General features: G+C 43.2%; 2 protein-coding genes across 2 annotated transcripts in view; both read right to left on the bottom strand.

The window, feature by feature from the left end:
- Nucleotides 1-103,756: 103,756 nt before the first annotated feature.
- Nucleotides 103,757-248,067, bottom strand: LOC132882560 (ATP-binding cassette sub-family C member 2-like). Its single transcript, XM_060915654.1, has 32 exons — nucleotides 248,026-248,067; nucleotides 245,433-245,606; nucleotides 244,226-244,366; nucleotides 236,723-236,863; nucleotides 236,490-236,628; nucleotides 232,244-232,289; nucleotides 225,084-225,343; nucleotides 224,013-224,172; nucleotides 223,594-223,771; nucleotides 220,231-220,485; nucleotides 217,296-217,361; nucleotides 216,803-216,940; nucleotides 211,359-211,505; nucleotides 202,129-202,213; nucleotides 199,706-199,772; nucleotides 197,663-197,789; nucleotides 196,104-196,280; nucleotides 191,497-191,664; nucleotides 189,311-189,491; nucleotides 180,922-181,069; nucleotides 180,326-180,428; nucleotides 170,363-170,585; nucleotides 165,172-165,326; nucleotides 162,823-162,978; nucleotides 162,330-162,529; nucleotides 160,388-160,514; nucleotides 157,611-157,712; nucleotides 152,052-152,195; nucleotides 137,232-137,390; nucleotides 133,193-133,359; nucleotides 106,513-106,707; nucleotides 103,757-103,811 (listed from the first exon to the last, which is right to left on the bottom strand). The coding sequence occupies exons 1-32, from the start codon at nucleotides 248,065-248,067 to the stop codon at nucleotides 103,757-103,759; spliced, it is 4,626 nt and encodes a 1,541-aa protein (XP_060771637.1).
- A 34,795-nt stretch (nucleotides 248,068-282,862) lies between these two features.
- The window catches only part of cutc (cutC copper transporter homolog (E. coli)), a 47,859-nt gene continuing 42,363 nt past the window's right edge, over nucleotides 282,863-288,358 (bottom strand). The window contains exons 8-9 of the mRNA XM_060916911.1: nucleotides 283,539-283,644; nucleotides 282,863-283,453 (exon numbers count right to left, since the gene is read on the bottom strand). Of these exons, the coding sequence (XP_060772894.1) occupies nucleotides 283,342-283,453; nucleotides 283,539-283,644 (218 nt within the window). The 3' untranslated portion in view covers nucleotides 282,863-283,341. The remainder of the gene's footprint in view (nucleotides 283,454-283,538; nucleotides 283,645-288,358) is intronic.

Genomic DNA, 288,358 nt, shown 5'->3' with positions numbered 1-288,358 from the left:
GTTGTACATTTCATGAGCTCCACATTCAAACTGTTCCATAGCTTTGCTCCACAAATAGAGATACTGAACATTTTTAATGTTGTCCTAGCACTGCGAATTTTAAATTTCAGTTTCCCCCTAAAATTATAGCCCCCCCTCTATCCGAGAACATTATTTGGATATTCCTTGGTACTTTATAATTCCTTACTTTGTACATTACTAAGGCAGTTTTATATTCTATAATATCCCTGAATTTTAAACATTTCGAATTTAAGAATAGTGAATTAGTATGATCTCGGTAACCAGCACTATGAATTATTCTTATAGCTCTTTTTTGAAGTATAGTTATTGCATGAAGTGAACATTTATACGTATTTCCCCACACTACTGAGCAGTAATTTAAGTACGGTAAAACCAGGGAACAGTAAAGAATGTGGAGTGAATTATAGTCCAGGACATGCTTAGCTTTACTCAACACAGATATGCTTCTTGATAGTTTCATTAGTATGTATTTTATATGTGATTTCCAATTAATTCTATCATCTATTATTACCCCAATAAATTTATTATTAGAAACTCTTTCAATATCAACACCATCTACCTGTACATTTATTGCCCTATTTATTTTATAATTATTAAATAACATGATTTTTGTTTTAGACAGATTTAATGATAATTTATTTCGATCAAACCAACTTTTTAACCTGCACAATTCTGAAGAGATTATGTTTTCTAACTCATGTAAATTTGTTCCAGAACAAAACATATTTGTGTCATCTGCAAATAATACCATCTTAAATATCTTTGATACATTGCACATACCCTGTGATGACCTGGCGACTTGTCCAGGGTGTACCCCGCCTTTCGCCCGTAGTCAGCTGGGATAGGCTCCAGCTTGCCTGTGACCCTGTAGAAGGATAAAGCGGCTAGAGATAATGAGATGAGGACATTGCACATATCATTTATATAAAGAATAAACAGTTTAGGACCCAATACTGACCCCTGAGGGACACCACAATCAATATTCAAACGAGTTGAGACAGAGTCACCCAACTTCACAAATTGAATCCTGTTGCTCACATAACTTTTTATCCAATTTAATACAACTCCCCTTATCCCATATTGTTCCATCTTATTAATTATCATGATTAATAGTATCAAAAGCTTTTTGAAGAGCAATAAATATACCAGCGACATGTTTCTTATCATCTATAGAGTTACTAATTTCTTCAATTGATTCCATTGGTGCCATCTCTGTTAATCTATTTGCTCTAAATCCATTGACTATCACTGAGTAGTTTGTATTTTTCAATGAATTTATCTAATCTGTTACTGAATAGTTTTTCAAGAATTTTGGAGAATTGAGGAAGTAAAGAAACAGGTCTGTAATTTGTGAAGTTATGTTTGTCCCCAGATTTATACAATGGAATTACTTTTGCTATTTTCATATTGCTTGGAAATGTACCGGTTTGAAATGACAAGTTACAGATGTATGTTAATGGTTTAGAAATCCCCCCAATAATAGTTTTTACTAGTTTCATATCAATATCATTACAATCTGTGGATATTTTATTACTACATTTATTCACTATATCAATAATTTCCTTCTCATATACTGGTGTAAGAAACATAGAACAAGAATTCCTCTTTATAATATTATCTATACAATCATCATTTGTTACTGGATCAGAGATATTTTGAGTTAATCTTGGTCCAACATTAACAAAAAAATTATTAAAACTATTAGCAACTACATCCATGTTATAATTTTTGATACCTTTGTCATTAAAGTATTTAGGATAATGTATTTGTCCAGAACCATCTTTAATAATACTATTTAATATATTCCATATTCCTTTAATATTATTTTTATTATATATTAATTTACCAGGGCGGCACGGTGGTGTAGTGGTTAGCGCTGTCGCCTCACAGCAAGAAGGTCCTGGGTTCAAGCCCCGGGGCCGGCGAGGGCCTTTCTGTGTGGAGTTTGCATGTTCTCCCCGTGTCCGCGTGGGTTTCCTCCGGGTGCTCCGGTTTCCCCCACAGTCCAAAGACATGCAGGTTAGGTTGACTGGTGACTCTAAATTGACCGTAGGTGTGAATGTGAGTGTGAATGGTTGTCTGTGTCTATGTGTCAGCCCTGTGATGACCTGGCGACTTGTCCAGGGTGTACCCCGCCTTTCGCCCGTAGTCAGCTGGGATAGGCTCCAGCTTGCCTGCGACCCTGTAGAAGGATAAAGTGGCTAGAGATAATGAGATGAGATGAGATGAGATTAATTTACCATAATAATCTTTCCTACATCTCCTTATGGCGGCACGGTGGTGTAGTGGTTAGCGCTGTCGCCTCACAGCAAGAAGGTCCTGGGTTCGAGCCCCGGGGCCGGCGAGGGCCTTTCTGTGTGGAGTTTGCATGTTCTCCCCGTGTCCGCGTGGGTTTCCTCCGGGTGCTCCGGTTTCCCCCACAGTCCAAAGACATGCAGGTTAGGTTAACTGGTGACTCTAAATTGACCGTAGGTGTGAATGTGAGTGTGAATGGTTGTCTGTGTCTATGTGTCAGCCCTGTGATGACCTGGCGACTTGTCCAGGGTGTGCCCCGCCTTTCGCCCGTAGTCAGCTGGGATAGGCTCCAGCTTGCCTGCGACCCTGTAGAAGGATAAAGCGGCTAGAGATAATGAGATGAGATGAGATGAGACATCTCCTTATGATACTTGTTAACTTGTTTTTATATTTTTTATATTTATTTTCTGCCTCTTTGGTTCTTAATTTAATAAAAATTCTCTATATAGAGTGTTTTTCTTCTTACAGGCATTTTGTAATCCCTTAGTAATCCAAGGTTGGTCATTATAGTTTTGTTTTGTACTATATTGCTTCAATGGGAAATTTTTATCATATAATAATTTGAATATACTTAAAAAGTTATCATATGCTCTATCAATGCTATAAACTGATTCCCAGTCTTGTATTAATAAATCATTATTTAATGCAAACATGGCTTCCTCAGTCCTAACTCTTCTATACTTAAGTTTATGGTCTGTCACATTTCTCTTATGATTACAGTCATAAATTGTAAAAACTGGTAGATGATCACTAATATCATTGATTAATATTCCACTTATAATGTTATTATCTATATCATTGGTAAATATATTATCTATTAAGGTAGCACTATGGTCAGTAATTCTGGTGGGTCTGGTAATTTTTGGGTGGAGACTCATACTGTACATGGCATTAATAAATTCCTCAGTCATACTGTGCTTATTAGGGTTCAACAGATCAATATTTGTATCCCCACAAATGAAGATACCTTTTTTATTATCTACTATAAATGTCTTTTCTACCTAGTCCTTAAACGCCTCTATACTAGTTTCTGGCGCTCTATATATACAGCTAATTAATACATTTCTACTTTTTTCAATATTAATTTCGATTGTTAAACATTCTAATAAGTTATCAATCACTGTTGTCATGCCATCTATTAACTTATAATTAAAATTACAATCCACATACACCGCCACTCCTCCTCCACCTTTATTTTTCCTGTATATATAATTAAATTCATATCCAGCCAGTTCGAAATCCACTCCTTTCTCCAGGTCAATCCAGGTCTCCGATATGGCAATTATGTTGAATGGATGAGTAAACTGACTTAAGTATTTCTTGATGTGTTTGAAGTTAGTGTACATGCTTCTGCTGTTGAAGTGTATTCTTGATAATTTTCCCACAGCCTTAGTGGACTGATTGTACTGTTCCTCTGTGTAATAGTAGCAATTGTCATTAATGGTTGAAAAAAAGTTATTGTCTGGGTCTATGTCATTTTCTATATCCACTAGTTTATGGTCAGTGAATTCATGTGGTTTCAGTTCCAGGTTTTCATAATCAACAAGCATTTGCGTGAGCTGAGTAGTGTTCCGGGTAATGGGTGAAAGAGTTATTTCAGTGTGTGTCATGGTTGAGTTTGGTGCAGTGTCCCATCGGTAGTGATTACCGTACAGTCCCGATAGCATCACTGGTACCTATTTGTCCAACTCCTCGATGTTCCGTATGACCAGAACTCTCGCCTCCTCCAGTGTCCCATTCAGCTTTATGAAAACTTTGCAGTTGGTGATCCATGTGGACTGAATTTTGTTTCCCTTCTTCAGATGTCGTGCTTTTCTGGCGATGTCAGCATTGCGTTTTGTCAGGTGCTCGTTGATGTAGATGTTTGTCCCTTTCAGTTCCCTTCCTTGTTTCAGTAGTGTAGCTTTATGCTTCCGGCTGATGAATCTCATGATGATGGTCAGTTTGTCTCTGGTGTTCCTCCTTGGTAGCGGGTGGCAAGCCTCGATGTTATCGCAGTCAAGGTGAATTCCCCTGGACTGCAGGAAAGCAGCTACCTGCTGCTCCGTGGAGCTCACATCCAGCTCCCCGGGCTCCTCCCTGCTGATAGCAGTCACCACCCGAGCGTATGACCGAGGTTTTACCTGGAGCCCGGTGATGACAACATCATTCATTCTGGAGTATTGCTCCAGGTCAGCCACTCGGCTTTCCAGGTCGGCGATCCGCTTATCCTTCTCTGCATTCTGTATCCGCAGCATTTTCACCTCTTCCACCAAGTCCAATATGCTCTTCTGCTGCAGCCTGACAGCAGAAACTTCTTCAGTTATGAAGTCGGGTGACTTTTTTATGTCATTGACTTCCTCAGCAGTGGGGATCTTCTTTGGGCCCATATAGCCCGGTAGCAAGTTGCTGGGACAACCAGCTTTCGCCGTCAGCTGTTAGCACAGCCAGCTGTTCGCCTCACTGCCTTTCTGAATTTTCCCACCAAAGGAAGAGGAAGACAGAAGTGACGCTCTCTGTTCAAAGTTCAAAGTAGGGAGAGCAGCATGGAGGTTCCCTGGGTCCGAGACTGTGGATATATGCTCTTCAGCCAGCAGAATTGCTTTCAGCCAGAGTGTTGGGCTTGTAGCACAGGATCACCCCCAGTCAGGCAACAAACAACTCCAATGCCACCCAGGTGATGAACTTCTCTGGCTGCCTTGGGTCAGGCCTCAGCCTGTTGAGGAGCCTCTGGACAGTAAATTGCTCGTCATTTTCCTCCAGCACTATCAAGTTGATTCACTGTAGAATAGGGTTGGTTCCATACCAAAATTTTGGGTTCAGTATGGTACCCGGCATGATAGAATGGTAATGGTAGTGGTTCGGTACCAATGCAATAAATAAATAAATAATACAAACTGATGAAATGAATAAACATCCAAAATTGTATTGTTGAAACATGGCATTAAATGAGTTGACTTCCTGCTTCTATCTGTCTGTGGGTCACAGGTGTGTAAAGAATGATTTAAAAGTTGACTAATTTTACAAACATCTGACTTAAGTTTATTTCTATTGCCTAATTATTCTTTCATTCATTAATTAAATTTTAAAATGAAAATAATCTCGGTCCAGATGGAAGGTTTTAGCTCCGTATCAGAAATAATCTCTGTCCACACTAACTTGCCTGAAAACACATATCACATGACCTGCACTGGGCATGCACATGCTGATGTACACAGATGATCTCATCTCATCTCATTATCTGTAGCCGCTTTATCCTGTCCTACAGGGTCACAGGCAAGCTGGAGCCTATCCCAGCTGACTACGGGCGAGAGGCGGGGTACACCCTGGACAAGTCGCCAGGTCATCACAGGGCTGTACATAGATGATGATGATGTTTGTTTTCTTCCAGGAAAGAGTCATGTGGTAGAAGCAGGATGAACCAGGAAAAGACACGCCATGACTGATCAGACCCAATGAGGACGCGAACATGGATGTTTCCATCATCATTTCCAAACATCTCCATTTTCACCCATCTACACCAAAATACTACCCCAGAGTTCTCACACAAAAACAAGACCAGCAATGTTTCCAAAGGTCTCCATTTTCCAGGGTTGAAAGCTACAAAGTAGTGTGGATCCCAGCCTGTCTTACCAAGACAGGTGGTAAGTCCCCGTAGATCTCCTCCAGGGTGGCATGAGCAGACCAGTGGATATTTTGAAAAAAAAAAATCCACTGGTTGTGTGTACTTTGTTTTCTCACCTTTATCATCTTTTTTCTTTCTTTTAAATTTTTTTTTAATGATAAGAGGACATAATCTTGGATATTAGGTTAGGTTTATGTCATGCTCTGCCCTGGACATCCACTCCGGAGATTACGGATCTCTCACACCAGCGCTGATCCTGATCCAGGACAGGAATTCCCTCTAACCCGTATTCATGTCCTGGTTTTCACTGCTGTGTATAAATACTTTGCCAGAACGTCTCGTTTGCTTCTTTAGTTGTTTCTGTGTCTCTCTTGTTGTTCATGGTTATTCTCTCGAGTGACTTCTTCTTCATGGTTTTTGCACTAGTACTTTTCTGGTTTATGGTGTGTAGGACTCCCTATGTGTGGGTGGAGCATAGAGGACGGCAGGACAGAGATCAGGTTTGTCACTTGGCTTTATTGCCACACTTTTCAGTTTTGACAATACCCCAAAACTAGCACAGACACACATACAACCGGCGTCTGGTTCAGGGATGAGCCCTCTCCGCTCTCGCTCTCCCTCCTCATATAGGGCGCAGTCACTGGGAAGACACACAAACAGGTTAATTGCTCTCAGGTGTAATGATTCTGCCACTTACCTTCCTGACTCCGCCCTCCTGTCACAGACCGGCGCTTGACCACGCCCCCACTGCCACATACCCCCACCGCCCGACTCAGGCCGGGCGGCCGTCCGGCCTGCAGCCGACTCCCCCCCCCTTGACGGGAGAGGAAGTCCGCCACGACCATCTGCGCCCCCGGCCTGTGGACCACCTTGAAATTAAAGGGTTGGAGCGCTAGATACCAACGGGTGATCCGCGCATTGGCATCTTTCATGTGGTGGAGCCACTGGAGGGGCACGTGGTCTGAACAGAGGGTGAAAGGGCGCCCCAGCAGGTAGTACCGGAGGGCGAGAACCACCCACTTGATGGCCAAACAATCTTTTTCTATTGTGCTGTAGCACCCCTCATGCACTGACAGCTTCCTGCTGATATACAGGACAGGGCGGTCCTCCCCCTCCACCTCCTGGGACAAAACCGCCCCCAGCCCTCTGTCCGACGCATCGGTCTGCAACATAAAAGGGAGAGAAAAGTCAGGGGAGTGTAGAAGTGGCCCCCCACACAGTGCAGCCTTTACCTCTGAGAAAGCCCGCTGGCATTGCTCCATCCACTGGACCGGATCTGGTGCCCCCTTTTTAGTGAGATCAGTCAGCGGGCTGGTGACGTCCGAATAATTAGGTATAAACCTACGATAATAGCCAGCCAGCCCCAGGAACTGTCTCACCCCCTTTTTGGTCTTGGGCCTCGGGCAGGCCGCAATTGCTGCCGTCTTATTAATTTGGGGACGCACCTGCCCGTTGCCCAAGTGGAAGCCCAGATACCGTACTTTCACCTGCCCAATCGCACACTTCTTTGGGTTGGCTGTGAGCCCCGCTCGCCTCAGCGACCTAAGGACGGCCCTCAGATGTTCGAGGTGCCGCTGCCAGTCATTACTATAGATGATAATGTCATCTAAATACGCGGCCGCATAAGTGGCGTGAGGGCGGAGGACTCTGTCCATCAGCCGCTGAAACGTAGCGGGCGCCCCAAACAGCCCAAACGGAAGGGTGACAAATTGGTGTAAACCAAACGGTGTGGAAAAGGCCGTTTTTTCTCGGGATAGTGGAGTCAAGGGGATCTGCAAATATCCCTTCGTCAAATCCAGTGTCGAATAAAAGCGAGCAGTGCCGAGTCGGTCGAGCAACTCATCAATACGAGGCATTTGGTACGCGTCGAATTTAGACACCGCATTGACTTTTCTATAGTCCACACAGAACCGGACCGACCCGTCGGCCTTGGGTACCAAGACCACCGGGCTGCTCCAGTCACTGTGGGACTCCTCGACGATGCCCATTTTGAGCATGGTCTGAAGTTCTTCCCGAACCACCTTTTTTTGTGTTCGGGTAGCCTGTAAGGGCAGCTACGCACTACCACCCCCGGGGGCGTCTCTATGTGGTGCTCTATGAGGTTAGTGAGACCGGGCAGGGGCAAGAACACATCCGAAAACTCGGTCTGCAACTGGGTGACCTCCGCTAGTTGGGTCGGGGAGAGGTGGTCTCCACAGGGGACCGGAGAGGTACGTGATGCAAGTGTCCCTTTTTGAACCTCCGGCCCCAGCTCCGCCTTCTCCGGAACCACCGACACCAACACCACGGGGACCTCCTCGTTCCAGAGTTTAAGCAGATTGAGGTGGTAAATCTGTAGCGCCCCACCCCTGGCCGTTCGCCTCACCTCATAGTCGACGTCCCCAACTCGCCGTGTGACCTCAAAGGGTCCTTGCCACTTGGCGATCAATTTGGAGCTCGACGTAGGCAACAGTACGAGTACTTTATCTCCTGGTGTGAACTCTCTAAGGCACGTACCCTTGTTGTACAGGCGGGCTTGCCGTTCCTGGGCCTGCCACAAATTCTCCTGAGTTAGGTGGGTGAGCGTGTGGAGTTTTGCGCGCAGGTCCATAACGTACTGAATTTCGTTCTTACTTTGTGAAGGTCCCTCCTCCCAATTTTCCCACAGCACGTCCAGGATGCCACGCGGCTTACGCCCATATAATAATTAAAACGGGGAGAACCCCGTGGAGGCTTGGGGGACCTCTCGCACTGAGAACAGCAAGGGTTCAAGCCACTTATCCCAATTACGTGCGTCCTCACTTACGAATTTCTTAATAATATTTTTGAGGGTGCGGTTGAACTGTTCCACTAAACCATCCGTTTGTGGGTGATATACACTGGTGCGGATCGGCTTAATCCCCAATAACCCATACAGTTCGCGCAGTGTTCGTGACATAAACGTAGTGCCTTGATCAGTCAGAATCTCTTTCGGGATTCCAACTCGGGAGATGACGCGGAAGAGTGCCTCTGCAATACTGCGTGCTGAGATATTGCGCAGAGGCACTGCTTCCGGGTATCGCGTTGCATAGTCCACCAGAACTAATATAAAGCGGTACCCTCGTGCTGACCGATCTAATGGCCCGACGAGATCCATCCCAATTCTCTCAAATGGGGTCTTGATTAACGGTAGAGGGCGCAAAGGCGCTTTTGGAATGGCCGCTGGATTTACTAACTGGCATTCGCGGCATGCCGTACACCACCTATGGACATCGCTCCGAATCCCCGGCCAATAGAATCGGGCCATTATTCGGGCTAGTGTTTTATCCTGCCCTAAGTGTCCAGCCATGGGATTAAAGTGAGCCGCCTGGAATACCAATTCCCGGCGGCTCTTTGGAATCAAAAGCTGCGTGACTCACTCTTTAGTTTGAGTGTCCTGCGTCACTCGGTATAACCTATCCTTCATAATCGCGAAGTAGGGGAAGGACGGGGTGGCGTTCGGCGGGAGCGTTTGACCATCGATTACTCTCACTTGGTCAAACGCATGCCGCAGAGTCTCATCTCGCGACTGCTCTAATGGGAAATCCGCGAGAGATTCCCCAATAGAGAGAGGAGGAGCCGGCGGCTCCTCACTCTGACGCGGAGATGACGTAGACGGCTCTGTGACAGCTGCTCCCACCAAAGCGACACCGGGACCTCCCCCTGTCAACTGGCAGGACCCACTCTCTACTAGGCGCGTCATTAAACCCCGAAATCCCGGCCAATCAGTCCCCAAAATTAAAGAATGGGTAAGGCAGGGATTAACCGCCGCCTTCACTATAAATTTTTCCCCTCTGAAAATAATGTGGACCGACACCAAAGGGTAGCGGTGAACATCCCCGTGCACACATAACACCTTCACCCCTTGTGCTCCCCCCAATGCCTTGTTTTGAACCAGGCTTTGGCGAATTGAGGTCTGATTACAACCAGAATCCACCAACGCCTGATATGTAGCCCCTTGGATACTCACCGGTATGCGATACGCTCCGGCCCGATTGAGGGCGGCCTCTGGCGCATCGGGGATCCGAACCACCGCGCCCACTTCCATTGCTGTGCACTGCTGTTGAAGGTGGCCCGGTTCCCCGCAGCGCCAGCAAACCGGCCCGGGCTTTCCCTCTGCACCGGTGATCTGGGGCTCACTCACCTGAGGTGGGGGAGAGACAGACACAGAAGGGAGAAACGGGAGGGCACCGCGGGTGCGGCGGGCCGGCTGGGGTGGTGCCAGCCCCCGCCTCCGCGGTGGGGGAATGGGGTGAGGACGGGACACAGGAGGAGGGGGAAAGAGAGAGAGAGAAGAGGAGAGAAGAGATGATGTCATCTGCTGTCCTGCTGCTGGGACAGCCGCCAGATGATCCTCCGCCAGCTCAACTGCCTGATCCAGCGACGCCGGGCGGTGGCACTGGACCCACTCCGCGATTCCTGCTGGTAAGCGGGCGACGAACTGTTCCAGCACCTCCTGGTCAACGATTCCCTCGGCGTCGCGATCGTCGGCCCTCAGCCACCGCCAGCAGGCGTCCCGGAGCTGCTGGCCGAACGCGAACGGCCGGCCAACTTCCTCCAATTGCATCGTGCGGAAGCGCTGGCACTGTTGTTCCGGGGTGCGCCCCACGTGCTGGAGGACGGCCCGGCGGAGGTCCGCGTAGGCCAGCCGGCAGTCGGCGGGGAGCTGTAGCGCGGCCAGCTGTGCCTCTCCCGTGAGCAGGGGGAGAAGGCGCGCCGTGCGCTGCTCCATCGGCCACCCCGAGGCTTCGGCGACCTGTTCAAATAACGTGAGGAACGCCTCAGGGTCGTCCTGCGGGCCCATCTTGGTGACAGTGAGGGGGGACGGGCCCGCGGCCGGAGCGCTGGTGGGCCCCGCCGACGTGAGGAGATGCCGGAACACCTTGTGATCTTCCTGCTGGGCCAGCACCAGGGCTTCGAAGCGCTGCTCTTGTTCCTTTCGGAGTGTGACGAGCACCTGGTGCTGGCTTTGCTGAGCCGTGGCGAGGGCGTGGACCAGGTCAGCGAACGGGGAGGATTCCATGGGGCTGTGGGGTTGGTGCTCCACTTTCCCAGGTTTCAGCACCACTGTAGGACTCCCTATGTGTGGGTGGAGCATAGAGGACGGCAGGACAGAGATCAGGTTTGTCACTTGGCTTTATTGCCACACTTTTCAGTTTTGACAATACCCCAAAACGAGCACAGACACACATACAACCGGCGTCTGGTTCAGGGATGAGCCCTCTCCGCTCTCGCTCTCCCTCCTCATATAGGGCGCAGTCACTGGGAAGACACACAAACAGGTTAATTGCTCTCAGGTGTAATGATTCTGCCACTTACCTTCCCTGACTCCGCCCTCCTGTCACAGACCGGCGCTTGACCACGCCCCCGCTGCCACATGGTGTTTTTTGCACTAAGGGTTATTTCTGATTCATGGTTTCTTGCACTAAGGGTCTTTTCTTGTTCATGGTTTTATGCACCAGTGTTTTTGTCTTTGCCTGTCTGTTGTTTTGTCTCATTTTGTCCAGACTATTTTTGCCATTTGTTTTTTGTCCTTTTTTTTTTTACCTTTTTGCCACGCCCTTTTTTTCCCCTGAATTAAATCATATATTATTTATTGGATTACTGTCTGTATTTTGTTTGTGGATCCTAACTTCACCATACCTCCACCCACCCTAACAATTTATTTCTTGGAATGTTAAAGGCTTTCATTCCAATTATTATACCAGAGCAAGAGATGTTGCCATTTTTATTACAAGTAATAAAAAGGATTCAGCTCCTGGCTTCTAAAATTAGATCAAAAGAGATACAGCGGCATGCAAAAGTTTGGGCACCCTTACTGAAAATGTTTGTTACTGTGAGCAGAACATGAACTGATCACCAAAAGGCATAAAGGTAAAGACAACACATTTCTTTTCAGCGTTTTCTGCATGATTTGTGGGGTTGGTTTTTTTTATACAACTGGAGAGTGAAAAAAGAAAAGGAACACCATGTGAAAGTTTGGGTGCCCCAATACGTTTGAGTTCTCCGGTAACATTTACCAAGGTTCCAGACCTTTATTATCTTATTGAGCTGTGGCTTGTTCAAATTCTTCACTAGGAAAGGTCAGATAAGGCAGATTTCAAAGCTATATAAATTCTCTGACTCCTCAACCTTGTCCCTAAAATCAACAGCCATGGGCTCTTCTAAGCAACTCCCTCGCATTCTGAATAATAAAATAATTGATGCTCACAAAGCAGAAGAAGGCTACAAGAATGTAGCAAAGTGTTTTCAGGTAGGTGTTTCCTCAGATTGTTATGTTATTAAGAAATGGTAGTGTGGCAGCGGGGGCGTGGTCAAGCGCCGGTCTGTGACAGGAGGGCGGAGTCAGGGAAGGTAAGTGGCAGAATCATGACACCTGAGAGCAATTAACCTGTGTTTGTGTGTCTTCCCAGTGACCGCGCCCTATATCAGGAGGGAGAGTGAGAGCGAAAGGAGCTCATCCCTGAACCAGACGCCGGTTGTGTGTGTGTCTGTGTGAGTGACTAATGCTAAACTGAAAAGTGTGGCAATAAAGCCAGATTATGAAACCTGATCTCTGTCCTGCCGTCCTCTGTGCTCCACCCACACGTAGGGAGTCTTACAGTGGTGCCGAAACCCGGGACAGTGGATCACCAAACCAGCAGCTCCATGGAATCCTCCCCGTTCACCGATCTGGTCCACGCCCTCGCCACGGCTCAGCAAAGCCAGCACCAGGCACTCGTCACGCTCTGAAAGGAGCAGGAGCAGCACTTCGAAGCCCTGGTGCTGGCCCAGCAGGAAGATCGCGAGGCGTTCCGGCATCTCCTCGCGTCGGCGGGATCCACCAGCGCTCCGGCCGCGGGCCCGTCTCCCCTCGTTGTCACCAAGATGGGCCCGCAGGACGACCCCGAGGCGTTCATCACGTTGTTTGAACAGGTCGCCGAAGTCTCGGGGTGGCCGATGGAGCAGCGCGCGGCGCACCTCCTCCCCCTGCTCACGGGAGAGGCACAGCTGGCCGCGCTACAGCTCCCCGTCGACCGCCGGCTGGCCTACGCAGACCTCCGCCGGGCCGTCCTCCAGCATGTGGGGTGCACAACGGAGCAACAGCACCAGCGCTTCCGCGCGCTGCGAATGGAGGAAGTCGGCCGGCCGTTCGCGTTCGGCCAGCAGCTCCGGGACGCCTGCTGGCGGTGGCTGAGGGCCAACAATCGCGACGCCGAGGGAATCGTTGACCAGGTGGTACTAGAACAGTTCGTCGCCCGCTTACCAGCAGGAACCACGGAGTGGGTCCAGTGCCACCGCCCGGCATCGCTGGATCAGGCAGTCGAGCTGGCGGAGGATCATCTGGCGGCTGTCCCGGCGGCAGGACAGCAGATGGCATCGTCTCTTCTCTCCTCTTCTCTCTCCCTCTCCTCCTGTGTCCCGTCCTTGCCCCATTCCCCCACCGCAGAAGCAGGGGCCGGCACCACCCCAGCCGGCCCGCCGCACCCGCGGTGCCCTCCCGTTTCTCCCTTCTGTGTCTGTCTCTCCCCCACCTCAGGTGAGTGAGCCCCAGATCACCGGTGCAGAGGGAAAGCCCGGGCCGGTTTGCTGGTGCTGCGGGGAGCCGGGCCACCTTCATCAGCAGTGCACAGCAATGGAAGTGGGCGCGGTGGTTCGGATCCCTGACGCACCAGAGGCTGCCCTCGATCAGGCCGGAGCGTATCGCATACCGGTGAGTATCCAAGGGGCTACATATCAGGCGTTGGTGGATTCTGGTTGTAATCAGACCTCAATTCGCCAAAGCCTGGTTCAAAACGAGGCATTGGGGGGAGCACAAGGGGTGAAGGTGTTGTGTGTGCACGGGGATGTTCACAGCTACCCTTTGGTGTCGGTCCACATTATTTTCAGAGGGGAAAAATTTATAGTGAAGGCGGCAGTTAATCCTCGCCTTACCCACTCGTTAATTTTGGGGACTGATTGGCCGGGATTTCGGGGTTTAATGATGCGCCTAGTAGAGAGTGGGTCCTGCCATTTGACAGGGGGAGGTCCTGGTGTCGCTTTGGCGGGAGCAGCTGTCACAGAGCCATCTACGTCATCTCCGCGTCAGAGTGAGGAGCCGCCGGCTCCTCCTCTCTCTATTGGGGAATCCCTCACGGATTTCCCATTAGAGCAGTCGCGAGACGAAACTCTGCGGCATGCGTTTGACCAAGTGAGAGTAATCGATGGTCAAATGCTCCAGCCGAACGCCACCCCGTCCTTCCCCTACTTTGCGATTATGAAGGATAGATTATACAGAGTGACGCAGGACACTCAAACTAAAGAGCAAGTCACGCAGCTTTTAATTCCGAAAAGCCGCCGGGAATTGGTATTCCAGGCGGCTCACTTTAATCCCATGGCTGGACACTTGGGGCAGGATAAAACACTAGCCCGAATAATGGCCCGATTCTATTGGCCGGGGATTCGCGGCGATGTCCATAGGTGGTGCACAGCATGCCGCGAATGCCAGTTAGTAAACCCAGCGGCCATTCCAAAAGCGCCTTTGCACCCTCTACCGTTAATCGAGACCCCGTTTGAGAGAATTGGGATGGATCTCGTCGGGCCATTAGATCGGTCAGCACGAGGGTACCGCTTTATATTAGTTCTGGTGGACTATGCAACGCGATACCCGGAAGCCGTGCCTCTGCGCAATATCTCAGCACGCAGTATTGCAGAGGCACTCTTCCGCGTCATCTCCCGAGTCGGAATCCCGAAAGAGATTCTGACTGATCAAGGCACTACGTTTATGTCACGAACACTGCACGAACTGTATGGGTTATTGGGGATTAAGCCGATCCGCACCAGCGTGTATCACCCACAAACGGACGGTTTGGTAGAACGATTCAACCGCACCCTCAAAAATATTATTAAGAAATTCGTAAGTGAGGACGCACGTAATTGGGATAAGTGGCTTGAACCCTTGCTGTTCTCAGTGCGAGAGTTCCCCCAAGCCTCCACGGGGTTCTCCCCGTTCAAATTATTATATGGGCATAAGCCGCGCGGCATCCTAGATGTGCTGCGGGAAAATTGGGAGGAGGGACCTTCACAAAGTAAGAACGAAATTCAGTACGTTATGGACCTGCGCGCAAAACTCCACACGCTCACCCACCTAACTCAGGAGAATTTGCGGCAGGCCCAGGAACGGCAAGCCCGCCTGTACAACAAGGGTACGCGCCTTAGAGAGCTCACTCCGGGAGATAAGGTACTCGTACTGCTGCCCACATCGAGCTCCAAATTGATCGCCAAGTGGCAAGGACCCTTTGAGGTCACACGGCGAGTCGGGGATGTCGACTATGAGGTGAGGCGAATGGACAGGGGTGGGGCGCTACAGATTTACCACCTCAATCTGCTTAAACTCTGGAACGAGGAGGTCCCCATGGCGTTGGTGTCGGTAGTTCCGGAGAAGGCGGAGCTGGGGCCGGAGGTTCAAAAAGGAACATTGGCATCATGTACCTCTCCGGTCCCCTGTGGAGACCACCTCTCCCCGACCCAACTCACGGAGGTCACCCAGTTGCAGACCGAGTTTTCGGATCTGTTCTCGCCCCTGCCCGGTCGCACTAACCTCATAGAGCACCACATAGAGACACCCCCGGGGGTGGTAGTGCGTAGCCGCCCTTACAGGCTACCCGAACACAAAAAAAGGTGGTTTGGGAAGAACTTCAGACCATGCTCGAAATGGGCATCGTCGAGGAGTCCCACAGTGACTGGAGCAGCCCGGTGGTCTTGGTACCCAAGGCCGACGGGTCGGTCCCGTTCTGTGTGGACTATAGAAAAGTCAACGCAGTGTCTAAATTCGACGCGTACCCAATGCCTCGTATTGATGAGTTGCTCGATCGACTCGACACTGCTCGCTTTTATTCGACACTGGATTTGACAAAGGGATATTCTGAGAATGGATAACCTGAGAAAAAACCGCCTTTTCCACACCATTTGGTTTACACCAATTCGTCACCCTTCCGTTTGGGCTGTTTGGGGCACCCGCGACGTTTCAGCGGCTGATGGACAGAGTCCTCCGCCCTCACGCCACGTATGCGGCAGCATATTTAGATGACATCATCTATAGCAATGACTGGCAGCGGCACCTCGAACATCTGAGGGCCGTCCTTAGGTCGATTGGGTGGGTGGAAGTATGGTACCTGGGCTTCCACTTGGGCAACGGGCAGGTGCGTCCCCAAATTAATAAGACGTCAGCAATTGCGGCCTGCCCGAGGCCCAAGACCAAAAAGGGGGTGAGACAGTTCCTGGGGCTGGCTGGCTATTATCGTAGGTTTATACCTAATTATTCGGACGTCACCAGCCCGCTGACTGATCTCACTAAAAAGGGGGCACCAGATCCGGTCCAGTGGATGGAGCAGTGCCAGCGGGCTTTCTTAGAGGTAAAGGCTGCACTGTGTGGGGGGCCACTTCTACACTCCCCTGACTTTTCTCTCCCCTTTATGTTGCAGACCGATGCGTCGGACAGAGGGCTGGGGGCGGTTTTGTCCCAGGAGGTGGAGGGGGAGGACCGCCCTGTCCTGTATATCAGCAGGAAGCTGTCGGTGCGTGAGGGGCGCTACAGCACCATAGAGAAAGAGTGTCTGGCCATCAAGTGGGCGGTTCTCGCCCTCCGGTACTACCTGCTGGGGCGCCCTTTCACCCTCTGTTCGGACCACGCGCCCCTCCAGTGGCTCCACCGCATGAAAGATGCCAACGCGCGGATCACCCGTTGGTATCTGGCGCTCCAACCCTTTAATTTCAAGGTGGTCCACAGGCCGGTGGCGCAGATGGTCGTGGCGGACTTCCTCTCCCATCAAGGGGGGGGGGGAGTCGGCTGCAGGCCGGACGGCCACCCGGCCTGAGTCGGGCGGTGGGGGTATGTGGCAGCGGGGGCATGGTCAAGCGCTAGTCTGTGACAGGAGGGCGGAGTCAGGGAAGGTAAGTGGCAGAATCACGACACCTGAGAGCAATTAACCTGTGTTTGTGTGTCTTCCCAGTGACCGCGCCCTATATCAGGAGGGAGAGTGAAAGGAGCTCATCCCTGAACCAGACGCCGGTTGTGTGTGTGTCTGTGCGAGTGACTAATGCTAAACTGAAAAGTGTGGCAATAAAGCCAGATTATAAAACCTGATCTCTGTCCTGCCGTCCTCTGTGCTCCACCCACACGTAGGGAGTCTTACAGGTTGTTAATAGAAACAGTGGAGATCAAGGTGAGGTCTGGAAGATGAAGAAAACTTTCTGAAAGAACTGCTCGTTGGACTGCTAGAAAGGCAAATAAAAACCCCTGTTTGACTGCAAAAGACCTTCAGAAAGATTAATCAGACCCTGGAGTGGTGGTGCACTGTTCTACTATGCAGTGACACCTGAACAAATATGACTGTGGCAGCGGGGGCGTGGTCAAGCGCCGGTCTGTGACAGGAGGGTGGAGCCGGGGAAGGTGAGTGGCAGAATCGCGACACCTGAGGATAATTAACCTGTGTTTGTGTGTGTGTTTTCCCAGTAACCGCTCCCTATTTAAGGAGGCAGAGAGAGAGGAGAGGGAGCGCAACCCGGGACCAGACGAGTGTGTGTGTGAATGAATAAACGTATAACTAAGATTTTGAGACTGAAAAGTTATAAGAATAAATCACCTTGTCTGCCTCCAAACGCTGTCCTGCCGTCCTCTGTGCTCCACCCACACTCAATACGCGCTACAGTGGTGCCGAAACCCGGGACAGGTGGAGCACCAACACAGCAGCCCCATGGAATCCTCCCCGTTCACGGACTTGGTCCACGCCCTCGCCACGGCTCAGCAGAGCCAGCACCAGGCACTTGTCACGCTCCGAAAGGAGCAGGAGCGCCGCTTCGAAGCCCTGGTGCTGGCCCAGCAGGAAGATCGAGAGGCGTTCCGGCGTCTCCTCGCGTCGGCGGGGTCCACCAGCGCCCCGGCCGCGGGCCCGTCTCCCCTCACCGTGACCAAGATGGGCCCGCAGGACGACCCCGAGGCTTTCATCACATTGTTCGAACAGGTCGCCGAAGCCTCGGGGTGGCCGATGGAGCAGCGCGCGGCGCGCCTCCTCCCCCTCCTGACGGGAGAGGCGCAGCTGGCCGCGCTACAGCTCCCCGCCGATCGCAGGCTGGCCTACGCCGACCTTCGCCGGGCTGTCCTCCAGCGCGTGGGGCGAACGCCGGAGCAGCAGCGCCAGCGCTTCCGCGCGCTGCGGATGGAGGAAGTCGGCAGCCCGTTCGCGTTCGGCCAGCAGCTCCGGGACGCCTGCTGGCGGTGGCTGAGGGCCGAAGATCGCGACGCCGAGGGAATCATCGACCAGGTGGCGCTGGAACAGTTCATCGCCCGCTTACCAGCTGGAACCGCGGAGTGGGTCCAGTGCCACCGCCCGGCGTCGCTGGATCAGGCCGTGGGACTGGCGGAGGATCATCTGGCGGCTGTTCCTGCAGCAGGGCAGTGGACGACAGCATCTTCTTTCTCCTCTTCTCTCTCTCTTTCTCCCCCCCTCCTCCCGTGTCCCGTCCTCGCCCCATTCCCCCACCGCGGAGGCGGGGGCCGGCTCCACCTCAGCCGGCCCGCCGCACCCGTGGTGCCCTCCCGTTTCTCCCTTCTGTGTCTGTCTCTCCCCCCCCTCAGGTGAGTGAGCCCCAGAACACAGCTGCAGAGGGAAGGCCCGGGCCGGTTTGCTGGCGCTGCGGGGATCCGGGCCACCTGCAGCAACAGTGTGCAGCGATGGAAGTGGGGGCGGTGGTGCGGATCCCTGACGCGCCAGAGGCTGCCCTCGATCGGGCCGGAGCGTATCGCATACCGGTAAGTGTACAAGGGGCTACATATCAGGCGTTGGTGGATTCAGGTTGCAATCAGACCTCAATCCGCCAAAGCCTGGTGCAAGGCGAGGCATTGGGGGGAGCACAAGGGGTGAAGGTGTTGTGTGTGCACGGGGATATTCACAGCTACCCGTTGGTGTTGGTCCACATACATTTCAGAGGGGAGAAATCGATAGTGAAGGCGGCGGTTAATCCTCGCCTTACCCACTCTTTGATCTTGGGGACTGATTGGCCGGGATTTTGGGGTTTAATGGCACGCCTAATAAAGAGTGGGTCCTGCCGGTTAACAGGGGAGGGTCCCGGTGTCGCTTTGGCTGGAGCTGCGGTCGCAGAGCCGTCTACGTCATCTCCGCGACAGAGTGAGGAGCCACCGGCCCCTCCTCTTTCTATTGGGGAATCCCTCGCGGATTTCCCACTGGAACAATCGCGAGACGAGACTCTGCGACACGCGTTTGACCAAGTGAGAGTAATCGATGGTCAGACGCTCCCGCCGGGCGCCACCCCGTCCTTCCCCTATTTTGCCATTTTGAAGGATAGGTTATACCGAGTGACGCAGGACACTCAGACGAAAGAGCGAGTCACCCAATTGCTAATTCCAAAGAGCCGCCGGGAATTGGTATTTCAGGCGGCTCACTTTAATCCCATGGCTGGACACCTCGGGCAAGATAAGACACTCGCCCGGATAATGGCCCGGTTCTATTGGCCGGGGATTCGCGGCGACGTCCGTAAGTGGTGTACGGCGTGCCGCGAATGCCAGTTAGTAAATCCAGCGGCCATTCCAAAAGCGCCCTTGCGCCCCCTACCATTAATCGAGACCCCGTTCGAAAGGATTGGGATGGATCTCGTCGGGCCATTAGATCGGTCAACACGAGGGTACCGCTTTATATTGGTTCTGGTGGACTATGCAACGCGATACCCGGAAGCGGTGCCTCTTCGCAATATCTCAGCACGCAGTATTGCGGAGGCCCTCTTCCACGTTATCTCCCGGGTTGGAATCCCGAAAGAGATTCTGACTGACCAGGGCACCTCGTTTATGTCACGAACACTGAGCAAACTGTATGGGCTACTGGGTATTAAGCCGATCCGCACCAGCGTTTATCACCCACAGACGGACGGTTTAGTTGAACGGTTCAACCGCACCCTCAAGAATATTATCAAAAAATTCGTAAGTGAGGACGCACGTAACTGGGATAAGTGGCTCGAACCCTTGTTGTTTGCAGTGCGAGAGGTCCCCCAAGCCTCCACGGGGTTCTCCCCGTTTGAATTATTATATGGGCGTAAGCCGCGCGGCATCTTAGATGTACTGCGGGAAAATTGGGAGGAGGGACCTTCACCGAGCAAAAACGAAATTCAGTACGTTATGGATCTGCGCGCAAAACTCCACACTCTCACCCACCTAACTCAGGAGAATTTGCGGCAGGCCCAGGAACGGCAAGCCCGCCTGTACAAAAAGGGCACGCGCCTTAGAGAGTTCACTCCGGGAGATAAGGTACTCGTCCTGTTGCCCACGTCGAGCTCCAAATTAATCGCCAAGTGGCAAGGACCCTTTGAGGTCACACGGCGAGTCGGGGACGTCGACTATGAGGTTAGGCGAACGGACAGGGAGGGGGCGCTACAGATCTACCACCTCAATCTGCTGAAACTTTGGAACGAGGAGGTCCCCGTGGCGTTGGTGTCGGTAGTTCCGGAGAAGGCGGAGCTGGGGCCGGAGGTCCAAAAAGGGTCATTGGCATCGCGTACCTCTCCGGTCCCCTGTGGAGACCACCTCTCCCCGACCCAACTCACGGAGGTCGCCCAGTTGCAGGCCGAGTTTTCGGATGTGTTCTCGCCCCTGCCCGGTCGCACTAACCTCATAGAACACCACATAGAGACGCCCCCGGGGGTGGTAGTGCGGAGCCGTCCTTATAGATTACCCGAACACAAAAAAAAGGTGGTTCGGGAAGAACTTCAGGCCATGCTCGAAATGGGCATCGTCGAGGAGTCCCACAGTGACTGGAGCAGCCCGGTGGTCTTGGTTCCCAAGGCCGACGGCTCGGTCCGGTTCTGTGTGGACTGTGGAAAAGTCAACGCGGTGTCTAAATTTGATGCGTACCCAATGCCTCGTATTGATGAGCTGCTCGATCGACTAGGCACGGCTCGCTTTTACTCGACACTGGATTTGACGAAGGGATATTGGCAGATCCCCTTGACTCCATTATCCCGGGAAAAAACGGCCTTTTCCACACCATTCGGCTTACACCAGTTCGTCACACTTCCTTTTGGGCTGTTTGGGGCGCCCGCTACGTTTCAGCGGCTGATGGACAGGGTCCTCCGGCCCCACGCCACCTATGCCGCCGCTTACCTAGATGATATCATCATTTATAGTAATGATTGGCAGCGGCACCTACAACACCTGAGGGCCGTCCTTAGGTCGCTGAGGCGGGCGGGACTCACTGCCAACCCGAAGAAGTGTGCGATTGGGCGGGTGGAAGTACGGTATCTGGGCTTCCACTTGGGCAACGGGCAGGTGCGTCCCCAAATTAATAAGACGGCAGCGATTGCGGCCTGCCCGAGGCCCAAGACCATAAAGGGGGTGAGGCAGTTCCTGGGGCTGGCTGGCTACTATCGTAGGTTTATACCTAATTATTCGGACGTCACCAGCCCGCTGACTGACCTCACTAAAAAGGGGGCGCCAGATCCGGTCCAGTGGACGGAGCAGTGCCAGCGGGCTTTCTCTGAGGTAAAGGCTGCACTGTGTGGGGGGCCACTTTTACACTCCCCTGACTTCTCTCTCCCTTTTGTGTTGCAGACCGATGCGTCGGACAGAGGGCTGGGGGCCGTTTTGTCCCAGCAGGTGGAGGGGGAGGACCGCCCAGTCCTGTATATCAGCCGGAAGCTGTCGGTGCGTGAGGGGCGCTACAGCACCATTGAAAAAGAGTGCCTGGCGATTAAGTGGGCGGTCCTCGCCCTCCGTTACTACCTGCTGGGGCGCTCTTTCACTCTCTGTTCGGACCACGCGCCCCTCCAGTGGCTCCACCGCATGAAGGATGCCAACGCGCGGATCACCCGTTGGTATCTGGCACTCCAACCCTTCAACTTCAAGGTGGTCCACAGGCCGGGGGCGCAGATGGTCGTGGCGGACTTCCTCTCCCGTCGAGGGGGGGGGGAGTCGGCTGCCGGCCGGACGAGCGCCCGGCCTGAGTCGGGCGGTGGGGGTATGTGGCAGCGGGGGCGTGGTCAAGCGCCGGTCTGTGACAGGAGGGTGGAGCCGGGGAAGGTGAGTGGCAGAATCGCGACACCTGAGGATAATTAACCTGTGTTTGTGTGTGTGTTTTCCCAGTAACCGCTCCCTATTTAAGGAGGCAGAGAGAGAGGAGAGGGAGCGCAACCCGGGACCAGACGAGTGTGTGTGTGAATGAATAAACGTATAACTAAGATTTTGAGACTGAAAAGTTATAAGAATAAATCACCTTGTCTGCCTCCAAACGCTGTCCTGCCGTCCTCTGTGCTCCACCCACACTCAATACGCGCTACAATGACCTTCATGGGAGAGTCATCAGAAGAAAACCTTTCCTGCATCCTAGCCACAAAATTCAGCGTCTGAAGTTTGCAAATGAACATCTAAGCAAGCCTGATGCATTTTGGAAACAAGTCCTGTGGACTGATGAAATCAAAATAGGACTTTTTGGCCACAATGTGCAAAGGTATGTTTGGAGAAAAAAGGGTGCCAAATTCCAGGAAAAGAACACCTCTCCAACTCTGAAGCATGGGGGTGGATTGATCATGCTTTGGGGTTGTGTTGCAGCCAGTGGCACAGGGCACATTTCATTGGTCGAGGGAAGCATGGATTTAAATAAATGCCAGCAAATTCTGGAAGCAAACATCACACCATCTGTAAAAAAAAAAGTTGAAGTTCAAAAGAGGATGGGTCCTATAATAAGGCAATGATCCAAAACACACCTCAAAATCTACAATGGAATACCTCAAGAGGCACAAGCTGGAGGTTTTGCCATGGCCCTCACAGTCCCCTGACCTAAACATCATTGAAAATCTGTGGATAGATCTCAAAAGAGCAGTGCATGCAAGACAGCCCAATCAACTTGTAGAACTGGAAGCCTTTTGCAAGGATGAATGTGTGAAAATCCTCCAGGTAAGAACTGAAAGATTATTAGCTGGCTACAAAAAGTGTTTACAAGCTATGATACTTGCCAAAGGGGGTGTTACTAGGTACTAACCATGCAGGGTGCCCAAACTTTTGCTTCAGGCTCTTTTCCTTTGTCATTTTGAAAATGAAAAAAGATGACAATAAAATTGTTTTTGCTTAAAATATAAAGGGAATGAGTTATCTTTAACTTTGTCTTTTGGAGATCATTTCATTTTCAACTTGATTAACTGACCAGGGGTGCCCAAAGTTTTGCATACCACTGTATATGATTTTATCACCGTTACAGTGTCTTCTATTCAGGATGTCAATTTAAGTCATAATTTTGAGAAAATGTTCTCCTTATCATGAAATACTAAGTCATTTTATGACATAATGAGATACAAAGGCATAATTATGAGATACATTCTCATTATTATGACATACTATGTGACTTGTGGTGGAAACTGGCTTCCATAGCCCTCTGATTTGCCATGGGAGCATTTTTTTTGTAGCTATCTAGGCCAGGGGTTCTCGACCTTTTCTACTTTAAGGCCCACTTATTCATACTTGTAACGAGTCGGGCCCATTAAAAAAGATCCCCAATTCTATTAGAATCTAATAATCTACTGTAAAGTGTATTAATGGGACAAAACATCATTCCCTGTTACAGATGGGAGTCCAGGAATTAAATAAATGCAATTAAAACAAACCATTTTTAATTGTAGTTATTGTATTTAAAATTGCATGGACGTTCCAGAAGCCAACATAAAACTATGCATGCAGGTCATTCTCAGTCAAAAGGGATTAATGATCCAAAAGTGGAGTCTGGTCCATTAACACAAGAACTTATTGTGTACAGCAAACAAGTTATTAAAACCAAGAAGTACACTCAAAAGAAGTGGATACAGAACCCACTCAATGGGATTAGATCTTTACACGCTAACAAAAAGATTTTTCCTATGAGTTGGAAAATTATCCATCCATTGAGTTCCTTGACACCTCAAACTACCTGGTGCTGCAGTCATCGTTCTACATGGACAAACAGATGAAAACCTGGAAGAGCATGGAGGAGTACAACTTTTTATATGTGGCTGGGTTAAAGATCTGGGGATCAGGACACTACGAGATAAATCATGGATCGTTTACGTCCAGGTAAGTTGGCATTTATGGACTTTTTGTGAGCATCTTCGCAGTGTTTGCTCGGATGCTACAAGTTTAGTATTGGGTGCAAACAAACCACAGCCACTCAATTCTCAATCCTTCCTGCTCTTCTCTTCCAGGTAAATCATTCAAAAAAATCTACAAAACCCCCTTTAAAGAAGTGGGTATTACAGGTATGATATACATGTTTGTTTACAACATGGTAGCCATGATCAAACAGTAAACAAAAACACATCTGAGGACTGAAGCATCTCCTGAACTTCAAAGCACTAAGAAATAACAGAAAATGGTAAGAAAAGTGATTTGTGAACCCAAATGAAATAAATCAGAGGAATTTACAAACGTTTCCCGGAGTCATCCCTGAAAAGTCAAGCATTGTTCAACTTGGTTCCCTTCCATCACAGTGAACGGTTCAAGATCCACTTTTGTCGTTGTCTTTTAGTAAAATCCTTTGTCCTTTCACCCTTTATCATTTCACAGGGAACCCAGAAGAAACTTATGAGGTTCATGGTTTGTTTGATTTGAGCAGCCCAAAACAAAGCAAGCATAGGGCATTTTAACGACTAGCAAGGCACCCCAGTGATAGTAATGCTCTGTGCACAGTGAGCTTAACTGACCACCACTTCATGTCTGGCATATCTAATGAGGCAAATGTGACGTCGGATGCAACCCAGCAATTGTACCCTACTAAAGATTAGTTTCAACTTGGAAAAAAAATTCATGGTTCACTAGATGGCATTTCACGGCCCAGTAATGTGCCATGGCCCAGTGGTTGAGAAACACTGATCTAAACTAAACACGGTCGTATCAGGATTTTATCATACTATTGTGTCTTTTATGATGATGATAATGATGACGACGACAATATCTCCAGGACAAATAATTTTCAGAGAGGGGCTGGATGAAGATTGATGAGTGGATGTTTTGGAAAGAATAAATTCTTCTTTCCTTTGGGCTCACTATAACTTGATGCAAGGTAAACTAGTTCATAGAGTTTACTAGTCCAAACTCTGTCCAATACTAAATGAGTGAATAATTATCCAAGTATTAGCCCTACTTGTCCTCATTGCAGTCCAGAACTGGCAAATCTCATTCACATGCTCTGATCATGTCAAAAGTTAGAAAAGATCTGGTTAGATATTTTTAATACTTTATCAGCAATGTTTTTTTTTTAAAGATCTTGCACAGTATATCTCTTTAATTATAAGTCACTTGCTATTTTTGAGTGCCTCATGTTCCATTATCATGCAAATCTCAGGTACAGGGTGCAATCCTTGACTTGCAAGTGATGTCAAAGCAAAATAGAAACCCGGATGTCGGCCATGTTGGTGGAGATACAAATGCGGGGTCAAGAGACATTCCATACAAAACAGTCACACGTGCGCAACTCTCTTTGCTTTTCCACTGCTTTAAGCGTTCTTTTAGCTATGCCATATCTGTTCAGAATTGCGGTGCCAGGTCTTAATTATTTTGACCTTTAAAAGTAGTAAACAGGCACCCTTGTCAGACATAGTGGCTCCCAACTCGTTAGTTGTCAGGGCATGTTACAACACGCCAACTTCAGACACCCTGGCGCCACTGTCCATCACACGCCAACTTCAGACACCCTGGCGCCACTGTCCATCACACTGTGCTGCGTGGACTATATAAGATGCGCACAAACATCGAGGAAAACACGGCACACATCAGACGGGGACTCCATGCAACACCTGCTTCTCATCAGTGAATATTTGGATCCGTTTCTCTCTTTCTCTCTCTGTTTCATTTCTTTCTTGCTTTCTATCTTTCTATCGCGGATGTGTCAGGATCCAACGTCCATCATTCGTGCCGTGTGTGCATTCCGTGCGTCCTTGAATGTAAGTTGTTTATTGTTGCGTAGCTACTGTGTTATGTGTGTACTCGCTATCTGTAACTGTTACATGTAGCGGTAATGCTAGCGAGTATTTCTTCTCTTTTTCTCTCATCCTGTGTCTGTCTATTTTCTTACGTGTTTGTTCTGTTCTGTTCAGTAGCCATGTAATGATAGCGCTTGTTTTCTCGACCACGGTTTGTTACGGGAGCACATTTCATTATTAGCCATTGCCGTGTTGGGAGTGTAGTGGTGGTATGTACAGTTCATAACCGCGCCACATATTCTAACCTTCTATGCGCAATACAGCGCGGGGCAGCGCTTAAAGGAGCCACGCTCCCCTTCATTCAGCCGACACACTCTGTCTTCATGCGGGTGTGACTCGCTGTAAGCAGTTGCACCACGCACCTTGGTAATGATAGCTGCTGTAGGCAGCTATCCTCATCCCCCGTGTACGTTGTACACATTGTACATATTGTGTACATATCGTGTATATAGTCAGTATCTAGTGTGTTGTGTTATTTATTATTGGGTGTAAGTAGCATTCATTGGGCTTTACATTGTTTTACTTATATAGTATTCATTTGTGTGTTTTACATTTGTATTACATTGTATATAATTATTATTCATTTGTGTTAATATATATTTAATGCGATGTGTATTTGTATTTATATCATTGTTATTATTTACATTATTGCTTGTGTGTATATTATTGCTCATGTCTTGTTGTAATTGTATTTTATTCTGTTTTCTAGTAAAACCACGGTTTACACTGTTGCTCATGAGTGGACATCCATTAATTCCTGTTCTAACCGGACAGCCTGTGTAGCTTGCTGTATACCTGATCCAGTGTCCCTCTTATACAGTCCTTTACCCTGTCCATCACCGGACACCCATTTTTATAATATCTTTGTGCTGTATATGGTTATGGTCACAACAGTACTTGTGACCATGGCATGTTCTGATCTTTTTAGAATTCCATCTGTGACTCGGAAAGAGGAAACTCTGAGGCTTAGTACAGAGAGGAGACGAGGGGATCAGGGCACTTTGTCCAATAGTTAACACATTCTGTCCAAAGCCTTTTTCAGATGCACGATCAATTATTTTATATTTCAGGTATTCCTGTGTTCACGAATGAAAGCCCCACGAGAGCGCTGCTCAGCACCTAAATATTTAACATGAGCCAGCCGGATTTAAAAAATTAATAAAACGGCCAACGGAGCTCACAGCAAGGCCAAATTTGACCGGCACCTCCCTCTAAGCCTCCCCCTTGGAAAGAGTATGATCTCGGGTTGGTAGGACTGTGCCTCAGCCCGGGATTCGCAAACAAAGCCCCCGCGAGAGCACTGCTCAGCGCCTAAAGATTTAATATGATCCAGACAGCTTTAAAAATTAATAACTCTGCCAACAGAACTCACAGCGAGGCCAAATTTGACCGGCAGCTCCCTCTAAGCCTCCCCCTTTGAAAGCGCATGGTCTCAGGTCGGTAGGACTGTGCCTCGGCCCGGGATTCGCGAACGAAGCCCCTATGAGAGTGCTGCTCGGCACCTAAAGATTTAATATGATCCATACTATGGCACTCATTTCCTTTACAAAAATGTGTTTTCCTTCAGTCAAATTCTAATGAGAATTCCTCCTTTTTTTCGAACAAACAAATACCTGAAATATAAAATAACTGATAGTGCGTATGAAAAAGGCTTTGGATGAAATGGTCATGGGATGAAATTACCTGTATTCATACTTGATGGTCAGTAGAAGTGTCTTATCAGAAAAGCCTCACTTTTTTAAAATAATATAGATCAAAACCTCACATATCTATCTTCACTCAATCGTTCAAATCATGGTAATACTGAGAAAATTTATCATTGTTTACAGACACACTTTCAGCGGCTGCCATCCTAGTTGCTTTGTATATCCACCATCATGGCAGACGCTCATGACGTTGCACATTTTGATCACGTGGTTGCGTCATCTATTATGTCTCTTCTGGCAAAGAGAAGGATTCTTATTCAGTGGAAGTCCACTATGTCTCCATCTCGTGCACTTTAGCTGAAAGCTCTGGTGTTTTTCTTAGTCTGGAGAAAATCAAGTTTATTACCTCACCCGGGATGGAGTCCACCAGGGGGTGAGGTATTGTTTTCAGTCAGGTTTCTTTGGTTTTTTTGTTAATGATATTACTGGAAAATGGCTGGATCAATCTTCATGAAACTTTCAGGATAGATATGGGCATTGGTCTCAAATAGAACCTCCAACTTTTTGGGGGTCATCCAGTCAAGGTCACCAAAAAGGTCAAAATTGTTTGTGTTGTGGCTACTGCCTCATATAGAGGCACTAGCCACTATGTCATCATGCTGTAAGAATGTAAGTGCAACTGTGGCAATGGGGGTGTGGCCAAGCGGCAGTTTGTAAATAGAGGGCGGGGTCGGGGAAGCTAAGTGGCTAAGTCATTACACCTGGTGTCCATTAAAGTGTGTGGGTGTGTTTGTTTGTCACAGGGATTGAGCATAAAAGGAGGGGGAGAGCAGAGAAGAGGAGCTCCCCAACCCCAAAGCATGTGTGTGACTGAATGAATGAATGAATGAATGAATGAATTGATCAAGCTGAAAAACCAAAATAAGGACAATAAAAAGTGTGTATGTGAACATCAACTCTCACCTGCCGTGCTTCTGTGCTGTGTCCTCCTCAGGTGAGTGACTCCCATAATGCCGGTGCAGAGGGAAAGCCTGGGCTGGTGTGTTGGCGCGGTGGGGAGTTGGAGCATCTCCAGAGTCGGAGCTCTGCCAGGGAGGTGGGAGCTATGATCCAGATCCCCGACATGCCAGAGACCGCCCCCGATTGGGCCGGAATGTATCGCATACCAGTAAGTGTTCAAGGGGATACATATCATGCATTGGTGGATTCCAGTTGTAATCAGACCTCAATTCACCAATGCCTGGTGCAAGGTGAGGCACTGAGGAGAGCACAAGTGGTGAAAGTGTTGTGTATGCATGGGGATGTTCACAATTACCCTCGAGTGTCCGTCCATGTTCTATTCCGGGGCCAAACACATAGAATTAATGCAGAGGTTAACCCTCCTCTCACCCACTCCTTAATTTTGGGAACTGATTGGCCAGGGTTTAAAGAATTAATGGAACAAATAATGAGAGATGGGTCCTGCATAAATACATCATGGGAAGCTCCCGGTGTGGCATTGACTGGGGAAGCTGTCACAGAGCCGTCTACATCAGCACCGTGTCAGAGTGATGTGAGAAGTGAGGCGCACCCTGCCCCTCCTCCCTCTCTTGGGGATTCCCTTGGGGATTTCTCATTAGAGCAGTCACAAGACGAGACTCTGCGGCATGCATTTGGCCAATTGAGAGTAATTGATGGTCAAACTCTCCAGCCAAATGAGATGCCGGCCTTCCCTTATTTCACTACTATTAAGGATAGGTTGTATTGAGTGATGCAAGACACTCAAACTGGAGAACAGATAACTCAATTATTAATCCCAAAGAGCCATAGGGAACTCATATTCCATGCGGCTGACTTTAATCTCATGGCTGGACACTTGGGGCAAGATAAAACACTAGCCCAAATAATGGCCCGGTTCTATTGGCCAGGGATTCGCGGGGACGTCTGTCGGTGGTGTGCGGCATGCCATGAATGCCAATTAGTGAATCCCATGGTCACTCCAAAAGCGCCTTTGCACCCTCTCCCTCTAATCGAGACCCCTTTTGAAAGAATTGGGATGGATCTCGTTGGGCCATTAGATTGGTCAGCACGGGGATATCACTTTATTTTAGTTCTGGTGGACTATGCATCGCAATATCCGGAAGCAGTGCCTCTCCGCAATATCTCAGCACACAGTATTGCGGAAGCACTCTTCCACTTTATCTCCTGGGTCAGGATTCCGAAAGAAATCCTGACAGACCAAGACACTTCGTTTATGTCACGCACACTGCGCGAACTGTATGGGTTACTGGGTATTAAGTCTATCCATACCAGTGTCTCTCACCCACAAACGGATGGCTTAGTGGAGCAATTTAACCAAACACTCAAGAACATAATTCAGAAATTTGTAAGTGAGGATGCACGTAATTGGGATAAGTGGCTTGAGCCCCTGTTATTTGCAGTACGAGAGGTCCCACAAGCCTCCACAGGGTTTTCTCCATTCGAATTTTTATATGGGCATAAGCCATGTGGCATTTTGGATGTGCTACAAGAAAACTGGGGGGAGGAACCTTCACCTAGCAAGAATGAAATTCAGTATGTTCTTGACCTGCGCGCAAAACTGGTGGTGAAGGTCATCAGTCAAAATAACATTTTCCATTATAATTCAAAAATGGTTGTCGATCAACAGATGTTTACTATTATGAGCATATAGGAATTCCCATATGGCCTTTCATTTGGCACCATGATCTTTGACCTTGAGTGACCTCAATGTCAAACTCAATGTCATGGATGTTCAAAGGGCTATAACTTGAAAACGGTTGGTGGTAGACAGATATTTACTATTATCAACTTATAGGAAGTGCCACATGGGCTTTCATTTGGCACCATGATCTGTGACCTGGTGGCACGGTGGTGTAGTGGTTAGCGCTGTCGCCTCACAGCAAGAAGGTCCTGGGTTCGAGCCCCGGGGCCGGCGAGGGCCTTTCTGTGTGGAGTTTGCATGTTCTCCCTGTGTCCGTGTGGGTTTCCTCCGGGTGCTCCGGTTTCCCCCACAGTCCAAAGACATGCAGGTTAGGTTAACTGGTGACTCTAAATTGACCGTAGGTGTGAATGTGAGTGTGAATGGTTGTCTGTGTCTATGTGTCAGCCCTGTGATGACCTGGCGACTTGTCCAGGGTGTACCCCGCCTTTCGCCCGTAGTCAGCTGGGATAGGCTCCAGCTTGCCTGCGACCCTGTAGAAGGATAAAGCGGCTAGAGATAATGAGATGAGATGAGATCTGTGACCTTGAAAGGTCACACTCAATGTCATGGGTTTTCAAAGGGTTATAACTTCAGAATGGTTAATGATAACCAGATGTTTATCATTATCAACATATACGAGGTAGTCCCATATGGGCTTATAGGAAGTCCTGTATCACATTCTTTGATCTAAACCATTCCATTGTAGCTCTGGCTTTATGTTTAGGGTCATTGTCTTGCTGGAAGGTGAATCTCCTTCCCAGTCTCAAGTCTTCTGCAGCCTCCAACAGGTTTTCTTCCAGGATTGCCCTGTATTTAGTTCCATCTCTGTTCCCATCAACTCTGACCAGCTTCCCTGTCCCTGCTGAAGAAAAGCATCCCCATAGCATGATGCTGCCACCACCATGTTTCACAGTGGGGATGGTGTGTGCAGGGTGATGAGCAGTGTTAGTTTTCTGCCACACACAGCGCTTTGCATTTAGGCCAAAAAGTTCAACTTTGGTCTCATCTGACCAAAGCACCTTCTTCCACATGTTTGCTGTGTCCCCTACATGGCTTCTTATGCCTGTCTTTCAACAATGGCTTTCTTCTTGCCACTCTTCCAAAAAGGCCAGATTTGTGGAGTGTATGACTTAGGTGTCCTGTGCACAGATTCTCCCACCTGAGCTGTGGATTTCTGCAGCTCCTCCAGAGTGATCATGGGCCTCTTGGCTGCTTCTCTGACCAGTGCTCTCCTTGCTTGCTCTGTCAGTTTAGGTGGATGGCCATGTCTTGGTAGGTTTGCAGTTGTGCCATACTTTTTCCATTTTTGAATGATGGATTGAACAGTGCTTCGTGAGATGTTCAGAGCTTGGGATATTTTTTAGAACCTAACCCTGCTTTAAACTTCTCCAGAACTTTATCCCTGACCTGTCTGGTGAGTTCTTTGGTCTTCATGATGCTTTTTGTTCTTCAGTGTTCTCTAACAAACCACTGAGGCCTTCACAGAACAAGTGTATTTATGCTGAGAGTAAATTACACACAGTAGGACTCTATTAACTAATTAGATGACTTTTGAAGGCAATTGATTGCACTGGATTGTATTTAGAGGTATCAGAGTACAGGGGGCTGAATACTAATGCACACCACATTTTTCAGATTTTTATTTTTTTTTAATTATGAAGACCATTTATCATTTTCCTTTCACTTCACAATTATGTGCTACTCTGTGTTGGTCTATCACATAAACGTTTTTTACTGAGGTTTTAAGTTCGTGGTTGTAAGGTGGGGGCGGCACGGTGGTGTAGTGGTTAGCGCTGTTGCCTCAGAGCAAGAAGGTCCTGGGTTCGAGCCCCGTGGCCGGCGAGGGCCTTTCTGTGTGGAGTTTGCATGTTCTCCCCGTGTCCGCGTGGGTTTCCCCCACAGTCCAAAGACATGCAGGTTAGGTTAACTGGTGACTCTAAATTGACCGTAGGTGTGAATGTGAGTGTGAATGGTTGTCTGTGTCTATGTGTCAGCCCTGCGATGACCTGGCGACTCGTCCAGGGTGTACCCCGCCTTTCGCCCATAGTCAGCTGGGATAGGCTCCAGCTTGCCTGCGACCCTGTAGAAGGATAAAGCAGCTAGAGATAATGAGATGAGATGAGATGAGATGAGGTTGTAAGGTGGAAAAATGTGAAAAAGTTCAAGGGGTATGAATACTTTTTCAAGGCACTGTAATTCCAGCATTCAGTCTTTTGGGGTTCATACCTGCCATCAATTAAAACAACTCTGATTCACCCCAAATAAAGTTCAGATATTTACTCAGTTGCATCCTCCAGCAAAAGCCAGGGTTCACAGAGCTTACAAAGCATCAAAGGGATCTCATTGTTGAAAGGTATCAGTCAGGAGAAGGGTACAAAAAAATTTCCACAGCATTAGATATACCATGGAGCACATTGAAGACAGTCATCAAGAAATGGAGAAAATATGGGACAACAGTGACATTACCAAGAACTGGATGTCCCTCCAAAATTTATGAAAAGATAAGATGAAAACTGGTCAGGGAGGCTGCCAAGAGGCCTACAGCAACACTGAAGGAGCTGCAGGAATTTCTGGCAAGTACTGGTAGTGTACTACATGTGACAACAATATCCCGTATTCTCCATATGTCTGGACTATGGGGTAGGGTCACAAGACGGAAGCTTTTTCTTACAAAGAAAAACATCCAGGCCCGGCTAAATTTTGCAAAAAAAAAATCAACTCCCCCAAAAGCATGTGGGAAAATGTGTTATGGTCTGATGAAACCAAGGTTGAACCTTTTGGCCACAATTCCAAAGGTATGTTTGGTGCAAAAACAACACTGCACATCACCAAAAGAACACCATACCCACGGTGAAGCATGGTGGTGGCAGCATCATGTTTTGGGGTTGTTTTTCTTCAGCTGGAACAGGGGCTTTAGTCAAGGTGGAGGGTATCATGAACAGTTCTAAATACCAGTCAATCTTGGCCCAAAACCTACAGGTGTCTGCTAGAAAGCTGAAGATGAAGAGGAATTTGATCTTTCAGCACAACAATGACCCCAAGCAAACATCGAAATTAACAAAAGAATGGCTTCACCAGAAGAAAAGAAAATTAAAGATTTGGAATGGCCCAGCCAGAGCCCAGACCTAAATCCAACTGAAAATCTGTGGGGTGACCTGAAGAGGTCTGTGCACAAGAGATGTCCTTGTAATCTGACAGATTTAGAGCACTTTTGCAAGGAAGAGTAGGCAAATATTGCCAAGTCTAGATGTGGCAGGCTGATCGACTCCTACCCAAAAAGACTGATTGCTGGAATTAAATCAAAAGGTGCTTCAACAAAGTATTAGTTTAAGGGTATGCACAAAGCTTTCTTTTTTTCTCCTCCTGTGTAAAGTCCACAAGCGGAGGCCATCTGATCTGCTTTAATATCAACAGATCTTCATTTAAGGTACGTGAATCTTTTCATCATGGCACCCCTTCAGCCTGTTCAGTGTGCTGAGTGCAGGATGTTTAGTCATTCTTCCTCCATCACTAGCGATAGCTCTATTAGCTTTACTTGTGATAAGTGCAGATTAGTTAGCTCTCTGACGGAGAAGATTTCAGTGCTAGAAGCGCGTGTCCAGGCTTTAGAGCAGGTTAGTGAGCGTGAGAACAGTGTAGTTTCTGTTAGGGAAAGTCTGGACGCCCTAGGTGGAGTTAGCAATCCCCCAACTCCGGCATTAGAGCCCTTACAGCGGGGCGAATGGGTGACGGCTCGGCGGCATAAGCGTAGAGCCAAAGCTACCGCTGAGGCTCGCCCACGGGAGCACCACTCCTCTCTGCGTCACGTGTCGAACAGGTTTGCTCTCCTTAGTGATGCACCCACTGAGAAACCTGAAAGAGCTCTGGTTATAGGGGACTCTATCATACGGCACGTGAAATTAGCTCAGCCTTTAGGGGCACCAGCAGCTTTAGTCAGGTGTATACCGGGAGCCAGGGCGCCGGACATAGCAGGTAATCTTAGGGTCCTAGGCAAGCACAGGTTCTCAAAGATAGTTATCCATGCAGGAGCTAATGATATACGCCTTCGTCAGTCTGAGGTTACTAAGAGTAACTTTGTAGAGGTGTTTAAATTAGCGAAGGCGATGTCCGATGCTGTAGTATGCTCTGGCCCCATCCCAATGCGGCGTGGCGATGTAGCTTACAGCAGGTTATGGTCGCTGAACTGCTGGCTGTCCAGGTGGTGCTCTGAAAACAGTGTGGGCTTTATAGATAATTGGGCTAATTTTGAGGGCACTGCTGGCCTGTTAGGGCGGGACGGTATCCATCCCACTCGGGAAGGTGCTGCTCTCATTTCCTGCAGCATAGGTCATAGTCTCAGAACAGGCCTAGTTAATTTCTGACAATCCAGAGCCAAGGCCAGGGAGCAGACGAACAGGCTAAACCGACTGTCTGCTAGCTGCACAGAGTCGTCACTCAGGGCCCACTACATCGAGACTGTGTCTGTTCCCCGAGCTCAACAAAAAGGTAGAAATTTTCAGAGAGTTTGTTCCAGTAACCTAATCAATATAAAATTAGATCAGACTGACTGTACAGCTGCTGCCAGCACCTTTGATCTAAAGGTGGGGCTATTAAATATTAGATCTCTTACATCTAAAGCGCTAATGGTTAATGAACTCATTACTGATCAGGAGTTTAATGTACTGTGTTTAACAGAAACATGGATTAAGCCAAATGAATATATAGCATTAAATGAAGCGAGTCCTCCTGGATACAGTTATATACACCAGCCTCGTCTAACTGGCAGAGGAGGAGGCGTCGCGGTTATTTATAACGATTATCTAGGTGTAACACACAAACCTGGTTATAAATTTAATACATTTGAAGTTCTTCATACTCATATAATGTATGTAGCCTCGAAAAATAAGTCTACCCAGTTAATTCCATTGCTTATTATTTACAGGCCCCCGGGGCCATATTCTGAGTTTCTTTCTGAATTTGCAGATTTTATCTCAGATCTGGTTATTTCCTTAGACAAAGCTTTAGTTGTCGGAGATTTTAATATTCACTTTGATAACCCAGAAGACCCTTTAAAAACAGCGTTTGTGTCCATCTTAGATTCAGTCGGGATTAAGCAGAATGTCATAGGACCGACCCATAATGGTGGTCACACCCTTGATCTAATACTAACATTCAGATTAAACGTAGACAATATAGTCATACTTCCACAGTCTGAAGTTATCTCAGATCATTGTCTCATCTCATTCAAAATATGTCTGAGTAATAATATATGCACCTCACCACGCTACTGTATTAAACGTACTTTCACGTCAACTACTGCACAGAGCTTTATAAATGATCTCCCAGAGCTGTCAACTTTGATTGGGTCACTGTCAGCCCCTGCAGAACTCGATCAGGCAACTGAATGCTTAGAGTCAACATTCCGCCATACTTTAGATAATGTAGCTCCTCTAAAAAGGAAAATGGTCAGAGACAAAAAATTAGCACCCTGGTATAATGATGACACTCGCACATTAAAACAGACCACTCGAAAATTGGAACGTAAATGGCGTCAAACAAAATTGGTAGTGTTCAAATTGGCGTGGAAGGAGAGCTTCCTGAAGTATAGAAAAGCTCTTAGTGCTGCGAGATCAACATATCTCTCCTCCCTAATAGAAGATAACAAAAATAATCCTAGATTCCTATTTAATACTGTAGCAAAATTAACCAGGAATAAGTCCACTATCAACACATGCACACCTGCAGTATGTAGTAGCAACGACTTCATGAATTTTTTTAATGACAAAATTGAGAATATCCGACAAAAAATTCAAACTACTAATTTAAGGTTAGACAATGAAAGTGACCTTGTAGTTAACAATATAACTGTATCAGATCATCAGTTAGAATGTTTTACTCCCCTAAAAGAAACTGAATTACTTTCATTAATCTCTACATCAAAAGCCTCAACTTGCATACTAGATCCCTTACCGACACATCTATTCAAACAGATAATGCCTGGAGTAATTGAACCGCTTCTAAAAATAATAAATTCTTCTCTTATGATTGGCTATGTACCCAAATCCTTTAAACTAGCAGTTATCAAACCCCTGATTAAAAAACCTGACCTTGATCCCTGTCAGCTGTCCAATTATCGGCCAATATCAAACCTCCCCTTTATCTCCAAGATCCTTGAAAAAGCTGTGGCACAGCAGTTATGCTCATATTTACATAGGAATAACATCCATGAAATGTATCAGTCAGGATTTAGACCTCATCATAGCACAGAGACAGCACTGGTTAAAGTAGTAAACGACCTACTGTTGGCGTCTGATCAGGGCTGTGTCTCGCTACTTGTGTTGCTTGACCTTAGTGCAGCATTTGATACCATTGATCATTCCATTCTTCTGGATAGACTAGAAAATGTTGTGGGAGTTAAGGGAATGGCCCTCTCCTGGCTCAGGTCTTATCTAACTGATCGTTATCAGTATGTCGATATAAATGGTGATATTTCTAGACGTACCGAGGTAAAGTTTGGTGTTCCACAAGGTTCTGTCTTGGGTCCACTGCTTTTTTCTCTATATATGTTACCTCTGGGCGATATTATTCATAAACATTGTATTAGTTTCCACTGTTATGCTGATGACACACAGTTGTATGTCTCTGCAAAACCTGATGAGAGACACCAGCTTAATAAAATTGAGGAATGTGTTAAGGACATTAGACACTGGATGCTTATAAATTTCCTTCTGCTTAACTCTGACAAGACTGAAGTACTTGTGCTAGGACCACATACAGCTAGAAGTAAGTTTTCTGATTACACAGTAACTCTGGATGGCCTTTCTGTTTCTTCACGTGCAGCAGTAAAAGACCTCGGAGTGATTATTGACCCCAGTCTTTCATTCGAAACTCACATTGATAACATCACCCGGATAGCTTTCTTTCATCTCAGAAATATTGCAAAGATAAGAAATTTAATGTCATTGCATGATGCAGAAAAACTAGTTCATGCTTTCGTTACCTCCAGGTTGGATTATTGTAATGCCTTACTGTCTGGATGTTCCAATAAGTGCATAAACAAGCTCCAGTTAGTTCAAAATGCCGCAGCAAGAGTCCTTACTAGAACTAGAAAATATGACCACATCACGCCTGTCTTATCCACACTGCATTGGCTCCCAATCAAATTTTGTATTGATTATAAAATACTACTATTGACCTTTAAAGCACTAAATGGTCTCGCACCACAGTACCTGAGTGAACTTCTGCTCCTCTATGACCCGCCACGCCTACTTAGATCAAAAGGTGCAGGCTATCTGCTGGTACCTCGTATAGTGAAGGCTACATCAGGGGGCAGAGCCTTTTCTTACAAAGCCCCACTGTTATGGAACAGCCTTCCAAGTAATGTTCGGGAATCAGACACAGTCTCAGCATTTAAGTCTAGGCTGAAAACATATCTGTTTAGTCAAGCCTTTTGTTAATGGTGTTTATGAGGTAAAGGAGTAGATCTGGAGGGTCCTCAGACATAGAGTGTTTTGGTAAACTGGGATGTATGGATGCTGTCAGTCCCCACTCGCTTGCTCACTCGAGTTTGTTGACGGTGCAGTGGCTGGCTGCTTTATGTCCCGGGGCTCCCTCATGCCTGTGTTACCTTCTGGCTCTCTCCTTTTAGTTATGCTGTCATAGTTAGTTGCCGGAGTCCCTGCTTGTACTCGGTGCAATATGTATACTGTTCCTACTTATTCAGGTGACATTGGGCATACCTAACCACCTGTGTTTTCTTTCTCCCCCCCCCCCAAATCTGTCCCTCTGAGTTACATGGAGTCAACAGGAAATCTTTTGGTGGAGACGGTGGGGACCTCGACTGGCTATCGTAGCCTGCAGGGAATCGGCCGTCAGACATTCTGTCGCATGTCCCAGACCCGGTGAAATGTAACTGAATTGTCTTGGCCAGGCCTAAGGGTCCCATCTGCATCTCATCATTGCTGAGGAGTGTGCTCCCATCACCCAATCAAGCATCCAGCCAGAGCAGGTCATGATATATTTTTTACCATATTAACATGCCATTGTGCGTCATGCCTGATGTAAAGACTCTCGTCTCTGCGAGCCTACCACACAGATTTAATACTTGTCATTTTTAGGGCATACCTAACAACGTGTTTTCTTTCTCTCTCTCTCTTCCCCCCCCCCCCCCCCCATCTGTCCCTCTGAGTTACATGTTGATCCTGGGATTGAGATGCTGGCCTCTTCTGCCCCTCGGACCTGCTTGATCCATCCTGGTGCCCTGTGTCTGGTCGGAGTTTTATCGCCCCACTCCTGTGAAGGACGGCCCCATGAGGACAGTTGAGGGTTATACCTGTTAAAACTGTTAATATTATAGTCAGGCTGTCTGTTGTTGCCCAAATGAGGATGGGTTCCCTTTTGAGTCTGGTTCCTCTCGAGGTTTCTTCCTCATGTCGTCTGAGGGAGTTTTTCCTTGCCACCGTTGCCACAGGCTTGCTCATTGGGGATAGATTAGGGATAAAATTAGCTCATGTTTTAAGTCGTTCAAATTCTGTAAAGCTGCTTTGCGACAATGTTTATTGTTAAAAGCGCTGTACAAATAAACTTGATTTGATTTTGATTTGACTTATGCAACCAGCTTATTGTGTGTTTTATATTTTTTACATTTTTCCCCCTAACAGATATTTGTTTTTCAATTGAATTGTACAGGTTATAGGTCACATTTAAAGGCGGGAAAAGTTTTGAAATTATTTATCATGGTCTCATTTTTTTACATCAGAAAACCCTATTATTTTAATGGGGTGTGTACACTTTTTATATCCACTGTATCAGCAATGACTCTGCAGGCTCACTTGCTCTTTCTCTTTAACAATCACAGGAAACTTTAGATAACATCAATAAACCCGAGTTCAAAGTCACAGGAAACTAGTCCAAAATCATGTGATGAAGACAAGGAGTTCCCAGCTGCAGAGGAATTGCACAGTTTAAATAGCGTGTAAACCAAACATAACAAAAAAATATATAAAATAAATCCCGTTGCTATCAAGAGACAATACCAATAGATTATTGTTTATAAGTTAGTGAAATATAAATCAGACAGTGATGGCTTCATATATAGATAATGTTTTAGGACATCCATTCATCCATTATCCATAATTGCTTATCTTGTGCAGGGTCACAGGCAAGCTGGAGCCTATCCCAGCTGACTATGGGTGAGAGGTGGGGTACACCCTGGACAAGTCGCCAGGTCATCGCAGGACTGACACATGGAGACAAACAACCATACACACTCACATTCACTCCTACCGTCAATTTAGAACCACCAATTAGCCTAACCTGCATGTCTTTGGACTGTGGGGAAAACCAGAGCACCCAGAGGAAACCCACACAGACACGCGGAGAACATGCAAACTCCATACAGAAAGACCCCCATTGGCCACTGGGCTTGAACCCAAAACCTTCTTGCTGCCTTCTTGAGGTGACGGTGCTAACCACTACACCACCATGCCGCCCCTTCTTTTAGGACAGTCTACTCATTTAAGAAGTTCTGGGTTCTCATATGCCGTAAGGTCTGATAGGTTTTTGTAGTAATAGTAATATTCAGGAAGGAGGATATTTGCTTCTGCAGGCTTCTGAATTTTGTTCTTCTCACATTGAATATAACTGTGTAATTACTTGGTTTGTCATGCAGGAAGTAATTTACATGCAGAATTAACCTAACTAGGACATAACATTCCATCATAGACATTAGTACAAATCCACAGGTGATTATAGAAAATCATGTGCGCTGATTGGTTGAGAAATTTGGACTATTTCTCAATAATCCCCTCGAGTGACTCGGCAAAATGGCGGCCAATCGCTTCATCACCGTAAGTGAGAAAGAATGACAAATTATGAAAGAAAATGCTGTTCTTAAAAGCATGAAATATGCTAAGAAGTTTGGTCTAAAACTATTCAAAGGTAAGGTGGAACTGAGATTTATTTTATCTATTTCAAAACAAAGTATTTTATGTGAGTCGGCATAGAAAAGTGACAAGTATGTGTGCGCCTTTATGAAATTTACATGCCGCTTTTGAAGTTTGAAATAAATTATTTTTTAATATGATTTCTTAAAAGAATCACCTGTGTATTTATACTAAAACAATAATCCGCCTCAGGCTCAGTGAATATCGGTGAATAATAACCTCAGCTTCGTCTCGGTTATTATTACCTCCACCAAGGAGGTTATGTTTTTGGTAGCGTTGGTTTGTTTGTTTGTTTGTCTGTTAGCAACATTACGGAAAAAGTTATGAACAGATTGCTCTGAAATTTTTTCCAGAGGTGTGACTGTGCACAAGTAACAATCCATTAAATTTTGGCGGTGATCCGGATCACCGTCTGGATCCCAGAATTTTTTAAAGGATTCTTGGCGGAGGTCTGCACTCTGAGTGCTTTTCTAGTTCATCAATATTCACTTCACCTTTGGTGAGTAATTGTTTAGTGCAACTCATCCACAGGGGCACAGCTCTACAACATACAGTGTATTCGCCATTCAACAAATGTTAATCTTCATAATGTGCACATTCACTCCTCCATACATTCAATTCTATTGAAATACTCTATCACTTTTGATTTAAGTGCTACCAATGATTTCACTGTTGCTATTTGACAGATATAAGCTGCTTCATTGATTTGCTCTTGATGATATGCTTTGTGCAGTTATTATTGCACCTACAGTGGTGCTTGAAAGTTTGTGAACCCTCTAGAATTTTCTATATTTCTGCATAAATATGACCTAAAACATCATCAGGTTTTCACACAAGTCCTAAAAGTAGATAAAGAGAACCCAGTTAAACAAATAAGACAAAATATTAGACTTGGTCATTTATTTATTGAGGAAAATGATCCAATATTATATCTGAGTGGCAAAAATCTGTAAACCTTTGCTTTCAGTACCTGGTGTGACGACCTTGTGCAGCAATAACTGCAACTAAACATTTCCGGTAACTGTTGATCAGTCCTGCGCACCAGCTTGGAGGAATTTTAGCCCATTCCTCCATATAGAACAGCTTCAACTCTGGGATGTTGGTGGGTTTCCTCACATGAACTGCTCACTTCAGGTCCTTCCACAACATTTCCATTGGCTTAAGGTCAGGACTTTGACTTGGCCATTCCAAAACATTAAATTTATTCTTCTTTAACCATTCTTTGGTAGAACGACTTGTGTGCTTAGGGTCGTTGTCTTGCTGCATGACCCACCTTCTCTGGAGATTCAGTTCATGGACAGATATCCTGACATTTTCCTTTGGAATTCGCTGGTACAACCCCGATTCCAAAAAAGTTGAGACAAAGTACAAATTGTAAATAAAAACCGAATGCAATAATTTACAAATCTCAAAAACTGATATTGTATTCACAATAGAACATATACAACATATCAAATGTCGAAAGTGAGACATTTTGAAATTGCATGCCAAATATTGGCTCATTTGAAATTTCATGACAGCAACACATCTCAAAAAAGTTGGGACAGGGGCAATAAGAGGCTGGAAAAGTTAAAGGTACAAAAAAAGGAACAGCTGGAGGACCAAATTGCAACTCATTAGGTCAATTGGCAATAGGTCATTAACATGACTGGGTATTAAAAGAACATCTTGGAGTGGCAGTGGTTCTCAGAAGTAAATATGGGAAGAGAATCACCAATCCCCCTAATTCTGCACCGACATTGTTTCCCCAGCAACGACCTTGCCAAGGCCAGTGCTGGCAAGGGAGCCGAAATATATAAGATTGGAATTTGTTTGGTCTTAGCGAGCAGACGCATTCTTTTCATGCCTACGCCGCATGTCCATGTCCATCTTCGTCTCCAAAACGATCTAATTTCCATGGCAAAGCCGAAAGCTTCTCCAAGATATTAGCCACATTGCGGGTCAAGTTCTAATAGTCACAGTCTGAGTGCCGACAGCTCTGCCCACGGCTTCAATCATGTCGGGCAGCTTTATGGGGCTTTGAACCAGTGGCGGCTGCTGGTTTTTAAAACAGGGGAAGCCCATTTTACGCATTCATCGTAAAACCTGTAGGCCGGATATCAAAGCATAGAAAGGTGTGCCTCATTAGCATAGTGAACTAGACAACCCCACCTAGTGGCAGAAAGTATTTTTGCTTGTACATTTCATGTTATAGTCTGGCTTGCCAGGCTAGTGCGTCATATCCTTAATCAAAAATATCAAACATCCAAAAATCACTGGCTATTCAATGAAGAGCCTTGAACATCATACCCTGATATGCAACACAGTCTTTAACACAACACCCAGCTGTGCAAAACATCCTTGAACATCTTCTGCAGCACAGTCTGGAAATTCATAACCAGGTAGGCTATGCAACACACAGAACCTTGAATATTATACCCAGGTATAACCTATAACACAGAGCCCACCATTCTCTTAACATTACTGACCGATATACACACTTCAGATTCATGAACATTATATGATGCACACTATTTATACGAGCACCTTCATCGATGGCATGTTCCACCCTGACCCTCCCCAGACAGCTAAGTCTTGCACATGAAGTGACATGCTCATTGCTCGTTTCATGCCTTTTGCAAGCCCTTTTGAAATTCACCAGGTCCCCAAACCCATCTTTTGACCAAACTAAATTTCCCTGAGAGGGCTTCATCAAAAGACATGGCCAACAGTACATTTTATTAGTCACAGGAGACCCAGTCAACCAGTTCACATTTTCATACCAAGACACCTGAAAAGACCTGTTATGACCTGCTGATTTTTGAATGAGATTAAGCTTGGGCTTTGGTCTGCCTTGCTCTTTCTCACTTTCTCCTCATATGGCAGAGTGTCAAAACATTTTGACAAAAGCATGTCCACGACGTTTGCCATTATAGCAGATAGATACCAGCTGTTAGCAGCTAGCACTGCAGATCCCAATAAGGCTCAAGCTAGCCTACAACCACGTTGATTGAACTACAAATGAAATAAACGAGTGAATTCATGAATGATCAAACTGATAGAATGGATGAAAGTTAACGGAGCACAATGAGTAAGATTTACATTTATTTACAGCGTAATGTACAGAGACATCAATGAGAAGAAACGTTTATATGAAAAGAAATTCGGACAGCACTTTGGCACACGACTACACTTTCTCGACATCCGCTAGGGACTGACTGATCATGCTTACCGTGTTCCTAGCCGAAGTACAGTGACTGCCCTCCTCATGTCTTTCATTGGGAAGCTTTCTTTTTCTCTCCTCCTGTGTAAAGTCCACAAGCGGAGGCCATCTGATCTGCTTTAATATCAACAGATCTTCATTTAAGGTACGTGAATCTTTTCATCATGGCACACCTTCAGCCTGTTCAGTGTGCTGAGTGCAGGATGTTTAGTCATTCTTCCTCCGTCACTAGCGATAGCTCTATTAGCTTTACTTGTGATAAGTGCAGATTAGTTAGCTCTCTGACGGAGAAGATTTCAGTGCTAGAAGCGCATGTCCAGGCTTTAGAGCAGGTTAGTGAGCGTGAGAACAGTGTAGTTTCTGTTAGGGAAAGTCTGGACGCCCTAGGTGGAGTTAGCAATCCCCCAACTCCGGCATTAGAGCCCTTACAGCGGGGCGAATGGGTGACGGCTCGGCGGCATAAGCGTAGAGACAAAGCTACTGCTGAGGCTCGCCCACGGGAGCACCACTCCTCTCCGCGTCACGTGTCGAACAGGTTTGCTCTCCTTAGTGATGCACCCACTGAGAAACCTGAAAGAGCTCTGGTTATAGGGGACTCTATCATACGGCACGTGAAATTAGCTCAGCCTTTAGGGGCACCAGCAGCTTTAGTCAGGTGTATACCGGGAGCCAGGGCGCCGGACATAGCAGGTAATCTTAGGGTCCTAGGCAAGCACAGGTTCTCAAAGATAGTTATCCATGCAGGAGCTAATGATATACGCCTTCGTCAGTCTGAGGTTACTAAGAGTAACTTTGTAGAGGTGTTTAAATTAGCGAAGGCGATGTCCGATGCTGTAGTATGCTCTGGCCCCATCCCAATGCGGCGTGGCGATGTAGCTTACAGCAGGTTATGGTCGCTGAACTGCTGGCTGTCCAGGTGGTGCTCTGAAAACAGTGTGGGCTTTATAGATAATTGGGCTAATTTTGAGGGCACTGCTGGCCTGTTAGGGCGGGACGGTATCCATCCCACTCGGGAAGGTGCTGCTCTCATTTCCTGCAGCATAGGTCATAGTCTCAGAACAGGCCTAGTTAATTTCTGACAATCCAGAGCCAAGGCCAGGGAGCAGACGAACAGGCTAAACCGACTGTCTGCTAGCTGCACAGAGTCGTCACTCAGGGCCCACTACATCGAGACTGTGTCTGTTCCCCGAGCTCAACAAAAAGGTAGAAATTTTCAGAGAGTTTGTTCCAGTAACCTAATCAATATAAAATTAGATCAGACTGACTGTACAGCTGCTGCCAGCACCTTTGATCTAAAGGTGGGGCTATTAAATATTAGATCTCTTACATCTAAAGTGCTAATGGTTAAGGAACTCATTACTGATCAGGAGTTTAATGTACTGTGTTTAACAGAAACATGGATTAAGCCAAATGAATATATAGCATTAAATGAAGCGAGTCCTCCTGGATACAGTTATATACACCAGCCTCGTCTAACTGGCAGAGGAGGAGGCGTCGCAGTTATTTATAACGATTATCTAGGTGTAACACACAAACCTGGTTATAAATTTAATACATTTGAAGTTCTTCATACTCATATAATGTATGTAGCCTCGAAAAATAAGTCTACCCAGTTAATTCCATTGCTTATTATTTACAGGCCCCCGGGGCCATATTCTGAGTTTCTTTCTGAATTTGCAGATTTTATCTCAGATTTGGTTATTTCCTTAGACAAAGCTTTAGTTGTCGGAGATTTTAATATTCACTTCGATAACCCAGAAGACCCTTTAAAAACAGCGTTTGTGTCCATCTTAGATTCAGTCGGGATTAAGCAGAATGTCATAGGACCGACCCATAATGGTGGTCACACCCTTGATCTAATACTAACATTCAGATTAAACGTAGACAATATAGTCATACTTCCACAGTCTGAAGTTATCTCAGATCATTGTCTCATCTCATTCAAAATATGTCTGAGTAATAATATATGCACCTCACCACGCTACTGTATTAAACGTACTTTCACATCAACTACTGCACAGAGCTTTATAAATGATCTCCCAGAGCTGTCAACTTTGATTGGGTCACTGTCAGCCCCTGCAGAACTTGATCAGGCAACTGAATGCTTAGAGTCAACATTCCGCCATACTTTAGATAATGTAGCTCCTCTAAAAAGGAAAATGGTCAGAGACAAAAAATTAGCACCCTGGTATAATGATGACACTCGCACATTAAAACAGACCACTCGAAAATTGGAACGTAAATGGCGTCAAACAAAATTGGTAGTGTTCAAATTAGCTTGGAAGGAGAGCTTCCTGAAGTATAGAAAAGCTCTTAGTGCTGCGAGATCAACATATTTCTCCTCCCTAATAGAAGATAACAAAAATAATCCTAGATTCCTATTTAATACTGTAGCAAAATTAACCAGGAATAAGTCCACTATCAACACATGCACACCTGCAGTATGTAGTAGCAACGACTTCATGAATTTTTTTAATGACAAAATTGAGAATATCCGACAAAAAATTCAAACTACTAATTTAAGGTTAGACAATGAAAGTGACCTTGTAGTTAACAATATAACTGTATCAGATCATCAGTTAGAATGTTTTACTCCCCTAAAAGAAACTGAATTACTTTCATTAATCTCTACATCAAAAGCCTCAACTTGCGTACTGGATCCCTTACCGACATATCTATTCAAACAGATAATGCCTGGAGTAATTGAACCGCTTCTAAAAATAATAAATTCTTCTCTTATGATTGGCTATGTACCCAAATCCTTTAAACTAGCAGTTATCAAACCCCTGATTAAAAAACCTGACCTTGATCCCTGTCAGCTGTCCAATTATCGGCCAATATCAAACCTCCCCTTTATCTCCAAGATCCTTGAAAAAGCTGTGGCACAGCAGTTATGCTCATATTTACATAGGAATAACATCCATGAAATGTATCAGTCAGGATTTAGACCTCATCATAGCACAGAGACAGCACTGGTTAAAGTAGTAAACGACCTACTGTTGGCGTCTGATCAGGGCTGTGTCTCGCTACTTGTGTTGCTTGACCTTAGTGCAGCATTTGATACCATTGATCATTCCATTCTTCTGGATAGACTAGAAAATGTTGTGGGAGTTAAGGGAATGGCCCTCTCCTGGCTCAGGTCTTATCTAACTGATCGTTATCAGTATGTCGATATAAATGGTGATATTTCTAGACGTACCGAGGTAAAGTTTGGTGTTCCACAAGGTTCTGTCTTGGGTCCACTGCTTTTTTCTCTATATATGTTACCTCTGGGCGATATTATTCGTAAACATTGTATTAGTTTCCACTGTTATGCTGATGACACACAGTTGTATGTCTCTGCAAAACCTGATGAGAGACACCAGCTTAATAAAATTGAGGAATGTGTTAAGGACATTAGACACTGGATGCTTATAAATTTCCTTCTGCTTAACTCTGACAAGACTGAAGTACTTGTGCTAGGACCACATGCAGCTAGAAGTAAGTTTTCTGATTACACAGTAACTCTGGATGGCCTTTCTGTTTCTTCACGTGCAGCAGTAAAAGACCTCGGAGTGATTATTGACCCCAGTCTTTCATTCGAAACTCACATTGATAACATCACCCGGATAGCTTTCTTTCATCTCAGAAATATTGCAAAGATAAGAAATTTAATGTCATTGCATGATGCAGAAAAACTAGTCCATGCTTTCGTTACCTCCAGGTTGGATTATTGTAATGCCTTACTGTCTGGATGTTCCAATAAGTGCATAAACAAGCTCCAGTTAGTTCAAAATGCCGCAGCAAGAGTCCTTACTAGAACTAGAAAATATGACCACATCACGCCTGTCTTATCCACACTGCATTGGCTCCCAATCAAATTTCGTATTGATTATAAAATACTACTATTGACCTTTAAAGCACTAAATGGTCTCGCACCACAGTACCTGAGTGAACTTCTGCTCCTCTATGACCCGCCACACCTACTTAGATCAAAAGGTGCAGACTATCTGCTGGTACCTCGTATAGTGAAGGCTACATCAGGGGGCAGAGCCTTTTCTTACAAAGCCCCACTGTTATGGAACAGCCTTCCAAGTAATGTTCGGGAATCAGACACAGTCTCAGCATTTAAGTCTAGGCTGAAAACATATCTGTTTAGTCAAGCCTTTTGTTAATGGTGTTTATGAGGTAAAGGAGTAGATCTGGAGGGTCCTCAGACATAGAGTGTTTTGGTAAACTGGGATGTATGGATGCTGTCGGTCCCCACTCGCTTGCTCACTCGAGTTTGTTGACAGTGTAGTGGCTGGCTGCTTTATGTCCCGGGGCTCCCTCATGCCTGTGTTACCTTCTGGCTCTCTCCTTTTAGTTATGCTGTCATAGTTAGTTGCCGGAGTCCCTGCTTGTACTCGGTGCAATATGTATACTGTTCCTACTTATTCAGGTGACATTGGGCATACCTAACCACCTGTGTTTTCTTTCTCTCCCCCCCACCCCAAATCTGTCCCTCTGAGTTACATGGAGTCAACAGGAAATCTTTTGGTGGAGACGGTGGGGACCTCGACTGGCTATCGTAGCCTGCAGGGAATCGGCCATCAGACATTCTGTCGCATGTCCCAGACCCGGTGAAATGTAACTGAATTGTCTTGGCCAGGCCTAAGGGTCCCATCTGCATCTCATCATTGCTGAGGAGTGTGCTCCCATCACCCAATCAAGCATCCAGCCAGAGCAGGGTCATGATATATTTTTTACCATATTAACATGCCATTGTGTGTTATGCCTGATGTAAAGACTCTCGTCTCTGCGAGCCTACCACACAGATTTACTACTTGTCATTTTTAGGGCATACCTAACAACGTGTTTTCTTTCTCTCTCTCTCTTCCCCCCCCCCAATCTGTCCCTCTGAGTTACATGTTGATCCTGGGATTGAGATGCTGGCCTCTTCTGCCCCTCGGACCTGCTTGATCCATCCTGGTGCCCTGTGTCTGGTCGGAGTTTTATCGCCCCACTCCTGTGAAGGACGGCCCCATGAGGACAGTTGAGGGTTATATCTGTTAAAACTGTTAATATTATAGTCAGGCTGTCTGTTGTTGCCCAAATGAGGATGGGTTCCCTTTTGAGTCTGGTTCCTCTCGAGGTTTCTTCCTCATGTCGTCTGAGGGAGTTTTTCCTTGCCACCGTCGCCACAGGCTTGCTCATTGGGGATAGATTAGGGAAAAAATTAGCTCATGTTTTAAGTCGTTCAAATTCTGTAAAGCTGCTTTGCGACAATGTTTATTGTTAAAAGCGCTGTACAAATAAACTTGATTTGATTTGATTTCAAACACCACCTCCAATAATCCTTTATCAGCCGGCTTCTTGGCCCTCCCATGTCCCGTTTACCCCCATAGATACCCAGCTTCCCTGGAAGTGACGATTTTGTCGATTTTAACCAATAACAACTAGCCGAAATTGGCTGTTCAGAGCCGTCTCGTAGACTGCAATGGATACCCGGCTGCCAGTCCATAGAGCCCATTGAAATAAGAAAGGTTACAGCCTGGCAGTAAAGGTGATTCTCGTAGCGAACTGCAAGGTCGTCAGACATCACTCAAATAAGTTACAGGATGACATAGGGATAGTTATGAACATAAATACAATCTTGGGCATATATTATGTTATGCAAGTTATTATTTTAATGAGAATTCAAATGTCGTAGACGCCGCAATTTGGGGAGAGAATTTTAGGGGAAGTTCGGCTTCCCTTGTTGTCTCTGAGAAATCGCCCTTGCTTTGAACAGCTGTCACCGTTTTCTGATTTCCTTGATAAACCAGGGCAATGCCTAATCCAATCAGCAAAAGTCCTGTAATCATGGTTCCGAATAGGTAGATGTCTTCAATGTCCTCCACAGAAAGAACCGCCAGGCACACGACCCGTCACTTCTCCTATGTCCATCGTATAGCCAGCTGCGAACGTTCCGGCAGGACAAGCTGGTTCCTCCGAACCCAGGCTTCTTGTTGAGAAGATTGTGTCAATTGCGTGAAGAGACCAGTTTATCAATTCCATGGTTTTTAGTTCGGAGAGTTTATGGAAATCAGGGACGCCGTGCCATTCGGACTAAAGAGGAGAAGGATGACCTAAGTTGTTATCAGTGCTCAGTTCAGAAGCCTACATCTCTGATGGTATGGGGTTGCATTAGCGCATTTGGCATGGGCAGCTTACACATCTGGAAAGGCACCATCAATGCTGAAAGGTATATCCAGGTTCTAGAGCAACATATGCTCCCATCCAGACGACGTCTCTTTCAGGGAAGACCTTGCATTTTCCAACATGACAATGCCAAACCACATACTGCATCAATTACAGCATCATGGCTGCATAGAAGAAGGGTCCCGGGTACTGAACTGGCCAGCCTGCAGTCCAGATCTTTCACCCATAGAAAACATTTGGCGCATCATAAAACAGAAGATATGACAAAAAAGACCTAAGACAGTTGAGCAACTAGAATACTACATTAGACAAGAATGGGTTAACATTCCTATCCCTAAACTTGAGCAACTTGTCTCCTCAGTCCCCAGACGTTTACAGACTGTTGTAAAGAGAAAAGGGGATGTCTCACAGTGGTAAACATGGCCTTGTCCCAACTTTTTTGAGATGTGTTGTTGTCATGAAACTTAAAATCACCTAATTTTTCTCTTTAAATGATACATTTTCTCAGTTTAAACATTTGATATGTCATCTATGTTCTATTCTGAATAAAATATGGAATTTTTAAACTTCCACATCATTGCATTCCGTTTTTATTTACAATTTGTACTTTGTCCCAACTTTTTTGGGATCGGGGTTGTAATAAACATCTGGTTATTTGTTCTCTGGTGTCAAATATGGTCTGAAAAATCTACCGTGAAGTCTGGAAATTTGAGTATGGAAAAGTATGGAATTTGGAAATGGAAAATGTGTAGGAACCCTGTCTGTAATGATTACACCTCAAAATAATCACTTTATTTATTCATACATTTCTTTATATGCATTACGAAATGTAAAACATACTGTAATAAACAGCATGAATTTTTAGATTCACATTACACTTGGTAGGATTAACCAGCCAATCACAGGTCAGTTTTCTGCTCGCTTATTAATATTCATGACCTTACCTGTGTCAATTTGAGATTTACATTACAGGCATTTAGCAGACACGCTTATCCAGGGCAACGTACAACAAGGAGGTATATGGCATAGTGCTCCTGGAGTAGAGAAGGCCTTGCTCAAGATTCCATTTCCTAGTTTGAAGCAGTTACTGCGGTAGTGTTAGCAGCGTCATCAGCCGACATGGCAAACGATCGTTTTCAATCAGAATTAGTCTTAGCAGGACAAGTTCACTGCACCGTTTTGCCATGTTCATTTAACAAGGGTTCACTACACAATTGTTGACTTCTTAGTCTAGTTTAATGTAGTTTTTGTGTCAAGTGTGTATTAAACAGTAGTTTCATATAGTCTACTACAGTGTTTCTCAACCACTGGGCTGCGGCCATTAGTGGGCCATGAAGCACCATCGAGTGGGCTGCAAATTTTTTTCCAAGTTTGAAGCCCAATACTAAATAGTTCAGGATGTCGTAGTGTCCCAAATCCAGTAGCTGAGCAACACCTGCCTTTGCTACTTCCTGTTATGCCCCTTCCACCGGTTGCTGCACCATTGGTTGTTTAGTTTGCTGTTCTCTGATGTTTTGGTGCAGGGTTCGTTCTATCAAACGGAGCATTCGGATGATTGTGCTGCATTAGTTCGCTTGCCTCGAGTGATGAACTGCTGCTTGATTGGGATCGTGGGCTTGAGTTCACGTCTACTGCCAGATGGGCATGCATTGTGCTCATTGCTGATTTGCTGACTCACTGTTGTTTTGCTGCACTGTTTGTTGCCTGCATCTTCACTCGCTGCCTGGCTTGTTCCTTGCTGCACCGCTCCCACCACCTCTTGTTGGTTGAATCCTCTAGGCCAGTGTTTCTCAACCACTGGGCTGTGGTCCATTAGTGGGCCATGAATTTTTATCAAGTTTGAAACCAAATACTAAATAGTTCAGGATGTCGTAGCATCCCAAATCCAGTAGCTGGTTCGCCGAACACTTTTCAAGTGGAATAAATATATTTGTGGGTAAATTAAGAAGAAGAAGAAGCATTTATTTTATCACATTCCTCTTCTACATTTAACTAACACACACACACACACAGCACAGCGGGCTGAATAAATAACTACATTTGTAGGTAAATTATATAGATCTGTGATGCCTGCTGGAAGAGAAGAGCAGGGAGGATTGAGAATCGAGCGGCTGTGGTTTTTTTATACCCGATACTAAAATTTATTGCATCCTAGCAACCATCACAAAGACGTGTACAAAAAGCCCAGAAATTCCTCCTTACCTGCGCAAAAAAGATCCATGATTTATCTTGTAGCGTCCTGATACCCAGATCTTTAACCCAGCCACATATAAAAAGTTGTACGCCTCCGTGCTCTTCCAGGTTTTCATCTGTGTCCGTGTAGAACGATGTCTGCAGCACCAGGTAGTTTGAGATGTCGGGGAACCCAATGGATGGATAATTTTCCAACTCATAATGAATGAATGACTCACTTTATTTAAACACTAAGTTGATCAGCAGAGCTGGTGGGGTTGTACATGTACAGATACAAATAATTACAAATACAAAAGACTAAAAATATACACAATCTTTAAAAAAAAATCTTAAATCTGTTGATTATCTGTTAATTATCTTCACATTAAGTTAATTAATAGTATGCATAACTATTGTCTTTGTATTTAGTTACGGCTACAATAGGATCAAAATGTATTCTACTAATGTCAAATTTATTGAGTAAATTTTTATTTCATAGGAAAAATCCTGATTTGTTAATGTGTAAGGATCTATCTCCATTGAGTGGTTTCTATATCCACTTCTTTTGAGTGTACTTATTGGTTTTAATAACTTGCTTGTTTTCTGTACACAAACATAGCAATAAGTTCTTGTGTTAATGGACCAGACTCCACTTTTGGATCATTAATCCCTTTTGACTGAGAATGCCCTGCACGCATGGTTTGGCTTCTGGCACATCCATACAGTTTTAAATACAATACCTACAATTCAAAACAGTTTGTTTTTATTGCATTTATTTAATTCTTGGGCTCCCATCTGTAACAGGGAGCGATGTTGCATTCCCTTAATACATGCATGGGTGCAAGTTTTCCGGCATGTGCTGGAAGCTCCGGTTTTTTCGGTTCTGAAAAAGTCATTTTTCCAAATCGTGTAAATCCGTTAAGATTTTTTTTGGGGGGGGGTATAGGGGTGGCCCTCTCACTGTCTCACTCTCCTAGGGCCAATTATTTTCCGCAATCGCGGAAAACGGACAGAAATTACGGAATTTTTGTAGTGAAACAGTGCTCGCGTGTCAAAGTGTAACTGCCGCAGAAGGCTTCTGTGTAACTGCCGCTAACGCCCAAGCAGACATGCCTTTCCAGTCAAGGCAGCTTTGTCGGTGATTGTGATTGGCTTGTGGCACACCTAGCCAGCCAATGAGCTGCTTGTTCACAGATTCGCTCCCCGCATCGCAACCAGAATGGCGACTGCGAAAAAGAAACAAATGCTCTGGTGGCCAAGGACGCCATATGGTTGCCAGTGGCGAGTGTGGACATTGAGCACTCCTTTTCCATGTATAAACATCTTCTAAATGACAGAAGATTCAGTCTCACGGAGACCAACACTAAACAACTTATGATGCTCTATCATAATGGCGATATCGTGGAGCATTTCTAGGAACTCAGAGAGCGCGGAATGATTGATCTGCAAGGAATATTCAGGACTGTCATTACAATCAAAGTTAAACTATTCTAGTCTGTTTGAGAGTGTGTTCTGTGTTTTGTTAGGAAACATTGTTTCATGAGTTTGTGGTGTACTAAAAAAGATGGATATAGAGTAATATTTTTAAACAGTCAATTATGAGTATTGTCATTACAGGCTCAGTAAGTATTACTGAATATTAATTTACCCCTATTAATTTATCAGTACTCTCAATATTATATTGAGATATTATATATGCTATTATATTGCATATATTATATATGAGATGGGTTTTAGTTAACGGTGATCCTAGTTTCTTGATTTATCTGTTATCAGTATGTCAAGTAAAATATTTTGAGTTGTCTCAATCTGTGATCCCACTTTAATTTTTTTTTATTAATGCAATTTATCAGCTTACTGTCAGTGTAATTGTTTTATTATATTTTTTTCATGAATGACTTCATGCAAAGGACCATTTGTGTCTAGAGATGCAATACTTTGAAACCTAAGTAAAATTATGCCAGCCAGAATTACTAAATTAGAGCCAAACAGAACAATTTTGAACTGAAATTGTGAAACGGAATTGAAATGGAATTTTTCATTGTCCGAAACGGAAAAAGCCAGATTTTGAAACGGAAAATCATTTGCTCTACTCTCAGTGTATTACCGGGTTACCGCGGTACAGTCTCTGCACGAGACAAATCTTTTCATCTCGTCTTCGCCACAAACCTCATTCAATTTATACGCCGCTCACCGACGAGCGGTCCTGACTAGCCCATTGTTTCACGGTGTTATACATGTGTGATATCATGTTTCACGCACGTAGCACGTTGTTCGACCAAATCAACACAGCTATTCCAGTGTATATATTGTAAAAAAGGTATCACAGCAAAAGCATATTAAAAATGGTTGTTTCAACATTTAAATTAGTAGTTGCTAGCAGACCCGGCGGCAGAAGCGGTCTAGTAGCCGGGCATTGCACTGGCTGGGGGTGGGCACACATCGGCGAACCCAATTTTACTAGGGGGGTCCGGGGGCATGCTCCCCCGTAAGAAATTTTTGAAAAAAACACTCTAAAATGGTGTTGTGGCAGCGGGGGCGTGGTCAAACATCGGTCTGTGACAGGAGGGCGGAGTCAGGGAAGGTTAGTGGCAGAATCACTACACCTGTCGTTAATTAATGTTTGTGTGTCTTCCCAGTGACCGCGCCCTATTTAAGGAGAGAGAGCGAGAGAAGAGGGAGCTCTCTCCCGAACCAGACAGCTGATGTGTGTGCGTGTGTCTGAGTGTGTGAGAGTGTTTACAAAAGCTGAAAAGCTGAATAAAAGAGAGTTTTGTGAACTCAGTTCTGGCCTGCCGTCCTTCTGTGCTCCACCCACCTACACAAACTGTCACAGTGGTGCCGAAACCCGGGACATGAGCACAGAAGAGAACAGCCCCATGGAGTCCTCCCCCTTCGCGGACCTGATCCACGCCCTCACCATGGCCCAACAGAGCCAGCACCAGGCGCTGCTCACCCTCCGAAAGGAGCAAGAACAACGGTTCGAGGCCCTGGTGCTGGCGCAACAGGAAGATCATCGGGCGTTCCGGCACCTTCTCGCATCGGCGGGGTCTACCAACACTTCCACCATGGGCCCGTCCCCCCCCACCCTAACAAAGATGGGCTCGCAGGATGACACCGAGGCATTCATCACGCTCTTTGAGCAAGTCGCGGAGACCTCGGGGTGGCCAATGGATCAGCGCGTGGCGCGCCTCGTCCCCCTGCTAACGGGAGAGCCGCAGCTGGCCATGCTACAGCTCCCCGCCGACCGCCGGCTGGCCTATGCGGACCTTCACCGGGCCGTCCTCCAGTGGATGGGGCGCACTCCCGAGCAGCAGCGTCAGCGCTTCCGTGCTTTGCGCTTGGAGGAAGTCGGCCGGCCATTCGCGTTTGGCCAGCAACTCCGGGATGCCTGCTGGCAGTGGTTGAGGGCCGACAACTGCGACGCCGAGGGACTCATCGACCAGGTGGTACTGGAACAGTTCATCGCCCGTTTACCAGCAGGAACCGCAGAGTGGGTCCAGTGCCACCGCCCGGCGTTGCTGGATCAGGCAATCGAGCTGGCGGAGGACCATTTGGTGGCTGTCCCGATGGCAGGACAACAGACGACCTCTTCTCTCCTCTCTGTCTCTCTCCCCTCCTCCTCCTGTGTCTCCTCCTCGCCCCATTCCCCCACCATGGAGGCGGGGCCCAGCACCACCTCAGCTGGCCCGCCGCACCCGCGGTGCCCTTCCGTTTCTCTCTTCTGTGTCTGTCTCTCCCCCCCCTCAGGTGAGTGATCCCCAGAGCACTAGTGCAGAGAGGAAGCCCGGGCCGGTTTGCTGGTGCTGCAGGGAGCCAGGCCACCTCCAACAGCAGTGCTCGGTAATGGAGGTGGGCGCGGTGGTTCGGATCCCCGACACGCCAGGAGCCGCCCCCAATCGAGCCGGAGTGTATCGCATACCAGTGAGTATCCAATGGAATACATATCAGGCGTTGGTGGATTCTGGCTGTAATCAGACCTCAATCCACCAAAGCCTGGTGCAAGACGAGGCATTGGGGGGAGCACAATTGGTGAAAGTGTTGTGTGTGCATGGGGATGTTCACAACTACCCTTTAGTGTCAGTCCACATTCTTTTCCGGGGGAAAAATTTATAGTGAAGGCGGCGGTTAATTCTCGCTTTACCCACTCTATAATTTTGGGGACTGATTGGCTGAGATTTTGGGATTTAATGACACACTTGGTGAAGAATGGGTCCTGCCATTTAACAGGGGGAGGTCCCGGTGTTGCTTTGGCGGGAGTAGCTGTCACAGAGCCGTCTACGTCATCTCCGCATCAGAGTGAGGAGCCACCAGCCCCTCCTCTCTCTGTTGGGGAATCCCTCGCAGATTTCCCATTAGAGCAAACGTGAGACGGGACTCCGCGGCATGCGTTTGACCAAGTGAGAGTAATCGATGGTCAAACGCTCCAGCCGAACGCCACCCCGTCCTTCCCCTACTTCGTGATTATGAAGGATAGATTATACCGAGTGACGCAGGACACTCAAACTAAAGAGCGAGTCATGCAGTTTTGATTCCGAAGAGCCGCCGGGAATTGGTATTCCAGGCGGCTCACTTTAATCCCATGGCTGGATACTTAGGGCAGGATAAAACACTAGCCCGAATAATGGCCCGGTTCTATTGGCCAGGGATTCGCGGCGATGTCCGTAGGTGGTGTACGGCGTGCCGTGAATGCCAGTTAGTAAATCCAGCGGCCATTCCAAAAGCGCCTTTGCGCCCTCTACCGTTAATCGAGACCCCATTCGAAAGAATTGGGATGGATCTCGTCAGGCCATTAGATCGGTCAACACGAGGTTACCGCTTTATATTAGTTCTAGTGTACTATGCAACGCGATACCCGGAAGCAGTGCCTCTTCGCAATATCTCAGCACGCAGTATTGCAGAGGCGCTCTTCTGCATCATCTCCCAAGTTGGAATCCCGAAAGAGATTCTGACTGATCAATGCACCTCATTTATGTCACGAACACTGAACGAACTGTATAGGTTATTGGGTATTAAGCCGATCTGCACCAGCGTGTATCACCCACAAACGGGCGGTTTAATAGAACGGTTTAATCGCACCCTCAAAAACATAATTAAAAAATTTGTAAGTGAGGAAGCGCATAACTGGGATAAATGGCTCGAACCCTTGTTATTTGCAGTGCGAGAGGTCCCCCAAGCCTCCACGGGGTTCTCCCCGTTTGAATTATTATATGGGCGTAAGCCGCATGGCATTCTAGATGTGCTGCGAGAAATTTGGGAGGAGGGACCTTCACAAAGCAAAAATGAAATTCAATACGTTATTGACCTGCACGCAAAACTCCACACACACTCACACCTAACCCAGGAGAATTTGCAGCAGGCCCAAGAACGGCAAACCCGCCTGTACGACAAGGGTACGCGCCTTAGAGAGATCGCACCGGGAAATAAAGTACTCGTACTGTTGCCCACATCGAGCTCTAAATTAGTCGCCAAGTGGCAAGGACCCTTTGAGGTCACATGGCGAGTCAGGGACGTCGACTATGAAGTGAGGCGAACGGACAGGGGTGGGGTGCTACAGATTTACCACCTCAACCTACTCAAACTCTGGAACAAGGAGGTCCCCGTGGCGTTGGCGTCGGTGGTTCCGGAGAAGGCGGAGCTGGGGCCGGAGGTTCAAAAGGGAACTTTGGCATCAAGTACCTCTCCGGTCCCCTGTGGAGACCACCTCTCCCCGACCCAACTTGCGGAGGTTGCCCAGTTGCAGACCGAGTTTTCGGATGTGTTCTCGCCCCTGCCCGGCCACACTAACCTCATAGAGCACCACATTGAGACGCCCCTGGGGGTGGTAGTGCGTAGCCGCCCTTACAGGTTACCCGAGCACAAGAAAAAAGGTGGTTCGGGAAGAACTCGAGGCCATGCTCTAAATGGGCATCGTCGAGGAGTCCCACAGTGACTGGAGCAGCCCAGTGGTCTTGGTACCCAAGGCCGACGGGTCGGTCCGGTTCTGTGTAGACTATAGAAAAGTCAACACGGTGTCTAAATTCGATGCGTACCCAATGCCTCGTATTGATGAGTTGCTTGATCGGCTAGGCACAGCTCGTTTTTACTCGACACTGGATTTAACAAAGGGTTATTGGCAGATCCCCTTGACTCCATTATCCCGGGAAAAAACGACCTTTTCCAAACCGTTCAGCTTACACCAATTCGTCACACTTCCGTTTGGGCTGTTTGGGGTGCCCGCTACATTTCAGCAGCTGATGGACAGGGTCCTCTGCCCCCATGCCACCTATGTGGCCGCCTACCTCGACAACATCATCGTCTATAGTAATGACTGGCTGAGGCACCTCGGACATCTGAGGGCTGTCCTTAGGTCGCTGAGGCGAGCGGGTCTCACAGCCAACCCAAAGAAGTGTGTGATTGGGCGGGTGGAAGTACGGTATCTGGGCTTCCACTTGGGCAATGGGCAGGTGGGTCCCCAAATTAACAAGACAGCAGCAATTGCGGCCTGCCCGAGGCCCAAGACCAAAAAGGGGGTGAGACAGTTCCTGGGGCTGGCTGGCTATTATCGTAGGTTTATACCTAATTATTCAGACATCACCAGCCCGCTGACTGATCTGACTAAAAAGGGGGCACCAGATCCGGTCCAGTGGACGGAGCAATGCCAGCCGGCTTTTTCTAAGGTAAAGGCTGCACTGTGTGGGGGGCCACTTTTACACTCCCCTGACTTTTCTCTCCCCTTTATGTTGCAGATGGATGCATTGGACAGAGGGCTGGGGGCCGTTTTGTCCCAGGATGTAGAGGGGGAGGATCGCCCAGTCCTATACATCAGTCGCAAGCTGTCGGTGCGTGAGGGGCACTACAGTACCATCGAGAAACAGTGCCTGGCGATCAAGTGGGCGGTCCTCACCCTCCGTTACTACCTGCTGGGACGCCCTTTCACCCTCTGTTCGGACCACGCGCCCCTCCAGTGGCTCCACCGCATGAAGGATGCCAACGCGCGGATCACCCGTTGGTATCTGGCACTCCAACCCTTTAATTTCAAGGTGATCCACAGGCCGGGGGCACAGCTGGTCATGGCAGACTTCCTCTCCCGTCAAGGGGGGGGGGGGGGGGAGTCGGCTGCAGGCAGGTGGTGGGGGTATGTGGCAGCGGGGGCGTGGCCAAGCATTGGTCTGTGACAGGAGGGCGGAGTCAGGGAAGGTAAGTGGCAGAATCACTACACCTGTCGTTAATGTTTGTGTGTCTTCCCAGTGACCGCGCCCTATTTAAGGAGAGAGAGCGAGAGAAGAGGGAGCTCTCTCCCGAACCAGACGGCTGATGTGTGTGCATGTGTCTGAGTGTGTGAGTGTGTTTACAAAAGCTGAAAAGCTGAATAAAAGAGAGTTTTGTGAACTCAGTTCTGGCCTGCCGTCCTTCTGTGCTCCACCCACCTACACGAACTGTCACAGGTGTATTTTGAGCTCTTCAGACACCCTGTTCCGCTGCTATATATTGTCCGTCACTGAGCGCATTTGCAGGGAATATTCCATTTCATATGGAATATTGGCAGTATTCCGTTTGCGCACGAGTCATGTTGTAAACTCGTTCCGAATACCCAACACTGAATGCGCAAACGGATGATTGTGATCAATGTTGACAGCAAATTAAGATTGATATTTACAATTAAGAGTGCGCAACAGAAGATTACATCACACTCATCCTCCCTGCACAAAGCCTAACTGCAGTAACCAAATCCCTTCTAAGTGAAACCATGCACATTAAAAGTTTTATGTCTCAAATCTAGTTTTGTGAAGCATGACAACATTAATCTTTAATACAGATGTGTTTTGTAGGTTAACTGAAATGTCAAAACCAGTTTCTTACCTCCAGTGCTTAGTTTGCAAATCAAAAGCCAAGTGCATGACAGCGCAGGGCTGACGAGATGGGCACAGGCCGAAACGTTAAGAAAACAGTATGTCATGTAAACACATTTTAAATTAAGGACTTTTTCTTTAATATTATGCCCTTTAAAAAAAAATAAAGAAAAGCATTTAATTGTAGTAGCCTGCAATTTATTTATTTATTTATTTTAAATATTGTGTTAAGCTGTTGGCCCTAGCCTATGACAGGGCGGGCCCACGTGACTAAATGGGCGGGCCCGGCCCCCAAAGGCCCGCCCATCGCGCCAGGCCCGGTTGCTAGATGTTTTGAAATATCAAGCCTTGTACTTGAAATATTATTTCAGATGAATTGATGAAATGAATTAAACATTTGATGTGAATATGCAAATCATATAACTATTAATATTATAAATGTTTGCATGAGATTGCATGAGAGACAACCATTTTAACTAGTAATTTAAAAAAAATTTTTTGAGCCCTAAGGGGGGCTCACCTCCCTTTGTAACTCCCCCTGCATGGCTGCACCATGCACGTCTGATCTTGTCAGACTTTTCAGGTTTTTGAAAATTTTTATTCTTGCACCCATGTGCATGTTACAGTAGGTTATTAGATTCTAATAGAATAGATGAGCCAACATAATTGAGGATCTTTTTTAATGGGCCCCAACTCATTACAAGTATGAATAGATGGGCCTCGAAGCAGAAAAGGTTGAGAACCCCTGCTCTACTATACAGTGTAACTGTAAAAGAGTTGGGTTGTAACCTGTTTTCTACCACTAGGGGTAGTCCATGTTCTATGTTCAGTGTTCTGTAGCACAAATTATTATCATACAAATGTTGAATTCAGTTAAAGCAGACCATATTATAAAAAATAAAAAAAGTTAATCCTCTGAAATTTCAAATTATTATGTGCTTCTTTTTCTTGCATTAACATTTAGAATATTTTATATCTCTACTTAAGAGGTAGTGTAGGTCCAAACTTAATTTTTTTTTCAGTGTAACATTCAAGTAAAGTAAGGTCCATAGATCCGCAATACAATCACAAACCAGTTTTAATCGTTATCAATATGTCATTATTCGTAACAATTCATATTTTCACACTGAACTGTAAGACAGGCTGAAGTAATCTTTCACTTATAACAGAAACAACAGCAATCACAAATTATACAAGAATTGCTTGTGCCTATTGAGAACAAGCCAAATTCACTCAGCTTTATTCCCTTGAGAGTCATTCTTAACAGGTGAATGTTCTACATACAGTGGTGCTTGAAAGTTTGTGAACCCTTTAGAATTTTCTATATTTTTGCATAAATATGACCTAAAACATCATCAGATTTTCACACAAGTCCTAAAAGTAGATAAAGAGAACCCAGTTAAAAAAATGAGACAAAAATATTATACTTGGTCATTTATTTATTGAGAAAAATGATCCAATATTACATATCTGTGAGTGGCAAAAGTATGTGAACCTCTAGGATGAGCAATTTGAAGGTGAAATTAGAGTCAGGTGTTTTCAATCAATGGGATGACAGTCAGGTATGAGTGGGCACCCTGTTCTATTTAAAGAACAGGGATCTATCAAAATCTGATCTTCACAACACAGTTTGTGGAACTGTATCATGACACAAACAAAGGAGATTTCTGAGGACCTCAGAAAAAGCGTTGTTGATGCTCAACAGGCTGGAAAAGGTTAGAAAACCATCTCTAAAGAGTTTGGACTCCACCAATCCACAGTCAGACAGATTGTGTACAAATGGAGGAAATTCAAGACCCTTGTTACCCTCCCCAGGAGTGGTCGACCAACAAAGATCACTCCAAGAGCAAGGTGTGTAATAGTCGGTGAGGTCACAAAGGACCCCAGGGTAACTTCTAAGTAACTGAAGGCCTCTCTCACATTGGCTAATGTTAATGTTCATGAGCCCACCATCAGGAGAACACTGAACAACAATGGTGTGCATGGCAGGGTTGCAAGGAGAAAGCCACTGCTCTCCAAAAAGAACATTGCTGCTCATCTGCACTTTACTAAAGATCATGTGGACAAGCCAGAAGGCTATTGGAAAAATGTTTTGTGGATGGATGAGACCAAAATAGAAATTTTTGGTTTAAATGAGAAGCGTTATGTTTGGAGAAAGGAAAACGCTGCATTCCAGCACAAGAACCTTATCCCATCTGTGAAACATGGTGGTGGTAGTATCATGGTTTGGGCCTGTTTTGCTGCATCTGGGCTAGGATGGCTTGCCATCATTGATGGAACAATGAATTCTGAATTATACCAGAGAATTCTAAAGGAAAATGTCAGGACATCTGTCCATGAACTGAATCTCAAGAGAAGGTGGGTAATGCAGCAAGACAACGACCCTAAGCACACAAGTCATTCTACCAAAGAATGGTTAAAGAAGAATAAAGTTAATGTTTTGGAATGGCCAAGTCAAAGTCCTGACCTTAATCCAATCGAAATGTTGTGGAAGGACCTGAAGCAAGCAGTTCATGTGAGGAAACCCACCAACATCCCAGAGTTGAAGCTATTCTGTGTGGAGGAATGAACTAAAATTCCTCCAAGCTGGTGTGCAGGACTGATAAACAGTTACCTGAAACATTTAGTTACAGTTATTGCTGCACAAGGGGGTCACACCAGATACTGAAAGCAAAGGTTCACATACTTTTGCCACTCACAGATATGTAATATTGGATCATTTTCCTCAATAAATAAATGACCAAGTATAATATTTTTGTCTCATTTATTTGACTGGGTTCTCTTTATCTACTTTTAGGACTTGTGTGAAAATCTGATGTTGTTTTAGGTCATATTTATGCAGAAATATAGAACATTCTAAAGGGTTCACAAACTTTAAAGTACCACTGAAGAAGAAAGCAAATAGTTTCCTTTTTTGTGTGTACTATGAACAATACAAGAACCCCTAAGGAATTCTTTGTTGATTCCTTTAATCACTGTAGTAATCAGAACAATTGTACCTGAGAGTACTGTTTATACAACATCCATCCATCCTCTATACTGCTTATCTGTCAGGGTCATGGGGAAAGCTGGAGCTAATCCCAGCTGACTTCAGGTGAGATGTGGGGTAAACCCTGGGCAGGTTGCGAATCTATCACATGGGTTTTTATACAGCAGATATTTAAAAAAACAACATATTACACAGAATATAAAACCAATATATGTATATCCAATAAACTCCACAAAACATGTTTCATTTGTCACAGCTGGAACAACATGTACCCTGTACAAATCTCTCATTTGCATTCATACTCAGATGGCAAATTAAGAGTCATCAGGCTGATGTGCTAACTGCTCCTGCATACATGTCAACCTATATGGAATGTCCATATTTTATATGGATTTGATTCAATAAACGTAGTATACGGGCGTACAAATAAAGTTATACGGATTCTTTAAAAAAACTTAAGTATTTATTTAGAGCTATAATCAATTCCCACGATGATAAAAGAGCGCATAACATTTACAAACGTACTGTACAGCACAGACAGCCAGTAAAGAGTCTTATGAAATCGCACGTTATCTTGTGGTAGCGAGACTTCGTTCCACTTTTGATCATGCGCACACCGCATTGCGAGAATCCTGCCAACCAGGAAGTAACATTTTGTTTGAAAAGCGTATTTCCACCTGAGCGACTTTCACTAGCGACTGAAAAGATTCTGAATGGGCACTCCGGCAAGATCAACACAGACACTTGCTGTGACATGCAGCCTAGTGAGTATTGGTGCAGAGTGCTAAAAAAGCTGTCATGGAGTACAATTCAGAACATTAGAGTGACACTTTGTGTTTTTGTCAAACATTGGAGCTTTGTATTCATTCTGAAGGTTTATTGTTATTAATATTGAATAAAAAGTAACTTGGATATATCATTGTTAATGATCATTCAAATTTTAGGTAAATTATTTTAATTTGCATCTTATAAGGATCTTATAAGGGAAATACGGATTTTGGAGGTTGGTTATACAGGTTTGATTGACCAAAGGTTGACATGTATGCTCCTGTGGAATTCTGGTTAACCATGTTTCTCTCTGACACTGGGTTTCTCTGTCTCCATGCACACAGACATGGGGATCTGAGAGGCTCCACAGTTTCCCAACATGCATTTTCGAGGAGATGCAGAAGAGGATGGGGTCCAGCACACTGCTTACTTACCAGAGCGGCAGCGACAGGTAGGACTTGAGCACTGTGTACACCATGAGCACTGTTCCTGATCATGAGTCCACATACACTTGCATAAGTGAGGATGCAATGTCAGGGAAGTTGCACACAAAGAAAGTGACCACTACAGCCCCTGCAAAAATTGAAACAAGAGAAAGAGAAGTTGACAAAATGTACCACATAAAGGAAGAAAGAACTCAAATATCATACTGTAGCATCTGCAGTCATCCTTTTGTAGCCCTGCCTGTCGTGTCAGATACTTGAGTTCCACAGCCCGTGGCTGCTCCAGCTCAGCTAGCCTCAAAGACCCAGATCCGTTCCACTAGTATCCAGTACTCCATTGTAAAGGGGGGAAGGTTCCTCTTCTGTCATGTCACACATGGTGGACACCACAGAACCTGTCAGGTGACGTTGCCTTGTAATACCTGCATTATACTGAAGTACCTCATGCCAGTAGCTATATCCAGCCATGAAGACAGGGTAGTTATGACCTCTCTAGGATGCCAAGGGATCACACGGTATGACAGAGTGTCACATAAAGCTCTGTAGTGAAAATGAGGATCACTCAACAGGTTGTGGCACAGTATATCTGGCTCACTATAAACTAATCTTTACACAAGGGTTCTTCAAGTCTCCATGGGTAGCTTTCCCAACAGTAGTGGTATACAGTAATGGGAGCTGGATTCAGGGAACTGGAGGATATCAGATAGAACTGTATGGCACTGGCCTTCATGCAGGTATCTCTGAGGCTCATCTACCAGAACCCTTAACCCTTAAAATGCTCAGTTGTATAAAATGCAATAAAAATGTAAGTTGCTCTGGATAAGCACATCTCTCTCCCAAATGCCATAAAAGTAAATGTAAAAATATACAAAGATAACCAAGTCCCCAGGTTTCTAGTATCTCTTTGGATATGGTCTCTGACCTCAAGATGCAATCCTACAATGTCTTATGTATCTGCTTCAGTCCCCAAAACCTCCACCAGTCCTACCAGCTACGGACCATCAGCTTGGCCAGACACACATTTCAGAGATTTGGGGATGTATGTTTTATTTTGCTTATAGGACCTTTCTTGCTTCTTGCAAACCAGTGGTCCCAACTTCACTAGTTCACAGTCTGGGCCCTCATCTAGGTGCCAAGGAAGTGCTAGCCTGTTCAGGCACTAATGCAACCATGGTCTTTCTTCTACTCTGCATTTTGCCATTATTGTCCTGTTTTATAGTTTCTTCTTCTTCTTCTGGCTGTTCCCATTGCCACAGAGGATTACGTCTCTCCATCTCCTCCTGTCCTCTTTATCTTTTTCTGTCACACCAACCATCCTCATGTCCTCCTTCACCACATCCATAAATCTTATCTTTGGTCTTCCTCTTTTCCTTCTACCTGGCAACTACATCTCCAGCATTCTTTTCCCAATATGCCCTGGATCTCTCTTCTGTATGTATCCAAACCATCTCAATCTCGCCTCTCTCACTTTGTCTCCGAGCTGTCCTACATGTGCTGTCCCTCTACTATACTCATTTATAATCCTGTCCAACTTTGTCACTCCCAATGAGAATCTCAACATTTTCAACTCTGCTACCTCCAGTTCAGCCTCCTGTCTTGTGTTTTAGAGTTCCTGCTTTGCAGAAAAGGCATCAGGAAACTCAACTTGCACCACAGAAGACAGCACTATAAAGGAATCAGGGCCAAAGACTCTGACCACAAAACATGATGTGACAAAGATATCAGGAGAATAAAATCATAACCATAAGTCGCAAAGCCCGTTTCTCCTGAATCAACAGCTTCCCATGCTGGAGGCACTGAGGATTTCCTCCTTCACTTATAGCTCTAGTGATGCCCATGGCCATGCGGTGATGGCTGTTGTAGCGGAAGTGGGTAATGATGAGTATGTAGAGGGTGAAGATGCACACAAGTGGGATCAAGAAGCAGAGGATACCCCTCAGAAGCAGTGCTCCCTTGTAAAGGTGGGAAGGTTCCTCCTTGGTCATCTCACACAAGGTTAACACCACAAAGGCTGTGTCAGGTGACGTTGCCCCATAATCCAGGATGCAGGCTTGGGCATGCCTGTACACGAGAGCAAATGGCACTGAGGTACCCAATGCCAGTAACCAGATCCAGCCTAGAACACAGGGGAGTCATGACTTCCTGAGGCCGGCAAGGGACCACATGGTGTGACAGATGGCCACATAGCACTCAATAGTAAATGCAAGGATCACCCAGCTGGTTGTGGCACAGTACATCTGATGCACCATGAAGTAAGCTTTGCACAAGGGTTCTCCGAGTCTCCATGGGTAACTTTCCCAGTAGTAACGATATACAGTGATGGGAATCGTCAATAGCTGGAGGAGGACCGATAGAACCAGACTAAGGAGGTAGAGCTGTATGGTGCTGACTTTCATGCAGACATCCCTGAGGAGCGTAAGCATGCTAATACTATTGGATAGGACCCCAAAGACAAACAAGATGACATAGAAGACTGTCATGGGGATGGCGACATGGTACGGCTCCTGTTTAGTGACACTGATGTAAAGGTCTGGTGCTGAGCTTGGACTTGTATTGCAGGAGAGCTGGAAATGCATCAAAGATTCATTCATATTGAGAGGATGTGGAGACTAATAACCAGAATGACAATGTCTTGTTGCCAAGCAAGTCTGTCGGAGTTGATCAGATACTTTCTTTTTCTTTAGAAAGTTAAGAAAGAATTAATAAAAAAAGGAAGAAATTCCAAATCATAGTGCACAAACTATGGCATATAACATATATCATTTATTAGTGTCTTGTCAGCTTTTCAGTAATCATGTATGTTTAAGGATAATGTCACAAAAGGAAAGGAATTATAATCTTATTCAGCCATTTAAGATTCTGTATGAGTCAGTGTTTCCATTCAATACCATCATCGTATCTGAGCACACACTGACAAAAGTAATCAGACAATGACAAAACAATGATTATGCAGAATTATCATTATATATAATACACACACAAACAGGTGTTTTTAAAAAATTGCCAATTTTATTGACACCATCCACTTTCTAGAATTTCCATAAAGATTTTGTAGATTACACAATTCCTACAATAAAATATTTGAAAATATTTACAGACTTACTGTGAAGTGTGCAACATGAAAGACAGAGATGTGCATCCAAGTCTGATTCAGCCATCAAATGCAACATTCACTGTAAGCAGCTCTCTCTCTCTCACCTGTGAGGGCTGACAGTACACCTTTGTAATGGTTCACTAGGCGTAGGTGGAGCACAGAGGACGGCAGGACAGAGATCAGGTTTGCAAAAGGCTTTATTGCCACACTTTTCAGTGAACAATTCTGTATTGGCTAGATACACACACACAGCCAACGTCTAGTCCGGAGATGAGCCCCTCTGCTCTCGCTCTCCCTCCTTAAGTAGGGCACGGTGACTGGGAAGACACACAAACACAGGTTAATTGCCGTCAGGTTTAGTGATTCTGCCACTTACCTTCCCTGACTCCGCTCTCCTGTCACAGACCGGCGCTTGACCACGCCCCCGCTGCCACATACCCCCACCGCCTGACTCAGGCTGGGCGGCCGTCCGGCCTGCAGCCGACTCCCCCCCCGACGGGAGAGGAAGTCCGCCACAACCATCTGCGCCCCCGGCCTGTGGACCACCGTAAAATTGAAGGGTTGGAGTGCCAGATACCAACGGGTGATCCGTGCATTGGCCTCCTTCATGCGGTGGAGCCACTGGAGGGGCGCATGGTCCAAACACAGGGTGAAAGGGCGCCCCAGCAGGTAGTAACGGAGGGCGAGGACCGCCCACTTGATCGCCAGATACTCTTTCTCAATAGTGCTGTAGCGCCCCTCACGCACTGACAGCTTCCTGCTAATGTACAGGACAGGGCGGTCCTCCCCCTCCACATCCTGTGACAAAACCGCCCCCAGCCCTCTGTCCAACGCATCGGTCTGCAACATAAAAGGGAGAGAAAAGTCAGGGGAGTGTAATAATGGCCCCCCACACAGTGCAGCCTTTACCTCAGAGAAAGCCTGCTGGCATTGCTCCGTCCACTGGACCAGATCTGGTGCCCCCTTTTTAGTGAGATCAGTCAGCGGGCTGGTGATGTCCGAATAATTAGGTATAAACCTACGATAGTAGCCAGCCAGCCCCAGGAACTGTCTCACCCCCTTTTTGGTCTTGGGCCTCGGGCAGGCCGCAATTGCTGCTGTCTTGTTAATTTGGGGATGCACCTGCCCGTTGTCCAAGTGGAAGCCCAGATACCGTACTTCCACCCGCCCAATCGTACACTTCTTTGGGTTGGCTGTGAGACCCGCTCGCCTCAGCGACTTAAGGACGGCCCTCAGGTGTTGTAAGTGCCGCTGCCAGTCATTATTATAAATGATGATATCGTCGAGGTATGTGGCCGCATAGGTGGCGTGGGGGTGGAGGACCCTGTCCATCAGCCGCTGAAACGTAGCAGGCACCCCAAACAGCCCAAACGGAAGTGTGACGAATTGGTGCAAGCCGAACGGTGTGGAAAAGGCCATTTTTTCCTGGGATAATGGAGTCAAGAGGATCTGCCAATAACCCTTTGTTAAATCCAGCGTCGAGTAAAAATGAGCCATGCCTAGCCAATCGAGCAACTCATCAATATGAGGCATTGGGTACGCATCAAATTTAGACACCGCGTTGACTTTTCTATAGTCCACACAGAACTGGACCGACCCGTCGGCCTTGGGTACCAAGACCACCGGGCTGCTCCAGTCACTGTGGGACTCCTCGACGATGCCCATTTCGAGCATGGCCTCGAGTTCTTCCCGAACCACTTTTTTCTTGTGCTCGGGTAACCTGTAAGGGCGGCTACGCACTACCACCCCCAGGGGCGTCTCAATGTGGTGCTCTATGAGGTTGGTGCGGCCGGGCAGGGGCGAGAACATGTCCGAAAACTCGGTCTGCAACTGGGCAACCTCCGCGAGTTGGGTCGGGGAGAGGTGGTCTCCACAGGGGACCGGAGAGGTACGCGATGCCAGTGTTCCCTTTTGCACCTCCGGCCCCAGCTCCGCCTTCTCCAGAACCACCGACACCAACGCCACGGGGACCTCCTCGTTTCAGAGTTTGAGTAGGTTGAGGTGGTAAATCTGTAGTGCCCCGCCCCTATCCGTTTGCCTCACCTCATAGTCAACGTCCCCGACTCGCCGTGTGACCTCAAAGGGTCCTTGCCACTTGACGACTAATTTGGAGCTCGATGTGGGCAACAGTATGAGTACTTTCTCTCCCGGTGCGAAATCCCTAAGGCGCGTACCCTTGTCGTACAGGCGGGCTTGTCGTTCTTGGGCCTGCCGCAACTTCTCCTGAGTTAGGTGCGTGAGCGTGTGGAGTTTTGTGCGCAGGTCAATAACGTATTGGATTTCGTTTTTACTTGGTGAAGGTCCCTCCTCCCAATTTTCCCGCAGCATGTCTAGGATGCCACGTGGCTTACGCCCGTATAACAATTCGAACGGGGAGAACCCCGTGGAGGCTTGGGGGACCTCTCGCACTGCAAAGAGCAAGGGTTCGAGCCATCTATCCTAATTACGTGTGTCCTCACTTATGAATTTTTTTAATTATGTTCTTGAGGGTGCAGTTGAACCGTTCAACTAAACCATCTGTTTGTGGGTGATACACGCTGGTGTGGATCGACTGAATACCCAATAACCCATACAGTTCGTTCAGTGTACGTGACATAAATGAGGTGCCTTGGTCAGTCAGAATCTCTTTCGGGATTCCAACTCGGGATATAACGCGGAAGAGTGCCTCTGCAATACTGCGTGCTGAGATATTGCGAAGAGGCACTGCTTCCAGGTATCGCGTTACATAGTCCACTAGAACTAATATAAAGCGGTACCCTCGTGTTGACCGATCTAATGGCCTGACGAGATCCATCCCAATTCTTTTGAACGGGGTCTCAATTAAAGGTAGAGGGCGCAAAGGCACTTTTGGAATGGCCGCTGGATTTACTAACTGGCATTCGCGGCACGCTGTACACCACCTACGGACATCGCCGCGAATCCCCGGCCAATAGAACCGGGCCATTATTTGGGCTAGTGTTTTATCCTGCCCTAAGTGTCCAGCCATGGGATTAAAGTGAGCCGCCTGGAATACCAATTCCCGGCGGCTCTTCGGAATTAAAAGCTGCATGACTCGCTCTTTAATTTGAGTGTCCTGCATCACTCGGTATAACCTATCCTTCATAAGGACGGGGTGGCGTTCGGCAGGAGCGTTTGACCATCGATTACTCTCACTTGGTCAAACGCATGCCTCAGAGTCTCGTCTCGCGACTGTTCTAATGGGAAATCTGCGAGGGATTCCCCAATAGAGAGAGGAGGAGCCGGCGGCTCCTCACTCTGACGCGGAGATGACATAGACAGCTCTGTGACAGCTGCTCCCACCAAAGCGACACTGGGACCTCCCCCTGTTAAATGGCAGAACCCACTCTTCACTAAATGTGTCATTAAATCCCGAAATCCCAGCCAATCAGTCCCCAAAATTAAGGAGTGGGTAAGGCGAGGATTAATCGCTGCCTTCACTATGGCTTTTTCCCCTCTGAAAAAAATGTGGACCGACACCAAAGGGTAGCGGTGAACATCCCCGTGCACACACAACAACTTCACCCCCTGTGCTCCCCTCAATGCCTCGTTTTGAACCAGGCTTTGGCGAATTGAGGTCTGATTACAACCAGAATCCACGAACGCCTGATATGTATCCCCTTGGATACTCACCGGTATGCGATACGCTCCGGCCTGATCGAGAGCGGCCTCTGGCGCATCGGGGATCCGAACCACTGCGCCCACTTCCATTGCCATGCACTGCTGTTGAAGATGGCCTGGCTCCCCGCAGCGCCAGCAAACCGGCCCGGGCTTTCCCTCTGCACCGGTGTTCTGGGGCTCACTCACCTGAGGTGGGGGAGAGACAGACACAGAAGGGAGAAACGGGAGGGCACCGTGGGTGCGGCAGGCCGGCTGGGGTGGCGCCGGCCCCCGTCTCCGCGGTGGGGGAATGGGGCGAGGACGGGACACAGAAGGAGGGGGAGAGAGAGAGAGAGAGAGAGAGAAGAGGAGAGAAGAGAACACGCCGTCTGCTGTCCTGCCACCGGAACAGCCGCCAAATGATCCTCCGCCAGCTCGACTGCCTGATCCAGCGATGCCGGGCAGTGGCACTGGACCCACTCTGCGGTTCCTGCTGGTAGGCGAGCGATGAATTGTTCCAGCACCACCTGGTCGATGATCCCCTCGGTGTCGCGGTTGTCGGCCCTCAACCACCGCCAGCAGGTGTCCCGGAGCTGCTGGCCAAACACGAACGGCCGGCCGACTTCCTCCAAGTGCAAAGCACAGAAGCGCTGGCGCTGTTGCTCTGGCGTGCGCCCCACATGCTGGAGGACGGCCCGGTGGAGGTCCGCGTAGGCCAGCAGGCGGTCGGCGGGGAGCTGTAGCGCGGCCAGCTGCACCTCTCCCGTTAGGAGGGGGAGAAGGCGCGCCGCGCACTGCTCCATCGGCCACCCCAAGGCTTCTGCGACTTGTTCGAATAGCGTGATCAAAGCCTTGGGGTCATCCTGCGGACCCATCTTGGTAACGGTGAGGGGAGACGGGCCCGCGGCCGGAGCGCTGGCGGACCCCGCCGACGCGAGGAGGTGCCGGAACGCCTCGCGGTCTTCCTGCTGGGCCAGCACCAGGGCTTCGAAGCGTCGTGCCTGTTCCTTCCGGAGGGTGATGAGCGCCTGGTGCTGGCTTTGCTGGGCCGTGGTGAGGGCGTGGACCAGGTCGGCGAACAGGGAGGACTCCATGGGGCTGATCTGCTGGTGCTCCACTCTGATCCCGGGTTTCAGCACCACTGTAACGGTTCACTAGGCGTGGGTGGAGCACAGAGGACGGCAGGACAGAGATCAGGTTTGCAAAAGGCTTTATTGCCACACTTTTCAGTGAACAATTCTGTATTGGCTAGACACACACACACAGCCAGCATCTAGTCCGGAGATGAGCCCCTCTGCTCTCGCTCTCCCTCCTTAAGTAGGGCGCGGTCACTGGGAAGACACACAAACACAGGTTAATTGCCGTCAGGTGTAGTGATTCTGCCACTTACCTTCCCTGACTCCGCCCTCCTGTCACAGACCGGTGCTTGACCACGCCCCCGCTGCCACAACCTTATTTTGTGATATGATATCCATCACATTCCTTTTCAAGTTATATTAATGTTTGACACATGCTTAATGGTGTGAAATTGGAGAAATTTGAATCTGTGAAGCAATATATGAAAAAAAGATGAATTTCTGAAGCAAATATAAATGATCTCTTATGATGGATGTTTTGAATGTAAACACTGAAAGGCTGTAAATACTGGATATAAAACATGGATTACCAAATAGCGGTTACAGTGTTGTGCAGATAATACACTGGAATTGCAGCAAACATTTTGATGATTGAGCAAACAATTGCCGGTCCTTCTGAGAGATAATTAAATAATATTGGTCAGCTTTTTTTCGTGGTCTGTCAGATGTATTCCATTCAGATAGCATGATATTGAACTCATCTTCAACTCGTTCAATATCACACTAGCTGAATGGAATATATCTGATAGACCACGAAAAAAGTCAGCCAATATTATTATTCTACATATACACTCTTCATATCAGCATTCTCGAAGGCCAACGCTAGCTTACCCGCGACTCGGTGCTGTTAGTGCGGCAGTCCAGTTCGCTTCCAGCAGGTATAGCAGTAGTGTTAGCGAAGGCCAATGTGAGCTTACCCGCAACTTGGTGCTGTTAGCATGGCAGTCCAGTTACCTTCTAGCTGGTGTAATGTTAGCGAAGGCCAGTGCTAGTGCAGGCCAATGCTAGTGCAGTCAAGCTGAATATTATTTTTTTTCCCCCTTGTGTAATTTACTTAGTTACTTTTAAAATCAATGTCGACAACTACACACAACGGAGCGACCTGGCAGCCAAAATTCTCTCAGGATCTTCCGCTTTTAATGAAGCAAACCTCACGGCCATGTTTGTTTACAAGCTATTACAGTCACTCGCTAGCGCAGAAGTTTTACATCTCTGACGTCTCTTTTCCAGTTTTTCGATGTCCATTGGTATGTTTTTCTCTTGTAAATATGCGTGAAGAATATATATGACGAAGTTTTGGTAGCGTTTCGGGTGTTCAGCTCATCTTTAGTTTCAGTTTATTTATTTAGTGCTTAAACCTAGCACTGGATTAGCCTCGTCTTCTCTCTTTCCCGGCGGACAAAGATTGTGCACATGCACAACAGAAAAGTTTTTGTCATTGGATATTCACATGAGCTCTGATGTGTGATGTCATGTTGTCTTGACAACGTGCAATATTCTAATATCGCACGCTCATTCTCCATTGGGGAGGGTGGCATAATACATGGAGGATAAGCAATATGATAATATTGTATGCCATCAATAAACCCACTAGAAGGGAATCGAATACATGTTTTTATTCTATGGAAAAAGTGGCCTGTATGTATAATAATAAGTATTGTGCAATGCATTGCAATGGTATACTGGAATATATTGGAATGTGACTTCAAGCGATCCAATCAATTTATTTTGAGAATGCAGTGTAGAGAACACATGCAGTTCTGTCTTTGTCCATCTTTCATCACGCTTCTCTCTCTAGCTCTCTGTCCTTCAAGCAAACAACACTTTAATTAATGCTTTTTATTAATTGAGCCCAAAGCCCAATGTCCATTTGTCTCCATGGAGATAGTTATTTTATGTATAACAGAGTATACAGGATTTTTTGAAGAATACCTGTAGGGAGAAACAGATTGAGGAATGGGTTTCTGAAGTTATGTAACTGCTGACACAGAAATTCATTCATTAATTCATTCATTCATCTTCAGAAACCACTTTATCTTGCTCAGGGTCATTGTGGATCCACAGCTTATCCCTGGATTACTTGGTGCAAGGCAGGAATATACAGTATGGCTGGGATTTTAATCCATTATCAAGCAATATGCACACACCATACCACACTCATTCACACTGTAGTGTAACCTCTCCACCTCCTGGAACCCACTGAGACCCAAGTCCAGGCTCGGACCAAAAACTGAATAGAAATTAATTAATTCATTAATTAATTCATTCATTCATCCAATAAGTTAATCAATCAAACGTAGGTTATTTGGGGCACTGTTTAATATAATCAACCTTTTCATTGTATCTACAGTGGATATAATAAGTCTACACACCTCTGTCAAAATCACAGGGTTTTGTGATGTAAAAATATTAAGCCAGGACAAATCAAGTCAGATCTTATTCCACCATTAATGTGATATAGTTTGGCTGTTAAGCAACAAAAAAACATGGAATTGTTCATTTTGTGATAGAAGCATGAAATTTGGCACACTAACTCAAGTTGACATATCTAATAATTCTAGATATGGGGGCGGGGTGTATGGGGTCTAAGGAAGGGGCAGTACTTCTGGCAGGGGACCATGTCGTGGACTGGGAGGGTTACAGTCCCGAGGAGAGAAGTTGGGTCTCCACCAGGTTCATACTGGACCCAACACTTATCATGGAGTTCCACCAGCAACACCCTGACACTCTTCCTAAAGCAAAGCAAAGGACTGGAAACCAGAGGTTTAAGCTGTGATACATGAAAGGTGGGGTGAACACGTCACATGGTGAGTGGTAATGCCAGTCTAATGGAACATGGGTTGATTACCTTCTTAATGAAGAAGGGTCCAAGGAACCTGGCTGCCAGCTTGCGAGAGACAGCCCTAAGTGGCAGGTGGCGTGTGGAGAGCATAACTCGTTGACCTACTCGGTAGGTGGGTGCCTTGGAGCGATGTTTGTCGGCCTGCTTCTTGGATGCAAGTGTGGAGCGAATGAGTCTGTGCAGTAAACTGAGGACCCCGGTCAGAAACAATGTCGGTAGGCAGGCCATGTAGGTGGAAAACGTGGTGGTTGAGTAGTTCTGCGGTCTCTTTGGCTGAGGGGAGCTTGGGCAGAGGAATGAAATGGACAGTGTTAGAAAAACAGTCAATGACAGTGAGGACGCATGTATTGCCACCTGAGTTGGGGAGTCCTGTGATGAAGTCCAGGGCGATGTCAGACTAAGGTCGATGCGGAGTAGGAAGGGGTCTTAGTAAGTCAGCAGGGGGTTGATTGGCTGTCTTGTTCCAGGAGCATGTGTCGCAGGCTGCCACAAACTCCTGGAGATCCTCCTTGATGGATGGCCACCAAAAGTGCTGCTGGATGAGAGCCAGGGTTCGAGCAGCTCCCGGATGACAGGCCAGCTTGGAACTGTGACCCCACTGCAGCACCTGAGTTTGCACATGACAGGGAACAAACAGATGGTTATGAGCAGGGCCGGCCCAAGCCTTTAAGGGGCCCTAAGCAGAATTTGATTTGGGGGCCCCCCACACCACCAAAACTACACTGCTAGTTGCCTTATTATTTCTTAGGCTACACAGTTAGTCTAGTTAGTCTAGCCACCCACCATAATCTGCGTTTTTAGTTGGTTTACATTATACTGCAACTTGTGGCTATTGCAATATAAAATATTCAGAGTGATGTGTGGCATATTTGTAAGTAAAACAACAAATCAGTAGACAAGACACTGTATATGTAAACAAGTTAACCAGTTTATTTTGCACTAATGTGCAAAACAAAACCTAACATACACAGTTCTTACAAACAGTACTTAGTACTTGTAACCGTTATTAAATAACAAACAAATAAATAAATCTTAAAATCTGGAATAAACCTTACATCTTAAAAGAATCTTAAATAAATTCACAAAATGAACAGAGAAATTTGCAGCATAATAACATTAACAATAACACAACAACAACCTATTATGTTGCACTTAAAACTAGTTATAGGAGAAAATATGAAAACTCGCCTAAAATAACTCACTGTTCAGAAAGACAACACTTGTCCTTTTTCCTGTCATCATCAGTGCTTGATCATCTCATCTCATCTCATCATCTCTAGCCGCTTTATCCTTCTACAGGGTCGCAGGCAAGCTGGAGCCTATCCCAGCTGACTATGGGCGAAAGGCGGGGTACACCCTGGACAAGTCGCCAGGTCATCACAGGGCTGACACATAGACACAGACAACCATTCACACTCACATTCACACCTACGGTCAATTTAGAGTCACCAGTTAACCTAACCTGCATGTCTTTGGACTGTGGGGGAAACCAGAGCACCCGGAGGAAACCCATGCGGACATGGGGAGAACATGCAAACTCTGCACAGAAAGGCTCTCGCCGGCCCCGGGGCTCGAACCCAGGACTTTCTTGCTGTGAGGCGACAGCGCTAACCACTACACCACCGTGCCGCCCCAGTGCTTGATCATTTCCCTTCAAAATCTATGTTTCCTGGCTTTTCGGGAGGCAAAGTCATCAATGACGTCATGATGAGCGCAGTGGCAGGAGCACAGTGGCAGCAACCAGCAGCAAGGATTAGTTAACCTAATGTACCAACTATGAAAATGATACAAAAAACGTTATTTTGTGTCTTATTTTTGTGTCTTTTGTTTCTGCTATATCATGTCATTGATATTACGTTTTTTTAATTAAAAATATTTTCGCAGGTGGGCATTCCAACTGCTCTTGGGGGCCCCCTGGTGGTGTGTGGGGCCCTAAGTGGGCGCTTAATTCGCTTATGCCTTGGGCCGGCCGTGGTTATGAGGAATATTGTTGGAGTTACCTTCACCGGGGTCCTGCTCCAGGGCTTTCTGCACGAGCATCTCAACTTCTAGAATAGCAGCTCCCACCAGGCAGCATGGAGGAAGGATAGTCTCAGGTGGCTTGGACTCCTTTTGGTGGGAAGATAACATCCTGGACAGGGCGTTGGGTTTGCTGTTCTTGGAGCCTGGGCGATAGGAGAGCGTGAAGTTGAATCAGGAGAAGAAGAGAGACCAACGGGCTTGACAAGAGTTGAGACGTTTGGCAGACTTGAGGTACTCCAGGGTTTTATGGTCGGTCCAGACTAGGAACAGGAGGTCAGACCCCTCGAGCCAGTGCCTCCACTCCTCCAAGGCTAGTTTCATGGCCAGTAGTTCTCAGTTGCCGATGTCGTACTTTTGTTTGGCTGAGGATAGCCGGCGGGAGAAGAAGGTGGACCTTGTTGCCACTGGCCCTCTGGGATAGGATGACTCCGACCCCTGACTTGGAGGCGTTGACCTCGACGATAAACTGCTTGGTAGAATCGGGTATGGTGAGAATGGGTGCTGTGGTAAACCTGTGCTTGAGACTGGAAAAGGCTTTCTCTGCTTCCTCCCCCCACTTGAACTTGGTCTTGGTCGAGGTCAGGGCTGAGAGAGGTCCGGCCACCGTGCTGAAGTTGCGGATGAAACACCTGTAAAAGTTGGCGAACCCCAGGAAGCGCTGGAGCTCTCGTCTTGAAGATGGGGTGGGCCAGTCAGTGACTGCCTCCAGCTTGAGGGGGTCCACCTGGATCTTGGCTGGTGAAATGATGAACCCCAGGAATGAGACAGAGCCTTGGTGGAACTTGCTCTTCTCTGCCTTAACGAACAGCTTATTCTCCAGCAGGCGTTGAAGAACCTGCTGGATGTGACCCCGATGTTCCTCCAGGGAGTGAGAGAAAATGAAGATATCGTCCAGGTAAACAAAGACAGAAGGTGCTAAGAAAGTCCAAGACATCATTAACCAACACCTGGAATACCACGGGCACGTTAGTCAGGCCGAAAGGGACTACGAGGTACTCATAGTGGCCTGTGGTGGTGTTGAAGGCCGTCTTCCACTCATCCCCTTTCCTGATCCTAACTAGGTGATAGGTGTTGCATAAGTCCAGTTTAATGAACACCTTAGCTCCCTGGAGTAGTTCGAAGGCTATAGTCATGAGTGGTAGCGGGTAGCAGTTCTTGACTGTGATGGCGTTGAGACCTCGGTAATCAATGCAGGGGCGGAGTGACTTGTCTGTCTTCTCCACAAAGAAGAATCCCACTCCTGCTGGGGAGGAGGAAGGGCGGATGATCCCAGCTGCCAGAGACTCAGTGATGTATTTCTCCATGGCTTGTCTCTCGGCAGGGGAAAGAGAGTAGAGACGCCCCTTGGGTGGCGCCCTCCCTGGCAAGAGGTCAATACCACAGTCATAGGGCCTATGAGGGGGAAGGGGCACTGCTCGGGCCTTACTGAAGACAGGCTTGAGGTACAGATATTCCAGAGGCACATGAGAAAGGCCGGGAAACTCGCTGGCTGAGGTGGTTTGATGGGAGGCAGAGCAGAGTTCAGGCAGGAGGCCAGGCAGGAAGGACTTCAGCCTAAGATGGTGTGGTCAGTCCAGTTTAAGTGGGGGTTGTGCTGCATCAGCCAGGGTAATCCAAGAATAACGGTAACATGAGGGTTGTTTGTGACGTGAAGTTATATAGTTTCGGAGTGATTGCTGAAATCCTTAGGGTGAGCGGGGTGGTGAGGTGAGTGATGGTGGTCAAGCCAGTGCCATTGAGTGTCAGGATGGTGAGAGGCACCTCGAGGGTGAGTAACAGGATTCCGAGATCTTTGGCGGAGCAGATCAGGTTCCTGTCCACCCCCGAGTCGATGAGCGCCTGAAGATAGTGATGCCAATTGTTGAGAGTGATGATGATGGGGAGCAACGGTCAGTCGGCAGGGGACTGGTTCCGAGCATTGCCCACCAGGGCCCCTCGATTCACTGGTGGGCTCGTCCTTTTAGCGGGTAGGCTCGGCAGATGTGTCCCTGCTGACTACAGTAGAAACAAGCCCCCGTGCTCCATCGGCACAGTCGTTCCTCCGCTGACACCCGTACCCGATCTACCTGCATGGGTTCAATGGACAAGGCGGGTGGTGGAGAAGGGTTGAAGTTGCGGCGGCTCCTCTCTCTCTTCTGTTGTTGGACCCGCATGTCAATACGATTGGCAAGGTCCATCAGGCTGACACGAGACGAGTTCATCCTTGATGGCATCAGATAAGCCATGTAGGAACGCGTCGACCAGGGCACTCTCGTTCCAACCGCATGATGCTGCCAACGTCCTGAACTCAATGGCATAATCTGAGGTAGATCGGGACCCCTGCCACAGCTCCATGAGCTCTCTTGCTGCCTCCTGGCCAGACAGAGAGTGGTCGAATGTTCGTCTCATTTCCTCAGAGAATTCCTTGAAGCTGGAACAACAGGGTGTGTCAGTGTCCCAAACCACCATCCCCCATTCCCTTGCCTGTGAGGAGTGTGATGGTATAGGCTACCTGGGAGTGTTCTGTGGGGACAGCCAGAGGTTGAAGCTCCAAGATCAGCAAACACTGTGCCAAAAAAAATCTGCAGGTACCTGGTTCTCCACTGTAGTGCTGAGGCGAAGGGAAATAGATGGCTGGGCAGGGGTAGGCATGGCTTGGGAATGCTGGAGTTGTGTGGCTAGGAAGTTGAGTGAGTCAGACAGGGTGGCCAGGTTCTGAGTGATCTGCCTGAGTTCCTGTCGGTGGGTCCTGAGGAGGGCTCCTTGCTGCTGCATAGCCGTTCTCAGATGGTTAAGTTCCGCTGGATCCATGTTGGCCAGAACGTACTGTTAAGGGTGGTGAGATGTGGTGAGTTAGGATCCAATAGCAGAACACAAACCAGAAAATCCAATGAATAAAAAATGATTTAATTAAAGTCCAAAAAGAGTCAACGAACAAAAATACAACCCCGATTCCAAAAAAGTTGGGACAAAGTACAAATCGTAAATAAAAACGGAATGCAATGATGTGGAAGTTTCAAAATTCCATATTTTATTCAGAATAGAACATAGATGACATATCAAATGTTTAAACTGAGAAAATGTATCATTTAAAGAGAAAAATTAGGTGATTTTTAAATTTCATGACAACACCACATCTCAAAAAAGTTGGGACAAGGCCATGTTTACCACTGTGAGACATCCCCTTTTCTCTTTACAACAGTCTGTAAACGTCTGGGGACAGAGGAGACAAGTTGCTCAAGTTTAGGGATAGGAATGTTAACCTATTCTTGTCTAATGTAGGATTCTAGTTACTTAACTGTCTTAGGTCTTTTTTGTCGTATCTTCCGTTTTATGATGCCCCAAATGTTTACTAAGGGTGAAAGATCTGGACTGCAGGCTAGCCAGTTCAGTACCCAGACCCTTCTTCTACGCAGCTATGATGCTGTAATTGATGCAATATGTGGTTTGGCATTGTCATGTTGGAAAATGCAAGGTCTTCCCTGAAAGAGACGTCGTCTGGATGGGAGCGTATGTTGCTCTAGAACCTGGATATACCTTTCAGCATTGATGGTGTCTTTCCAGATGTGTAAGCTGCCCATGCCACATGCACTAATGCAACCCCATACCATCAGAGATGCAGGCTTCTGAACTGAGTGCTGATAACAACTTGGGTCGTCCTTCTCCTCTTTAGTCCGAATGACACGGGGTCCCTGATTTCCATAAAGAACTTCAAATTTTGATTTGTCTGACCACAGAACAGTTTTCCACTTTGCCACAGTCCATTGATGACTGGTGATGACTTCCTGTCAGTGTGGCGTTTGGTGGCGCTGCTCTGCTGCGACCCGGGCCACCTTGTGCTGCTGCTTTAGCGTTTTACTGTGTGTTTGTCGTTATTTGTGGGGTCTTTTTTAACTTTTTAACCATTTTTTTTTATTTATTCAACACGGTGTCTGATTGTGCAAAACAATGTTGCGTTTATTAAGAGGACTCTTTGTGGCTTTTATCATCCAGCTTATATCATGCCGCCCCTCACCAGAAGGTGCTGGCACTATGCCGACTGCGCTGCTGAGTTACACCCGGGACCAGCTCCTGCTTCTCCGTACCAGCTACACACCGGCCCCCCAGCTACCGTGTGAACTGCTGGCTCGACGCCCGGAGAGAGGTTGCAGGAGACGGACGCAGAAGAGGGGGAAACGTGGCAGAGTACAACAGAGACTACGGAGAAGAGCTAATAGACCACCACTGCCCTCCATGCTTCTCTGTAACGTCCGATCCCTGAAGAACAAGGTTGAGGAGCTCAGAGCCAATGGCAGGTTTCTTCACGAGTACCGGGAATCATGCCTGCTCGTGTTCACTGAGACGTGGCTGCAGGAGGACGTGCCCAACTCACTAGTTTCCCTGGATGGCTTCTCGTTGGTGCGCTCTGATAGGAACGACAACTCTGGCAAGAGCAAAGTTGGCGGCACCTGTGTCTACATCAACAACCTGTGGTGCTCACAGTTCACCATGAGAGAGTCAGTCTGTAATCCCGACATTGAACTGGTATGTTTAAGCCTGAGACCCTTCTACCTGCCACGTGAATTTGGGAATATTTTACTATGTACTGCATATATCCCGCCTGGGGGTAGTGCTGTTAAGGCAGCTAATATCATAGCAGACTGTGTTCACAGACAACTGAAATGCAACCCTGAAGCACCATGTTTTATTCTAGGTGATTTTAATCATTGTAAACTTGAGGCTACTTTACCTGGGTTCAGCCAGTATGTTAACTGTAATACCAGAGGAAAAAACACATTGGATAAATGTTATGGAAATATCAAAAACACCTATACTGCTAAGGTTAAACCTCCTTTAGGGTCCTCTGATCACAACGCTGTCCATTTAATCCCTAATTACAAGTCCCTGCTTAAAAGCAACAAACCACAAGTTAAAACTGTTTCTACATGGAACAATGATGGTGTAGAAACTCTGAAAAGCTGCTTCTCTTGCACCAACTGGGACCTCTTTCATAGTCTGGAACTAGAGGAGGCCACAGATACCATCACCGATTATATTAAGTTCTGTAAAGATAATGTGGTAACTCAAAAATCTATTACTATGTACCCAAATAATAAATCGTATATCTCCAAGGAGATTAAAGAGTGCATAGTACAGAGGAAAGTAGCATTTAAAAATGGGGACTTACTAAGCATGAAAAACACACAGAAGGAACTTAATCACAAACTAAGTACTGCTCAGAGGAAGGAGAGGGAGAAATTTGAATCTCACTGCTCAGGTATGAATACTAAAAAACTATGGGACTCTATGAAAACCATGACAAACATGACTCCAGCTAAGAGGTGTATCAATGTGTTAAATGAGGAGGAAAAGGCTAATGAGCTGAATAACTTTTTTTGCCGATTTGACTTAAGAGACTTCTCATATGAGAAGAAAATAGCTATGGATGGTGTACCTGAATCAGGCCCTGGAGTAATCACTATTGACCAGCATGCTGTGGAGAGACTTTTTTCATGCATCTGCCCCAGAAAGGCCTCTGGTCCAGATGGCATCTCTGGGCGCCCACTGAAGTCCTGTAGCAAAGAACTGGCAGAAGCCTGGTGTCTCATCTTCCAGAAATCACTAGACACTCATTCTGTTCCCTCTACCTGGAAAAGTTCTGTTATCATTCCTGTGCCTAAAAAAAGCAAGCTGTAAAGAGAATAATGACTACCATACTGTTGCACTGACTTCGTTGGTTTTGAAGTGTTTTGAGAAAATCATGATCAATTTCTTGAAGACAGAAGTTAGTGGTTTTGTAGATCCCTTTCAGTTTGCTTACAAGTGCAACAAAAGTACTGAAGATGCCATTTTAGCTGTGACCCACCTTATCAATAAGCACTTGGAGTATTCTAGCTCATTTGCACGTCTTTGATTGGTTGATTTTAGTTCAGCTTTTAATACGTTGCAGCCACATCTTTTAATTAGCAGATTAAATGATTTTGATGTTCATCCTTTTATTATTAAATTGTACTTTTCGTTTTTAACAAATCGTAGACAGCGGGTCAGTGTTAATGGAACTTTATTTGAAACTAAAACTCTGAGCACAGGTGCACCACGGGGATGCATGAGTTCACTGGTTCTGGTCACTCTGTACACAGATGCGTATAGAAGTATTTATACAAACAATCACATCATTAAGGTCTCAGACGACACTGCAATTTTATCATTGTTGAAAAAGAATCATGATATATCTGACTACTTTCTGGAAATTCAGAGGTTTGTTGAGTGGTGTGACGATAACCACCTCATTCTGAATGTGAATAAGACAGAAGAAATGGTGTTCGACCCTCGAGGAGTGGGTGACCACAGGCCCGTGGTCATCCACAATCAAGCCATTGCCCAGGTGCAGTCATACAAATATATGGGTGTCTTTATTGACAACACACTCACCTGGAGCACACACGTTGACAGCCTCTGTTGCAGACTACAGCAACGGTTGCATTTTCTTCATTGTCTGAGAATTCATGGTGTTGATCAAAGATTTATGTTGATTTTTTTATAAGGCAGTCTTGGAAAGTCTGATCAGGTATAGTATCACAGCTTGGTTTGGTGGTAACCTCTCTGTGCAGCTAAAGAACAAACTGCTTCGGCTAATTCATGCTGCTGGAAAAATTATTGGTGTTAAAGAGCACTTCTCCATTCAGAGTATTTATAAACAGGCCACTCTGCAGCAAACAAATAAGATTATCTGCGATTCATCATGCATGGCGAGTAAGAGCTGCTACCATCTGGTAGAAGGTTTAGAGTTCCTCACTGCTGACTGAACAGATTTAAAAACTCATTTGTTCCTGTGTCAATTAAGCTGGTAAACAAGGTCAGATATGGTAAGACCAGAGCACAGATGACTTGTGGTTGTTTGTTTTGCACAGGTTAGTATTTTTACTTATTAGAATTTTAGCAGGGCAGCATGGTGGTGTAGTGGTTAGCGCTGTCGCCTCACAGCAAGTAGGTCTGGGTTCGAGCCCCGTGGCCGGCGAAGGCCTTTCTGTGTGGAGTTTGCATGTTGTCCGCGTGGGTTTCCTCCGGGTGCTCCGGTTTCCCCCACAGTCCAAAGACATGCAGGTTAGGTTAACTGGCGACTCTAAATTGACCGTGAGTGTGAATGGTTGTCTGTGTCTATGTGTCAGCCCTGTGATGACCTGGCGACTTGTCCAGGGTGTACCCCGCCTTTCACCCGTAGTCAGCTGGGATAGGCTCCAGCTTGCCTGCGACCCTGTAGAACAGGATAAAGCAGCTAGAGATAATGAGAATTTTAGCATTTTATTACACCTATTAGGTGTTATTTATTCATTCTCTTATTTATTTTTTATTTTTTTTTAATTCACAATGTTTCTTGCACTTTTAGGCACCTTGTATGATATGGATGTGCATATCTATTGTATGTTTGTTATTGTGTTGTATTGTATGTTCTGTGTTGTGGCTGCAGCATGGGCGAATGGCCCAGAACAAATTTCTCACTTTGTGAGACAATAAAGTTAATCTTGAATCTTGAATTTTAAATGAGCCTTGGCCCAGAGAAGACGTCTGCGCTTCTGGACCATGTTTAGATACAGCTTCTTCTTTGAACTATAGAGTTTTAGCTGGCAGTGGCGGCTGGCACGGTGAATTGTGTTCACAGATAATGTTCTCTGGAAATATTCCTGAGTCCATTTTGCGATTTCCAATACAGAAGCATGCCTGTATGTGATGCAGTGCCGTCTAAGGGCCCGAAGATCACAGGCACTCAGTATGGTTTTCCGGCCTTGACCCTTACGCACAGAGATTCTTCCAGATTCTCTGAATCTTTTGATGATATTATGCACTGTAGATGATATGTTTAAACTCTTTGCAATTTTACACTGTCGAACTCCTTTCTGATATTGCTCCATTATTTGTCGGCGCAGAATTAGGGAGATTGGTGATCCTCTTCCCATCTTTACTTCTGAGAGTCGCTGCCACTCCAAGATGCTCTTTTTATACCCAGTCATGTTAATGACCTATTGCCAGTTGACCTAATGAGTTGCAATTTGGTCCTCCAGCTGTTCCTTTTTTGTACCTTTAACTTTTCCAGCCTCTTATTGCCCCTGTCCCAACTTTTTTGAGATGCGTTGCTGTCATGAAATTTCAAATGAGCCAATATTTGGCATGCAATTTCAAAATGTCTCACTTTCGACATTTGATATGTTGTCTATGTTCTATTGTGAATGCAATATCAGTTTTTGAGATTTGTAAATTATTGCATTCCGTTATTTACAATTTGTACTTTGTCCCAACTTTTTTGGAATCGAGGTTGTAGCAAAAATAATCCAGACAACAACGAGGTAGACAAAGACAAAGTGCTAATATGAAAAAACATGAAAAATAGTTCTGACAAAAACTAGAGACAAAAAACGTAGTGCAAAAAACATGAAAAACTGACAAAACATGAGTGCAAAAATCTGTGGCTAAGACTAGGCAAAACAGAGAGCAAAAATACAGGAGGCAAAAAATGGCACAGAGACTACATGAGAAACAAACAAGACGTTCTGGCAAAGTCCCCTTCTGAGAACGGCCCATTTATACACAGCAGAGCAGACCAGGAAGTGAATGCTGGCAAGATGGAAGTCCCGTCCCAGATCCGGATTGCGCTGAACAGGGAGATAGTAAATCTCCGGAGTGGAAGTCCGGGGCAGATTATGACAATACTTATTATTATACATACAGGCCACTTTTTCCGTAGAATAAAAACATGTATTTGATTCCCTTCTAGCAGGTTTATTGATGGCATGCAATATTATCATATTGCTTATCCTCCATGTATTACGTCACTCTCCCCAATGGAGAATGAGCATGCAATATTGTTATAATATTGCATGTTGTCAAGACAACACGACATCACACGTTGGAGCTCATGCAAAGATCCAATGACAAAACTTTTCTGCTGCACATGTGCACAATCATTTCTTTGTCTTCCGGGAAAGAGAGAAGACGAGGCTAATCCAGTGCTAGGTTTAAGCACTAAATAAATAAACTGAAACTAAAGAAAGACACGCTGAACACCTGAAAGGGTACCAAAACTTCATTAGATATTATTCATGCACAAGAGAAAAACATACCAACAGACATTGAAAAACTGGAAAAGAGACACGTCAGAGATGTAAAACTTCTGCACTAGTGAGTGACTGTGACAGTTTTTAAACAAACATGGCCGCAAGGTCTGCTTCATTAAAAGTGAAAGATTTGGAGAGAATTTTGGCTGTCAGGTTGCTCAATTGTGTGTAGTTGTTGATGTTGATTTTAAAAGTAACTAAGTAAATTACACAAGGAAAATAATAATAATAATAATCGGCTTGACTGCATTAGCATTGGCCTGCACTAGCACTACACTGGCTAGAAGGTAACTGGGTTGCCGCGCTAACAGCACCAAGTCACGGGTAAGCTAGTGTCGGCCTTCGCTAATGCTACTGCTACACCGGCTGGAAGCTAACTGGATTGCTGCACTAATAGCACCGAGTCACATGTAAGCTAGCATTGGCCTTCATGAACGCTGATATGAAGAGTGTGTATGTATAATAATAATAATAAATAATTATAATATTGGCTGGCTTTGAGTGGTATATGAGATATATTCCATTCAGCTAGCATGATAGTGAGTCGAAGACGAGTTCAGTATCATGCTAGCTGAATGGAATACATCTGATAGATCCCTCAAGCCAGCCAATATTATTTAAATATGTAACTCAGATCTGTGATGTATTTCAGATGAAAAATGTGAGTTTTTCAACATAAGATAAACTTCATATCTTCAAGCCAATGTGTGATTTTCTTTTTATTATATAGATACATTCACAAACAAAAAGCATCGAAATTTATCAAAACAATTCATCGATTTCCTCACGAGTGACATCTAGAGCTTTATCATGACCCATACAGACTCGCGTGTGCGCTCTTAATAAAACCATAAACCTCTATTTTGTAGTGCTTGATAAAGATTTATCCAATTAATATTGACACTATGCGGTTATCTCAGCAAAAGATGAATGACGGTTTTTGATGCAGTGAACTCTGAGGGGTCAGAGGCCACGGGTGTTCACCTTAGGCTTGTGGCCTTGCCCTTTACACACCGAAATTCCTCCAGATTCCTTAAATTCTTTAATGACATTCTGCACCGTAGAAATGTTGAACTGTTTTTGAATATTTCAATAATTTTCTCCCTCATTTGTTGACTGGAGATCCTCGGCCCATCTTTGCTCCAAAAAGACTAGAGCTGTGTCCGAAATCACTCACTCATGCACTACTCCCTACTCACTATTTAGGGAATTCTATATAGGGGACTACAGTGGTGCTTGAAAGTTTGTGAACCCTTTAGAATTTTCTATATTTATGCATAAATATAATCTAAAACATCATTAGATTTTCACACAAATCCTAACAGTAGATAAAGAGACCCAAGTAAAACAAATTATTCAAAAATATTATACTTGGTCATTTATTTATTGAGGAAAATTATCCAATATTACATATCTGTAATATATGTATTACAGATACATATCTAGTCAGTGGGTAAACACTGGGAGTGACATCATTAGAGTGAAATATCGGGAATTACTGTACATACAGGACACTTTTTTGATGGAAAAAAACGTGCTCTATTCCCTTCTAGTGGGTTTCATTAATTTGGTTTGATAGCATGCAATATTGTTAGCATATCGCTTATCCGATGTGTATTACGTCACTCTACCCAATGGAGAAAGAGCATTGAATATGGTTTACGATAGCGCATGGTTGTCAAGACAACATGATGTCACATGTCGGAGATGTAAAACTTGTGTTAGCAAGTGACTGTGACAATTGTAAACAAACATGGCCGCCAGGTTTGCTTCGTTAAATATGAAAAATTTTGAGAGAATTTTGAAAGAGAGAGATGCGTTGAACACCTGAAAGGAATGTATTTGTATAATAATAATAATGACTGGCTTTTTTTCGTGGTATATCAGATCAGGGCTTTCCCCAAAGCACAGGGCTTTCCCCGCGCTGTGCGACATCAGTGTCATGCTGTTACTTGCACACCAAAAAAAAAAAAAATCAAGACCATAAATTGGATAAAGCAGAGTACTTGCTGCACCTAAATATTTCCTATTCCCCTCTAAAAATGAGTAATAACTATAGAAATAATATTGGGCTATTCAATTGGCATCCCTTGGGCCAGATCCAGCCCACGAGGGAATTTGTACCTTAAGTAGTACAAAAAAAACACCCACAAAAAACCATGTCCAGATGCATGTGCTGCTCTCTGCTCTCACGTCTCCACTATGGTCCTGTTCTTGCTAGCATGTTAGTTCGACAAAATGTCTCTTTCTACTTTAAACAAGAGTGCTCTGAGAACACAATATCCCCCGCTACAATATATTGCAAACAAAATTGCAATATGCGTTTTACTGTTCTATAATAAAGCCTTTTGCCAAGTTTCATGAAATTCCTCCAAAAATTGTGAGAGGAGTTGATTTCAGAAGGCAAGAACCCTTCCTGGGATGGATGGATGGACGGATGGACAGACGGACTTCGCCACGACATAATCCCCCTTCGGGCCTTTTGGCCAGTGGGGGATAAAAAGTAAAAAAATTAAAAATCTCGTCTTAAAATACTCTTCTGCTATTCTTTTATTTAACAAAGACAAGACTGTTGTAAACAGTAATATTTTCCTCTAGATCATTCCATACTTATGCACTTGTCTTTTTGTTGATCCAGTTGTGTGCAATTAAGTCTTAGTTCAATGAGTGAAATTCTCAATGTGATTATATATATATATATATATATATATACACACACACACACACACACACATATATATATATATATATATATATATATATATATATATATATATATATATATTATATATTTTTTTTTTTTTTTAAACCAAGTTTTTATTGGTATTCATATGTATTTACACATACCTTTTAGTTTACATCAGATTTTTCTTTCTGTTACATACATATGAAAAAGAAAACTCCAATGTTATTCATGAAATGTATAAACTGAACAATCAAAGAAATAACAGTTTGGCAAACACTCAGTCACTGGACTGTTTCTGACATTCTTGATGAGTTCTAAAATGTAATCCCATCAATATGTCAATAATCAATACTAAACTAAAATGGAATTCTATTTGTTCCATGGTATATTGTTCCAACATACATACATACATACATATATATATATATATATATATATATATATATATATATATATTTTTTTTTTTTTAATTTGCTAAATGCATTAAAATGACTATTTAAAACAATGTGGTAATAACTGTACGTGTCAGGACAAATATTTATAAGCCTATATGGTTAAATTTGTGGTGCAATTATGAGGGGGTCCTTGGGAAAATTTCTGCTCCATTGGGGTCCCCGGCCCAAAAAAGTTTGAGAACCCCTGTTCTAAATCACACTTGGACAGTTCTGAGATAGCATAGTTTGTTTGTTTCACATTGGCAGGTTTAAGTATTTGCTTACAGGGCCCCATCTTTTTGAGAAAATGTCCATCTTGAGATGAAGGTGTGCTGTTATCTTCTCCATCACGTATACCTTTTTCACTCTCTCCTGCCACTGGGGTACAGTGGGAGGGAGCGGTTTCAACCACAAGACAGTTATCATCTTCTTAGCTATTAATAATAGGACATGTAATAGATACAACTTCATTTTTTCCCATCTTCCCTTAGGGAGTGCTCCTATAATATAAAATTGCGGGGTCAGAGGTAAATCAATGTTTAATATAGAGAATATTTCTTTCTGAATCCCTTCCCAATAGTTTTTCAACTTTGGGCAGTCCCAAAATATGTGTGTGTGGTCTCCTATCTGGTGACAATCCCTCCAGCACAAATTTGTTTTGTTACTGTCAAATTTGAAAGTTATGGAGGGGGTTCTAAAATATCTCACTTTCAGTTTCCAATTGAATTCTTTCCACATTGGGCTATTGGTTATTTTATGTCCCTCCTCAGACACATCTTCCCAGCATGTATCTTCGATAATAACATTCATTTCTAACTCCCATTTCCCTTTTATATCAAGAGAGCTCCCCGACATCAACAAATTTAAACATTTATAAATTCGTGAAACAACCTTAGTACCTGTCTTTTCTTTTATAATATTTATGAACAAATCTTCTATAGGAGTACCGTAGGTTGTTCCTTGAGTAAACTCCATTCTTTGTGTGAGATCAAGTAACTTCTCAGTTGCAAGTACCTATAAAAGTCTTTGTCAGACCAAATCTATCTTGCAGTTGTCTAAAAGACCGCAGGATTTCCCCTTCAAACATCTGGTGCATCATTGTAATCCCTCTTTTCCCCCATTCTTTAAACCCAACATCCAGTTTGTTTGGTTAAAAATTCACTAGGCCTGAAATTTGCATTGCTCTTGAAATCTCCAGGGGAGCTCCACTCTTTTTCTTAACTATGTTCCAAACTCTTTGAGTGCACTTAATCCAATCATTTTTAATCTTAAATTTGCTTTGAGTTTTCTTATCCAAAAAAGGTAGTGCTTCAAGAGGTATTGCTGCACATGAATCTTTTTCTAGCGAAAGCCAATTTGTTTCTTCATTTTGCAATAGCCACTCCACCATTGCTCTAAGTTGTGCCGCCCAAAAGTATAATTTCAAGTTCGGCAAGTCAAGACCTCCCAGCCTCTTGGGCCAAGTTAATCATTTCAGTCTAATTCTGGGCTTTCTCTTTTGCCAGATGAATGTAGATATTAGCCTGTCTAGCATTTTGAATACAGAGGGTGAAATCCAAACCGGAAGTGACTGAAAAAGGTAGAGCAACCTTGGGAGGATATTCATCTTGATTGTTTCAATCCTGCCAAACAAGGATAACGGGAGTATCTCCCATCTTTCTAAAGCCGCTCTTATTTGAGTAATTAGTTTCCCATAGTTTGCACTGTACAATTGTGAAATATCTGGGGTGATCATAACACCCAAATATCTGAATCCCAAGGCTGACCACTTAAAGGAGACTGACTTTTCCAGTTCAGATGGCCATTTCCCCACAAGCATCATTGCCTCAGACTTAGGCCCTGTCCACACGGCAACGGATTCAGGTGACTCCGATACAATTGCTTATCGTTTAGGCCTGGCGTCCACACGGCACCGGCGTTTTGGGTGCCCAAAACGCAATCTTTTTGAGAACGGGTTCCAGAGTGGAAAGATCTGGCAACGTTGCCGTTGTGAAGTCGTCTGGATGAGTAAAACGGATTTGTTTACGATGACGTCACAACCACATGACTGTGAGTGCTTCACGCCGGGTAGAAGTGTAACGAATATCACCAGGAAAAAGCCTTACAGAGCACTAGTGAGAGTGAAACACGAGCTTAGATATTATTATTATGTTCAGTGTTAGTTCACAGTAGTAATGCAAGAAGCAGAATAGTGACGGTAATAGTGAAGCAAAAACATGCAATTGTACAAACACTGCAGCTCTACAGCAAAATATTCATTTATGAAATGGTCTGATTCTTAACACCAGTAGTGCCAATGATCTTCTCATTGTGATGCGAGTTGTCAACAAATCCTATAACTTGGTTCATGAAACGCGCTTACAAAATATTTTCACTGTGAATATTTATTGTGTAATGGTGCAAAGTGAGAGAGAGAGAGAGAGAGAGAGAGAGAGTCAATCCCGCCAGCAAAAATAGAGAAAAAAAGAGCAATCTCACCTCTTCAGATGTGGGTTTAAGTCCTACAATACATTCCTCAAAAAGGGCGTAGAGGAGCAAATTAATCATTATTTAATTAGCATTCAATTTATTCCAGACCATTAAAGACACCGCCTTCCACATAGAATCATAGGTCATCCTCGCCGCCATTTTGGAGAGGTCAAAGCGGAGAATAAAGATTAGCTGCGTTTAACTGTACCAACAGGTTTGCCATCCAAACGAGATCACATGGGATTACCTTTCACAGGTGAGACTGGAAAAATACTTTTCATTGTATTTGGTCATTATAATGTAATTTTACAAACAGATTTTCCTGACTTTGTGGCTAATATGCATCCTTACTTCTTCTATTGTTCTGGTGTCTCCGAAGGGACCGTCTTACAGCGCCCCTAGAGGTGTGGCATGTGTATTGCATCGTTTTCAGCAAGCATTGCGTTGCCATATGGACCTGATATTTTACTGATTGTTGCCCATTTGGACGCGATATATTTTTAAATAACATCTCGTTGCCGTTGTCGTGTGGATGTAGCCTTAGACTCATTAACCTTATAGCCTGATGCAAATCCAAAGTCCCCCAAGCAATTAAGCAGTGTTGGAAAACTCAAAGGATCACTTGTATACAATATTATATCGTCTGCGTACATCGATATTTTGTGTGTCCCTCCTTTACTAGATATCCCATGGATCAAAGGATTTTCCCTTATCATTTCTGCTAAGGGCTCTATGTTAATTGCAAATAATAGGGGGGACCACGGGCATCCTTGCCTTGTCCCTCTTTTAAGTTCAAATTGTTCTGAGGTATGTCCGTTGACCCTCACTCTAGAACTTGGACTCATGTATAATACTTTAATCCAGCTAATGAAGTCCAAATGAAAGCCCATTTTTATCAAAGTATGTTCCAAATATCTCCAGTCTACCCGATCAAATGCTTTCTCTGCATCAATGATGAGAAGCATGGAAGATTGATCACTAGTCTTAGCTGTTGAGATAATGTTCAGGGTACACCTAATATTATTCGATGCCTGCCTTCCTGGTATGAAACTTGTTTGATCTGTTTTAATTATTTTGTTAATGTGTATCTGAATTCTTTTGGCCATTATTGAGCATAATATTTTCACGTCATTACAGAGCAGACTAATTGGTCTGTATGAGGCACACTCTGTAGGGTTTTTCCCTTCTTTATATATTACAGAAATAATTGCCTCTGACCATGTTTTCGGAGGATCTTTTTTATTCAGGGCATAATTGAAGACTCTTTGTAACAGTGGTGTGACTTCTGCCTGAAGACATTTATAAAATTCCCCAGGGTACCCATCTGTCCCCGGTGATTTGTTGTTTTTTAGGTTCTTTATAACTTCTTTTATTTCATTTTCTGTGATCAGCTCAGCCATCACTTTGGCATCGTTTTCATCTAGTTTTGTTAATTTGAGTGGACCTAAGAAGTTTCTAATAATTTCTTCTTTATTTTCTTCTTCCGGTGAATCGTATAATTTCTTATAGTAAGCTGCAAAGGCATCTGCTATGTCAGGGCTTTTCAAAGTGTGGGGCGTGCCTCCCCTAGGGGGCGCCAGAGTTCTTCAAGGGGGGCGCAACGTGAGGAAAAATAAACCAGAATAAGTTACTATTACAGACATTTAGCGAACTTCAGCTAGCCTTTGCCAGAGACAAAATGGATTGATTTTAGTACCTAAAGCTGCAGTCACTACATTTACATGCACATAGAGAGAATCGAATTTCTGCCGTTGCTCGACTGAAATCGAAGTTCAAAATGCTATGTATACACCTTAATTCGGCTGAAATTGAACCGAACTTGATTTCTCGGAATCGAGCTACACGACCTAGTTTATGCGATTTCTGCCGAGCTACTTTGTGCATGTATACCCTATCGAGCTAGTTGTCGAGCTACTTCCGGAAGTGACGAGTGACGAGACCACAAGCGGGAAACACAACAGCCTCAGTCGGCATGACAACGGCATGAATCTTTTCTTTTTGTGGCATTGTTTGCACTGTTAAAATTTAGCTCACTTACTGTATCACCAAAAACATCTGTACAGCTGTTGCATAGCTGTGAATTGTGTACATAAACAAGTCATTGTATTTGTGTGTGTGTGTATATAATGTCCAACATCTGAAGAATGTCAATAAAAACAAAACAATTGAACTTTTTGTGTGTTTATTAAGACATAAGTTAAATTGTAAGCAAAAAAAAAATTTTTTTTTTTGTAATCAAAAAATGGACTTTAGAAAAATATTATTGTGCAAAATAAGTTGTCTTACAAAACAGTGGTCTGCGCCGGACAGTTTGTAGCCATACAGTCTGTTAGAGCAAGCCTAACAGCTTGAACACGGAACTGCTAGTGTTGCCAGATTGGGGGTTTTAAGTGCATTTTAGCGGATTTGAACATGTTTTGGGCTGGAAAACGTCAGCAGTATCTGGCAATACTATAGCTCTTCTTCATGACGACAACCGGAAGTGTACCAACACGATGGGGCGTGTAGCGCCACGTGTGGCTCGGGTGCACAATGCACCTTGCACAATAGCCCGATTTCACTTGTGCATGTAGGATTGGATTTCTCTGGCACCCCTGCTGGGACCCTTTGCTCGATTACCGACAGCAGCTCGATTTGGACGTGCATGTAAACGTAGTCAGTGAGTGAGGAGACAGAGTCTGGGCCAAGCAAAAAAAGAAGGAAGTATGACTACGATTATTTAAAGTTTGGATTTTCATGGACTGGATCTGAAGATGCTCCACTGCCACAGTGTGTTGTCTGCCAAGAGGTGCTAGCTAACGATGCTATGAGATGTTTAAAATGTGTAAAACAAGATGTTTAAAAAAAAAAAGAACAGATGTTTAAAATGTGTAAAAAAAAAGATGTTTTAAAAAGCACAGATGTTTAAAATGTGTACAAAAGAGGTTTTAAAAAGCACAGATGTTTTAAATGTGTAAAACAAGATGCTTTAAAAAAAGCAGATGTTTAAAATGTGTAAAAAAAAGTTTTCAAAAAAGCACAGATGTTTAAAATGTGTAAAACAAGATGTTTTAAAAAAGCACAGATGTTTAAAATGTGTAAAAAATGTTTTCAAAAATCACAGATGTTTTAAATGTGTAAAAAAGATGTTTTCAAAAAGCACAGATGTTTAAAATGTGTAAAAGGAAAAAAATGTGTACAACAACCATTTTTTTAAAATACGAATGGAACATTAAGTATAGCAACAACAAAAATTGTAAGGGGGGAGCGCTGTTGTTTATTTGCTCTCTGGGGGGGGCTGGCTGACTCTCCCACACTTTGAAAACCCCTGTGCTATGTCTTTGGGATGGGACATTTGTTTTTTAGAAGAGGGACACACAATCTTATGAACCACACGGCTTGCCTGTGCCTTGTGTAGTTGAAAGGCCAGAAGTCTGCTGGCTCGGTTTCCTAACTCATAGTACTTTTGGTTGGAGAATCGCAAAGCGCCCTCTGCCTTATGTGTTAGCAAATCGTTCAATCTCTGTTTGTTTTGGCTTAAAGGTTTTAGAATGGAATCATCTTTCGTTTGTTTGTGTTGTTGCTCCAGGTTTTTTATACTCTCTTCCAATTCAAATTGTACTCTCTCACGTTCTTTTTTTCAGTTTGGAGGAGAGGGCGATTATTTTTCCTCTTAGCACTTCTTTAGCAGCATCCCACACAGTGTCGATACAGACACCTCACCATTATCATTGTGTTCCAGGAAGTTTTTCAATTCATCTTTTATGTTCTGCACTATCTCCGGGTTATTTAGCAGTGAAACATTTAACCTCCAATGTTTGGCAGGTTTCTGTGGACTTAACCTCAAAGATAAGATGACAGGTCCATGGTCTGAGATGGTTGTGGGTTCAATATGGCAGTCAACTGCTTTATAAGCGTCTTATTTTGATATGCAGAAGAAGTCTATTCTGGAGTAGCTCTTATGTACATCCTTCTCTTTAGGGTGTTTCAAGCGCCATATATCTACGAGCCCCAGTTCTACCATCATACTACATAGTGACTTGGATTTTGATGTTTGAGCCCTTAATTCAAAGGGAGATTTATCTATTTTTTGATTTACTACGCAGTTAAAATCCCCTCCCACTATAATTATCCCTTTAGAATGTTCAGCTAAAAGTGATGCAGTTTCTCTGAAAAATGTTGGATTATCTTCATTTGGTGCACAGAGATTCATAATAGTTATGTTTATACCACCAATTATACCCACCACCATCACGTAGCGTCCCTCTTTATCTGTATGTATTTTGTCTGGTAGGAGGCCTATCGATTTGTGGCACAGAATGGCCACTCCTCTTTTCTTTCTGTTTTCGTACGATGCACTAAAAATCTGGCCCACCCATTCTCTTTTCAATTTTTGGTGTTCCCTGTCATCCAAATGGGTCTCCTGAAGTAGTGCTATTGAGCAGTTTAATCTTTTTAGTTGAGAAAATATTGTTTTCCTTTTTATAGGGTGATTAACCCCATTTACATTGTAAGTAATTACATTTAACATATTCTTCTAGTTTCGTCATTAATTTTTCCTATGCTACACTCATTCACTGTACTTTGTAAATCCATAATTAAATTCAGATCACCGTCCAAGAGATTTCTGATTTCCATACCTACAGTGGTGCTTGAAAGTTTGTGAACCCTTTAGAATTTTCTATATTTCTGCATAAATATCACTGAAAACATCATCAGATTTTCACAGAAGTCCTAAAAGTAGATAAAGAGAACCCAGTTAAACAAATGAGACAAAAATATTATACTTGGTCATTTATTTATTGAGGAAAATCATCCAATATTACATATCTGTGAGTGGCAAAAGTATGTGAACCTCTAGGATTAGCAGTTAATTTGAAGGTGAAATTAGAGTCAGGTGTTTTCAATCAATGGGATGACAATCAGGTGTGAGTGGGCACCCTGTTTTATTTAAAGAACAGGGATCTATCAAAGTCTGATCTTCACAACACACGTTTGTGGAAGTATATCATGGCACGAACAAAGGAGATTTCTGAGGACCTCAGAAAAAGCATTGTTGATGCTCATCAGGCTGGAAAAGGTTACAAAACCATCTCTAAAGAGTTTGGACTCCACCAATCCACAGTCAGACAGATTGTGTACAAATGGAGGAAATTCAAGACCATTGTTACCCTCCCTAGGAGTGGTCGACCAACAAAGATCACTCCAAGAGCAAGGTGTGTAATAGTCAGCGAGGTCACAAAGGACCCCAGGGTAACTTCTAAGCAACTGAAGGCCTCTCTCACATTGGCTAATGTTAATGTTCATGAGTCCACCATCAGGAGAACACTGAACAACATTGGTGTGCATGGCAGGATTGCAAGGAGAAAGCCACTGCTCTCCAAAAAGAACATTGCTCCTCATCTGCAGTTTGCTAAAGATCACGTGGACAAGCCAGAAGGCTGTTGGAAATATGTTTTGTGGATGGATGAGACCAAAATAGAACTTTTTGGTTTAAATGAGAAGCATTATGTTTGGAGAAAGGAAAACACTGCATTCCAGCATAAGAACCTTATCCCATCTGTGAAACACGGTGGTGGTAATATCATAGTTTGGGCCTGTTTTGCTGCATCTGGGCCAGGACAGCTTGCCATCATTGATGGAACAATGAATTCTGAATTATACCAGCAAATTCTAAAGGAAAATGTCAGGACATCTGTCCATGAACTGAATCTCAAGAGAAGGTGGGTCATGCAGCAAGACAACGACCCTAAGCACACAAGTCGTTCTACCAAAGAATGGGTAAAGAAGAATAAAGTTAATGTTTTGGAATGGCCAAGTCAAAGTCCTGACCTTAATCCAATGGAAATGTTGTGGAAGGACCTGAAGCGAGCAGTTCATGTGAGGAAACCCACCAACATCCCAGAGTTGAAGCTATTCTGTACGGAGGAACGGGCTAAAATTCCTCCAAGCTGGTGTGCAGGACTGATCAACAGTTACCGCAAACGTTTAGTTGCAGTTATTGCTGCACAAGGGGGTCACACCAGATACTGAAAGCAAAGGTTCACATACTTTTGCCACTCACAGATATGTAATATTGGATGATTTTCCTCAATAAATAAATGACCAAGTATAATATTTTTGTCTCATTTGTTTAACTGGGTTCTCTTTATCTACTTTTAGGACTTGTGTGAAAATCTGATGGTTTTAGGTCATATTTATGCAGAAATATAGAAAATTCTAAAGGGTTCACAAACTTTCAAGCACCACTGTATGTTTGCCAATAACAGTAGAACATAAAGAACAAACAAACAGTAAGTTGTGAACATTTTAGAACTTCCAACTGACCAATGGTCTGACTCCATATACCAAAAAACATCCCGCAACTTTTTGCAAATGAAATTTCTATAGGCAGACCACTCTCGATCTAAAATGAGCAGAGAGATGGAACTCTCTGGGTGAAAAACACAAAGTGCAATTGCAACAGTCTCCCAAATTACCCTAAATTGGGGATTATGTTGTCTTGAATGCCCTGTTGTTAGCATACTTGACTTTCCCACTTTATTCCCCCTCCCGCTCAGCCCGGCAATGTTCATTGTCCTTTTGTAGTAGTGTATAGCCCGAAATTCTCATGTCTATAAAAATTACAGTGTCACGTCACAGAAGATTATTTTATAGTGAAGATGTCTGTGTATTTAGCATATGGGATGAGATTTAACCAGCAGGACTGACTTTACTCATGTCCCTCACATAGGTGTGTCCACTCTTTCAATAAAGGTTCTGATTTCTGTGGGAGACAGTAACTGTCTCCTCTTCCTCCGGTTGTCCTGCATTGTCCAAGTGTCCTAGGTCAGCTTTCTCTCCAGAACATCTCTCTCCTCTATCTCAACTGCAACTCCGAGCTCCTTCAGAAACGACTGTGCCTCCAGTAGGGAGGGAAACACCTTCACACCAGTGTCCAGAAAAACTTTGAGTTGGGCCGGATATGGAGATTGAGCTTTGATGCTTTTCTCCCTCAGCTTTTTAATCACCTCCCACACTTGTTTCCTCTTTCTTTGCACATTTGGTGAGTAATCCTGATCAAAATAGACCCTTTGGCCCTGGAATGTGACATCTCGTTGCTTCCAAGCTTGCTGTAGCACCGCTTGCTTCACACTAAAGTCCAAAAATCTTACTATTATAGGTCTTGGTGGCGCCGTCGTCTTCAGTTTTGGGGCGATAGCTCTGTGTGCTCGTTCCAATTTAATTTCCACATCGTCTTTAATTGCCAGTGTTGTCCTGAAGAACTCAACTAAGAATTGCACCATTTCATTCCCCTCTGCTTCTTCGGGAATCCCATACACCCTGATGTTATTGCGCCATAGTCTGTTCTCCATGTCCTCCTGTTGAGCCGTGAGCATAGCCTCCCTCCTCAGCAGGTAGCCAAGAGCCCTCTCCTGGCGTATGCCCCTGTCTTCGGCGGTACTCACTCTGTGCTCTACCGTGGTTAATCTTTCGTCTAGCTTCTCCATTTGTTGTTTTATTTCCCCCACAGATGTTTCGAGTCTGTTTAGGGACTGTTTGGTCTCTCAGAAGGCATCTCCATTCTCTCGCCTAAGTTTCTTTAACTCTGCTAGCAGTTCCGATTCCCCATTGTTACTGCCGTCAGCCATGCTAGCTCCTAGCGTTAGCTGTTTCTGGTTAGACTTAGTTTCATTAAGTTTTCCACCTTTAGCATCTTTCTTGTTCTGTTTCTGGCTGGCGCTCATTTTGGAGCACTGTCGTGTGTTCTTCTGTAAAGTTTACCTTTGTTTCGGGAACTTTTATTCTTGGGTCGGACGGAACATCGAAATCAAGCATCTGGCTCGAGCATACCGGAAACGGAAGTCTCCGATTATATATACTGTATATAAAATAATTATTCCTATGGTGGTTGTTGTACTTTACTATAGCTGTAAACGTGATTACTCATATTTCAAGCAGTGTTTCTCAGACCCCTCATTTGGGATATGTTTCATGAACTGGCCCTCATTATGAATTAATTGAATAGCCCTGGTCCAGACTATCCTGGTACTCAACCCAGAAGTGAAAATAAAGGGTTTCGCTGCGTGCACTGACTGCCATTCACAACCATACATAAAACCACATTCTAGGCGCTGTCACTAGATGGTGCTGTTGCATGATTTAACCTCGATTCTGTTCCTGGCATCCTGGAATTGGAAAATGAAGGTGTGCTACGAAACATTTTTCATTTCAAATCTAATTTTGCCCCTTGCATATTAAAAACAGCAAATTTAATAATGTTGAATTGTACCTAAATCAGCCCAAGATGCCACCAGAATGCACCATTTGAAGTCTCTAATTTCAAAAATTTCCAGGGGAGCATTCCCCCGGACCCCCCAGCAGCCTTCAGCGCCCTCCAGGCCAGGCCGGACTCCACATCAGTAGCATCACACTGCAGATATAGTCCATACAGCGAGCATGATATTGAACTCATCTTCAACTCATTCAGTATCATACTAGCTGAATCAGGGTATCTGCACATTTTTCAAGTACAAATTTAAAGACTTTTAAGACCTTTTCAAGACCTCTAAATGGAAAAATTAAAACTGTGCCATGGCAAAGAAAATGATAAATACGACAACTTAAAACTGTTTTCTGCAATAGATTTTTTACTAACCTTAAGAAGAATACACACAATTGGTGAACAACAGGGTGCATCAATGGCAACTGTTAGACACGCAAACAGCTGAAGCAAAGTCGTGTGTTTTGGGCCTGCAGAACTACTGTAGCAGCAAGGAGAAGACTGGTGTTTACTGGAGAAAACACCATGAATCATTTCAAAAACGAAAACAATAAACAGCAAGTAGAACCAGCTGAACAACCTTAGCCAGCATTATTTCAATCCCCAAAGATTATCTTTGATGATGTGTGATTTTGTGTCCGACAGCAAAATCAGTCTGAGTGTCGTGCAGTATACAGCTGGCTGAGGAAGTTCTCGAGTATCTTCTGCATTATAGCAGGTAACAGCATAAACCTGTTTATGCAGTCATACAATCATCAGAGCGTTACATTAAACACAGAAAAACAACTGTCACCTTTCATAACCATTATCAATATTAATCAATGTGTTGTAATAACTGTAAACTAATTATCATCAGTGCAATTGTTATATCAATGTTCATTATTCAAAAATAATTATCTATAGTCCATGAATAATTGTTTGTATTACTACTACTACTAATAATAATAATAATAATAATAATAATAATAATAACTACTTTTTTAATAATAATTAAAAAAAATTAACTCAATTTTATAGCATTTTAATAATCACTATTTATTAGCTATATTAATTAATAATGAATAGAGTAGCAATTATTATAATTCAGTATTATTAATTACTACTTAATAAGCAGTGATTGTAAAAATGTAATTTAATAATAAGTAGTAATTATTAACTACTAAATTATACTAAAATAGTGATTATTAAAATGCTATAAAATTGAGTTATAAGATTAGTTAAAATTATTATTAAAAAGTACTGATTATTATTATTAATGGGAGTAGTAGTGATACAAACAATTATTCATGGATTATAGATAATAATTTGTTTTTAATAGTGAACATTGATGTAACAATTGAACTGATAATAATAACATTAACAACAAGTATTACTAGTAGCATTATTGTTTATTATTATTATTAGTAGTTGTACAGTTATTTTACATCAATGTTCACTATTTAAAAATTTTTTATCCCTGAGTATTTGTTTGTATTCTACCAATTACTACTTTTTAATAATTATTTGTAATAATTTTTAATAACTTAATTTTATAACATTTAATAATCCCAAGTACTTATTAATCACTAATTCATAAGTAGTAATGATTAATAACCAATAATAATTACTATTACTACTAATTATTATTAGTGGTTAATATTATTCTTATTATTATATTAAAAACACTGTTGTAGACGATAAGTAATAAAACTAAACTTTTTGTACAAATTATTTATATTGTACTATATTTAGAATTATTGTATTTTCTGGAGTTCTTTTTAATTGAGTTTTGAAAGAAAGGTTGTTTATATATTTATATTAAACTTAGTACAATAAACAATGTTAATTATGTAAAAAAAATGCTAATTATTATTAGTAGTATTATGTCCTACAAGTCCCATTTTCCACCTGACTCTTGTGCGCATGCACGAACCCCCCTGCGTTTCACTCCAGAGTGCTTGACCTCTAACACACGCGCGCGCCTCGTGTCCGTGAAAAGCCAGTTTCCCAGTCCGCCGTGTCCCCAGCGCTGCGTTATCGTCTTTAAACACATTTGTGCGATCCAGCGCTTTTTAATCGCAAACGATTCTTCTCCTTATTTTGGGGGTATTTGTCATCCCCCAACCACTTGTCGTTAAACAGACATCTTCCCATAATTATCAACGCTTTCTAGCGCCCACGTAAGCTACCTGCGCATCTCTCACTCTTCACAACCACCGCACCACACCACAATGCCTCCAGTAGCCTCCTAACGTTAGTTCTTGATCTACGGAATGCACAGAACCAATGCCACCCCCAAAAGGTACGCTGGTCACTTTTAAAATTACAGTTAAAAAAATACCCCAAACCGGATGGAGACATTTCACTCGTTCGGTCCAATATTAAATTTAAATTCAATACCTCCCTTTCGAAAATTCCAGTCATTCCAAACAATTTAAGATGTTTTTAGGCTTTGAAAACCGAAAGTTGTATTTAAGACTTTTTAAGGACCCGTGGCACAGGCGTAACTTTAATAAGGACAGGTGGGGACATGTCCCCACCAACTTTGACAGGGCAGGGGACAGTCCCCACCAACATTTCACGCCTTTTCCGAACGTTTAGAGACACGCGCGACTGTTTTCCCCTGTTTTATCCCATGAATGAAAAGCCCCGCTGTTGCCGCCGCTTAGCTGCTGTTTTGAGTGCTGTAACCTGATTGGCGGCAGCTCTCTGCTATGTGTGTAGCAACCAACGACTCATTGGACCAAACTGGACAATGTGAACATTAAAGACATTTGTCAGCAGTTTGTGGAAGTGACAGGAGAAGGAAGGTGTTTGGTACTTTTAAATGAATACTGTGGTGCATAGTCTTACATGCAGGGCAAGGGAAGTTTCATTTTTTTGTTTCTTTTTAATTATTATTATTTTTTAAATAACTGTAAACTGGAGGCTTTTTTCACATTATTGTGATGTTCGTCCCTAATGTTGAGATGTTCGTTTCTTTTTGAAATGTTTTAAATTTTGTAATAATTTGAATTGAATTGTTTGACTTGCAAATACATTTTGTGGTTTGCACAAATTACACAGATTATAAAATCACCTAGATTTCCTTTATATGTAAGATTATATTATTAATTTGTGCCTTGTTGAAACTGCTACACCTGTTTCTTCCCAGACCTGGTGTAATCCTGGTTTAGTCCAGGTATAATCTAGTTTATTATTATATTAATTCTAGTTTAGTTTGCTCTTGTTTGTGGTTTAGCCTTGGTTTAGTCCTGATGTGATCCGTGTTTGCCCTGGCTGAAACATTGAAGTTCTGGTTTAGACCTGGCTCGTGTATAGTCCTGGTTTAGTTTTGAGTAGTCCTGTTTATGTGCTATCCCTTACCCCTTAGTTTGTATCTGTTTTGACTGAGCATTGTTGGTGGCCCTATTGTTTTTTTTGTGACACTAGAATCAACAATAAAAAGATGGCAATGAATGTTTTAAGATGATACTGTTTATTGTGTATTTTTTCATATAGCGGTTGTACTGCAGGACACAAGTCCTTCCACAGAATCTAGTAATAATGTGTAATGTGTATATAGTTCATATGTAAAGTATGTTCAATCAACCAGTGTGCAAGAGAGTATTTGGTAGGTGTATTTTACCACCTTTTACCCATCAGAGTGCATCAGATTGCTTTATTGATGTGTGAAGATTCACAAAATTTTCTGGGGCAGGATCCCCCCCAGTTCTACATTTGTTTGGTCCATCATGTTTCCAGCCTTTCACTGCATACCCATTGACAGCCTGCCCTGAAATGGTTTTCATAAAAGTAGTGAGGCCATAGTATGCATCTCAAAATGCATCAAAATTAAGCCTTAAAACGGGATCTTTCTAAATTTTCTCCAGGGGGACCATGCCCCCTGACCCCCCCTTGAAGGGAAGTATCATGCCTGGAAATGTCCCCACCAACTTTGAACACAAAGTTACGCCCTTGACCCGTGGGAACCCTGTGAATGGAATATATCTGATAGACCACGAAAAAAAGCCAGTCAATATTATTTAAATATGTCACTCAGATCCGCGACGGATTCCGTATGAAAAATGCAAGTTTTTCAACATGAGAAGATAAACTATTATATAGACACATTCACAAACAAAAAGTACCCAAATTTATCCAAACAATTCATCATGGAAAATGTGTTACTCAATGTCCCAGATGGGCGGCACGGTGGTGCTAAAACTAAAACTGTACTGAATATTAGCTAGAAACCAGTATGAAGTGTTTACAGCTTTGCTACCTTTCATAGAGACTAATAGTTACATTTCTTCCTTGCTTTCCTTGCTTATGGCCACAAAGCATCATTGAACACAAAACCTGCTGCATCTCTTCTCAAGGTCCAGTTCATGCACAGCTACTGTGAAATGTTCACGGCACTGAGTGTTGTATCGATGAGATTCCAGCTTCTCTGGCCAGGGCATAAAAGTGCCCCTTCTTCTCAAATTATACACTTGGGGAGTCGAACTCCACTATTTTCCCAGCATTCAGAACCATCACCCTGTGAGAAACAAGAGAAACAGATTATATTATATTAACAAGCTAGGAGCCAAGATTAAAATACTGATGACAGCTTGTTTTGTTCCTTCAGAACAACAACAAAAGTTAGAAAGAATAGTGTATGATGATACCACAGAGATAAATGCCTTTAGTCTGTGAGAGTATTTTTACATTCAGTTTAGCCTTTCTTGCTTCTTTTACATACAAACAGACTATGGCAGCAACATTTAATAATAAGAAGAGGAAGAAGAAAAAGTCTTTATCGCATAAGATAAAAACACATACAGTGAATATAAACAGTGTACACACCCTGTTAAAATGATGGGGTTTCCTGTTGTAAAAAAAAAAAAAACAAGACCACGATAAGGCGGCACGGTGGTGTAGTGGTTAGCGCTGTTGCCTCACAGCAAGAAGGTCCTGGGTTCGAGCCCCGGGGCCGGCGAGGGCCTTTCTGTGTGGAGTTTGCATGTTCTCCCCGTGTCCGCGTGGGTTTCCTCCGGGTGCTCCGGTTTCCCCCACAGTCCAAAGACATGCAGCTTAGGTTAACTGGTGACTCTAAATTGACCGTAGGTGTGAATGTGAATGGTTGTCTGTGTCTATGTGTCAGCCCTGTGATGACCTGGCGACTTGTCCAGGGTGTACCCCGCCTTTCGCCCGTAGTCAGCTGGGATAGGCTCCAGCTTGCCTGCGACCCTGTAGAAGGATAAAGTGGCTAGAGATAATGAGATGAGACCACGATAAATAATTTCAAAACTTTTCTCACCTTTAATGTGACCTACCGTATAACCTGTACAATTCAATTGAAAAAGAAACAATCTGTTGGGGGAAAAACATAAAAAATAAAACACGTACAATAAGCTGGTTGCCTAAGTGTGCACACCCTTAAACTAATACTTTGTTGAAGCACCTTTTGATTTAATTACAGCATTCAGTCTTTTTGGGTCAGAGTCTATCAGCCTGCCACATCTAGACTTGGCAATATTTGCCCACTCTTCCTTGCAAAAGTGCTCCAAATCTGTCAGATTGCGAGGACATCTCTTGTGCACACCCCTCTTCAGGTCACCCCACAGATTTTCAGTTGGATTTAGGTCTGGGCTCTGGCTGGGCCATTCCAAAACTTTTTTGGAGTCATTGTTGTGCTGAAAGATGAAATTCCTCATCATCTTCAGCTTTCTAGCAGACACCTGAAGGTTTTGGGCCAAAATTGACTGGTATTTAGAACTGTTCATAATTCCCTCCACCTTGACTAAATCCCCAGTTCCCGCTGAAGAAAAACAACCCCAAAACATGATGCTGCCATCACCATGCTTCACCGTGGGTATGGTGTTCTTTTGGTGATGCGCAGTGTTTTTGCGCCAAACATACCTTTTGGAATTGTGGCCAAAAAGTTCAACCTTCGTTTCATCAGACCATAACACATTTTCCCACATGCTTTTGGGAGAGTTGATGTATTTTTTTTGCAAAATTTAGCCAGGCCTGGATGCTTTTCTTTGACCCTACCTCATAGTCCAGACATATGGAGAATATGGGAGATTGCTGTCACATGTAGTACACAACCAGTACTTGCCAGAAATTCCTGCAGCTCCTTCAGTGTTGCTGTAGGCCTCTTGGCAGCCTCCCTGACCAGTTTTCGTCCTGTCTTTTCATCAATTTTTGAGGGACGTCCAGTTCTCAGTAATGTCACTGTTGTCCCATATCTTCTCCACTTTTTGATGACTGTCTTCACTATGCTCCATGGTATATCTAATGCCATGGAAATTTTTCTGTACCCTTCTCCTGACTGATACCTTTCAACAATGAGATCCCTTTGACGCTTTGTAAGCTCTCTGTGAACCCTGGCTTTTACTGGAGGATGCAACTGAGTAAATGTCAGCACTTTATTTAGGGTTAATCAGAGTCATTTTAATTGATGGCAGGCGTGAACCCAAAAAGATTGAATGCTGTAATTAAATCAAAGGGTGCTTCAACAAAGTATTAGTTTAAAGGTGTGCACACTTATGCAACCAGTTTATTGTATGTTTTTTTTAATTTATGTTTTTTCCCCTAACAGATTTGTTTTTCAATTGAATTGTACAGGTTATAGGTTACATTAAAGATGGGGAAAGTTTTGAAATTATTTATCGTGGTCTCATTGTTTTTTCTGATGTAAAAAAAATAATTTTAACGGGGTGTGCCATGAGTGGAGATACTCAGATGAGCAGGTGGGATCATTCGAATGAGCTCCGCTTGTGACATAGAAAGGGAAAATAAATTTGAAGGCTTGCTGAGGCATGTGTTTTCTGAAATAGGCAGCACAAAAGAAACTGACTGGGTTTATCTTATTTCAGAGTTTGTGGGTTGGTAGACACTCCAGAGACCCAAAAGTATGTGCACAAGCACTGAAAAGGGGAGTTTTCATAATATGTCCCCTTTAAATAAAGGCCTGAATATCACAGTGTAAAGCTCTGTGTACACTTCCCTTTATTTATTTATTTATTTTTGGGTATGAGATGTTTGGAAGAAATCCGAATGAAGAAAGTTTAGTCAAAGTTTGAACTAACATTATTTGAATACTGAAATCAAGAGTAAAATTTCATTCGCAAATGAAGTACTTCAATCAGACGGAGTTCTTCAAACAGTTTCATATTAGCAAATACGACATTCCAACATATTTGAGTAGTGAGTACTCTTTTCGTTTAATCATTTCCACTGTCAGATTTTACCGTGTGCTGTTCAGGATGGTGTGGATGCGGTGGGCGATGGTGAGCACAGTGCATTGGGAGAATTCTTGGTTGATGGTGCTCTGTATCAGTTCATCTGTCTCTAAATCTACAGCAGCCGTGGCCTCATCCAGGATCAGGATCTTTGACTTTCGTAGCAAAGCCCTAGCCAGACACAGCAGCTGTCTCTGGCCCACACTGTACAAAAAAATAATAATACAATTAAATAAAAAATATATGATTACAAACTATCTAAATGTAGTAGTGACTGTTCAGTTGAGATCTAAATGAGTTAGCCTCCCACATTTGTACATTCTATCCATGTCAATTTTCACTGAACAATGTGAATAAATTAATACTTGCATTAATAAACTAATAAAAGTCTGGAATAATAAGCATAAGAAAAAAAGCAAAAAAAAAACCCAAAACAACAAAGATTAAAAACAGACAACACTTCTAAATTCATATACACATGGCACATAGAGGGACTCAGTGACTCCATCCATCCATTATCTCATCTCATTATCTCTAGTTGCTTTATCCTGTTCTACAGGGTCGCAGGCAAGCTGGAGCCTATCCCAGCTGACGACGGGTGAAATGCGGCGTACACCCTGAACAAGTCGCCAGGTCATCACAGGGCTGACACAGACACAGACAACCATTCACACTCACATTCACACCTACGGTCAATTTAGAGTCGCCAACCTAACCTGCATGTCTTTGGGGGAAACTAGAACACCTGGAGTAAACCCACGCAAACACAGGGAGAACATGCAAACTCCACACAGAAAGGCCCTAGCCAGCTGCTGGGCTCGAACCCAGGACCTTCTTGCTGTGAGGCGACAGTGCTAACCACTACACCACCGTGCCGCCGGATTCAGTGATTCAAACCCTGAAAATGGTCTTTGGGTTCCCGTGGGGAAAAGGTCTGTGTACAGCTGAGTATTTCTTTTTCAGAGAGGCTTCCGTGTAGAGCCTCTTTAAAGGTTACATGTTATACCCCAGGACAGCCTGGTGGTGTAGTGGTTAGCACTGTCGCCTCACAGCAAGAAGGTTCTGGGTTCGAGCCCAGTGGCCGACAGGGGCCTTTCTGTGTGGAGTTTACATGTCTCCGTATCTGTGTGGGTTTCCCCCGAGTGCTCTGGTTTCTCCCACAGTTCAAAGACATGCAGGTTAGGTGAATAGCCCCCAAGCATAACTACATCACTTGTTTATCGCAATGCATTGTGGGGGTAGTCGGGGTAGCTGTGCAATATAGCGGATGTTAGATTAATTTTATATGAGAGGAGCAATTTTGCTGTGTTCTATCATGGAAAACAATGAAATTGGTGATTTCAAGAGGTGGATAACATGTCGAGGGTTTACAGCAGGAAAATTGGAATCCAAATCAAGCTTGGTGAGAAGGTAAGATATAAGTGACAAGAATTCGTACAACCTAGAGATTGACCGAGTTTACCACACCATACAACAACATCAAATCTCAGAATGCCTTATCAAAACATTTATAAATGAGTGATTAGGTAAATAAAACTTGATATCAGGAAACATTACAAAAAAATCATCTTTGGAAACCCGCTGATCTCCCGTGTCATGTTCAGTATAAATGCATTTACTCCAATAAATGCTGCTAGTAAAGTACACTGAACATTATACACACCCGAAAGAGAACCCTTCATGGTTTGGGAGTTTTATCGGTCTGACAGGCTCGTTCGGCTGCAGAGTGCTTCGGAACGTTGAGAGGCAAAGGCCAAAGAATGCTTCTTTGTTTTACAGGCTTTGGAATATCACTAGTTTCAGACGATGAACAGTGTCTATTGTTATAATCTTCTATAATTGACGGCCATTCCGCAGACCATGGAAATACTGCTGGGTCACGGTTTAAGTACGTCTTTTTCCACACCAGAAAAATGTAAGCTACAAACACTTGGCTTCAGTTCAAAGGTTTTCATTACGGATTAAACATCCATTTCTTTCTTCTCTTCTCAACTGGCAGCTGATAAAAAGCTTTTTTTTTCTCCCCCCTTCCTCTCTCTCTCACTCTACAGGCATTCTATTCTAAAAGATCAAATTAGGTGTTCTCTTTGTTGTGGAGACAGTAAGACACACAGCAATTCACTTTAGGCATGGTTAAAACCGGTTAGACACAACAATGCACTGTTTAGCAAAAGTAAACAATATAGTGGAGCCGACTCCGGGTATCGCTCATAATGCATTGTGGTAAACAAGTGATGACATAGTCAGGGGTTAGCGTTATTGGTGGCTCTAAATTGACTGTAGGTGTGATAGTGAGTGTGAATGGTTGTTTGTCTTTATGTGTCAGCCCTGCGATGACCTGGCACCCTGGATGATCTCCAGGGTGTACCCCACCTCTCGCCCATAGTCAGCTGGGATAGGCTCCAGCTTACCTGCAACCCTGCACAGAATAAGCAGTTATGGATAATGGATGGATGGATAGATATTATACCCCTTTTCCACAAATCCACACAATTCCCTGAGGTCTTATACTTTTGTCATAATACCATAAGGATAAAGCACCACAGCTCCCTTCTCACTCTGTCTAAACAACCCTGTTCAAAATGGCTGATTTGAGTACCTGTTCCTTTAAATGATAACGCGACACTGCTCACCCCACCCCCTCTTCTGCTAGGCAATCAGGTAGCACATTGCTGATTAATATTCATTTGCAAAGGCAGTTCTCAAGCCATGAGTGGAGAGACTCACATGAGGGGGTGGGATCATTCTAATGAGCTCCTCTTGTGACATCGAAAGGGGAGCCGAATTTGATTGGCTTGGTGAAGCTCTTGTTTTGTTTTTTAAATCGGCACTGCAAAAAAAACTGACTGGGTGTCTTATTTAAGAGTTTGTGGATTGGTAGGTTCCAGATACTCAAATGTATGTGTACAAGCACTGGAAAAGTTTTTCATAATATGGCCCCTTTAAGGCAAGTAAGATGTCTTAACTATCCATTCTTAGTATGAAACAAGACAAGTTCTTTCATGCAATAGTATGATCATAAGATTGTCCTGTCCTTTAAATTTCTAGGTCGTATTGAAAAGCCCATGTTCTGAGACTGAATATAATAAGTCCACAAAATAAATAAAAACGTTATCATGTTAGAAGCATATTAATTCAAGAAAAATTGTAAAGTAAAACAGGCATATATAAGACACCAATCTAAACAGCTATTCTATGAAATCATTATTCTCCAAGTTTTACAAAAGTTGACCACGACACAATGGTTAGCTTTAGTCTCTCGTCAAATGAAAACACTCCATGCATGCCGTTTATTGCTTTTTCACAATGTGACACAACATACAGTATTTAACCCTTTCACCACTGCAATCTGCTCTATCAGTCTGGAAAATATGGAATCTTTCAACATGACAGACCATGTAAGTGGGCTCATGGATTGGCCGCCATTATCATGGCAGACAGCTATTCCGGTCTCATTGTACTTGGGAAACCCCTGTCTTGGATACGCCGATTGGTTGAGAAGTCAAATTCCCTGGGATTTCTGACAACGTTATTTAGATAAGCACAATGTTATTTTATAATAATTAGGGTTACGCATCTTTCTTTTGGGAAATATTACTGCATAAAACATGAATTTACCTGTGTTCAGTTTATTGTCATCAGTATTACATATTCTTATACATATTCTGAGAGGCTCTGGTTGAAATTATGGATTCTCCGAGGTGACTGATATAGTACTATTTTGTGAGGGGCACAGTCTCTCAGTGCATGGTATATTAGATTTATATCCCTCATCAAAAAAATTCCAAACTAAAAAAGTGTTAAGATTGAATCTTGGCATAAACTCACTGGAGGCAGTCATGTTTGTTGTTTACATTAGAGCGACCTTTGAGCTGTGCATGTGCAATGTACCATGCTATCACCTGCCTCGCTAGGCACGATCATGATACGTAGATCTACACACACACAAATGCTCGTGGAGCCACAGCTGTGACTCGAGTCGGCCGTATCGCTTGAAATTGTGACGTCAGTTTATGGTATATCCAGGATATACCATGACACTCACACCATATCCATTTTTTTTTTTGACATCACGAGATACATTGCTTAATCAATGGTGGAACTATTTTATACCATGTGAGCCATCCTTGGCCAATCCTTGCACGGGAATTTTTTTGATGAGGGATAGAACAGTAAATGTGTCACTATGGCACACACTCTAGTTCACTATACTTTCTTTTAAATTTGTGTACTGGTTTAGACTGAATTTATCACCAAGTTACTTATTGTTAATGGTATTTCTGATATAAAGTATAGAGTGTATATAGCAGTCTGTATATGAAGTTACGCAGTGGTGAAAGAGTTGGTCAGGTTAATTAATCAGTTTGACACTACTATTTTTTACATCATAACTTTTGATCAAGCAATGCATGTTTTGTATACAATTCCATACAACATACATTCCCTTATTCATTTTCTATACCGCTTATCCATTACAGGTCATGAGTGAGCTGGAGCCCATGTCAACCCAGCCGACACTGGACGAGAGGCGGGGTAAACCCTGGAGAGATCACCAGTCTATTGTGGGGATAACAAAGACACAGCTGGCCATTCACATTCAATTTAGAGTCAATTTAGAGTTGCCAGTTAATCTAATCTGCATGTCTTAGGGCTGTAGGAAGAAACTGGAGAATCTGGAGGAAACCCACGCAGGCACAAGTAGAACATGCAAACTTCACATAGACAGCCCCTGGTTGACTGGCAGGGGAAAACCTGGAAGTTTTTTTATTGTGAGGCAACAGTGTTAGCCACTGCACCACAGTGCCACCCATATACAGTGTCTTGCAAAAATATTCATCTCCTTTGGTGTTTGTCCTGTTTTGTCACACTACAAGCTGGAATTAAAATGGATTTTTGGGGGGTTAGTACCATTTGATTTACACAACACGCCTACAACTTTAAAGGTGCAAATTGTTGTTTTATTGTGACACAAATAATGATTAAGATGAGAAAACAGAAATCTGGAGTGTGCATAGGTATTTACCCCAAGTCAATACTTTGTAGGGCCACTTTTTGCTGCAATTACAGCTGCAAGTCTCTTGGGGTATGTCTCTATTAGCTTAGTACATCTAGCCACTGGGATTTTTGCCCATTCCTCAAGGCAAAACTGCTCCAACTCCTTCAAGTTAGATGGGTTGCGTTGGTGTATGGCAATCTTCAAGTTATGCCACAGATTCTCAATTGGATTGAGGTCTGGGCTTTGATTAGGCCATTTCAAAACATTTAAATCTTTCCCTTTAAACCACTCCAGTGTAGCTTTAGCAGTATGTTTTGGGTCATTGTCCTGCTGGAATGTGAACCTTCGTCCCAGTTTCAAACCTCTGGCTGACTCAAACAGGTTTTCCTCCAGAATTGCCCTGTATTTAATGCCATCCATCTTTCCTTCAGTCCTGACCAGCTTTCCTGTCCCTGCAGATGAAAAACATCCCCACAGCATGATGCTGCCACCACCATGCTTCACTGTAGGAATGGTGTTCTCAGGGTGTTGGGTTTGCACCACACATGGCATTTCCCATGATGGCCAAAAAGATCAATTTTAGTCTCATTTGACCAGAGAATCTTCTTCCATGTGTTTGGGGAGTCTGCCACATGCTGTTGGGCAAACTCCAAGTGTGTTTTCTTAAGCAATGACTTTTTTCTTGCCACTCTTCCATAAAGCCCCATTCTGTGGAGCGTACGGCTTAAAGTGGTCCTATGGACAGATATTCCCATCTCCGCTGTAGATCTTTGCAGCTCCTTCAGTTTTATCTTTGGTGTCTTTGTTGCATCTCTGATTAATGCCCTCCTTGCCCAGTCTGTGAGTTTTGGTGGGCAGCCTTCTCTTGTCAGGTTTGTAGTGGTGCCATATTCTTTCCATTTTGCTATAATGGATTTAATGGTGTTCCGTGGGATATTCAAAGTTTGGGATATTTTTTATATCCCAAGCCTGATCTATACTTCTCCACAACTTTGTCTCTGACCTGTTTGGAGGCTCCTTGGTTTTCATGTTGCTTGCTTAGTAGTGTTGCAGAGTCAGGGTCCTTCCAGAACAGGTTGACTTGTACAGACATCATGTGACAGATCATGTGAGACTTTGATTGCACACAGGTGGAGCTTAATCAACTAATTATGTAACTTATGAAGTGAATTGGTTGGGCCAGCTCTTATTTAGGGTTTCATACGAAAGGGGGTGAGAATACCGATGCATGCTCCAGATTATTGTTTTTTCATCTTAATTATTGTTTGTATCACAATAAAACAACAATTTGCACCTTTAAAGTTGTAGGCATGTTGTGTAAATCAAATGGTGCTAACCCCCCAAAAATCCATTTTAATTCCATCTTGTAATATGACAAAACAGGACAAACACCAAGGGGGATGAATACTTTTGCAAGACACTGTATATAAAACTCCTGACTCCAATTAAAAATAATGATCCACTTCCACTTGTAACATCTGTTCTTAAGATTGCACTGCTGTTGAGTAGCAGATCACTGAAGAATGATTCAAATGGCTCCAGGTAATGTGATGAAAACCTCTCTGCCACTGATACAGCGTCTACTTATTATCTACTTGTCTAGCCACAGAGCTTTGATGGTTGCCATCTCATTACCTACCCACATGTCTGAGTGTGCACACAGAGACAAGTTATGAATTAAAGATTAAAAAAAATATACAACCCTGATTCCAAAAAAGTTGGGACAAAGTACAAATTGTAAATAAAAACGGAATGCAATAATTTACAAATCTCAAAAACTGATATTGTATTCACAATACAGCACAGTCAACATATCAAATGTCGAAAGTGAGACATTTTGAAATTTCATGCCAAATATTGGCTCATTTGAAATTTCATGACAGCAACACATCTCAAAAAAGTTGGGACGGGGCAATAAGAGGCTGGAAAAGTTAAAGGTACAAAAAAGGAACAGCTGGAGGACCAAATTGCAACTCATTAGGTCAATTGGCAATAGGTCATTAACATGACTGGGTATAAAAAGAGCATCTTGGAGTGGCAGTGGCTCTCAGAAGTAAAGATGGGAAGAGGATCACCAATCCCCCTAATTCTGCGCCGACAAATAGTGGAGCAATATCAGAAAGGAGTTCAACAGTGTAAAATTGCAAAGAGTTTGAACATATAATCATCTACAGTGTATAATATCATCAAAAGATTCAGAGAATCTGGAAGAATCTCTGTGCATAAGGGTCAAGGCCGGAAAACCATACTGGGTGCTCTTGATCTTCGGGCCCTTAGACGGCACTGCATCACATACAGGCATGCTTCTGTATTGGAAATCACAAAATGGGCTCAGGAATATTTCCAGAGAACATTATCTGTGAACACAATTCACCGTGCCATCCACCGTTGCCAGCTAAAACTCTATAGTTCAAAGAAGAAGCCGTATCTAAACATGATCCAGAAGCGCAGACGTCTTCTCTGGGCCAAGGCTCATTTAAAATGGACTGTGGCAAAGTGGAAAACTGTTCTGTGGTCAGACGAATCAAAATTTGAAGTTCTTTATGGAAATCAGGGATGCCATGTCATTCAGACTAAAGAGGAGATGGACGAACCGAGTTGTTATCAGCGCTCAGTTCAGAAGCCTGCATCTCTGATGGTATGGGGTTGCATTAGTGAGTGTGGCATGGGCAGCGTACACATCTGGAAAGACACCAATGCTGAAAGGTATATCCAGGTTCTAGAGCAACATGCGCTCCCATCCAGACGACGTCTCTTTCAGGGAAGACCTTGCATTTTCCAACATGACAATGCCAAACCACATACTGCATCAATTACAGCATCATGGCTGCGTAGAAGAAGGGTCCGGGTACTGAACTGGCCAGCCTGCAGTCCAGATCTTTCACCCATAGAAAACATTTGGCGCATCATAAAACGGAAGATACGACAAAAAAGACCTAAGACAGTTGAGCAACTAGAATCCTACGTTAGACAAGAATGGGTTAACATTCCTGTCCCTAAACTTGAGCAACTTGTCTCCTCAGTCCCCAGACGTTTACAGACTGTTGTAAAGAGAAAAGGGGATGTCTCACAGTGGTAAACGTGGCTTTGTCCCAACTTTTTTGAGATGTGTTGTTGTCATGAAATTTAAAATCACCTATTTTTTCCTCTTTAAATGATACATTTTCTCAGTTTAAACATTTGATATGTCATCTATGTTCTATTCTGAATAAACTATGGAATTTTGAAACTTCCACATCATTGCATTCCATTTTTATTTACAATTTGTACTTTGTCCCAACTTTTTTGGAATCAGGGTTGTAGTAGGTGTCTGACATTTTTCTGACATGGTTTCCCTTCACAGAGACAGGTCACTGTAAGTCAGTGCAATGTTCTTCTGACTGATTTGCTTTATCCTGTGATGAACCATCTCTGTCCTGATGGGAGCGGATGGTTCCAGGATGACTGGAGCCCCTATCCACAGGACACGAATTGAAAGGATGTAAAACATATGCTCTGGCCACCAGTCACTGGTGTGCTATGAGTCTCCAGATTTCAATCCAATTGAACACCTAAGAACTGATGTGATAGACAGTGTGCTCCACCATCGTCAAAACATCAACCCTCCAATATTATTCCAGCTCAGGGGTAGACAAATCATAAATATTTTTGGACAAATAGACTGTTCACTGTTCTTGCTCAGTCACTTTTTTTCCCCCTCAGACAGAGCACATGGAAAAGAGGGCATAATAGAAGTCTTCTTCAGAAATCAGATTTAATAGTGCTAGGAGTCACATTTTTACTTTTAATTCATCATGTCCTGGTAATATTCATTCCACAATTCTGATATTCCTTTTATTTCATTTGTAAACTTTTTTACAGCAGTACAACAGTTATAGCTGAAGTCCATAAATGACATGGGCCACTTTTAATATTGGGACGCATACAGACCCCGCATTGATCAAATCCTGTAAATTCAAATACTGTAATTCTCCCTCATTGTTATCAGACAGAAGAAATGCATTACACATAAAGGCCCTGCAAGTCTCATCATTGCAAGAGGTATGCCCTTTTAGATGCAAAGGTTAGCAACTGACAAATCCATTAGTTCCTTGCCCAGTCCTGTGGGACACCTAACAGACCAGGCTAAAAAAAAGTAGTAGCTAACAAAATGTAATAATCTAAATTATTATACATACAGGACACTTTTGATGGAATAAAAACATGTATTCTATTTCCTTCTAGCAGGTTTCATTCATTTGGTTCGATTGCATGCAATATTGTTAGCATATTGCTTATCCTACGTGTATTATGTCACTCTACCCAATGGAGAATTAGCGTTGAATTTGGTTTACGATATTGCATGGTTGTCAAGACAACATGACATCACACATTGGAGCAGATGTGAATATCCAATGAAAAAGTTTTCTGCTGTGCATGCACACAATCATTTCTTTGTCAGCCTCAAAAGAGAGAAGATCCAGTGCTAGGTTTAGGCACTAAATAAATAAACTGAAAACTGAAACTAAAGGTGCGCTGAACACCTGAAAGGCTACCAAAACTTCATTAGATATTCTTCACACATATATACAAGAGAAAAACCTACCAACGGACATTGAAAAGCTGGAAAAGAGACACGTCAGAGGTGTAAAACTTCTGCGCTATTGAGTGACTGTGACAGTTTGTAAACAAACATGGCCATGAGGTTTGCTTCATTAAAAGCAGAAAATTTAGAGCAAAGTTTGAAAGCAAGAGATGCGCTGAACACCCGAAAGGCTACCAAACCTTCACTGGATATTCTTCATGCATTTAATCTTCCGCATTAAATATATGGAAAAGCTGGAAAAGAGACACGTCGGAGATGTAAAACTTTCACGCTAGTGAGTGACTGACAGTTTGTACACAAACATGGCCACGAGGTTTGCTTCATTAAAGCGGAAAATTAAAAGTGGAAGATAGATTTTGAAAGAGAAAGATGGGCTGAACTCCCAAAAGGCTACCACTTGTGGACTTTACTCAGCAAAGCCCTTTTGTTCTGAACAACTGTAATGTAACAGTTAACTACGACCAGAAGTAACTGTGAACTTGAACTGTCACCCTGTACATAGCTTATGTATAAGTTGGGTGGTTGTTCAGACTTTTTAGACTTGTACCATTGTTATTGTTAGAACTTAGACTTTGTACATGTACCGTACAGTGGATTGACAGAACATTGAATTACATTTGATCAGAATCAGCATTCAATATTGGTAAGTTACCCCCATGTTCTTAATTTTTTGTAAAATCTATAATTGTTCCATCAAATGTGTATGTATAATAATAATAATAATAATATTGGTTGGTTTTTCATGGTATATCAGATATATTCCATTCAGCTACTCGTCTTCGACTTGTTCAATATCATGCTAACTGAATGGAATATATCCGATATCCCACTCAAAGCCAGCCAATATTATTTAATTATTATTAGCACTGTCGCCTCACAGCAAGAAGGTCCTGGGTTCGAACCCAGTGGCTGGCAAGGGCCTTTCTGTGTGGAGTTTACATGTTCTCCCCATGTCTGCATGGGTTTCCTCCACAGTCCAAAGATATGCAGGTTACGTTAATTGGTGGCTCTAAATTGACCGTAGGTGTGAATGTGAGTGTGAATGGTTGTTTGTCTCTGTGTCAGCCCTGCGATAACCTGGCGACTTGTCCAGGGTGTACCCTGCCTCTCAACCATAGTCAGCTGGGATAGGCTCCAGCTTGCCTGCAACCCTGTAGAACAGGATAAGCGGCTACAGATAATGGATGGATGGATGGCACAAGTGACTTCCTTTGTAGAACTGTGCTCTGATTGGTTCTTTGGTGGGCAGAATTTTCCTGGAATACCCGTGAGCGATTACAGACTTGAAGGCACTGGCTTTCAATGTTGCCAAAAAAAAAAAAAACGACCAAAAAAAAAAAAAGATGAAATGGAAATCAAAATGGAATCAAAAATCGCTGAAATGCAAAAGATAAACAAGAGTCACCAAGTTATTCAAGAAATGAGCAACAAAGAGCATTCAGAAACCACTTACCGCTAATAGAAATTCAGTTTTGAAACCACTCGCCCTTTATTCTGCATGCATGACTCAACTACGTTACAAATATGACATGGCTGAAAGCAGCATCACATCTCAGTATAATGGCTATCTATTTTAATCTTAGAAATAAAAAAAGCCATATAATAAACTCCTTATTAACCTTGCTTGCGATGTCTTTACTGGAAAATATCAGACCTCGGTCTTTTTATACAAACCCCGCTGACAACGCAATCCTTACTGTCAAGACCTCGGTCTCATATTTTCCCATAAAGACCTCATGCTCAGTTAATAAGTAGTTATTATAGCAAGTTAGTTAGTTAAGTGCTTTATTTAACAATTATTTGCTGAAGGTGAAGTGAATATTGGTGAATAATAACCGAAACCAAGTCGAGGTTATTATTCACCGATTGTCAGGGTGCAGGCACTTATGGATGCAAATGCAGGGGAGAGCAGGTGCATCGCAAACTGTAAACGAAGCCAAATCGGGAAACTGGAGCCATAGTCAGGGATGGGCAATGATCAGTCGATCAGCGAACAGAATATCAGAGATCAGGTGAGAGAACAAAGTCAGAAATAAACAAAGAGTTCAATAATGGGAAGTCAGGCAGATAGTCAAATGGCTCGGTAAAGGCAGGCACAAGTACAGAGAACAATACTTCCCAAAGTCAGAGTGTGAGAGCTGAGCTTATATGTGACGAGTCATGGAATCCACGGACACATGTCGGCCGAAATGAATCCGAGAAAATCGCAAAAGAAGAATTAATTAATTAATTAATTAATTAATTAATGCTTCTTTTGCGATTTTCTCGGATTCGTTTCGGCCGACATGTGTCCGTGGATTCCATGACTCGTCACATATAGGGAAGGTGATTGCTGGTAAATTAGGGACAGGTGTTGAGATTAGAATTCTGGTGACGAGGGGCGCTGTGGCACATGGGAAGTGTAGTTTGGAGCGACCAGGAGTGACGGTATCAATGCGCTGTCGAAGCGCGCAGAAGGTGTTAGTACGCCTGTCATTATAGTGCGGACTTTCCATAGCATAGAAAATCGCCACGTTTCAATTTTTTTAACTGAACTTTGTTTCATGTCACTGGTCATATAAACCTATGTAAACAGGAAAAACGTGGAAGAGTTTGGTCGCATCTAACTACAGCCCCAAAAAATACCGTTGGCCATACTGAGCCTAGCTACATTGCTAACAGGAGTAAACAGGAGTAACAGCGCGTCTGACTGACTGGGAGGTCGCGCAAAGCTCGGAGAGGTACGGATAAGCTCGTCTCAATTCAGAAAAGAACATATTTCATTATGGAAGTACGGTGGACTGTTCCTTTAAGGTCCATTTATGTCAAAAAATGAATACAGCCATTTCAAATTATGTAACCACCACTGCCCACATACTTCCATGTGTCCTTTACATGGGCCTGGATGTTCAACAATACATCCATTAGAAGGCAGCTCAGAGTTAAAAGCTTCCGACAACAACAAACATGGTGATGGTGGAGGAGCTCGGAATAATGTACCTCTTAAGAAAGAGGCAAAAGCAAAGTAACATCAAATAGATGTTTAAAATTTCTGAAGAAAATGCATAACTTCTCTTCAAAAGGTTCCACCATTTTTCAAGTTTCACACTGCCCCCATGATTTCTGGTGGTACTGCTCCAGTTCATGTGTTTGTTAGTTTTCAGAAAATATGCACAAATATGGACATGATAAACAGAACATAAGTACAGTGGGTCCCATCCATATCCTTACTTAGCATTAAGCATAAACGAGAAATTAGTTTTTTCTGATAGTTGTTTCTGGAGAGAGTTTTTTCAGTTCAGCAATTACTTGACATGATGATCTGTGTGTGTGTGTGTGTGTGTGTGTGTGTGTGTGTGTGTGTGTGTGTGTGCGCATAAAACATACATATATACATACACATATACAGTGGTGCTTGAAAGTTTGTGAACCCTTTAGAATTTTCTATATTTCTGCATAAATATGACCTAAAACATCATCAGATTTTCACATAAGTCCTAAAAGTACAACCCCGATTCCCAAAAAGTTGGGACAAAGTACAAATTGTAAATAAAAACGGAATGCAATAATTTACAAATCTCAAAAACTGATATTGTATTCACAATAGAACATAGACAACATATCAAATGTCGAAAGTGAGACATTTTGACATTTCATGCCAAATATTGGCTCATTTGAAATTTCATGACAGCAACACATCTCAAAGTTGGGACAGGGGCAATAAGAGGCTGGAAAAGTCAAAAGGTACAAAAAAGGAACAGCTGGAGGACCAAATTGCAACTCATTAGGTCAATTGGCAATAGGTCATTAACATGACTGGGTATAAAAAGAGCATCTTGGAGTGGCAGTGGCTCTCAGAAGTAAAGATGGGAAGAGGATCCCCAACCCCCCTAATTCTGCACCGACAAATAGTGGAACAATATCAGAAAGGAGTTCGACAGTGTAAAATTGCAAAGAGTTTGAACATATCATCTACAGTGTATAATATCATCAAAAGATTCAGAGAATCTGGAAGAATCTCTGTGCGTAAGGGTCAAGGCCGGAAAACCATACTGGGTGACCGTGATCTTCGGGCCCTTAGACGGCACTGCATCACATACAGGCATGCTTCTGTATTGGAGATCACAAAATGGGCTCAGGAATATTTCCAGAGAACATTATCTGTGAACACAATTCACCGTGCCATCCGCCGTTGCCAGCTAAAACTCTATAGTTCAAAGAAGAAGCCGTATCTAAACATGATCCAGAAGCGCAGACGTCTTCTCTGGGCCAAGGCTCATTTAAAATGGACTGTGGCAAAGTGGAAAACTGTTCTGTGGTCAGACAAATCAAAATTTGAAGTTCTTTATGGAAATCAGGGATGCCGTGTCATTCGGACAAAAGAGAAGGACGACCCAAGTTGTTATCAGCGCTCAGTTCAGAAGCCTGCATCTCTGATGGTATGGGGTTGCATTAGGTATGGGCAGCTTGCACATCTAGAAAGACACCATCAATGCTGAAAGGTATATCCAGGTTCTTGAGCAACATATGCTCCCATCCAGACGACATCTCTTTCAGGGAAGACCTTGCATTTTCCAACATGACAATGCCAAACCACATACTGCATCAATTACAGCATCATGGCTGCGTAGAAGAAGGGCCCGGGTACTGAACTGACCAGCCTGCAGTCCAGATCTTTCACCTACAGAAAACATTTGGCGCATCATAAAACGGAAGATACGACAAAAAAGACCTAAGACAGATGAGCAACTAGAATCCTACATTAGACAAGAATGGGTTAACATTCCTATCCCTAAACTTGAGCAACTTGTCTCCTCAGTCCCCAGACATTTACAGACTGTTGTAAAGAGAAAAGGGGATGTTTCCCAGTGGGAAACATGGCCTTGTCCCAACTATTTTGAGATGTGTTGTTGTCATGAAATTTAAAAATCACTTAATTTTTCTCTTTAAATGATACATTTTCTCAGTTTAAACATTTGATATGTTATCTATGTTCTATTCTGAATAAAATATGGAATTTTGAAAATTCTACATCATTGCATTCCATTTTTATTTACAATTTGTACTTTGTCCCAACTTTTTTGGAATTGGGGTTGTAGATAAAGAGAACCTAGTTCAACAAATGAGACAAAAATATTATACTTGGTCATTTATTTATTGAGGAAAATGATCCAATATTACATATCTGTGAGTGGCAAAAGTATGTGAACCTTTGCTTTCAGTATCTGGTGTGACCCCCTTGTGCAGCAATAACTGCAAATAAACGTTTCCGGTAACTGTTGATCAGTCCTGCACACCGGCTTGGAGGAATTTTAGCCCATTCCTCTGTACAGAACAGCTTCAACTTTGGGATGTTGGTGGGTTTCCTCACATGAACTGCTCACTTCAGGTCCTTCCACCACATTTCGATTAATGTCAGGACTTTGACTTGGCCATTCCAAAACATTAACTTTGTTCTTTTTTAACCATTCTTTGTAGAATGACTTGTGTGGTTAGGGTCGCCGTTTTGCTGCATGACCCACCTTCTCTTGAGATTCAGTTCATGGACAGATGTCCTGACATTTTCCTTTAGAATTTGCTGGTATACTGTAATTCAGAATTCATTGTTCCATCAATGATGGCAAGCCATCCTGGCCCAGATGCAGCAAAACAGGCCCAAACCATGATACTACCACCACCATGTTTCACAAATGGGAAAAGGTTCTTATGCTGGAATGCAATGTTTTTCCTTTCTCCAAACAACGCTTCTCATTTCAACCAAAAAGTTCTATTTTGGTCTCATCCATTCACAAAACATTTTTCCAATAGCCTTGTGGCTTGTCCACATGATCTTTAGCAAACTGCAGACAAGCAGCAATGTTCTTTTTGGAGAACAGTGGCTTTCTCCTTGCAACCCTGCCATACACACCATTGTTGTTCAGTGTTCTCCTGATGGTGGACTCATGAACATTAAAATTAGCCAATGTGAGAGAGGCCTTCAGTTGCTTAGAAGTTACCCTGGGGTCCTTTGTGACCTCGCCAACTATTACATGCCTTGCTCTTGGAGTGATCTTTGTTGGTCGACCAGTCCTGGGGAGGGTAACAATGGTCTTGAATTTCCTCCATTTGTACACAATCTGTCTGACTGTGGATTGGTGGAGTCCAAACTCTTTAGAGATGGTTTTGTAACCTTTTCCAGCCTGAAGAGCATCAACACTTTTTCTGAGGTCCTCAGAAATCTCCTTTGTCCGTGCCATGATACACTTCCACAAACATGTGTTGTGAAGATCAGACTTTGATAGATCCCTGTTCTTTAAATAAAACAGGGTGCCCACTGACACCTGATTGTCATCCCATTGATTGAAAACACCTGACTGTAATTTCACCTTCAAATTAACTCCTAATCCTAGAGGTTCACATACTTTTGCCACTCACAGATATGTAATATTGGATCATTTTCCTCAATAAATAAATGACCAAGTATAATATTTTTGTCGCATTTGTTTAACTGGGTTCTCATTATCTACTTTTAGGACTTGTGTGAAAATCTGATGTTGTTTTAGGTCATATTCTAAAGGGTTCACAAACTTTCAAGCACCACGGTACATACACACACACACACACACACGTTTAGTCAGCCAAACGCATCTTTTGTATGTGCTGCTCATTCAGGCTCACAGGGCAATGAAACATCCTCAGGAGTAAAGTGCAAAATGCAGACTGCCCTCTTCCACATACTTGATACTTGAGTTGTTCGACGCTATCCTTGGCTTGTGCCCCTATGATTGATGGGAGAGAGTAAATGGCATCCCTCCCACCCACAGCCCATGTCTACCATCATTTTGTTGGGGGGGGGGAACAAGATCAACTGTGAGCTACTGCTTACTTACCCTAGGCTGACACTTGCACGACTTTTGGCCACGATTTTGTCGTGGCAAGTCGTGCCATTTTGGGGCACGAACTGGGAGGCTCCCGCACTGTTCACGACTAGTTCATGCATAGTTCACGACGAGTTCACGAATGCGTGCCCGTCCACGTTCACGAACTGGCACGACGAGTTCACGCATAGTTTGCGCATAGTTTACGCACTTCCCGCATTGGCACGACGAGTTTGCGCAATTCGGACGGTGTCGTGCCGACTTGGGCATGCCTGTGTCATGCACAACCTCATCCTCATCAGATACCCACACGCAATTTCAGAAGTGGACCGTGAAGATTCGGACACACATGATCTGATCCCTGGTGGATGGAGGACTGACCGACACCTGCAGGGGCTGCTGCCTCTAACCGGCCATCATACCCAGAAGGATGCAAAGGATCAGCGAGACTACCTGTCACATTACTACATGTCCCCTGCTGGTGCTGTCCCTTGGCAAGAAAGAATGGTAGTAGCTTCATGAGCTGCATCCACAGTTGTTCCATTTTTGAAATAAAAGAAACGAAACTCCCCCCCCAAAAAAAGTCATGAAGGAATAGAAAATAAAAGACATTGGGGGCATCATGGTTCAGGTGGCTAAGGCGCCATAACATAAATCCGGGGACCTGGGTTCGATTCCGACCCGAGGTCATTTCCTGATCCCTCCCCATCTCTCTCTCCCACTCATTTCCTGTCCTGTCTCTACACTGTCCTATCCAATAAAGGTGAAAAAAGCCCAAAAAAAATCTTTAAAAAAAAAAAGAAAATAAAAGACATTAAAGAAAAAAAGCAAGAAAAAAAATTGCGAATGGCGAGAAGTGTCCGGGAAGCCCTATATATACCCCCGCACCGACGCGAGCGCCACTGTCGCGCAGTAGTCGTGAACTGCTCGTGAACTCGTCGTGAACTGCTCGTGCCATGCGCAAACTGTTCGTGAAGTGCGTAAACTAGTCGTGAACTGCTTGTGCCATCAATGCGTGACCATGTCAGTGGGAAGGCACGGCCACGCTGCGACGTGCACCAATTCGTGAACATGTCATGAACTACTCGTGAACTCGACGTGAGCTGTTTGTGAACTATTCGTGGCAGTTCGTGACAGTCGTGGCATGGCGCGCACTTCCACGCACTGGCACGCATCCTCCCGCATCGTCCTGACGAGTTCACGACGAGATCACGAACAGTTTGCGCATAGTTCATGACCCGGTCGTGAAATTTTGTCGTGACCAAAATTTTGAACATTTCAAAATTCTCGTCCCGACATGGCACGCAGTCACGACGGGTTTACGCACACTTCACGCCAGTTTACGATTAGTTTGCGCACTGGCACAACTCGAGTCGTGCCAATGCGTGCCACGGAATCGTGCAAGTGTCAGCCTAGCCTTATGTATCCCCCCCACTCTCGCTTAAATCAGAATGCAAGCAATCAAAGGAATAGGACACTTATTATGAATGGTGACTTCAACACATAATTAACCCTGAAACAAGTAAGTAAAGAGCAGTGTTCTCTTCAGGGATTTCAAAGAGCATCCTGGTAAACTGTCATTTTGAAATAGCATTTTGATTCTTGAAATAGCATCAAAATCCACCCTATATGTTTCGTAAATACATTCAGTTGGTAAACAGGAAGTTGATGTGCAACAGACCTGAGAACGGTATACACAGTATACAGTAGTGCTTGAAAGTTTGTGAACCCTTTAGAATTTTCTATATTTCTGCATAAATATGACCTAAAACATCATCAGATTTCCACACAAGGCTGTTCTGTATGGAGGAATGGGCTAAAATTCCTCCAAGCCGGTGTGCAGGACTGATCAACAGTTACCGGAAACGTTTAGTTGCAGTTATTGCTGCACAAGGGGGGGTCACACCAGATACTGAAAACAAAGGTTCACATACTTTTGCCACTCACAGATATGTAATATTTTCATTTCATTTTCCTCCATGAATAAATGACCAAGTATAATATTTTTGTCTCATTTATTTAACTGGGTTCTCTTTATGTACTTTTAGGACTTGTGTGAAAATCTGATGTTGTTTTAGGTCATATTTATGCAGAAATATAGAAAATTCTAAAGGGTTCACAAACTTTCAAGAACCACTGTAGAACCCCAAGCTGAAGCTCAGTACCAAATCTGAAGCAACTGTGATTTGTAGTTGCTGAGAAAAAAGTGTTCCGAAAATGTCAATCCACACTATACGTTTCGTAAATACATTAAGTTGGTAAACAGGAAGTCGATGTGCGACAGACCTGAAAATGGTACACACGGTACAGAACCGCAAGCTGAAGTTTGGTACCAAGTACAAAGTGGCTATGATTTGTGGTTGCTGAGAAAAAGGGTGCTTTGGACAGACGGACAGAGATAAACCAGTATACCCCCCCCCCCTTCGCAGTGGGGGTATAATAAAAACCATGAGTTGGCCCCAAGTCCATTTTTCTCCCCTGACTCCTACAGAGAAGATCTGTTTCGACCTCGCTCTGACCGTCACTACGGTCTAAAAAAGGAATGATCACCTTTGTTCTGCCTATCACCGAGACCATATGTCAACAAAGTCATGTCCATGACCTCCGGAAGCAGAACGACTCATGTTATAAATAGCAGAGATTGCTCCTGGTTCAGTCTCTCATCTTGATCGCCTCATACGAGACCGTAAGTAAGAGACCCGTAAGGTAAGAAATCCTGATTTCTTTGCTTCACATTCCACTAATTCGTTACCTGCGCGGTACGGGTGCCTTGTGTCCCCGAGGATTGTTGTGGTTTGTGTATTTCTGAGCTATGTGCTTAGCTTAATTTGCCGGTAGGCTGTAAGCTAGTTTTTTTCAGGTATCCTTTTTGTTTGATGTTATATGCACTAGATTTCCGGGTAATCTGAGTTTGTTACCACTGTGTGCCTATACCGCTGTTCGCAGCCGTGGGCTTAGTGCGAGCCTACTAAGTGCGTTCGCACGCTGGTGTGGGCCGCCGTAATACCCATGTTTTGTGCTTTTTTCCTGTTGTTGTCGCAGCCGGAAATCGTGTGAGCCTGTCAGACTGCTGTTACAGGCCATGTAGCGCTATATTTGTTTGAATTGTCCTATATCGCCACGGTAAGTGGATTTGTTATTTGAGTTTCATACTGTGTTTTGGTGTGCACCTGCTATTGTGTCGTGCCTTTTTTTGTTGTTGTTGTTGTTCACTGGTGTAGCCTGCTAGGTGCGTTTGCATGCTGTGCAGGCCTCGGCAGTGTTCCTGTGCCACACCCTATACCCCTGTCTGCAGCTGGTGGGGCTAGTGTGCGCCCGCTAAGTGCATTTGTGCGCTGGTGTGGGCCATCATAATACTGTGTGCTGTGTTTTTCCTGTTTCCATCAGGTGCGTTCAGGTGCAGGCCGCGACAATGCTCCTCTGTGACACCTCCTCTGCCATGCCCTATACCCCTGTTCGCAGCTGGTGGGGCTAGTGTGTGCCCGCTAAGTGCATTCATGCACTGGTGCGGGCCACCATTGTGATCCTGTGGCATACCCTATACCGCTGTTCGCAGCCGGTGGGGCTAGTGTGCGCCCACTAAGTGCGTTTGCACACTGGTGTGGGCCACCATAATACCTTGGTGGATTACTCAAGGAGGACTCCAGACTTCAGACCGCCTAGGCCTCTGTGTGGCTACGATGACTTCCCACTACTACAGGATTTGCAGGGCCTCAATGAGTTCCAGAGATGGGCACAGGGAGTGTCCAATGTGCCTTGGAGCTGCCCATGTGCTGGAGGACGTGGACAACCCCTGCAGCGCGGCCTGTGACCTCTCCAGGGGGGAAAGACAGCGCCGGGCCAGCCAGGTGGGCGGCCATGTGTGCGAAAGCCGGAGAGAGAGGCGACGCTCCCCCGACCAGTTGTCCCTCTCCAGTAAGCATGGGCATAAGCACAAATGCAAGCATTCACGTGACCGGCAGCGGGAGTCCCCCCACAGGTCTGCCCAAAGAGAGGCGCCCAGACCTGCTAAGGGCCCTGCCTCAGCTACAGTGACGGAGACTGGTAACACGGAGTCACTCCAGATCCTCTCAATTCTCCAGGCTCTGTCACAGAGGATGGACAGGCTGGAAGGTCACCAGGGCTCGTCATCTACTTCCTTGCCCCCGGGCCAGGGGGGTACCCTCTCATCCAGGCCTGAGAGCTATGGTGAGGAAGATGGGCGGGGCGATGTGGATGTGCTATCCCTCTACGCTCCCCAAACAGCGACAGACGACACAACAACAGGTAGGGACAGCCTCGGGGGAGACCTGCATTCTGGCTCTGCAGAGCCGGCTGACGGCTCCACAGGGACGGAAGAGGCCCCTGTCAGCTCCCTGGTGTCACAGGTGCTGAGCGCTGCCAAGGTCCTGGGCCTTCAGGTGCCTCCACCTGCCCTGGCTCCTTTGGGAGGAGTTTGGGAGGGCACCTCTTGCACTACCCCACCACCTCCTATACCTGTGGCAGATGATTACACAGCAATGCTCAAGTCAACATGGGGTAAGTCGTTGCAGTGCCCCCAGTTTCATGCAGGCTGCCACCAGCTAGCAACAGCTGGTTACCCAGTTGAGACTGGACTGGGGGACATGCCACCAGTTGAGCCATCAATAGCCACATTGATGTCCCTGGGCCTTGCCCGTGTATCCCCCAATCCACATTGCCCTTGTAAGAAGTGCACCAAGATGGACCGCCTGGCCACTCGCTCTTTTAATGCATTGGCACGAACGGCCCGAATGGGTAACGCTCTAGCCATCACCCTGGCGGATCTACAGAAGACGCTGAGCCCAGACGATCAGGACACCAGGGCCCTGGTGGATGCAGCTCTTTCTTCCCACTCCCAGCTGACAAGACGTGGGGGATGCTATGGCCTCTGCGGTGTTGTGCCGCAGACAGGTTTGGCTGGCGCAAACCTCCCTGCTGGAAGCCATCAAGCAGGAGCTGCTGAGCCTCCCCGTGGTGCCTGGGCACGTCTGTCACCCAGGATCCCAGGTGGTGCTTGATCACGCTGAGCACACTGCGGCATCTAGGGAAGCTGTCCAGCATGTGTGCAGTAAGTCGGCTTCAACTGCCAGCCAGGCGCCTATGGGTAGGTATAGGCTGCGGCAGCCCACCCAGCCTCTGCCAGCGGGCAATGACCCGGTGGCCCCACGGGATTGGTGATTTTGTGCACCTGACCGAAGTATGGCCCCAAATCCCCGACCCAGGGGAAGAAGAGGACTGCAGCAGGGCACAGGCAGGGGTGCAGGCCGCGGCAGCGGTCCTGCATAGGAGTCTTGGGTCGCCCATTGATTGTTTTTCCCAGCTGTCACGGACGTCCTGGGAGGGGATTGCGCCAGTCCCTTGGGTCGTATGACCTATTGCAATTTCGACGGCAACCCCCTACGTTTTCAGGGGTCAGGGTAACATCCGTAAAAAACCCAGCTTTGATGTCCGTACTCATCAAGGAGGTTCAAGAGTTACTTCTAAAAGGGGCCACCTCAGAAGTACCGCCCAGCGCACAGCTCACTGGGTTCTACTCCAAGTATTTTATTGTTCCCAAAAAAGACGGCGGTCATCGGCCTGTTCTTGACCTCAGGCCCTTGAACCGATATCTCAAGGTGCTGCCTTTCAAGATGGTCCACACAAGAGTGGTAATGCAGTCCATCCGGCAGGGGGAGTGGTTCACATCTCTGGACCGAAAGGACACGTATTTCCACGTTCCAATCTGCCCAGAACACAGGCCCTTCCTGTGCTTTGCCTTCCAGGGCAGGGTGTTCCAGTTCCAGGTCCTTCCTTTTGGCCTTTCCCTGGCCCCAAGGATTTTTACTCACATGGTGTCAGCCACACTGTCCCCCCTCCAGGCTCGAGGTCTGAAAATCCTACCCTACCTGGACGATTGGCTCATCTGCGCCCCCTCCCAAGAGCAGGTAGTGCGCAACACAGACACAGTTCTGGCCCACATCCAATCCTTGGGCTTCACGGTCAGCCACAAGAAGAGCAACCTGCAACCCCACCAACAGGTGGAAATCCTTAGCATCTTCCTTGACTCAGTCGGCATGACTGTGTCTCTCACTCCACGGAGAGTGGACAGCTTGATCGAAATGCTGAAGTATTTCCGCTTGGGCAGTTTTGTTACGGCTCACAGAGTCCAGAAGCTGCTGGGTTTGATGGCCGCGGCAGCAGCAGTAATTCCCCTTGGCCTGCTGAGGGCACGCCCCCTGCGGTGCTGGTTCAACGCTTTCCATCTTCACCTGAAAGACGACAGGCAGGTGAGGCTGCGTGTGTCTCGGGCTTGCATCCAAGCTCTACGTCCTTGGAGGCAACCCCCGTGGATGTTGGAGCACATAAACGTCCTCGAACTGAAGGTCATCCATCTCGCTCTTCGAAGATTCCTGCCGGTGTTGCAATACTAACATGTTCTTGTGAGGACAGACAGCACCTCGGCGGTGTATCATGTGAATCACCAAGGGGCACGAGGTCCCGGTGGTGCCTCCAGGTGGCAGAGGAGTTGCTGACATGGGCATGGCCACAACTCTCTTCACGGAGGGCAGTGCACATCCTGAGTGTGAAGAACAGAGCGGCCGACATTCTCTCCAGGACGGGGCCACTCCCAGGAGAATGGAGACTGAACACGGACATCATCAGCCAGATCTGGATGTGGTACGGTGTTGCACAAGTGGATCTCTTTGCGTCAGCAGAGACAACACACTGCACAGAACAGTACTCCCTCACGGGGCAGCCATGGCAGTTACCATGCAGAGTGGATCTTCTGTCACAGGCGGATGGGCAGATCTGGTATCCGAACCCAGGTGCCTTACGTCTATGGGTTTGGCCCCTGCAGAGTCCATCACTGAGCGGCTAGATGAGTCTGTACAATAGACACTCAATAACACCAGGGCTCCATCTACTAGAGCTTGCTATGCACTCAGATGGAGGATCTTTTCAGATTGATGTGCCGGCATGGGTCTTGAGCCAGCAGCTTGCCCTGTGCCACGTTTTATGCTTCTTGCACTCCCATTTGGATCAAGGCAAGGCAGTCAGTACAATAAAGGTCTATGCTTCAGCCATTTCAGCCTTTCATGAGGGCGCAGACAACAGACCCCTGGGTAGGCATTCTTTGATTGGCCAGGTCTTGAAGGGAGCACGCCAGTTGCGTCCAGGTTGCACCTTGCAGGTGCCGAGCTGGGATCTGCCCACAGTCTTAACATCGCTCACTGAAGGTCCGTATAAGCCTATTTCAGATGCAGATTTGTCATCTTTGTCCCTTAAGACTGCTTTTCTCTTGGCACTCTGTTCAGCAAAGCAGGTCGGAGAGCTGTGTGCTCTCTCCATTAGCGACGACTGTCTAAGGTGGCAGGCAGGAGGCACTGGCATGTCGATTTGGCCAAATCCAGCTTTTCTGCCAAAGGTTCTTAATCAGCAGTCCATCAACCAGGTTCTGGAGGTGTCCCAATTCCAGCCTTCCTCTGCCTCGCAGGCAGAGCAGGACAAGTTGCTCAGTTTGTGCCCAGTCAGGGCCTTGAGGGCTTATCTGGCCCGTACACAGTCCTTGAGGAGAACGCACTCTTAACTTTTTGTCTGTTATGGGGTGGCGAAGTGCGGGCTGCCGCTTTCCAAACAGAGGCTGTCTCATTGGCTGGTGGAGGTTATTTCCCATGCTTACAGGGCTCAGGGGATACTGGTCTCTTCGGGTATGAGGGCTCACTCTACGGTACCAGAAGTGTAGCTATGTCTTGGGCTGCCCTTAGGGGTGTGACAGCAGGCGAGATCCGTGCAGTGGCTTCATGGGCTACGCCATGCACTTTTACCAGATTTTACAGGGTGGACGTAACTCGCCCAGCTCCGGTCGGCGCCGCCGCCCTCATGTCTGTGACCGAGCGAGGTTCTAATGACTAATTCTGGGTTCCTTGCGACTTTTTTGGTATGTGTCATCCCTTTTTTAGACCATAGTGACGGTCAGAGCGAGGTCAAAACAGATTGTAAGTTACGAAGGTAACTATGGATCTGTGAGACCGAGGGATGACCGTCACTATCCTTGTCGCTCGGACCATCCTGAGGCGCTCAAGGTAGGAGACTGAACCGGGAGCAATCTCTGCTATTTATAATGTGAGTCGTTCTGCTTCCGGAGTTCATGGACATGACTTTGTTGACACATGGTCTTGGTGATGGGCAGAACGAAGGTGATCATTCCTTTTTTAGACCGTAGTGACAGTCATCCCTCAGTCTCACAGATCCATAGTTACCTTCGTAACTTACGTTCTAATAAATGGTTTTGTCCATTTGCGATACACAATTTCATTTTGCTATTCTTAGAGGGGGTCAGTCATAGTGGCAACAGGCTGAGAAAATCATTCCAGACTTCTCTGTGCCCAGCCACAGCTCCTTCTGGGAGATCCCCAGATATTCCCAAGCCAAACCAGCAATATAATCTCTCCAGCTGGTCTGCCCCAGTGTCACTGCAAGCATAAGCTATATTGAAAGCTTCTCAGCACTCATAGGTACAATCCACTATCTAGTTGCTGTATGTTTAGTTCTTAGTGTTTCTGCTGCTTCATGTCTCACACATATATACATAAGCCATGCTGCAGTTATGGCTTTAATTACTTTGATTCTGATATTAGATGCCACTGGAGCCATTGAAGTTTAGCTAGCAAGGTAATTATAATAATACAAATTATTCTATCCACATTCACTGGATATGAGCAATCGTGTGCTCTGATTGGCTACTCCACTAATCGGCTATCGGCTCATATACCATGAGTAGGGAAAAACAAAATGGAGGAGCGTGTTGCTGAACCAATCGAGGACAAAAAGTCTCTACTCGAAACCACTCCCCCAAAATTTTTTTTATCACATATTTAAAAGAAACACAAATCGCTAAAAGAATATAGTTTTGTTGTTTTTCCAAATATCTCCTGTTCCACACCCCAGCCCAGTTGGTGACAATAATGCACCTTTAAGTTGGATTGCCAACCACCAAAAAACCCTGAAGAAGAAGAAGACGAAGAAGAAGAAGAAACCTAAATAAAAAAATACAAAAAAGCAACAAAATATGGAATAAAAATATTTGATAGTAAGAATGTATATTTTTTTTATTTTTCAAGAATTATTATTATTGCATTTTCCACAAATTGCTATTGTCACTTTGCCTTTTTTACATTCTCAGCAAAAATGATTTTGTCGGACATTTTGTATAAAGTTTTTATTTCTCAAATTTGCAAAAGATAAAAATAAAAATTTTCTGTTTCTCAAAATCCAGCGAATGTGGATAGAATAAAACAGTTATACCAATCAATCTTGTCCTACATGGCTTATAGCTGACTTGGTGCGATGTGCCTCATCAGCTATCAGCTCATGTACGACTCGATTTTGTAGAATAACTTAATTAGCAAATTTATCCTCAGTTGATATCAACTGAATAAATAAATAAATATATATATATATATATATATATATATATATATATATATATATATATATACATACATACACACACACATATATATATATATACACACACACATATATACACACACACAGGAATGTAACTGTAGAGTTCATATTTAATTTAAAAGAAAAAAAATCTAGTTTAGAATACACTCATTTCTAGTTTAAATTTGCACACATATATACAGCCCTGTGCAAAAGCCTTAGGCACATGTAAAAAAAATGCTGTTGAGCAAAAATGGCTTAAAAATAATTAAATTAAATGTTTCAACATTAAAATATATATATTATAAACAGCACTAAGCCAATAAACAAAAAAAAGGCAATATTTGGTGATGACCCTTTGCTTTAAATAAATAAATAAATAAATATAGTCGTCTCGGGTACAGTGAGTGCAGTTTTATAAGGAAATGAGCTGTAGGCTTTACTGAGCATCTTGCAGAACCAGCCACAGTTCTTCTGGACGCTTTGACTGTCACACTTACTTCTTAATTTTGCACCAAAACCCAGCAGCCTTTATTATGTTTTCTTTTTTAATCTGAAAAGTGCACTCTTGCGTAATACGTTGCTCAGATACAAACATCTTTTTTTCTGTAACATTTAATTTTGTTCTAGAAAATGAACGTTTGGACTCTAAAATGTTTTTGTACTGACGCGATAATGTAGATGTCATAAACAGAAATCCATAACAAAGACTGTATGAAAAAAATATATAGGGTGCCTACGACTTTTGCACAGTACTGTATTTGGAGTACTAAATGATAGATAGATTGTATATCATGGCATGTGCTCTACATACATAATTCAAATAGTCAGGTTTATCCCTACCTGAGATTCTCTCCTCCTTCTGCGACTTCATGCTGCAGTCCTGCTGGCAGAATCTTTACATAATCCTTCAGGTGAGCCAGTTCTAAAACTTTCCAGATCTCCTCATCACTGAACATCTCAAAAGGGTCTAGATTCATCCGCAAAGTCCCAGAGAACAACACTGGGTCCTGCAAGTGCATATTTACATTAATTCATTCATCCATTCATTTCACTTTGCTTGCTGGGGGTTGCATTTCAAACTTCCCTAGCCACAGATCCCAGCACCTCCTGGGGGGAGTCACAGGCCAACGGTGACCTCCAGCAGGTCCTCTGTCTGCCCCAGGGTCTCCATTCAGTGGGATGTGACTGAACTCTTCTTACAAAGGTATTGCATTTGCTTCTGGTCATAGTTAGTGGATGTTTACAATGCCTGGCCAAAAAGGTCACCATTTGGATTTAAATAGGCAAATACTTAAAAACCTTTGATTGGATAATAACTGCAGTGATTAATATTTCAGCTGGCAACAATTTGTTTAACCCTAACTGATGCAGTGAGTAACTTCTTTCTTTAACAACCATGTTGGAAGATGTATCCTGTGGTCATGGTAAAAGATACTATTGTGTTTCAGAAGGGTCAAATTCTTGTCCTGTATCAAGCAAAGAAAACAACTATGGAGATTGCTGAAATGACTGGAATTGGGTTAAGAACTGTTCAGCGCATTATTAAAACCTGGAAGGATAGTAATGAACCATCAACTCCGTGGAAGATATGTGGTCGGAAAAAAATCTTGACTGACCATGATCAGAGATCACTTAAACACTTGAAGTCAAATCATTAAAAAAAAAAAAACAGCAGCAGTTACGGCTATGTTTAAAGGTAGACTGACTTTCAGATTTTTCAGGTTTAGGTCATAAAAAGAATTTTCCCTGACACCCAATTATTTTTGTTCAGTGGATCAAAAGCTACTGAATTTGAATCACAGCCATCCAATTTTATTTTTGTTTTTTGTTTTGTTTTTTAAATAGAACAATTAATGAATTTAGAGCCACGTGGCCCTAAATTCTCTGCTATTATTTCTTGCTTCAACGTGATGCAATACAAAGAAACTACATCATGCATCCGTGGTGGGCTTTCCCCATTCACGCAAGGCATTGTGGGATACAAATTTGAAACAGGAGAGAAAAATGGAGGACGTGAGTGTGCAAATGAAACATGAAAGACTGACTACAGTAACGGAAAGCGAGAAGAAAAGACATATTATGAAGGAAAAGAAACGCAGGACCAAACTAATAAATATCGGTGGTCAGCGAGCACCTCGGTGTGATCAACTGTTCATTTAGTGACAGAATGATATAACTGTCAGTGCATGGTCAAGGTAAACCTGTAGATGGCGGTCATGCAACACTGGATGTCAGCTGCCGTAAAATCCAGGAGAAGACGACGACAATGCGCAAAACATGCACAAAACATGCGCAAGCGCACATGGACTTCCTCTGTCTGCTTGACTGCGCGAAACGAGTGATTTCATGCACATTATTTGCTCGGGAATCCCTTCAAATTAAATAACTTTCCAGCCAAGGAATGGCCTGGATTTTTTTTAAATATTACAGAAATAAACATACACTATATTGCCAAAAGTATTTGCTCACCCATCCAAATTATCGGAATCAGGTGTTCCAATCACTTCCATGGCCACAGGTGTATAAAATCAAGCACCTAGGCATGCAGACTGTTTTTACAGTTTGGAGCTGGCCTCTTCCTCTTCCAACATGACTGTGCACCAGTGCACAAAGCAAGGTCCATAAAGACATGGATGACAGAGTCTGGTGTGGATGAACTTGACTGGCCTGCACAGAGTCCTGACCTCAACCTGATAGAACACCTTTGGGATGAATTAGAGCGGAGACTGAGAGCCAGGCCTTCTCGTCCAACATCAGTGTGTGACCTCACAAATGCACTTCTGGAAGAATGGTCAAAAATTCCCATAAACACACTCCTAAACCTTGTGGACAGCCTTCCCAGAAGAGTTGAAGCTGTTCTAGCTGCAAAGGGTGGACCGACGTCATATTGAACCCTATGGATTAGGAATGGGATGTCACTTAAGCTCATATGTGAGTCAAGGCAGGTGAGCGAATACTTTTGGCAATATAGTGTATCACAATGACCACATTTCAGAGGGAACTAAATGTCACCGATTTTATGAAATCAAAAGGCTGTCTACTTTTAATAAGTGAAAGTAAGAGCATTTCCACATGCACAATATAATGAGAACTCACAGGATTGGGACTAAACAGCTGTGTGGCCATAAAAAAAAACACTTGTTAGTGAGACTAATCAGAAGAAAAAGTTGGTACAAAGAATAAAGATTGGACTCTGGAGCGATGGAAAAAAAAGTCATGTGGTGTGATAAGTCCAGATTGACCCTGTTCCTGAGTGATGGGTATGTCAGGGTAAGAAGGGAAGCACATGAAGCGATGTACCCATCATACATAGTGGCCACTGTACAAGCCTCTGGAGACAGTGTTATGATCTGGGGTTGCTTCAGTTGGTCAGGTCGAGGCTCAGCAGCGTTATGGGGCAATAAAATGAAGTCAGCTGATGACCTGAATGTACTGAATGACCAGGTTATCACATCAATGGATTTTCTCTTCCCTGACGGCATAAAATTAAGGCTCAGATTGTGAAAGAGTGGTTCAGGAAGCATGAGGAATCATTTTAACACATGAATTGGCCACCACAGAGTCCCAACCTTAGCTCCAGTGAAAGTCTTTGGGATGTGCTGGAAAAGATTTTATGGAGTGGTTCAACTCTCTTGTCATCAGTACACAATCTCAATGAAAACAATTGTCAAAACAATGCCATGGCAAATGCGCGCCATAATCAAAGCTAAACATAGTCCAATGAAATATTACAATGTGCGCTTTTTTTTTTTTGGCCAGGCAATGTAGTTCTAGAGCACTTGGATCATTTTTACTGAATATGTTCTGCCTCACTCACAGGTTGTTATGTAGTAAAGTTTCTGCCAAATGTTTCTGCCAAAATCCATGCTTGGAAATTTAACAGTGATTGTTAATTTTTAACCAATTAACACACAGAAGAATCATTCCGTCAATCAAACATTCATACGATGCTTGCTTTAAAAAAAAAATAGTAGTCTCAGGTACAATGAGTGCAGTTTGATAAGGAAATGAGCTGTAGGTTTTACTGAGCATCTTACAGAACCAGCCACAGTTCTTCTGGACACTTTGACTGTCACACTCGCTTCTTCATTTTGCACCAAAACCCAGCAGCCTTCATTATGTTTTCTTTTTTAATTTGAAAAGTGCACTCTTATGGAATATGCTGCTCAGATACAAACATTTTTTTATCTGTAACATTTAATTTTGTGCTGGAAAATGAACGTTTGGATTCTACAATGTTTCGGAACTGACTTGATAATGTAGAAGTCATAAAATAGAAATCTATAACAAAGTTTATATGAAAAAATATAGGGTGCCTCAGGCTTTTGCACAGTACTGTCTTTTTGCCTTTTAATTCAACAACTGCTATTAATTATTTAGTCACTATAGTAATGCTCATCATTCTTCGCATCCATGTCAAATACTTAAATTCTGCATGAAGAATAATAAAAAAAAAGTATCAGAAACTGCAAAGCATCCTACTTGCATGAATTCATCCAAAATGTTGACACGCACTTGTGGACTGGAAAAGTTTTTGTTTTATGGGATTTTTCTCTCTAAATATATGTTCTATGCACCTCCACATATGCAGCTTGCTAATAAATCCATCAAACAAGTCGGACAGCAGTTGAGATGAAAATTACTTGTCATGCTTTTCTTAACACAAAGTGACTTCACTGGCAAAGGAGACTACAATCTTAACTAGTAAACCTTCACTTGGACTTTGCATTGATTTATGACTTTGTTTTAAAATAACGCATTGCCATGTTGCCATTTTTGGAAGTGTAGTTCTGGATTGCATCTATGGTGTTCACAGTATGTCATGGTTTTAATTCCCTATTAAATATTGGTGTATGTGGACAAGGAGTCTATGGATCACCTGTGGAATAATGGTTAACCGGCTCCTGAGAGTATGGAGGCCCAGGGTAGCGATGTCAATTCCGTCTATCATGATGCGTCCCTCAGCTGCCTCAATGATGCGGAACAGACAGTTGGTCAGGCTGGACTTGCCTGCTCCTGTTCGACCCACAATGCCAATCTGTAAAACAGGCATGTAACACAGTCTAGTTGTGCAGTGATTACTTCCCACCATTGATTATTTTTAAGTGGAACAAATGTGTGTTTGGATTATTTGACACCATGACACCTTCTTTCAACTACTTCTTGTCTACAGACTAATGACTCAATTGTCTGCATGCATCTGTAAAGATGTGACACTTTACATAGAGCTCCTGCTCTTTATATTTTATATTACATATTTTTAGTTTGGGTGGCACGGTGGTGTAGTGGTTAGCACTGTAGCCTCACAGCAAGAAGGTTCTGCGTTCAAGCCCAGTGGCTGATGGGGGCCTTTCTGTGTGGAGTTTGCATGTTCTCCCTGTGTCTGCGTGGGTTTCCTCCGGGTGCTCCGGTTTCCCCCACAGTCCAAAGACATGCAGGTTAGGCTAATTGGTGGCTCTAAATTGACTGTAGGTGTGAATGTGAGTGTGAATGGTTGTCCAGGGTCCAGGGTGTACCCTGCCTCTCACCCACAGTTAGCTGGGATAGGCTCCAGCTTGCCCACGACCCTGCACAGGATAAGCAGTTATGGATAATGGATGGATTTGTATAGCGACCTTCTTTGTCCTTTGCTCAGACATAATATTTTCAACGTAACAAAATAGTTGTGTTCTTAGAAGCATATTTTCGAATGATAAGCTTGATGTGTGGTCTGTGTAAAATGATTCCAAAGTGGAGCTCATACAATCTGTAGAGCACAGACAGATACATGCCATATGAAGACGGTACCAGTCAAAAGTTTGGACACGCCTTCTAATTCACTGTTTTTTCTTTACTTTTATTAATTAAAAGACACTCTATGTCTTAAAGTAATGATGGATGTCATTTCTCTTTACTTACTTGAGGGATTTTTGACATAATATGGATTACTACAGTTGTGGTGTTGAATAGGGCTATTTACTGTATTTTTATTATTTACTATTTGATCTCAAACACATTAAGAAGGCAAGAAATTGCACTAATTAACTTTTGAGGAGGTATACCTGTTAATTGAAAAAGCATTCCAGGGGACTACCTCATGAAGCTGGTTAAGATAATGCCAATAGTGTGCAAAGCATCATCAAGGTAAACTCCAAAGAATACTAAAATATGAAACATTTTTTTGTTTACCACATAATTCCATTTTTGTTCCAGATTGACATCTGGAACAAAAATTTCATAGTTTTGAGGTCTTCAGTATTGTTCTACGATGTTGAAAATAGTCACAATACAGAAAAACCTATGAATTAGTCAGGGTGTACAAACTTTTGACTGGTACTGTATACAAAGGGTCTGATCTCTCAACACTATTATGGTGCATCTTCTAGAAACTACTGATCTCATTTGACAGTGATGGTCTAAACATCTTCGAGCTGGATGGCTGCATTGGTTGAAAGCAGCTTTCTTCAAGGTACAGTATATTGCACAAGTATTCATCCCCCTTGGTGTTTGTCCTGTTTTGTTGCATTACAAGCTGGAATTAAAATTGATTTTTGGGGTGTTAGCACCATTTGATTTACACAACATGTCTACCACTTTAAAGGTGCAAACTGTTGTTTTATTGTGACACAAACAATCATTAAGATGAAAAAAAAAACAGAAATCTGGAGTGTGCATAAGTATTCACCCCCTTTCATATGAAACCCCCAAATAAGAGCTGGTCCAGTCAATTCACTTCATAAGTAAAATAATTAGTTGATTAAGATCCACCTGTGTGCAATTAAAGTGTCACATGATCTGTCACATGATGTCTGTATAAATCAACCTGTTCTGCAAGGACCCTGACTCTGCAACACTACTAAGCAAGCAACATGAAAACCAAAGAAGCCTCCAAATAGGTCAGAGACAAAGTTGTGGAGATGTATAGATCAGGGTTGGGTTATAAAAAAAACCCAAACTTTGAATATCCCACAGAGCACCATTAAATCCATTATAGCAAAATGGAAAGAATACGTCACCACTACAAACCTGACAGGAGAAGGCCGTCCACCAAAACTCACAGACCGGGCAAGGAGGGCATTAATCAGAGATGCAACAAAGACACCAATGATAACACTGAAGGAGCTGCAAAGGTCCACAGCAGAGTTAGGAGTATCTGCCCATAGGACCACTTTAAGCTGTACATTCCGCACAGTGGGGCTTTTTGGAAGAGTGGCCAGAAAAAAGTCATTGCTTAAGAAAACATATTTGGAGTTTGCCCAACAGCATGTGGCAGACTCCCCAAACACATGGAAGAAGATTCCAACAGGACAATGACCCTAAACATACTGCTAAAGCTACACTGGAGTAGTTTAAAGGGGAAACATTTAAATGTCTTGGAATGGACTAGTCAAAGCCCAGACCTCAATCCAATTGAGAATCTGTGGCATAACTTGAAGATTGCTGTACACCAACACAATCCATCTAACCTTGAAGGAGTTGGAGCAGTTTTGCCTTGAGGAATGGAAAAAAATCTCAGTGGCTAGATGTGCTAAGCTCACGGAGACATACCCCAAGAGACTTGCAGCTGTAATTGCAGCAAAAAGTGGCTCTATAAAGTATTGACTTTGGGGGGTGAATACTTATGCACACTCCAGATTTCTGTTTTTTCATCTTAATTATTGTTTGTGTCACAATAAAACAACAATTTTCACTTTTAAAGTGGCAAGCATATTGTGTAAATCAAATGGTGCTAACACCCCAAAAATCCATTTGAATTCCAGCTTGTAATGCGACAAAACAGGACAAACACCAAGGGGGATGAATACTTTTGCAAGACACTGTATATCATGTTTCCATGGACTTTGAATAACAATATAGAGCATGATTATGATTATTAATCATTATTGGTGGTGAATTTAACAGGTGATTAATGGGGATGGCTGAGGCTTGAAGGGTTGGTGACCTCTCTTTCAAATTCTTCCTGACCTCCAATATGTGCATTGATATGCATTTGTGTTAGCAAAACTGCATGTGTCAGATTCAAAACATGACAAATACTGTATATTTAATTACATTAGTTTAATTTTATAGTTGATGCTGCGACAAGGACAATAATTCATATGAAGTACATGCTTTGTACATGACATTAACTCAGATCATTCCTAAACCTAAGACCAAGAGAGTGTTCACAATTTTGACTAGACATACAGACATACTGGTTTTCGAGTATTTAAGTAGTTCATTGAATTGTTGCCAATCAGGTCTTCCCAATCTCAGTGCTTTCTGAGTCTTGTTATATCTGATTGTGCCTTGAACCCTTACCCTGTTTATCTACCCGGTCAATAGCTTATCCATTGGCTTTGTTGAACTTGACTGCTTTTGACTGTATTTTGACCTCTGCCTGACTTATTGTTGTGGATATTTGGATTGTGATTTCACTTTGCTTGCTACGATCTTTAGTTGCTTGCTGCAATAACAAACCCTCCGCCTCAGTGAACATCATTGCAGTGACCCGGACATGTAGAGTCCTCCTCTGCAACATCCAAAGGATCCACCCTTTTCTTACCACCTACTTTACTCAGCTCCTGGTCCAAGCACTGATCCTCTCACGCTTGGACTACTGCATCTCTCTCCTTGCTGGCCTTCCAGCTTCTGCCATCAGACCCCTGCAACTCATCCAGAATGCTGCAGCTTGCCTGGTTTACAACCTCCCTTGTTCTTCCCATGTCATCCCTCTGCTTGCCGACCCGTACTGGCTAACTGTCGCAGCTCCCATCAAATTTAAGACATTGGTGCTAGCTTACCAGGCTGTCAAGGGCTAGCTTACCAGGCTGCCAGCATACCTCCAGAATCTGATCCACCCTTACACATCAGCCAGATCCCTACACTCCACTACTACTGGTCACTTGGCCCGTCCTTCTCTCCTCTCTTGCCCAGCTCGCTCAAGACTACTGTCTTTCCAGGCTCCCCATTGGTGGAATGAACTTCCCATTGAGGTCAGAACTGCCAACTCCCTGACCACCTTCAAGTGCAGACTGAAGACTCACCTCTTCAGGCTGCACCTGTTCCCTGCTTTCCTGCCCACTGCATAACTGTTTCGATCTAGACCAGGGGTGGGGAACGTCCGGCCTCCTGGCCGTATACGGCCCATGAGACCATTTGATCCGGCCCGCAAGATGATTCATAATTACTCTCACACACACAAAAAATTCAATCAGAAAAAATGAGACCGCAATTAATAAAATAGGCGAGTGATTGTCTTTCCGGGCCAAGGTCAGGGTCCTGAACCCCACACGAGCAGATCGTGATCATGTGCGGTCACGTCACGTCATTTAGCGGGCATAGACAGGCTGTTTAATGATTTCACCAAAACGCACCATGGCGAGTATGAAGAAGAGAAAGGTAGATGCACAATGTCGTGCTTTTCAGGAAAAATGGACAAATGATTATTTTTTCGTAGAAGTAAAAAGCAAGCCAGTTTGCTTAGTTTGTGGGGACGCCCTTGCAGTGATGAAAAAGGCTAATCTGGAGCGTCATTACAGCACCAAACACGCCAAGCTGGATGAGCTGAAAGGACAAATGCATGTGGATAAAATTAATGCTCTTCGGGTGAGTTTGGGCGCCCAACAAGCAACATTCACAAGACCTCAAGGTAACCAAGAAAATGTTACACAAGCTAGTTTTGTGGTAAGTGAGCTAATCGCCAAGAAACTGAAACCACATTCAGCAGGGGAGTTTGTGAAGGACTGCCTTGTCACTGCCGCAGAACTGCTCGCACCAGACAAAGTGAAACTTTTCCAAAGTGTCAATTTGTCTCGAAGAACCGTCTCCAATCGGATTACTGACATGGCACAAGACATTGAGAAAACACTGAAGGATACCGCGAGGGATTTTCAGTTTTTCTCTTTGGCCTGTGACAAGACAACAGACATCTCAAATACCGCCCAACTCGCCATTTTTGTGCGTGGGATTACAGCCGAGTTTGATACACTGGAGGAAATGCTGTCTTTGCAAGCCATGCATGGCACTACCAAAGGTGAGGATTTGTTTGAGCTACAAAGCAATGATGAGCTCAAAGCTAGGTACAACCACCTTCCTCTGCTTGAATTCTACAAACTGTATGTGCATCCTGAGGATTTTCCGACTCTGAGAAGACATGCACTGAAGTTTGCATCACTGTTTGGGACAACCTACAGTACTGCTGTGAGCAGTTCTTCTCAAAACTGACCCTTGCAAAGTATCGGTTCCGCTCAAGACTGACTGACCCAAACCTGGAAAACCAGCTGCGAGTAGCATCATCATCTGTACCATCTGACATCAGATGCCTCGCCAAAGAGTTCCAGCCTTCACATTAGGTCGGCCAGATATAATAATAATAATAATAATAATAATAATAATGGGGCGGCACGGTGGTGTAGTGGTTAGCGCTGTCACCTCACAGCAAGAAGGTCCGGGTTCAAGCCCCGCAGCCGACAAGGGCCTTTCTGTGTGGAGTTTGCATGTTCTCCCCACGTCCGCGTGGGTTTCCTCTGGGTGCTCCGGTTTCCCCCACAGTCCAAAAGACATGCAGGTTAGCCTAACTGGTGACTCTAAATTGACCGTAGGTGTGAATGTGAGTGTGAATGGTTGTCTGTGTCTATGTGTCAGCCCTGTGATGACCTGGCGACTTGTCCAGGGTGTACCCCACCTTTTTCCTGTAGTCAGCTGGGATAGGCTCCAGCTTGCCTGCGACCCTGTAGAACAGGATAAAGCGGCTAGTGATGATGAGATGAGATCCTCATTACATGAAATGCTCAAAGTGGTTTACAATCAGTACATACCGTATAAAATCAATAAGAACACAAGACTAAACTCCGAGCATTAAAACAATAAGAGGTGGATAAAATTTAAAAAGAAAATGGGAAGATTAAAAAGGGATAAAACAGAAAGTTACACCACTAAAGTTGCCTTTTTATTTGAATAGCATGAAAGAAAGCTAAAATAAATGGGCTGCATCTTAAAATTTTCAGCAGAGGTTATGGGTTAAAAAATTTAGTTTGGCCCCCATAGGATGTTATAAAACTCGAAATGGCCCTTGATAGGAAAAAGGTTCCCCACCCCTGGTCTAGATCAACCCAGGCTGTGTATGGTCTAAACTAGGGTTAACCGTTTTGAGTTCTCTATTTAGTTGTACTTTATATGGCTGGTTTATTTCCTTGACTGTTTGAGTATTGGTACTTCAACAACTGGCACTAGAACTTTCTTGTCTAGAAGTTCAGCATTTCATGTACCTGACTTTTGTACTCATTCAACGACCCTCTGGATAAGAGCGTCTGCTAAATGCCATGTCATGTAATGTAATGTAATATTAAACCTTTTGCCAATGGATCCTCACCCAGATTCACATCATGGATACCAGGATAGGGGAAATATTGGAACGAGTATCCATTCCCCTTACAAAAAGACAAGTACAGTGAGCTCAAGGCCTCAAATGGTTTTAAGTTTAAAGACATACTATGAATTTTATATATTCATATTTTATACATAGTTTTTTCAATTACCATTGGATGTAATGAAAAATACGTAATGAATATAAATAATTACAAAAGCATTTTGCAATAGCGTTTTAACCATTACCATTAGTGCTCCAAGTGTCAACTTAATGGACTTGATATAATGAATTTAAATGTAAAAATTGATCATTGACACAGTTTTGATTAATGTTTTACCAACAATAAACACGTGTGGCAGCGGGGGCGTGGTCAAGCATCGGTCTGTGACAGGAGGGCGGAGTCAGGGAAGGTAAGTGGCAGAATTACTACACCTGATGGCAATTAACCTGTGTTTGTGTGTCTTCCCAGTGACCGTGCCCTACTTAAGGAGGGAGAGCGAGAGCAGAAGAGATTCTCCCCCGAACGAGACGCCAGTTGTGTGTGTTTTTGATTACATGTTCACTGAAAAGTGTAACAATAAAAAAATGCTTCACGAACCTAAACTCTGTCTTGCTGTCTTCCTGTGCTCCGCCTCTGTGTGAGAACCGCTACAGTGGTGCCGAAACCCAGGAGAATCTCTGGAGCGCAGAACAGCCCCATGGAGTCTTCCCCGTTCGCCGACCTGATCCACGCCCTCGCCACGGCCCAGCAAAGCCAGCACCAGGCGCTAGCCACCCTCCGAAAGGAGCAGGAACAGCGGTTCGAGGCCCTGGTGTTGGCCCAACAAGAAGACCGTCAGGGGTTCCGGCACCTCCTCGCGTCGGCAGGGTCTACCAACGCTCCCATCGCGGGCCCGTCCCCCCTCACCCTAACAAAGATGGGCCCGTAGGACGACCCCGAGGCATTCCTCACACTCTTTGAGCAAGTCGCAGAGACCTCGGGGTGGCCGATGGAGCAGCGCGCGGTGCGCCTTCTCCCCCTGCTAACGGGAGAGGCGCAGCTGGCCGCGCTACAGCTCCCTGCCGACCGCCGGCTGGCCTACGCGGACTTTTGCCGGGCCGTCCTCCAGCGTGTGGGGCGCACCCCCGAGCAGCAGCATCAGCGCTTCCGCTGGGCCGTTCACGTTTGGCCAGCAACTCCGGGAAGCCTGCTGGCGGTGGTTGAGGGCCAACAACCGTGACGCCGAGGGGCTCATCGACCAGGTGGTACTGGAACAATTCATCGCACCCTTGCCGGCAGGAACCGCGGAGTGGGTCCAGTGTCACCGCCCGGCGTCGCTGGATCAGGCAATCGAGCTGGCGGAGGACCATTTGGCGGCTGTCCCAGCGGCAGGACAACCGACAGCCTCTTCTTCTCTCCTCCCCTTCTCTCTCTCCCTCTCCTCCTCTGTCTCGTCCTCGCCCCATTCCCCCACCGCGGAGGCAGGGGCCGGCGCCACCCCAGCCGGCCCGCCGCACCCGCGGTGCCCTCCCGTTTCACCCTTCTGTGTTTGTCTCTCCCCCCCCTCAGGTGAGTGAGCCCCAGAGCGCCGGTGCAGAGAGAAAGCCCGGGCCGGTTTGCTGGCACTGCGGGGAGCCGGGCCACCTCCAACAGCAGTGCACGGTAATGGAGGTGGGCACGGTGGTTCAGATCCCCGAAGCGCCAGGAGCCACCCTCGATCGGGCCGGAGCGTATCGCATACCGGTGAGTATTCAAGGGGATACATATCAGGCATTGGTGGATTCTGGTTGTAATCAGAGCTCAATTCACCAAAGCCTGGTGCAAGATGAGGCATTGGGGGGACCACAGGGGGTGAAGGTGTTGTGTGTGCATGGGGATGTTCACAGCTACCCTTTGGTGTCGGTTCACATTTTTTTCCAAGGGGAGAAATTTATAGTAAAGGCGGCGGTTAATCCTCGCCTCACCCACTCGATAATTTTGGGGACTGATTGGCCGGGATTCAGGGAGTTGATGAGTCATTTAGTGAAGAGTGGGTCCTGCCATATTTCAGCAGGGGGAGGTCCCGGTGTCGCCTTGGCGGGAGCCGCTGTCACAGAGCCGTCTGCATCATCTCCACATCAGAGTGAGGAGCCACAGGCTCCTCCTCCCTCTCTCGGGGAATCCCTGGCAGATTTCCCGTTAGAGCAGTCGCGAGACGAGACTCTGCGGCATGTGTTTGACCAAGTGAGAGTAATCGATGGTCAAACGCTCCCGCTGAACGCCACCCCAACCTTCCCCTATTTTTCTATTATGAAGGATAGATTATACTGAGTGACGCAGGACACTCAGACGAAAGAGCAAATCACACAGCTTTTGATTCCAAAAAGCCGCCGGGAATTGGTATTCCAGGCGGCTCACTTTAATCCCATGGCTAAACACTTAGGGCAGGATAAGACACTAGCCCGAATAATGGCCTGATTCTATTGGCTGGGGATTCACGGCGATGTCCGTAGGTGGTGTACGGCATGCCGCGAATGCCAGTTAGTAAATCCAGCGGCCATTCCAAAAGCACCTTTGCGCCCTCTACCGTTAATCGAGACCCCGTTCAAAAGAATTGGGATGGATCTCGTCAGGCCATTAGATCGGTCAACATGAGGGTACCGCTTTATATTAGTTCTGGTGGACTATGCAACGCGATACCCGGAAGCAGTGCCTCTTCGCAATATCTCAGCACGCAGTATTGCGGAGGTGCTCTTCCGCGTTATCTCCAGAGTTGGAATCCCGAAAGAGATTCTGACTGATCAAGGCACCTCGTTTATGTCATGAACACTGAACGAACTGTATGGGTTATTAGGTATTAAGCCGATCCGCACCAGCATGTATCACCCACAAACGGACAGTTAAGTTGAACGGTTTAATCGCACCCTCAAGAACATAATTAAAAAATTTGTAAGTGAGGACGCACGTAACTGGGATAAATGGCTCCAACCCTTATTATTTGCAGTGCAAGAGGTCCCCCAAGCCTCCATGGGGTTCTCCCCATTTGAATTATTATATGGGCGTAAGCCGCGTGGCATTTTAGATGTGCTGCGAGAAAATTGGGAGGAGGGACCTTCACCAAGTAAAAATGAAATTCAATACGTTATTGACCTGCACGCAAAACTGCACACACACACACACCTAACCCAGGAGAATTTGCAGCAGGCCCAAGAACGGTAAACCTGCCTGTACGACAAGGGTACCCGCCTTAGAGAGTTCGCACCGGGAGATAAAGTACTCATACTGTTGCCCACATCGAGCTCTAAATTAGTTGCCAAGTGGCAAGGACCCTTTGAGGTCACACGGCGAGTCGGGGACGTCAACTACAAGGTGAGGCGAAAGGACAGGGGTGGGGCGCTACAGATTTACCACCTCAATCTGCTCAAACTCGGGAACGAGGAGGTCCCCGTGGCGTTGGTGTCGGTGGTTCCGGAGAAGTTGGAGCTGGGGCTGGAGGTTCAAAAGGGAGCATCGGCATCGCATACCTCTCCGGTCCCCTGTGGAGACCACCTCTCCCCGACCCAACTCGCGAAGGTTGCCCAGTTGCAGACCGAGTTTTCGGACGTGTTCTCGCCCCTGCCCGGCCGCAAAGACCTCATAGAGCACCACATCGAGACGCCCCCGGGGGTGGTAGTGCGTAGCCGCCCTTACAGGCTACCCGAACACAAGAAAAAAGTGGTTCGGGAAGAACTCGACGCCATGCTTGAAATGGGCATCGTAGACTGGAGCAGCCTGGTGGTCTTGGTACCCAAGGCCGATGGGTTGGTCCGGTTCTGTGTGGACTATAGAAAAAGTCAACGCGGTGTCTAAATTCGATGCGTACCCAATGCCTCGTATTGATGAGTTGCTCGATCAACTCGGCACGGCTCGCTGTTACTCGACAATGGATTTGACAAAGGGTTATTGGCAGATCCCCTTGACTCCATTATCCCGAGAAAAAATGGCCTTTTCCACACCGTTCGGCTTACACCAATTTGTCACCCTTCCTTTTGCGTTGTTTGGGGCGCCTGCTACGTTTCAGCGGCTGATGGATAGGGTCCTCCGCCCCCACGCCACCTATGCAGCCGCGTACCTCGACGACATCATTATTTTTTTTCTTTCAATTACGTTCATTATGTCTTATATTAAATATAGTTAGTTTTTTTTTCTTTTTTATCAGACATCTAGTTTTTAGGTTTGTTTACCTGACATGTTTCGACGTACGACTGTCGTCTTCCTCAGAGTGTCACCAGATGTTATTGGTGATGCGTCACCAATAACATCCGGTGACACTCTGAGGAAGACGACAGTCGTACGTCGAAACATGTCAGGTAAACAAACCTAAAAACTAGATGTCTGATAAAAAAGAAAAAAACTAACTATATTTAATATAAGACATAATGAACGTAATTGAAAGATTAAGAATAAGTTGTGGAGATAAAAGCATCAAGGAGTTTCGCCGCCTAGAGAGATTGACGCAAAAACGGGCATGCTACAGGAACCACCTGAGATTCAATCTGCGCTGCCGGGATGAGGAAGTCGTACCGGCCAGCCTGAACATCAAGAACCCGATTCCAACCAGAAACGCGGAGAAGATGATCAGGAAAGTGCGGATGACTCTGGTAAAAGAACTGATGCAGTGCACAACTGACAAACTAAATAATATCAACAGCGAACTACATAGGGAGACGGAAACTTTCAAACGCCGGTTTCCCCAAAACAAGGACATGGAATTAGCAATACACGGACACTTGGCAGACATACACGAGCAGGAATTCACCAAGACAAAAACCCGATAAATCCGAAAACTGGACAAACTCATCGCACAGAAAAAGAAGGCAGAACCGGAGCACGCACATATCAACGAAAAATGGATCCACAACATATCAAGGTACAAACTCTCACAAGCAGAATGCAGTATACTAGGAAAAGGACTTAACTACGCTGTCACACCGCACAATATACCACACGATGAATTCATTCTGGCAACTGAATTAGCATGTGAGAAAATACAGGATCAGGCACAAAAAGCAGCACTAAGAAACGCAATAGCTGGTATATTGAAAACGGCCAAACCACCACCTAGCAACATCACTAAACAGGAAGCCAAAGCCATGAGAACATTAGCAAAAAATAAAGACATCACAATCCTCCCAGCAGATAAAGGCAGGACAACAGTTATTATGGACACTGATGAATATGAACAGAAAATGATTGAATTACTCAGTGACAACGCATTTGAAATATTAAGAAAAGACCCAACAGAAGACAAGAAAAAGAAACTTAAAGCACTACTCAAACCACTACTCGATGAAAATAAAATAGATAAGCAGGCATACAATCATTTAGTACCCACAGCCAACTTCATCCCCAGGATTTACGGCACACCAAAGATACACAAACCAGGAACACCATTACGCCCCATAGTAGATAGCATTGGTTCAGTGACATACAACTTATCAAAAGCACTCACCAAAATAATTAAACCATTACTAGGACTCACAGACCAACACTGCAAAAACTCAAAACAACTGGCAGAAGAACTAAAAAACATCAAAAAGCAGCAAGACGAAGTTTTCATATCACACGACATCATATCTCTGTTCACCAGAACACCCACGGAAGCCACCATACAGATAGTACAAGAAAAATTAAAAACAGACAGGACGCTCAAGAAACGCACAAACCTCACTGTACAAGACATCACTCAGCTCCTTCAATTCATCGCCACGTCCACATACTTTCAGTTCAGGAATACAATTTACAGACAGAAGGAAGGTTTTGCCATGGGAGATCCACTATCAGCCATCATGTGCAGCTTTTTCATGGAAGAGCTGGAGCAGAGAGCACTCACTACAATACCAGCAGAATACAGGCCAACACTCTGGAAACGTTACGTGGATGACATACTAGAAAAAGTGAAGCGGGGATACACTCAACAACTCACCGACCATCTCAACACCATAGACAATACCGGCAATATAAAATTCACACATGAAGAGGAAACGGAGCAGTCAGTAGCATTTTTGGACTTAAAAATACATCACACAGAAGATGGGGACATCAAAATAAAAGTACACAGAAAACCCACACACACCGACCAATATTTAAACTGGACTTCCGAACACCCCATAATGCACAAAATATCTGTAGTTAGAACATTACATGAACGCGCAGCAATAATTACAGATCCACAGGACAAAGAACAGGAGGAACAACATATACAACACGCACTGAAGGCATGTCAATATCCACAATGGGCAATATCCAAAGGGGCGGAACAGGTTAAGAACAATAAAACACAGAAGAAAGAGAAAAAACAAACCAACAAACAAGAACACAGGGGAGTAGTTACATTACCATACATTAGGGGAATAACTGAACACATTCAAAGAGCAATGAGGAAACACAACATTAACACACCTGTCAAACCATACACAACACTCCGTCAGATCCTGGTTCATCCCAAAGACAGAATACATCCGGACAACAGATGCAACACCATATATGAGATTCCATGTCAATTATGCAATAAAACTTACATTGGCGAGACAGGAAGGAGTTTCAACACAAGAAAAAATGAACATAAAGAGTGCGAAAAGGAGACAGCTACAAGACAAACCCGAACAATAAAACACACCCTATATAAGGAGAGAGAGCGCAGAGGAAGTGAGCTCTCTCCCCAACCAGACAACTTGTGTGTGTGTGTGTGTGTGTGTGTGTGTGTGTGTGTGTGTGGCTGGGAGAGTGTGTTGTTGCATCTGAAAAGAGCAAAATAAAACAAGTTTGGAACTTTATTCTGGCCTGCCGTTTTTCTGTGCTCCACCCCCTCCTACGAACTGCTACACTGTAATGGAACCTTGCCTTGTAAAACATTCAACTCCTCTTTGTTTTGGCTCTTCTTTGCTGTCTAATTCTGTAAAGTCTCCTGTATTTCATGTAACACCCACTCACATTATATGTGAATATGAAGACTTCACCCTGTTTGAGCATTCATGCATGAGCTTTTGATGTGGTCAAAAAAGTAATTACACCCCTTACACCCCTGCTCTAGAGCTCTCACTGCTGTAGGATTTTGTTTGCAGTAACACTTGATTGAAATTTGAGAAAGGGTAGAATGTTATGGGCAAATCATAATATATAGATTTAGGCACTGCCTAAAAGCGGAGCTCCCATCTGTTTCTGGGTTATAGAATCTTCTTATATCATAGCCAGTCTCTTTTGCTTTATTTCTTTACTGGCTAGCACTGGCCACTAGGCGGTGTGTCTCATCTCATCTCATTATCTCTAGCCGCTTTATCCTGTTCTGCAGGGTCGCAGGCAAGCTGGAGCCTATCCCAGCTGTCTACGGGCGAAAGGCGGGGTACACCCTGGACAAGTTGCCAGGTCATCACAGGGCTGACACATAGACACAGACAACCATTCACACTCACATTCACACCTACGGTCAATTTAGAGTCACCAGTTAACCTAACCTGCATGTCTTTGGACTGTGGGGGAAACCAGAGCACCCGGAGGAAACCCACGCGGACACGGGGAGAACATGCAAACTCCGCACCGAACGGCCATCATCGGCCACGGGGCTCGAACCCAGACCTTGCTGTGAGGCGACAGCGCTAACCACTACACCACCGTGCTGCCCCTAGGTTGTGTGTATGACTGGTAATTACTAACACTGGCGACAAGGCGGTGTGTATGACTGGTAATTACTAACACTGGCCACTAGGCGGTGTGTATGACTGGTGGTACACGTACACAGACAAACAACAAAAAATCGACTCGATGGGTTTACCATTTTTTCTTAGGTATGGTGCTCCGCTGGAGCTCCACTATTATTATACCCAAACAACCCAATACATCATATCATTAGAACCTTTTCAAATGGATGTTTATATGACATACAACACTGCAAAGGCCCAGGTACTAGGAAATCTGACAGATTTGTTATGAGGGCTGCTCTTAGCTTAAAGCAGTTTATAATTTCCACATTCACTGAAATGTAGGATTTTGAGTTATTATGGAAATGCTACTCATAATTTTTTTTGTGTGTCAATTTATATAATGTGAGGTCAGCCAATTGCATCTTTTTGAACTGCTGCTCCTGCTGCATCACAGAGGAGGTCTAACAATGTTGTGGGAACGTTGTCCAACTAACAATCTCCAAGTAGTTGGGTGAACGTTTTTCTGTTTGCACTGATTAGGAAGGAGTGGCACCATTTTTGTGTCTGCATGCATGTCATTTCCAATAAAATGTAAAAACTGGGTGGAGTAAAATTAATATAAGAATAGTAATAATATAAAAATAGTATAAATATTTCAGATCTCCTGATCATATCATATAGTACAAATCGTACTGGTGTATCATTACACTCCTAACCTGAAGAATGCTTTACCTTTTCAGTGTTTTCAATATTGCAGGTGATGCCATGAAGAACAAGTGCCAGCTCCGGTCGGTATCGGACCTTGTAATCCTCAAATCGGATCTTCCCTACATTGGGCCAATCATTTGGCGGACACTTATCTGTGAGCCATGGAGCCTAGATACAGAAATGAAAAAAGAAAATAGGCATAACTTGGTTTGAAAATACATATCAATACATTTTAAAAGTATTTTCCTTGTAGTTACTAGACAGCAATAAGGAATGTCACGCAGAACAATTCAGTATAATCATACTTATATAGATTAATCTATTATATTTACATATGTACTACAAATAGCCTTTGTATTCCTGCTTTATTTTTCCATCCATTATCCGTAACAACTTGTCCTGTGCAGGGTCATGGGCAAGCTGGAGCCTATCCTAGCTGACTATGCGCGACAAGAAGGGTACACCCTGGACCAGTGGTTAAATTGGCTTTTGTAAGGAGGGGGAGCCCTTCTTCACTCACAGTGGTCAGTATCTCTCAAAACATTTTTATTTATCGCACCATCGGTTTAATCCATATTTTATCAACTTATGGCCTACTTATTTATATCTCATATCAATGCACATATTGGTAACTTATTAAGCCTACGTTTCACCATCAATCTACACTGTAATTTGTAAAACTTACTCACAATATACACCACCAATTCATATATTAGCAATAGTTATTTACATCTCATCAATCTACACTATTATTTGCATTACTTGTTTACATCTCACACCATCAATTCACATATTAACAATAGTTCTTTACATCTCAGACCTGTCCATGGGAATAGCCAACAGACATCCCAACCTGGCTGCAGAAACTCATTTCACGTCTGCAAAAATAGCCACTACACGGGACTGATGCTCACACTCTCTCTCCCTGGCTCCCCCCGTCACTCACTCGCGCTGACTCTGCCACTGGTTCTGACGGCTCCTTCTACTCGCCAGTGAAATTTGCGAGTGGGAGATGGTGAGATGGGAGAGAGTGTGATCAGTCCCGTGTAGTATTTTTGCAGACGTATACCTTAACAGACGACCTCTATCTCTCTCATCATCAAATCATTTCGGCTTTAAAATGATAGCTTCTTTAGCGCGAATGAAAAAAAAAAACGACTTACGGGAAATGTTATATCACTCGTGGGCATGCAAGGGCCACTGTCTAAATACGGGAGACTCCCAGAGCATCCGGGAGACTAGGGATGTCTGAATCATTTAATTTTGTTATTTAGTCTAGTCTCAGTGCCCCACAGCAACCTCATAACTTTGGCCGACCAAAGCAGCATTGGACTGGGAGTGGAGCGCGCGAGCCAATGGAAAAGTCCAGGCTGCCAGTTCTCACTATCACGAGGGAGGTTTGTTAGCGTTCCCTGCACACAGACAGGTTAGCGGGCATCCATTAAATTAGCCAACTCAATTTTCTGATATTTACCTAAAAACTAAGAACACAGAAAACAGCTACAACTTAGTAAATGAAGATAAAATATTACAGAACTACAGACAAAAAGATCTGAACTTCAGCAAATGGAGGCGTGAATTTTTGGACTAGCATCCTGTCTGTCAGTGTTAGCTAACGCTACTTATGTCATCTGCTGCACTAGCAGGGCTGCCAACTTTTCAAAATTCCTTGTAGTGAGATTTTTTTTTTGGGGGGGGGGGGGGGTCGACGGCAAAATTTTTCCGCACACCACGCAGTAAGTGGGAATTTTGTATTCAGTTTGATATTCACTTGTCCCCCTGCATTCTGGTGTTTTGTTTGTGGGTTGTCCAGCTGGAGATGGACAATGAAGGGGGGGGGGGGGGGGGGGTTGAGATTTTGGATTTAGTAGATGTTCCTGCATTCTGGTGGATTTTTGGAGTGGCCTGCTGTGCCATACCTACATTCTTACACACCCTGACTTGCCAGGCCTTCAGCTTGTGGCCAACAAAAGCACCAAGTTTTGGCTTAAAAGCCCCCACACTAGAAAACTACAGATGACTGCCAATGTTCCTGTAGCCCTATAGACCTGTGTTTCAGATTTAAAGGCAAGTTCATGTTTGAAAATATTTCATCAGCTAAGCCTAAACACCTGAATTGAAACTACCGTAAATGTTAAGTTTTAATAACTGTTGCAAAAATAAGATTGTCCCTCACTGACTATTCATTATGCATTTAAGGGCTTTCCCCACCACTGGGTTCAGCAGAAGATTGGCATGGGGAAAAATATCAACAGCAAAAGAACAAATAAAATGCTTAAACAGTAAGCAAAATGTGCATGTGCTACAAGAAACATTAAATGATTAAGTTTGAACAGTATTGAAACACAAAAAGCTGAACCTTGGCCATAGGTGGGAATGTGCACACAAAGTTGGGCTTAAAAATTTTGGTCATACTTAAATAAGCTATATTAATATATTTCTTATTAATTTATTTCTTATCTATGTTTCTTATTAGTAATAGAGCATTCGTCAGGGCCTGTTATCTGACAAATATTCTCTACCTGTCTTGCCCTCTTTGAAACCCTGTCTCCTCAGTATACTGTTCTCTGTCTTTTTTTTAATTATTCACAAGTTCAAGTTCTTTGATATTACAGGTGACCATGCTTTATTTACTTTAACTGAGCAATTACATACATCATAAATAATTACAAATAAATACCCTGTAAATAAACAATAGGTATGGTGGCTAATGGCTCTTCTTGCATTTGTAATATTATCTCTGACTTGCTTTATTTTACAACATTTCCAGTATGGCTTCAAATAAAGGTCATAAAGTATGATAACATACAGTAAACAAACTAAAAATGCACCTTAATAACAGTGTGCTAAGGAGGTGCTCTCCTGTGCTGCTTGTTGGGGAAGATAGAGGCTGTGGCACGGCAGGAGGCCTATAATGATTTAGCATGCCTAGTACACAGCTCTCAATATGGCATTAAATATTTTCACAACACTTATAGGCTAAAACGATTAAGAAACTTTATTTAAGTTCATAATTACGCCAGTAACACCACACATTGGCGTGCATATGTACAAACCTGTCTGAGACACCCGTCTTCAACTCGGATACCTTCTTCTCTCTCCTCTTCCTCTAAATTGACGGTAGGCGATTATCCAACTTCCGGCGAGTGCAGCATCATTAGATGCGCCACCTACCATAGGGGAGTGTGTACAGAAGGGAACACCTCTCTGCCTGTTTACCCGTGCGTAAGGCGTAATTGATCGATCGCAAGTGGTTGGTGTGACGCAATGGGTAGCCTAGATCAGATAGATAAACTAGATTTTTTTCTAGCGTGAGAAATCGGAGGTATGGCATGTGAGCGTGTGAAGACAATCAAATGCATGTGTCTCATGCTCATTGCGTGAGAGTTGGCAGCCCAGACTAGTACAAGTCTGTGAAAGTTTCTCAACGAAAGACAAAATAAAAGAACCATGACTTACCTCTGTCTACTTTGCTAAGGCATCATGTTTAGCAGATAGTTACAACTTCGTACAACATAAATCCTCATAAAATACAAGGTATGACAGACTGATAGAAAACAGTGACGCCAATTTCTCGAGCTGAAGTTCATTAACATTAAACGTATGATGATGCTATGTGATTGTGGCAGCGGGGGTGTGGTCTAGCATCGGTCTGTGACAGGAGGGCGGAGTCGGGGAAGTTAAGTGGCAGAATCACTACACTTGTTGTTAATTAACATGTTTGTGTGTCTTCCCAGTGACCGCGCCCTATTTAAGGAGAGAAAGCGAGAGCAGAGGGAGCTCTCTCTCCCCAACCAGATGACTTATGTGTGTGTGTATATGCGTGTGGCTGGGAGAGTGTGGTTTTGCGACTGAAAAGTGCAAATAAAAAGAGTTTTTGGAACTCAGTTCTGTCCTGCCATCCTTCTGTGCTCCACCCACCTACATGGACTGCTACAGTGATGTCATGCATTCTCGCAGCGCATGCGCATTCAATGATAATTCCAATGAAAATGTTTTTTAAAAATTTATGGGTGTAATTCACTTTAGCTTATTTTTTTGTTGTCTAAATCATTATTGACGAACTCTCATATTGATGGTGTTTTTAGAATAGATGAAAATGAATAAAAGTATGATATTATTATAAACACTGAAGCAGAGGGAGCTCAGCTCCTGCTGACTGTACTGCCGAGGCGAGGAGTCGGAGCTGAGCTCCGGAGGGCTCCGGCCCAATTTAATCTCTGCCCTGGACAAGTCACCAGATCGTTGTAGGGCTGACACACAGAGACAAACAACCATTCTCACTCACATTCACACCTATGGTCAATTTAGAGCCACCAATTAGCCTAACCTGCATGCCTTTGGACTGTGGGGGAAACTGGAGGAAACCCACACAGACACGGGGAGAACATGCAAACTCCATACAGAAAGGCCCTCGCTGGCCGCTGAGCTCGAACCCAGGACCTTCTTGCTGTGAGGCGACAGTGCTAACCACTACACCACCATGCCGCCCACTTTATTTTTCCTTTTTTTTCTAATTACACATCCAGAAAATGAAGGGTATGAAAGACACCAATAAAACAGTCAGGGAATAGGTGATACTTTATCCCAGGTGTTAATATTACTACATAGCCAGTAACTGTGCTAAAACACACTTGAATATTCAGCAGGGCGGCATGGTGGTGTAGTGGTTAGCGCTGTCGCCTCACAGCAAGAAGGTCCAGATTCGAGCCCCGTGGCCGACGAGGGCCTTTCTGTGCGGAGTTTGCACGTTCTCCCCATGTCCGCGTGGGTTTCCTCCGGGTGCTCCGGTTTCCCCCACAGTCCAAAGACATGCAGGTTAGGCTAACTGGTGACTCTAAATTGACCGTAGGTGTGAATGTGAGTGTGAATGGTTGTCTGTGTCTGTGTGTCAGACCTGTGATGACCTGGCGACTTGTCCAGGGTGTACCCCGCCTTTTGCCCATAGTCAGCTGGGATAGGCTCCAGCTTGCCTGCTACCCTGTAGAACAGGATAAAGCAGCTAGAGATAATGAGATCTCATCTCATCTCATTATCTCTAGCTGCTTTATCCTGTTCTACAGGGTCACAGGCAAGCTGGAGCCTATCCCAGCTGACTATGGGCGAAAGGCGGGGTACACCCTGGACAAGTCGCCAGGTCATCACAGGTCTGACACATAGACACAGACAACTATTCACACCTACGGCCAATTTAGAGTCACCAGTTAACCTAAGCTGCATGTCTTTGGACTGTGGGGGAAACCGGAGCACCCGGAGGAAACCCACGTGGACACGGGGAGAACATGCAAACTCCACACAGAAAGGCCCTCGCCGGCCACGGGGCTCGAACCCGGACCTTCTTGCTGTGAGGCGACAGCGTTAACCACTACACCACCGAGATAATGAGATGAGATATTCAGCAACCAGCTGGATGAAGGCAACAAAAGATTATGAGTCATCTTTATGTCTGAACACTGGGCCTCCTTGATAGATTCTTGCCAGGAAAAAGCAGTTGATAAAGATGAATGAATGAGTTTTATTTTAAAAAAAAAAACTTCTCTACATTACTTGTGTGTTAAATAAGACATCTGGTTAAAGCAGTACCTCGTTTTCAATCTCTGTGTATTCGCTGACCCTTTCCACTGCCACAATATTCGTCTCCAGCTCTGATGTCATTCTCACAAGCCAGTTCAGTGTCTGAGTCACCTAATGGGTTTTCAAGATAAAAATAAGCCATCTTTGTGATGAATGCCCACAAAGACATAAGAGTAAACAAACGCCCATACTTAAAGCAAAAGCTACCGGCTTAAAAAATAAGGGAAAAGAAAAAATAGTGATAGATGAGGAATTTTTTTTTTAAGTTGGAGGTGAGATTGATTACAAGGAAATGAACAAAATATTTAACACAAATATATCTTTAAAAATGATATTCGACAACTTTAGTAATTCATATTATGTCATGAAGCACTCAGCTACATAAAAAAACAACTTTAATTACTTTAAGACATGAAGTGTCTTTTAATGAATAAAAATAAAGAAAAAACAATGAATTAGGAAGTGTGCCCAAACTTTATACAAGTAAATATACACAGTACTTTGCAAAATTCTTAGGCACCCTATTTTTTTCATAGAAACTTTGTTATACATTTCTATTTTATGACATACATTATTGTGTCAGTACAAAAACATTTTAGAGTTCCAAACATTTGTTTTCCAGCATAAAATTAAATGTTACAGATAAAAAAAAAAGTTTTGAGCAGCATATTCCATAAGAGCCCACTTTTCAGATTACAACCCCGATTCTAAAAAAGTTGGGACAAAGTACAAATTGTAAATAAAAATGGAATGCAATAATTTACAAATCTCAAAAACTGACATTGTATTCACAATAGAACATAGACAACATATCAAATGTCAAAAGTGAGACATTTTGAAATTTCATGCCAAATATTGGCTCATTTGAAATTTCATGACAGCAACACATCTCAAAAAAGTTGGGACAGGGGCAATAAGAGGCTGGAAAAGTTAAAGGTACAAAAAAGGAACAGCTGGAGGACCAAATTGCAACTCATTAGGTCAACTGGCAATAGGTCATTAACATGACTGGGTATAAAAAGAGCATCTTGGAGTGGCAGCGGCTCTCAGAAGTAAAGATGGGAAGAGGATCACCAATCCCCCTAATTCTGCGCCGACAAATAGTGGAGCAATATCAGAAAGGAGTTCGACAGTGTAAAATTGCAAAGAGTTTGAACATATCATCATCTACAGTGCATAATATCATCAAAAGATTCAGAGAATCTGGAAGAATCTCTGTGCGTAAGGGTCAAGGCCGGAAAACCATACCGGGTGCCCGTGATCTTTGGGCCCTTAGACGGCACTGCATCACATACAGGCATGCTTCTGTATTGGAAATCACAAAATGGGCTCAGGAATATTTCCAGAGAACATTATCTGTGAACACAATTCACCGTGCCATCCACCGTTGCCAGCTAAAACTCTATAGTTCAAAGAAGAAGCCGTATCTAAACACGATCCAGAAGCGCAGACGTCTTCTCTGGGCCAAGGCTCATTTAAAATGGACTGTGGCAAAGTGGAAAACTGTTCTGTGGTCAGACGAACCAAAATTTGAAGTTCTTTATGGAAATCAGGGATGCCATGTCATTCGGACTAAAGAGGAGAAGGACGACCCAAGTTGTTATCAGCGCTCAGTTAAGAAGCCTGCATCTCTGATGGTATGGGGTTGCATTAGTGCATGTGGCATGGGCAGCTTACACATCTGGAAAGACCCCATCAATGCTGAAAGGTATATCCAGGTTCTAGAGCAACATATGCCCCCATCCAGACGACGTCTCTTTCAGGGAAGACCTTGCATTTTCCAACATGACAATGCCAAACCACATACTGCATCAATTACAGCATCATGGCTGCGTAGAAGAAGGGTCCGGGTACTGAACTGGCCAGCCTGCAGTCCAGATCTTTCACCCATAGAAAACATTTGGCGCATCATAAAACAGAAGATATGACAAAAAAGACCTAAGACAGTTGAGCAACTAGAATCCTACATTAGACAATAATGGGTTAACATTCCTATCCCTAAACTTGAGCAACTTGTCTCCTCAGTCCCCAGATGTTTACAGACTGTTGTAAAGAGAAAAGGGGATGTCACACAGTGGGAAACATGGCCTTGTCCCAACTTTTTTGAGATGTGTTGTCATGAAATTTAAAATCACCTAATTTTTCTCTTTAAATGATACATTTTCTCAGTTTAAACATTTGATATGTCATCTATGTTCTATTCTGAATAAAATATGGAATTTTGAAACTTTCACATCATTGCATTCCGTTTTTATTTACAATTTGCACTTTGTCCCATCTTTTTTGGAATCGGGGTTGTAAAAAAGAAAACATAATGAAGGCTGCTGGGTTTTTGGTGCAAAATGAAGAAGCAAGTGTGGAAGTCAAAGTGTCCAGAAGAACTTTGGCTGGTTCTATAAGATGCTCAGTAAAACCGACAGCTCATTTCCTTATCAAACTGCACTCATTGTACATGAGACTACGATTTTTTTTTAAAGCAAAGGGTCGTCTCACACCAAATATTGACTGTTTAATTTATTATGGCTTACTGCTGTTTATAGTATTTTTTTTTAAATATTATTTTAAAGCCATTTTTGGTCGACAGTATTTCTTTACATGTGCCAAAGACTTTTGCATGGTGCTGGATAACTGGTCCTCTCTTCATCCAATAATGTCAAATTCCAGTTGCTTCCATTTGCAATTCTATAAATCTTTTTGTAAATGCTATATTTGTGTGTAGCGAGTATACCTCCAAAAGTGCACAATGAAAATTGCCAACACAAATGTTTTATAAGTAGTGGTCTCACATTTAATGCATAGGAGATGGATAGTCCAACAATCCCACTGTCCAGGGAATCCTGAGATATCACTGCAAACAATGCTGGGAAAAACACCACCAGATAACCCAGGAACTCCAGTCGGATGGCGAGCCATCTGCAATTTAAAAATGAACATGAAGAAAAAAAAAAAAGATATATATTTATGCACACACTCACACACACACACACACACACACACACACACACACACACAGTATCTTGCAAAAGTATTCATCCCCCTTGGTGTTTGTCCTGTTTTGTCACATTATAAGCTGGAATTAAAATGGATTTTGGGGAGTTAGCACCATTTGATTTACACAACATGCCTACCACTTTAAAGGTGCAAACTGTTATTTTATTCTGACACAAACAATAATTAAGATAAAAAAAAAAACAGAAATCTGGAGTGTGCATAGGTATTCACCCCCTTGTATGAAACCCCTAAATAAGAGCTGGTCCAAACAATTTACTTCATAAGCCACATAATTAGTTGATTAAGATCCACCTGTGTGCAATTAAAGTGTCACATGATCTGTCACATGATGTCTGTATAAATCAACCTGTTCTGGAAGGACCCTGACACTGCAACACTACTAAGCAAACAACATGAAAACCAAGGAGCCTCCAAACAGGTCAGAGACAAAGTTGTGGAGAAGTATAGATCAGAGTTGGGTTATAAAAAATATCCCAAACTTTGAATATCCCACAGAGCACCATTAAATCCATTATAGCAAAATGGAGAGAATGTGGCACCACTACAAACCTGACAAGAGAAGGCCACCCACCAAAACTCACAGAACGGGCAAGGAGGGCATTAATCAGAGATGCAACAAAGACACCAAAGATAACACTGAAGGAGCTGCAAAGATCCACAGCAGAGATGGGAGTATCTGTCCATAGGACCACTTTAAGCCATACACTCCACAGAGTGGGGCTTTATGGAAGAGTGGCCAGAAAAAAGCCATTGCTTAAGAAAACACGTTTGGAGTTTGCCCAACAGCATGTGGCAGACTCCCCAAACACATGGAAGAAGATTCTCTGGTCAAATGAGACGAAATTGAACTTTTTGGCCATCATGGCAAATGCCATGTGTGGTGCAAACCCAACACCCTGACTACACCATTCCTACAGTGAAGCATGGCGGTGGCACTATCATGCTGTGGGGATGTTTTTCATCTGCAGGGACAGGAAAGCTGGTCAGGACTGAAGGAAAGATGGATGACACTAAATGCAGGGCAATTCTGGAGGAAAACCTGTTTGAGTCAGCCAGTGGTTTGAAACTGGGACTAAGGTTCACATTCCAGCAGGACAATGACCCTAAACATACTGCTAAAGCTACACTGGAGTGGTTTAAAGGGAAACATTTAAATGTCTTGCAATGGCCTAGTCAAAGCCCAGACCTGAATCCAATTGAGAATCTGTGGCATAACTTGAAGATTGTTGTACACCAACACAGCCCATCTAACTTGAAGGGGTTGCAGTAGTTTTGCCTTGAGGAATGGGCAAAAATCCCAGTGGCTAGATGTGCTAAGCTAATAGAGACATACCCCAAGAGACTTGCAGCTGTAATTGCAGCAAAAAGTGGCTCTACAAAGTATTGACTTTGGGGGCTGGGTGAATACCTATGCACGCTCCAGATTTCTGGGATTTTTTTCATCTTATTGTTTTTGTCACAATTAAAAAAACAAAACTAATATTTCACCATTAAAGTGGTAGGCATGCTGTGTAAACCAAATGGTGCTGACCTTCCAAAAATACATTTTAATTCCAGCTTGTAATGTGACAAAACAGGACAAACACCAAGGGAGATGAATATTTTTGCAAGACACCATTAAAAAAAGAGAGAGATGATAGATCAAGAAGACTCAGAGAAGATGATGAAGAAATGGAAAACCAATCTTCATATCAGTATTGTAAATGTAACACAGACCTATTCGAAATAATCCAGGGGTAGACGCTCTTGAGGTTGTTATCAATAGTGACTTTGTTGTGTTCCAGAAAGCGTTCCTGATGTCTGTAAGCTCGAATGACAGAAAGGCCAGCTACTGTTTCTCCAAAATGGGAGTAGATGGGAGAACGAGAAACAGAGTCTAATCGCCTCAGCTGCCTCGATGTGGCCACATAGAACCTCTGTAACACAAAACGACATCAAGGAACATCGAGACATTCTGCCATGCTAACGCCAACACACTGTTTTCCTGATTCAGGAATACTTTCGTTGGATTAAACCGTAAGAGAAAAGCCTGGATATTCCACATAGTTTTGCCATTATCTTCACATATCTTTAACACATTTAGAAGTTGTGAAAATACAGTATGTGTTTATTAAATTTTGGTCACTGTTATTACAATCAATCTTGCTAAATGTCAAGTCTATTTGGAATACACTGAAGACATTATTTCCATATCATGTTACTGGATTACCTGGACAAAGTAATAGACCAGAGTAAGAGGCACAATAACTGCTGTGAAAAGTGGAGTGGCGAGACAGATGACAAATAAGGTGCCGAGGACGCCAAACAGACAGAGGATCCAAGAACGGAAAGACATGGGGATCATCTCGTCCACGGTAAGTATGTCCTAAATGAGAGCAAATATATGCTTAGATACTTATTGCATGTACTTTATATACCAGGCAAAGTATAGAAATACTGGTTGGTGTTGCTGTCTTCTACACAGCAAATTCCCCAGTGTTGAATTAACACCCAGAGTGTTTATATTGGTCCAATTGGACCAATATAAACACTCTGGGTGTTAATTCAACACTGGGGAATTTGCTGTGTAGCTATTAATTCTATGCTGCTGGCTAAGGTTAGCCAGGTAACTTCTGAAGTGTTGGTATTTATAGTACACAGCCAAAACATCCAGTTCCAGATTTAGTCCCCACTTTGTCATTATAATAACATCCAATCTTCTGGGAAGGCTTTTCACGACATTACATTACATTACAGCCATTTAGTAGACGCTCTTATCCAGAGTGATGTATAACAATTGAAAAAGTCAAGTACTTGAAGTGCTGAACTTCTAGACAAGAAAGTTCTAGTGACAACTGAACAAGTGACCGAATAATACTTCGTGTACTATCCTGCTGAAGTAACAACAATCAGCAAACAGCCAAGGAAACCAACCAACCATACAAATGAACTGAAAGTACAACCAGATAGAGAAAAATAAAACTCCAATGGCTAACCCCAGGTTAGACAGTACACAGCCTGGGTTGGTCAAGACCAACGGAACCAGGACAAGCAGCAGTCTTGAGTGGGCTGGGTAAGAGCAGAAAGGAGGAAGGGCCAGGCGACCAGTAGCAGCAGAGGATAGGGATCTCACTAGATTTTGGAGCATGGCTTTGGAGATTTGCCCATTTGGTCTGTGTAGAACAATTGAGTTATTCATGGAGCTTGCATTGTCATACTGGAGCAGGTTTGGGTCTTTGAGATCCAGTGAAGGGAAATTGTAACATTACCATTCATTACATGAAACATTACTTGCTCAAGAGCACTTCAGCATTTCCGGCTGGCCCAGGGAACCGAACCAGCAACCTTTCGGTCCCAAAGCTGCTTGGCCATGGCTTCCCCCATACATTTGCAATATGCATACATTGCAATACACGTACAATACATTTGTGAGAACAGCAAAGTGTTACAGAATGTCTATTATACTTCATTTAGTGTAATAGTTAGCCTGAATTAATACTGCAGCTGTACTACCACATAAAAAGACATTCTATACAAGTGTTTGCTTCCAACTTTGTGTCAAATTTTAGCATACATATCAACCTTTGGTCAATCAAACCTGTATAACCAACCTCCAAAATCCGTATTTCCCTTATAAAATCCTTATAAGATGCAAATTAAAATAATTTACCTAAAATTTGAATGATCATTAACAATGATATATCCCAGTTACTTTTTATTCAATATTAATAACAATAAACCTTCAGAATGAATACAAAGCTCCAATGTTTGACAAAAACACAAAGTGTCACTCTAATGTTCTGAATTGTACTCCATGACAGCTTTTTTAGCAGTCTGCACCAATACCTCACTAGGCTGCATGTCACAGCAAGTGTCTGTGTTGATCTTGCCGGAGTGCCCATTCGGAATCTTTTCAGTCGCTAGTGAAAGTCGCTCAGGTGGAAATATGCGTTTCAAACAAAATGTTACTTCCCGGTTGGCGGGATTCTCGCAATGCGGTGTGCGCATGATCAGAAGTGGAACGAAGTCTCGCTACCACAAGATAACGCGCGATTTCATAAGACTCTTTACTGGCTGTTTGTGCTTTCTGTGGTGTACAGTACGTTTGTAAATGTTATGCGCTCTTTTATCATCGTGGGAATTGATTATAGCTCTAAATAAATATTGAAGTTTTTTTTAAAGAATCCATATAACTTTATTTGTACGCCCGTATACTACGTTTATTGAATCAAATCCGTATAAAATACAGACATTCCGTATAGGTTGACATGTATGTTTTAGGGCAAATAGTGTCGCTCAGAAAGTAAGTGTATTTCCCTTAAAAAGGCTAACATTGCTAAGAAAAAGTACACTTCAAGTACGCCGACATTCAAGACACACAAATAAATGTAATTAAGTAAGATAATTAAGGGTAAATAAATATGAATAGAAAAGACTTCTAACAAAATATTAATTACCATCATCTCTTTATGACAAATATATTGGTAGGCATTTTTTAGTCTACAAGTTAGGAAAAAAAATCTTATAAAAACAGTCGTTGGTAGTGGACTTTTTGTCCATATTGTAGTTTCAGACTCACTTTTGCAAAGCGGTTGACCACCCTTCCTGATGGTGTGGTATCAAAGAACACCATGGGTGCTCTGAGGATGCTGGACAGTAATCGAGTGTGCAAAATTCTGGAGGCACGGACTGCTCCATCAGCCTGAAGCAAAGCGCCCAGAAACACCAAAATGCCTGACACATGCAGAAAAACGTCACATTTTCACGTAATCAACAACTCCACCTAGATTCTTAACTTGATCTTTCATTTGTTTGCAGAGCCAGATTTCTTAAAGGGGCCAGCTCACCCTTCACAGAACCCAATACATTGTTGTTATTGTTTACATACAGGCCATTGAAAGTATGTAACTGCTGCTCTGCTAGCTCTTTGTACACGTTCATCTATCTGAACACCACAGATTCACTGTCCGTGATCCTTGCAAAACCAATCTGAAACTTTTTCTTCATCCACGTATCATACGTGGAAGTTTTCAACACAATGTGTTTTCTTTCCTTCGAGACGGCCGAGGCCAGTTCTGGTCCATTACAATGGAATAACCGTAGAAAAGCGGAATGGATCGGTCAAAAGAATTTCAAATATAACTATTTTGATGAATATTTTCAATTTCACGTTACAAATTATGATCTATGGCTTGGGATGTTGCTGCATTCTTGCACCTGGTTTTTCAAAAGGTACTACAGTGGAATATTGATGGCATCGAAAATGGTGACTCGCTACTAAGCACAGAGGCTTCTGGGAAGGGTGAGCTGGCCCCTTTAACTTACTTAAAACATTGACAATGCGTCAACAAGAACAATGATAAAGGTTAAATTTATTCTTTACATTAATTTCTATTCATCCACTTAATGCCATTTGTTGGTACACTATTAAAAATATGTTCTCCAGAAGAAAAAAAAAACAAAGTTAGTAGACGAGCAATGGATTTTCTTAACATAAAACAAGTACTCTCAAGAGCTCTATTTTTGCATCTATTTTTAAATCGTCAGGAATTCACTGGCTCAAGTGTGATAGATCAGGTTTGGCATACATGTGTCAGCAATAACTGAACAAAAGTTCAATGCAGGGAACACAACAATTTCATTCACTTTACTGAATCTTTTAAAAAAGACTGAATCATTTATGAACAAAACATAAAATCATAGCACATGATCAAAAATAAGGACAAAGATTGGTGCAATGTATAAATGTGGTATCTTGGTGACCACCAGTGCATATCAGTTTTACTGGTAGATACACTCAATGACCACTTTATTAGGAACACCATCCACCTGCTGTTTTATGCAGTTGTCTAATCAGCCACTCCCTTGACAGCAGCACAATGCGTGAAATCATTCAGATACAAATCAAGAGCTTCAGTTAATGTTGACTTGAAACATCAGAATGGGAAAAATTGCGATCTCAAAGTGTGACTTTCACCGTAGCATGGGTGTTGGTTTGAGCCAGATGGACTGGTTGGAGTATTTCAGAAACTGCTGATCTCCTGGGGTTTTCACACACAACAGTCTGTATGTTTACAGAGAATGGTGCAAAAAACAAAAATCATTGAGTGAGCGACAGTTCTGTGGGTGGAAACGCCTTGTTGAGAAGAAAGGTCAGAGGAAAATGGTCAGTGCTATGTTTCCCAAAACGCTAAGAGATGATCTTTGTGCTACGATGCCTTTGGGAAACTCGGCACAGATTGGTTCGAGCTGGCATAAAGGATATAGCAACTCTTTACAACTGCGGTGAGCAGAAAAGCATCTCAGCATGCAACAACAGAAGAGCACATTGGGTTCCACTCCTGCACAGACATGGACAAAGTCCTCAACTTCATTACTTAAGTCAAAGTACAGATTCCGCTGGTCAAATGTTACTCCGATACAAGTGAAAGTTGTCCAGTCAAATTTTTACTCAAGTTAAAGTACTGAAGTACTTGCTTTTAAAAATACTTAAGTATTAAAAGTACATTTTCTGTCAACGCATCTTTGTATTATTGCCACAACGCTTACAAAACCTAATGCTGTTACCAAAGACAGAAATATGAATTCACAAAATGAACGCATGCTGTGCATCATGGTGGTTTAACGTTAAGTCAGTGAAACTCCACCTGACATGCTGGCAAACTCTTTTCAAACTCAAAATCATATTGGGTAGCTAACGCTACTAGAAAAGAAAGATTTCTACATTGTTTATTTGGCAAGATTATGTTAAAACATATTTCTGAAAGGACTTCAGATAAGTTAACATTATTCATATTAATGTAACTCTGTTTTTACATGCTAACTAATAGTGTCCAAGTTAACTAGCTATGTGTTATCGTTAGCCATGGACAAGGCTATGGTAACTTGGCGGGCAAATCCATAGAAAGTCATTTGACTACCCAGACTGCATAGCTATTGCAACGTTATCACTAGCTCTAAAAGCACAGACAACTTCATTGCAGGCTTTCTCTTGGAATAAAATGTTTATATACCTCAATATGCTTCTGCAGGTTGGACGGCGGGTTTTTGTAGGCGGTGATGTGGTTTGTTTTCGGCATACAAAAACATTTAAAATGAAACAAATTTTTAATCCTCTCAGAAAACTGAAACATGGGTTCATGGGCCCTGGGTGCGTGCATTCTCAAGAAGAACCGCCTCCTTCCATTCTGTCATCAACTGATCGTGTTAAATAACGCTGCTAAGAAATCATTGAACTTGATTTTATACAGTCTATGGACGTGACGTGACCCGAGTGATTACTGATCAGCTGTCTCAGTGTCACCTGCGAAAAAATCAATCACATTTTAGAAAGGAAAAGAAAGAAACATCCACTTTCAAAGCTGCTTCATAGTAATGAGGACCTTGATAGAAATGTAGTGGAGTGAAAAGTACGATATTTGTCTTTCAAATGTAGTGAAGTTAAAGTCATAAGTTTCAAAAAAAATAATCTCATCTCATTATCTCTAGCCGCTTTATCCTTCTACAGGGTCGCAGGCAAGCTGGAGCCTATCCCAGCCAACTACGGGCGAAAGGCGGGGCACACCCTGGACAAGTCGCCAGGTCATCACAGGGCTGACACATAGACACAGACAACCATTCACACTCACATTCACACCTACGGTCAATTTAGAGTCACCAATTAGCCTAACCTGCATGTCTTTGGACTGTGGGGGAAACCGGAGCACCCGGAGGAAACCCACGCGGACACGGGGAGAACATGCAAACTCCGCACAGAAAGGCCCTTGCCGGCCATGGGGCTCGAACCCAGGACCTTCTTGCTGTGAGGCGACAGTGCTAACCACTACACCACCGTACCGCCCTCAAAAAAAATAATACTCAAGTAAAGTACAGATACTCAGAAAGTGTACTTAAGTACAGTACAAGTAAATGTACTTCGTTACTGTCCACCTCTGCTCCTGCAGCCAAGAACAGGAATCTTAGACTCAAGAACAAGTTCCTATTAAAGTGGCCAGTGAGTGTATATTGTATAAACAGCTGTCTGACAAAACCTAGAGCAAATATAGTTTCTCTTTTCTCCATCCCTGTATTTTCTTCTAATATTTTCGAAGAATTTTGCATGCTTTGAAATTTTCCGCCATTGTCCCATGCAATTCAAGCAAAATTTTCATAACACTGTTATATTTCATTATACACTGATAATTACAACACCAAATTAACCTTACTTCATATTAACAACTCCAGTACGTCCAGTATATCCACCTTACATGTACAGTACTCCTGACAAACTGGCTGAAATCTATATAGTCTTCTTCATTGTTATTTTTCCCCTCTTTAGCATTTCCAAAAACCTAATTTCAGCATTTTCATTAAAAAAAAATTACAGTTTTTTTTGTTCTCATAGTTCAGAGACCTTCACTGGGGTAAATCACACGTTTACACAGATCTTCAAGATGCACTGCACTGTATCTTGGATAGAAGTGTGCACTTTTTTTTTTCTGAACGCCCACAAGCAGGCTAAAGAGACTGAAAGGCATTACAAAGAAAATGTGCAGAAGGTAAATGTGGTGCCTCTAATTCACATCATAAATGCTTTCAGTCTAAATTGTCCCAGCAAGGCGTGTGCTAATACAAAAACGGAACATGTGCCATGCTGGGCTGTAAAAGATTAAAGCAAGATATATAAGATAGCATTTTATGCCATTAAAATATCATCTTATTCCATGTGCACTAAGAGGTGATCTCAGGAGGCAGTAATAAATGCACATTTTGGAGCAAAACGGATTCAAAAACCTCAAAGCGTCCACGGATTTTAAATGCTAAACCATTTGGCTTTGTTCCACAAAAGGCAGCACAGCACATTATTTTATGACCAGAAAAAGTGGCTTGTGCTGAATGGACAGAGCAATTATCAAATTATCCTTGCACAAATATAGATAAATTATATTACATTACAGGCATTTAGCAGATGCTCTTATCCAGAGCGATGTACAACATACCCAGATCACCCTGGGGAGCAGTTGGGGGTTAGATGCCTTGCTCAAGGGCACTTCAGCCATTCCTGCTGGTCCAGGGAATCAAATTGGTGACCTTTTGGTCCCGAAGTTGCTTCTCTAAACATTAGGCCATGCCCCCGCCATCACCAACACATTCTATCACAAGAAACATTATAACTCTCGAAATTAATTAATTTGCATTTTACTGAAAAATGGTAGGTTTGAACATACATGCCGAGGTGTCAACTAAAATCTCTCCAAGGTCAAAAATATTATTCGTAAGTATGTCACATCTCCGGCAGCACGTGTCATCACTGAATCCATGAACTACACATCCCAGAATCCTCAGCCAAACAACAATCTGTACACCAGGTCACATGATCACTATTCTCCAGCCTTTACCCTGTCATTCGTCCAGTTCCTTGTGAAGTCTTGCTCCTGCCTTGAACAGTGAAAGTACTAATCCTTTCTTAAATCCATACCCTGCATTTATTCTGGTTTCGACTTCATCTTGCACTGTTAGCGAGTTTGCCTCCAACATCTCGACTCTGTTTGTTGTCTGTTCTATTTCATAAAATATATGCAAACTAGTAGTCGAATTTAAATAACAAACCACAGTAATCCTGAACAGGCACTTACTAAGGATGAATGAAGGGGTGGGGGGAAAAATACTGCGTATCCTATTTGTACCTGCATAGATGTTGGTTGTAAATAATGCATTTGTATTTCCTAACATCCCAAGCACACACATTTCATTTTCATGAAGCATTTCTGATGAACGTGTAAATACAGTACTCTGTGCCACTCCAAGTGCTCCAAAGACCCCAATTCGCATATCTCTAACATGGCCAGGGTAGCTGCTTCCATTGGGGTACTTCAGAGCATCATTGGTCCAGTCACTCAGCCATATGTTCTGACCTATGAAGACTATATTTTGGAGGAAGTAAATGGTAATGAATGTGGTGGTGAAGACCCAGCCAGAAGCTCTCAGGTATTGTAGGTAAACAGAAAATTTGACCTGGTGGGATAAAAAAGTAGGAGTTGAGTTGCAGTAGTTTTGTTCAAGCCTGTGCCCAAATAAAAAGTGCACTCATGACTTTTTGAGTGTTTCATCTCTGCACACGAGCACATTAAAATGACTTTTTCAACCTATCACACTTTACAAATAATAATAATAATAATAATAATAATAAAAGATTCAAAATGTGAGATATTAAGTATTTGTCAACTTGTTGACTACATGTATATGGGAAAAGTGATTGTCTTTCATGGCTTGTTTCAGGGCTCAAATTTGACCAACTGAAAGACACCATGGCAAAAAATATGGCAGCATATTGCATTAGGCACCATATTGCATTAGGTTTATGGTCATTTAGCACAAAAGGCTTTTCGCACAAGTCTTCAAGTCTTTGCCCTTATCAAAAAGAATTACACTTCAAGTTCATTTTATTAAGTATACTTAAGTAAAGTTAAAGTATATTTCCTTAAGTGTACTTTTGTGTACCAAGTATACTGATATCAATGTACTTACAGTATACTTGTAAGTAAGCTAATCTAATACTTCGTGGGACTAAATTGGCCCACTTTTAGTTTATAAAAAGTATACTTCAAGTCTAAGAGAAGTAAACTCTGAGTATACAACTAGTATTTTTTATTTTGTACTGCAAGTATACCACAAGTAAACTTATATACTAATAGTTTACGAGTTCTATACTTGTAGTCCACTCTTTAGTTTACAAAAGCATACTTCATAGTATACTGGAAATATATTATGAGTTCACTTGTTTTATACTTCTAGTCCACTTTTTAGTTTACTAAAGTATACTTTGTAGTATACTGGAAATATACTACTGGTTTACTCGTTACACATTTCTAGTCGACTTTTTAGTTTATAAAAGTATACATTTAGCATATTGGAAATATACTATTAGTTACTGGTTATATACATCAAGTCCACTTTTTAGTTTTGAAGTAAACTGCAATTACCCTTCCAGGTATACTATTAGTTTTCTAGCCCTAACCCTTACCTCATGCACACTACCAGTAGACAATTTAAGTGTTTTATACTTTAAGGTACGATGAAGTTCACAAAATAACAACAGATACTCAGGATGAAGAACATATTCTGTTAGGGTTTTGCTGGGATTCGAACCTGGTTCGTTGGTGTGATGATCCAGCAAACCCCCACTAGGCCACCAGGGGAATGACTCAAATGCAGAGGCGTGAGGCGGAAGTAGAAAAAGTAACAAAAGGTTTATTTAAACTATATACACTATATACAGGGCAAAACAAAAGACAAAAAAAAACCAAAGAGTATAATCCAAAAGAAAAGCAAAGTGCAAAAATTCAAAAGCTAAGAAGATCAAAAAACACAGTACAAAGGAAACTGGAGATAAACATAACAGCACAAAGACTCCGTGACAAGAGGACTGAACTCAGGGGTATAAATAGACAAACTAATTAAGGACACAGGTGAAGATAATTAGGCAATTAACACAAACACAAAACACAGGAACAGTGGCGGCCTCTAGAGGCCAAAATAAACACGACATGAAAAGGAAATAACAGCGGCCTCTAGAGGCCAAAACAGTCCTAGTCCTAACAGGACCCCCCCCCTCTAGGAGCGTCTCCTGACGTTCCCAGGGCGATCCGGATGGGCCGAATGGAAGTCCCGACATAGTTCTTTATCAAGGACATCCCGAGCAGGAACCCAGCAGCGCTCCTCAGGACCATAGCCCTCCCAGTCCACCAGATATTGCAACCCGCCGCGGACCCGGCGGGAGTCAAGCAGGCGATTCACAGTGAACACAGTCTGCCCCTGGAAGATGCGGGGGGGTGGGGGGTTCCTAGGGGCAGGGGCATACGTAGACGTCAGTACGGGCCGTAACAGGGAAACATGGAAAGTGGGGTTGATCCTCAGAGTCCGGGGCAACTGGAGCCGGTAGGAGACAGGGTTCACCCTGCGCACCACCTTGAAGGGGCCAATGTAGCGAGGAGCAAGCTTGCAGTTCTCCACCCGCAGTGGAAGGTCCTTAGTGGACAGCCAAACACGCTGCCCAGGGCGGAAAGCGTGTGCAGGTCTTCTATGGCGGTTGGCCTGAGTCTGGTTGGTTCTGGAGGTCTGTATGAGGGTCTTCCTGACCTTGCTCCAGGTCTTGCGACACCGTCTCACATATTGGTTGACCGAGGGCACCCCCGCGTCCTCCTCCTGGTCCGGGAACAGAGGTGGCTGGAACCCGAATTGGCACTGGAATGGCGACAGCTTGGTGGCCGATGACTGCAGGGTGTTGTGGGCGTACTCCGCCCATGGCAGCCAGGTGCTCCACGATGTCGGGTTATCCATAGCCAGGCCTCGCAGGGTGGTTTCCAGGTCCTGGTTGAGCCTCTCCGTCTGACCATTGGACTGTGGGTGAAACCCAGAGGAGAGGCTGGCAGTGGCTCCGATGACCTTGCAGAACCCGTGCCACACTCGGGAGGAGAACTGGGGCCCTCGGTCTGAGACGATGTCCTGTGGAAGACCAAAGACTCGGAAGACATGATTAAACAAAAGTTTCGCAGTTTCAAGAGCAGAAGGGAGTTTGCACAGTGGTATGAAGCGGCAGGCCTTGGAGAATCTGTCAACTAAGACCAAAATGACCATGTTACCTTGTGACTCAGGGAGACCCGTGATAAAGTCGACTGCCACGTGGGACCAGGGACGCCGGGGAATGGTCAGAGGATGCAGGAGACCCTGGGGACGCTGTCGTGGGTTCTTGGTTCTGGTGCAAACCTCACAGGACAGGACAAATGACCTTACTTCCTTCTCCATGTTAGGCCACCAGAAGCGTCTTTTCAGGAAGTCCAGGGTCCTCCGAGCTCCCGGGTGGGCGGTGAGAGGGGAAGAGTGACCCCACTGGAGAACCTTGGCCCGGGCTTGATGTGGGACGTACAAGAGGCCTGGTGGCCCCGTCCCAGGACCGGGGTCCTGGCGTTGGGCTCGTCGGACAGCCTCCTCAATACCCCAGCGGACAGGGGCCACAATCCGGGACACAGGGATAATAGGCCCGACTTCATTCTCCCTGTTAGTGGCAGAGAACAGTCTGGACAGTGCGTCAGGTTTGGTGTTCTTGGAGCCGGGGCGGTATGAGAGGGTGAAGTCAAACCGACTGAAAAACAGGGCCCACCTAGCCTGTCGAGGGTTCAGTCTCTTGGCTTGCTGGAGGTACTCCAGGTTCTTGTGGTCAGTCCAAACCAGGAATGGATGTTGTGCTCCCTCCAGCCAGTGCCTCCACTCCTCAAGGGCCAGTTTGACTGCTAGCAGTTCTCGATCCCCCACATCGTACCGGGACTCTGCAGGACTCAGGCGGTGGGAGAAGTAAGCGCAGGGCTGCAGCTTTCCTTCCGAACGTTGAGAGAGCACCGCGCCGACACCACTGTCCGAGGCGTCCACCTCCACGATGAATGGTTGGGAGGTGTCCGGGAGAACCAGAATGGGTGCCGTGCAGAAGCGGTCCTTGAGGTCTTTGAACGCCTTTTCTGCCTGAGGAGACCAGCCATAAGATCCACCTGTCCCTTTGGTGAGGTCTGACATGGGTGCTGCCACAGAACTGAAGTTCCTGATGAACTTGCGGTAGAAGTTAGCGAATCCTAAGAACCACTGAACCTCCTTAACGGACTTGGGAGTAGGCCAATCCCGGACGGCCAGGGTCTTGGCAGGGTCCATTTGGAGTTGGCCTGTCCGTACAATAAATCCCAGAAAGGAGACCTCGGGAACATGAAATTCGCATTTCTGGGCCTTGGCGAACAGATTGTTCTGTAGCAGCCTCTGGAGAACCTGGCGGACATGGTGGCGGTGCTCCTGCACGGTCTTGGAAAAGATAAGGATGTCGTCGAGGTAGACAAAAACGTATAGGTTAATCATGTCCCTTAAGACGTCGTTGATTAGGGCCTGAAAAACAGCTGGTGCGTTGGTGAGTCCGAAGGGCATCACCTGGTATTCGTAGTGCCCAGACGGGGTGTTAAAGGCAGTCTTCCACTCGTCTCCCTGTCGGATACGGATGAGGTGGTATGCGTTCCGTAGGTCCAACTTGGTGAAGACGGTGGCGCCTTGGAGCAGGTCGAAAGCTGTGGACATCAGCGGAAGGGGATATCGGTTGCGCACAGTGATCTTATTCAGGCCCCTGTAATCAATACATGGTCGGAGCCCCCCATCCTTCTTGCCGACAAAGAAGAAGCCGGCTCCAGCAGGTGAAGTGGAGGGTCGAATAAACCCAGAGACCAGGGCATCTTTGAGGTATTCCTCCATGGCCTTGCGTTCTGGCTGAGAGAGTGAAAACAGTCTGCCACGAGGAGGGGTAGTCCCAGGGAGCAAGTCGATGGCACAGTCGTAGGTCCGGTGCGGAGGAAGAACGGCGGCCCTGCTCTTGCTGAATACCTCCTTGAGATCCCAGTACTCTGTGGGAACTTGAGATAACTCGGTGAGATCAGGGGGCTCGGCAGGAGACACAGGAGAGCTAGAGAGCAGACAAGAGGCATGGCATGCAGGGCCCCATTCCACAACCTGGCTTGTTACCCAGTCTATGCGAGGGTTGTGGCGAGTAAGCCGGCCTAGAATAACTGGGAACTCAGGTGAAGGAATCAGGTGCAGGGATATTTCTTCCTTGTGACCTTGAGACTGGAGGAAAACTGGAGAAGTAACTTGGGTGACTCTTCCATCACCTAACGCTTGGCCATCGAGGGCAGACACAGACAGTGGGACTTCAAGAGGTGCAGTCGGAATATTGATGCTTTGGGCGAAGTGAATATCCATAAAGTTCCCAGCCGCCCCTGAGTCTATCAAAGCTTGACAAGAGTGGACAGACTCACCCCAGGAGATGGAGACCGGGATGTAGATTCCTTGGCCAGGGAGTCCGGGAGAGAGGGTAGGCCCCGTCACAACCCTCCCTCGGCTGGACGGGGCGGTCCTTTTCCCAAGAGTTCGGGACATGATGCTCGGAAGTGACCAGGCTTGCCACAGTAGATGCAGCACTTGTCCCTCCTTCTGCGCTCCCTCTCAGATGCGGAGAGGCGAGTACGACCCACTTGCATGGGTTCTGGACAGTCACTGAAGGAGGTAGACGGTCTCCAGGTAGAGGTAGGGAGGCTGGGGGGGCTCAAGGCTTGGTGGCGTTCTCTCATCCTGTTGTCCAGACGAATAGCATGTGAGATGAGGGTTTCGAGGTCACTTGGGCATCCAATAGAGGCCAGACCGTCCTTGATGGGGTCAGACAGACCATGGTGGAAGGCTGACACCAGGGCAGTCTCGTTCCATCCACTTACTGCTGCGAGTGTTCGGAACGAGATGGCGTAATCTGCGACGCTTCCTCCTTGCCGGATGGACATGAGCTTTCGGGCTGCGTCGGTACTGATGTCTGCCTGATCGAAGACCCGAAGCATCTCTTCAGAAAACAGCTGGAAATCAAAGCACTCAGGTCCCTGTCTTTGCCAGATAGCAGTAGCCCAGGCTCGCGCCTTACCAGCTAATAAGGTGATCACAAAGGCAATCTTGCGGCGATCCGTAGTGTAGGTGGTAGGCTGAAGCTCAAAGGTGAGTTGACACTGGGTAAGGAACTCTCGGCACTCACTGTGCTTGCCGTCATACCTCTGTGGTGCAGGAAGGCTGGGTTCGCGAGGTGAAGAAGGCAGCATTGCAGGAGGCACTAGAGCAGGAGTGGGAGCTGGATCAGGAGCAGGAACTGGATCAGGAGCAGGAGATGCAGGCAGAGATGTCAGCTGTGCCAGGGTTTTCCCAATTTGCTGAAGCAGTTCCTCGTGGCGAGCGAGGGCCTCACGTTGGCTGGTGAGCGTACGTCCATGAGCGTCCATGGTCGCTCCGAAGCGTGTCAAAGCTGCCATAATTCCCTGAAGGTTGGCCGGGTAGACAGTTGAAGCAGCCTCTGCTGAGTCGGTCATGACGGAGTCTTTCTGTTAGGGTTTTGCTGGGATTCGAACCTGGTTCGTTGGTGTGATGATCCAGCAAACCCCCACTAGGCCACCAGGGGAATGACTCAAATGCAGAGGCGTGAGGCGGAAGTAGAAAAAGTAACAAAAGGTTTATTTAAACTATATACACTATATACAGGGCAAAACAAAAGACAAAAAAAAACCAAAGAGTATAATCCAAAAGAAAAGCAAAGTGCAAAAATTCAAAAGCTAAGAAGATCAAAAAACACAGTACAAAGGAAACTGGAGATAAACATAGCACAAAGACTCCGTGACAAGAGGACTGAACTCAGGGGTATAAATAGACAAACTAATTAAGGACACAGGTGAAGATAATTAGGCAATTAACACAAACACAAAACACAGGAACAGTGGCGGCCTCTAGAGGCCAAAATAAACACGACATGAAAAGGAAATAACAGCGGCCTCTAGAGGCCAAAACAGTCCTAGTCCTAACATATTCATTTTCTTTAAAAATCAAAATTTAAAGCAACATTGTATTAAATGCCAAAGTATAAAAACATGGCAATGACAACTGAAATTAACATACAGTGGGGCAAAAAAAGTATTTAGTCAGTCACCAATTGTGCAAGTTCTCCCACTTAAAAAGATGAGAGAGGCCTGTAATTTTCATCATAGGTATACCTCAACTATGAGAGACAAAATGAGGAAAAAAAATCCAGAAAATCACATTGTCTAATTTTTAAAGAATTTATTTCCAAATTATGGTGGAAAATAAGTATTTGGTCAATAACAAAAGTTCATCTCAATACTTTGTTATATACCCTTTGTTGGCAATGACAGAGGTCAAACGTTTTCTGTAAGTCTTCGCAAGGTTTTCACACACCGTTGCTGGTATTTTGGCCCATTCCTCCATGCAGATCTCCTCTAGAGCAGTGATGTTTTGGGGCCATCGCTGGGCAACACGGACTTTCAACTCCCTCCAAAGATTTTCTATGGGGTTGAGATCTGGAGACTGGCTAGGCCACTCCAGGACCTTGAAATGCTTCTTACGAAGCCACTCCTTCGTTGCCCGGGCGGTGTGTTTGGGATCATTGTCATGCTGAAAGACCCAGCCACATTTCATCTTCAATGCCCTTGCTGATGGAAGGAGGTTTTCACTCAAAATCTCACGATACATGGCCCCATTCATTCTTTCCTTTACACGGATCAGTCGTCCTGGTCCCTTTGCAGAAAAACAGCCCCAAAGCATGATGTTTCCACCCACAAGCTTCACAGTAGGTATGGTGTTCTTTGGATGCAACTCAGCATTCTTTCTCCTCCAAACACGACAAGTTGAGTTTTTACCAAAAAGTTCTATTTTGGTTTCATCTGACCATATGACATTCTCCCAATCCTCTTCTGGATCATCCAAATGCTCCCTAGCAAACTTCAGATGGGCCTGGACATGTACTGGCTTAAGCAGGGGGACACGTCTGGCACTGCAGGATTTGAGTCCCTGGCGGCGTAGTGTGTTACTGATGGTAGCCTTTGTTACTTTGGTCCCAGCTCTCTGCAGGTCATTCACTAGGTCCCCCCGTGTGGTTCTGGGATTTTTGCTCACCGTTCTTGTGATCATTTTGACCCCACGGGGTGAGATCTTGCGTGGAGCCCCAGATCGAGGGAGATTATCAGTGGTCTTGTACGTCTTCCATTTTCTCATAATTGCTCCCACAGTTGATTTCTTCACACCAAGCTGCTTACCTATTGCAGATTCAGTCTTCCCAGCCTGGTGCAGGTCTACAATTTTGTTTCCGGTGTGCTCTTGGCCATAGTGGAGTTTGGAGTGTGACTGTTTGAGGTTGTGGACAGGTGTCTTTTATACTGATAACGAGTTCAAACAGGTGCCATTAATACAGGTAACGAGTGGAGGACAGAGGAGCCTCTTAAAGAAGAAGTTACAGGTCTGTGAGAGCCAGAATTCTTGCTTGTTTGTAGGTGACCAAATACTTATTTTACCGAGGAATTTACCAATTAATTCATTAAAAATCCTACAATGTGATTTCCTGGATTCTTTCCCCCCATTCTGTCTCTCATAGTTGAAGTGTACCTATGATGAAAATTACAGGCCTCTCTCATCTTTTTAAGTGGGAGAACTTGCACAATTGGTGGCTGACTAAATACTTTTTTGCCCCACTGTACAAGCTATAAAGAAAAATAAATAAAAAAAATTAATTATTCCACTCAGGAGAAATTAAAAAAAAAAAAAAAAAACTTATATGGAGCCACAGACATACATAAGAGTCAACAATGCTGTCTAACCCGCAAAGAGCAGTGACAGAACTAGTGCAAAGGCGGAAGAAATATTGCAAATGTCTGAACTATGAAATGTGTGAACTACAAGTCCTTTGCCATTGTACATGTAGGTTTAAAAGATGCTGCCGTATATCACAAAAAAGCCAATATGTGTGAAAAAGAAGTATTTTATAGGCTACTATCAAAAGGATAAGCACAACTACAGGGCAAGTACACTTAAGAAGAAGAAAGAAGAAGAAACCTTTATTCGTCACATGCACACTTCAAGCACAGTGAAATTCATCCTCTGCATTTAACCCATCTGAAGCAGTGAACACACGCACACACTCAGAGCAGTGGGCAGCCACACCAGAGCGCCCGGGGAGCAGTCAGGGGTCAGGTACCTCGCTCAAGGGCACCTCAGCCCAAGGCCGCCCCACGTCAACCTAACTGCATGTCTTTGGATTGTGGGGGAAACCGGAGCACCCGGAGGAAACCCACGCAGACATGGGGAGAACATGCTAACTCCACACAGAAAGGCCCTTGCCGGCCGCAAGGCACAAATATTTTAATATTTTATTACACTTTTGCTAAGTATATCTTGATCAAAAGTTTAAGATTAATATGCTTAGACTTTTCGATATACTTTTCAGTATAAGCCAAGTATACTTCTGTATAACTTTATTCAGTATATCTCTAATAGGTAAATAAAAAGTAAACTGAAAGCATACTCTCTGATTTTTAGTTTAAAAGTAGTATACTAGAAGCACACTTGAAAAAACTGATTTTTTATAAGGGTGAGCACAAGTTTTAAGAACATTTCATCTTTATTATAAATACTGACTGATCATGTTTAAAGATGTTTAATGGATTTTGGATTTTTGTCAGCTTCTTTTCGCTAACAATCTCAACCTGTAGACTCGTCAGCATAGCTTCACTTTGTGGCTTTGTTAGTCAAATACATACAAAAACAGTTATATGTGATATCAAATGGACTTTGAGTAATTTTGAGTACATTTTTAGGATTCGATTTCGCTCTTAGGTGGCAAAACACACACTGTCAAGCAGGGCAACAGACATAATCCTGCAGTGAATTATTTTGGGAAGCATGTAAATTATTGACGGTCAGTGGAGTTTGTGATATGATCAGAAGTGACAGTGAAGGTGCCCACAATTCAAGGTTTCTGATGACTTAACTACAAATATCTAAACACAGCAAAGAATTGGATTTTCAGTCCACGTTTCAAGAGTAACTTGTCAACAACTGATCCAGAGCAGCAGAAAACAAAAGTTTAGTATTTGACGGTAATTCTGGATTCTCATCCCTAAACAATCATAATAAACCCCTTGCTATATCAAGAAGACCATTTTATTTCGATTATTGTGACCATTCCATATGAAAATAAGAGTTGTGCGAGAGGACTTTTGTGCTAAATGACTGGATACCTTGCATTGTTTTCATGAACAAGTGTCTCTTGATTAAAACAACTCAAGTCTAGAGCTTTCAGAGTTTTCTCAGAAATAAAATTAAGGTATGGAAAATTCTGATTTTTCTTAACATACCTTTCCAGTCTCCATTGTTTCCTTTTCAATCAGCTGCTGCCCTTTCTTGCACTCTTCTGGAGCTTTTTTAGATTTAGCCGAACTGTTCTTTCTTACTTTTATGCTAATTAAAGGGGAAGCAATTGATGTTAACATGTTAGCAAACATTCTGCACTGCACAGATTACTCATAGAATGTTCCACTGAGAGACACACACATCCATCCATCCATCCATCCATTATCTGTGGACGCTTATCCTGTACAAGGTCACGGGCAAGCTGGAGCCTATCCCAGCTGACTATGGGTGAGAGGCAGGACACACACATCTGGGGTTCATTAGAAGTCTGAGGAAGTCTTAGACTGTAATAAGGATATCTGAGGGGAGATGCTTTTAAATATGGTGTGTTCGGAGTATGATGACTGTACCTGCTAAAGCATATGGCAGGTGAGTGCTGTCCCCTGGAGATAAAGGACCTAGTGCTAGTTGCTTGGCAACCAAACCTAGCATTTAGCCTTTGTTTTTGTTTGACAATATAGAAGTGCGTTTCTATATACCATACACTCAGAAGTGTCTGTACTCTGACAAATTATTAGGAGCATGTGATGTCTAAACAAACCTGCCATTGCGCATTGCATTGGACTGGCTGTGACGTAAGCTGTTTTCTCTCTTCAGTATGACAGAGACTACATCCTCAGCAGAACAATCAGGTTGTGGCTCCTGACTCTCAGGAACAATGTCAACCTCCTCAGCATCTGAAACTGAGTCTGTGAAAAGCAATACAATGAACAATTAATGCTGTCAAGTGGAAGGGTTTGAAAAAAAAATGTATATATACATACACATGCACATTTTTTTCAAACCCTTCCACAAACAAACAAACTTTGCCGCTTATATATATATATATATATATATATATATATATATATATATATATATATATATAAGCGGCAAAGTTTGTTTGTCTTGAGCTAACGTTGCCATTTCTTGACAGAATTTCACCAAATTTGGCAAGTAGGTCCAGGGATGACCCGGAATTTTGCAGATATAAACAAACTTCATGTACAGGCCCCCAAGGAGGTCCATGGGAAGCACAACATCTACCCAGCCCCTCCCTCAATGCCTTTCATGTTACATTTATCAACACAAACTCTCAACAGATTTTCACTAAACTTGGCATGTAGGTACAGGAGATAGCCACAAATTGGCAGAACTCAGAAATTCCATATTTGGGCCCCAGGGGGTCCCTGGTGGGCCCCTGGGTGGTGGATATTTGGATTTTTGTTTGTCTTGGGTTAACATCACCATTTCTCAATGCATCTTCACCAAATTTGACATGGAAGTCTGGGGCAACCCAGAATTTTGCAAAACCTGGGTAACCTGCTAGTGTGTGTGTGTATGTACATATATAATATATTACACACACACGTACACAGAGAGATCAGCTATAACATTAAAACCACAGACAGGTGAAGTGAATAACATTGATTGTCATTACAATGGCACCTGTCAAGGGGTGGGATATATTAGGCAGCAAGAGAACAGTCAGTTCTTGAAGTTGATATGTTGGAAGCAGGAAAAATGTGCAAGCGTAAGGATCTGAGTGACTTTGGCAAGGGCCAAATTATTACTGCTGGATGACTGGGTCTGAGCATCTCCAAAATGGTACATCTTGTGGGGTGTTCTCGGCATAGACATCCTATTATTACGTAGACAGAGCGTTGGCTGTTCTGACACGAGAAATACGGTCACCATCTTGGAGTGGTGAGATAAGCGCGAGATACTCATATATATCAAGGTAACGTCTATTACTGCACCATACTACACGACTGAAGAAGACGACAAGAGACAAGATGCCAGGCTGGTGCTCAGCGTACTCCTGCTGAAACGAGCGAACCATTTCAAACAGAAGCAGGGGGATTACTTTTCACAAGTAAGATTTAACATTACCGTACTATTTGTTGTTGTTTTTTTTAAATAGTATATTACCAGAGCTGAGAAGGAGCTAAGAGACTTAAATCGTCATCAGGTAGCACTAGTCTAATACATAAGAATATGACAATAATAGACATGAATGAAATTAAATATGATAAAGTCGAAATAAATGATGAAGAAATTATGATGATTGTGAACGCCAACGGGTATAAATGTACAGTCTAGATTGTGTTAGGGGTAGGGCTGTTAACCTACGTTAACCTGTCAAATTTTTCTCGGTTTCAAAAAAAAAAGTTTGTCGGTTAAAGTAACCTGTAAATAACAGTAGAGGAAATGCTACAAGATTACACTTCGCCATCTCATTCCATGATCTTTTCGAGAGAAGTGAGCGAACAAATTGTTCCTCATACACAACTATTTATAACAGATGAGGCGTGTTGCAATAAACGGTTATTGTTTGACAGTTAAAAAGATACAAAGTCGCTGCGGTAAGGTAACGTCAACCAACTGATTTAGAACTGTCACTTAGTTAAATCATGGAATACAATGCGCGTGCCTGATATGCACAGCATCATGGGAGATTGAGTTTACTACCACGTAACACCACAACTTTGTTTTTACTAAACCACAGCACAATGAACTAGCACTTACATCATCATCAATCTCTTGACACTTTTGAAGGTTTCCCAAGGACAAAGACTTGAGGAAGAAGTAGGAAGTGGCTTTGAGGAGAGAAGGATTTACTGCAAGTGACCATTCAATAGTCTGCAGTCAACATTTTAAGCAGGCTGATTTTGATCGGACGGGTCAGATTGTCCGATTACGTCATGGAGCTATTCCATCCCTTTTCAGCTTCCCGGTTCACCTCCAAAAAGTAGATGTATCACCATAAGGCTCTTAGCATTCATACATGTAAACATTATATTGTCAAACAAACCTATCCTTTTATATATTGTATTATTCATGATGTTTCTTCAATTCAGTTGGTGAAGGGCAGGGCTACATCTACCGCCAGAAAAGCTGAAGAAAGCCTGTATGTGGCCTCTGAAGATTCCCCAGAAATGGCAACCTCACACCCACAACCTCAGCCTAATGATGTGAGTATTTCTAATTTAAATGTCATATCTTAATGTTTCTGGACATATTAAAATCTCACTTGTTTTGCCGCAACTCATTTGGCACACTCAAAAATAACTTGTTTTTATATGTGATGACTACTAGAAAGAATGTGGATGTGAGCCATAAACTAGTGGTGTCAAGGTGATATTTGTGAAGTGAAAAATTACTCATACCATGTTCATCCCTCTTTCTTCTAGGACCATAGCTATTCCTTGCCTGCGTCTCCTACTGCTCTTAAGACCAAACTCAATGAAGCCTTGGCAAGAGTAGAAAGTCTGGAGCGAGAGCAAAAGAATGCCATCTCCAGAGAAAAGAGGGCAAAGATGACAGTGAAGAGTCTTTTGGGGGATTTGAGGGAAAAGAACCTCATTAATGAAGAGCTCAGTGAGAAGCTTTCATTCTATTCGGGTAAGAAAAGATGAGCACTTAGAAAATCATGCACATTTTTAAACTAGAATATACTTGGTTTATATCTGAAGGGGACTAATTCTACTTTGCTCAAAACATTTCAGATCTTAAGTTGGACTTCGTTCCAAAGCAGGGCCATGAGTATACACAGGTCTGCAGAGAGTTTGCTCTGACACTCCATCTTCATGGTCCAAAAGCATACCGATATCTCAGAGAGATTCGACATTTTCCCCTCCCACATCCAAAAACATTGCAAAGATAGGTACAAACTCGAATATGAATTAATTTTTAGATATTTGAATGGTGTGTCCATTATCCCTTGCATACTGATATAACACGTTAAAGCTTTTTATCATTATTTTAACAGGTGGTTGCGCTCAGTGGATGCCAAGCCTGGCCTGAACAAACTGATGATGGATATGCTGGAGAGACGATGCCAGGAAGACCCGGCTACATATGGATGCGTTTCTCTCATGTTGGATGCCATGCCCATCAAAAAACATGTGCAGTATAATCCACATGCGGAGTCAATGTCTGGTTTTGTAGACATGGGTGATGGAAACAGTGAGACTGATGTTGCTACGGAGGCCCTTGTGTTCATGGTGGTTGGCCTACAAGGATATTGGAAGGCTCCCATTGCATACTTCCTGACCAAGTCTCTCTCTCCAGAACCACAAGGGGTGCTTCTCAGTCAGGCTTTGGAGGAGTTGCATGCATGTGGTATTCGGGTGGTATGCGTTACAATGGATGGGCATGCCTCGAATGTCAGCATGTGCAACCAACTTGGGTGTGACCTGAAGGGGGACCCACGAGAGCCACTTCAAACCAGTTTCCCACACCCGGTGACTGGCGAGAAAGTATTTGTAATCATGGATGCTTGCCACATGCTCAAGTTGACACGTAGTATGTTGCAGGTAAATGAGGATTGTTGTAGACCTACAGGTACTTGCACAAGTTATGCCTCTGCTGCTAAAAGTTATCAAGATATTGCGGTCTGTCCATTTCACAGTTATGGCTGGATGTGATGACCATTATTTTGCAGTTTGTACAGTGCAGTCCAGTGACCGATTCTTATTCTACAGGCATACAGTCCAATTGTCAGATCCACCGGGCAGATCCATTGGAGGTACATCAATCATCTCCATGAATTGCAAAAAAAGGATGGCCTGCATGCTGCCAATAAGCTTACAGACAAGCATGTCTACTTTGAAAATAGCAAAATGAGGGTGAACCTGGCTGCACAAACACTGAGTCGCTCTGTCAGTGGCTCTCTGCACAATGAGGGATCTTGGCTACCCTCAGTTTAAGGACTGTGAGGCAACAGCAGAATTCATTGAGGTAATACAATTACTAATACTAGAACCAAGTACCTTTTTGTTTGTTTGTTTGTTTGTTTTTTAATTAGTGCATGCCCATCCATCCGGTGTAACTGTAGTACAGGAAAGAAGGAAGTCAAGCAAATACTACATTAAAGGCCAAAAGCTATGTGTGTGCGCGAGTGTAGAGGAGTGAATGTGTGTAAAGTCAGTATAGTGTGTGTTTAAACAATGTACCTGATACCTTATGGTTACCGATATGTTTTTGTAGATTATTGACAGGCTCTTTGACACATTGAATGGACGTAATCCTCGTGCCAAAGGATACAAAGCTCCTTTGAGTGCTGTTAATTGGACGGAGCAGAAAGCATTTTTGTCAAGAGCTAGGGAGTACTTGCTCACTTTGGTGACAAAAGATGGAGTTCCCCTTCACCGGTCTAAGAGGTCAATTAAGTAGTGTGTGTTAAGTTCACTGCACAGTTCACATATGCATCGAGTTCCTAAGATGCTCTATTGTTTCCTTATGCATCGAGTTCCTAAGATGCTCTGTTGTTCCCTTATGCATCGAGTTCGTAAGATGCTCCATTGTTCTGTTATGCATCGTGTTCGTAAGATGCTCCTTTGTATGAACAAAATCACATGGTGCTTCCAAGGAGCGTCTTGTTTCACTATTGTCAGAGTAATGCAACTATATTCACTTGCAGGTACTTGTCAGTCATAGGATTCGTCATCAATATTGACACCCTCATGCAGATGATTCCAGAACTGCTCCAGGTTCAGCACTACGTGCTTACGTACAGGTTTAGCCAGGACCACTTGGAGCTACTATTTAATTCCATCAGAGCGTCGGGTAGGGTTGATCTTTTTCAGATATGCCAAATGAATATCTATGTTTTATGAATAATGTATGTATGTTGTGATTGTTTTCCTTACAAGGTGGATGTAACAACAATCCCACCGCACGCCAGTTCCAGGCCATCTTCCGTCGCCTCATGGTTCAGTGTGGGGTCTCACCCAGTGAGACTGGAAATGTGGCAGCCCTTGATGAGACCGTGTCCCTGTCTGCTGTGGAGATGTCCACTGTGGAAAGTGTTGAGTTTCCATCTCCATTTGCTAACATTTCAGCCCTTGTTTCCGACCATAGCTATCTTCCCACTCGTTTTGGTGGACTGGTGGAAAATGCTGTGGTGTATATACAGTAGCAGGATTTGTTGTAAGGAAGGTTCTTCACAGGCTGTCCTGTAATGTGTGCCGATGGAGCTTGGTTAGAGATGCTGTGCCAGCTTCGTTTGACAAGAACTTTCATCTTCTAACACTGAAGAACAACGGCGGACTAGTGATTCCGTCATTAGGCACAGTGAAGGTTTGATTTTATCTTGTTTTTTTGTACCTGTTAGTCTTTGAATACTAAAATTATTATGTTCTCTGTTCTGTAAAATGTCTTTAAGCATTATAATAATTACTATTTTAATTATTATAAGGTGCTAAGAGCTGCAGAGAGGGTGATCCGAGCTACTTCAACGCAAGTTCGGGCTCCTAAGGTGGAAGGAGTCCTTCACATCGTCAGAGGGGAAATTGGGTCAGAGGATGTCTTCATGCTGGGGTCACACATTGACGAGACACAGTTTGGCATAGACAACCACCACTATGATTTGATAGCCCTGGTAGTGTCTGCATTTTTAAAGATAAGGCTGCATCACATCGCTAAGCTCGCCTCTATCGAGCTTCAGAAAGAAAGCACGAGGAAGAGGCTGTGCAAAACAGTGCTCTTTCAGGGCTTTTAGTCCACCACTCTGTCTGACCACCACCACAGCTCCTCTGCCACCACTCTGTCTGACCACCACCACAGACAGCATGCCCCTCTGCCACCACTCTGTCTGACCACCATCACAGCTCCTCTGCCACCACTCTGTCTGACCACCACCACAGACAGCATGCCCCTCTGCCACCACTCTGTCTGACCACCACTACAGACAGCATGCTCCTCTGCCACAAAAGCCAAAAAAGGTTGCACCCCTCATTTGCAGAGAGTACAGGAAAGTGGCTCCTATACTGTCTGCAAGGGGGTGTATGGGGGATGCAAGTGACCAAAAAGCAATGGAGGAATGGGTGGCCTGCTGTAAGTGTGATAAGTGGTTTCACGAGTCATGTTTTAATGTTGTATGCTAATATTACATATATTGTTATTAAATGTTTATTCATATACTACCTTTTTTATTTATTTACTAGTTTATTCATTTACTACATTGTTATATTTTTTATGTTTGACATTAATTTGTTATAAATAAATGTTTTGATATGCTTTAAAACAAACACAAAAAATGTTTGTGGTCAATATATGGTCATCACACATTGTCCTGCATACCAAACTCAACCTGAATACATCAGCTTTGCTGAAGGGGGTGTCAGATTGTGTTGAAGGATGTAAAAGGCTCTTATAAATTCACTGACTAGATTAATTTCCCCTTTGATATGTTCTTAACAATCTTTTTAAAGAAAACATACACACATTTGAATCATTATAACGGATTTAGATTGTTAAAACCGCATTTTATTTAAAAAAGTGTCCCACTTTACCTGAATTTACCCTATCCATTGCAACAGATTGGTGGTTGTAGCCGATAGAAAAACGTTAAGCTGTTTATATCTAATGTATTTAGTATTCACACATTTTTTGTAGGATATTAATCACCGTTTCCTCAACTTCAACAATCTCCGACGTCTGTTCACTTAATATCAGGATATTCTATTAACGTGAAGCCAACTATGAATAATAACCCCGCCGCTATCCTTTATCATAGCTACATGTATGACAAAAAAATGCGAGCCAGTGCTGCCAGCGCATTACACTGAGTGCAGCGTATCACCACTCCAAGATGGCGGCCCCGTGTCTCGTCAGCGCTTTTAGAATTTACGTTGGATGCTCTGTCTACGTAATAATAGGATGTCTATGGTTCTCGGTATGCAGTGATTAGTACCTAACAAAAGAGGTCCAAGGAAGGACAACTGGTGAACCGGCGACATGGTCACAAACTGCTGAAAAAGTCAAAGCTTGCTAAAATAGAAAGGTGTCAACATGAACTTTTTCAGCAGTTTGTGCTACAGTAGCTCTTCTGTGGGATTGGATCATGGGATTGATTCATGCCCCATGCGAATCAATGAGCCTTCGACACCCATGACCCTGTCGTCAGTTCACCAGTTGTCCTTCCTTGGACCACTTTTGTTAGGTACTAACCACTGCAGACCAGGAACACCCCACAAGATGTGCCATTTTGGAGATGCTCAGACCCGGTCATCCAGCCATCATAATGTGGCCCTTGTCAAAGTTGCTCAGATCCTTATGCTTGCCCATTTTTCCATTGTCCATAACCACTTATCCTGTGCAGGGTTGTGGGCAAGCTGGAGCCTATCCCAGCTAACTATGGGTGAGAGGCGGGGTACACCCTGGACAAGTCGCCAGGTCATCTCAGGGCTGACACATAGAGACAAACAACCATTCACACTCACATTTACATTCATACCTAAGGTCAATTTAGAGCCACCAATTAACCTAACTGCATGTCTTTGGACTGTGGGGGAAATCGGAGCACCCAGAGGAAACTCACGCAGACACGGGGAGAACATGCAAACTCCACACAGAAAGATCCCCATCGGCCACCAGGCTCAAACCCAGAACCTTCTTGCTGTGAGACGACAGTGCTAACCACTACACCGCCATGCCGCCTGTTTAAACATTCATAGCAAATTAAATGTTTTGTTTTGCAAAAAAGTCAAAAAGATTTAGGATTTTTTTTTCTATGAACCTACTTGTCCACCAGCCAACTACAAATAAAACTAGAGGGGCACTTGGTAGAGTTCATACCTCTGCCAAGCTACATGTTCAGATTTGCATCAAAATCTAATCAATTGTTGCTTGGCCTGTGGCTCACCTTTCCTCAAAATTTCATCAAAATCCATTCACTCCTTTTTGAGTTACATTGGGAACAGATAAACAAATAAACAGAGGTCAAAACATAGCCTCCTCCAGCACAGTTGGCAGAAGTTAAAATAATAGCACAGACACGAAGGTTCCATGTGGCAGGCGTCCCAAGCTACTGATTTGTCCAATCCTAGTATATAAGATCATCAAATGTGTATAGATGGGCATGAGTTCATACTATATGGGTGAAATTGCACTTTAATTTATTGGATATTAGTGTTCTTGCCACACTAATCCAGTGAAGGGCTTACCTTTTTGTGCATTAGACTTGTTCTCCTCTTCAGAATATGTGTCCAAGAACTCAGAGAAAGCTCTCTTGCTGGCACGTAAACTGTGATACGACCCAACTTCTGACACAACGCCATCCACTAAGACTACTATTTCATCAACATGTGGCAGGAAGCTGATCCCATGGGTTATCAGGATACGAGTCTGAAAAACAAAGCAACAAAACATTTCAGAATAACATTTATATAGAATAAACAGTCAGTCTGAACAGAAAAATCTCCAGTATAGTACCAATACTTGGGATGTTGTTGTTGTTATTATTATTACTACTCATGCACGTTTGTGTATTTGCTCATGAAACAGGGTTATGTCAAGCTGAAATTGCTGCAATTTGATACATTTTTAACGCATTTTGTTCAACAAACAAACAAACAAACAAACAAACAAACAAACAAACATTGTTAAAAAAGCTGTGTCCAAACTCTCAGGAGGTAATAGTAATGGCATAAAAAGGACATCAGTTCACAAGCAGCAAAAAAGCTTTTTTATGTCAGTTTTTTTTTTCTGTTTAACAAAAGGCATTAGAAATGCAATGAATTGTGGCAACTTCAGCTTGACATTACACCGTTTCACACAAACATGCATGTGAGCCATGAAAACACACATTTAAATCAGTGAAATATAATAAATAAATGCTACACTATTTAACAAGAGTGCTCTGAGAGCACAATATCCCCCACTGGTAACAATGCCATAACTCTGGTAAAATGCGACTGAATGGAACAAAATTACAATACGCATATTACCGACATATAACAAAGAATCCTCTCAAGTTTCGTGAAATTCCTCCAAAAATTGTGAGGGAAGTTGATTTCAGAAAGCAAGCACACCTTGATGAAATTGCCAAAGTACAAGTTTGTGAATAATCAAGGGCATAACTCTGGTACAATTTGCCCAAATTAAACAAAATTTCAATATGCGTATAACTGTCATATAATAAAGCCTTTTGCCAAGTTTGGTGAAATTCCTCCACAAATTGTGAGAGGAGTTGATTTCAGAAGAACGTACACCCTCATGAAATTGTCAAGGTACAAGTTATTTAATCAAGGGTCAAAACTCTGGTAAACTTTTCACAAACTTTATTAAAATCACAATATGTGTATTACCATCATATAACAAGGCCTTTTGCCAAGCTTCGAGAAATTCACCCAAAAATTGTGAGAGGAGTTGATGTCAGAAGGCAAGCACACCTTCATGAAAATGTAAAAGTACAAGATTGTTAATCAAGGGCCACAACTCTGGTAAAATGTGACCCAATTTAACAAAATTACAATATGCATACTACTGACATACATCAATCCCTCTTGTCAAGTTTCATGAAATTCCTCTAAAAATTGTGAGAGGAGTTGTTTTCCCTTCCCAGGACGGACGGATGGACAGACGGATGGGCATCGCCATGACATAATCCCCCTTCGGGCCTTTCGGCCAGCGGGGAATAAAAATGGATTGTTTGTTCAGGACATCCCATCTCACACAATTATGACGCAGTGATATGATTCTCTCTGACCAATCTGTAGGAGTGTTTTCATGTCACCTTTTGGTATCGCCTCAGCTCTCTTGGAACCTCAATGGAGGTGATACAAAAAAAAAAAAAAAAACAGTTCACAGGTAATATCCACAACTTTGGAGCAATGGTAAACTAAAAAAGTTGAGTCGAGCTGGTACCATGCAGTGGAAAAGGGTCATAAGAGACCCAAACCTGTTCCAACATGACAATGCTCCTGTGCACAAAGTGATTTCCAGAAGGACATGCCTCCTTTAAGTCTTAAATGTAATGTTCAACAAGCACATGGGTGTAATTGGTCAGGTGTCCACGTATATTCAGAAGCAGGAAAGTCTAGTATATGTCCTTATCTAGCTGAAGAGAAGATTAAAAGACAAAGACCATTTTTCCAAAATAAAGACCTCAAAAGTATATCAATTGTATCAAATAACAATAATTTGCATGAATTTATTTGCATCTACCTTTTCATCTATTCATTCAACCCGGTGAGCAAGTTGCTGGATCGAAGTTACAGCACAAATCTGTTATGCTGTAAGACTAAACCATTCTGAAATAGCAGGTATACTCTGACAGCAACTATCATTCACTGATTTAGCTATAACAGTACAATTCACAAACCTCCACTGACCGAGGTAGTTCACATACCTTATTTTTAAACAGGCCATTGGGTCCAATCACTTTATCAAACAGATGTTTTCCCACATGAGCGTCAACAGCAGAGAGTGGGTCGTCCAACAGGATCACATCAGCAGAGCTGTAGGCCGCTCGAGCCAAACTCACTCGCTGCTTCTGCCCTCCACTCAGATTGATACCCTGTAAGTATACAATGTATGAATTGATTGATTGTCAAGAAGAACCAAAAGCACAATTTAATTTGGGGCTAATTAGTGGGATTCATTTGATCACAAATTCAAACTGAGCTACAAAAATTCTAATTCTGAACACACAACTGACATATTTCAACAGTTTAAAACTTAATCTACTTGCACTGATAGAATACTCTCGAGCCCCTGGTATTAACATGTGTCTTGAGCCAAACAGAGTTGCCAAATTTACCACAAGCAACACAAAGCAAAATGAAATACACCACCATCTTGGTTAGCCCAGTATAAAAGCTCCAAAGACATGTATACATTGCTCTCAATTATTGCCACACCTTGTAAAGATTAGTCAAAAGGGGTCAGAAAAAAATCCATCTTTTGGTGAAGTCACTTCATCTCACACTGAAAAAATGAGAAAAATCCTATCTTTAATTGAAATAAATCTATCCAGAGAAAACCACATCCCTCATCAAGAAATAATTATTTTCAACAAAAACACCTGTGCCACTATTATTGTCACCCAGGAAATTATAACAAACACAGTGTAACTGAAGCCTGTTTCCCATTTCAATTGTGCATTTTTGAGTTGATTGGAGTGTGTAGGAACTTTCAAGCTGTAATCCATGACTTCCTGATTACATACATGTCAACCTATACGGAATGTCCGTATTTTATACGGATTTGATTCAATAAACGTAGTATACGGGCGTACAAATAAAGTTATACGGATTCTTTAAAAAAAACTTCAATATTTATTTAGAGCTGTAATCAATTCCCACGATGATAAAAGAGTGCATAACATTTACAAACGTACTGTACACCACAGAAAGCACAAACAGCCAGTAAAGAGTCTTATGAAATCGCGTGTTATCTTGTGGTAGCGAGACTTCGTTCCACTTCTGATCATGCGCACACCGCATTGCGAGAATCCCGCCAACCAGGAAGTAACATTTTGTTTGAAACACGTATTTCCACCTGAGCGACTTTCACTAGCGACTGAAAAGATTCTGAATGGGCACTCCGGCAAGATCAACACAGACACTTGCTGTGACATGCAGCCGAGTGAGGTATTGGTGCAGACTGCTAAAAAAAAGCTGTCATGGAGTACAATTCAGAACATTAGAGTGACACTTTGTGTTTTTGTCAAACATTGGAGCTTTGTATTCATTCTGAAGGTTTATTGTTATTAATATTGAATAAAAAGTAACTGGGATATATCATTGTTAATGATCATTCAAATTTTAGGTAAATTATTTTAATTTGCATCTTATAAGGATTTTATAAGGGAAATACGGATTTTGGAGGTTGGTTATACAGGTTTGATTGACCAAAGGTTGACATGTATGTGATTAACTGGGGAACAAATATGAAGAGAAACAGAGGCCAAATTCCATTAGTCATTCATCAACATGGGAAAGATAAGAGAACAGAAACCAAATGAGGGAGAAGTGTGTTGACCTTCATAAGTCAGGGAATGGTTATTAAAAAAATAGCTACTCGCCTGAAAATGTCCATTTCTACTGTTAGGGCAATAATAAAAATGTGGACACCAACTAGAACTGTTATAAACTTACCTGGAAGAGGACCCAAGTTTATTTGCCCCCACATACAGTGAGGAGGAGGGTAAGGGGGGGGGGGGGATCCCCAAGGATCACTGTTGGTGAATTACAAGAAAAAGTACTATCTTGGCATTTCCAAGTCTCCAAAATCACCATTAGATGCCACCTCCATGCCAACAGATTATTTGGAAGGTTTGCCAGAAAAAAAGCCTTTGTCAGTTAAGCACAAACATAAGCACCTGAAGTTTGCGAAATGTTACTACAACTTTGACTGGAACTGTGTTCTATGGTCTGTTGTAACAAAAATGGAGCTTTTTGGCAATAAACACTCAAGGTGGGTTTGGTGTAAAAAGAAGGATGGCTATAATGAAAAAAACCTGATCCCAACTGTCAAATATGGTGGAAGGTTTGTCATGTTTTGGGGTTGTTTTTCCTCCAAAGGCCCTGGAAACCTCGTTAGGGTACATGGCATCATGAACTCCATGAAATACCAGAACCTTTTAAATCTAAATCTGGCTGCCTCTGGCAGAAAACTAAAACTGGGTCAGCAATGGCTCTTCCAGCAGGATAATGATCCAAAGCATATGTCCAAGTCAACACAGAAATTGTTCACTGAGCACAGAATCAAGCTTGTGTCATGGCCATCTCAGTCCCCTGACCTGAATCCCAGTGAAAACTTGTGGGCTGAGCTGAAAAAGAGAGTGCACAAGACAGGGCTGAGGACCCTGGATGATCTGGAGAGATTGTGTAAATATCTCCAACCTTACAAAATGTTATAGGAGAGACTCAGTGCTGTTTTACTGGCAAAGGGAGGTTGTATAGAGTATTAGATGCAGGGGTGACAATAATAGTGCTACAGGTGTTTTTGTTGAAAATAATTATTTCTTGATGAGGGATTTGTTTTTCTCTGAATACATTTTCCTTGATTCCTCGAGACGCAGGTGTAAAAACTGCCTAGTTGTTTGGCTTCAACCTTTCAGAACTACACTATGATATACCCTTTCTACTATTTCATACTCTTCCTGCGTGATTTGAATGTCAGTATCAGACAGCATCACAGATTATATGCACAGTGTATTTAACCCAACATTAGCGTATGAGATGTCACTCAAAACTGATGTCACTGTATTTACATACACGAGACTATTAATGCAGAAACTAACATATTTGTGGGTGGCAATTATATCAATTATTAATGACCAAGCATTCCAAATCTATCTAAACCTTCACTCATGTATGTTCCATATTGCTGGGTTTCAGTCACCTGACTTTTCTTAGAAGTTTTACCAGAAGTGAAATAGCTGGTGGTCTAAACAGCTGCCATAGTGCAAACAACTACCAATAACTTAGAGTATGCTCGTAATCTAGAAGCCACTGCTCGCTTTAGATATATTCAGAAGATTACTATGTGCAGTGGAATCGACCCCTACAGTCTGGGAAAGAAGGATTTGTCATACGATCTCGAAAACTACCCTTCAGTCGAGTTCCCCAACATCTCAAACTATCTGGTGTTGAAGACTTCCTTCTACACCGCACAACAGATGAAAGCGTGGAAGAGTATGGAAGCTTATGACTTTTTTGTATGTGGCTGGGTAAAGGACCTCGGTATCAAGTCGCTGCCGAATGAATCCTGTATTGTTTTTGCCAGTGTAAGTATGGGGTTTTTTTTTTAAGCTTTTCATTCACGTCTTTACAACGAAGTGCTGCAAGTTGAAGTGTAAACAAACAACAGTTCGCTTGATTCTCACTTGTGTTGGCTCTTATCTCTCACGTAAATCATTCACAAAGATCATCAGAAACCCATTTAAAAACCTGGAGCCTAGTTAAACAAGACGGAGAAGTGATCACAGCGCATTGTAACTGTATGCCTGGGTAAGAATTTTGTTGCAATCTTCACGCATATGGACTTTGTGAGGAGTAAACAAAGAAACAGCTGGGGACTTTGGCGCTTTGTGACTAACAAGAAAAGTACTTGGAAAACACTAAGGACATAGCTGAGAGGGATATACAAACCTTTCACGAAGAAGTGATCACTGCAAACTTGAGCATGCTTCGACTCGGCTCCCTTCGATTTCAGTGAGAGGTTCAAAAGCCACCTTTCTGGACGTCTTTTTGTGAAATCCTGTGTTCGTTCACACTTTTTTTTTTATTAGTTCACAGGGAACCCTGAAGAAACTTTTATCAGTTTCACGGTTTGATCGATTCGAACAACCTAAAACAACGCAAGAGTAAGGCATTTTTCATGCTAGCAATGCACCTTCTCCATACAAATACTTTGTCAACTGAACTTTGGTAGAGCACCAGCTAAAGTTTTGAATAACTAATGAGGCGGATGTGATGTCACGTGAAACCCAGCAATACTGTATGTGAAGAATAAAACACGACATTGGTATGATCCAGTTCGTGTTACAACCTGTGCCATCTTTGCGAAGTGGATTATTTTCTGATACCATCGCATCCTGAAGTGTTTTATTCCTTTCATATAACAACAATTTGCCTTTGATTTCACTTTTTCATTGATTAATGAACAACACATTGTGCTTACCATTGAATGTTATGGAACATTTTTTTCTCTCGGTCTTGAATTTAATAAGACAGCAAATAACGCAGTTCATCATGTTACCAAGAAAACTGAAAGTACAAATTCCTGTCGTGACTATTTTTTTTCAGAAAACCTCACTATATTAACATTATTCTGCAATTCTGTCTGTTTATTATTTGCCTTAGATTAGATCAATCATCCACCATACATGTCCCTGTGAACGAGGTGTTACTATAGAAATGATAACTTTAGAACAAGTACATTCATATAATGCATTTGAATTATAGCTGGCACAATTTTCAATCAACATAGCAAAAGACTTTTCATTACCTTCTCTCCGATTTCAGTCTGAGCTCCACCAGGAAGTAATTCCAGGTCTGGTTGTAATGCACAGGCCTCCACTATAGTCTGGAACTTCTGCTCATCCTCAGCCGAGCCAAACAGGATGTTATCCTTTAGAGTAGCGTTCTGAATCCAGGCCTGCTGTGGCACGTACGCAACAGATCCCTGAGTGAAGAAGTGAAAGCAGAACAGACAGAGAAAACAAGGTAGCACTTTATTTAAAAAGCACATTCCTAGAGTTTGATGTTGATATAAGTTCTTTCTGAGAGCTGACAAACCTACTTAAGTACTGCATTTCTAAAGGCTAGTTCCATTGTGCTAGCTGTCATAAAGGTTACATTTATCAATTCTGACATCAAGTCATTTCACCTGAGTAAAATGACATTGATTTTCATAGGCTGTTTTACGATGCTCTCCAGGTTGACTTATTTTAAATTCAACTCTTATTTAGGGGTTTCATACTTATGCACACTCCAGATTTCTGTTTTTCATCTTAATTATTGCTTGTGTCACAATAAAAAAAAAGCACTTAAAGTGGTAGGCATGCTGTGTAAATCAAATGGTGCTAACCCCCCCACCCAAAAAAAATAATAATTTTAATTCCAGCTTATAATGCGACAAAACAGGACAAACACCAAGGGGGATGAATACTTTCGCAAAACACTGTAAATAAAGCTTCACATGTATTAACAAATCACACATTTCTGGAAATGGGGTTTGTAAATGTTTGCTTCATTGAAGAATCTAAAATATGAAACATATATTTTTTTTCACCTCATAGCAAGAAGGTTCTGGGTTCAAGCCCAGCGGCCGACGAGGGCCTTTCTGTGTGGAGTTTGCATGTTCTCCCCGTGTTTACGTGGGTTTCCTCTGGGTGCTCCAGTTTCCCCCACAGTCCAAAGACATGCAGGTTAGGCTAATTGGTGGTGCTAAACTGACCGTAGGTGTGAATGTGAATGGTTGTTTGTTTCTATGTGTCAGCCCTACAATGATCTGGCAACTTGTCCAGGGTGTACCCCGCCTCTCGCCCATAGTGAGCTGGGATAGGATCCAGCTTGCCTGCAACCCTGTACAGGATAAACGGTTACGGATAATGGATGGATAGATGTATATTTTGTTTCACACTTTTTGTTCACCACATAATTCCCTGTGTGTTCCATGTGTTATGTCACAGTTTTGATGTTGTCAGTATTGTTCTACAATGTACAAAATCTCTGTAGGGATCCTTTTCCATGTTGTCAGACACTTACAATAATATTATGAGCCTGTCAGGGGTGAAAACAAGCAGTTTAATCTGACGGGGATGTTTGCCCGATAGGATTATGTTGTATAGCCATTTTACAGTTGCTGGTTATAGTGTTCGAACTCAATACTGGCCCGATTTCAATTGTTTTAGTCCATAGTAAATATTTGGACCCAAGGAGATGGAAAAATCAGATCCAGATTAAAAGATCCTGGAATTTTCCTTTCAAGTGCCTGTGTTTCCTCCAGATCTGCATGCTGGCTAGTGTAGTGCACAAATGGCAGCTATTCATCTGCCTCACTACCTTGATATGGACAGAGCCAGAGAGGTTGTGCATTTCCCCGAGCAGAGCTGAGATCAGAGAGGATTTGCCTGAACCCACTGCTCCCACCACAGCCACAAGCCAACCTGGTTTAATATCCAGAGACACGCTGAGGAAACACACAGAGATATATTTTTCAAATGCAAAGCTATATACATCACTGTCACATTGTCTTCATTTCATTTCATTTCATTTCATTTCATTTCAGGGAGTTTGACTGAATGTTCAGCAGGCCAAGCTTTCATTTACACTGGCATCAAAATTAAAGACATGAAATCCCATCTACAACAGCAGAAACCAATAGGACAAATATTTCGAATCACACATGTTGGTTCAGAAGTGGTCTTTGAAAGGTGACTATGAACCTGAAGTATACTGAGCACAAAAGACTGCACTGATGAAATCATGATGGCATTATTGAATTCTTGGGTTTCAGTCACGTGACTTTTCTTAGTGATTTCACTTCCGGTAAAACAGCTGGTGGTCTAGCAAACCAAAACGGCTGCCGTAGTGCAAACAACTAGCGATAACTTATCAGAGTATGCTCGTAATCTAGAAGCCACTGCTCACTTTAGATATATTCAGAAGATTACTATGTGCAATGGAATCGACCCCTACAGTCTGGGAAAGAAGGATTTGTCATACAATCTCGAAAACTACCCTTCAGTTGAGTTCCCCGACATCTCGAACTATCTGATGTTGCAGACATCCTTCTACACCGCACAACAGATGAAAGTGTGGAAGAGTATGGAGGCTTATGACTTTTTTGTATGTGGCTGGGTAAAGGACCTCGGTATCAAGTCGCTGCCGAATGAATCCTGTATTGTTTTTGCCCGTGTAAGTATGTTTTTTTTAAGCTTTTCGTTCACGTCTTTACAACGAAGCGTTGCAAGTTGAAGTGTAAACAAACAACAGTTCGCTTGATTCTCACTTGTGCTGGCTCTCATCTCTCAGGTAAATCATTCACAAAGATAATCAGAAACCCCTTTAAAGACCTGGATCTTAGTTAAACAAGATGGAGAAGTGATCACGGCGCATTGTAACTGTATGCCTGGGTAAGAATTTTGTCATGACCTTCATGCATATGGACTTTGTGAGGAGTAAACAAAAACAGCTGGGGACTTTAGCGCTTTGTGACTAAAAAAATGTACCATAAAATAATGATACATAGCAAGAAAAGTACTCGGAAAACACTAAGGACATAGCTGATAGGGAGATACAAACCTTTCACCAAGTGATCACTGCAAACTCGAGCACGCTTCGACTCGGCTCCCTTCGATTTCAGTGACAGGTTCAAAAGCCACTTTTCTCGACGTCTTTTTGTGAAATCCTGTGTTCATTCACCCTTTTTTTATTAGTTCACAGGGAACCCTGAAGGAACTTTTATCAGTTTCATGGTTTGATCGAGTCGAACAACCTAAAACAACGCAAGCATGAGGCATTTTTCGTGCGAGCAATGCACCTTCCCTGTACAAACGCTTTGTCAACGGCGCTTTGGTAGACCACCAGCTAAAGTTTTGAATAACTAATGAGGCGGATGTAACGTCACGTAAAACTCAATGTCCAGTATGACTCAACTGAGCAGGTAAAACACACACTCATGATAACATGCACACAACATGACAGCACTGGTAAACTTAACTGAGCAAACATAAATGCAGGACTGCAATGAGGCAAATGTTGAGTAATTCCTGTCATAGTAATTTCCAGGTGCTGTTTTTTTTTTTTTTTGCAATGCATTATTCCATAATATGTGGTTGTATGTGCTGTGAGTAGAAGGCATGAGTCATTTTCTGAATAAGAAAACTATTTAGTCAGTAAATGTATTGTTATTGTTAGTCATCTTGTGTGTCATCTCAGCACAGATTAAGTCTTCCATTGTGCTTTGGATTTCCTTCGATCAGAAACGAAAGCTATAGTCTAAAAGCATGAAGCAGAAATCAAGGTCAACAAGAATCAATGGCCCAATGTTGTGACTCGCAGGCTGACAGAAGGAGCAATTAAAAAAAAAATAATAATACACACTTCTTCAGAACTGGTTCAGAATCGATCCCCCATGTAAAAGTGCCGTTGCTCACACTTACTGCTGTGCCTGTTCAAAAAAAAAAAAGAATCAGAGAACAAAAAAAAAATCATATCTTCTAAAAATCATATTAGTTTTCCAATTACTAGAAAAATACGTGACTGTCTTGGCCTTAAGGTTTTTTTTTTGTCATTTTAAACATTATAAATACACAATTTCCTCTTGCACAGGAAACAAGATTAACTTTTTTTTTTTTACATATTAACAATTACAGAGTGCAGCAAATGCTTACTAATATATTTTTGAATATTTCATTTAAATGCCTGATGTATGGCTAATTCTCACATGTATACTGTATGCTTCTGATGTTTTAAGCTAATCAGGGGTGGTAAATTAAGAGCTGGTAAATCAATAACAGCTAACCAATATCATAAAATAATAAAACTCAGTTTAATACAGGGGAAGAGGCATTGGGACGTATTCAGAGTTGAGTTGAGACAATTTTGAAAATGCACATATGCAAGTGTTTGGACCTCAAGACTAAAGTAGTACAGTGGTGCTTGAAAGTTTGTGAACCCTTTAGAATTTTCTATATTTCTGCATAAATATGACCTAAAACATCATCAGATTTTCACACAAGTCCTAAAAGTAGATAAAGAGAACCCAGTTAAACAAATGAGGCAAAAATATTATACTTGGTCATTTATTTATTGAGGAAAATGATCCAATATTACATATCTGTGAGTGGCAAAAGTATGTGAACCTTTGCTTTCAGTATCTGGTGTGACCCCCTTGTGTAGCAATAACTGCAACCAAACGTTTCCGGTAACTGTTGATCAGTCCTGCACACCAGCTTGGAGGAATTTTAGCCCGTTCCTCCACACAACAGCTTCAACTCTGGGATGTTGGTGGGTTTCCTCACATGAACTGCTTGCTTCAGGTCCTTCCACAACATTTCGATTGGATTAAGGTCAGGACTTTGACTTGGCCATTCAGAAACATTAACTTTATTCTTCTTGAACCATTCTTTGGTAGAACAACTTGTGTGCTTACGGTTGTTGTCTTGCCGCATGACCCACCTTCTCCTGAGATTCAGTTCCTGGACAGATGTCCTGACAGTTTCCTTTAGAATTCACTGGTATAATTCAGAATTCATTGCTCCATCAATGATGGCAAGCCGTCCTGGCCCAGAAGCAGCAAAACAGGCCCAAACCATGATACTACCACCACCATGTTTCACAGATGGGATAAGGTTCTTATGCTGGAATGCAGTGTTTGTCTTTCTCCAAACATTACTCTTCTCATTTAAACCAAAAAGTTCTATTTTGGTCTCATCCATCTACAAAACATTTTTCTAATAGCCTTCTGGCTTGTCCACGTGATATTTAGCAAACTGCAGATGAGCAGCAATGTTCTTTTTGGAGAGCAGTGGCTTTCTCCTTGCAACCCTGCCATACACACCATTGTTGTTCAATGTTCTCCTCATGGTGGACTCATGAACATTAACATTAGCCAATGTGAGAGAGGCCTTCAGTTGCTTAGAAGTTACCCTGGGGTCCTTTGTGATCTCGCCGACTATTACACGCCTTGCTCTTAGAGCGATCTTTGTTGGTCGACCACTCCTGGGGAGAGTAACAATGGTCTTGAATTTCCTCCATTTGTACACAATCTGTCTGACTGTGGATTGGTGGAGTCCAAACTCTTTAGAGATGGTTTTGTAACTTTTTCCAGCCTGAAGAGCATCAACAACGGTTTTTCTGAGGTCCTCAGAAATCTCCTTTGTTCGTGCCATGATACACTTCCACAAACATGTGTTGTGAAGATCAGACTTTGATAGATCCCTGTTCTTTAAATAAAACAGGGTGCCCACTCACACCTGATTGTCATCCCATTGATTGAAAACACCTTACTCTAATTTCACCTTCAAATTAACTGCTAATCCTAGAGGTTCACATACTTTTGCCACTCACAGATATGTAATATTGGATCATTTTCCTCAATAAATAAATGACCAAGTATAATATTTGTCTCATTTGTTTAACTGGGTTCTCTTTATCTACTTTTAGGACTTGTGTGAAAATCTGATGTTTTAGGTCATATTTATGCAGAAATATAGAAAATTCTAAAGGGTTCACAAACTTTCAAGCACCACTGTATGTAAAGTTCTTAGGTACATGCAAAGAAATTCTGGAAAGCAAAGATGTCCTCAAAATGCATGAAACTTTTTTTTGGGGAAAAAAAAAAGTCTTTAGTCTGACTTATCAGTAAAAATCTGGCAACCATAAAGACATGAAATAACAGGTGATTTTTGATCATTGAAATAGTGTACCCTGAGAACGAACAACAAGAAGGTGTGTAATACATTTCTAAAGACAAGGAACTTTGTCTGAAGGTGGATAATTATGTATAATTCAATCATGAGTACCCTTGTTATTGTTGTGCTGCACTGCCAGTGTGCCCAAATCCTCTCCACCAAGAAATTTCTCCAGCCGTTTTTTGGATACATTTGTCTTTAAAGAAAAGAACAAAAAGGAATTTCAGCTGCATGGAATATGTATAGCTTTATATGTCGTATACATACAGTGTGTGTGTGTGTGTGTGTGTGTGTAAAAGTTTACATACAGTGACATGAATGTCATCTTAGATATGAATGTCATGGCAATATTTAGCCTTTCAGTAATTTCTTTGAACTGTTCCTTTTCTGTGGCAGAATGTACAACATACATCTTTAATTTAAAAAAATAAAACACTAGAATTTGGTGCACAAGTTTTAATTTTCTTTGAATCAAAACAGTGTCAAAATTATACATACAGGGTCAAAAATTTGCATACACTCACTTAGATTATTAATTCAGAGGTGCTGAAACTTCCAAAATGTATCTCATCTTGCCAAGCCCGAGGTCTCTTAACTTCCTGTTAGTGATCATGATGGACTACAGCTGGTAGCTTCTCTGTGCCTTCATAAAAAAGGTTTGTTTACAGCACTCATTAGATTGACCAACACACAATACAGTGGGAAAGTCCAAGGAGCTCAGTGCAGATCTGAGAAAGAGGATTGCAGATATACACAACTCCGGAATGTCTCTTGGAGCCATTTCTAAACAACTGCAAATTCCAAGATCAGTTCAAACAATTGTATCCAAGTTATTGTGAGGTGTAGTCACTTTGCCAAGCCACTTTGCTTCAAGAAAACCCAAACTGTCACCCTCAGCTAAAAGGAAGTTGGTTTGGATGGTTGGGAACAACCTGGGAACCACCATGGCACAGCCCTGCCATGAACTGGAAGCTGATGGATCACTGTCTACAGTTCAGATCACCATGGACTAAGAGGCTGCAATCCAAGAAATAACCCCCTGCTCCAAAATTGACACTTTCAAGCTTAACTAAAGTTTGAAGCTGACCACACAGACAAAGAAAAAGCCTTCTGGAGGATAGCTGTATGGTCAGATGAGACAAAGATTGAGTTGCTTGTCCATAATGACCACCATGTACAGAGGGACACTGTACCAGCTGGTGGTGGTGGTAGGATCATCAAGCTCTGGGGCTGTTTTACTGCCAGTGGAACTAGTTCATTGCACAAAGTGGATGGAATAATGAAGGAGGACTACCTCAGAATTATTCAGCATAAACCATCAGAAACTTTAACATGACTTGGGAGTTACAACAGGACAATGAATCCAAACATGCATTGGAGCTGGTTGTGGAGGATAAAGCAGGCTAATATTAATCTTAAAACAAGTCCTGACTTCAACCCTATTGAAAATGTATGGACCGTGCTTATAAGTCGAGTCAATGGCAAGAAAAAAAAAATTAATTTAATTGATCTTTACCAATTCTACCATGAAGAGTCATGAAATATCCAACAGAATTCTGCCAGAAGCTTGTTCATGGCAAACAAAAATGTTTGGTCAAGGTGAATCTTGCGAAGAGATTTTACCCAAATATTAGGTGTGCTATATGTACATTTTTGACCCTGTATGTATAATTTTGAGCCTGTGTTGATTTCAGCACCAAATTCTAGTGTTTTTTTTTAATTAAAGCTGTATGCTGTACATTTTGCCACAGAAAAAGAACAGTTCAAAGAAATTGCTGAAAGGCCAAATATTGTCATGACATTCATATCCAAGATGAAATTCATGTCACTGTATGTAAACTTCTGACTACAACTTTATATATAGGCGGCATGGTGGTGCAAGTGGTCAGCACTGTCACCTTACAGCAAGAAGGCTGTGGAATCGTGGCCAATGGGGGCCTTTGTATGAAGTTTGCATGTTCTCCCCATGTTTGCGTGGGTTTCCTCCGGGTGCTCCGGTTTCCCCCACAGTCCAAAGACATGAAGGTTAGGTTAACCAGTGACTAAATTGACTGCAAGTGTGAATGTGTTAGGACTAGGACTGTTTTGGCCTCTAGAGGCCGCTGTTATTTCCTTTTCGTGTCATGTTTATTTTGGCCTCTAGAGGCCGCCACTGTTCCTGTGTTTTGTGTTTGTGTTAATTGCCTGTTTAGTCCTGATTATCTTCACCTGTGTTCAATTTAGTTTGTGTATTTATACCCCCTGAGTTCAGTCCTCTTGTCACGGAGTCTTTGTGCTGTTATGTTTATCTCCAGTTTCCTCTGTACCGTGTTCTTTATTTTGCATTTTGCTTTTCTTTTGGACCTAGTAGTTACTGTGGTTTTTGGATCTTCTGAGCTTTGGTATTTTTGCCTTTTCTTTTCTGTTTTTTGGCTTTTGTTTTGTACTTTTGGATTTTTTATTTTTTCCCTTATATCTTCTGAGTGTTTTTGTATTTTTACTTTTTGGATATTATTTGCACATATTGTAAATAAACCTTTTTGATACTTTTTCTACTTCCGCCTCATGCCTCTGCATTTGAGTCATCCCCCTGGTGGCCTAGTGGGGGTTTGCTGGATAATCACACCAACAAACCAGGTTCAGATCCCAGCAAAACCCTAACAGAAAGACTCCGTCATGACCGACTCAGCAGAGGCTGCTTCAACTGTCTACCCGGCCAACCTTCAGGGAATTACGGCAGCTTTGACACGCTTCGGAGCGACCATGGACGTTCATGGACGTACGCTCACCAGCCAACGTGAGGCCCTTGCTTGCCACGAGGAACTGCTTCAGCAAATCGGGAAAACCCTGGCACAGCTGACATCTCTGCCTGCATCTCCTGATCCAGCTCCCGCTCCTGCTCCTGTGCCTCCTGCCATGCTGCCTTCTTCACCTCGCGAACCCAGCCTTCCTGCACCACAGAGGTACGACGGCAAGCACAGTGAGTGCCGAGAATTCCTTACCCAGTGTCAACTCACCTTTGAGCTTCAGCCTACCACCTACACTACGGATCGCCGCAAGATTGCCTTTGTGATCACCTTATTAGCTGGTCAGGCACGAGCCTGGGCTACTGCTATCTGGCAAAGACAGGGACCTGAGTGCCTTGATTTCCAGCTGTTTTCTGAAGAGATGTTTCGGGTCTTCGATCAGGCGGACATCAGTATCGACGCAGCCCGAAAGCTCATGTCCATCCGGCAAGGAGGAAGCATCGCAGATTACGCCATCTCGTTCCGAACGCTCGCAGCAGTAAGTGGATGGAACAAGACAGCCCTGGTGTCAGCCTTCCACCATCTCTGTCTGACCCCATCAAGGACGGTCTGGCCTCTATTGGATGCTCAAGTGACCTCAAAACCCTCATCTCACATGCTATTCGTCTGGACAACAGGATGAGAGAACGCCACCAAGCCTTGAGCCCCCCCAGCCTCCCTACCTCTACCTGGAAACCGTCTACCTCCTTCAGTGACTGTCCAGAACCCATGCAAGTGGGTCGTACTCGCCTCTCCGCATCTGAGAGGGAGCGCAGAAGGAGGGACAAGTGCTGCATCTACTGTGGCAAGCCTGGTCACTTCCGAGCATCATGTCCTGAACTCTTGGGAAAAGGACCGCCCCATCCAGCCGAGGGAGGGTTGTGACGGGGCCTACCCTCTCTCCCGGACTCCCTGGCCAAGGAATCTACATCCTGGTCTCCATCTCCTGGGGTGAGTCTGTCCACTCTTGTCAAGCTTTGTTAGACTCAGGGGCGGCTGGGAACTTTATGGATATTCACTTCGCCCAAAGCATCAATATTCCGACTGCACCTCTTGAAGTCCCACTGTCTGTGTCTGCCCTCGATGGCCAAGCGTTAGGTGATGGAAGAGTCACCCAAGTTACTTCTCCAGTCTTCCTCCAGTCTCAAGGTCACAAGGAAGAAATATCCCTGCACCGGATTCCTTCACCTGAGTTCCCAGTTATTCTAGGCCTTCCTTGGCTTACTCGCCACAACCCTCGAATAGACTGGGTAACAAGCTAGGTTGTGGAATGGGGCCCTGCATGCCATGCCTCTTGTCTGCTCTCTAGCTCTCCTGTGTCTCTTGCCGAGCCCCCTGATCTCACCGAGTTATCTCAAGTTCCCACAGAGTACTGGGATCTCAAGGAGGTATTCAGCAAGAGCAGGGCCGCCGTTCTTCCTCTGCACCAGGCCTATGACTGTGCCATTGACTTGCTCCCTGGGACTACCCCTCCTTGTGGCAGACTGTTTTCCCTCTCTCAGCCAGAACGCAAGGCCATGGAGGAATACCTCAAAGACGCCCTGGTCTCTGGGTTCACTCGACCCTCCACCTCACCTGCTGGTGCTGGCTTCTTCTTTGTCGGCAAGAAGGATGGGGGCCTCTGACCATGTATTGACTACAGGGGCCTGAACAAGATCACTGTGCGCAACCGATATCCCCTTCCGCTGAAGTCCACTGCTTTCGACCTGCTCCAAGGCGCCACCGTCTTCACCAAGTTGGACCTACGGAACGCATACCACCTCATCTGTATCCGACAGGGAGACGAGTGGAAGACTGCTTTTAACACCCCGTCTGGGCACTACGAATACCAGGTGATGCCCTTAGGACTCACCAACGCACCAGCTGTTTTTCAGGCCCTAATCAACGATGTCTTAAGGGACATGATTAACCTGTACGTTTTTGTCTACCTCGACGACATCCTTATCTTTTCCAAGACTGTGCAGGAGCACCGCCACCATGTCCACCAGGTTCTCCAGAGGCTGCTACAGAACAATCTGTTCGCCAAGGCCCAGAAATGCGAATTTCATGTTCCCGAGGTCTCCTTTCTGGGATTTATTGTACAGACAGGCCAACTCCAAATGGACCCTGCTAAGACCCTGGCCGTCCGGGACTGGCCTACTCCCAAGTCCGTTAAGGAGGTTCAGCGGTTCTTAGGATTCGCTAACTTCTACCGCAAGTTCATCAGGAACTTCAGTTCTGTAGCAGCACCCATGTCAGACCTCACCAAAGGGACAGGTGGATCTTATGGCTGGTCTCCTCAGGCGGAAAAGGCGTTCAAAGACCTCAAGGACCGCTTCTGCACGGCACCCATTCTGGTCCTCCCGGACACCTCCCAACCATTCATCGTGGAGGTGGACGCCTCAGACAGTGGTGTCGGCGCGGTGCTCTCTCAATGTTCGGAAGGAAAGCTGCACCCCTGCGCTTACTTCTCCCACCGCCTGAGTCCTGCGGAGTCCCGGTACGATGTGGGGGATCGAGAACTGCTAGCGGTCAAACTGGCCCTTGAGGAGTGGAGGCATTGGCTGGAGGGAGCGCAACATCCATTCCTGGTTTGGACTGACCACAAGAACCTGGAGTACCTCCAGCAAGCCAAGAGACTGAACCCTCGACAGGCTAGGTGGGCCCTGTTTTTCAGTCGGTTTGACTTCACCCTTTCGTACCGCCCCGGCTCCAAGAACACCAAACCTGACGCACTGTCCAGGCTGTTCTCTGCCACTAACAGGAAGAATGAAGTCGGGCCTATTATCCCTGTGTCCCGGATTGTGGCCCCTGTCCGCTGGGGTATTGAGGAGGCTGTCCGACGAGCCCAACGCCAGGACCCCGGTCCTGGGACGGGGCCACTAGGCCTCTTGTACGTCCCACATCAAGCCCGGGCCAAGGTTCTCCAGTGGGATCATTCTTCCCCTCTCACCGCCCACCCGGGAGCTCGGAGGACCCTGGACTTCCTGAAAAGACGCTTCTGGTGGCCTTACATGGAGAAGGAAGTAAGGTCATTTGTCCTGTCCTGTGAGGTTTGCACCAGAACCAAGAACCCACGACAGCGTCCCCAGGGTCTCCTGCATCCTCTGACCATTCCCCGGCATCCCTGGTCCCACGTGGCAGTCGACTTCATCACGGGTCTCCCTGAGTCACAAGGTAACACGGTCATTTTGGTCATAGTTGACAGATTCTCCAAGGCCTGCCGCTTCATACCACTGTGCAAACTCCCCTCTGCTCTTGAAACAGCGAAACTTATGTTTAATCATGTCTTCCGAGTCTTTGGTCTTCTACAGGACATCGTCTCAGACCGAGGGCCCCAGTTCTCCCGAGTGTGGCACGGGTTCTGCAAGGTCATCGGAGCCACTGCCAGCCTCTCCTCTGGGTTTCACCCACAGTCCAATGGTCAGACGGAAAGGCTCAACCAGGACCTGGAAACCACCCTGCGAGGCCTGGCTATGGATAACCCGACATCGTGGAGCACCTGGCTGCCATGGGCGGAGTACACCCACAACACCCTGCAGTTATCGGCCACCAAGCTGTCGCCATTCCAGTGCCAATTCGGGTTCCAGCCACCTCTGTTCCCGGACCAGGAGGAGGACGCGGGGGTGCCCTCGGTCAACCAATATGTGAGACGGTGTCGCAAGACCTGGAGCAAGGTCAGGAAGACCCTCATACAGACATCCAGAACCAACCAGACTCAGGCCAACCACCATAGAAGACCTGTACACGCTTTCCGCCCTGGGCAGCGGGTTTGGCTGTCCACTAAGGACCTTCCGCTGCGGGTGGAGAACCGCAAGCTTGCTCCTCGCTACATTGGCCCCTTCAAGGTGGTGCGCAGGGTCAACCCTGTCTCCTACCGGCTCCAGTTGCCCCGGACTCTGAGGATCAACCCCACTTTCCATGTTTCCCTGTTGCGGCCCGTACTGACGTCTACGTATGCCCCTGCCCCTAGGAACCCCCCACCCCCCCGCATCTTCCAGGGGCAGACTGTGTTCACTGTGCATCGCCTGCTTGACTCCCGCCGGGTCCGCGGCGGGTTGCAATATCTGGTGGACTGGGAGGGCTATGGTCCTGAGGAGCGCTGCTGGGTTCCTGCTCGGGATGTCCTAGATAAAGAACTGTGTCGGGACTTCCATTCGGCCCATCCGGATCGCCCTGGGAACGTCAGGAGACGTTCCTGGGGGGGGGGGGGGTCCTGTTAGGACTAGGACTGTTTTGGCCTCTAGAGGCCGCTGTTATTTCCTTTTCGTGTCATGTTTATTTTGGCCTCTAGAGGCCGCCACTGTTCCTGTGTTTTGTGTTTGTGTTAATTGCCTGTTTAGTCCTGATTATCTTCACCTGTGTTCAATTTAGTTTGTGTATTTATACCCCCTGAGTTCAGTCCTCTTGTCACGGAGTCTTTGTGCTGTTATGTTTATCTCCAGTTTCCTCTGTACCGTGTTCTTTATTTTGCATTTTGCTTTTCTTTTGGACCTAGTAGTTACTGTGGTTTTTGGATCTTCTGAGCTTTGGTATTTTTGCCTTTTCTTTTCTGTTTTTTGGCTTTTGTTTTGTACTTTTGGATTTTTTATTTTTTCCCTTATATCTTCTGAGCGTTTTTGTATTTTTACTTTTTGGATATTTTTTGTACATATTGTAAATAAACCTTTTTGATACTTTTTCTACTTCCGCCTCATGCCTCTGCATTTGAGTCATCCCCCTGGTGGCCTAGTGGGGGTTTGCTGGATAATCACACCAATGAACCAGGTTCGGATCCCAGCAAAACCCTAACAGAATGTGAGTATGAATGGTTGTTTGTCTCTATGTGTCAGCCTTGCGATGACCTGGCGGCTTGTCCAGGGTGTACCCTGCCTCTCACCCATAGTCAGCTAGGATAGGCTCCAGCTTGCCCCACGACCCTGGACAGGATAAGTGGTTACGGATAATATATATATATATATATATATATATATATATATATATATATATATATATATATATATTACTCTATTGCAGTGAGTGGCAAGAAGAGGGACTGAGAGAAAACTGAGGTATGTGCACGCATTTTGTTTGTGCAACAAAGAAATTAAAACACTGAAAACCGAAAGTGCTGTATTAAACACACACCCCTTTGAGTTTGTTTGCCTGCCTCCCACCTCTTCATTTCCCCATGAACCCCCACATTCCACAGAATAATATGTTTAGTTTTAAATCAAATACAAAATCTGCATACACAGCTTTGAAAAGGAATAAGATATTAACAGTCGCTTTCCAGATATCTACTTTCATGTCAGGGTCCAGGCACTTATGGATGCAAGCACAGGGGAAAGCGGGTGCATCACAAACTGGTAACCAAATCCAGTACAGCAATCTGAAGATGTAGTCAGGGACAGGCAAGGGTCGGTCAATTCACAAACAGAATATCAGAGGGCAGGCGAGTAATCGTAGTCAGAAATAAAAGTAAACATAGTCAAAAGCACTACAAGTCAGGCAGAAAGTCAGAAAGCTCGGTATGATCAGGTATGGGGACACAGAACAATACTTCGTGGTGAGTGTTTGTGAATGCTGGGCTTTAGGGTGCATCAGTTGCCCCCTAAAAATGAAAAGTTCCTCCGATCATGATGCATTTTTGTTTTTATGTTCCTTTTGGTAAGAAAACACACTGGGTGAAATATTTTGACAAAATTCAAAAGTTTAATGGTGGCACCAGGAGCTCAAATTTATGGAAAAAGCTGCTATTTTATGACTTTTATGACAATTTCGATCACTTTTCATGAAACATTATGGCACCTTATAGAGTATACCAAATATCTTAGATACACATTTTTAGTACATATTCTAAATATATTATCAAGCACAGTTTGAGTTTTAGCTGTTCATTGAATCATTGTTCAACTACTTTTGAACAATACAAATGTATTATGAATCACATTAATGCTTCTCAATCCCTTGCAAAGGTTCTTAACATGATCTCTGGGTCACAAGAAATCAATAAATGGAGTCCAACATTGTGATTCAAACCTTACGCGAAAGCATAAAATAAGCATTTTTTGGCAAAAAATGAACCTCATGGTGCCACCATTAGACTTTTGAATATGGTCAAAAAATTTTACAGGATGTCTTTATTGGTGAAAAGGAACACCCAAACAAAAATGCATCAGATTTTATGAAAGTGAGGGCAACTGATGCACCCTACTGGGCTTATATAGGGAAGTAATTATGGGGAAATGGGAAACAGGTGTACTTCCTAGAATTCCAGAGATGAGGGGCGCTGTGGTGCTTGGGAAGTGTAGTCTGGAGTGGCCATGTTTGGAGGCTACTCTGAACTCAGGTTTTCAGTGCTATTACTGACATTTAGTTATTTTTCATGTTGAATGATAAAATAGTTATCTTAGTGCTTCTTGGTGCTAGAGAGAATCCATGGACACCAGAAATGATAATCAGATGACAATGCGATTGTGATGTAATTTATATTACTATAAATTCCTAGAGCCACTTTTCGTCTTTTAGATGGCATCACCAGGCTCAGAGCTCAGATGTAAAATAAAAATTAAAAAAAAAGCAAGACACCAAAATATCTGTGTGTGTATTGGGTACCTGTACAATGGAAGAAATCAGTATGGGGAGCATGGCCAGAGGGGAACGCAGTAAGTTGAAGAGAGAGATGGCTGTAAAAGCTTTCTGTGCATTTAAGATATTATCTGGACTGACAGACACAAAAACTGCAAAGGTCACCAGTGACACCTGCAAAACACACATTTCACAGCAACTCAAGCAATCAGAGTCATATACGTTTCCTTTGAATTTGTCAGTGGGATCTTTAGGTAATTCAGTACTATTCGACTATTATGAGCGCTGACACTATTATGGACGCTTGAATCATGTGAAAAAATCAGTACATTCCATGGAAATTGTTGATTGTTTTTCAACATATTTGAACAAACAAATATTTCACCCTCTTTAATACAGTGACTGCAGATAAATAAAGGTGACATACCTGAACAAAACCACAAGGAAAATTAGATTTTCAATCATTTATTCAACAAAATTATCAATAATTGCAATATTCATCTGTGGAGAAAGTACAATGGTGCTTGAAAGTTTGTGAACCCTTTAGAATTTTCTATATTTCTGCATAAATATGACCTAAACCATCATCAGATTTTCACACAAGTCCTAAAAGTAGATAAAGGGAACCCAGTTAAACAAATGAGGCAAAATATTAGACTTGGTTATTTATTTATTGAGGAAAATGATCCAATATTACATATCTGTGAGTGGCAAAAGTATGTGAACCTTTGCTTTCAGTATCTGGTGTGACCCCCTTGTGCAGCAATAACTGCAACTAAACGTTTCCGGTAACTGTTGATCAGTCCTGCACACCAGCTTGGAGGAATTTAAGCCCATTCCTCTGTGCAGAACAGCTTCAGCTCTGGGATGTTGGTGGGTTTCCTCACATGAACTGCTTGCTTCAGGTCCTTCCACAACATTTTGATTGGATTAAGGTCAGGACTTTGACTTGGCCATTCCAAAACATTAACTTTATTCTTCTTTAAACATTCTTTGGTAGAACGACTTGTGTGCTTAGGGTCGTTGTCTTGCTGCATGACCCACCTTCCCTTGAGATTCAGTTCATGGACAGATGTCCCGACATTTTCCTTCAGAATTTGCTAGTATAATTCAGAATTTGTTGTGACCCAGATGGACCCCTCCAGTTTGCATATCGCAAAGGCAGAGGTATTGATGATGCAAAAATCTTCATCACAGACACCACACATACACCTGGAATTCCCAAACACTTCATCCAGACTTTTGTTTGCTGACTTCTCCTCTGCATTTAACACCCTGCAGCCTCACATTCTCACAGAGAAACTCACTGCTCATTTTGGACTAAATGACCAGCTAATCCTATGGATACGTAATAGACTTTCTCACCAACAGGTCACAGAGAGTGCTGGTCAATAACACCTTCTCAGACCTCCTTCACATCTCCACCAGCTCCCCACAGGGATGCGTCCTCTCACCTCTGCTCATCATCCTGTACACTGACAACTGCAGGTCCACTCTGTCAAACTGTCACCTGGTTAAATATGCAGATGAGACAGTGCTCTTGTCTCTGTTCTCTGGCCCCTCACTGCACCACAGCTCAGCTCTGCAGGACTTTATGGAGTGGTGTGACAACTCCTGCCTGGAACTGAACTCCAGCAAGACTAAATACATGGTGGTGATATTTAATAACAAGCAGCGTGCTGCTGCAGTCATCAGCACCATTTATGGGAAGCCAGTGGAGATCATGGAAGAGTACAAGTACCTGGGCACAATCATAGACAATCAACTCAAATTTGCCTCCAACACAGAGGAGATCCTTAGGAAGTGCCATCAGCGACAGTACCTTCTGAGGAAGCTTACATCCTTTGGGGTCAGCAAGGATATTCTTACTACTTTCTACTACTCCTTCACTGAGAGTATAATGACATTTTCCATAACCTGCTGGTTCCACTCCCTTAGCCTCCAGAACAAAAACCACCTGCAAAGCACAGTCAAGGTGTGCTCTAAAATTATTGGACTCCCTCTTAGGTCACTCTCAACTCTCTGTGAGCAACAGACAGTAAACTCAGCAGGCAGGATTCTTCAGGACCCTTCACATGTCCTGGTCCTTGCATTTGAGTGGCTCCCCTCTGGACACCAGCTCCATTGCCCGAGCTGCTGAACACAGAGGAAAAGAGCGACCTTTGTCCCCAGAGCTGTTCAGCTCCTCAACTCTGTCATCCTTGTCCCTTAATTCACGCCACCAGCCCCTTCCCCCCATGCACTCTAAACCTGTCTGGTGCACTAACCACCCCCTCTGTACACATACCACTTTATATATAGACTCTGCTGCTATTGATCCTTCTACCTCATAAGCAAATTGCACCACACTGTATTTTTGTATATACTGTTTTTTTAATTTTTTTTTTAAATTATCATATTTATACCTATTGTACTACTGTAAAGTTATTTATCCACATATTGCCACCTTGCACACTGTCATAATTTTTATGTTTCATGTTTGTTTTGTTTTTTATTTATGTGTTTAACTGTACTTCTCTGCGTGCCTTTTAAATTGCCCCTAGGGGACAAATAAAGTGTTTTGAATTGAATTTGAACTGAATTGAATTTGCTGGGGTGACCAGTCTTGGACAAATTGGCAGTTGTTTGAAATCTATGCCACTTGTAGATGATTTTCTTTACAGTGGAATAATATATTTCTAATAATTTATATCCCTTGCCAGACTCATAGGCAATAAAAACTTTTTTTCTGATGGCCTTGGAGAGCTCTTTAGATCCTGGCATGATGATGCCACACACTTCGATAGCAAAGAGAACACCAGATTCTAGATGTCAGGTTTAAATAAGACAGGTTCCACTTGATGGGCGGCATGGTGGTGTAGTGGTTAGCACTGTCGCCTCACAGCAAGAAGGTTCTGGGTTCAAGTCCAGTGTCCAATAAGGGTCTTTCTGTGTGGAGTTTGCATGTTCTCCCCGTGTCTGCATGGGTTTCCTCCTAGTGCTCCGATTTCCCCCACAGTCCAAAGACATGCAGGTTAGGCTAATTGGTGGCTCTAAATTGACCGTGAGTGTGAATGGTTGTTTGTCTCTATGTGTCAGCCCTGTGATGACCTGGTGACTTGTCCAAGGTGTACCCTGTCTCTTGCCCATGGTCAGCTGGGATGGGCTCCAGCTTGCCCGCGACCTTGCACAGGATAAGCAGTTACAGATAATGGATGGATGGGTGGAAGGTTCCACCTGCACCTCCACCTGCAGGAGGTTCTAATCAATGGCACCTAATCTAGAACACTTGATCATTTACATTTTTAAAATAACAAATCAGTATTCAACACCAATCAATCATTAACCCTTTGGGGTCGAGAGCTTCAATTGTCACCTTACTCAGTCACACTGGAGTCAGAGCACTGAGTGCCCACTTATACATTCATAAAAGACTGTTCACATGGTAATGGCATGATGATCACTTTCACTCTTTTGGTTTCGATTGGTTTCTTTTTCGCGGTGGGAATGCCCACCGTAAAAAGGATAAAATCTGTCAGCCATAGTTTAGGCTATTTGGAGGTAAAACTTGTTGAGAGATGGCACCCTGATTTTATGTGCTTCAGATGATTCAGGACAGCAATTCAATCCATGATTCATTTCATGATCCAGAACAGCGATTTAATTTCAGGACAGCGAATCAATTCAATCTTGAGAACTGTGACACTGATGATGAGCAGTGCCTTTTTTTTTACTTCGACTCAAAACAGCCGAAGATCAACTCGAAAAAGTGTATTCGAATACACTCAAATCTTCTATTTATTATGAGCAGATCAGTTGATGTGTGTGTGCTGTTGTGCATGCACAGGAAAAATGACTGAGCAAGTTTTCCAGAGTTAAAAGTATTTTCCTCAAAAATAGTTAGTTTTGCTCTATTTTGAGTTTAGAGAGGAAAATTTGGAGTTGGAGTGGGAGCAAAATGACAGAGTAATTGTGTAACAGAGTAGGTTGTGGCTCTGAACTGAGTAAAATAGTACAAGAGTTAATTTCAAGACACACTGAATAGAGTCAAATACCAAAATAAAGTCAAGTATGAGATAAATGAAGATGTTGTAAAAAGCAGTTTTAGAACTGTGTTGGAATGTGTGGAAAAACATGACCTTACCCATTGTGATGAACCATTTTGATCACTTGACCTGATGGGATTAAGAGTTGGGAGTGGGAGGGGTTTTCACTTTTCTCATTGAATGGAATGAAAATTTTTACTCTTCTCATTGAATACCCCTCCCACTGCTAACCCTTTATGTCAAAACAATCAGACATAGGTTATGATGGTCAGTAGGGTGCATCAGTTGCCCCCTAAAAATGAAAAGTTCCTCCGATCATGATGCATTTTTGTTTTTATGTTCCTTTTGGTAAGAAAACACACCGGGTGAAATATTTTGACAAAATTCAAAAGTTTAATGGTGGCACCAGGAGCTCAAAGTTATGGAAAAAGCTGCTATTTTATGACTTTTATGACAAAATTTTGATCACTTTTCATGAAACATTATGGCACCTTATAGAGTATACCAAATATCTTAGATACACATTTTTAGTACATATTCTAAATATATTATCAAGCACAGTTTGAGTTTTAGCTGTTCATTGAATCATTGTTCAACTACTTTTGAACAATACAAATGTATTATGAATCACATTAATGCTTCTCAATCCCTTGCAGAGGTTCTTAACATGATCTCTGGGTCACAAGAAATCAATAAATGGAGTCCAACATTGTGATTCAAACCTCACGCGAAAACATAAAATAAGCATTTTTTGGCAAAAACTGAACCTCATGGTGCCACCATTAGACTTTTGAATATGGTCAAAAAAATTTTACAGGATGTCTTTATTGGTGAAAAGGAACACCCAAACAAAAATGCATCAGATTTTATGAAAGTGAGGGCAACTGATGCACCCTAATGGTCAGTTAATTATCCAAATCAATGGAGCAGATTTAAGTTTTTGTGCTTGATACATTCCTAAGATTGAACAGAATCACCTCAAGTGACCAAAACGGTTCATCACAATGGGTAAGGTCATGTTTTTTCACACATTCCAACACAGTTCTAAAATTGCTTTTTACAACATCTTCATTTAGCTGTTATTTTTTAAAAGTACAATCATGACAAACATACTCCATAGATATTATTGTAGCTGAACTTGTGCTGAATACAAAAAAAGTCATATGACTTTGAAAATACTGCTTAGATTTGTTGAAATTGACAACAAAATCAGAGCATGCCAAAATCATTAGACTGCCAGAAAATACCCTCAGAACCCAGAGGGTTAAAATGATTATTTAAAATAAATATAATTAAAAACTATACCAAGAATAATAATGGCCTTTTCCTTTCTTGCAATATCATTCATTAAGAGACTGCCTACTTGCAATAAGAGCAAAGAATATATTCATGTGCACTATAAGCAGATGAGAAATGTGAATCCTGTTTGAATTCCATGGCACCCACCAGAGCTGGAGCACAGGACAAGATGAAGGTGGAGACAGATGACAGGTAGATAAACTTCCTCATCACCTTCAACTCCTTCTCTCTAACATCCTGAACCTGAGCCTGGAAAGAGTGCTCCCAAGCATAAAGCTTAAGAATCTGAAAAACAATTGAGGGATTTATAAAGTTAAAGTCAAGGACAAAGGAAAGAAACTCAAAAATTCTCCAGGCATTGGCACAGTTGCAGGTGGGTCCAACAGAAAAGCAGCCCTCAGCTTGACATTTCAACCACCATTGTTGCTTCACACCCTTTTAATTAACATATTCATAATGCAGTCATCTTGTAAACAACCTGACACAATATGACCAAATTTCTGAACTGAAACCATGGCCACTGTTATGGTTCAGGGATTTGTTATTGTGTATTAACTTGAAGGTTCTGAAATACCAAGCTTCCTCTCCAGGACTGTATAATTAGCAGCTGATTCTGTGTGGTGTAAAAGAAACTGCCTACCTTGATGCCGTTCAAGATTTCAGTCATTATTTTCAGGCGTTTATCTTTAAACTTCATGTTTTCCATCTGAAAATGAAAAATCAAAAAATGATATTGTGAGTGAAAAAAGGAAGCAATGGATCTTTTATCAAGCTGGAAGCTGTCTAAGGGATGGCACCATGGTGCAGTGGTTACCACTGTCACCTCACAGCAAGCAGGCTCTGGCATCAAACCTGTGGGTCGACTGGGGCCTTTCTGTGTGGCATTTGAACACTCACTGGCCACTTTAATAGGAACTTGCTCTTGATTCTAAGATTCCTGTTCTTGGCTGGCAGGAGTGGAACCCAATGTGGTCTTCTGCTGTTGCATGCTGAGATGCTTTTCTGGTCACCATGGTTGTAAAGAGTTGCTATGAGTTACTATAGCCTTCCTGGCAGCTCAAACCAATCTGGCTATTTTCCTCTGACCTCTCTTATCAACAAGGCATTTTCAACCCACAGAACTGTTGCTCACGCAATGTTTTTTGTTTTTCTGACCATTCCGTCTGTGTAAACTCTAGAGACTGTTGTGTGTGAAAACCCCAGGAGATCAGCAGTTTCTGAAATACTCAAACCACTCCATCTGGTACCAACACCCATGCCACAGTGAAAGTCACACTTTGAAATCACAATGTTTCCCATTCTGATGTTTGAAGTGAGCATTAACTGAAGCTCTTGATTTGTATCTGCATGATTTTATGCATTGTGCTGTTGTCAAGGGATTGGCTGATTAGAGAACTGCATAAAACAGCAGGTGGATGGGTGCTCCTAATAAAGTGGCCAGTAAATGCATGCTGTCCTTGTGCCTGCATGAGTTTCTGCCCAGAGTCCAAAGATATGCGGATTAGGCAACTATAAATTGCCCATAGGTTGTTTGTGTGTTAGCCCTACGATGGACTGGTGATATGTCCAGGGTGTTGTCCACCTCTTACCCAATGTCAGAAGGGCTCACCCATGACCCACAATCAATAAGCAGTATGCAAACTTAATGAATAAATGAAACTATCTAGGAAGGAGCAGACAATAGAGAGCATCCTGCTGTCTAACTGTCTGGTAAGGGAATGACATAGACAATACAGTGGACAAAACTGAAGATGATCATCACTGTCTCTTTAGCCACCATTGATTTCTATTACAAACACCACCAGATCCACAATGCGAAGATATGAAGTTTATCTTTGAGTGGTGAACGTGTTCACAAGTGAGCGAATCGAACAAGTGAAAATATCTTCAACACGAGAAGATAAACTTCATATATTTGCGCAACTGTGTAAGATTCTTTATATTATATGGACACATCCACAAAAAAATATGCAAATTAATCAAAAGAATTTTAATTTTGAACCAGTATGCCATTTTGACAATGTATGTCGAGTCAGCAGGAAAACACTGGAAGTAACATTATCGGAGTGAAATATCATGAATTATTATACACACAGGACACTTTTTAGATGGAATAAAAACATGGATTCTATTCCCTTCTAGCAGGTTTCATTCATTTGGTTTGATAGCATGCAATATTGTTTGCATATCGCTTATCCTACGTGTATTACGTCACTCTACCCAATGGAGAGTGTTGAATACGGTTTACGGTATCGCATGGTTGTCAAGACAACATGACATCACACTACGGAGATGTAAAAGTTCTGTGCTAGCGAGCAACTGTGACAATTTGTAAACAAATATGGCCACCAGGTTTGCTTCGTTAAATACGGAAGATTTTTGAGAGAATTTGGAAAGAGTCGGACATTGCGTTGAACACACGTTGAACATCCGAAAGGAACATCTGAAAGGAATTTGTATGTATAATAATAATAATAATATTGGCTGGCTTTTTTTCATGGTATATCAGATATATTCCATTCAGCTAGCATGATATTGAATGAGTTGAAGACAACTCATATCTTCAAAGATCTTCAATCTTTAACTTCATATCTTCAAGCCAATGTGTGATTCTTTTTATTATATAGACACATTCACAAACAAAAAGTCCCCAAATTTATCAAAACAATTCATTGATTTCCTCACAAGTGACAGAGATTCATGTCACAGTTTTGGTTCTCCATATCCCGGATGTAGCTCGTATGAAAAACTCCAGTGGTGTTTTGCCCAGTAAAACACTCGTGTCCATATAATATAAGGAGTTATAGTTAAATCCCTAACACTTTATAACACAAGCATTTCATTTCAGGCTAACACGTTATGAAGGCTGTGCGTATAATGACCTATGCATTCATAACCTATGAACAGAATGCAGTATAAGCTAGAAGTGTTTATAATACATTCGATCGCCAAAACAGTTCTTGTGATGCAGCATACAAAGGTGCTGAGTGTTATGTGTCATGAACACTGCTTATAATATATAAGGCTCACAATTCATGTAATGTAATGCATTTTCATATATATTTATAACAATGTGTGGAATACCTTATGAATACTTCATAACATAAGAATATGCTCATAGTTCATCATAATTGTGACTTTCATAGAAAGTTACTGATTTGATCATATCAGGATGCATAACACCTTGTGTGTTCATAAGATCATTTTAAGACACTGATATTATAATGCACTATATGGCAGGTTCTGCATTATTACCTGTACGGTAATATGGACACTATTGCTAAGTGTACATCGTGTCTTATTGTTGCCTGATATTATGAAGTCATATCCATATGCTTAGTAAGGTGTGATGTAAGTCGGTATGAGTATAACTACTTATCAGAAATGATAGATTTATAACTGTATGGCATTATGGATGCACATGATAAATGCATTTATAATTCATTCAACATGAACGTTTCATAGGAAGTGCCATAGCACCAAGAAAATTAACAGTTTGTAGTGCATTTTCATGACATTCAGTGCAGCAATTTCAGACTAAGAATGAGGAAAATGGTAATTGTAAAATGAAGCACCTGGAAAGACTTGGCTTTGGTGGCCAGTAACCCATTAATGGGAACCATAAGCAACATCACCAAGAGACCAGCAAGAGCAGAAGGCCCCAATTCAATCCAAAGAAATACGATGGATACACAAATCTGGAATGGACACGACCACAACAGGTGGATAAAGTTGGTGATGTCATTGAAGTGCTGAGCATCGGCTGAAATCAGATTGACTGTTTCCCCTACAGTGGACTCCTTCCTTGCATTATTAGACATGACCAGTGCCTGAAAGAGACAGCAAGAGCTGTAAAACCTCATAACCAATGCCAGAATAATCCAGTGGCTGATAACCTACAAGTTAAAGGTAGACATGGGATTGGTTCAAAAATAATTTTGACTGAGAGTCATACAGGTTACATATGGTATATAATGTACAGTGGTGCTTGAAAGTTTGTGAACCCTTTAAAATTTTCTATATTTCTGCATAAATATGACCTAAAACATCATCAGATTTTCACACAAGTCCTAAAAGTAGATAAAGAGAACCCAGTTAAACAAATGAGACAAAAATATTATACTTGGTCATTTATTTATTGAGGAAAATGATCCAATATTACATATCTGTGAGTGGCAAAAGTATGTGAACCTTTGCTTTCAGTATCTGGTGTGACCCCCTTGTGCAACAATAACTGCAACTAAAGGTTTCCAGTAACTGCTGATGAGTCCTGTACACCAGCTTGGAGGAATTTTAGCCCATTCCTCCGTACAGAACAGCTTCAACTCTGGGATGTTGGTGGGTTTCCTCACATGAACTGCTCGCTTCAGGTCCTTCCACAACATTTCCATTGGATTAAGGTCAGGACTTTGACTTGGCCATTCCAAAACATTAACTTTATTCTTCTTTAACAATTCTTTGGTAGAACGACTTTTGTGCTTTGGGTCGTTATCTTGCTGCATGACCCACCTTGTCTTGAGATTCAGTTCATGGACAGATGTCCTGACATTTTGCTTTAGAATTTGCTGGTATAATTCAGAATTCATTGTTCCATCAATGATGGCAAGCCATCCTGGCCCAGATGCAGCAAAACAGGCCCAAACCATGATACAACTACCACCATGTTTCACAGATGGGATAAGGTTCTTATGCTGGAATGCAGTGTTTTCCTTTCTCTAAACATAACGCTTCTCATTTAAACCAAAAAGTTCTATTTTGGTCTCATCCATCCACAAAACATTTTTCTAATAGCCTTCTGGCTTGTCCACGGGATCTTTAACAAACTGCAGATGAGTAGCAATGTTCTTTGTGGAGAGCAGTGGCTTTCTCCTTGCAACCCTGCCATGCACACCATTGTTGTTCAGTGTTCTCCTGATGGTGGACTCATGAACATTAAGATTAGCCAATGTGAGAGATGCCTTCAGTTGCTTAGAAGTTACCCTGGGATCCTTTGTGACCTCGCCGACAATTACACACCTTGCTCTTGGAGTGATCTTTGTTGGTCGACCACTCCTGGGGAGGGTAACAATGGTTTTGAATTTCCTCCATTTGTACACAATCTGTCTGACTGTGGATTGGTGGAGTCCAAACTCTTTACAGATGGTTTTCTAACCTTTTCCAGCCTGATGAGCATCAACAACGCTTTTTCTGAGGTCCTCAGAAATCTCCTTTGTTTGTGCCATGACACACTTCCACAAACATGTGTTGTGAAGATCAGACTTTGATCGATCCCTGTTCTTTAAATAAAACAGGGTGCCCACTCACACCTGATTGTCATCCCATTGATTGAAAACACCTGACTCTAATTTCATCTTCAAGTTAACTGCTAATCCTAGAGATTCACATACTTTTGCCACTCACAGATATGTAATATTGGATCATTTTCCTCAATAAATAAATGAGCAAGTATAATATTTGTCTCATTTGTTTAACTGGGTTTTTTTATCTACTTTTAGGACTTGTGTGAAAATCTGATGATGTTTGTCATATTTATGCAGAAATATAGAAAATTCCAAAGGGTTAATAAACTTTAAAGCACCACTGTAGATTACTAGCTATTAATCTTAAAATTTCTCAAATTAGAAGGTGTGTCCAAACTTTTGACTAGCCCTGTATACTATATATTACTGGTATTATATATAATGAATTCATAAATAAATGAGCTATTATAGAAATTGATGTTCTTAAACAAGCAAGCATGCAAACAAACAACCTGAATAAATAGTGCATGTTTAATTTAAGTGGAACATAATTTTTCCATAATAATTTAGTTTTATCATAATGGACTTTAATTTAATGCCAGAAAGACTGGTTTTGCTTCTTAATCTACACATTCATTTGATAATTTTCTTGCCTGGGATGGAGTCCACCAGGGGGCGAGGTATTTTTTCGGTGGGGTTTCTGTTTGTTTCTTTGTTGTTGTTGTTTTTGTTAGCAACATTACCAGAAAATGGTTGGATCAATCTTCATGAAACTTTCAGGATAGATGGGCATTGGTCTCAAATAGAACCTCCAACACTTTGAGGGTCATCTGGTCGAGGTCAAGGTCACCAAAAAGGTGAAAATATTTTTTTTTGCAACATCTTTCTTCATATTCATCATATTTACTTCAAACCAATTCCAAAATGTTCATCTTTCAATTCTGCTTCCATTGATATGCTACATGATGGGGTATCTCATAGTTTTTTTTAGCAGTTGAAGTCAAATGTCAGGGGGGTCAAGGTCATTACTAAAATTTGCATATTTTCTATTGTAACTTGAAAACGATAGAGAGATGTTGACCATTATCAACATATAGAAAGTCATATATGGGCTTTCATTTGGCACCATGACCTTTGACCTTGTTTGTTTGTATGCCGGTCTGTTAACAATCTAGCATCTCGATGGTTGCACCGATTGACTTCAAATTTTCAGGGTAGGTGGGCAATGGTCCCTAGATTACCTGATTAAATTTTGGGGGTAATCAGGTCAAGGGCACCAGAAAGGTCAACCTTTCAGTCAAAATAACATTTTCCATTATAAGTTAAAAACAGTTGCTGATAGACAGATGTTTACTATTATGAGCATATAGGAACTTCCATATGGTTTTTCATTTGGCACCATGACCTTTGACCTTGCATGATTTTGAAATGTCACACTCAAGGTCATGGATTAACCTATAACTATAAACTGACAGCTGATGATTGAGAAATATTACCATTATCAACATATATGTATAAAATAAGTGCTGCCGGACGAGGTTTGTTTTGCCTGGTAACACTTGTTCCCTTTTTATTTGCATTTCTGGAAAACAAGGTGCTCGGGGAGGAAAAAAAAAAAACCCTACCAAAGCACACAGTGTAAAAAAACCCACATTCCTGAAGTTCAACTAAAATGACGTTTCAAATTTTTTTTCGTACCTTCTTATACACCATTGCCATGATAGCTGTGCGTCCTTGGATACCCAGAGCAAAACAGCGTGCAAAATACTGTTGGAGGAACAAGGACTGAAAAATTGCTACAAGCAAGAGCAGTACAGCATAAACATAACCCCACCATGTATAAATGGATTTGTCCTGAGTGAAGGATATCATGGCCCTGTGACAAAAAAATAATAAATAATAATAATAATAATAATAATAATAATAATAATTTCATGGGAAATCACCAGAACATCAAAACCAAGCTAAAAACATTGGCAAGCTATCATAAAAATTGAACACTCACTCTACATGCAAGTGGCATTTTAATAAAGCTTTATAAAACATAACCTAAAAGCAAAACAATCTTTTTGAAACTTTAGATGTATGGAAACCATTTAGAAAATCAGTGGACTCACTTGAGCAGCTGTGGACTCACAAATGAAAGAAGGTCTTGTAACAGTTTGAAGATAGCAGACTCGATAAGTACCCATTTAAAGGTTTTCATAATAGTGGGCACCAGCCAGGACTCAGGATAATTTGAAGCACTGTCCTTTTTGTTGTTCTTTTCTGCTTCTCCTCTTCCTTCCTAATCGCAAAAATAAAAGCAAAGGTCAAATGAAGATGATCTCTCTGACTGTAAACTGCTGAAAAGAGCAAATATGACAGGTTAATTTTGCCATGCAAGCAATTACTGTATACTTATATTAAACATTGTGAATTGTGCTCAGTGTCACACTGTGGGCATGTTTTTTTTTTTTGTTTTTTTTTTTTTAAATCATAATATGAACAATTGTTTCCCGGCAAAAGAAACCTTGCCCGGCAGCACTTATATGCTCCTAATAGTAAACATCTGTCTATCGCCAACCGTTTTTGAGTTATAATGGATGTTATTTTGACTGATGACCTTGACACCCCGACCTTTAACCCCCAACCACTATGGAGACTGTCCAAGCTATCCCATCATGCTGCATAGAGTTGAAAGCAGAATTGGAAGGTGCACATTTTGGTGTTGGTTTGAAGTCAAAATGATGAATTTGAAGAAAGTTATTGCAAAAAAAAAAACGATTTTGACCTTACCGGTGACTTTGACCCAGTTACCCCCAAAATTTCATCAGGTTATCTATGGACCATTGCCCACCTACCCTGAAAATTTGAAGTCAATCGGTGCAACCATCTAGACACTAGATTGTTAACAGGCAGGCAGACAGACACAAACACACAAACAAACAAACAAACTGATTACAATGCCTTGCCCCACTGACTCGTAAATATGGAGGTATTTTGTGGGCTTAGATTGAAAAAACAGGTTGTCAGTGGATTAGACTGCACCAGAGAATAGTGCTACTGCACATCATTTACACCTCACCTGGTGCAAATGAATACCTGTCATGGGTCCCGCATTCCCCAAGTTTCAATCTCTGAATAATATGACCCAAAATTCTATATTCTGGCAACATAATATACCACTTCTTTTTCATTATTATTACCAACATTATGTGAGAGTTCCTTTACCATAATGAAGATATCCTGAATGACTTCCTTGGCCAGGTCATTCTGCTCACGATCAGGCTTCATTGTTGATTTTTTCTTCTTGCTCTGTTTCTTCTGTAGTCTTTGCTGAGCTTTCCTTAGCTCTTCTTTCATGATCTCCTCAAACTTCTGGCTGATGTAGCTTGTGGTTTTCTTCTCGTTCAACTCGCACATGTCCTCCTGCACCAGTGGTCTTTTGTAGCTATTGATGACCATCCTTCAATGGAAAGATAATTAGTATTCTGTCATGATATATATGTTTCAGCAGGGTGGGCATTATTATGCAAAACATCCATGCATCCATAACTATTTATCCTGTGCAGGGTCACGGGCAGGCTGGAGCCTATCCCAGCTGACTATGGGCAAGAGGCAGGGTACACCCTGGATAAGTCATCAGATCATCACAGGGCTGACGCATAGAGACAAACAACCATTCACATTCACACCTACAGTCAATTTAGAGCCAACAATTAGCCTAACATGCATGTCTTTGGACTGTGGGGGAAACCGGAGCACCCAGAGGAAACCCACTCAGACATGGGGAGAACATGCAAACTCCACACAGAAAGGCCCCTGTCGGCCACTGGGCTTGAACCCAGAACATTCTTGCTGTGAGGTGACAGTGCTAACCACTACACCACCATGCCACCCTTTTGCAAAATATGTATAAGACATTATGTGATAGCTTGTATAATTTCATTGCTAGTGACTAGGGCTGTCATGTCCAAGACAGGACTAGCTGAGACTGGGTGAAGACCAGGTCATAAGTCAAGATCAAATGAATCTGAGGCAGAATTTGAAACAAGAAATCATCAAATACTTTTCAAGCCTTTACTTGAAAATTGGCTTTATTTATATTACATCACAGGCATTTAGCAGACGCTCTTATCCAGAGCAACATACAACATACCCAGAGCACCAGCTGGGGGTTAGGTGCCTTGCTCAACAGCACTTCAGCCATTTCTGCTGATCCAGGGAACCAAACCAGTGACCTTATGGTCCCAAAGCTGCTTCTCGACCCTTTAAGCCATGGCTACCCCTATTTGTGTCTTGCACCAATGATTGGGCTGTTTTCTAGAACAAATAATTTATTGCATGTGAAAAGAAAAGACATGATTATTCTAAGCCAAGACCATGTTTACAGAGACCAATGCCTAAGACAGAGACAAGTCCAAGCAAAATGGCAATAAATCCAGGATAAGTCCAAGGCAATCCAGAAAACGTCTCCCATCCAGACTACAGTCGGACAACTGAACATTAAAATAAGCTTAAATTATTGCTCCTGTGAAAACCTACTTTTTCTGCTGTGAACAGTAAATTTATTAGATATTTCTATAATATCAAAAGCATACAGTGTGTAGCGGAAGAAGAATTTTATTCATCACACTTACACTTGAGGGCGGCACGGTGGTGTAGTGGTTAGCGCTGTCGCCTCACAGCAAGAAGGTCCGGGTTCGAGCCCCGTGGCCGGCGAGGGCCTTTCTGTGCGGAGTTTGCATGTTCTCCCCGTGTCCACGTGGGTTTCCTCCGGGTGCTCCGGTTTCCCCCACAGTCCAAAGACATGCAGGTTAGGTTCACTGGTGACTCTAAATTGACCGTAGGTGTGAATGTGAGTGTGAATGGTTGTCTGTGTCTATATGTCAGCCCTGTGATGACCTGGCGACTTGTCCAGGGTGTACCCCGTCTTTTGCCCGTAGTCAGCTGGGATAAGCTCCAGCTTCCCTGTGACCCTGTAGAACAGGATAAAGCAGCTAGAGATAATGAGAGATGAGATGAGACGTACACTTGAGAAATTCCTCTCTGCATTTAACCCACCTGAAGCAGTGAACACACACAAGAAATGAGCAATGAGCGCACATACATACCCAGAGCAGTGGGCAGCCATGCTAACAGCACCCAGGGAGCAGTTGGGAGTTAGGTGCCTCGCTCAAGGGCACCTCAGCCTAAGGCCGCCCCATGTTAACCTAACCGCATGTCTGAACTGCGGGGGAAACCCGAGCACCTGGAGGAAACCCATGCAGACATGGCGAGAACATGCAAACTCCTCTAGGCTCGAACCCAGAACCTTTTTGCTATGAGGCGACGGTGCTAACCACTACACCACCATGCCACCCACACCATCGCTGTTTTGTCAATCCAGAAGTTACTTATCACTTATTACAAATGCAATCATGAAGCTTCAAGAACAAGCAGTCTTTGGACTGATTCTGAAGTTCAGTACAATGATTAGCTCCCAAAATGACAAGGATTACATTATTAGATGACACTGTTCTTTTAATTCAGAAAAAATCTTATTTTAATACAGTACTAATTGAATTACTCTCTCCATCCTTGTAGAGGCTTAATCCCTCCCTCCCCCACCAATTTTTTGTGATTGAAGATTGAATTGATTCGCTGTCCTGAAATTAAATCGCTGTTCTGGATCATGAAATGAATCATGGATTGAATTGCTGTCCTGAATCATCTGAAGCACATAAAATCAGGGTGCCATCTCTCAACAAGTTTTACCTCCAAATAGCCTAAACTATGGCTGACAGATTTTATCCTTTTTACGGTGGGCATTCCCACCGCGAAAAAGAAACCAATCGAAACCAAAAGAGTGAAAGTGATCATCATGCCATTACCATGTGAACAGTCTTTTATGAATGTATAAGTGGGCACTCAGTGCTCTGACTCCAGTGTGACTGAGGAAGGTGACAATTGAAGCTCTCGACCCCAAAGGGTTAATGATTGATTGGTGTTGAATACTGATTTGTTATTTTAAAAATGTAAATGATCAAGTGTTCTAGATTAGGTGCCATTGATTAGAACCTCCTGCAGGTGGAGGTGCAGGTGGAACCTTCCATCTATCCATCCATTATCTGTAACCGCTTATCCTGTGCAAGGTCGCGGGCAAGCTGGAGCCCATCCCAGCTGACCATGGGCAAGAGACAAGTCACCAGGTCATCACAGGGCTGACACAGAGACAAACAACCATTCACACTCACGGTCAATTTAGAGCCACCAATTAGCCTAATCTGCATGTCTTTGGACTGTGGGGGAAATCGGAGCACTAGGAGGAAACCCACGCAGACACGGGGAGAACATGCAAACTCCACACAGAAAGGCCCTTATTGGACACTGGACTTGAACCCAGAACCTTCTTGCTATGAGGCGACGGTGCTAACCACTACACCACCATGCCACCCACACCATCGCTGTTTTGTCAATCCAGAAGTTACTTATCACTTATTACAAATGCAATCATGAAGCTTCAAGAACAAGCAGTCTTTGGACTGATTCTGAAGTTCAGTACAATGATTAGCTCCCAAAATGACAAGGATTACATTATTAGATGACACTGTTCTTTTAATTCAGAAAAAATATCTTATTTTAATACAGTACTAATTGAATTACTCTCTCCATCCTTGTAGAGGCTTAATCCCTCCCTCCCCCACCAATTTTTCCCTAATTTAGTTGTGGCCAGTTCCCATCCTCCAGATCGAGTTCCTCTATTACACAATAGCTACTGACCATGGAGGACGAAGCTCATCACGTCCTTCCTCTGAGGCACCTGATGCCAGCTGACTGCATCTTTTCAAATTGCTGCTTATACAACATTAGGGGATGGAGTAAGACACACACAGGAAAGTGCTCTCCACCCACTTCTGTATGCATGATCTTATAGATGCCCATACAGCTAGTGTCGCTGTAATTGACAGGGGAGCAGTGTTTCCCACAGACCAGGTAGCAATTTGTGGTGCTCCACTGTGCCGATGAGGGAATCGTGCACGGTGGTGTCATGGCAGTCGGTGAAGTCGGTCATTGGGGTGTATGCAAAGTGTTTACAGTGGGCGGTGTTCAAACACAGTATTTTTCTTCAGAGTCACCTGCTGGGACTATTTTAAAGCTACAAGAAGCATTTGAGATTATTCAGTTCAATCTAAATTCTTTTAAGTTCTTTAAGAGAAGACAGCTAAAACAATTTTTACCAGAACCCTGCCTGGTTTCATTCCTCGACCCAACTTTACATTACAGGGCAGGCCATTAGTTTGCTGGGCTTGATGTTGGTGGAAAACATGTCTTTTAAATTTATGAAAATTACTCACCAAAATTGTAGTTAAACTTTAGTTTTTTGCCTTTTTGGTGGCAATCTTTCAATCATTCTTTAGTTTACATTCAAGGAATAAATTTCCAAAAACAAGCTGGAGGTTTTTATTTTAAATATTGAACTCAACACTTACCTCAACCAATACTAAAATGAAATAAATAGTATAACGTAACAAAATAATAAAGTAAAATATCATAATTAGATGTAAGAAACCACTTAAGGTAACACCAAGGCAACTAACAATAATGAAAAAGCATTACCCTAATTGGTGCAAAGCCTGCATGCCCTATCAGAACATTTAATTCTGCATGGCTTCCTGAAAAAAAAACTCAAGTGCCCTATCGTAAGGGAAGTCATTGGGTTCGGGACCATTTATGGAGATTTGTAAGCAGGCTGCCAGGTGTTCCCCTTGGAGCCTATTCCTGAGGTCTGTTTTAATCTATGGATAAAGTACATTTTCTTCATCAAAGCACTAAATTTCCATTGCATCAAAAAAATAAAGGAATACTGAATTTCTATGTGCTTACCCTATTCATAGCTGAGAAATCCAGTGCAGTGATGGTTTAGCTATTTCACCAATAAAGCTAATAAAGATGTTTCTTAAAATATTCAGATTTTATGCTTCAGATAGCATCAACTAGGCATCCCTGCTAGTATAACATTTTATTTAGGCTAGTGTGAAATCCTTATTTATTGTGAATGTCAAGCCATTATTAATAAACTTGCATGAATGCTGAAGCGGGATAAACGGGATAATGCAATAAGGCCGGTTCCTCGCGTCAAGCTGCTACTGTATGCATCAAAATTGGTTTACAGCCTGACTCAGGGATGTCCGTTTCCTGTAAGCCAAGAAGGCTATGATAAAGCTCATCACGAGCACGACGTAGGCTACCTTTTAAAATAAGGGGTCGGAAGGCGAATCGGGAAGGCTGCGTTATTCAGGGATGAGAATGAAAAATATGAAAGTCTGAAAAAAGCCGGGGGGTTGGGGGCTGCAGGCACCCAGTGGGGCCCAGGGGCAGAGAGCTAATGATTTTTGGCTTTTTTTTTTTTTACCCCAAAACCATTAATTTTATCAGCAAAAAGTTGCAATGTATCTGGAAATAAATTCTCCTTCTTGGTGGACTACCAGGTGAAAATGATTAATATGGTACAAGAGACTTGTTTTTAATCAATTCACATTTGATGATTTCAAAAAATCAATGCACCTTTTAATATAAACGAGCTCTACAGTATTATATTTCTGCATTTTTGCTATTCATGTCTTTGAATACTCTAATCCTTTAAAATGAAGTGCAAACCAGAAAAAAGTTCTATCATATAATTCTCTTAAGCTTTCTTCTGATGTTATCATGGTCGCAGGAGGTCTTGCATATTAAGCAGGCAACATCACTTATCACTTCCCTTTCAACTGTTGTGTGTACTAACTAGGTTTTATCTGGACAGGATGTTGTGTAATGTAATACATATACCATATGGTCAACTTGAAGATCAAGATGGTGATTTTGAATTAAAGAACAGGCATGTACAATGCGCATTACATATTGGAATTTTTTTTTAAAATCAAAAACTATAAGTTCATCTCAGCCTAAAGTTTGGGCAGACGCTCCCGCGCGGCACATGCCAACAAGTCCGTCCCCCTATGAAATGAGCAATAAGTAGGAGAGTTATACACGGTATCATACCTAAAATTTTATCAGAAATATAGATATGATACTATGATTCTCCCCAACATGCTACATTAGATAAGCTAACCCCATTTATGAAAAGATACACATATATGACGTGTATTTGATATATGTGATATGATGTATATTCATACATTGTTACTTTACGGAAATCTTCAATAAGTTTGGTCTTTTCATGCCAGCCTGTTGTAGACCTAAATATAATGCACATGAAATGACGCTCCTCACCTCAACATGTTCTTTACAATCATTTAAGCCACCATGGGCAATGCTGAAATCACTGCTGCAAACAGTACATCGCGCGAAACTGTCATTATTGTTGACCCTTATTAGACAGGGAGATTCCTTTGTGCAATCTGAGCTGAAGTGGGTTTTGTATTTTGGGGCGCGCGCTCTCCCTGCCATGCCGATCCTGTAGGCTGCACTGACTCAACTGAAAACTTCGGTCCTCGAGAAAAGAGAAGCCCGCCCACACTGAAAGATGATTGGCTTGTTTTGCTGAGTAACCCAATCAGGATGCTCTTTGTCTAGCATGCGCTCTGTCTCTCACGCTCCCTCGTGCACTCCGTCATATGCACGATGCAGACATTAATGTTTCGCGTGCACGCGCTTGCTCGCTTGCTCTAGATTGCGGGAGATATTCTCCAATGTGCGGGCATCAGGGAGCCGCTATCAATATGCGGGAGACTCCCGGAACTTCCGGGACACTTGGGATGTCTGCGTTATAAGGTGACCACAGATCGTTAACCATACACCCCCCCGAGAATTTCTCAATGGGTTTACATCAATCTCAAAAATGATCATTTTGGTCTGAAAAAGTCGGAAATCCGCCGATTGGCAGAAAATTCTCATCCCTGGTTATTTTTAATTAGCATGCCTCTCCGTCTGTCTCTGTGCGTGTGCGCGCGAACGAGAAGAAAGAGCACTATGAATGAACAGAACGATAACCAATGGAATTTTTTTTTTTCAAAATCGCGAGTCTGATTGTGTGGCGCTAGGAATCCATTGTGTGGCGCTGCGCCACACAATGGTCTATGTATGGGAAACCCTGGGGAGACAGTGTATGCCACCCTTCCTTCCCTCCCTGAGAGTACAAGCTAATTTTGCTCTCTTGGGCTCCCAGGCACAGCTGGCTTTGGCATCATCAGAATTCGAACTAGCGATCTCTGTAAAGCTTACTTTTCTTTTTTTTTTAAGTAAACAGATTATGTATGAAAAAGAGAAAAAAAAAAACTGACCATCTGTGACCCAGGCCATGTGTCACTGTGTTGGGAAAGGCATACAGAGAGAGAAAAGGTGTTGTGTAAATGAAGCAGATAGAAAGAAAAAAAAATCTTACCAATTAAACCAGTTGAAAGTGATTCTGCTAAGAAATGTAGCACCAGCTTCAAAATATAAATAAATCAATCATTAGCAAGTGTATATACAGTTGTGGTCAGAAGTTTACATACAGTGACATGAATGTCATTTTGGATATGAATGTCATGGCAATATTTGGGCTTTCAGTAATTTCTTTGAATTGTTATTTTTCTGTGGCAGAATGTACAGCATACATCTTTAATTAAAAAAAACACTAGAATTTGGTGCACAAGTTTTAATTTTCTTTAAGTTTTCTGAAATCAACACAGGGTCAAAAATAAACATACAGCACACCTAATATTTGGGTAAAATGTCTCTTCGCAAGATTCACCTTGACCAAACATTTTTGTTTACCATGAACAAGCTTCTGGCAGAATTCTGGTTGGATATTTCAGGACTCTTCATGGTAGAATTCAATGAAATTAGTTTTTTTTCTTTTTTTCTTGGCATGGACTCAACTTATAAGCACGGTCCATTTTTTCAATAGGGTTGAAGTCAGGATTTGTTTTAAGCTTAATATTAACCTGCTTTATCCTCCACAACCAGCTCTGATGTGTGTTTGGGTTCATTGTCCTGATGTAACTCCCAAGTCCCAAGTCATGTTCAAGTTTCTGATGGTTTATGCTGAAGAATTATGAGGTAGTCCTCCTTCCTCATTATTCCATCCACTTTGTGCAATGAACCAGTTCCACTGGCAGCAAAACAGCCCCAGAGCTTGATGATCCTACCACCACCACCAGCTGGCACAGTGTCCCTCTGTACATGGTGGTCATTGTGGACAAACAACTCAATCTTTGTCTCATCTGACCATACAGCTATCCTCCGGAAGGCTTTTTCTTTGTCCGTGCGGTCAGCTTCAGACTTTAGTTAAGCTTGAAAGTATCAATTTTGGAGCAGGGGGTTATTTCTTGGATAGCAGCCTCTTAGTCCATGGTGATCTGAACTGTAGACAGTGATCCATCAGCTTCCCGTTCATGGCAGGGCTGTGCCATGGTGGTTCCCAGGTTGTTCCTGACTATCCAAATCAATTTCCTTTCAGCTGAGGGTGACAGTTTGGGTTTTCTTGAAGCAAAGTGGCTTGGCAAAGTGTCTACACCTCACAGTAACTTGTATACAATTGTTTGAACTGATCTTGGAATTTGCAGTTGTTTAGAAATGGCTCCAAGAGACATTCTGGAGTTGTGTACATCTGTGATCCTCTTTCTCAGATCTGCACTGAGCTCCTTGGACTTTCCCACTGTATTGTGTGTTGGTCAATCTAATGAGTGCTGTAAACAAAACCTTTTTATGAAAGCACAGAGAAGCTACCAGCTGTAGTCAATCATGATCACAGACAGGAAGTTAAGAAACATGTCTGTGAAGATTCTCAGTCATCCAGGTCATAGTAAACTGTGGGTGGTAAAAGAGAGCAACTGGACTTGCTTGAAGATTCTTGAAGATGTTTCACCTCTCATCCGAAAGGCTTCTTCAGTTCTGTCTGACTAATAGGGAGTATCAGGTATTTATCCTCTATGGATGAAAAGCAATCCTAACATGTCGTTGAGTCATCCTGTTGGTGTGGGTCACTGGGGGCTGGGTGTGAACAACCTCGAGAGTCATTGGGGTGATCAATGGATTGCTGGTTCTCTCTGTCCTCCTGGAATGAAATGTTTTTTTCTTGCGATCTTAAAGCCGAACTTGCTTAGGTCTTGCTGTCCACTCCTCTTGGCCATGATGCTGCAATCCGCTGCTGTCACTGATGCCGAATGAAATCAAAAATAACGGAACCCCAACTGAATGTCACCTCCTCAAACGCTTCACTTGCGCGTGCCCTCTCTCATGGTAGCTTACTGTATGCTCAGTTTCAGCAAAGCTACGTGGAATGGCATTTCTAATTCCAATGTTAAATAGAAGTAATGTCCACATTTATTGATAAAATTGCTCAGGGGAAGGGAGGGGGGATGCCCGTTTTAGAGGGGGGATGATTTTGACCATTTTTTATCCAGGGGGGATGGCATCCCCCCCATCCCCCCTCAACTCGAGTACAGATTACTATTATATTGAGATAATAATAATTAAGAGATCATCAGCTTAACATTAACAGCTTAATATATTAAATGAATAGGATGTATGAATAAATTACTTGATATATACATGCACATGCAATTTTTCTGTTTCATAGACGCAGAGATGATGGACTGTCGCTGAGGATCATGGGAAGGCTAATGTAGCGTGGGGAATAGAGAAAATCAATAATCGTAAATTAGAGTTATTATTTCGTTTTGGTTTCCCTGTTTATTATTTGTTCTGTTTTGAGTTGGAAAAAGGTAAACAAACACCAATCCCTCATTTTTTGGTCATACAGAAAAACAGGAAAACGAAATATTGAGTGGTTTTTTTTTTTGTTGTTTTTCAGATTAAATGGAATACTTGAATGATCGGATGATACAAGGACCTACATCTAACACTAAAAAGTGCACAGTGCTTCATTGCAAGAGTCATTTTTTTTAAATATTTATTTTTGAGCGAGTAAACCCAAGGCAAGAATCAAACCATGTTTCAGGAGTTACCGGTACAGGACATGTGCAGTAACCACCAGACTACCAAGACCCGCAGTTTCGTCTGCTCCTGCACTGAAAAAGTAACCTACCATATAGAATTTACCCAATAAATCTGAGGTAACAATTTGCATTGACTTGTTTGGGGTAGATTTAATTCCATATATTGAGTATAAAATAACTGAAATAAAAAGCTATGAAATACTTAAATTGGGTAAAATTTACCTCACATTTATGTATCTATTCTACAGCTACTTTCTCACTGAAATCGGGAAGCGCAGTACAAAAGCTTCACACATCATTTCAAGATTTTTTTTTATGAGAGAAGCGCCATCTAATGGCGACACCGTGGAATCGAATGAATGGGCGTGTTTAGAATTAAAATAGGGGAGGAAGGGGGGTCTGAGCCATTCATGGCAGCCGCCTGGCGTTCAGCTGGGAACTGCACGGCAGTCGCATGGCGTGCGGTTGGAACGGGAAAAATTCAATTGCTGCTACTGTATGCACACTCCAGATTTCTGTTTTTTCAACTTATTGTTTGTGTCACAATAAAAAAAAAATTCACCTTTAAAGTTGTAGGCATGTTGTGTAAATCAAATGGTGCTAACCCCCCAAAAATCCATTTTAATTCCATCTTGTAATGCGACAAAACAGGACAAACACCAACACTGTAAAAAATATAAATGACAGTTGTTGTTCAAGCTCACAATTTTATTGTAAACTGACTCAGAAAAACAATTTTGACATCTAACAAACAAACTCACGTTTGTACAACTCATTTTTCTTAGAAAATAACTAACAAAGATACTTGATTAAGCAAAACAAGTTTTTCTTAGTTTCCCTCAAATTTCTAAAGACTGTCCTACTCTCTAACAAGAAGTTTTAAGTTTTCTTACTTTATGTTCATTGACACGCCTACTACGGGGTTTCCTTCCTTTCTCCACAAGCCCAACGAGCTTCATTCTCAGACCATACTCTCATACACACTAAGTTCTTGAGCAGCTCAGTTCATTGGGCCCAATTCTAATGTGAGTAAAGACCGGTTCTTAAGAAGATCAGTTCATAAGTTCATAAGTTAATTTCAATGTGTGTATTCAAAGTGTAATGTGTGTATTCTTGCACACAATTAGAAATGCACATCTTGCATTCATTCTCAGACCCAATACTCACACATTCATACACAGTATAAGACTAGTTCTCAAGAAGCCCTGTTCATAGGGCACGAGTCTGTGAATTCACAATTGTAATGTGAAATTTTCAAAATGGTGAATAAAAGGTTTTTTTTTAACTACACTTTGTGTTGTGTTGAATGATGGGGTGTGGTGAAAATTGTTAGAACTCAAAAAACAAAATTGGTAGAAGTTAGATTTTACATATGAAACTGAAAGTCTTTGTTGATCAAACTTAGTATAATGAGTTTGTATTATTAAAAACAAAAGGTTGGCAGAATTCACAAATCTGTGTTGTGTCAACCTTTGACTTATTTAAGTGAAGAGGTTGGCAGAATTCGCAAATTTGTGTTGTGTCAACCTTTGGCTTATTTAGGTAAAGAGAACTCAAAAAAACAAATGCATCACGTTGCCTAGATAATTTCAGTTCTGTCAACCATTTTTTTTTTTACAGTGAAGGGGGATGAATAATTTTGCAAGACACTGTATATAGATACACTATAAAAGTTTATACAGATACAAAAAACAATATCTACCTTTTTTACCACTTCTTTAAGGTCAGGTGGAACATCAGCAATGGCTGATAAAACCAAAGCAACCAGCTGAAGTGCACAAGCTATGTAGAAAAGACAGAACCTGGGAAGATCAGCTATGTTCCCCTGAAAGGAAAAACACAAATGATTTATAACCACAAAAAAACCCCCACAAAAATGGTCTTCGCCTTGAACAAGCACTGATGCTCTGTAACAGTACCTGTTTTAATGCATCTCTTAGAAGGGTCTGGAAAGGAAAGATATCACAGATGACTAACAGCAGCCAGAACAGAAAGAGGCTTGCAGAGTCAACGGCTCTCTCCTTGCGTCGGACAGCTTCCTGGATAAGCATCACCAAAACCTATAAATCGAAGATTTGCATGATGAGCACACACTTCCAAATTCAATAACCTTTCAAACGTGGTAACTTTACATAAAGATTTACATCTTACATTGGGTTATTTAGTGTACTTTTAGTGAAGGTTGTGTGTTCAAACTGGAAAACCACTGAACACTGTGCACATGCTAGAAGGTGACGAACCAGCATTGGCATAGGCTGATAAATAACTCGAAAGCACCAAGTGAGAAGGTCAATCCACCACAGATGCAAAATGTTTAAAGAGGTGTTTAGGGTATTTAAATTCAACATGCTTTTTTTCCTGAAGAAGCTGTTCTGGTGAAAGTACGGTAAAGTACTGTGTGTGCGGCAATCAGAGAAACCTTATCAGATATTACGGGAGCTGCATTCTGCTAAGCAGCCAAATATGATTCAAAACTATAAATATATGGCCAAAAGTTTGTCTACCCTTGACCATAGCACTTTTGAACTTCCCATTCCAGATGTAGTCTTCTCCTTTGCTGTTATAATAACCTCCACTCTTCTGGGAAGGCTTTCCACTAAATTTTCATGCATGACTGTGGCGATGTGTGATCATTCAGTCACAGGAGCGCTGGTGAAGTCGGATACTGATGTTAGGTGAAGAGGCCTGGGGTGCAGTCAGTGTTCCAGTTCATCCCAAAGGTGTTCAGTGGGGTTGAGGTCAGGGCTCTGTGCAGGCTCTTTGCACAGCATGTCTTTATGGAGCTAGCTTTGTGCACAGTGGCATTGTCATGCTGGAAAATGTTTGGGCCTCTTAGTTCCAGTGAAGAGAAATCTTCATGGCACAGGATACAAAAAACTTTATAGACAATTACGTGCTTCTAATTTTGTGGCACTGGCTTGGGGAAGGCGGCATGGTGGTGTAGTGCTTAGCGCTGTCGCCTCACAGCAAGAAGGTCCTGGGTTCGAGCCCCGGGGCCGGCGAGGGCCTTTCTGTGTGGAGTTTGCATGTTCTCCCCGTGTCCGCGTGGGTTTCCTCCGGGTGCTCCAGTTTCCCCCACAGTCCAAAGACATGCAGGTTAGGTTAACTGGTGACTCTAAATTGACCGTAGGTGTGAATGAGAGTGTGAATGGTTGTCTGTGTCTATGTGTCAGCCCTGTGATGACCTGGCGACTTGTCCAGGGTGTACCCCGCCTTTCGCCCATAGTCAACTGGGATAGGCTCCAGCTTGCCTGCGACCCTGTAGAAGGATAAAGCGGCTAGAGATAATGAGATGAGATGGATTGGGGGAAAAATAGCATATGGGTGTGATGGGCAGGTGTCCATATACTTTTGGCATATCATGAAAGGTTTTTAAATTTATTTTCTAATCTTACCCAGGCTGTTTTAGCATCACTGTGCTTCCTTAGAGTGGGTGCGAATTTGCATACCTGTTAGCCCTTGCAGTTTGTCCACTGATGTAATGATTGAACATCCTGATTTTGGTCGACTTAGTATTTAGTGGTAGTGTAACAATGCAAAGTGTGTTTTCTGTGCTGGTAGGTGTGACAACAGCACAAAGCTTACAAGAGCAAAATACAACATTTAAACAATGCTTCCCTGTAATGCCATATTATCTTCCTGCAAAGATCATGTTTACTAAGGAGCCAGTTTAACAAAAAGCTGTGGTAAAAACAGTCAGTTTGCATAAAGCTGTTGAAAAACCTGTTGGCTATATGTGATTTCTTTACACAGTGAGTCTAAGACTTTGATCAAATTGTTGGATACACACGTGCCAAAGTGAAGAGGACATAAGCCTCAAATTTTGTCAAAAATCAGTTGGAAATGAACTCTTTAAATACAATTTTCTCTTTGTTCACTTTTAGGGGTAAACACATTTTAAAACATTACATTACTTGTGGTTGAGATACATGGAAAAGAAAAAAAACATTTCATTTCAGGAAAGTCTGTAGCTTTCCAAACTACACAGTACCAGTGAAAAGTTCAGACACACCTTCTAATTCAGTGTTTTTTCTTTATTTTTATTTCTTAAAAGACACTTCATGTCTTAAAGTAATGATGGATGTCATTTCTATTTACTTAGTTGAGCGGTTCTTGACATAATTATTTAATATTTACTGTCTGATCTCAAACTCATTGCAAAGGCAAGAAACTGCACTAATTAACTTTTGACGAGGCACACCTATTAATTGAAAAGCATTCCAGGTGACTACCTTATGAAGCTGGTTAAGATAAAGCCATTAATGTGCAAAGCATCATCAAGGTAAATGCTGGCAACTTTAAAGAATCTAAAATATGAAACATACTGTATCTAAACGGGCGGCACGGTGGTGTAGTGGTTAGCGCTGTCGCCTCACAGCAAGAAGGTCCGGGTTCGAGCCCCGTGGCCGGCGAGGGCCTTTCTGTGCGGAGTTTGCATGTTCTCCCCGTGTCCGCGTGGGTTTCCTCCGGGTGCTCCGGTTTCCCCCGCAGTCCAAAGACATGCAGGTTAGGTTAACTGGTGACTCTAAATTGACCGTAGGTGTGAATGTGAGTGTGAATGGTTGTGTGTCTATGTGTCAACCCTGTGATGACCTGGCGACTTGTCCAGGGTGTACCCCGCCTTTCGCCCGTAGTCAGCTGGGATAGGCTCCAGCTTGCCTGCGACCCTGTAGAAGGATAAAGTGGCTAGAGATAATGAGATGAGACTGTATCTAAACACTTTTGTGTTTCCCACATAATTCCATGTATCTTCCATGTGTTATTTTATAGTTTTGATGTCTTCAATATTGTTCTACCATACACAAAAACCTATGAATGAGTAGGGGCGTCCAACTTTTGACTGGTACTGTATGTATTAGAAAATATCAATACTGTATTTCATCATGTGAAGGGTTTTTCCAGGCCATTACACAAAATCTAACTCTCAGGTGCTACATACACACTAGTATATAATAAGAATGTAATCCATTGTACAGTTGTTGGAAAATGTTTGGGCACACATGGCCAAATTACAAAAACAAGTAAATAAATACATTTATTATTTACCCACCCTGTTCTTTTAAAAAAAAAAATTTTTTACCAGTGTTGTAGTTGAGTTACTAAACCTCGAGTCCAAGTCCAGTCTCAAGTCCCCAGTGTTTAAGTCTGAGTCAAGTCCAAGTCATTAAAGAAAATTTCGAGTCGAGTGCAAGAACGAGACTCCAATTGCACCATTTGATGGTGGCTGTTGCTGCCTTTATGTGAAAGCGTCTCTGCTACTGTGTTGGACTAACGATACTGCTTGACTGCCACATTTTAGTGAATAGGCTACAGATAAAAAGCTTGTTCATCACTCAGCAAGCCCCGCCCACTATCAACAAGGCAAATAACATGAGAGAGGGTTAACACTAGCTAGTTCATCGGTCAGCAAGCCCCGCTATCAACAGAGCAATGAACATAGGCCAAGTTTACATTAGACTGTATCTGTCTCGTTTTCTTCGCGGATGCACTGTCCGTTTACATTAAACCGCCTGGAAACGCCGGGAAACGGGAATCCGCCAGGGTCCACGTATTCAATCCAGATCGTGTCTGGTCTGGTGCTGTGTAAACATTGAGAATACGCGGATACGCTGTGCTGAGCTCTAGCTGGCGTCGTCATTGGACAACGTCACTGTGACATCCACCTTCCTGATTCGCTGGCGTTGGTCATGTGACGCGACTGCTGAAAAACGGCGCGGACTTCCGCCTTGTATCACCTTTCATTAAAGAGTATAAAAGTATGAAAATACTGCAAATACTAATGCAAATACTGCCCATTGTGTAGTTATGATGGTCTTTAGGCTTGCCATCCTTCCACTTGCAAGTGGTAAGTGACTTGCGCACAGCGGCTCAGTCCCGAATCATTGCTCGTGCACTTCACTTGCGTGCTCTGTGAGCTGCGCAGGGCCGGAGTGCGCACCCTCCAGAGGGCACTCGCTGTTCAAGGCGGAGTGATTTGGAGCACAGCCGCTGAGGAGGAAGCGATGAGCCGCACTGACACATTTCTCAATTTGCGTGCCGAATTAGTCATGTGATTAGCGTATCCGTGTATTGGCTTTGCTGTGTGCACGCGAATCGTGTATTGGCGTTGCTGTGTGCACGCTAATCGTTTTTAAAAACGTTAACCTGATGATCCGCTGATACGGTCTAATGTAAACCCCACCATAGTGTGTCACTTCCTTCTCTGGGTGGAATCTTAGGCTACGTTTACATTAGACCGTATCTGTCTCGTTTTCTTCGCGGATGCACTGTCCGTTTACATTAAACCGCCTGGAAACGCTGGGAAACGGGAATCTGCCAGCGTCCACGTATTCAATCCAGATCGTGTCAGCTCCGGTGCTGTGTAAACATTCAGAATACGCGGATACGCTGTGCTGAGCTCTAGCTGGCGTCTCATTGGACAACGTCACTGTGACATCCACCTTCCTGATTCGCTGGCGTTGGTCATGTGACGCGACTGCTGAAAAACGGCGCGGACTTCCGCCTTGTATCACCTTTCATTAAAGAGTATAAAAGTATGAAAATACTGCAAATACTGCCCATTGTGTAGTTATGATTGTCTTTAGGCTTGCCATCCTTCCACTTGCAAGTGGTAAGTGATATGCGCTGGGATCACACACACAGCGGCTCAGTCCCGAATCGTGGCTTGTGCACTTCACTCGCGCGCTGTGTGAGCTGCGCAGGGCCGGAGTGCGCACCCTCCAGAGGGCACTCGCTGTTCAGGGCAGAGTGATTTGGAGCGCAGGATGCCTGCAGAGCCGAGCGTATCCGTGTATTGGCGTTGCTATGTGCACGCAAATCGTGTATTGGTGTTGCTGTGTGCACACTAATCGTTTTAAAAACATTAATCTGATGATCCACTGATACGGTCTAATGTAAACATGGGCTTACCCAGGCCCGGCGCCATGGGGGGGGGGGGGGGGCGAAAGAGGGCGTCGCCCCCTCGTGGCTACAGCCCCGCCCCCTCAACGGAGACTCAGATCACTTAATTGTTTTCTTATGAAAATATAATGTATTATAGACGTATTAATAATTTGCATTTTCAAATACGAAATATTAAGTGGTTGCGCATTGCACAAAAATACATTTCACATAAATCACTACTAAAACTGGCACGGTAGAACAAATCTGATTGGTTGTTATGATTCTTACGTTGCAATCATAGAATTCAACTGTATTAAGGTAGGATTATTTCAAAAAGCCTGAATTTAATATTGACCCTGTTTTAGACATATGTATCAATCCTAACTACTGGGGACTAGTTATTGTGGGTGTACTATGTGTGAAATGCTGACACAGCCGCGCACACACAGACCTGTGATAAGGACAAGGGGAGGGGTCGTGCGGGCTGGGGTTTTACATGCACACTTACAAGTGCACTGTCTCTGCAATATCCTGTAATATGCAGTCAGTTTACGGGAGTAGTCTTTCCCCCACCGAATTAAACGAATTCAATCACAATATTGTGAATCCATTTTCTTTCTTTGTAGGCTAAGTTTATCTCCGTTTATGTTGGTGTATGTGTTCATATATGGTCCGCTTTGTGCGCAAATAGCGTAAGAATGTGTGTCGTTGACGTCACCCCCCATGCAGCGGGGGTGAAATTCATCACTTCAGAGTGTTTAGTCCCCTACACGCCTAAACTGGGATCGCGGATTAAGTGGTTAGCGTTGACTCGGTGCGAGTCAGGAAGGCTATTACTGGTGCAGCCACGGGGTCTGTTGATTTTTTTTAAATTATGATTTTGGCCGCCGAGCCAAGTACCTTAGACTTGCATTGACGTTTTGTTTTCATGCCGCGGAGCTATTTGTATGTATTTTAAATTTAAAGGACTTGCCTGTAGGTTTGTGTGTGTTTTATGTTTGGCATCTTTCCGGTTGTACCGCGTGTCTGTGAGAAAATTGGAGGGGAGGGTTAACAGGTGGGCACGGGGATTGATAAAGCGCAACTGCCCTGGTAATATGCCACATGATTTTCCCGGACTAAAGCAACCTTCAGGGCCGTGGTTTTGTGGTTGGCGCAGTTAATTGTTTGAAACATGTTGTCAGACCGCCATCACTACTACACACTATATGAAAAAATATTTGCCCCCTTGCGATTTCTAATTGCCCCCTTAGTAAACTGTTCCTGGCGCCGGGCCTGGTCTTACCAAATGACAATTGAAGTTCGAGGTTGTCCCGTCGTCTCCTCGATAGTTCTTCGACATATGGAACACATAGCACTGCATTTTTCCCCACTGCATGAGAAGTCTGTATAAGCAAAGCAGACAATCCTAGAGGCTTCTCTCCAGGCATTTTAGCGCCATTAACGTTAGTTTGTTTCTGAACAATGACATATGAACAGGTGAATGTGCATTCTCTTGCACAAAATTAGTATAAAAATTAATGTAGATATAAATATCTTATGCCAAGTTATTATGGCATGTTACAAAAAAAAGAAAAAATCCGAGTCCTCGTCTCCAATTTACGAGTCTAAATGCAGTTAATGCATGAGTCCAAGTCCGAGTCACGAGTCCTTAAAATTAGGGCACAAGTCGGAGTCAAGCCCGAGTCCTGGACTAGAGTACTACAAGCCTGTATTTTACATTAACCAACTCTACAGTAACTGTGCATGAAACTTTACAGAAAATTATAAAATTAGTTTAAATGAAATTAGTTTGCTGCAGATGTTGTTTTTACTCCTTTTCACTTCAAAAAGAAATAAAATGTGTGATTTGAGTGCAGGTGCATACAACTGTACACCATTTGTAAGTGATTTTTCTGCAGCAATGGAAAATAATCGAAGTATAATGTAGATGAAATTTGTCATGCATACAGTATACTACTTGTATAATAATAAATAATTGAATTGTCAAACATATCATCTCTAGCCGCTTTATCCTTCTACAGGGTCGCAGGCAAGCTGGAGCCTATCCCAGCTGACTACGGGCGAAAGGCGGGGTACACCCTGGACAAGTCGCCAGGTCATCACAGGGCTGACACATAGACACAGACAACCATTCACACTCACATTCACACCTACAGTCAATTTAGAGTCACCAGTTAACCTAACCTGCATGTCTTTGGACTGTGGGGGAAACCGGAGCACCCGGAGGAAACCCACGCGGACACGGGGAGAACATGCAAACTCCGCACAGAAAGGCCCTCGCCGGCCACAGGGCTCGAACCCAGACCTTCTTGCTGTGAGGCAACAGCGCTAACCACTACACCACCGTGCCACCATTGTCAAACATGATTTAAAAAAAGGAAAATATTGGGAGGCGAAAAAACCCTTCTAATATCTTGCAGTGTCTTTAGGCTGTGATAATCATAATTTAATACACTTCACAATAAAGAGGTGGGAAAATGATCCCATGAATATTCTCAGGATTTGAAGATCTAAGCCACAACTGATCATTAGCTTACCCAAGAGACTCCGAACAGCACAGGATTAACATAAAGCACAGCAGGAATTTTAACCAATGAGTCATTCGTCGGCCCGTAATCTTCAGCAAGTGTGACAATGAGTCCAGCAATAGCTGTCAGGAACAGAAGTCCTGCTATGACCTGATGGAAAAATTGAATTAGATTCATTCATTCAGTAGAAAAGAAAGTGTCAATCTAAATTAAGTACACTAGGGTGCATCAGTTGCCCCGTAAAAATGAAAAGTTCCTCTGATCATGATGCATTTTTGTTTTTATGTTCCTTTTGGTAAGAAAACACACTGGGTGAAATATTTTGACAAAATTCAAAAGTTTAATGGTGGCACCAGGAGCTCAAAGTTACGGAAAAAGCTGCTATTTTATGACTTATGACAATTTCGATCACTTTTCATGAAACATTATGGCACCTTATAGAGTATACCAAATATCTTAGATACACATTTTTAGTACATATTCTAAATATATTATCAAGCACAGTTTGAGTTTTAGCTGTTCATTGAATCATTGTTCAACTACTTTGAACAATACAAATGTATTATGAATCACATTAATGCTTCTCAGTCCCTTGCAAAGGTTCTTAACATGATCTCTGGGTCACAAGAAATCAATAAATGGAGTCCAACATTGTGATTCAAACCTTACGCGAAAACATAAGCGTTTTTTTTGGCAAAAAATGAACCTCATGGTGCTACCATTAGACTTTTGAATATGGTCAAAAAATTTTACAGGATGTCTTTATTGGTGAAAAGGAACACCCAAACAAAAATGCATCAGATTTTATGAAAGTGACAGCAACTGATGCACCCTAATGTACACAATAATGAAATGTCAAGTCCTAAAATGAAGCCTCCTCAAGGATCTGGAATACCCTTTTTTTTTTTTTTGTAGCTGCACACACCAGAGAGTGAAAGCCTAATAAACAAAATGTCACCAAATACATCTTCACATTGATGACAGAATTTGTTTGCTTTTTGAGCAATGATAGTCTGAATAATGAAATTGAAAATGTGGATAGGTGTATGTGTTTCATTTTCTGGTTGGCCAGATCATTTGGATTCACTGTGAAGAAGTCATTAGTCCTCAGTAGACTGGGGACCCATCTGACCTGTGTGACTGTGCAAACTATATTCTCTTTGGAGAGGGTATTAATGCTCTTTAAAGGAATAAAAGGCTGAATAATAAGTCATACCTGCTTGCAGATATAGAGTTTGGACAAGGGAGTTTTGGGAGCTTTTTTCTTGAAGAGTCTGGCCAAGTGTAAAGGAGCACAAAGCCACAGGAATCCCAGCAGGACCCACACCAACACTGTTCTCTCCACACACACCGGCAAGTCTGGGTCCTCACGATCCAGGAATGAGGCATTCTGAAGTGGACATACATACACACACAGGGTGTTTCAAAAATTTGATATCATTTCACAATCTAATAACTTTGCCAATTCTTGTTCAACTGACCTCAAATTTTAACAGTATGTGTGGAAACAGGTCAAAATTTTAGGTTTAATATTTTTTGTTTTTATCTTTTTAGGTATAGAAATGCCATTCACTGGAAAAGAAAAGGTGTTTTGTGTGTTAGTTTTGTTGGGATTCGAACCTGGCTCACTGGTGTGATAATCCAGCAAACCCCCACTAGGCCACCAGGGGGATGACTCAAGTGCAGAGGCGTGAGGTGGAAGTAGAAAAGTATCAAAAAGTTTATTTACAAAATGTACAATCCACGGCAAAAAACAAAAGTAATCCAAAAGCTCAGAAGATAAAGGGAAAATAAAAAATATCCAAAAGCTCAAAGTCCAAAAATAAGAAAAGAAAAGGCAAAAATGCAAACGCTCAGAAGATCTCAAAAATGGTAAAAACAAAATTCAAAAAGGTCCAAAAAGAAAGCAAAGTACAAAAACCACAAAGACACAGGCAAGGACCATGGAACAGAGGGAACTAGCACTAACAGGCATAGCATAGGAAAAAGACTCCATGACAAGGGAACAAACAGAGGGGTATTTATACACACACTAATTAAGGAACAGGGCGGGGCAGGAAACAGGCAATGAAGACAAACACAAAAACACAGTGACGGCCTCTCGAGGCCAAAACAAACATGACAAGATGGAAATAACAGTGGCCTCTAGAGGCCAAAACAGTCCCAGTCCTAACAAGAGTATGCTCGAACACAGTCGAACAAGACTGTGCAGCGTGCATTTATGAGAGAATTCTATAAAAATGCACTGTTATGGGCAGCACGATGGTGTAGTGGTTAGCACTGTCACCTCACAGCAAGAAGGTCCTGTGTTTGAGACCAGCAGCCAGCGAGGGCCTTTCTGTGTGGAGTTTGCATGTTCTCCCCTTGTCTGCGTGGGTTTCCTCCGGGTGCTCCGGTTTCCCCCGCAGTCCAAAGACATGCAGGTTAGGTTAACTGGTGACTCTAAATTGACCGTAGGTGTGAATGTGAGTGTGAATGGTTGTTTGTCTCTGTGTGTCAGCCCTGCGATGACCTGGTGACTTGTCCAGGGTGCACCCCGCCTTTCGCCCGTAGTCAGCTGGGATAGGCTCCAGCTTGCCTGTGACCCTGTAGAACAGGATAAGCGGCTACAGATAATGGATGGATGGATGCACTGTTACCAGAAAAGACTGCTACCAAAGACATGCTGCAGCATGTTTGGCAGGAGCTAGATTACCAACTTGACATCTGTCTGTGTCTCAGGTGGCGCGCATATTGAAAATTTGTGAAATCATTTATGGAATCCACATACCTTTGAATTTTTCATTCAAATTTTGAGGAATAAATATTATATTGCTCAACATTAAGCCTGTTCAGTTTCATTTGCCTAGACTATGTAGTTTCTGGGATATTTACATCTTCTCATCTCATCTCATTATCTGTAGCCACTTTAACCTGTTCTACAGGGTCGCAGGCAAGCTGGAGCCTATCCCAGCTGACTATGGGCGAAAGGCGGGGTACACCCTGGACAAGTCAACAGGTCATCACAGGGCTGACACATAGACACAGACAACCATTCACACTCACATTCACACCTACAGTCAATTTAGAGCCACCAGTTAACCTAACCTGCATGTCTTTGGACTGTGGGGGAAAACAGAGCACCCGGAGGAAACCCACGCAGACACAGGGAGAATGTGCAAACTCCACACAGAAAGGCCCTCGCCGGCCACTGGGCTCAAACCCAGAACCTTCTTGCTGTGAGGTGACAGCACTAACCACTATACCATTGTGCTGCCCCCAAAATAAAATCCTTTATATATTATTTATATTCAACTCTCATATCATGATTTCTCCAACCGTACACACTTTCAGTGAATTCTTTCTCAAATTGATTATGACTATTGCTCAATATACACTCATTAAAAACACAATATAAACACAGAACTCTCATTTCAAGTTAATATCAGTACCTATATATCCATAAAAGATATTTCACATCAACTCAAACACTCAAGTGTATTATGTGGTTAAATCACTAATTACTTATTATTAACCAAGCATTAATGAAGCGTAATAGAAAGAACCGTTATTTTATCAGTAATGTCATATTCTACTTCACCCAGATTGTTAACTAGTCATTTTTTCGGTTGTATCTCACAACACTTGATTAAGCATTCAATTGAAGCAGATATTTAAGTGGTCTTCACTTCTTCTTCTTCTTTTGTATAAATACAAATAAATACATATTTTTCTCAAGTAGAGCATGTATGTTTCATCAAAACAAAATTATAAAGATTTAGCCAAAGTGTAACATTATCATAAAAAATAAATACTGTTCCAAAACTCACCCAAAAAGTTGACCCACAGTACTCGTCCAGAGCGGCAGACATAATTTCACCTTTTTCACCTCAAACAATCAGTGTGAATAGAGGCGATGTTCCCTGGTAGCCTGTGATGGTGATTCTTACAGCTTCCCAGACATATGGTTCTGGAGGACCTTTCATAAAGTTTTAAACGCAGATTCTGTTAATGCTTAACTGTTGCTCTGCTGTTGAATGTTCACTAACTTATGAGCTAATTATTACAGCTTGTCAGCCATAAACCTCCAGAAAAAAAATATAAACTATAACTTTCATGAGACATAGATCTAAGTTAATGCTTAACCTTATTTTTGTGTTATGTCATTGCTGAATCCTGAAAACCAATAAAATGATTGGACTGCGGTCTGTGTCATTATTAAGCAGCAACCCTTTGCTCTGGTTCTGAATAAAAAATAATATGGAGGTGACCAAATCCCTGTCCAAAGGAGCATGCCATGAGTCATGGTATGTTTTTTCAGTGCAACATTTGAAAGTTCAAAAGAATATTTGCATGAGAGGAAAGGGGGAGGATGAGAGAGAGAGAGAGAGAGAGAGAGAGAGCTTGATTGTTATTCACTTCCCCCTTCATGTTTCCTGAACATCAAGGCTCAGAGCTTCAGGACTTTGGGTCGAGGGCTTCTTCAGTTATGAGCCAAATACAACACTCTTTTCCTTCAGAAGAAAAAAAAATATTCCATTCCCATCAAATAGTAAATGATGATCAAGGAATAAACTATTTTATTCATTGACATTCATCATCAAACTGCTCCATGGTCTCTTTATTACCTTTAAATTTTAGAAATTATATAAACTTTGGCCTTTTACAGATATGACCAGGAAGGTTTACAGACATCCCAAAGCCTTGAAGATTTCACTTTCCATCCACACCTTCAAATGAATATTGAACACTGAATGAAGACTATTCATTACATCTTTGAGGATGAAACTGAGTAATCGTCATCCTCTTTAAGAAATAAAATGAATTCATACTGTTTTATGGTCCATAATTAGACTCATACAGTAACTTCTTCTCCCTTGTCCAGCATTGTTGCCAGGTTGGGGTCCATGTGGACCCTATTGATCCACATGTCATATTAATTGGAGCATAGTTTTACGCCAGATGCCCTTCCCTTCCCAGATGTCACAACCCTCCCATTTCTGGGCTTGAGAAACAACTATTCACACACACAAATTAGAGTAGCCAGTTAACCTAACTGCATGTCTTTGGACTGAAACCGAAGCACCTGGAGGAAACCCACGCAGACACTGGGAGAACATGCAAACTCCACACAGAAAGGCCCCCACTGGCCACTGGGCTCAAACCAAGAACCTTCTTGCTGTGAGGCAACAGTGCTAACCACTACACCACCCATGCTCAAACAGTATTTGTATAATGTCTTTGACTCAATTTAAGGTACAAAAGGTCAATGATAAACCTTCCCTAGGACATGATGAACTAACTCTATGTACAGCACCTTCAGTATGTTTTATTACAACCCCGATTCCAAAAAAGGTGGGACAAAGTACAAATTGTAAATAAAAACGGAATGCAATAATTTACAAATATCAAAAACTGATATTGTATTCACAATAGAACATAGACAACATATCAAATGTTGAAAGTGAGACATTTTGAAATTTCATGCCAAACATTGGCTCATTTGAAATTTCATGACAGCAACACATCTCAAAAAAGTTGGGACAGGGGCAATAAGAGGCTGGAAAAGCTAAAGGTACAAAAAAGGAACAGCTGGAGGACCAAATTGCAACTCATTAGGTCAATTGGCAATAAGTCATTAACATGACTGGGTATGAAAAGAGCATCTTGGAGTGGCAGTGGCTCTCAGAAGTAAAGATGGGAAGAGGATCACCAATCCCCCTAATTCTGCGCCGACAAATAGTGGAGCAGTATCAGAAAGGAGTTCGACAGTGTAAAATTGCAAAGAGTTTGAACATATCATCATCTACAGTGCATAATATCATCAAAAGATTCAGAGAATCTGGAAGAATCTCTGTGCGTAAGGGTCAAGGCCGGAAAACCATACTGGGTGCCCGTGATCTTCAGGCCCTTAGATGGCACTGCATCACATACAGGCATGCTTCTGTATTGGAGATCACAAAATGGGCTCAGGAATATTTCCAGAGAACATTATCTGTGAACACAATTCACCGTGTCATCCGCCGTTGCCAGCTAAAACTCTATAGTTCAAAGAAGAAGCCGTATCTAAGCATGATCCAGAAGCGCAGACGTCTTCTCTGGGCCAAGGCTCATTTAAAATGGACTGTGGCAAAGTGGAAAACTGTTCTGTGGTCAGACGAATCAAAATTTGAAGTTCTTTATGGAAATCAGGGACGCCATGTCATTCGGACTAAAGAGGAGAAGGACGACCCAAGTTGTTATCGGCGCTCAGTTCAGAAGCCTGCATCTCTGATGGTATGGGGTTGCATTAGTGCGTGTGGCATGGGCAGCTTACACATCTGGAAAGACACCATCAATGCTGAAAGGTATATCCAGGTTCTAGAGCAACATATGCTTCCATCCAGACGACGTCTCTTTCAGGGAAGACCTTGCATTTTCCAACATGACAATGCCAAACCACATACTGCATCAATTACAGCATCATGGTTGCGTAGAAGAAGGGTCCAGGTACTGAACTGGCCAGCCTGCAGTCCAGATCTTTCACCCATAGAAAAAACATTTGGCGCATCATAAAACGGAAGATACGACAAAAAAGACCTAAGACAATTGAGCAACTAGAATCCTACATTAGACAAGAATGGGTTAACATTCCTATCCCTAAACTTGAGCAACTTGTCTCCTCAGTCCCCAGACGTTTACAGACTGTTGTAAAGAGAAAAGGGGATGTCTCACAGTGGGAAACATGGCCTTGTCCCAACTTTTTTGAGATGTGTTGTTGTCATGAAATTTAAAATCACCTAATTTTTCTCTTTAAATGATACATTTTCTCAGTTTAAACATTTGATATGTCATCGATGATCTATTCTGAATAAAATACAGAATTTTGAAACTTCCACATCGTTGCATTCCGTTTTTATTTACAATTTGTACTTTGTCCCAACTTTTTTGGAATCGGGGTTGTAGACTGATTCTATCAACATGTAATAGCTCTGGATGTCAAGTCAAGTTTATTTGTATTGCGCTTTTAACAATAGACATTGTCCCAAAGCAGCTTTACAGAATCTGAATGACCCAAGACATGAGCCAATTTTATCCCAAATCTATCTCCAATGAGCAAGCCCGTGGCAGCAGTGGCAAGGAAAAACTCCCCCAGATGACACAAGGAAAAAACCTCGAGAGGAACCAGACCCAAAAGGGAACCAATCCTCACCTGGACAACAACAGACAACATGACTATAACATTAACAGTTTTAACATGAAGTCAGTTTCATTGATGTTATAACTCTTCATTGATGGAAACTTGAGTGCAAAACTGCTCATGACAACCGCAGTCCCAAAGTTAGCAAGCCAACTGTAGTCCTCAGCCACAAAAGCATTACTGTAAGTGTCCAGAGCATCTTCCAAGTGTGACTTTCAACTGTCCATATGGGGCCATCTTCCACAGGAGCGATGTGATGAGACTCCAACCAGACATAGGGCAACAGGATGGATCAGGCAGGTCCGAGAAGCAGATGAGGTCAGCACCTCAATCCCAGGATTGACATGTAACTCAGAGGGACAGATTGGGGGGGAGGGGGAGAAGAGAGAGAAAACACAGGTTGTTAGGTATGCCCAATGTCACCTGAATAAGTAGGTACAGTATACATTTTTTGCTGAGTACAAGCAGGGACTCCGGTAAAATTAACTATGACAGCATAACTAAAAGGAGAGAGCCAGAAGGTAACACAGGCATGAGGGAGCCCCGGGACATAAAGCAGCAGCCACTACACCGTCAACAAACTCGGGTGAGCAAGTGAGTGGGGGACTGACAGCATCCATACATCCCAGTTTACCAAAACACTCTATGTCTGAGGACCCTCCAGTTCTACACCTTTACCTCATAAACACCATTAACAAAAGCCTTGACTAAACAGATATGTTTTCAGCCTAGACTTAAATGCTGAGACTGTGTCTGATTCCCGAACACTACTTGGAAGGCTGTTCCATAACTGTAGGGCTTTGTAAGAAAAGGCTCTGCCCCCTGATGTAGCCTTCACTATACGAGGTATCAGCAGATAGCCTGTACCTTTTGATCTAAGTAGGTGTGGCGGGTCATAAAGGACCAGAAGTTCGCTCAAGTACTGTGGTGCGAGACCAATAGTAGCATTTTATAATCAATATGAAATTTGATTGGGAGCCAATGCAGTGTGGATAAGACAGGGGTGATGTGGTCATATTTTCTAGTTCTAGTAAGGACTCTTGCTGCTGCATTTTGAACTAGCTGGAGCTTGTTTATGCACTTATTGGAACATCCAGACAGTTGTCTACTGACATTTGGATGTCTACTATTGGTCTGAACAGTGGGTTTCACCTGTGAAGACTGCATTTGTTATTAAAAAGGTAAGAACAACATCATGGCCAGAGAGCTGTCTATCGGACAAAAGCCAGCCGAGGGAAGATCAAATCATTCAGAGCCATTGCACAAGCATTGAGCAAACAACAATTTGGAATGTCCTGAAAAAGAAAGAAACCACTGGTGTACCAAGAACCAGACATCAAACAGGTCTGCCAAGGAAAACAACCACAACTGATGCCAGAAACATTGCAAAAGCTATGAAGAATAATCCAAAACAACAATCAGTGATATCATCAACAACCTCCACAGGACAGGGGTGAAGGGATCACAGTCAATGGTTTAGCACAAAATCCATTATCTATAGTCGCTTATCCTGTACAGGGCAAGCTGGAGCCTATCCCAGCTGACTATGGGTGAGAGGCAGGGTACACCCTGGACAACAGAGGAGACTCAGACAACATGCAAACTCCACACAGAAAGGCCCTTGTCAGCCACTGGGCTTGAACCCAGGCCCTATTTGCTGTGAGGTGACAGTGCTAACCACCACACCACCGTGTGTACATGGTGTACGAGCTCCAAGAACACTTAATCTTTATTATGAATACTTACTGACCATGTTTGATGGATTTTTTATGAAAGTTGCTGAGATTCTGATTGAAAACAAGTGATTGTATTTCCCCCCTCCACCATCCTGAAACTGCCATGTTTGATGTAGCCCGTATGTTAGTCACCAATCCTCCCTCCAAATTATTTTATACCCTGACACAGTATACTTCTTGCACATGAGTTGACCATGGCTATAGATGCATTTCCACATTACGGTGGATATCATAGTATATACATCCATTTCTGTTCACTGAGTACTCAATTAAAAGAAAACAATAGGATTAGAGAAGTGAAAATTTTTGCCATCTATCCCATTGTTATTTCAATGACAGGTTTAAAGAATGATGCAAAAACACAATAGTCTTTATTATTATTCAAATAAAGTGCAAGCTGTTCTTGATCTGATTGACTTGCATGGGCACCGCCAGGGGGGGAAAGGTTAGAAGGCAAAGCAAGGCAAGTTTATTTATATAGCACATTTCATACACAATGGCAGTTCAATGTGCTTTACAGAAGTAAAAACAAAAACAGTAAACAATAGAGAAATAAAATTACATAAAATAATTTTATTTTTATTCTAAAACAATTAATTAAAAGAATTAAAAGAAAATAATAAGAATTAAACAATAGTAAAAATAAAATAATAAAATGAAGTAGTAGTTCAAATAGGATGAGAAAAAAAACCCACCAGAATAGAATAAAGAATAAAATAGAATAAAGTTAAAGTAAATTTAAAACATGCAGAGAAAGTAAAGATTATAAAAAATGTAAAGAAGACAATATTAATTATTTAACAGAAAGCATCTGAAAACAGCTTGGTCTTTAATCTAGATTTGAAGCTGCCAACAGCAGGAGCATTTTTAATGTCCTCTGGCAGTTGGTTCCATAGCTGTACTGTATAGTAGCTAAAAGCTGCTTCACCATACTTTGTTTTAACAACTGGTTTTAATAGTAAATTTTTCTGTTTTGATCTGGTAGATCTGATTGGGTTAGGCCGCTGCAACATATCAGAGAGGTAATTGGGCCCTGTACCATTTAGAGATTTGTATACCAGCAGCAATACTTTAAAGTCAATTCTCGGAGCCCAGCACTGCCATGGGGCCCTTTAAGGGGCTGATAATATGCTTTTAATGATTTTAAAAAGACTTTTGAAATAACAACAATGCAATATTCCATCTGGTAAAATGAGCTAATTGAACAAGGTTGTCTATTTCTTGAGTTCTTCAACATATTGTCATTTAACCCTCCCCCTTTTGCGAAATGGTACGGTCCAGTTCTGGTAGAAGCGCGATGTGTTAAATCTGTGTGCTGATCAGTGCGACGCTACTTGCTGCTGTGTCGCGGTGCAGCAGCCAGCCAGCCAGCAGTGGAGTGCGTACAGTCTATGATCGCTAAATATGAAGAGTGGCTGTCAAAAACGTAAAGAAAGGCAGCTGAAAGCTGAGAGGGACCGGAGAGGCAGGCAACTGGTCACTCAGTTTTTCCCAAAGAAAGGTAGCTATCGCTCACATGTGTGTTCAAAATATTAGATGAGTAGCATGCTATAGATGCACAATGGTGTAACATAGGGAAAAAAATTAAAAATTCAGGTTTTGATTTTATGTACTGAAATAACTATTAGGCACATTTTTTACAATATCTATAATAAATTAGTTGTTTTTACCCATTTTAACCTTGAAATCAGCATTTTAATGATTACCCATAATGCATTGTTTATCGTGCTAAAACAAGCAAAAACGTCATAAGACAGTGGAAATACTACCTTTACTACCTTCACGTGGCGTCTTTCTCGATCGCACGTGCCTAGAAGCGTACCTTCTAGAACATTCCTGGGTGGTCATGGACTGTCACGTAGCCTAGTTCGGTTGTGAAACTAGCTAGGATGGAGTATTTTTGCAAGTTTAGTGGCCAACTTTTGCGCCGCAATTTCTCTATTCTCGAAATTTGTAACCTGAAACCCTACAATAAATGTTTCATAATGTTTGGGATTTTGAAAAATGCTTCTAGCAAGTTTATTTCGCTGTATTTTTCCGTGAAACTTGGCATAAATCATCCTTAAGTGATGAGCGTGACATTGTTATTTTGGTATGGGTCATGGAGTTAGTTGGAAGCGGGAGAAATGAGAGTTTCTCAACTACAGCAGCACTTCTCACCATAGATGGCTGGCGCGTTTCACAGCGTTTGGGATTTACTAAATCGACTAAATCTCTAGATCTACTGAAGCTACGAGGATATAAATCACCAGGATTCTAATTTACTGGGTGAGAAGTATTATATATATATTTTTGAAAGGTTTATTCGCACTACAAGTCCATGAAAGTTGGAATTGTTCGTGAAGGGGTTAGTTAGATTTTGGTAGCCTGACGCGCACAACAAGCAAAAGAAAAAACAAAATTTCTTCTGAATTTCCTTGCTTTATCAAAATAATTTTTTGATACATTAAAAGACTGTGTTTATAATATTTAAGCGATTTTTTTTTATTATAGAGAATATTTGATCAAAACTTTCAAAACAGCATTCAAAGTGATTTTTCACGGGTGTAAATGTTACGCATGATGTCCATAATTACGTTAAATTTTAAGAACTAAAATTCTGTTAAAAATTCTAGATTTGTGCTATCATTCTGGGGTTTTGTTGAATAATACTTTAGGGAGTTCTCTTATGGCCCTTTTCCACTACCCTTTTTCAGCTCACTTCAGCTCGCTTCAGCTCACTTCAGCCCGACACGGCTCGTGTTTCGACTACCAAAAAACAGCACGACTCGGCTCGCTTCAGCCCTGCTTAGCCCCTAAAACTCGCACCGTTTTGGAGTGGGGCTGAAGCGAGCCAAACCGAGCCGAGTGAGGCTGGGGGCGTGAGCAGACACTCCCCTGTGCACTGATTGGTGAGGAGGAGTGTCGTCACATGCCCACACACGCCCCGCGAGCACGCTGGGATCTGTAAACACCGCAAACCCGGAAGAAGAAGAATTACGAATTACGAGAATTTCTGAAGCCTTATGCGCCTCGCCTCATCTATACGCTCTTGCCAGTATCTGTTGGCGTTGTCGGTGACAACAAGCCACAGCACCAAGACCAGCAACGCTAACGACTCCATGTCCTCCATGTTTATTGTTTACTATTCGGGTCGTGAGACTACCGCTTAAAAGATCACTGATGTCACTGTTTGCGCTGCTTAACGACATCACGTGACGTCCACCCACTTTCGCTAACTCCACCCAATGTGTCCACCCACTTCCAGCCAGCACGGTTCAGCGCGGTTGTAGTCAAAATGCAACTCCAACAGCCCCGCTCAGCTCGACTCAGCACGGCACGGCTCAGCCGCGTTTGTAGTGGAAAAGCGGCATTACAATGCTGAAAATTCAATGAGTTTTGGTGAAATTCTAGAAAAGTTATTTACATTTTAACGCGCCTGATAGCGATTGTGCTCACACAGCGTTCTACTCATAATTAGCGAATGGTAAATGCACAGTATGAACGTGGTTGGATTAGCCTATCAAGAGAACACTTTTACTGTTTGTACAATGACATTTTTTTCCATTTTAATAACTGAACTGACTTGTGTGATAAACAAGATGAAATATTACGTTATGCTGGTGCTAATAACCAGTTTCATAACTAATGGGGTGCCCTAAATATGCACAGATTCAGCCTCAGGGGGACCTCCACTTTTTTTGGAGAGGTTTGTATTGCACTTAGGATTTTTTGCACTCTGCCAGTTACAGTTGCTGGTGGAGAAAGGGCATTCAGTAAACTCAAACTGATCAAGAGTTACCTCAGGTCGACCATGTTGCAGGAGAGGTTGAATAGCAATACTTTCAATTGAAAGTGAATTGGCTCGCTCTCTAGACTTCAAAGATTTAATTCATGACTTTGCTACAAAGAAGCCTCGGTGCCTAGACTTGGGTTTTAAATCTTTACTGTATGAGTAGTGTAAATATTGTTCTTCATGTTTACATTTGGATTGGTTGATATTGCTGGTAAGAATCTACCTTGAATATTGAATATTTTATTGTTCATGGATATTTGAACAATAAATGAGTGCTGCCTAAAAGAAAGCATGTGGATTTCTTGCAGTGCATTATGTTGTATGAAATAACTGTTGCCTAGTTATTAATCAAGGCAGGAAATTGTGATTACTGATGTTTTCTGGAACTCTCTGGCACTGAAGTAGCCTATAAAGAATGTATATCTTATAAATCCATACAGATACAGTGATGCATGCAAGTTGTGTCAACACATGAACGAATGAACTCCACATTAAGTTAGGGTGACCAGACGTCCCGGTTTTACCGGGACAGTCCCGATTTGGGGTTGTGTGTCCCGAGTCCCGACAAAAGTCTGTCGGGACACGGATATGTCCCGTTTTTTGCCACTCACGACGTTTGCGACTGAGCAGCGTGGTTCAGGGGCGCCGCTGGGGGGGGGGGGGGGGGGAGTTAGGACAATTCTAAGGGCCTGGCACTGACAGGGGGGCCTGTGAGGGATATTAATATTATTTTAATAGTATTGCCTTGTCGGTGGTGTAGTGGTTAGCACTGTCGCCTCACAGCAAGAAGGTCCGGGTTCGAGCCCCGTGGCCAGCGAGGGCCTTTTTGTGCGGAGTTTGCATGTTCTCCCCTTGTCTGCGTGGGTTTCCTCCGGGTACTCCGGTTTCCCCCACAGTCCAAAGACATGCAGGTTAGGTTAACTGGTGACTCTAAATTGAGCGTAGGTGTGAATGTGAGTGTGAATGGTTGTCTGTGTCTATGTGTCAGCCCTGTGATGACCTGGCGACTTGTCCAGGGTGTACCCCGCCTTTCGCCCGTAGTCAGCTGGGATAGGCTCCGGCTTGCCTGCGACCCTGTAGAAGGATAAAGCGGCTAGAGATAATGAGATGAGTATTGCCTTGTGTAAGTTTTTGAAATAAAATATTTCATTTCATTTGTTAAAATATGCAAATTATACATGGTTATGATTTGCTATAACATTTTTCTTGAAGGGCGGCACGGTGGTGTAGTGGTTAGCGCTGTCGCCTCACAGCAAGAAGGTCCTGGGTTCGAGCCCCGTGGCCGGCGAGGGCCTTTCTGTGCGGAGTTTGCATGTTCTCCCCGTGTCCGCGTGGGTTTTCTCCGGGTGCTCCGGTTTCCCCCACAGTCCAAAGACATGCAGGTTAGGTTAACTGGTGACTCTAAATTGACCGTAGGTGTGAATGTGAGTGTGAATGGTTGTCTATGTGTCAGCCCTGTGATGACCTGGCGACTTGTCCAGGGTGTACCCCGCCTTTCGCCCGTAGTCAGCTGGGATAGGCTCCAGCTTGCCTGCGACCCTGTAGAAGGATAAAGCGGCTAGAGATAATGAGAATGAGATTTTTCTTGAATTATTTATGATATTGTCATTTCACCCCTCCACCCTTTTTACTAATGGTACAGTCTGATTCTGGGAGCGGGACACGTGAAATGTGTAGCTCCGTGTGTGCACAGCGCCGCTATTAGCGCAGCTTAGAGCAGCTGGCAGTTTTTCTATGTGCGCAACAGAGGTGTACATTCTAGAAGTTGCTAAGCAGGAGCAGGTGTGATGAATTATGAAGTCTGCATATCACACTGTCTGTGGAAAAGAAGTCACCTTTTTTCATAGGTATCTTTATTGTATAATTAAGTTTAGATGTTTTGCCATTGTTCATGTATGGATTTGTTGATATTGTTAAGTATTTAACTTTAGCTGTGGTCATAGATATCATTGCTATTGTTCATGTGTGGATTTATTGATACTGTTGCTAAGTATTTAACTTGAATATTTGATCATTTGCTGTGTTTTCTAATAAATGTGTGATGCCTAAAAGAAACCAAAAACACTTAGTGGATTTCTTGCAGTGCACTATGTAATTGTATCAAAAAACTAGTGTAGTTATTCGTCAAGGCATACATTTGATCACATACAATAAGTCAATAAATGGAGGAAACAAAGGAATACATTTTGTAATCCTGATTATTGATGATGTTTGCTGGAGGGCTCTGGAGTATCCATAATGTGCATACAGAATGTTATAAATCCATACTGATACAGTGATGCATGCAATTTCTCTCAACACAAACATTTGGATTGAATGAACTCCATAGGCTACTGAGTGGCCTAATAATAGTTGCTCATAAAATATATATATATATATATATCTTCCATATATATCATGGAATTTTCATTTTAAGGCAACAGTCTATTCAGTCTAATTCTGACAGTTCTGCATTTAAAATGTTCATATCCCAAATAACTGTATCACCTAAACTTGATAGATAGCTGATCACATGCATAGTAAAGTAGAAGTGCCAGCCAAAAACAGACCTGAAATTCAGTTGCTTGAGCTTGAAAATTTTACCGGGGGGGCCTAAATTGTAATCTTTCATAGGGCCCAAGATTTCTAGCGGCGCCCCTGAGCATGGGAATCATTAGCGGAGAAATGTCTGCATTTACTATTTTGATGAATTGACAGGAATCGCAAACTTTCCTGGTTACTGCCCCCTGGCCCTGTGGCATGGGTGTTTATTTAGCCACATTATTCCAGACAACAGAACGTGTTGCCATCCAACAATAAAATAAACATTAACCGGCGCGAATGTTCTTTGTCTAGCAGCTAGCAGCAGTAATGCCGCAGCAATTATGCCAAAAAGAAAATGTACCTTTTCCAAAGATTTACAGGGCACCTACCCCTTCCTCCGAGAGGTGCAGAACAATGCGCACGAAGCCTACTGCACACACTGTAAGTGTTCCTTCTCTGTAGCCCACGGTGGTAACGCCGATATACAGGATCACATTAAAACTCTTCTTGTAAATATACTGCATTTTGTTTAGGGTGGGTGGATTGACAGTCGCCTTAGCTTTGTTCCTGTGCTTTGTTCTTGTACTGAGTTGGGTAGCCTATGTTGCAAATGATGTGCGCTCCTGTGGGGGCTTTCCTCGGGATGTAGCCCCTCTCCTCCTTTATTGCTGTTTTGTTTGAGTGTATATTCTCAAATCACTTGTCTCTTTTTTGTTTCTGTTTAACATACCGTTCTGACAGTTTGGCCATATTGCTGTGTTGAACAGCTTGTTGCACCTTCCATTAAAGTGTTCACTTTTGTACACATCTTCTTGCTTTATTCATTCAGTTGTGGGGAATGGTTAGTAAGGTTGATTCTGACCTAGGCTATGTTGAGGTCACATATCTACTTTTTAAGTTCATGCTATAGTGCATACAATTTTAGAGATATAGCCTACATGTGCATATGCATTCTTCTTGGTGTTCTCACAAACAGGTGAAATAAATCAGTTTAAATTTGGCCTATGGACATAGCCTGGCCTATTCTCAGCCATTACAAAATCTGTTGTCTGACCATAATTTAACTGATCTGTATACCACTATGCTACTAGATAACAACATGCCTGTTTGTTTTATTTCATATGAGATGTTGATAAATGTGAGCTTCAACAAAATGATAAGAGCACCTCTCTGAGTGTCACGTTTACGTAAAAAAAAAAAAAGGTGTGCGTGCACGAGCATGGTCGCGCGCAAAAGTGTCCTGGTTTCAGACTAGGGAAATCTGGCCACCCTATATTAAGTAGCCCAATTTTGCACACTTGAATGAAGAAGAGTTCAAAGCAGTGTGTTAAATAATGTTGGTTATGTTTATTTTCAGTCAACTCAATAATAAATGCTGCATCATTCACCATTTTATTTCCTTTTTCTTTTTATGTATGGGCTTATATTGGCCTGAATTATGTCTGGGCTTATACTGCCATCTACTGGTCAAACAATATAAAAGTGTAAATTAGAAAACAAGGTCAAAAACCCCTGGTCCATGGAGGGGCAACCAATAGTCTAAGGGCCCTGTCACACTATAGCGTTTTGTTCGACGTTTGGTTGCGTTTTTAAAAATTTGCGAAACGCCGGGGAACGTCGACGTTCTTCAAATTAAGTTTCTAGGTCAACGATGTTGTAACGTTCTTGTAACGCTTGGGTAACGCTCAGCCAACGTTCCCTCAGTGTCAGGCGACGTTTGTGGTCCAACATAGCAGCAAAACCTAGCGTTCTCATAGCGTCCACAGCGCTTTGATAGCGTTATCATAGCGTTTGGGTAGCGTCTGCCTTGCGTCCAGGTAACGTTCTCGACGTTTGTCCAGCGTCTAGCTGACGTTCTCGACGTTTCCACAGCGTCTGCCTAGCGTTCCTGTAGCATTCGAGTAACGCGTGGAGCGTTTGTGTGACGTTCCTGTGACGTTTCGCCAACCTGCGGCTGGACGCGCAGTATAAAAGGGGGGGCTTTTGGCCAGAGTGCATCACTTCCATTTCAACCACCGCGCAGTCAACATCGCAAAACGAAGAAGAACGAACGAAAGAAAAAGAAAAGAAGTATGCCTCCCAAGAGCAAGAGGGCCAGCAGCAGAGGTCGGGGCAGCAGCAGGGGCCGACGAGCAGCATCCTCTCCCAGCCAGGAGGTTGTTTCCATCACTGCAGAGGTCCATCCCCCTCCTGTTGAAAGCGAGGCTGACAGCCAGGCAGCAGGCAGCCAGCAGCAGAAGCAGCCGAAGAACAAGAGGGCAACAGTCACCCCCTCCAGGTCCCAGTCGCCATCTCCAGCCTCTCCAGGGTCTCCAGGGTCTAGCTGCTCCTCCTCCTCCTCCAGAAGCTTGTCAGCAGCCTCCTCACAGGACAGAGGCAAGAGGAAGAAGAGTGACAGGATAAATTACAGCCTCTCTGAATCTGATGAGGCCATCATGGTCGAGTGGTTGCAAGAGAACCGGACATTGTGGGACTCTAAGCTCCAGGCTTACCACAAGATCACAAACAAGGAGAAGTTGTGGGAGGCCCAGGCAGAGAAGATGCAGAAGACGGTGAAGCACTTGAAGGGCTGGTTCCGGTCATTGCGGGATAAGAACACCAGACTCCTGAAACACAAGAGCGGTGACGGTGCCCCAAGAAGAACAGAGAGGGACGAGTGGGTGCTCAACAACTTCAGGTTCCTGCAGGAGGTAGTGCGACACAGACCGGAGCCAGCCAAGCCCATCCTACCCAGCAGAGCCTCAGCTGCAGCAACTGTCCAGGAGGATTTACCGGTATCTGGACCTTCTATCACGGAGTGTGCTGCCATACCTTCCAGATCTTCCACACCTGCCACAGCAGCCTCCAGCAGCAGCAGTTCCAAGAGGCCCGGACGATCTGGACAGGATGAGGATCCCACCACTGAGGATGACGTGTTGGCTACCCTGCAGGAGAAGGTCAAGGAGTCAGAGGCTATACTCAGGGGTTTGTTCCAGCCTCCAGCAGTGACCCCTGAGTCAACCTTTGCGAACTACGTGAGGGACAGCCTTCTCACAATGTCGAGCCGGAAGTTCAAGAAGGCCAGGGCCAGTATCAACATGATCCTCACACGGCTGATGGATGAAGACAGTGAAGAGGAAGAGGAGGACCTGCCGACCTTCTCAGCTACATGTCGGTCGGCCCCCCCTCCTGGCATCACAACCACCAGGCAAGCCCAGAGCGACATGTTTCAGCCGGACTCTAGCCAGTGGCATGACAACCCGCCCACTGGCACTCCTTGGCAGTCACAGACCAGGGAGTGGATGGCCAGATACCACCAGCAGCAGCCTCACTCGTCCTTCCAGCAGCCTCACTCGTCCTTCCAGCAGCCTCACGCGTCCTTCCAGCAGCCTCACTCGTCCTTCCAGCAGCCTCACTCGTCCTTCCAGCAGCCTCACTCGTCCTTCCAGCAGCCTCACTCCTACTACCAGCCACAGAGGTTCTTCCAGCCACAGAGTAGGAACTCTCCCGTCTTCCACACGCTGACAGCACCAGCCACCACCCATGCCTCCGTCTCTACGGCCATCAGCTCTGCCAGACACACCATGGACCAGAGCAACCAAGGCAGCAGCTCTCCAGCCCTGGTTGTCACTTGTGCCGCCACGGACGTTACCGTGTTCCCCACCGGAGTGTCTACAGCAGCCAGTGTCAGCGACTTATTCAGCACCCTGGACAGTCCAGGTCCAGTTGCCACCCCGTCCACGGCTACCTCTCTGACTGACACGCTCAACACTCCACAGCCACCAGTGGACCCAGAGACTGACTCGTAGAACTTTTTGTTTAGGAATCTGTAAATAAATGTTGTACATAGTTTGAACTTTGCCTGGTTCTTGCGTGAAACTTTCAATTTCTTGTTTTTAATATTTTCCCCCCCAAAAAAATAATGGAAAAAAAAATAAAAAATAAAATAAGTAAAAAAAAATTATAAAATAAAATAAAAGATAAAATAAAAAATAAAAGGTAAAATAAAAAATATACAATAAAATATAAAATAAAAGATAAAATAAAAAATAAAATAAAAAGTAAAATATATTTTTTATTTTATATTTTTCTTTTATTTTATCTGTTTTATTTTATATTTTTCTTTTATTGTATATGTTTTATTTTATTTTATGTTATTTTTTATTTTATTTTTTAGTTTACTTTTTATTTTAAAATAAAAAAAAAAAGTAAAATCTAAAATAAAATAAAAAATATAATAAAAAAATACAAAATCCCCCCCAAAAAAAAAAAGTTAAAAAAATGAAAAAGAATAAAACAATACAAAATAAAACTATGACATTTATTAATACTGTTTTATACGTTTGGTTACGTGAAAAGGGGTCGACCGGGAACTCAGTAAAATAAATAATTGAAAAAGAGATCATGCCTAGAACAGATTGGCTAAAAAAGTAGGGCGATCAGTAAAAATAATTACTTCGAAATGACACACACAATTACTTTTATTATTACTGTTATCGACAAATAAGTCATTGTAATTTACACATACAATATTTCAGTTTCTACCAAAAAGTATAGTCTATATTAAGTCCATTCTGCATTGCAACACTAGGGTCCAGGTCTACACCATCCTGTCCTGCCAGTCCAGTGCCCCAGCTGAGGAGTTGACCCAGTGCTTGATGAGGTTCCTCTGCTTCTTGGCTTCTTTGGTCGCAGTGTTGGGGCCTGCAACAACCTGTGTGTCTTCCATATTGAAGCCATCTCTCCAGGCACCAGGCACAAAGTCTTCTTCTGGACCTTCTGGCTGGTCCAGCTGTTGGTTCTGCAGTGTTGGATATCTGACCCTCATCAAGTTGTGAAGGACCAAGCAGGTCTTCACTATCAGCTTCACAGTCTCTGGCTTGTGCTGCATAGTGCCAAGAATCACCTGGAACCTGTTGGCAAGGATCCCAAAGGCGTTCTCCACGACCCTCCTGGCTCTCGACAGTCTGTAGTTGAAAATGCGCTCCTCCTGTGATAGACCACGGAGACTGTAGGGCTTCATCATGTAGGCTCTCAGGGCAAAGGCGTCATCTCCAATGAAGAAGTATGGAACATCTGTAGTGTCTTGTGGGAGAGGTATAGGCTGTGGAAACCCAAGCAGGTCTTCTTCAGCTCCATGTTTCAGCTCACTGGAGTTGTAGATCTGGGCATCGGATGCTGATCCCAGGCCTCCAAGATCTGCCCACAGGAACTTGTAGTCAGAATCCACAAGGGCCAGCAACACGATGGAATAGAACCCCTTGTAGTTGTAATACAAGGAGCCACTCTCTGCAGGACACCTAATGGCCACATGCTTGCCATCTAGTGCTCCCAGGACATGGGGGAAGTTCCACCTCTGATAGAATCTGTCAGCAACTTCCTTCCACTCTTCTGGCGTACTGGGGCAGGTCAGCATCTCATCCAGGTACTCGTCCAGTATGGCATGGCAAACCTCTCTGACCACCAGTGACTGTGTGTTGTGAGGTACTCTCCAGGCAAACTTCTGTGAAGCATAGCTGTCACCAGAGGCAAGGTGTCGCAAAGTCAGGGCCAGCTTCATACCAGGGTCGAGGGCCGGTCTAAAGCGAGTGTCCTTCTTGGTGATCCTGGGACCAACTCTCTGTCTCAGCTCATCAAACATCACTGCTGGCATGCGCAGGAAGTTGTGGAAGGAGGCTTGGTCTTCAGCTCGGAGTTCAGCCATCAGCTTGTCATAAACACCAAACTGTGGTCGCCTTCCTATCCAGGGTCTCACCCAGCTCTTTCTCCCTCTCCTCTTCCTTTTCTTCTTTGCCTCTGCCTTGGACATCTTAACCTGGTGCAATGCCAACTGCAGGAGGTTGTTGTGATGCATGAGAGCAGCAACAGCATACTGGTGTTTCTCTTGGTCTGTCATTGTTCTGAAGTCTTCACTCTGTGAAAGTTCCAACAGGACTGTCGGTGGCCTCTGCAAGCCCCTTTTAAATATATTTCTGGCAAGTGCCTGCCAAATGCTCCTGAACGCTACCAGTAGGTTACAGGCGCGTTACAAGGATGCTACATGGACGTTACACAGACGCTGGAAAAATTCAGAACGCTGACAGACGTTAGAAAGATGTTGAAAGAGCGTTACATGAGCGTTAAGAACGCTCGGCGAACGCTGACGAACGCTGAAAAACGTTGGCGACACGCTGGACAGACGTTCGATGGACGTTACACAGGCGTTAGGCAAGCGTTACCCAAACGCTAGGCACGCGCTGGACACTCGACCCTGATGGGCCGGCGTCCGCCTAGCGTCCAGGGAACGTCCTGACTTTCGAGTAACGTTCGAGTAACGCCCGCAAACTTTCGTGTAACGTTCCTCTAACGTGTAAGTAGCGTTTTGATAGAACGTCCTGAATTTTTGTGCACACCCAAAACTATTTTTCACCCTCAGCGTTCGCCGACGTCCCTCGACATTCCCCAACGTTTGCCGATGCTCGTCTAACTTTCTTGTAACTTTTTTCTAACGTTCTCGACGTTCCTCTGCGTTTCGCAACACGTTACTCGAACGCTGGTGAGAACGTCGTAGTGTGACAGGGCACTATCTCTGCTTACGCTCAAATTTCTGTCTAGACACACTTTGCTTTGAACATATTCCCTTTTTGCAGAACAGTACACACAGCTTTCTACATAACACATAACAATCCATGGGATTTCCATAGGTATTTTGATGCTGGGTAGAAAACTTTTTCTATGATTTATTAGCAGTCACATCACACGTTTCACAACCAATTGTCCTAGCACAAGAAGGCATGTGGCAAAATCTTGAATTTTCATTTGTGATTGTAAACGCACCAGAATTAGTCACTGACCAGTTTTCATCTAGTCCCTGGTAGGTTAATACATAAAATGTAATAACAAAGTCACAAACTCAAGGTCCATGGGCTATCAAAAGTCAAATAATGACAATAGTGCAATTGTGACGAGGCTGGGCAAAGTTGGGGGTCCCAAAATTCTAATCTTTCATGGGGCCCAAAATTTCTGGCGGCCCCCCTGTCGACTTGTGCGAATTGTCTGTAATCTGTGCACTGCGTTTTTTGTTTTTTTTGTACAATCTACAAATGAGTGTTTGTGATTTATTGATTTGATAATTTAGTGTTAAATAACGTGTTTTTTTTTAGCGGTTGATAGCATTGAACAAAAAAAAAAGAAATATTGAAATCAAATATAAACATGCTGCAACAAAGTGAATTTCCCTGTAAACTAGCCACAGCTTTGAGACTTCTCTTGATGATTAAACAACCCTTACATCTTAGCATAATCTCTTCTTCATCTTCTTGCTTCACAATTGCCACATTATAAACAATTGCTAGATTAATTTAGGTTGTTTTGTCATTCCTGAACATTTATATTGCACTTTTATTTAATTGCCATTCATTCTATGATACTTTAGTGGATGTTTCTTTACATATCGCAACTGTTGGTGACATCTTAGTCAGCAAAACACATGTTGTCAAGCAGGGCAAGAGACACATCCCCTAGTTAATTAATTCAGCAAATGCGTAATTATTGACAGTCAGTCGAATTTGTGCAGTGATCAGAAGTGACTGAAGTTATCTGTGAAGATGCCCACAATTCAAGGTTTGTTATGGTTTAACTACAAACATCCAAAGACACCAAAGAATCAGATTTTCAGTCCACGTTTCAGGGATCAACAACTGATCCTTAACATGCACAGCAGCATAAATTCTGGCTTCCAATCTCTAAGCAATCATAATAAACCCCTTTCTGTATCAAGATGAGTATTTTTTTTTTCAATTATTGTGACCATAATCCAGAGTTTTATGAAAGAACATAGAGTTGTGCTAAGAGACTTTAGAACTTGTGCTAAAAGACTCTAACAAAATATGCAATTCACTCATCAGCAGTATTACAGATGGGAGTTTTTTAAAAATATATACTGATGACCCACAAAAGTTCTAGAACCAAATCAACCTCTACCAAAGTGATGGAAAGGACGACGTGTAAAGAAAAAAAGGATTTGTTCATGATCCAAAGCATATGAGCTCATCAGTCAAGGATGGTACAGTAGAGGTAGTGTCATGGCTTGGGCTTGCATGGCTGCTTTTGGATGAAGACTATAATAGCTCCAATCAGTGGTTAACCCTAATCATACCGGCATATTTTGCAACCTATTCATACCGGATGGGGTCGGTTACGACCCCAAGTTATTTTTAGCCAAATATCGTTACATTTTTTATGTGTAGACAACAAAAGTGTTAGGCCTTGTGAATTTCTTGGCCTCTAGAGGCCGCTATTATATCTTTGTCATGTCATGTTTGTTTTGACAGCCATGTGCTTCTTTGTTTTTGATGTCATGTGCCTTGTGCCCCACCTATTCTTAATTGCCAATTATGTCCTGGTCATGTGTTCAATTACTTTGGGTATTTATACTACCCCTTTTTGTGTTTCTAGTTGTTGAGTCTTTGTGCTGTTTAATGGTGAGTCACTCTTTGTACTGCATACCTCTGTCTGTTGACTTTTGTTTTTGGAATAGTGCTCTTTAGGGACTTTTGGACTATTTTTGTTTACTTGGAACTTTGCCATTGTTTGTATCTTCTGAGTGTTTGGATTTTTGCTTTCTCTTCCTTGGTTTTGGATTTTTGGACTCTTGGAACTTTTGGGTGTTTTTTCTTGTATCTTGTGTTTGGATTTACCTGTCTGGCTGAAATTTTACCTTTGTGGATTTGTTTTATCACAAGCTGTGGATTTTCCTGGACTTCTGAGCTTTGGCAAAAACTTTATTGTACCTTAGCTTTGATCTCCCTCCTCTGCACTTGAGTCATTCCTCTGCTTAGCCTAGTGGGTGTTTGCTGGGTTACTATGCCAGCGACCCAGGTTTAATGCCCAGCTCAACCTAACAGAAAAGACTCAGTCATGACTGACTCAGCAGAGGCTTCTTCAGCTGTCCACTCAACAGTATTTCAGAAGATAATGGCCACTTTAACAAGCTGTGGTGCTACAGTACATGCTATAATTTTTCAGGACAGTCTAGGTTATAATTGTATATTTACATCAAGCTTTTCTATGTATCAAGGAAAAACATCTTGCGTTTATGAATTGTCCATGTTCTTGAATGTAGGCCACTATAGGAAACATGGCAACTGATATCTTTTCATACTTGTGTGGATTGTCTGGAATCTGGCAACATAAAGATCATGATAGTGGGATAGCCTATTATATTTTCACAAGTTATTAAGACATACATCATGTACCAACATAACTATGTAATGTATCAGTCCAAAGTTGGAAACAGTGTTGCTGTAATTTGCTCTTACTGTAATTTTCAAACTGGATTACTTGAGAGGCAAAAGGCCCAGATGAATACGTTATACCATTTGGAAACAGTAGGGACTGCTGTTTATTTTGATGTATGGTTTGTCGTGTAAACTCAGGAGTCAGTGAGGTATTGCACCGACAAGAATGGGTGTGGAGGTGGACACGTTGTATGCAAAATATGATTACATTTCATGTGAATTCATTGATGCTAATTTTATTGTAAACTGTTTCACAGCAACTAGTGGGTAGCACTGTTGGGAAGCTTAAGTTGTGGTTTCACGTGATATACAGTTGTGGTCAGAAGTTTACCTACAGTGACATGAATGTTGTCTTGGATATGAGTATCATGTATTTGGGCTTTCAGTAATTTCTTTAAACTTCTTTTTCTGTGGCAGAATGTACAGCATACATCTTTAATTAAAATAAAACACTAGAATTTGGTGCACAAGTTTTAATTTTCTTTGGGTTTTCTGAAATCAACAGTCAAAACTATACATACAGGGTCAAATTTACATACGTTCACTTAAATGATTAATTCAGAGGTGCTGAAACCTCCAAAATGTCTATCTTGCCAAGCCTGAGGTCTCTTAACTTCCTGTTAGTGATCATGATGGACTACAGCTGGTAGCTTCTGTGCCTTCATAAAGGGTTTTACAGCACTCATTGGATTGACCAACACACAATACAATGGGGAAAGTCCAAGGAGCTCAGTGCAGATCTGAGAGAGGATCACAGATGTACACAACTCCGGAATGTCTCTTGGAGCCATTTCTAAACAACTGTAAATTCCAAGATCAGTTCAAACAACTGTATCCAAGTTACTGTGAGGTATAGTCACTTTGCCAAGCCACTTTGCTTCAAGAAAACCCAAACTGTCACCCTCATCTGAAAGGAAATTGGTTTGGATGGTCAGGAACAACCTGAACCACCATGGCACAGCCCTGCCATGAACTGCAAGCTGATGGATCACTGTCTACAGTTCAAATCACCATGGACTAAGAGGCTGCTATCCAAGAAATAACCCCCTGCTCCAAAATTGACACCTTCAAGCTTAACTAAAGTTTGAAGCTGACCACACAGACAAAGAAGCCGCCTTCTGGAGGATAGCTGTATGGTCAGATGAGATAAAGATTGAGTTGTTTGACCACAGTGACCACCATGTACAGAGGGACACTGTACCAGCTGGTGGTGGTAGGATCATCATGCTCTGGGGTTGTTTTGCTGCCAGTGGAACTGGTTCATTGCACAAAGTGGATGGAATAATGAGGAAGGAGGACTACCTCAGAATTCTTCAGCATAAACCATCAAACTTGAACATGACTTGGGAGTTACATCAGGACAATGAACCCAAACGCATCAGAGCTGGTTGTGGAGGATAAAGCAGGTTAACATTAAGCTTAAAACAAGTCCTGACTTCAACTCTATTGAGAACATGGACCGTGCTTATAAGTCAAGTCCATGCCAAGAAAAAAAAACAACTAATTTAATTGAACTACCAATTCTACCATGAAGAGTCATGAAATATCCAACCAGAATTCTGCTAGAAGGTTGTTCTTGGTAAACAATGTTTGGTCAAGGTGAATCTTGCGAAGAGGCATTTTACCCCAATATTAGGTGTGCTGTATGTATAACTTTGACCCTGTATTGATTTCAGAAAACCCAAAGAAAATTAACTTGTGTACTAAATTCTAGTGTTTTATTTTAATTAAAGGTGTATGCTGTACACTCTACCACAGAAAAAGAACAGTTCAAAGAAATTACTGAAAGGCCAAATATTGCCATGACATTCATGTCACTGTATGTAAACCTCTGGGCACAACTGTATGTGGATAATGGAGGGTTTTCACTGACTGTACCGAAACAAAGTCCCGGATGTGCAGCCATATTGGAAGCACCGATTTCCATAAACAAACAACGCTTGCGTTTCACACTGGGGGGGGTCATAATGGCATCGGACAAAACTTGCAATAAGAAGACAGAAGGTGCTAGAAAGTATGTAGACAGCCTAGAGCCCAGTGTAAGAGCCCACTATCTGGAGAAACCCCAGTTAATCGATGACCTGGAACCATTCGAAATGGGAGAGGAACTGAGTGAAGACAGACAATGCATTGCTGCTGGCTGTGACATACCCAGACATCAACTACAGTGGTGCTTGAAAGTTTGTGAACCCTTTAGAATTTTCTATATTCCTGCATAAATATAACCTAAAACAATATCAGATTTTCACAAAAGTCCTAAAAGTAGCTAAAGAGAACCCAGTTAAACAAATGAGACAATATTATACTTGATCATTTATTTATTGAGGAAAATGATCCAATATTACATATCTGAGTGGCAAAAGTATGTGAACCTTTGCTTTTAGTATCTGGTGTGACCCCCTTGTGCAGCAATAACTGCAACTAAATGTTTCCGGTAACTGATCAGTCCTGCACACCGGCTTGGAGCAATTTTAGCCCATTCCTCCATACAGAACAGCTTCAACTCTGGGATGTTGGTGGGTTTCTTCACATGAACCACTCGCTTCAGGTCCTTCCACAACATTTCGATTGGATTAAGGTCAGGACTTTGACTTGGCCATTCCAGAACATTAACTTTATTCTTCTTTAACCATTCTTTGGTAGAACGACTAGTGTGCTTAGGGTCGTTGTCTTGCTGCATGACCCACCTTCTCTTGAGATTCAGTTCATGGACAGATGTCCTGATATTTTCCTTTAGAATTCGCTGGTATAATTCAGAATTCATTGTTCCATCAATGATGGCAAGCCATCCTGGCCCAGATGCAGCAAAACGGGCCCAAACCATGATGCTACCACCACCATGTTTCACAGATGGGATAAGGTTCTTATGCTGGAATGCAGTGTTTTCCTTTCTCCAAACATAATGCTTCTCATTTAAACCAAAAAGTTCTATTTTGGTCTCATCCGTCCACAAGACATTTTCCCAATAGCCTTCTGGCTTGTCCACATGATCTTCAACAAACTGCAGACAAGCAGCAATGTTCTTTTTGGAGAGCAGTGGCTTTCTCCTTGCAACCCTGCCATGCACACCCTTGTTCAGTGTTTTCCTGATGGTGGACTCTAACATTAGCCAATGTGAGAGAGGCCTTCAGTTGCTTAGAAGTTACCCTGGCGTCCTTTGTGACCTCGCTGACTATTACACGCCTTGCTCTTGGAGTGATCTTTGGTCGACCACTCCTGGGGAGGATAACAATGGTCTTGAATTTCCTCCATTTATACACAATCTGTCTGACTGTGGATTGGTGGAGTCCAAACTCTTTAGAGATGCTTTTGTAACCTTTTCCAGCCTGTTGAGCATCAACAATGCTTTTTCTGAGGTCCTCAGAAATCTCCTTTGTTCGTGCCATACACTTCCACAAATGTGTTGTGAAGATCAGACTTTGATAGATCCCTGTTCTTTAAATAAAACATGGTGCCCACTCACACCTGATTATCATCCCATTGATTGAAAACACTGGACTCTAATTTCACCTTCAAATAACTGCTAATCCCAGAGGTTCACATACTTTTGCCACTCACCAATATGTAATATTGGATCATTTTCTTCAATAAATAAATGACCAAGTATAATTTCATCATTTGTTTAACTGGGTTCTCTTTATCTACTTAGGACTTGTGTGAAAATCTGATGTTTTAGGTCCTATTTATGCAGAAATATAGATTCTAAAGGGTTCACAAACTTTCAAGCACCACTGTACTACTTTTTTTTTTTTTCGCCAAGTCCATACACTGCCGAGGATCTGAAGTGTTTCAAGGGACTAGAAGCCTTTAACCAGATGTGCTGTGGCTGGGTCAGGGAATGAAAAGCACAGAAATTTGGTGACAAATGTCTGGTTAAAGCAAAAGGTGTGTACTGTGTACATTACATCTACAGTGATGTACTGTAGATCATGAGTGCACATCCCCTGTGGGCCAACCTCAGCTGACACAGATGGCTGATTGTGATTTTTAACTTTAGCTTACTCTCATGAGAACATACAGAAGCCCTATCATGGCTAGACAGTATAAATATAGTGTCATTTAATTTTAAGACATTGATCAAAACTTAACCTTATACCTGACACAAAGTGAACTGAACACACACTTATGCTGTCTGGATTTTTGTTGGGCAGATTCTGGTTTAGTTTGGCAAGCCAGAGATGATGACGCTCCTCTGACAATTTTCTGGTTTCCTCCCCCTGATTTTTGATTATTCTAGGGTAAATCGGTCGAAGTGCAGATGTTTCTCACGATCTGTGCAATTGTGGCAACTGAAAACTCTGCAGTAATTCACCATTATTTAGTTTATCGAAAAATTCACAAAGATTGCTTTGCTGTTGATGTGTCCAATACCGCCAATATGGCTGATTTTCCAGTTTGATGACATCACGTGAAAACATTCTATTGTGTGAGTATAGACCATTGTCACATGTCCCATGACCCTCTCTGATTTAGCTGTCTCCACCATCTTTGTGGAATAACGCATGCATAGCAACAAGTACCTTTATATGAATTGCCGCAAATTTACGCAGTTATTGGCTGCTCAAACAATTCTGCTAAAGCTGGAGTCAGTTTAGTTGACCCACTGTTAAAATGCAAGAGACCCCAAATGGAAGATCTAACCTGTAGACAAGAGACAGTGGCTTGCAAAGCTGAAGACATAAGAGACCAGCTACAAATACGTACAAGTATGTGCAGATCATTTTGTAAAGGGTAAGTTTATATTTCTACCATTTATGTGATCCATAGACAAAATGTATATAAAGATGCAATGTACTGTAAGTGACATAAATTGGAGCAGCGCTTGCATGTATATTGCAGTTACAAATGCATAGCACAAAGCCCCAGTAAAATGTAGGTAGTTGAGCTCGGTAAAATGTCTTGAAAGATGTCAATTAGGTTGGGTTTTTTTGGTTTGTTTTGTGTAACATTTGCCCATATCAGGAACCTACTAAACTTGACCTACTACTAAACTTGCACTAAACTTTTGTATGCTTTCATGTGCTTCCCAGTGATGAAGCTCGTAGTTAACACCAGGTAATTCACGATGTCTGTGTAATTCACACTCGGCCACATCTGTACATCGTCTTCATACTCTATAGTATTGCTGTATGGATCCACCCCTGAACATTCTTTTTATCTTTTCCCTGTATCTGACATTGTCACTTACTCAATTCATGATATATTTGTGAAAAATTACAGTTCACCAATGTACTCTCCTCGGTCGCCATGGATGCTGTACCGCAAAGATGGCGAACACAACAAAATCGGAGAGCATCATGAGAGATTCGTGACATTAAGTGCAAATGGTCTATTCCACCAGCAATTTAAGAGAGACGAATGGGTGCGATTTGGACGCATTGGTCGTATACGGTTATTCCGCAGTGCCAAAGACATTACTGTTTCTGAAATGTGATCAGGAAATTTTACTGGGGCACAGCAGATATCCAGTTGTGCTCATAAGTTTACATACCCTGGCAGAATTTGCTTTCTTGGCCTTTTTTCAGAGAATATGAATGATAACACAAACTTTTTTTTTTTTTTCCCCCACTCATGGTTGGTGGTTGGGTGAAGCCATTTATTGATAAACAACTGTTTTCTATTTTTAAATCCTAATGACAACAAACACCCAAATAACCCTGATCAAAAGTTTACATACCTCAGTTCTTAATACCATGTATTGCCCCCTCTAACATCAATGACAGCCTGAAGTCTTTTGTGGTAGTTGTGGATGAGGCTCTTTATTTTCTCAGATGGTAAAGCTGCCCATTCTTGGCAAAAAGCCTCCAGTTCCTGTAAATTCCTGGGCTGTCTTGCATGAACTGTGCGCTTGAGATCTCCCCAGAGTGGCTCAATGATAGAGGGAGACCGAGATGGCCACTCCAGAACCTTCACTTTGTTCTGCTGTAGCCAATGACAGGTCGACCTGCCCTTGTGTTTTGGATCGTTGTCATGTTGGAACATCCAAGTACGTCCCATGGGCAGCTTCTGGGCTGATGAGTGCAAATTTGCCTCCAGTATTTGCTGATAACATGCTGCATTCATCTTTCCTTCAACTTTGACCAAGTTTCCTGTGCCTTTGTAGCACTCGCATCTCCAAAACATCAGCGATCCACCTCTGTGCTTTACAGTAGGAATGGTTTTCCTTTCATCATAGGCCTTGTTGACACCTCTCCAAATGTAAACATTTATGGTTGTGGCCAAAAAGTTCAATTTGTCTCATCACTCCAAATTACCTTGTTCCAGAAGTTTTGAGGCTTGTCTCTGTGCTGTTTGGCTTATTGTAGGCGAGATACTTTTGTGGCATTCGCTTGGTTTTAACAGAGCCCCTGATTTTCCATTTGTTAATCAGTTTGAACACTGCTGACTGGCATTATCAATTCCTTGGATATCTTTTTGTATCCCTTTCCTGTTTTATACAGTTCAACAACCTTTTCCCGTAGATCTGTTGATAATTCTTTTGCTTTCCCTATGACTCAGAATCCAGAAACATCAGTGGCTGGATGAAAGATGCAAGAGTCTGTCTGGATCCCAGAAACTCTCGCAGCTTTTATGCGCACACACTGATTACAAGCAAACAGGTCACAGGTGAGGATGTTACCTTTAGTAGCCATTCAAACCCATTTGTCAACTTCTGTGCATGTTATCAGGCCAAACTCACCAGGGTATGTGAACTTTTGATCAGGGTCATTTGGGTAGTTTGTTGTCATTATGATTTAAAAAGGGAAAACGCAGTCGTTTGACAATAAATGGTTTCACCCAACCACTAAGCATGAGTGGAAAAGATGTTTTTGTGTTATCATTCATATTCTCTGAAAAATGGTCAAAGAATCATTGATTCTGCCAGGGTATGTAAACTTATGAGCACAACTGTATACTGAGGCTGTGCCCCAGTAAAATGGGTCTGGCAACACCGATGTCATAGTACTGTACTTGTTCTGAATTTGTCTGACTGTAAATTAGTGATGTTGGGTTTGATGTTTGAAATGCCACATCACCGTCACGTGTGTACTTGTATACAGCCAATTGATACAGTAGATCCACTCATTTTTTTTATTGCCATTTTTAATCACTAATTTTCTCATAGAGAACGAATGGGGGACAGATTTATGCCCTTTGACAGCTTAGGCAAATTCCAAGCTGTCGAATGCAACCCCTTCTGACAAGTTAGTTTTTTTTGGGGGGGGGGGTTCCCCCCCCCAAGATGGCTGCTGGCATTTCTTTGTGCTCCTTAGTGCTCTAAAAGACCAGTGGTAATATACAGTGGATATAAAGTGTACACACCCAGTTAAAATGATCGTTTTTTCTGATGTAAACAAAATGAGACCATGATAAATAATTTCAAAACTTTTCCTACCTTTAATGTGACCTAGAACCTGTATAATTCAATTGAAAGAAACAAATCTGTTCAAGAATAAAAACATAAATAAAAAATCTACAATAAGCTGGTTGCATGAGTGTGCACACCCTTAAACTAATACTCTGTTGAAGCACCTTTTGATTTAATTCCAACATTCAGTCTTTTTGGGTTCACACCGGCCATCAATTAAAATGACTCTGATTAACCCCAAATAAAGTTCAGACATTTACTCAGTTGCATCCTCCAGCAAAAGCCAGGGTTCAGAGAGCTTACAAAGCGTCAAAGGGATCTCATTGTTGAAAGGTATGTCAGGAGAAGGGTACAAAAGCATTTCCACAGCATTAGATATACCATGGAGCACAGTGAAAACAGTCATCTAGAAGTGGAGAAAATATGGGACAACAGTGACATTACCGAGAACTGGACGTCCCTCCAAAACTGATGAAAAGATGAGGAGAAAACTGGTCAGGGAGGCTGCCAAGAGGTCTACAGCAACACTGAAGGAGCTGCAGGAATTTCTAGCAAGTACTGGTTGTGTACTACATGTGACAACAATCTCCCGTATTCTCCATATGTCTGGACTATGGGGTAGGGTTGCAAGACGGAAGCCTTTTCTTACAAAGAAAAAACATCCAGGCCTGGCTAAATTTTGCAAAAAATAATACATTAACTCTCCCAAAAGCATGTGGGAAAATGTTAGTCTGATGAAACCAAGGTTGTACTTTTTGGCCACAATTCCAAAAGGTACGTTTGGCACAAAAACAACCCTGCATCACCAAAAGAACACCATACCCACGGTGAAGCATGGTGGTGGCATCATTTTGGGGTTGTTTTTCTTCAGCTGGAACAGGGGATTTTGTCAAGGTGGAGGAAATTATGAACAGTTCTAAATACCAGTCAATTTTGGCCCAAAACCTTCAGGTGTCTGCTAGAAAGCTGAAGATGAAGAGGAATTTCATCTTTCAGCACAACAATAACACCAAGCATACAACCCCGATTCCAAAAAAGTTGGGACAAAGTACAAATTGTAAATAAAAATGGAATGCAATGATGTGGAAGTTTCAAAATTCCATATTTTATTCAGAATAGAACATAGATGACATATATCAAATTTTTAAACTGAGAAAATGTATCATTTAAAGAGAAATTAGGTGATTTTTAAATTTCATGACAGCAACACATCTCAAAGTTGGGACAAGGCCATGTTTACCACTGAGACATCCCCTTTTCTCTTTACAACAGTCTGTAAACGTCTGGGGACTGAGGAGATAAGTTGCTCAAGTTTAGGGATAGGAATGTTAACACATTCTTGTCTAATGTAGGATTCTAGTTGCTCAACTGTCTTAGGTCTTTTTTGTCGTATCTTCCGTTTTATGATGCGCCAAATGTCTTCTATGGGTGAAAGATCTGGACTGCAGGCTGGCCAGTTCAGTACCCGGACCCTTCTATGCAGCCATGATGCTGTAATTGATGCAGTATGTGGCTTGGCATTGTCATGTTGGAAAATGCAAGGTCTTCTCTGAAAGAGACGTCGTCTGGATGGGAGCATATGTTGCTCTAGAACCTGGATATACCTTTCAGCATTGGTGTCTTTCCAGATGTGTAAGCTGCCCATGCCACACGCAATAATGCAACCCCATACCATCAGAGATGCAGGCTTCTGAACTGAGCACTGATAACAACTTGGGTCGTCCTTCTCTTTAGTCCGAATGACACGGCGTCCCCGATTTCCATAAAGAACTTCAAATTTTGATTCGTCTGACCACAGAACAGTTTTCCACTTTGCCACAGTCCACTTTAAATGAGCCTTGGCCCAGAGAAGACGTCTGCGCTTCTGGATCATGTTTAGATACGGCTTCTTCTTTGAACGATAGAGTTTTAGCTGGCAACGGCAGATGGCACGGTGAATTGTGTTCACAGATAATGTTCTCTGGAAATATTCCTGAGCCCATTTTGTGATTTCCAATACAGAAGCATGCCTGTATGTGATGCAGTGCCGTCTAAGGGCCCGAAGATCACGGGCACCCAGTATGGTTTTCTGGCCTTGACCCTTACGCACAGATTCTTCCAGATTCTCTGAATCTTTTGATATGCACTGTAGATGATATGTTCAAACTCTGCAATTTTACACTGTCGAACTCCTTTCTGATATTGCTCCACTATTTGTCGGCGCAGAATTAGGGGGATTGGTGATCCTCTTCCCATCTTTACTTCTGAGAGCCACTGCCACTCCAAGATGCTCTTTTTATACCCAGTCATGTCATGACCTATTGCCAATTGACCTAATGAGTTGCAATGTGGTCCTCCAGGTGTTCCTTTTAGCTTTTCCAGCCTCTTATTGCCCCTGTCCCAACTTTTTTGAGATGTGTTGCTGTCATGAAATTTCAAATGAGCCAATATTTGGCATGAAATTTCAAAATGTCTCACTTTCAACATTTGATATGTTGTCTATGTTCTATTGTGAATACAATATCAGTTTGAGATTTGTAAATTATTGCATTCCATTTTTGTTTACAATTTGTACTTTGTCCCAACTTTTTTGGAATTGGGGTTGTACATCGAAATCAACAAAAGAATGGCTTCACCAGAAGAAAATTAGTTTTGGAACGGCCCAGCCAGAACCCAGACCTAAATCCAACTGAAAATCTGTGGGGTGACCTGAAGAGGGCTGTGCACAAGAGATGCCCTCGCAATCTGACAGATTTGGAGCGCTTTTGCAAGGAAGAGTGGGCAAATATTGCCAAGTCTAGATGTGGCAGGGTGATCAACCCCAGAAGACTGAATGCTGTAATTAAATCAAAAGGTGCTTCAACAAAGTATTAGTTTAAGGGTGTGCACACTTATGCAACCAGCTTATTGTACGTGTTTTTATTTTATTTCCCCCTATCAGATTTGTTTTTTCAATTGAGTTGTACAGGTTATAGGTCACATTAAAGGTGGGAAAAGTTCTGAAAATTATTTATCGTGGTCTCATTTTTTTTTAAACATCAGAAAAAACTGATCATTTTAACAGGGTGTGTACACTTTTTTTTTTTTTTTTTTTTTTTTTTTTTAAATATCCACTGTACCTGTTACATGAGTTATGAGCTCCCCTGGGGATTAAGCCTATTTTTCAGATTTTGTTTGTTGTGATTTAAGATATGGTAGTTTGAAAAAGCAAAATGAAATGGCTCACTTGGTATGCAGGTAGCAAGCAGCTGCTAGCATGCTAATAGCTACTGTGCTAACAGTGTGCTGGAATATTTTGTCACAGGAAAACACGCTAAACTGTGGGAAGGACCTCCAGTGACCCAGAACCTGGCTGGGACTGAGGTGTTGCCTCAAGGCTGTATCTGTCCAGGATAGAGGTGTTAGGATATCGGCTAACACTCCTCACTTACCCCGCTTCACAACCTGTGTTTTCTCTCCCCCCCCCCCCCCCCCCCCCCCAACTGTCCCTCTGAGTTACATGTCGGTTCTGGGATCGAGATGCTGACCTCTTCTGCTCCTCAGACTTGCCTGATCTATCCTGGTACCCCGTGTCTTGGAGTCTCATCACATCGCTCCTGTGGAGGGCGGCCCCATGTGGAAAGTTGGGGGTCGTGCCTGGAGGACACTCTGGACTCTTGCAGTGGTGCTTTTGTGGCTGGGGACTGCAGTTGACTTGCTGACTTTGGGACTACGGTTGTCGAACGGTTTTGCGCTCGGGTTTCCGTCGGTGGGGGGTTTATAGCATCAACGAAGCTGACTTTGTTAGAACTGTTAATGTTAGTCGTCATGTCTGTTGCCCAAATGAGGATGGGTTCCCTTTTGAGTCTGGTTCCTCTCGAGGTTTCTTCATGTCGTCTGGGGGAGTTTTTCCTTGCCACCGTCGCCACAGGCTTGCTCATTGGGGATAGATTAGGGATAAAATTAACTCATTTTAAGTTCAAATTCTGTAAAGCTGCTTTGCGACAATGTTTATTGTTAAAAGCGCTATACAAATAAACTTGATTTGACTTAAATATATTGTCATTATTTGCTGTTTTGTCTCCATATTATTTCTAATGTAGTTTCATGAATGCTGATTTATTTTGTGTTGGCCGGGAGACACATTTTGCTGTTTCAACCTTCTCAAAGAAAAGTGGAACAGGGGGTTTATTCTTCATTTAAAAAAGTTAAAGTAAAAAAAAAGTTTATGTAAAATCCCACCAAGTCAACACATTTTTGGCATCAAAACAATTATTTGAATTTCCTGAAATGAAACATGAAATTCCATATTTTATAGAAACCATATTTCCCCCAACTCGGAGCATTTCTTATGCTGGCTGTTGAAACCAGATTACACTTATTGACTGCTCTTACATCTTTTAAACTCTCAAAGTCAAACAATTCTCACACAATTGTACACATTTTGGCATCAGATTAATCAGACATCTATCCCTGATCCGAACCATATAATTAGCTCAGCAACTTTGAATATTTTCACTTTTTGAAGTTTTGTTTAACTATAACAGCATATATTAGATTTCTTCTCATCGATTTCACACTCGTCATATTTACTCAGTCAAAAAGAGACAAATTTCAGGTTAAATTACGCACACTCGCTGGCCATTTTAATAGGAAGAAACTTGTTCTTGATTCTAAGATTCCTCTTCTTGGCTGGCAGGAGTGGAACCCAATGGGGTCTTCCGCTGATGCATGCTGAGCTGCGTTTCTGCTCACCACATTTGTAAAGAGTTGCTAGGAGTTACTATATCCTTCCTGGCAGCTCGAACCAAATCTGGCCATTTTCCTCTGACCTCTCATCAAGAAGGCGTTTGTTTCCACCCACAGAAATGTCACTCACTCAATGCTTTTCGTACCAGTCTGTGTAAACTCTGTTAGACTGTGTGTGAAAACTCTAGGAGATCAGCAGTTTCTGAAGTACTCAAACCAAACACCCATGTCACAGTGAAAGTAAGTCACACTTTGAGATCACAATTTTTCCCATCCTGATGTTTGAAGTGAAGATTAACTGAAGCGCTTGATTTGGATCTGCATGATTTGATGCATCGTGCTGCTGTCAAGGGATTGGCTGATTAGAGAATTGCATGATGGGTGTTCCTAATAAAGTGGCCAGTGAGGTGCCTGCATGGGTTTCCGCCCAGAGTCCAAAGACATGCAGATTAGGCGACTATAAATTGCCCATAGGCTGTGTGTGTTAGCCTTGAGATGGACTAGTGTTCTGTCCAGAGTGTGGTCCACCTCTTGCCCAATGTCAGCTGGGCTTACCCATGACCCATAAAATGACCAGGTGGGTCTCCAGAAGCGACCCATGTCATTAGCTACTGTAAGTGACTTTGTGAACATTTTTCGAGCTTTGAGAGCTTATTTAAAGCATTGCGCTTCAGAATTTCGCAATATGGATGGAGAAAAGGGACAAATTGATCATTTTTCCTCATACCGGAAATATCAAAAGGGAAAAGGGACAAACTCGCATAGGGTTAAATGGAACATTAGGCATGTAATAGATTGTAAGTGTAGAACTGACATGTCTGGATTTGTGATGCTGAAAATTTTCCATCAGAAGATACTCAGTTTCTCGAGTCCACTTTACACACTCCATGTATAATTTTTATATCATATTTAACACTGACTGATCAATATTATAATAGCAGTGTGTTGTCTGCCTCTGTGTGCCAGAATGTCATTTGGCCATTGGTATTAGAGACTCGATGTCCTGTGTGGTGTTTTTTTTTTTTAAGATATGTATTTCTCATCCAACAGATGGTATGAAAGTCAACCCATTCTTTCATAGGGTGAAGTGTGGCGATAAGGCAGAACAGCAGGCCCAAGATGTCAGGCGAGATCTCAGACAGGCTCCGTTGCTAAGGCCTCATTCTCATCTCGTTATCTCTAGCCGCTTTATCCTGTTCTACAGGGTCGCAGGCAAGCTGGAGCCTATCCCAGCTGACTACGGGCGAAAGGCGGGGTACACCCTGGACAAGTCTCCAGGTCATCACAGGGCTGACACACAGACAACCATTCACATTCACACCTACGCTCAATTTAGTCACCAGTTAACCTAACCTGCATGTCTTTGGACTGTGGGGGAAACCGAAGCACCCGGAGGAAACCCACGCGGACACGGGGAGAACACGCAAACTCCACACAGAAAGGCCCTCGCCGGCCACGGGGCTCAAACCCAGACCTTCTTGCTGTGAGGCGACAGCGCTAACACTACACCACCGTGCCGCCCCGTTGCTAAGGCCGAATTAGAAATTAGTAAAGTACACGAATATACCTAGTTCTCCTCCCTTTTTTTTTTTCATTTTTACCTTTCAATTTTGGGGGTCCTCCCCCAAAGTGAACAAGCCTTCTGAAGCCCCATTTTGTCCTGTACCTCTCTGTTTAAGCAAGGGGGTTGATGGAGACGGGGGGGACTCCCCCCACACACAAAAATGGGATTTGTGTATTTATCACACTCACCTTTATAGAATGCAGAATAGCGGACCCAAAACATCCAGGTTTTTCCAGTCATGTGATGCGAGATGTCGGTGGTCAAAATGGCGACTGGAAAAACTGGATCTTACTTGGGTCTGCTATTCTGCAGTAGCTCCCAAAGCGTTAGCATCCATGGCTAACTGCTGCTACGGTGCAATCACATTTGTATTTTCTCACAGAAATCCATCTCTAGTTGTTGTTGTTCTTTGTTCTGCTTCTGTCATTATTTAAATGGGTACGAACCATTCAAATAACCTTTACACAAAAACTGGCTCTACAAAACGGTTCTTTATTCCCCAAATCAAGTTCTATTCTCTGTGTGAAGGATTTGTGGCTAATTATTCTCAAGCACAAAATTAGATCACGTTGCTTAATTACTGTAATAAACTGAATAGTTTAATTTGAGAAAGGAAACAACATTGGCAAGACTGAATGAAGTGAGAAGTTGGCAGAGGAGATGGCATGTACAGAGATGGGTAAATTGAGTTAAAAAATAACTCACTTTCAGTTTGGACCATAACGACATTTTAACACCATTGGTGAGCAGCCACATGCTGAGAGTGACTCCACAAGCAAGTTTAATCAATGAGTCTCAGTGAAGCAAAAATAACTAATTCCACTGTGAGCACTCAAGCCTGCTGTTTCAAAATCAGCTAATAGAATAAAAATAAAAGAGGGGGTTGTTTACTTCAGAATGACTGCGCTATAGAGACGAAACTCAGCTCACTGATGACTTACTGGGAAAAAAAACAGCTTTCTTTAAGAAATCCAAATAGTACAACAGACATGGGGACTCCCTCCAATTCAAGGAGAACCTGCTCCCTAAATAGAGCCCAGCCCCTTGAGAGTGCCCCTAGAGTGTGTTCTTGGCAATGGCATTGAGAGTGCGCACTTTGCCCACGTCGGCCACCTTGAGCGAATACTCGGGTGCTGTGAGGGAGGCGCCCATGCTCACGCTGGAGTTCCTGTTGAGAAGAAGGAACACGACATGAGAAGGCATGGCAAGATACGACCTGAACAAGAATTCCTTCATTCGTAACAAAGCCTTACCTGAATTTCATGGCAGAGTCTTTAGTGGAACGTGCTGAGCAGTGGAACTCCTGGGCGCCAGAACCTTCGAGTATCCTCTGTAGGTTACGCTCGGTGATGCCTCCACCTGCAGCGAAAGATTCAACAACTGTGTCTGTTTTATGGACATTTTTCATACAAAACTGTGTCTGTGAAGGTTCTCAGTCATCCAGGTCATCGTAATCCATAGGTGCTAAAGGCGGCAACTGGACTTGCTTGAAATCCTTGAAGATGTTTCACCTCTAGTCCGAAAGGCTTCTTCAGTTCTGTCTGACTAGTGGGGAGTTCCAGGTATTTATCCTCTAGTGGATCAAAAGCAACCCTAAGGAGAGTTGTTGAGGTCACATGGGTCGTTGACCTTCTCAGGAGGCTGGGTGTGAACGGTGAACAGAGGAGGTGGGCTGAGACACCACTTATCAGCCACCTACAATGCAGTCCTTGGCACACTTCTCAGAAAACTGAATACACATCCACACCAAAACTCAGCTGACTTCAATGACTCACATGATGGCAGAGAGAGCCAAAGATCACCCTAACGACCCTCTAGGCTGCGAACACCGTTCACACCCGGCCTCCAGTGATCCTAACACCTACAGGATGTCTGAGAGGGTCAATGACCCAGGTGACCACAACGACTCTCCTTAGGGTTGCTTTTGGTCCACCAGAGGATAAATACCTGGAACTCCCCACAAGTCAGACAGAACTGAAGAAGCCTTTCAGGCTAGAGGTGAAACGTCTTCAAGGATTTCAAGCAAGTCCAGTTGCCTTCTTTAGTGCCTACGGTTCATACAAAACTGTTGCAGTGTCTTGTGTTTAAGGTACAATAGTTCATCGCCCTGTGTGACCATAAAAATAGTATAAAAGTGATAAAATGTTTATCGTGACAGTCTTAGCTTGTCATGCTATTTGGACTTGTATACACTCACTGGCCACTTTAACAGGAATAACTATACCCCTGCTCATGCAATTATCCATTCTGGCAATCAGATGGCAACAGCACAGTGCATAAAACCATATAAACCGTAAACACAACAATCTATAGACTTTCCACAGAATGATAGGAAAAACAATACCATCTAGTGAGTTCTGTCGATGGAAACATCTTTTTAATGGGAGAAGTCAAAGGACGATGGATAGACTAACTTAGAGGTGGCACTAATTCAAATAATCACTCTGTACAACCGTGATAACTAGAAAAGCATCTCAAAATCCACAATATGCCGAACTTTTGAAGTGGATGGGCTATAACAGCAGATCACCACATTAAGTTCCACTCCTAGGATTAAAAAACAGGAATTAAGAGACCACTGTGGGCGTAGTTTCACTGAAACTGGATACCTGAAAGGTGGAAAAATGTGGCCTGGTATTTTTCCAATCTGTCCAGTTTCAAATACAGCCTTGTTTCATTATGCCTGTGTGACCTTGGAAAAAAATAATACTGAAAGTGCCTGTAGCAGGCTTGTAGTACTCGAGTCCAGGACTTGTGCCCTAATTTTAAGGACTCGTGATTTGACTTGGACTTGAGCACTGATGACTCGGACTCGTGCATTAACTAAATTCGGACTTGTAAATTGGACACGAGGACTCAGATTTTTTCTTTATTATTTGTAACATGCCATAATAATTTGGCATAAGATACAGTGGTGCTTGAAAGTTTGTGAACCCTTTAGAATTTTCTATATTTCTGCATAAATATGACTTAAAACATCAGATTTTCACACAAGTCCTAAAAGTAGATAAAGAGAACCCAGTTAAACAAATGAGACAAAAATATTACACTTGGTCATTTATTTATTGAGGAAAATGATCCAATATTACATATCTGTGAGTGGCAAAAGTATGTGAACCTTTGCTTTTAGTATCTGGTGTGACCCCCTTGTGCAGCAATAACTGCAACTAAATGTTTCCGGTAACTGTTGATCAGTCCTGCACACCGGCTTGGAGGAACTTTAGCCCATTCCTCCGTACAGAACAGCTTCAACTCTGGGATGTTGGTGGGTTTCCTCACATGAACTGCTCGCTTCAGGTCCTTCCACAACATTTCCATTGGATTAAGGTCAGGACTTTGACTTGGCCATTCCAAAACATTCATTTTATTCTTCTTTAACCATTCTTTGGTAGAACGACTTGTGTGCTTAGGGTCGTTGTCTTGCTGCATGACCCACCTTCTCTTGAGATTCAGTTCATGGACGGATGTCCTGACATTTTCCTTTAGAATTCTCTGGTATGATTCAGAATTCATTGTTCCATCAATGATGGCAAGCCGTCCTGACCCAGATGCAGCAAAACAGGCCCAAACCATGATACTACCACCACCATGTTTCACAGATGGGATAAGGTTCTTATGCTGGAATGCAATGTTTTCCTTTCTCCAAACATAACGCTTCTCATTTAAACCAAAAAGTTTTATTTTGGTCTCATCCATCCACAAAACATTTTTCCAATAGCCTTCTGGCTTGGCCACGTGATCTTCAACAAACTGCAGACGAGCAGCAATGTTCTTTTTGGAGAGCAGTGGCTTTCTCCTTGCGACCCTGCCATGCACACCATTGTTGTTCAGTGTTCTCCTGATGGTGGACTCATGAACATTAGCCAATGTGAGAGAGGCCTTCAGTTGCTTAGAAGTTACCCTGGGGTCCTTTGTGACCTCGCCAACTATTACACACCTTGATCTTGGAGTGATCTTTGTTGGTCGACCACTTCTGGGGAGGATAACAATGGTCTTGAATTGCCTCCATTTGTACACAATCTGTCTGACTGTGGATTGGGGGAGTCCAAACTCTTTAGAGATGGTTTTGTAACCTTTTCCAGCCTGATGGGCATCAACAACGCTTTTTCTGAGGTCCTCAGAAATCTCCTTTGTTCGTGCCATGATACACTTCCACAAACGTGTTGTGAAGATCAGACTTTGATAGATCCCTGTTCTTTAAATAAAACAGGGTGCCCACTCACACCTGATTGTCATCCCATTGATTGGAAACACCTGACTCTAATTTCACCTTCAAATTAACTGCTAATCCTAGAGGTTCACATACTTTTGCCACTCACAGATATGTAATATTGGATCATTTTCCTCAATAAATAAATGACCAAGTATAATTTTCCCATTTGTTTAACTGGGTTCTCTTTATCTACTTTTAGGACTTGTGTGAAAATCTGATGATGTTTTAGGTCATATTTATGCAGAAATATAGAAAATTATAAAGGGTTCACAAACTTTCAAGCACCACTGTATTTATATCGCCATTTGTTTTTGCACTAATTTAGTACAAGTGTGTCAAGCGGACTCTCTCGAACGCGCTGTAAACGGCTTCACATAAAGTAGGCATATCAGATGCTCATTTAAGTTTCCAAATCTGTCACTGCTTAACTCTTGAATATTTTCTAGCATGAATACCATCATTAAAAAGCTTATAATCTCTGCTTTCCAAATACATTTCTCATGAAGATCTGTTCAGTACTTTGAGAGTAACGGCAGGTTGAAGTTGGTACAAGAGTAGACTCTCTGCTCGCGGATGTTGGGAAACTGCCAGTGCTTTTTGAGTTACGGGAAAGTGGTCAGGCTCTCTTTCTCTCTTCTGATCGGTTCCTGACTGGATTACTCGTGAATATCAATCAGATAACTTTTAAAGGGATGTTCTCTCGCTCTCACTGTTTCTGATGACGTATTCAGCAAAAGTTTCCATCTGCCAGTTTTGATATGATTCATGGGAGACTTTGAAGTGAGTTTTCATAGCTTTACCTACTTTTTTTTTTTTTTTTTCAAATCTAGAGATGAAAGTGGAGCAAAGAAAAAAACCCTGAACGTCAAACTAAGATATGGGGGGGGGGGGCTACGTCCCCCGAAAATATTTTAATAACACAACACACAAAACCCTGCATTCTAGTGCATTTTAGTACTTATTTTCACTAAAACAAGTTATAACTTTTAAGCCTTTTTATTTCATGTACATTAATGATTAACATGTCAAAAATATCAAATTTAATTCCCCGAGTTAATGAGTAATTTTCAGGAGTGCATTTAGAAAACGTGGTGATTTTCCTGCTACACAGTTCATTACTTTGAAAAATATCAGACAGTTGAAGGTAAACTCAGCAAAATCCCAAAACAGTGCTGTTAAAAAGTAAAGGTCTGTTAGACTTTCTAAAGCTTTCAGGTTTCAATGTTGGGGACATTGAGCCTCGTTTATCAATCTTTTAGTAGAGTTGTGCGTTTGCAGAAGCTAAAGTGAACTAAACATTTCCAATTCATATTTATGTGAATTGAAGCCAATTGTTTACATTAGTTCGTATTGTCTGTAAATTTAAACACCAATGAATACCACATTTCTCATGTAAATCAGGGGCATAGGGTGTGTGTGTGTGTGTGTGTCAGTCACACACTGACTGGCAGACTGAGTACATTATGTAACAAAAAATAATTACCATTGCTAGTTTTAGGCAGCTTAGAAACCGGCTCTTCCATTATTGCTGTTTCTTCCACGTTTTCTTGATGTTGTGTTCTAGAAACGGCACTAAGACTTGGCTTCGAAACCACAAAATGCAACTTTGATTGGGGGGGGGAATATTTTTTTTTATATATATATATATATATATATATATATATATATATATATATATATATATATATATAATATATAATATATAAAAAAAATAATAAATTGTTTACCTCTCTTCACATCGAAAGAAGGAGGAAAGCTTTGCTTGTTTTGACATGGCGAATTATTAACACAAGACAAAATACTCGTAATTCGCAACTAAAAATACTGCAGCTACACTGGCAGCTTGAACATGCTTTCTAG

This window comes from Neoarius graeffei, chromosome 3, assembly GCF_027579695.1.
Source record: "Neoarius graeffei isolate fNeoGra1 chromosome 3, fNeoGra1.pri, whole genome shotgun sequence".
Taxonomy (NCBI): Eukaryota; Metazoa; Chordata; class Actinopteri; order Siluriformes; family Ariidae; genus Neoarius; species Neoarius graeffei.
The sequence above is the reverse complement of the archived record's forward strand: the minus strand, read 5'-3'. Positions and strand labels throughout refer to the sequence as shown.

Bases quoted from the DNA above. Each gene is read 5' to 3' on its own strand.
- LOC132882560 (XM_060915654.1), bottom strand. From the start codon at position 248,067: ATGTCTGCCGCTCTGGACGAGTACTGTGGGTCAACTTTTTGG. The intron at 236,864-244,225 runs GTAAGCTAATGA...TTCGATTTATAG, and splicing joins TGCTGTTCGGAGTCTCTTGG to GTTTTGGTGATGCTTATCCA. The intron at 180,429-180,921 runs GTTTGTTTAGAC...CCCTTTAATTAG, and splicing joins AATGCAATGCGCAATGGCAG to CATAAAAGTAAGAAAGAACA.